General features: G+C 51.2%; 61 protein-coding genes across 61 annotated transcripts; 29 read left to right on the top strand and 32 right to left on the bottom strand.

The window, feature by feature from the left end:
• Positions 1-75232: 75232 nt before the first annotated feature.
• Positions 75233-76861, top strand: HRG_03531 (uncharacterized protein; the record flags this gene model as incomplete). Its single annotated transcript, XM_044862002.1, has 1 exon — positions 75233-76861. The coding sequence occupies one exon, from the start codon at positions 75233-75235 to the stop codon at positions 76859-76861; it is 1629 nt and encodes a 542-aa protein (XP_044723028.1).
• A 202-nt stretch (positions 76862-77063) lies between these two features.
• HRG_03530 (cupin-like domain-containing protein) lies at positions 77064-81278 on the bottom strand (the record flags this gene model as incomplete). The annotated part of the gene is made up of 5 exons (XM_044862001.1): positions 77064-78710; positions 79181-79387; positions 79455-80479; positions 80538-81138; positions 81207-81278. 5 exons carry the CDS (start codon positions 81276-81278, stop codon positions 77064-77066), a joined length of 3552 nt encoding a protein of 1183 aa, XP_044723027.1.
• A 1379-nt stretch (positions 81279-82657) lies between these two features.
• HRG_03529 (uncharacterized protein) lies at positions 82658-83185 on the top strand (the record flags this gene model as incomplete). Its single annotated transcript, XM_044862000.1, has 1 exon — positions 82658-83185. One exon carries the CDS (start codon positions 82658-82660, stop codon positions 83183-83185), a length of 528 nt encoding a protein of 175 aa, XP_044723026.1.
• Positions 83186-84022: 837 nt separating this feature from the next.
• On the bottom strand, positions 84023-86155 carry HRG_03528 (GMC oxidoreductase domain-containing protein; the record flags this gene model as incomplete). Its single annotated transcript, XM_044861999.1, has 3 exons — positions 84023-85012; positions 85061-85985; positions 86100-86155. The coding sequence occupies 3 exons, from the start codon at positions 86153-86155 to the stop codon at positions 84023-84025; spliced, it is 1971 nt and encodes a 656-aa protein (XP_044723025.1).
• Positions 86156-88422: 2267 nt separating this feature from the next.
• On the bottom strand, positions 88423-90722 carry HRG_03527 (asparagine synthase domain-containing protein; the record flags this gene model as incomplete). Its single annotated transcript, XM_044861998.1, has 4 exons — positions 88423-88740; positions 88798-89570; positions 89621-89876; positions 89928-90722. 4 exons carry the CDS (start codon positions 90720-90722, stop codon positions 88423-88425), a joined length of 2142 nt encoding a protein of 713 aa, XP_044723024.1.
• A 3179-nt stretch (positions 90723-93901) lies between these two features.
• Positions 93902-96439, top strand: HRG_03526 (uncharacterized protein; the record flags this gene model as incomplete). Its single annotated transcript, XM_044861997.1, has 4 exons — positions 93902-94038; positions 94090-94222; positions 94277-95720; positions 95784-96439. 4 exons carry the CDS (start codon positions 93902-93904, stop codon positions 96437-96439), a joined length of 2370 nt encoding a protein of 789 aa, XP_044723023.1.
• Positions 96440-98895: 2456 nt separating this feature from the next.
• Positions 98896-100065, bottom strand: HRG_03525 (pregnancy-associated plasma protein-A domain-containing protein; the record flags this gene model as incomplete). Its single annotated transcript, XM_044861996.1, has 3 exons — positions 98896-98977; positions 99048-99736; positions 99805-100065. The coding sequence occupies 3 exons, from the start codon at positions 100063-100065 to the stop codon at positions 98896-98898; spliced, it is 1032 nt and encodes a 343-aa protein (XP_044723022.1).
• Positions 100066-102437: 2372 nt separating this feature from the next.
• HRG_03524 (chorismate mutase) lies at positions 102438-103391 on the top strand (the record flags this gene model as incomplete). The annotated part of the gene is made up of 3 exons (XM_044861995.1): positions 102438-102508; positions 102571-102631; positions 102723-103391. The coding sequence occupies 3 exons, from the start codon at positions 102438-102440 to the stop codon at positions 103389-103391; spliced, it is 801 nt and encodes a 266-aa protein (XP_044723021.1).
• A 7-nt stretch (positions 103392-103398) lies between these two features.
• Positions 103399-104348, bottom strand: HRG_03523 (protein BCP1; the record flags this gene model as incomplete). Its single annotated transcript, XM_044861994.1, has 2 exons — positions 103399-104178; positions 104244-104348. 2 exons carry the CDS (start codon positions 104346-104348, stop codon positions 103399-103401), a joined length of 885 nt encoding a protein of 294 aa, XP_044723020.1.
• Positions 104349-105009: 661 nt separating this feature from the next.
• HRG_03522 (PX domain-containing protein) lies at positions 105010-106940 on the top strand (the record flags this gene model as incomplete). Its single annotated transcript, XM_044861993.1, has 4 exons — positions 105010-105285; positions 105346-105495; positions 105551-106004; positions 106060-106940. 4 exons carry the CDS (start codon positions 105010-105012, stop codon positions 106938-106940), a joined length of 1761 nt encoding a protein of 586 aa, XP_044723019.1.
• A 404-nt stretch (positions 106941-107344) lies between these two features.
• Positions 107345-108639, bottom strand: HRG_03521 (maintenance of mitochondrial structure and function; the record flags this gene model as incomplete). The annotated part of the gene is made up of 3 exons (XM_044861992.1): positions 107345-107874; positions 107938-108306; positions 108360-108639. The coding sequence occupies 3 exons, from the start codon at positions 108637-108639 to the stop codon at positions 107345-107347; spliced, it is 1179 nt and encodes a 392-aa protein (XP_044723018.1).
• A 461-nt stretch (positions 108640-109100) lies between these two features.
• HRG_03520 (transcriptional activator of glycolytic enzymes domain-containing protein) lies at positions 109101-110135 on the bottom strand (the record flags this gene model as incomplete). The annotated part of the gene is made up of 3 exons (XM_044861991.1): positions 109101-109626; positions 109691-109881; positions 109941-110135. 3 exons carry the CDS (start codon positions 110133-110135, stop codon positions 109101-109103), a joined length of 912 nt encoding a protein of 303 aa, XP_044723017.1.
• A 158-nt stretch (positions 110136-110293) lies between these two features.
• Positions 110294-111839, bottom strand: HRG_03519 (centromere DNA-binding protein complex CBF3 subunit; the record flags this gene model as incomplete). Its single annotated transcript, XM_044861990.1, has 6 exons — positions 110294-110371; positions 110434-110573; positions 110647-110737; positions 111076-111347; positions 111425-111656; positions 111717-111839. 6 exons carry the CDS (start codon positions 111837-111839, stop codon positions 110294-110296), a joined length of 936 nt encoding a protein of 311 aa, XP_044723016.1.
• A 669-nt stretch (positions 111840-112508) lies between these two features.
• On the bottom strand, positions 112509-113000 carry HRG_03518 (MFS aflatoxin efflux; the record flags this gene model as incomplete). The annotated part of the gene is made up of 1 exon (XM_044861989.1): positions 112509-113000. One exon carries the CDS (start codon positions 112998-113000, stop codon positions 112509-112511), a length of 492 nt encoding a protein of 163 aa, XP_044723015.1.
• Positions 113001-114728: 1728 nt separating this feature from the next.
• Positions 114729-116282, bottom strand: HRG_03517 (reverse transcriptase (RNA-dependent DNA polymerase) domain-containing protein; the record flags this gene model as incomplete). Its single annotated transcript, XM_044861988.1, has 4 exons — positions 114729-115605; positions 115703-115853; positions 115967-116111; positions 116178-116282. 4 exons carry the CDS (start codon positions 116280-116282, stop codon positions 114729-114731), a joined length of 1278 nt encoding a protein of 425 aa, XP_044723014.1.
• Positions 116283-118282: 2000 nt separating this feature from the next.
• On the bottom strand, positions 118283-119635 carry HRG_03516 (major facilitator superfamily domain-containing protein; the record flags this gene model as incomplete). Its single annotated transcript, XM_044861987.1, has 4 exons — positions 118283-118363; positions 118416-118588; positions 118647-119132; positions 119188-119635. 4 exons carry the CDS (start codon positions 119633-119635, stop codon positions 118283-118285), a joined length of 1188 nt encoding a protein of 395 aa, XP_044723013.1.
• A 1466-nt stretch (positions 119636-121101) lies between these two features.
• Positions 121102-123513, top strand: HRG_03515 (fungal specific transcription factor domain-containing protein; the record flags this gene model as incomplete). The annotated part of the gene is made up of 4 exons (XM_044861986.1): positions 121102-121454; positions 121508-121541; positions 121604-122086; positions 122137-123513. The coding sequence occupies 4 exons, from the start codon at positions 121102-121104 to the stop codon at positions 123511-123513; spliced, it is 2247 nt and encodes a 748-aa protein (XP_044723012.1).
• Positions 123514-123812: 299 nt separating this feature from the next.
• HRG_03514 (metallopeptidase family m24 domain-containing protein) lies at positions 123813-125503 on the bottom strand (the record flags this gene model as incomplete). Its single annotated transcript, XM_044861985.1, has 7 exons — positions 123813-123869; positions 123921-124007; positions 124060-124224; positions 124286-124344; positions 124399-124549; positions 124609-125390; positions 125461-125503. 7 exons carry the CDS (start codon positions 125501-125503, stop codon positions 123813-123815), a joined length of 1344 nt encoding a protein of 447 aa, XP_044723011.1.
• A 4230-nt stretch (positions 125504-129733) lies between these two features.
• Positions 129734-130897, bottom strand: HRG_03513 (methyltransferase domain-containing protein; the record flags this gene model as incomplete). The annotated part of the gene is made up of 5 exons (XM_044861984.1): positions 129734-129808; positions 130001-130205; positions 130267-130480; positions 130531-130721; positions 130779-130897. 5 exons carry the CDS (start codon positions 130895-130897, stop codon positions 129734-129736), a joined length of 804 nt encoding a protein of 267 aa, XP_044723010.1.
• Positions 130898-133127: 2230 nt separating this feature from the next.
• Positions 133128-135851, top strand: HRG_03512 (CDC45-like protein; the record flags this gene model as incomplete). The annotated part of the gene is made up of 3 exons (XM_044861983.1): positions 133128-133901; positions 133949-135018; positions 135113-135851. 3 exons carry the CDS (start codon positions 133128-133130, stop codon positions 135849-135851), a joined length of 2583 nt encoding a protein of 860 aa, XP_044723009.1.
• A 1668-nt stretch (positions 135852-137519) lies between these two features.
• HRG_03511 (EF hand domain-containing protein) lies at positions 137520-138272 on the top strand (the record flags this gene model as incomplete). The annotated part of the gene is made up of 4 exons (XM_044861982.1): positions 137520-137542; positions 137602-137687; positions 137746-138041; positions 138093-138272. 4 exons carry the CDS (start codon positions 137520-137522, stop codon positions 138270-138272), a joined length of 585 nt encoding a protein of 194 aa, XP_044723008.1.
• An 846-nt stretch (positions 138273-139118) lies between these two features.
• Positions 139119-140231, top strand: HRG_03510 (putative Cytosine deaminase FCY1; the record flags this gene model as incomplete). The annotated part of the gene is made up of 2 exons (XM_044861981.1): positions 139119-139344; positions 139480-140231. The coding sequence occupies 2 exons, from the start codon at positions 139119-139121 to the stop codon at positions 140229-140231; spliced, it is 978 nt and encodes a 325-aa protein (XP_044723007.1).
• A 315-nt stretch (positions 140232-140546) lies between these two features.
• HRG_03509 (aconitase family (aconitate hydratase) domain-containing protein) lies at positions 140547-143075 on the bottom strand (the record flags this gene model as incomplete). Its single annotated transcript, XM_044861980.1, has 4 exons — positions 140547-142673; positions 142734-142808; positions 142886-142917; positions 142976-143075. The coding sequence occupies 4 exons, from the start codon at positions 143073-143075 to the stop codon at positions 140547-140549; spliced, it is 2334 nt and encodes a 777-aa protein (XP_044723006.1).
• Positions 143076-144827: 1752 nt separating this feature from the next.
• HRG_03508 (uncharacterized protein) lies at positions 144828-147424 on the bottom strand (the record flags this gene model as incomplete). Its single annotated transcript, XM_044861979.1, has 3 exons — positions 144828-145104; positions 145176-146274; positions 146434-147424. 3 exons carry the CDS (start codon positions 147422-147424, stop codon positions 144828-144830), a joined length of 2367 nt encoding a protein of 788 aa, XP_044723005.1.
• Positions 147425-147962: 538 nt separating this feature from the next.
• Positions 147963-149399, bottom strand: HRG_03507 (uncharacterized protein; the record flags this gene model as incomplete). Its single annotated transcript, XM_044861978.1, has 3 exons — positions 147963-148282; positions 148337-149093; positions 149154-149399. 3 exons carry the CDS (start codon positions 149397-149399, stop codon positions 147963-147965), a joined length of 1323 nt encoding a protein of 440 aa, XP_044723004.1.
• A 268-nt stretch (positions 149400-149667) lies between these two features.
• Positions 149668-150395, top strand: HRG_03506 (ATP synthase (F/14-kDa) subunit domain-containing protein; the record flags this gene model as incomplete). Its single annotated transcript, XM_044861977.1, has 5 exons — positions 149668-149674; positions 149837-149877; positions 149956-149991; positions 150064-150201; positions 150255-150395. 5 exons carry the CDS (start codon positions 149668-149670, stop codon positions 150393-150395), a joined length of 363 nt encoding a protein of 120 aa, XP_044723003.1.
• Positions 150396-150742: 347 nt separating this feature from the next.
• HRG_03505 (ML domain-containing protein) lies at positions 150743-151359 on the bottom strand (the record flags this gene model as incomplete). Its single annotated transcript, XM_044861976.1, has 3 exons — positions 150743-150850; positions 150904-151120; positions 151184-151359. 3 exons carry the CDS (start codon positions 151357-151359, stop codon positions 150743-150745), a joined length of 501 nt encoding a protein of 166 aa, XP_044723002.1.
• Positions 151360-155728: 4369 nt separating this feature from the next.
• On the top strand, positions 155729-158524 carry HRG_03504 (PHD-finger domain-containing protein; the record flags this gene model as incomplete). The annotated part of the gene is made up of 2 exons (XM_044861975.1): positions 155729-157630; positions 157703-158524. 2 exons carry the CDS (start codon positions 155729-155731, stop codon positions 158522-158524), a joined length of 2724 nt encoding a protein of 907 aa, XP_044723001.1.
• Positions 158525-159376: 852 nt separating this feature from the next.
• On the bottom strand, positions 159377-160866 carry HRG_03503 (glycosyl transferase family 4 domain-containing protein; the record flags this gene model as incomplete). Its single annotated transcript, XM_044861974.1, has 2 exons — positions 159377-160354; positions 160432-160866. The coding sequence occupies 2 exons, from the start codon at positions 160864-160866 to the stop codon at positions 159377-159379; spliced, it is 1413 nt and encodes a 470-aa protein (XP_044723000.1).
• Positions 160867-162599: 1733 nt separating this feature from the next.
• HRG_03502 (major facilitator superfamily domain-containing protein) lies at positions 162600-164354 on the top strand (the record flags this gene model as incomplete). The annotated part of the gene is made up of 2 exons (XM_044861973.1): positions 162600-164084; positions 164145-164354. 2 exons carry the CDS (start codon positions 162600-162602, stop codon positions 164352-164354), a joined length of 1695 nt encoding a protein of 564 aa, XP_044722999.1.
• A 404-nt stretch (positions 164355-164758) lies between these two features.
• Positions 164759-165037, bottom strand: HRG_03501 (uncharacterized protein; the record flags this gene model as incomplete). Its single annotated transcript, XM_044861972.1, has 2 exons — positions 164759-164913; positions 164971-165037. 2 exons carry the CDS (start codon positions 165035-165037, stop codon positions 164759-164761), a joined length of 222 nt encoding a protein of 73 aa, XP_044722998.1.
• A 2205-nt stretch (positions 165038-167242) lies between these two features.
• Positions 167243-169267, bottom strand: HRG_03500 (transglutaminase-like superfamily domain-containing protein; the record flags this gene model as incomplete). The annotated part of the gene is made up of 2 exons (XM_044861971.1): positions 167243-168419; positions 168645-169267. The coding sequence occupies 2 exons, from the start codon at positions 169265-169267 to the stop codon at positions 167243-167245; spliced, it is 1800 nt and encodes a 599-aa protein (XP_044722997.1).
• A 1950-nt stretch (positions 169268-171217) lies between these two features.
• Positions 171218-174502, top strand: HRG_03499 (f-box-like domain-containing protein; the record flags this gene model as incomplete). Its single annotated transcript, XM_044861970.1, has 5 exons — positions 171218-171313; positions 171366-171706; positions 171789-171917; positions 172113-173976; positions 174035-174502. The coding sequence occupies 5 exons, from the start codon at positions 171218-171220 to the stop codon at positions 174500-174502; spliced, it is 2898 nt and encodes a 965-aa protein (XP_044722996.1).
• A 2213-nt stretch (positions 174503-176715) lies between these two features.
• Positions 176716-177915, top strand: HRG_03498 (uncharacterized protein; the record flags this gene model as incomplete). Its single annotated transcript, XM_044861969.1, has 1 exon — positions 176716-177915. The coding sequence occupies one exon, from the start codon at positions 176716-176718 to the stop codon at positions 177913-177915; it is 1200 nt and encodes a 399-aa protein (XP_044722995.1).
• An 835-nt stretch (positions 177916-178750) lies between these two features.
• HRG_03497 (isocitrate/isopropylmalate dehydrogenase domain-containing protein) lies at positions 178751-180150 on the bottom strand (the record flags this gene model as incomplete). The annotated part of the gene is made up of 5 exons (XM_044861968.1): positions 178751-179542; positions 179606-179728; positions 179791-179877; positions 179938-179997; positions 180061-180150. 5 exons carry the CDS (start codon positions 180148-180150, stop codon positions 178751-178753), a joined length of 1152 nt encoding a protein of 383 aa, XP_044722994.1.
• An 801-nt stretch (positions 180151-180951) lies between these two features.
• HRG_03496 (exocyst complex component sec5 domain-containing protein) lies at positions 180952-184156 on the top strand (the record flags this gene model as incomplete). Its single annotated transcript, XM_044861967.1, has 4 exons — positions 180952-181255; positions 181317-181533; positions 181591-183391; positions 183452-184156. 4 exons carry the CDS (start codon positions 180952-180954, stop codon positions 184154-184156), a joined length of 3027 nt encoding a protein of 1008 aa, XP_044722993.1.
• A 634-nt stretch (positions 184157-184790) lies between these two features.
• Positions 184791-187119, bottom strand: HRG_03495 (putative zn 2cys6 transcription factor protein; the record flags this gene model as incomplete). The annotated part of the gene is made up of 2 exons (XM_044861966.1): positions 184791-184900; positions 185034-187119. 2 exons carry the CDS (start codon positions 187117-187119, stop codon positions 184791-184793), a joined length of 2196 nt encoding a protein of 731 aa, XP_044722992.1.
• Positions 187120-188693: 1574 nt separating this feature from the next.
• HRG_03494 (glycosyl hydrolase family 92 protein) lies at positions 188694-191421 on the top strand (the record flags this gene model as incomplete). The annotated part of the gene is made up of 5 exons (XM_044861965.1): positions 188694-188792; positions 188865-189395; positions 189476-189952; positions 190057-190436; positions 190512-191421. The coding sequence occupies 5 exons, from the start codon at positions 188694-188696 to the stop codon at positions 191419-191421; spliced, it is 2397 nt and encodes a 798-aa protein (XP_044722991.1).
• A 290-nt stretch (positions 191422-191711) lies between these two features.
• Positions 191712-193513, bottom strand: HRG_03493 (organic solute transporter ostalpha domain-containing protein; the record flags this gene model as incomplete). The annotated part of the gene is made up of 3 exons (XM_044861964.1): positions 191712-192134; positions 192191-193358; positions 193422-193513. 3 exons carry the CDS (start codon positions 193511-193513, stop codon positions 191712-191714), a joined length of 1683 nt encoding a protein of 560 aa, XP_044722990.1.
• A 703-nt stretch (positions 193514-194216) lies between these two features.
• HRG_03492 (uncharacterized protein) lies at positions 194217-203897 on the top strand (the record flags this gene model as incomplete). Its single annotated transcript, XM_044861963.1, has 3 exons — positions 194217-194275; positions 194330-197808; positions 198043-203897. 3 exons carry the CDS (start codon positions 194217-194219, stop codon positions 203895-203897), a joined length of 9393 nt encoding a protein of 3130 aa, XP_044722989.1.
• A 1173-nt stretch (positions 203898-205070) lies between these two features.
• Positions 205071-207840, top strand: HRG_03491 (elongation factor tu GTP binding domain-containing protein; the record flags this gene model as incomplete). Its single annotated transcript, XM_044861962.1, has 4 exons — positions 205071-205078; positions 205200-205932; positions 205994-207769; positions 207823-207840. The coding sequence occupies 4 exons, from the start codon at positions 205071-205073 to the stop codon at positions 207838-207840; spliced, it is 2535 nt and encodes an 844-aa protein (XP_044722988.1).
• Positions 207841-208567: 727 nt separating this feature from the next.
• On the top strand, positions 208568-210935 carry HRG_03490 (PWI domain-containing protein; the record flags this gene model as incomplete). Its single annotated transcript, XM_044861961.1, has 5 exons — positions 208568-208632; positions 208690-208808; positions 208873-209430; positions 209502-210502; positions 210609-210935. The coding sequence occupies 5 exons, from the start codon at positions 208568-208570 to the stop codon at positions 210933-210935; spliced, it is 2070 nt and encodes a 689-aa protein (XP_044722987.1).
• A 947-nt stretch (positions 210936-211882) lies between these two features.
• On the bottom strand, positions 211883-213740 carry HRG_03489 (methylenetetrahydrofolate reductase domain-containing protein; the record flags this gene model as incomplete). The annotated part of the gene is made up of 3 exons (XM_044861960.1): positions 211883-211971; positions 212042-212073; positions 212137-213740. The coding sequence occupies 3 exons, from the start codon at positions 213738-213740 to the stop codon at positions 211883-211885; spliced, it is 1725 nt and encodes a 574-aa protein (XP_044722986.1).
• Positions 213741-215901: 2161 nt separating this feature from the next.
• HRG_03488 (major facilitator superfamily domain-containing protein) lies at positions 215902-217539 on the bottom strand (the record flags this gene model as incomplete). Its single annotated transcript, XM_044861959.1, has 3 exons — positions 215902-216522; positions 216589-217272; positions 217342-217539. 3 exons carry the CDS (start codon positions 217537-217539, stop codon positions 215902-215904), a joined length of 1503 nt encoding a protein of 500 aa, XP_044722985.1.
• Positions 217540-219209: 1670 nt separating this feature from the next.
• HRG_03487 (mitochondrial glycoprotein) lies at positions 219210-220222 on the top strand (the record flags this gene model as incomplete). The annotated part of the gene is made up of 2 exons (XM_044861958.1): positions 219210-219565; positions 219655-220222. 2 exons carry the CDS (start codon positions 219210-219212, stop codon positions 220220-220222), a joined length of 924 nt encoding a protein of 307 aa, XP_044722984.1.
• Positions 220223-220963: 741 nt separating this feature from the next.
• On the bottom strand, positions 220964-222631 carry HRG_03486 (oxysterol-binding protein; the record flags this gene model as incomplete). The annotated part of the gene is made up of 4 exons (XM_044861957.1): positions 220964-221320; positions 221382-222062; positions 222163-222409; positions 222534-222631. 4 exons carry the CDS (start codon positions 222629-222631, stop codon positions 220964-220966), a joined length of 1383 nt encoding a protein of 460 aa, XP_044722983.1.
• A 5313-nt stretch (positions 222632-227944) lies between these two features.
• On the top strand, positions 227945-229116 carry HRG_03485 (uncharacterized protein; the record flags this gene model as incomplete). The annotated part of the gene is made up of 2 exons (XM_044861956.1): positions 227945-228013; positions 228184-229116. 2 exons carry the CDS (start codon positions 227945-227947, stop codon positions 229114-229116), a joined length of 1002 nt encoding a protein of 333 aa, XP_044722982.1.
• Positions 229117-230210: 1094 nt separating this feature from the next.
• On the bottom strand, positions 230211-230850 carry HRG_03484 (uncharacterized protein; the record flags this gene model as incomplete). The annotated part of the gene is made up of 2 exons (XM_044861955.1): positions 230211-230650; positions 230775-230850. The coding sequence occupies 2 exons, from the start codon at positions 230848-230850 to the stop codon at positions 230211-230213; spliced, it is 516 nt and encodes a 171-aa protein (XP_044722981.1).
• A 788-nt stretch (positions 230851-231638) lies between these two features.
• HRG_03483 (nucleolar protein 9) lies at positions 231639-233999 on the bottom strand (the record flags this gene model as incomplete). The annotated part of the gene is made up of 1 exon (XM_044861954.1): positions 231639-233999. One exon carries the CDS (start codon positions 233997-233999, stop codon positions 231639-231641), a length of 2361 nt encoding a protein of 786 aa, XP_044722980.1.
• A 536-nt stretch (positions 234000-234535) lies between these two features.
• Positions 234536-236274, bottom strand: HRG_03482 (pyridoxal-dependent decarboxylase conserved domain-containing protein; the record flags this gene model as incomplete). Its single annotated transcript, XM_044861953.1, has 4 exons — positions 234536-235657; positions 235719-235763; positions 235817-236104; positions 236185-236274. The coding sequence occupies 4 exons, from the start codon at positions 236272-236274 to the stop codon at positions 234536-234538; spliced, it is 1545 nt and encodes a 514-aa protein (XP_044722979.1).
• A 2690-nt stretch (positions 236275-238964) lies between these two features.
• Positions 238965-239762, top strand: HRG_03481 (ras family domain-containing protein; the record flags this gene model as incomplete). Its single annotated transcript, XM_044861952.1, has 2 exons — positions 238965-239048; positions 239106-239762. The coding sequence occupies 2 exons, from the start codon at positions 238965-238967 to the stop codon at positions 239760-239762; spliced, it is 741 nt and encodes a 246-aa protein (XP_044722978.1).
• A 613-nt stretch (positions 239763-240375) lies between these two features.
• HRG_03480 (AMMECR1 domain-containing protein) lies at positions 240376-241161 on the bottom strand (the record flags this gene model as incomplete). Its single annotated transcript, XM_044861951.1, has 1 exon — positions 240376-241161. One exon carries the CDS (start codon positions 241159-241161, stop codon positions 240376-240378), a length of 786 nt encoding a protein of 261 aa, XP_044722977.1.
• A 1109-nt stretch (positions 241162-242270) lies between these two features.
• On the top strand, positions 242271-242524 carry HRG_03479 (uncharacterized protein; the record flags this gene model as incomplete). Its single annotated transcript, XM_044861950.1, has 2 exons — positions 242271-242331; positions 242388-242524. The coding sequence occupies 2 exons, from the start codon at positions 242271-242273 to the stop codon at positions 242522-242524; spliced, it is 198 nt and encodes a 65-aa protein (XP_044722976.1).
• A 1731-nt stretch (positions 242525-244255) lies between these two features.
• Positions 244256-245461, top strand: HRG_03478 (uncharacterized protein; the record flags this gene model as incomplete). The annotated part of the gene is made up of 3 exons (XM_044861949.1): positions 244256-244446; positions 244540-244764; positions 244849-245461. The coding sequence occupies 3 exons, from the start codon at positions 244256-244258 to the stop codon at positions 245459-245461; spliced, it is 1029 nt and encodes a 342-aa protein (XP_044722975.1).
• A 2407-nt stretch (positions 245462-247868) lies between these two features.
• On the top strand, positions 247869-248898 carry HRG_03477 (lamB/YcsF family domain-containing protein; the record flags this gene model as incomplete). The annotated part of the gene is made up of 3 exons (XM_044861948.1): positions 247869-248174; positions 248232-248333; positions 248437-248898. 3 exons carry the CDS (start codon positions 247869-247871, stop codon positions 248896-248898), a joined length of 870 nt encoding a protein of 289 aa, XP_044722974.1.
• Positions 248899-249122: 224 nt separating this feature from the next.
• On the bottom strand, positions 249123-251103 carry HRG_03476 (amidase domain-containing protein; the record flags this gene model as incomplete). Its single annotated transcript, XM_044861947.1, has 5 exons — positions 249123-249238; positions 249293-249575; positions 249651-249838; positions 249898-250921; positions 250984-251103. The coding sequence occupies 5 exons, from the start codon at positions 251101-251103 to the stop codon at positions 249123-249125; spliced, it is 1731 nt and encodes a 576-aa protein (XP_044722973.1).
• A 1220-nt stretch (positions 251104-252323) lies between these two features.
• HRG_03475 (carboxyltransferase domain-containing protein) lies at positions 252324-256307 on the top strand (the record flags this gene model as incomplete). The annotated part of the gene is made up of 9 exons (XM_044861946.1): positions 252324-252698; positions 252833-252868; positions 252932-252985; positions 253183-253861; positions 253923-254996; positions 255051-255502; positions 255563-255901; positions 255948-256005; positions 256057-256307. The coding sequence occupies 9 exons, from the start codon at positions 252324-252326 to the stop codon at positions 256305-256307; spliced, it is 3318 nt and encodes a 1105-aa protein (XP_044722972.1).
• A 179-nt stretch (positions 256308-256486) lies between these two features.
• HRG_03474 (fungal specific transcription factor domain-containing protein) lies at positions 256487-258315 on the bottom strand (the record flags this gene model as incomplete). Its single annotated transcript, XM_044861945.1, has 2 exons — positions 256487-256600; positions 256654-258315. 2 exons carry the CDS (start codon positions 258313-258315, stop codon positions 256487-256489), a joined length of 1776 nt encoding a protein of 591 aa, XP_044722971.1.
• Positions 258316-262382: 4067 nt separating this feature from the next.
• On the top strand, positions 262383-262931 carry HRG_03473 (uncharacterized protein; the record flags this gene model as incomplete). The annotated part of the gene is made up of 1 exon (XM_044861944.1): positions 262383-262931. The coding sequence occupies one exon, from the start codon at positions 262383-262385 to the stop codon at positions 262929-262931; it is 549 nt and encodes a 182-aa protein (XP_044722970.1).
• Positions 262932-267565: 4634 nt separating this feature from the next.
• On the top strand, positions 267566-268504 carry HRG_03472 (FHA domain-containing protein; the record flags this gene model as incomplete). The annotated part of the gene is made up of 1 exon (XM_044861943.1): positions 267566-268504. The coding sequence occupies one exon, from the start codon at positions 267566-267568 to the stop codon at positions 268502-268504; it is 939 nt and encodes a 312-aa protein (XP_044722969.1).
• Positions 268505-269913: 1409 nt separating this feature from the next.
• Positions 269914-271371, top strand: HRG_03471 (uncharacterized protein; the record flags this gene model as incomplete). The annotated part of the gene is made up of 4 exons (XM_044861942.1): positions 269914-269916; positions 270017-270708; positions 270838-271087; positions 271147-271371. 4 exons carry the CDS (start codon positions 269914-269916, stop codon positions 271369-271371), a joined length of 1170 nt encoding a protein of 389 aa, XP_044722968.1.
• Positions 271372-275127: the final 3756 nt, after the last annotated feature.

Below are 275127 nucleotides of genomic sequence, written 5' to 3'. Positions count from 1 at the left end.
AGGTTTCCTAGAGAAATATTTACTAGGTTTTTATCTATTAAGATTTTCCTAGCAATAATAGGTTTTACCTTATATAAGGTTATCCTATAAATAATTATTATAACTATAGATTTTTCCTACTATAGGTTTTTCTATTAGTATATACCTAAGGATTTTTTTTTCCTAAGAAAGAATAGGTTTTTATATATCCTATTAAGGTATAAGAATGGTTTTCCTAAAATTAGGTTTTTACCCTATATATATACTACTATAAATAAATCAGTAAAGAGTATATAAATCTACTCTTTAAGGGAGGCTGTAAGGAACGGTGTTCCTACTATAAATAAAGCAGCTATAATATACTCTCTCGATTATATAAGCCAATAAGTAGTATATTAATTATAGACAAAATCTCATCTTATAGAGCAAGAATCGCTCGTTATTTTGCATGTCATTATGCATTAAACGGGTTGCCGGTTATCGTACAATCGGGAATCGAAGGAACAGAGCTAGCTTGGAATGCTAGCTAAGACCTCTTAAGAACACCGGCACGACCAACCTCCTTTAAACACGAATATCAGTGGAACCAAGACACTTCCAGATTCACTCGAGGTATCACGGAATTCCTTAGTCTCAGGGCTATACGGCAGCCTAAATCTGGTCCCGAAAGGTTCTTCCGTTCAGCTACAATTGTCTATATAAGACAGCATGTCCGCTGGTAGATAGATTGAGAAAAAAAAAACACCAATACACTACTAATAAATTCCGTTGAAAATCCTACCTTATACTCCTTCTTCCCCTCTATCACGTAGTCTTACGTGATTCCTTGATTTCCCAAAATTCCGCTTTTGCTTATATACCTTAAGATTAATATACCTAAGAAGCTAAATAGATTTTATAAAGACTATATTATATACCCCGAAATAAATACTATATTAAATAGTAAAAGTAAAGAGATTATTTTATCTTTACTAGAAAATAAGGATCCTATAAAGCCTAAAACATTTAAATAGGCTATAAATAGCTTAGAAGCTATAAAATAAAAAAGAGCTATATTTCTAGAAATAAAAGAGCTCTTAAACTAAAAGACCTAGGAATTAAAGCCTCTTCCTAGCGATAGGGAGGCCCTAGGCGGCCGTTAGGTCTATAAAATAAAGCGGGATAATAATAATAATATTATTAAATATAAAGCCCGCTACGTAGTATAAGGATTTAATTAGGTCTATAGCCTAGATTATTTAGAAACCTTTTCTACGATAGTAAGACCCGAATCTATTAGAATACTACTTATAATAGCTATTTCTAATAATTATACTCTACTATAATATAATATAAAAAATGCCTTTATATATACCGAAATAGATATAGATATTTATATAAAAATCCCTATAGGCTACGAAGAGCTAATACTTAAAGACTAGTTTAATAAAAACTAGTATAAGTATAATATTAGCTATTTATAGTTTCTAAAGCTATATAAAAAGAAAAGGCTAGTAGTAAAATTAAAGAAAGTATTATACGGCCTTAAATAAAGCCTAAAGCTTTAGTATAACTATCTTAGCTCTATATTAGCTAAGATAGGATTTTCGGCCCTTCCTATAAACGAAGGGGTATTTATAAATACGTAATATAAAATTGCGATAGCAATCTACGTAGATAACCTCTTAATAATAGGGCCTAATAGAGGTATAATAAGTAGTTTACTTAAAAAAGTAGTAGATTATATAAAGGTTTAGCCTCTAGGCGAACTAAAAGACTTCTTAGGAATATATATAATTATAAACTAAAGTAGAAAGGAGATATTTATATCCTAGGAAAAATATACTCGTAATAAAATACGAGAATATAATAAAGAAGACTTAGGGACTTTTAATACGCCTACTATAGTAGGAGTAAAGCTTAAAAAGGCTACTATAACGCCTTTATAAAAAGAAATCCTTATTTACTAAAGGGAAATAAGGGCTCTATTATATCTAGCTATAATAAGCAGGCTAGACATTTTATATACTGTTATTTCCTATATTAGATTTGCTTCTAAACTAGATAATATATATTTTAAAGCGTTTAATACTATCTAGAAATATTTAAATAAATACCCTAACCTAGGGATAATTTATTATTGCAATATCCCTTATACTTATAATTTTATAAAAGGTTACTCTAACGCTAGCTAGGCGTCTAACCTTATAGATAGAAAATCCGTTTCTAGATACTATTTCTATATTTATAAAAATATTATAAGTTAGGCCTACTAGAAATAAAAATCTATAGCCCTATTAACCTATAAAGCTAAATTTATTGCCCTTAAGGAAGCTAATAAAGAAGCTTTATATCTAAATCGGCTATTTTATACGATAAATAATAGCTTATATATTAGAATTCCTAATACTATACCTCCTATCTTAACGGATAACGAGGCAGCTATTAAATTAGCTAAAAATCCGAAATTTTATTAAAAGATAAAGTATATAGGCATTGCTTACTTTTATACCTAAGAAAATATTAGGGAAAAGAAGATTCGGATTTTCTATATTAAATCCGAAGATAATATTGCCGATATATTTACTAAGTAACTAAGAAGAGAAAAATTCTTTAAGTTCTAAGAGCTTCTTTCCCTTAGGGAATTAAAAGAGCCTTAAAAAAGAAAAGCTTATATCCCCTTAATAAAGGGTTTTTAACTATCTTTCGCTTTCTTAGCTTTTCCTCTATATATAACTAATAGGTTTTTCCTTTAAAAAGGTTTCCTATTAGTAAAAAATAACTTATAAAAATAGGGTTTTTCCTTATTAAAGGTTTCCTATAATAACTTTATAAGGCTTTTTCCTTATAAAGGTTTGCCTAAAAAGAGGAAAAAAAGAATTATAATTATAACTAGGATTTTTCCTACTAAGGTTTTTCCTAGAAAGGGTTTTAAAACTTTCCCTTATATTCCTATTATATACCTTATTCTTAATAAGGATAATTCTACTATAAAAGAAATAACTAGTAAAGAGCACTATTTACTTAGTACTATTTAAAGGAGGCTATAAGAATATACCCTTATATTCCTATTTTACTATTATAAAGAAATAATAAGCATAGGGAGGCTCTATAAAATAATCTAGTAAAAAGAGGCTTTATAATATAGTCTAAGGGAATAACCCTTAAAGATAAAGACCTCTACTAGATATCTATACCTTCCTTTAGGAAAAGCGGGTTAAGATAAGCCTATCCTAATAAAATAAAATATGCATAAAATGCATAAGTTAATTACGAGCAGAACGGATACCCTATTGCCTATTTTGGCCAAGCGGTTCTAAAGATATCCGCGATACGAGAATAGGTAGGGCATAGAACATTCTAGTTAAATCTACTACTTATACTAGAACCTATAGTCTTACGTTAACCATTACGTTATAATTAGACTACCTACTAAGTTAGGAAGACATGCTATAGATAGAGCTTTTTAAGCACTATAGAATATGCTAGAAAGCTAACTAATTCGTCTACTAGTAGGCGAGCAATAGTCTAAAAAAGACGAAGGATTTCCCTAGGAGTAGTAGATAGAATAAGTAAGTTCGCAAGCATCCTTTATAACGCTATTCTTTTAATATATTATTTAGCCCCTTATATACTCGTTATAAATTCCGGACGAAATCCTACCCTATACTCCTTCGACCGATCTTTCCGCTTACGTTATCGATTACCTAATTCTACGCTTATTACTTATACCTTCTAATATAGGGTAAGTAGTTTAATACCGCCCTTAAGGGCGATAAGGGAGGGTAGCGACGCCTATAACTAAGGGGGAGGTAGTAAGGAAGAATAGCTATAAGAAGCCTCTCTTAAGCCTAGGAAAATTTAATAGATAACGATAGTACTATACCTTATAAGCACGATATATATAAGAAAAGTATAAGATCGATAAAGAATTCTTCTTAAGCTTAAGGGAAATCTTTTACCTTATCTATAACTGCTTAAACGCTAGGCTATAATAAACGGTCGCTATATACTATAAAATAGGAGCGGAGAGGGGCTATAATTAAAAGGAATTCTTAAAGTACCTTAACTTAATCTACCTTAATATAGATATTTAATTACGTATAGCGGCGGCGATCTAAATAATAAAATAAAGGGAAAGTTAAACGTTTATAGCGTTCCTCTTAAAGTTTAATTAAAGACTCTTTAAAGCTAAAGGCGGGTCTTAGCTATATAACGTTTAGATTGTCTTTCTAAAAGGGGCTCTAGGAATCTAGCTCTATAAGGCATTAGCTATAGTTAACCTCCTTATATTAAGCTTCGCTACTTATATTAATTAGGTAGTATAAATAGCGGCTAAGCTAAAGAGGGTCTAGTAAATAAAATAACCCCTCTTAAACTAAAGGAAACTAATAGATATATACCCCTAAGAAAGGAAAGATAAAGATAAGGATACCTTAATAACTAGTATTAACGCTTTAAATAGATAAAGGGAGGGGTAAAGCTAGCTAGAGAATTAAATATACTTTAACTATAAAGTTAAAGGATATATCGCGCTCTATTATAAGAAGAAGAGATAGGAACCTTAGAGGGCGGGCGTAAAAAAGGAAGAGAGGGACGCTAAGAATAATAATAACTTAGAAAAAAAGGAACCTTAGTATAAAGTTAGGCGCTAAAGGTAAAAGAAAAATAGTAAAAAGCTTAAAAGTTAATAAGGGACTATCTTATACTAGGCCTAGTAACGCTAAGGGTAAGTATTAATAGGAAGAAGGGACTTAATATACTTATAGATACTAGCTATAATTACTATACTATAGTAAGTAAGAGGGTAGTAAAAAAGCTATAAATACCTTTTACTAATAAAAGGAAAAGATAACTAAGGCTATTCTTAAAAGATACTCTAGCCCTATAAATAAAAGGAATTATAGTATTTAAGATAGATATTAACGGCTATATAAAGTAGACCTTTATATATATAGTCCTTAGGCTAAGCTATAATATATTCCTAAGGAGGCTATAGATAAAGAAGAACTAAGTAATATATAATATAGTAGGGGATCGGATTTAATATAGTAAGGCTAAGATCTAAATAAGCCTATAAGGATTAGAAGTAATAAAAAGGGTAGAATAAATCTAAGAGGTAAGGATTTTTAGCGCGGTAGTATTTACGATTAAATATTAAAGGGAGAGGGCGGTAAGGGATAATAAGGGAAGGTAAAGGATAGTTAATATCTAAGCGATTATAATAAAGGATATAAAGAGAGCACTCTAGCTAAAGATAGCGGTAGACCTAGCGGACTATATCTTAAAGTAAGCGCTAGATATATACTTAGACCTTTTTATATTAAAGAAGGCTTTAAAGATACTCTTATATAAGCTAGGGGTAGACTATAAGATTAACTTAATACTAAATAAAGATAGGGTAGAGCCCCCCTTACTATAAGGACCCCTTTATAATATATTAAGGGAGGAACTCTTAGTATTATAAAAGACCCTAAGCGAGCTAATAAAGGTAAACCTAATCCGCTTAAGTAGCTCCTTAGCCGCGGCCCTAGTACTTTTTACTTAAAAGTTAAACGGTCGCTTATAATTTTACTATAACTACTAAGCCCTAAATATAATTATAAAAAGAGATAGGTACGCGCTACCCTTAATTATAGAGATATTATAGATACTCGCGAAGGTAAAGTAGTTTATAAAGCTTAATATTATAGTAGCGTTTTATAAGATCTAAATAGTAAAGGGCTATAAGTTTAAGACGGCCTTTTAAAAAAGGTTTAAATTATTTAAGTAATAGGTATTATTACGAAAAAGATATAGCCGCCTATTAGATATAAGCGACAGCGTCAATTAACGCATATAGTATACGCGACACACCCCCTTAGGGATATCGGGTTAATGCGTCCCGGGATACCTAGATATCCTGGACTATAGCGGGAATTTTTATATAGGCAGGCCCTATGCTAAAACCGCGCTTAATTGCGCTAGCGGGACTCGAACCACGGGCCTTTCGGGTAGTGCGCGCCAGGCTAGCCAGAAGAAGTGCGTGCGTAGTCACCGGGAAGTTCCCGGAGGGGTAACCCCTCCGCCCGGGCTCATAACTATCACGAAAAAGATATAGCCGCCTATCAGATATAAGCGACAGCGTCAATTAACACATATAGTATACGCGATAGGTATACCTATTTAGCTTAATAGGGACGCTAGCTACCTTTTAACGATATATTAATAAGGTACTAAGGGAATACCTATATAAGTTTATTATAGCGTATATAAATAACGTCTTAATCTACCTATTAGGGTCTCTTTAAGACTATTAAGAGAAGGTAGTAAGGGTATTTTAAAAGCTATAAGAGGCGGGCTTAATATTAAACCTAAGGAAGTATAACTTTATAATAAAGGAGGTTAAGCACCTAGGCTTTATTATATAGGTAAGGGGTAAGGTTCGATATAATCTAAAGAAGATTTAAGTAATATAAATATAGTAGGTACCTTAGAATATAAGAGGAGTCCGGAGCTTCCTTAGCTTCGCGAACTACTACTAAGCCTTTATACTACTCTATATAAAAGTATTAGTATACTTAGATAGCCTTTATAAAAAGGACGTAATCTTTAAATAGATAGATAAGTATTAAGTAGCGTTTAAGTTTATCTAGAACGCCTTTTATAACGCCTTAGTACTATAACTCTATAACCTAAAGATAGAAATATACTTAGAGGCGGACTATTCTAAATATATAATAAGGGGGGCGCTAATATAAGTAAGGCTAAATAGTATATAATACTTAGTAGGATTCTTTTTAAAGAGACTAAACCTAGTAAAGTATAACTACTTAATCTATAATAAGGAGATACTTATAATTATATAGTACTTAGACTTCTAAGAAGTAAAACTTTAAAATATACCTACCTTTATAGTACTAACTAACTATAATAACCTAAGGTACTTTATAATAAAAAAGAAGTTAAATAAAAGATAAAGCTAATAAGCAATAGAGCTTATATCCTATAACTTTATACTAAAGTTCTAGCTAAGGAGGCTAGTAGCGGTACCTAACGCGCTATCCCGCTATAAATAAGATTAGCCGGTAGGCAAAATAAATAAAAAGGAGATAAGGTAGGTAGTTTAGATAATTCTAGAGACTATATACTTATAAGGCCGCTTAATCCCCGCTAAGGGCTAATACGCCGACTTACTAAGACGCTTAACTTAAGATAAAGTAGTAGTAGCGGCGCTATAAGTAAGTAGAAAAAAGGTAGGCGTAATAGCGTATATTAATAGAGTAAGGGGGCCCGTTAAATAACCTAAGAAAAAGGTAAATAAGGGCGATAACCGACTAAAACTTAACCTAAACTTAGGCGGAAATATACCTTAAGAATAAGCTTACCTTATACTAGTATTCGACGACTAAGAGCTATAAGAGAAATAGATAGAGGCGCTAAGAAAAGATAAGGAATACTAAGCGGTATTTTAAGTAATATATAAAAGGGAGAGATCGCTAGTATTAAAATAGTAACTAAAGGTATAGCTAAGTAAATATACGATTAATATTAAAAGATAGTTATACTTTTAAGAGAGGCTATAGGTACTAAGGAAACTAAAGTATAATAAAAGAGAGGGGGCTAAAGAATAAGATATACTTTAAGTATAAATAGCTTAATAGATATATAACTTAACGGCGGTAAGATACTTAAGGAGAGAGGGGACCCTAGTAATACTAGCCTAAGAATTCTTTTAGCCTAGCTAGTTAGTAATAGTAAGGCGGCTCGTCGCTAACTATAGACTATATAAGAAGGGGTATATATATAGGTAAGTTTAAAAGGGACTCTTAAAGCCCTTACTACTACTATCCTAACTATTTATATACCTATTAATAGACTTTATAGTTAAACTACTACTAACTAAGATAGAAGGTATAAAGTACTTTTAAGTAATTATAAACTAGCTAATAAAAGTAGTAACGCTTAAAGTAATACTAATAATAAGGGTAGTAGTATATATAATAAGGTTCCTTTAAGTTTACTTCTACTTTTATAAGATACTAAGGTCGATTATATTAAATAAAGGGATAAACTAAATAAAAAGCTTTTAAAAGGAGTTCTATAAATAAAGCTAGCTAGCCTTTATTATAAGTAATAGATAATTAAATTAAACTAGCTACTTTTAATAGTACTTATACTAGCTACTTTAGATTATATAGCTACTTAGTATAGTATATTACTTATAAACTAATAAAGGGCTTAAGAGGGTTAACTAAGAAGTATAAGCTTACTTATAGGCTATTATAGCTTATAACTAAGTAAACTAAAACTAGTAGGTCCTTATAACTTAATATATATTAAATAGTAAACTATATACCTTTATTAAGATAGCCCTTTTCTTTATAATATATATCTTTAAACCGCCCTTATTAGTTCCCTTTACTATAAATATAGTAGTAAAGTAGTATAGTAACTTATTATTAAAGGGCTATGCCTTTATTATTATATAAAAGCTATAAAAGACTTTAGGGTATTATTAATCTATAATAGCTATTATAATATAAGATTAATAGTAGTATACTAATAAGACTAAGGCTCTAATAAATAAGTTTATAGTAAGGGATAAAGTATAGCTAAGCCTTTATAACTATAAGTTAGTATAGCTAAAGAAGAAGCTTAACTAGCTATATATAAAGTTTATAGTATAAAGAGTTATTAGCTTATAGGTTATAAAGCTTAATAGTCTTTTAATAAGGGTTTATAATAAGATTAATATAGACCTCTTTTACTAAGCCTCCTTTAACCTATTACTTAAATAAGAAGTAGCGGACGCTTAACCGCTTATAATTAAAGTAAAGAAAGAAGATAAGTTTAAGGTTAAAGAGATATAGGCCGCGTACTAAAAAAAGGTTAGTAAGGGAAAATACTAAGAGGTCTTTATTAAGTAGTATAGGTATCTTAACCTTATATAAGAACCTATATATAAGTTTATAAGAAGTATAGCTCTTAATAAGTTTAAGGCTTTATTTAAGCTAATAAGTAATAATAATAAACTAATAAACTATTAATAGTAGCTTAAGCTAAGACTATAAAGTAAATAAAGTAAAGTAAGTAGTTATAATAGTATAAGTATAATAATATAAATAAAGATAAAAATAGCGTTTATTTTAAAGTAAAGCTTTTAAACTACTTAAACTTATTCCTTATCTTTACCTTTATTATTATTATTATTATTATTATTATTATTATTATTATTATTATTATTATTATTATTATTATTCTTTTTTACTTTATTAGCGGTAGCGGCGCTTTCTAGGGCGCTTAGGCGGCCCTTTAAGCCCGCGAGCTAGTTAGTAATAGTAGCGGCTCTAAAAGTAATAAAGGTAAAAGGGAGGCAGCTAGTAATAATAACGGGGGTAGTAGTAAGTATAGCTAGGGGGACCGCTAATAAGGTAATAAAGGTAGTGTCCTTAGTACTAAGAGAGTTAATAGCGGAAGTAAAAGAGCTAAAAAAGAAGAACTTACTTAAAGATAAAGCCTTAGCGCTTAAGGGCGCGGAGATTATAGTAAGCGGCGGCGGCAGTAATAAGGCGCTTCTTATTAGCCCCTTATTATCGCGAAGCGTAGCCTAATTTCGTAGTTCTTAGAGATATCCCTTAGTACGAGGGACTAAGGAAGCTAAAAACACCTAGTATAAAAGAAGGAAGAAGGAGCTAAAAAGAGGTATATAAAGGGAAGTATAAGTAGCGAGAAATAAGATAGATATACTAGCAACGGCTAAAAAGGAGGGGAAAAACTAATAAAAAGCTTAGTAGTTAAAAGGATATTAATAGCTTCTTTAAGTAAGATCTTCTTTATTAATAAAGGTACTAAATAAGTATAAAAAGGGGCGTTAGATAAAGGAAAGAAGGATAATTAAGGTAATATAATAATTACTCCCTTACCTTTATTACTACTCTTATAAGAATTAAATCTCTCTACCCTACCTATCTAACCCCTTACTTTTAATTTTAACTTTATATATTTTTATATACTTCTTATATCTCTCTTTATAAGAGTTATAAGCTTAAGAGGAATATTATTCCTATACTTTCTAGCTACTATAAAAGGCACCTTTCTTATATCCCTTATAGCTTCCTTTTACCCCTTTTACTAAAAAAGCTAATTTTTAACTAACTTTTCTACCCTTCCGTTATAACGATATCGAAAAACGACTCTACCGCCCCTATAGTCTATAAGACGATTCTTATAAAGCCCTAAGATTAAGATAAGTAAGGAAAGGAGCTATAGGCTCGTATAAATAGAACTGTTTATAATTTAGTCTTCTATAATAAGTAGGACCCTCTTAAGCCCCCTCTTTATCCTAGGGCAACGGACTTTATAGAGGGAGCTACCCTCTTCTCCTAGCTAACCTCTATATAGTAGAGAGCTTTTTCTACTACCTTAGGCGACTATAAGAGTTACCGAAAGGAGTACCTCTATAAGATAAAGCTACTAACTACTATACGTATAGCGATAATAGAATCTATTAGTACCGTAACGCTAATCTCTCTTTAAGAGGAAGAGACTCCTAGGTAGTAGCTTTTAAAGCTCGAGACCTTAATAGCTCCCTTAAAAGGCTATATAACTAACCGAGTTAAGAAGACCTATATAATATATCTAGGAGCCTTTTTTACTAAGAACCTACTAGCTTCTTTATAGCTAGCTAAGTAGGAAGAAATCCTTAAGGAAGCTAACTAATACTTCTTAATAAAAGCTCTTTCTAGTTAGTAGCTATAGGATATATCTCTACTAATAAAGCCTATTAATAATAGTTACTTAATCTTAAGGTATATAAGTAAAAGCGGAATTTTAGGAAATTAAGGAATTACGTAAGACTACGTAATAAAGGGGAAGAAGGAGTATAAGGTAGGATTTTCAACGGAATTTATTAGTAGTATATTAGTATATAGAAGAGGTATTAAAGTTAATAATTCTCTATCTATCTACTAGTAGACATGCTGTCTTATATAGACAATTATAGCTAAACGGAAAAACCTTTCGGGACTAGATATAGGCTGCCGTATAGCCCTAAGACTAGGGAATTCTATAATACCTCGAGTGAATCTAGAAGTGTCTTAGTTCTACTAATATTTGTGTTTAAAGGAGGTTAGTCGTGCCGGTATTCTTAAGAGGTCTTAGCTAGCATTCTAAGCTAGCTCTGTTCCTTCGATTCCCGATTGTACGATAACCGGCAACCCGTTTAATGCATAATAACATGTAAAATAACGAGCGATTCTTGCTCTATAGGATGAGATTTTGTCTATAATTAATATACTACTTATTAGCTTATATAATTAGGAGAGTATATTATAGCTGCTTTATTTATAGTAGGAACACCGTTCCTTATACTTAACTATCTTTTAAGAAGCTAGCTAGGAACTAAATAAAGAGGCTACTAAAATATAATAGTAAGTAGTTTTATTCCTTTATAACTAGTACTCGACCTAGACGGTTCGACTTATAGCCCTTATTACTATAGCTCCTGCTGCTACTACTACTACTATTGCTTCTTTAGCTCCTCCTCCCTTAAGAGCCTTAACCCTATCTTTAACGGCTGCCCTAGTCCCGGCCCTAGCTCCGCTTACTACTCCGGGCCCGGTCCTATTAATTAGACCGGCCCGACTAGTCCCTTAATAGACCTTTTAGTCTATTAGTCGAAAAATTAAAGAACTAATTAAAATCGAACCTATTTATTAAAATTAGTAATAAGGGGTAAAAAGGGGGGTTTTTAAGCAGACCTTCTAAAAATAGATAAGGATTCCTCGAAGAGATAACGTATAAGGAGAAATCGACCTACCTACTAAGTATATAAAAAGCCCTATTAGCTAAAAGACTATTAATAACTCTTTAAGGAAAACCGACTTAAAAGAATTAACCCTTTAAAGAGGTTATAAGAAATAGTATAATAGTCTCTTAAGGAGGACCTCTTATTATAGAAGAAGATATATAAGATTTAAGTTACTAAGAAATAGAAACTAACGCCGCTGCCCTTATTTAAGCCGTAAATTTAAGGAAAAATTATTAGTATAGTAAATCCGGCATTTATCTTCCTTATAGATTAGTAAGACCACCCGTTAGGACCCTCCGACTATCCCCTATAAAAATTAGCTATTCTCGACTTTAGTACTTCCCTTAATATCTATAATATACTCTTACGATTCTAGTCTTTTAAGAAGGTGTAAAGGGAATATCTTATTACTAGGGAATTAACTATATAGATAGAGGGATATAGAAAGGTGAATTTTACGATAAAATTACCTAATAGGTTTATATAAATTCTTCGACGAAAAAGGGTAGCTTTTTACCCTTGATTTTTAATAAGCTTAATTTCCTTCTACCTTCTTCGAAAGAAAGGAATCTTTTAAGATATAACGTTTTAGCCTATAAGGCTAGTCTAGAAGAATTAGACTATTAGGCTTATTAAGGAGAAATTCGGTTAATTTATTTTCGAATTCTAACCTATCCTTAGGAAGGAATTACTTAAGAAGTTAGCTTTCCTTACTAAGAGGAATAGGTCTATTATAAAGGACCCTCTTTTAGCCGCTTAAAGAGACGGCCTTCTTTAGTATATATAACTTAGTTACCTAGGGCCCCTAGCTTTATATAAGCTAGGCCTATAATAGGGCGTACGAATAAAGGGCCTAAAGACTATCGAATATAAATACTATAGCTAAGGAAAGACTAAGAGACGAATTTCTAAACGAACCCCTTTATAGCTAGACTAGCTATATAAGGAAATTTAAGTCGACTAGACTAATATCTTAAGGGATTAAGAAAGCTTCTTTAAGGTAATGTTTTTTATAGACGCTTTTTTAAGGATAGTTTTCCCCTATTTCTTATAGACCTACTTAAGTAAGTATAACTAGTCTACCCTCTAAGACTTTATTAACTAGATAAAATCCTACTTTAGCTATAAGGTAAAAAAGATATAGTTTAATAGAGAGCTATTTATAAAGAATATTATAAATTAGCTTTAAAAAAGGGGCATTTTACCCCTCCCGTTAATACTAAATACCTAGGCCTAGAATAGAGGGGTAGAAAGATTAAGGGGTGCTATAATAGAAAAGACCCGTATAATAAGACTTACTATAAAGCTTCTATATAACCTTTAAAGGGAAGTTATTAAGACCGCTTATTACCTTTAGAACCGGACCCTTAAAGGGACTACCTAAGGAATAGACTAGAAATCCCCCCTTAAGCTCTTTATAAAGAAGAGGGCCTCGCTAGCCTACCTTTATACCTATAGCTATAAGGTATATACTATAACTACTAATATATAGCTAAAAAGAAAAAAGAAAAGAAAGCTTAATCTTAGAGCCTTTATTAGTTACCTCGTTAGTTATAATTCTACGAATATCTTTTAGATCTAGATTCCTTTTTTATAGAAGGTTATTTTAACTAAGGATATAATTTTTAACGAATCTAGCTTCTTCGATAGAAAGAGGGATTAATAGCCCCTCTTACTCTTATAACGTTAGCTAATTTAAAAGATCTAAATCCCCCCTTCTTAATAGTTATAAGAAGAGGCCCTAGATAAGGAAATAAAAGAAGAAACTAACGTCGAAGTAGTTAAGGATAACGCTAACTTCGAAGAAGAGGAAGCTATTAAATTAAATAATTTAAATAAAGAAGGAGACTATAAGAAAGCGGTAGAGCTAAAATACGCCTACCTCCCTACGCCTCCTTTTATAGAATAAGAAGAAGATCTAAAAGTAGCTTTTTTAGTTAGTCTTCCTATCTTAACCCCTAAGGGGGTAGGAAAGGCACCTCTCTTAAAGGATTACCTAGCTGCCTTTTTATCCCTACTTCGAGAGGTAAAGAAAGGTATAGGGCCCGATATAAAAGAAGACTAACCTCTCCCTTATTTCGATTGTTTTTCTAACTTCTACTTAACGCTAATAAAAGATAGTTCCTATAAAGCGTTTATAGTAGGCTAGCTTTTTAAGCTACTATTAGTAAGGAAGGTATATAAAAGAGACCTCCTAGACCTACTAGTAAACTAAAAGTAGCTAGAAAAACACCCTTTAAGAGGCTAGTTTTTCTAGGCCTAGAAAGACTACCTAGCCTTATATAAAGAAATAGGGTCTTTTAAAGAGGTCCTTAAGGAAAAGGTAAGAGGAAAATAGGTCCTTAGCTATAAGTAGGTCTTTATTTATAAGACTAATAAATATAGCTTCCTTAAAAAGTATAAAGCCTAGCTAGTTAGCTATAGGAATTAATAGGAAAAGGGGGATTTACTTACTAAAGTAACTACCTTAATAGGGATGTCTTTTTAGACCCTTATAGCTATAGTAGTAGAATTCGACCTCGAGCTCGATTAGATAGATATAGTTAACGCCTTTATTAACTGCCCCTTTAAGAAAAAAGAAGTTATCTATATATAACTTCCTCTTAGTTTCTAATAACTAGGAAAGGTTCTATAGCTTAGGAAAGCTCTATATAGACTATAAAGATTACCCCTTTTTAGTAATAGTATTTAATAGGTTCCCTTAAAGCCCTAGGCTTTAAGAAAGTCCCTTAGGAACTATATATAATATAAAAGGGTAAAATTATAGTCTTCTTTTATATTAATAATATTATCTAGGCCTACTTAAAAGAGGAAGAAGCTACTACTAAGGAGGCTATATAAGGCCTATAATATAAGTATAAGATAACTAGGCTAAGGGAGCTAAAGTAGTTCTTAAGGATATAAATCTTTTAAAATAGGTCTTAATAGACTATCTAGCTTACCTAGGACGCCTATATTAATAAGGTCGCTTATAAATTCCTTCTTAATTCCCTTAATAAGAAGCTTCCCTTTACGCTTATATTAAATAAAGAGCTTTTACTTAATCCGTCCTTTTAAGCTAGGGAGTAAGAGAAATACTAATATTAATAGAAGGTAGGCTCCTTACTTTTTTTTAGCTATTTCTACTAAACTAGATATCTCTTTTATAGTCTCTTAGCTAGCTAGGTATAACTAGAATCCTAGCCCTAAGTATTAAGAAGTAATAGATAGATCTATCCTTTATTTCTATTTAATAAGATTATATAGTCTATACTTAAGAGGGTAAGAAAGAAAGAAATTAGCTACTAAAATCTTCTTTTATTTAAGCGATTCGTCCTTTATAAATAATTCCTTAAATAAAAAGAGCTTATAAGGGTATATTATATCCCTTTTTAAAGGAACTATTACTTAGAGAGCTTTAAAGTAAGCTACTATTATAACTTTAAGTATAGAGGTAAAGCTACTAGCTCTTTTAAAAGCATTAAAAGAAGCGATTTTCCTTAGCTAGCTACTTATATCTTTATAACTATAAATTCTATCCCTATTAGCTATAAAATATAATAATATATAGACTATAAAAAAACTTTTATAGAAAATATAAAGCTATTAACCTAGCTATAGTATATCGATATCTACTAATATTAGTTACGCTAAGAGGTTTAAAGGGGACTTATTTTTATCTATTAGGTTTTAATAGTATAAATAAAAGCTAACGGTCTTATAACGCCCTTACCGAAGTAGAAGCTAGCTATCTTTTTATAGTAAATTAAGCTAAAAGACGTTTAAAAAAAGCTATCCTTAAAAGCCCGCCTTAAGAGTTTACGAGAGGAGCTAATAGTATATATAAGAAGGTAACGTCTATAGCTAAAGAAAAGGAAGAGGTTTTTCCCTTTAAAGGGCCCCTTATTTAATTAGGGTTTTCCCTTTTAAAAAGGCCTATTTTCTTATAGGACTTTCCCCTTTTTAAGCTCCTATTCCTTAAGTAGGTCTAAAAGAGCCTAGGGACCTAAAAGGGCCCTTACTTTCCTTAAGTAAAGGGAGAAGTATAAAGCTAAGAACCTCTTCTATACGCTTACTAGCTTAAAGCTATATTAGCTATACCCTTAAAAGGTAGGCTATAGCTAAGGGGGTATATTATAAAGTATAGCTTAATTTTATAGTTCTTAGAGATATCCCTTAGTATAAGGGACTAAGGAAGCTAAAAACACCTAGTATAAAAGAAGGAAGAAGGAGCTAAAAAGAGGTATAAAAAGGAGGGTAAGGGTATAAAGGGAAGTAAAAGTAGCGATAGCTTCCTATAAAGGTAGCGAGAGATAAGACGGATATACTAATAACGGCTAAAAAGGAAGGGAAAAACTAGTAAAAAAGCTTAGTAGTTAAAAGGATATAAAGTAAATATATCTAAAAATAAAAGTCTATATTTAGCTAAATCTATAATAGGATATTAATAGCTTCTTTAAGTAGGATCTTTTTTATTAATTAAGATATTAAATAGGTATAAAAAGGGGTATTAAATAAAAGAAAGAAGGATAATTAAAGGAATATAATAATTACTCCCTTACTTTAGTTACTACCTTTATAAGAGTTAAATAGCTTAGCCCTACTTATTCGTCCCTTTACTTTTAATTTTACCTTTATATATTTTTATATACTTCTTATATCTCTCTTTACGATACCTTAAGCGCTTTCTTTATAGTAACCTTAGCCTATAAGCTTACTTTAAGGTTTCCTTAAGTAGCCTTAAGTTATTAAGCGGCCTTAGTTTAGTATAAGGGCTATTATAGGGACTATTAGTAGTCTAAGGTCGTTATAACTACCTTCTTAAGCCCTTTTATAATAGTCTTATAAAAGGGTTCGATTTTTTAGGCTTCCTTAAGGGCCTAAAGAGCTTACTAAAGGAAGCCCTAGGCCTAGTCCTTAAGGAAGGGGTACTAAGGCTAGGGCTAGGTTTACTATAAGTATTAAAATATAAGTTAGCTAAGTATAAGGCTAATAAGGCTACTAAAAGTAGCTATAAAAGCGCTATTAAAAGGTATAAGCTAACTAAGTACTTAGGTATATAGTACTAATATATTAGTAGGGTATTAATAGGGAATTATACCTACCTTACTTATAAGTTATAAACTACTTATTACTTTAACTAAAAAAGAGAAATCCCTTTTCTTATAAGCTTTAGTCTTATAATAAGGAGAATATAATATATATAGCGTAGTACGTCTAGCTATCTCTACTACTTAACTAATCGTACTATAATATATATTCCTTTATAATAGCTTTCTTTTACCCTTTTACTTACTTTTCTTAAATTATATAAGTAGAAGCGGAATTTTAAGCAGTTAAGGAATTATATAAGACTATATAATAAAAGGGAAGAAGGAGTATAAAATAGGATTTTCAACGGAATTTATTAGTAGTATATTAGTATATAAAAGAGGTATTAAAGTTAATAATTCTATTTTTATATACTAGCGGATATACTACTTTATATAGATAATTATAGCTAAATAAAAGAACCTTTTAAGACTAGATTTAGGCTATTATATAGCTCTAAGACTAAGGAATCTAATAATACCTTAAGTATAGTTAAAAGTATCTTAGTTTTACTTATATTTATATTTAAAGGAGGTTAGTTATACTAGTATTCTTAAAAGGTCTTAGCTAGTATTCTAAGCTAGCTCTATTCCTTTAATTCCTAATTATATAATAACTAGTAACCTATTTAATATATAAGAATATATAAACTAATAAGCGATCCGTACTTTATAAGATAGGACTTTATTTATAATTAATATACTACTTATTTACTTATATAATTAAGAGAGTATATTATAGCTACTTTATTTATAATAAGAAAATACCGTTCCTTATAACTTTAAGGGCTAGTTTAGCTAAAAGTAGCTAGCCTAAGATAGGACTAAGCTAAGCTTAAAGAGGCTAGTCTTTAGTATAGGCTAAGTATTATCTTTTATTTTAATATCCTCTAAGTCTTAGTCTTAGGTCCTAGGCTTTTCTTTTAAGGTCCTTAGAAGGCGTTAGCTTTTTAAAGCTTCTTTTAAGCAGGCCCTAGCCTTTAAGGTACTTATTTTAACCCTTAAGTTAAGGGGGGGAGGGGGTTAAAGTTAAAGGGGCCCTCCTTAGGTTTAGGCTAGGGTCCTAAGTTATATTTAAGCTAGGTCCTATTAGCGGGGGGTATATACCCTTAGTTTATAAGGGTAGGAAAGAGTTTTCTACTTATATAAAGGAGAACCTCGCTTATATAACTTAACGAAGAAGGAAAAAGAATTTATATAGGACGATAAAGCTAACGAAGCTTTTAAATATATTAAGACTATAATTATATAAGAACTAGTCTTAACTACCTTTAATCTAAAATAATAAATCGAACTTAAAACTAATATATTAGACTTTACTTTAGGAGTATAAATCGGATAAAAAGATAATAAAGGAAAACTACGACTAATTATATTTTACTCGAAAAAGCTATATAGCGTAGAACTTAATTACCTTATCTACGATAAAGAATTCCTTATAATTATTTAAGCTTTTAAGGAATTTCGATATTACCTTCTTAAAAGTAAATATAAAGTTAAGGTCTATATAGATTATAAGAATATCTTATACTTTATAATAATATAATAGTTAAATAGATAATAGATCTAATAGGCCGAATACTTATTAGAATTTAACTATAAAATAATCTATAGAAAAGGAATAGAAAACGGTCGAGCTAATACCCTTAGTCGATAAAGTAACTATAATATAGGAGTACCTATAGTAAAAGGATAGCTCTTAGAAATTAACGAAAATAGGAACTACTAGTAACGATAGCTAAATATAATATTTAAAGTATAACCTAACGACTCGATATATTAAAAGATCCTAAAATAAATAAAAGAATATAAAGTATTAAAGGGATATAATATAAAATATTTAGAAGTTTTAATATATAAGAATAAAATCTAGATACTACTAAAATTATAAGATAAAGTTATATAAGATATATATAAATATTTAATATATAGATACTAAGGAATCTAAAGAATAATAAAACGGATTAAACGATAATATAACTTTTTATAGCTTAAAGAAGTAGTACGATAAGTTATTAAAGAATATAAACTTTATATATAAAGTAAAGCTAAATAATATAAACTATATAAAGAATTATAACCGCTACTAATACTAAAGAAACTATAGGATTTAATAGCTTTCGACTATATTATAAAGCTACTACTATTAAAAGAACCTATAACTAACGTTAAGTATAATAGTATATTTATTATTACTAATAAATTAACGAAGTATAGACACTTCTTATTATATAAAGAAGTAAGTAATATAAAAGAGCTAGTATATATATTCCTATAAACTATTATTAGTAATTATAGACTACTAAATAAGATTATCTTTAATAGAGGAAGTATGTTTATAGCTAAGTTTTAGTAAGCTCTTATAGTATAATTAGGGATAAAATATAAGCTTAGTATAGCTTATTACTTATAAATAGATATATAAATAGAACGACTTAACTAAACGCTTAAATAATATTTATAATACTATATTAGTTATAAATAAAACGATTAAGTTAAATAGCTACTAATAGCGTAATTAGCTTATAATAGCTTAGTTATAGAAATAACTAAGCTCTTACTAGTATACGCTAATTATAGATATAACCTAGAAGTATTTAAGGTTACCTAATAAGGACTATAAGCGGAATAAGCGATACTATAAGTAGATTAGCTATAAAAATTATATAAAGAAATATAATAAGAACTTTAATTTATTAGAGAACGAATATCTACTTACTATAATCGGAAAAGATTATATAGACTAATCTTTTAAGAGGGAGATATAGTCTACCTTATATAATAAAATATTAAAATAAAACGACTAAGTAATAAATTAGATTTTAAGAAACTTAAACTATTTAAGGTTAAGAAAACTATTTTAAAAGTTAACTATAAACTTTCGCTATTAACGATAATATAGATATACTTAATATTTTATATCTTACTATTAAAACTAGTACTATAAAATACTAAACTATAGGAAAAAATTAAAGTCGATAATAATTAAGAATATAAAGTAGAATAAATACTAGATATAAGAAAATAAGGTTAGCGATAAGAATACCTTATTAAGTAGAAGGGATATAAACTAAAGGAAAATACCTAGGAACTACTTAAGTACTTAACCTACTATAGTTCTTTACTCTAATAGTTCTACTAGGTAAACCCTTACTTAGAAATATAGGGTTACTAAGAATAGTATCCTAATTTAATACGTCTAAGGTACTAAACGATTAAACCTCGCTAATAATAATAGTTTCTTTATTTAATAAACGAACCGATTTATCTTAAGAAGAACGTATTATACTATCTTCTTTATTAATAGCTTATATACCCCGCTAAAATAACTTACTACCTTAGTCTTTTAGGAAACGCTTTTATTTCCTAATCTAAGCTAAGCGAGGTATCGCTTCCTTTAACGCTTCTTTTACTTTCTATTTATCTAAATTAATCTTTTACTATTAATTTATAATATAATAAACTAGAAAAAGAAGGAATATTAGCGAAAAAAAATAATAGGAAAGGAAAGGGATAAAATAAATAAGCGGACGCTATATTATACCTATTATAAGAACGGCCTATAAAGGTATATTCGGAACACTAATTAAAACGCTCGCTAACTTTATAAGTTAAGCTTAACCGAAAATAATAAGAGTAAGGTATTATTTTAATACTATAAATCTCGGTCTAGGATACTAGCTCCGATTATTAACGTAATTTATCGGAATTATAAGAATAGGATTTTTAAATATAACTAGATATACTATTAGTAGTATATCCTAAAAGGATAAAGGAATAAGGAACAATATACTTATATATAACGCGATAAGGGTATATTTATATATAGCGGCTAAGGTAGTAGGTCTTAAGGGTAAGACTAAAAGGAGGGGAGGCATCCTATTACGACTACGGTCTAGTAAACCGCGGGGACTAGTATATATTACGAGGACACGTAATATAAGGAGCAAGGAATATTAAACGGACCGACGGGCTAATTAAGTTTAGAGCGATAGGTTACTCTAGCGCTCTAACGCTCTACGGCTAGAACGTAGGATCGCTCTAGCGCCCTAGCGCTCTTAGGCAACGGGATTACTAAGTGCTCTAGGCGATCTAAGGAAGCTCTCGAGATATATAAGGAAGGAACGGAATACTCCTTTAAATAGATAGCTTAATAGCTTTTAATATAGATCTTTATTACGATTCTATCTTTAATTCTAATTACTTAGTTATAGTCTATAGTCTATAACCTCCGACTTATTACTAACGTAATATATATATTATTGCTTAGACTACGCCTTATTATATCTACTAATATAAACCCCTTAATAGGTTTATCCCTTAGGAATAATACCGGTCGTTATAGACCGCCGATAAAGTAATAGAGGTAGTATCCCTAGTACTAAGAGAGTTAGTAGTAGAAGTAAAAGAGCTAAAGGAGAGGAACTTACTTAGGGATAAGGCCCTAGCGCTTAAAGGCGCGGAGAATATAGTAGGTAGCGGCGGTAGCGGTAAGGCGCTTCTTAGTAGCCCCCTATACCTACTTATATACGCTAGCCTTCTAAGCCGACGCTATAATAAGTAAGATAGGAAGCGCCGCCTTATAGGCGCGGCTAGTATATACGTATTAATAATAACTATTACTATAGCGGCGCCTAACTTAGTCGGCGTAAGGGAGCTCTTATAACGCGTACTATATATAAAGGGCCGTGCGGGCGGCTCCGGCTTATACTTAGCGTTTATACTTTAAGAAGTTAGCGGAAAATAGCTACTACGCTTACTAGGTAGCGGACTTATAGGGGTAGTAAAGGTAGAGGTAGGGGTAGAGGGGCCGGGCGTTATAGCTAGTAGCGGGGATAGCGTTATTACTTAAAAGGGTAATATAAGGGCGGCTAGCGTAGTAAAGGTAGAGGCGGCGGTAGTAGGCGCGGTTATAAGGGTATAGGTAGGAGCAGCGGTAGTAGCGGAGCTATCGTCGGCTATACTTAGTATAGTATCGACGAACGACTTTATATACTCTAAGAAAAAAAAAGTAAGGGAGGGGGAAGTAAATATATCTATCGCGGAAGTTAGTATTATAGATTATAGCCTCTTACTTTATAAGGTAGAGAACTTATTAATTAAAGTTATTATTATTAAGGTTATTATTACTACTATAGCTATTACTATAAGTATATATTAATAAAGTAGCCTATATAGCTAAGAACGAACTAATACTTTAAGTAAAGTAAAACTTACTTATTACTACTATTACTATAGTTAAAGAAGAAAGAGAAGGAAAGGAAGAAAGAAGAAAGGGATACCGCTTTATATACCCTTAAGTAGAGGAGGCTACCTAAGGCTAAGGGGATAAGTAACCTAAGGCTTATATAGGTCTAGGCCGGCCGCTAGCTACTTAAGGGCGTATATAATAAGTTATACCTTTATTTAGATAGCTAGCCGGCCGATAAGTATAGAGCCTAGTTTTAGCTGCCTAGGCTAATAAGCATAGGGATAATAAGGCTAGTAGGGCTAGTATAATTAATAGGAAAGGGTAAGGTAGAGCTAGCGGAGCTATTAATTAAGTAATACTACGCCGCGCTTAAGGGAGGGTATTATATAAAAGTCTTTAACTATTATAGGTTATAGGCTTAGGCTATAGCCTAAGCTATATAGTTATATAAAGGGCCGGATCCTATATATATATATATAAGCTAGCTATATATAAGAGAGCTTTATATAGCTTATTAATATTATCCTATAAATAGTACTTATATATACGCCTTTACTTACTTTATAATATTAAGAGCTACTTAATAATTATAGAGAGAACTTATTATAGATACCTTAATAGCTAAAATTCTCTTACTAAGAAGTAAGATCCTTAGTTATAAAGGGGGTGCTAACTAAGTTCTTAACTTAGCCTACGATAGTATAAATAAGCCCTTAATAGTACTAGTATAATAGTAATTAATTATAGATAAAGGAGATAAAGTAATTCTAGCTATTAAATTTAAAATAATAAAAGAGATTATTAAAGTTATAGTTATAAAGGCTATAAGAGAATTTAAGAAAAATATTATTAGAGCTAGAAAGAAGTTTAGAAAGATCTAGAAGGTTAAAGTTAAGATAGGGAGGAAACGACCTATTAGATTATATAATCTAAGAGTTAATACTCTCTTTAAAAGAAAAGTAAATAAGATTAACCTTATTAACGATACTTTATTAAATAGCTTAACGCTAAAAAGGGACCCTAACTAAAAGAAGACTAAATAGAATACCGTTAAAGATAAGATATAGCTTAGACCCTACCTAGAATACTTAATAGGAAAATTCTTTAGTATATAGAAAGGAAAGCGGCTAATATAAGAAAGACTTAAAGTAATTTATAAATAATTTAAGGGCTTTCTTATAAAGGTAGAAATTTAGATCTTTAATAGTATTCTATTTAATAAGGAAGTAGTATTATCCTAAGACTTTATAAAAAGAGGTAAAGTCGACTTAGCTATAGCCCCCTTATAGGTTATTAATATAATAGAATATAAGGTATAGTAAGTAGCTTTAATCCTAATCTTAAAAGTAATAAAGTAGAAAGTTATTAATATCCTTAAAATTAAACTAAAAATAAGAGTCCTTAAAGAAAAGCATAGGCCTTATAAGAACCCCTTTTTCTTAGTAGTAAAGAAAGATAAAGGACTACGCTTAATTAATTCCGCTATATATATAAATACTATTATAATAAGAGATATAAACCTACTACTAAATATAAATAAGTTTAGTAACTATTTCTCGATATATAAGATCCTTTCCCTCCTAGACCTTTTTTTAGGCTATAATTAGATCCTTCTTAATATTAAAAGCTATAACTTAACGATATTCGCTATACCTATTAGCCTTTTACGTATATATATACTCCCTTAAAGGGCTATAAACTTAGTTAGCTAATTTATAAAGATAATATAAAGAATCTTATAAGACCTTATATTAAATATCTATAGGAATTTCCTCGATAATATAGGTATTAAAGGGCCTAATATAACGTATAATAATAAAGAGGTAGCGCTAGGAGTAAGGAGATTTATCTTCGAATACCTTATTAACCTCGATAAAGTCCTAGTTAACGTTAAACTCTTTAGTTATACGATTATAGGGGCTAAATCGAAATTCTATTAGTAAGTAACTAAAGTTATTAGTTATATCTATACAATAAATAAAAGGTGCCTTATAGAAGCTAAGGTTATTAAAATTAAGGAATAGATAAGATACCTTAATATAATATATATTAAAGCTTTCCTTAGTATCGTAAGATACTATTAAATCTAAATTAAATATTTCGCTATTTTAGTAAAACCCCTTATAGACCTATTAAAGAAAGAAGTCTATTAAGAATAAGGAGATAAATAAGTAAAAGCGATAGCTACTTTAACAGGCGCATCTATACCCTAAGGAACACACATAGCCCGCGCAGCAGAGTCTTTGGCAGGGTCCTTAGCAGGATCCTTGGCAGAGTCTCTGGCTAGCCCTCTTCTTAATCAGATGATCCCTTGGCCCCTGTTCGTCTAGGGAAGAAGGAGGGAAAATTCGGTCTATAAAAGAGGTCTCTTTTCCTCCTTAGCTAGCAGACAGCATCTTCTTCTATCATTATTATTATCTTCTTCTATTAGCATTATCATCTTCTTCTTTTATTATTAGCATTATCTTCTTCTATATCCTCTTTTACTAATATACCTTTTTGGCCCTCTTTGCCTTTGCCTTGCCCTGCCTAGTGCTTTCTCGTTTCCTTCGTCCCCCTTAGACCCCCTCGTCCTTCGGTATCTAGCTACTGCTGTTGCCGTTGGCGTGGGTGTGTCTTTGGGTGTGTGCCGCAGCCACCGTCAAAACTGGTCTCCAGGGCGTGAAGCTTCTGTTTCCCTTTCCCTCTGTCTCTCTCTCTCTCTCTCTCTCGAGAAGAGGAAGAAGATACGAGAAGGGCAGAGCTAAACGAACTGCGCCGGTGCTGCCGCACTTTTCCCGTCGAGATAAGCGCTAGGCAGGGAAAGATTTCACCGACTTTTTTTCTTTTCCCCTAGCCGTTGGCCCAGCCGTTGGCCTAGACCGTTGGCCCAGCCGTTGGCCCAGACCATGGCCCCTGCTCCTGTCCCTGTCCCCTGCCCCTGTCCCGGCCGAAGTCCCCTGCCCGGCCGAAGTCCCCTGCCCTAGCCGGAGTCCCTTGCACTAGACGGAACTTTCTTTTTTTAACGAACCGAACTTTCCTCCCCGGCAGGCTCTATCTACGGCAGCTGCTTTAGTTGCAGACGGGGACGTCTGGTCTTTGTTGTGGAGGGAAGACACCTGCGCAAGCAGCAGCAGCGGATATTTTTCTGGTTTTTCTTTCTCTGCCAATACGACAACTTCTTTAGCAGCTTCCACGGGACCAACAGCTCTACGGGACCAATAGCTTCCACGGGACCAATAGCTCTACGGGACTGGCAGTCTCTATAGTCTCGACAGCTCCTTCGGCCACAGCCCGACAGCTTCCTCGGCCACAGTCTCGACAGCTCCTTCGGCCACAGCCCGACAGCTTCCCTAGCTACGGTCTCAACACCCCCTCGGCTACGGTCTTTTACAAGCTCTTTCTGCAGCAGTCTTCTTTGGCAGTCTTCTTCTTCGATAGTCTCTTTCTTCGGCAATCTTCGATAATTTCCTCGGCAGCGCCTCTAGCACGGCAGCTTCCTTTGATTTTATTCCTTCCCGCACGATCAGATGGTCCCAACGGCTCCTTCGGCACCAATGGCCCGGACTAACGGCTCCCCTTAGTGTGACGACCGGTGTTATTCCTAAGGGATAAACCTATCGAGGGGTTTATGTTAGCAGATATAATAGGGCGTGGTCTAAGCAATAATAAGTATATTACGTTAGTGATAAGTCGGAGGTCGTAGACCGTAGACTATAACTAGGTAATTAGAATTAGAGATAGAATCGTAATAAAGATCTATATTAAAAGCTAGAGAGCTATCTATCTAAAGGAGTAAAAGTAGGTGGCTATATATACCTATAGAGACTATCCTTAGATTATAGGTCTAGCTATAATCCCTAACGTTAGATCGTATAGGGCGTAGTAATCTTATTAATTCCTAGATTATACGTGCTTAACGCGGTCGACCGTCAGCGGCCCAGTGGCCGTGGTCGTAACACTTAGCACCTATTCTGACCATCCGATTACGCACCTAGAGACTATAGGCACCTCTCTTTTGCCTTATTTCCCCCTTTTTAGCAGATTTCCCGGCAGACGTGCCGACAAACAACCTTTTCCGTCCCGGCAAACGATTTCTTCCTTAATAGACGATGCCGGCAGACAACCTTTTCCGTCCCGGCAGGCGATTTCCTCTCTGTTAGACGTTCCGACAGACAACCTTTTCCGTCCCGGTAGGCGATTTCCTCTTTAGCAGACGTCCTAGCAGACAGTCTTCTCTCGGCAGACAAATTCCTTTATAGCAGACGAACCTTTCTAGCAGACAGCTTCTTCCTCGATAGACCTTTTTCCTTGGCAGACGACTTCCGTGATAGACGACCTTTCCGATAGCAATAATAACATACGCAAGAGATCCTTCCTTCCGCCCTTCCCGGCACGGTCCGCAGCAGCCGACGCGGCAGGCACCTTTAAGCAGTCTTAACGAAAGTGTGAAAAATCCCCCCTTTTCGAAATACCTAAAATAAATAAGATAAGAATAGCAATCTCCGGTATTCTCCTCCTAGGCATAGGTATTTGCCTAGGTAAAGCTAGCTAGGCGCAAAAGTCGCCGGGGGAAAAGAGGGTATGATTTTTGAATTTTAAATGATTTTTCTAGGTATTTCTTTAGGGACTTTTTCCCCCTTTCTCTCTAAGATTTCTTTCCTCTGCCTTCCTCGTTAGCTTCTTCTTTCCTTTGCCTATAAGGATCTCTTTTTCTTCCCTCTATTGCTATTTCTTACCGTTGGTCTCTGGTTGGCCTATTGGCCCGTTGCTTGGTCTGTCCCTTGGTCTCTCGTTGGCCTGTTCCTTGGCCCGCTGCTTGGTCTATTCCTTGGTCTCCCGTTGGGCTGTTTCTTGCCTGCTTAGCTGCTTGGCTGCTTGGCTGCTTGGCTGCTTGGCTGCTTGGCTGCTTAGCTGCTTGGCTGCTTGGCTGCTTGGCTGCTTGTCTGTTTCTTTATTCCTTGGCTGTTGCCTGCCTGCTTGCTTACCTAGCAGACGAGGGCGTCTGTTCTTTGTTGTAGAGGAGTTTAACGGGGGCATCTATACCCCAAGGAACACACACAGCCCGCGCAGCAGAGTCTTTGGCAGGGTCCTTGGCAGGATCCTTGGCAGAGTCTCTGGCTAGCCCTCTTCTTGATCAGATGATCCCTTGGCCCCTGTTCGTCTAGGGAAGAAGGAGGGAAAATTCGGTCTATAAAAGAGGTCTCTTTTCCTCCTTAGCTAGCAGACAGCATCTTCTTCTATCATCATCATCTTCTTCTATATCCTCTTTTGCTAATATACCTTTTTAGCCCTCTTTGCCTTTGCCTTGCCCTGCCTAGTGCTTTCTCGTTTCCTTCGTCCCCCTTAGACCCCCTCGTCCTTCGGTATCTAGCTGCTGCTATTGCCATTGGCGTGGGTGTGTCTTTGGGTGTGTGCCGCAGCCACCGTTAAACTACCCTTAAGGAAGCTATTACTAATCTAGTCTTTTTAATATCCCTCGACGTCGGCCTAGGAAAGGGAGATATTATTATAATATATAATACTAGTCTACTTAGCTAAGGGGTAGTCTTAAAATAAATCGTCGATAAAAAAAGGCGCCTTATAAGGTTTAAAAGTAAAACTTAGTTCCTAGTAAAAACTAAATATAATATAATAAAGAGGGAGTATAGGGCTATATTAAGTACGCTTAAAAGACTAGGAATATACCTATATAGCGTATATTTTATCCTAGAAACGAATATATAGGTCTTAGTTAATTAACTAAAAGGTGCCTTTAAAGATATCCTTAAAGCTATAGTAACTTACTAAATAAGCTATATTTTCCTCTTTAACTTTACTATATAATATATCGAAGGTAAGAAGAATAGTATAGCTAACGGACTTTTAAGAAAGCTTAAAAGACCTTTTAATATATTAGATAGGGAAATAAAAAGCAATATTAAAGAATTTATAGACTTTTACTTAAACGTAGTATAAGGGACTAAGCTATAAAGGGACTACTTAAAGGAATCGAGGATAATTATAGACTTCCTTTAAACGTTAAAACGGCTAAAGGGCCTTTTTAAATAAGACTATAGGAAGCTATATTTAAAGAGTTTAAATTTCTATATTAAAGATTAAAAGCTTTAGTAACTCCTTAAGAAGGAAGAAAGGGGACCTATACTAGTTATAGACGACCTAAAAGAATAAAAAAGCATTATTATAAAGTACTATATATAAATAGGATATAAAGGATAATAAGTTATATATACGTTTATAAAGAATAGGTATTAATAGGCTAGCCTTTAAAATAATATTTATAGTATAATCTCTTTTAATAAAGAATACTAATACTTTATAACTAAGAGACCCTAGGAAGTTATAACCGCGACCGCGCTTAGCTATCCTATAAGTAAGATTTACTTTAATATATTACGACCACGGCTACTAGGCCGCTAACGGTCGACTACGTTAAGCACGTAACACGGTCTAACGGATAAATAGTCGGCACGACTATCTAATAGATATAGGATCGAGGGGATCGTAGAGATCTAAGTAATCTAGGATTAACGAGATTACTACGCTCTATACGATCTAACGTTAAGGATTATAGCTAGGCCTATAATCTAAGGATAGTCTCTATAGGTATATATAGCCACCTACTTTTACTTCTTTAGATAGATAGCTCTCTAGCTTTTAATATAGATCTTTATTACGATTTATCTTTAATTCTAATTACTTAGTTATAGTCTATAGTCTACGACCTCCGACTTATTACTAACGTAATATACTTATTATTGCTTAGACTACGCCCTATTATATCTGCTAATATAAACCCCTCGATAGGTTTATCCCTTAGGAATAATACCGGTCGTTATACGTTAAAAGCTCTTATTTAATATAATACTACGTTACTCTAAGCAATATCGTAACTATTAATATGCCTATATAGTAAGCTAGATTAACTAACTCTAGAGCTACTATATCGCCTTAGGATATAATACGCGAGATTATTACCCTTTAATATAAGGTATAGTTACTTAGGAACGGAGGAGGCAACGGATAAGTTAGGGACCTTAGAGAAGCAGTTAAACTAAAATAGCTAGGACTATTCGATGGTACTTACGGCACGCTTCGAGACTTTCTTACTTAACTTAAAGCCTACTACCGGTTTTACCCTACTAAACTCTCGGACCTAGTCGAAAAGGTACTCTATATAGGAAATTATTTATCTAGAACAGCACTCGCTTAGTTTAAACCTATTATAAGGGACTTTCTCGATAACTAACTAGCGCGATAAGACAACGAAATAGATAAAGTCTTTACTAGTTTCTAAGGATTCGAAGAAGCTATTATAAAGGTATTTAGAATAACTAACGAGGAACGAGAAGCTAAATAAAAACTTTAAGAACTCTAATAAAGGATCTTAGCATCGGATTATACTATAAAGTTCTATTAAGTTACCTTAAAGCTTAATTAAGACAACGAACCCCTTATATTACGATTCTACGATAGGCTTAAAGAAGAAGTTAAGGACGAGCTTTATAAGGAAAATCGACCTAATAACCTCTTAGACTATATTACTATAGTAGTACGAATCGATAATAGATAGTATACGCGACGCTAAGAAAAGAAATAAGGAAGAGGAAACTAAAACCCTTCTTATAGAAATAACTTTAGCCGACGCGCTAACTATAAGAAGAAGCGCGAAACTCCTATTACCTACGCCTATATAACTAACCTAGGTAAGATAGATCTAGATATAATATAGAAAAGTAAAGGAAAGTATTTTAACTATAGGAAACTTAAATATTACTCTAAAGAATATAGATAACCTCGTAAGGAGAAGAAAACCTACTAGGCACTAGCCCTAAAAGGTAAGAAACACCTAAACGCTACTAATAGATAAGAACTAAAGTATAAACTCCTTAGTTAGACTATATACTATAACGACGAATATATAGTATACTTAAGCGATAAAAATAGTACTAGATAGTTCCTAAAGCTACTAAAGAAGACCCTTATAATAATATAATAAAGGGATCCTAAAATATAAAGATAAGTTAAATTCGTAGAACTAAAATACCCTTATCTTAAAGGAGTCTCTTAAGACTAGATTAAGAAGAACGGTAAACGATTCTAGGAAGATATACGAAATAAAAATTAATAATAATAACGGGTAGTCTATAAATAATATAATAAAGAAGATATAAATATAGCCCTTATACTTACGAAACTTAGATAATAACCTAAGGAGGAATAACGAAGTATCGACGATATAAGCTCTAAAGAATAAGAAATACTTAGAGAAACGGAAGATAAGAACGAACTTATACTACTACCCTCGCTACTAAGGGAAAATACTACGATTAAAAAACACGCTCTATACTTTAAAGAATTTAAAGAAATACTTAAAATTAGAACCTAATAAATACCTTAAATTCTTACGGAAAACTAATAAGCTATATTAATTCGATATTAACCGGCACTATAAGAAGGAGACTACGCTATAGCTATCGCCGTAGTCGATACCTTTATAGCTCTATAATAAGAATAGTAACTATAAGGAGAATTTAGAGACGATCTATAAATACTACTTACTTATAAGCACTATAAGTATATTTTATAGATATTATACGTCTACCTAAATTATATAATATACTTCTAGATAAAGGTATAATATAACGCCTTCCTAGTTAGGTTTAAAGGATAAGTACTTTCGAAACCCTACCTAAGTATAGAACTAAACTACTAGAAAATTAATTAACGCTACCTAAACGACTAAGTTATATTATTAGAACCCGATTATAGCACGCTACTTAAATACCGCGATAATTACGGTTTATTAACGAGATATCTTTTAAAGATATATAAAATCTATAGATACGCTAAAATAAAGGAATAGTATAACGCTACTCGCTCTAAGATATCTAAACCCTTAATCTTTTAAAGACTTACGTAATAAGTTAAATATAATAAAGAAAATTATAACGAATATATATACTTAAACTATAGAATTTATAAATACGAAAAAGTATAAGTATAGTATAAACGATATAACGGTATACTAAAAGATTATTAGTAGTGCGTATAAAGGCTATAAGCCGTATTCGACTAAGGAAGAATCGATATAGAAATACTATATAAAAAACAGAAAGACGCTAAACGAAAACTCGACCTTTAGTATAAAAATAAATAGAATTACGAAGTATAGTATATAATTAACTACGAAGCAGTATAATATAAATAATATAGCGTTAAGAAATAAGAAATCTTCGATTAGCTATAAGAAATTAGTCTCTTAAGCCCCGATATAATACTACGCGATAAAAATATAAAGAAACGATATTAATAATAAATCGAAGAAGAATACCTAAATAAAACGAATAAAGACTAAGTAAAAAACGAGGTATACTATCTATAAAAGGGCTATAGACTAGCACGATATAATAAGATCTAAGGACCTTATATATAGTAACGGTAAGCTATAGCGACTAAATAGTATTAGATATCTAAATCGCGGGATATTATATACGTATACTTTTAGACTATAGCGCGATAGGTAACTACGTTTTACCTAAAGTCGTTAATCGTTACCGACTTATATAAAGATATAAGATAGATCTATATAAACTTACGAATATCGAAGGAGAGGCCTTTAACTATAATAACGGAATTATTAATATAAAGATTAATTACCTTAATATTAATATCTAGGGCTACGATAAACGAGTTAACTTCGATATTATAGATATTAAAGAACACGACCTTATATTAGGGCTTCTATAGCTATAAGAGAGCAACCTACTAATTAACTAGAAAACTAGCTAGCTATATTAAGACGAAGACGTAAGTTTCTAGGACTAGTAGATTTAGGAGAAAGTAAAATTTTATAATAATTTAGCTACTAAATAGGATAAAAGGGATAACCGTTTAAGTAAATTATTACGGGCTTTAGCGATATAGACGAAAATAGTAACCGAACTAGCGGATATAATAAAATCGACTAATAAGACCTATATACTAACTAACACGGCTATATAACCTAGCATCCGATATAAATAGAATAAAGGATATAATACGAAGATCTAAAGAGTTATTGCTACTTTAAGGAAAGACCTTAAATAAATTAATAAAGAGCTTAAGTTAAGAGAAACTAGCTCTTAAGAGAAAGAATAAAGCCTATAAGATAGAATAAAGAATATCCCCTAAGAATACCGGAAATATAATAAACTCTTTAAAGAAGAACTTAAGATAGGGTTACCTAAATATAGCTAATAGGACTATAAAATTTATCTTAAGGATAGAATAACGCTAACGTTCTATAAAATCTATAACTTAAACGAAAAGCAACTATAAACGCTATGCGACTACCTTAATAAGAATCTACGAAAAGGATATATATAAATATTAATATCTAAAGTAGGCTATCTAGTTATATTTATTTTAAAGAAAAACGGTAAGCTACGACTAGTTATCGACTATAAACGCTTAAACGATATTATAATAAAGGACCGAATACTATTACCGCTTATATTAGAACTATAAGATTAACTATATAGTAAAAAATAGTTTATAGCCCTCGACCTTAAAGGCGCTTATAACTTAATACGTATAAAAAAGGGATATAAATAGATAATAGCCTTTAAAACGAAATTCAGACTATTTAAATATCTAGTAATACTATTTAGACTTATAAATATACTAGCTACCTTTTAACGGATAATTAATAATATCCTATGCAAATACTTAGATATCTTTATAGTAGTATATCTAGATAATATCTTAATCTTCTCGGATACCCTAGAAGAATATAAGGAATACGTTTATAAGGTACTCCGCGTACTTTAGAATACGAAGTTACTAGTTAAACTAAAGAAAAGTAAGTTCTATATATAGGAAGTAGACTTAGATATACGATCTTACTAAGAGAGATATATATATAATAAGATAAGATTAACTTAGTTAAAGAATAGCTAACGCTAAAGAACGTTAAGGACGTATAAAGTTTCCTAGGATTTATAAATTACTACCGACGATTTATTAAAGATTTCGGAAAAATTATAGTATTACTATACGACTTAATAAAGAAGGAAAAAGAATTTATATAGGACGATAAAGCTAACGAAGCTTTTAAATATATTAAAACTATAATTATATAAGAACTAGTCTTAACTACCTTCGATCTAAAACGATAAATTAAACTTAAAACCGATATATTAGACTTTACTCTAAGAGTATAAATCGGATAAAAAGATAATAAAGGAAGACTACGACTAATTGCATTCTACTTAAAAAAGCTATATAGCGTAGAACTTAATTACCCTATCTACGATAAAGAATTCCTTATAATTATTTAAGCTTTTAAGGAATTTTAATACTACCTTCTTAGAAGTAAATATAAAGTTAAGGTTTATATAGATTATAAGAATATCTTATATTTTATAATAACGTAATAGTTAAACGGATAATAGATCCGATAGGCCGAATATTTATTAGAATTCGACTATAAAATAATCTATAAAAAAGGAATAGAAAACGGTCGAGCTAATACCTTTAATCGACGAAGTAACTATAATATAGGGGCACCTATAGTAAAAGGACAGCTCCTAGAAATCAACGAAAATAGGAACTACTAGTAATAATAGCTAAATATAATATTTAAAGTATAACCTAATAACTCGATATACTAAAAGATCCTAAAATAGATAAAAGAATATAAAGCACTAAACGGATACGATATAGAATATTTAGAAGTTCTAATATATAAAAATAAAATCTAGATACTACTAGAATTACGAGATAAAGTTATATAAGATATATACGAATATCTAATATATAGATACTAAGGAATCTAAAGAATAATAAAACGGATTAAACGATAATATAACTTCCTATAGCTTAAGGAAGTAGTATAATAAGTTATTAAAGAATACGAACTTTACGTACGAAGTAAAGCTAAATAATATAAACTATATAGAGAATTATAACCGCTACTAGTACTAGAGAAACTATAGGATTCGATAGCTTTCGACTATATTATAAAGCTACTACTATCGAAAGAACCTATAACTAATATTAAGTATAATAGTATATTCGTTATTACCGATAGACTAATAAAGTATAGGTATTTTTTACTATATAAAGAAGTAAGTAATATAGAAGAGCTAGTATATATATTCCTATAAATAATTATTAGTAATTACGGACTACTAAACGAGATTATCTTTAATAGAGGAAGTATATTTATAGCTAAGTTTTAGTAAGCTCTTATAGTATAATTAAGGACGAAATATAAGCTTAGTATAGCTTATTACTTATAAATAGATAGATAAATAGAATGACTTAACTAAACGCTTAAATAATATTTACGATACTATATTAGCTACGAATAAAACGATTAAGTTAAATAGCTACTAATAGCGTAACTAGCTTATAATAGCTTAGTTACGGAAATAACTAAGCTCTTACTAGTATACGCTAATTATAGATATAACCTAGAAGTATTTAAGGTTACTTAATAAGGACTATAAGCGGAACGAGCAATACTATAAGTAGATTAGCTATAAAAATTATATAAAGAAATATAATAAGAACTTTAATTCGTTAGAGAACGAATATCTACTTACTATAATCGGAAAAGATTATAGGGACTAATCTTTCGAGAGGGAGATATAGTCTACCTTATACGATAAAATATTAAAATAAAACGACTAAGTAATAAATTAGATTTTAAGAAACTTAGACCGTTTAAGGTTAAGGAAACTATTTTAAAAGTTAACTACGAACTTTCGCTACTAATAATAATATAAATATACTTATTATTTTATATCTTATTATTAGAACTAGCGCTATAAAACGCTAAACTATAAGAAAAAATCGAAGTTAACGACGATTAAGAATATAAAGTAGAATAAATACTAGATATAAGAAAATAAGGTTAGTAATAAGAATACCTTATTAAGTAGAAGGGATATAGACTAGAGGAAAATACCTAGGAACTACTTAAGCACTTAACCTACTACGGCTCTTTACTTTAATAATTTTACTAGAAGGTTTAGGAGGGATTAAAGGACTAAGATCTATAAACTCCTTACTAATACTAAACGAGGACTAATTCGCTTTATTAGGAACGCCTAACGATTATAAGTTATTTACTACCTAATACTTATATATATCGAGCGTAGGTAAAACGCTATCCTTAGTATCTACTTCTTAGATACTACGACGAAATAACTTAGAACTCTTTTCCTTCGTACGATTCTAAATCTTCCAGATACGAGCTAAACAATTAATAGCGATAGATATTTACGACTAAAGATTCATAAGCTATGCTTAAAGCTTTAATAAGGCTTCCCTAGCTTCCTCCTCTTTAGAATATAGCTTACGCTACTCCGCTAATAATTTAGTTACTAAAAGAAATACGTTAGCTACTACGCGTAGAAAGAATTAAAAGACACCTATAAGAAGAGGCTACTAAAACACTATTATAATAAGGACGACTACTAGCAATATAATTATTATAGCGCGAAGAATTTTCGGCTATCCGATAATTTATCTTCTTCGCCTTAAAGTATCGAGTGCACGGTATATCGGTAGGATCTCTACTTAAGTCGATATATTTAGTAAGAGTAGCGCGCTTAGAGGCTTTTCGGGAACGATTTTTTAGTATACGACTAGATATACTATTAGTAGTATATCCTAAAAGGATAAAGAGATAAGGAACGATATACTTACGCACGACGCGATAAGGGTATATTTATATACGGCGGCTAAGGCAGCTATAGTAGGTCTTACGGATAAGACTAAAAGGAGGGGAGATATCGTATTACGACCACGGCTACTAAGCCGCTAACGGTCGACTACGTTAAGCACGTAATACGGTCTAACGGATAAATAGTCGGCACGACTATCTAATAGATATAAGATCGAGGGGATCGTAGAGATCTAAGTAATCTAAGATTAACGAGATTACTACGCTCTATACGATCTAACGTTAGGGATTATAGCTAGGCCTATAATCTAAGGATAGTCTCTATAGGTATATATAGCTACCTACTTTTACTTCTTTAGATAGATAGCTCTCTAGCTTTTAATATAGATCTTTATTACGATTTATCTTTAATTCTAATTACCTAGTTATAGTCTACGGTCTATAACCTCCGACTTATTACTAACGTAATATACTTATTATTGCTTAGACCACGCCCTATTATATCTATTAATATAAACCCCTCGATAGGTTTATCCCTTAGGAATAACACCGGTCGTTATATAATAGCTAGTATATACTATCTAATTATAAGTATTTATACCTTATAAAAGTATAAGACGACCTTACTAAATAAGTAAAAGTAACCTTAGTTAAAGTAATTACTATAGGAGCTATAACTAAATTTATACTCTTTATTATTTATAGGTATAGCGTAATACTATATGCTATAATTAATAGAGGGCCCGAAATAAAGAAAGACTTTAAGTATATCCTAGAAGATATTCTCGCGAAAAGAGATATAAGGAGTATATAAAAATATATAAAGGTAAAATTAAAAGTAAGGGTTTAGATAGGTAGGGCAGAGAGATTTAATTCTTACGGGAGCAGTAATTATAGTAGGGGAGTAATTATTATATTACCTTAATTATCCTTCTTTCCTCTATCTAACGCCCCTCTTTATACCCGTCTAGTATCTCGATTAATAAAGAAGATCTTACTTAAAGAAGCTATTAATATCCTTTCGACTACTAAGCTTTTTGCCGGTTTTTCCCCTCCTTTCTAGCCGTTGCCGGTATATCCGTCTTATCTCTCGCTACTTCTATAAGAAGCTATCGCTACTTTTACTTCCCCTTATACCCCTACCCTCCTTTCTATACTTCTTTTTAGCTCCTTCTTCCTTCTTCTATACTAGGTGTTTTTAGCTTCCTTAGTCCCTCGTACTAAGGGATATCTCTAAGAACTACGAAATTAAGCTACGCTTCGCGATATACCCCTTAGCTATAGCCTGCCCCTTAAGGGCATAGCTAATACGGCTTCGGGCTAGTAAGCATATAGAGGAGGTTCTTAGCTCTATACTTCTCCCTTTACTTAAGGAAAGCAAGGGCCCTTTCGGGTCCCTAGGCTCTTTTAGACCTACTTAAGGAAAAGGGGCCTAAAGAGGGGAAAGTCCTATAAGAAAGGGGGCCTTCTTAGAAGGGAAAAACCTAATTAAATAGGGGGCCCTTTAAAGGGAAAAACATCTTCCATTTCTTCGGCTATAGATATTACCTTCTCGTACGTACTATTAGCTCCTCTTATAGACTCTTAAGGCGGGCCTCTAAGGACAGCTTCTCTCGAACGTTTTCTAGCCTAATTTACTATAAAAAGACAGCTAGCTTCTACTTTAGTAAGGGCTTTATAAGACCGTCGGCTTTTATTAATGCCGTTAAAACCTAACGGTCGGAAATAAGTCCCCTTTAGACCTCTTAGTATAACTAATACTAATAGATATCGATATACTATAGCTAGGTCGATAGCTTACTATTTTCCTCTATAAGAATCCGTATAGTCTATATATTATCGTATTCTATAGCTAACGGGGACGGAATTTATAGTTATAACGATATTAGTAGCCGGCTAAGGAAAATCGCTTCTTTTAACGCTTCTAAAAGAGCTAGTAGCTCTGCCTCTATACTAGAAGTCGTAATAGTAGCCTACCTCGAAGCTCTCTAAGCAATAGTTCCTTTAAAAAGGGATATAATATACCCTTATAAGCTCTTTCTATCTAAGGAATTATCTATAAAGGACGAATCGCTTAAATAGAGGAAGATTTTAGTAGCTAATTTCTTCCTTTCCTGCCCTCCTAGGCGTAGACTATATAATCTCGTTAAATAGAGATAAAGGATAGCTCTATCTACTACTTCTTAATGCCTAGGGCTAGGATTCTAGTTATACCTAGCTAGCCGGGAGACTATAAAAGAGATATCCGGTTTAGTAGAAATAGCTAAAAAAAGCAGGGAGTATACCTTCTATTAATATTAGTGTTTCTCTTACTCCTTAGCTTAAAAGGACGGATTAGGTAAAAGCTCTTTATTTAATATAGGCGTAGAAGGAAGCTTCTTATCGAGGGAATTAAGGAGGAATTTATAAGCGACCTTATCGATATAGGCGTCCTAGGTAAGCTAGATAGTCCGTTAGGACTTATTCCGAAGGATTCGTATCCCTAGGAACTACTTTAGCTCCCCTAGCTTAGTTATCTTATACCTTTATTATAGGCCTCGTATAGCCTCCCTAGTAGTAACTTCTTCCTCTTTTAGGTACGCTTAGATAATATCGTCGATATAGAAGAAGACCGTAATTTTACCCTTCTATATTATACACGGTTCCTAAGGGACTTTCTTAAAGCCTAGGGCTTTAAGGGAACCTATTAAATACTATTGCTAAAGAAAGGGTAATCTTTATAATCTATATAGAGCTTTCCTAAGCTATAGAACCTTCCTAGCTATTAGAAGCCTAGTAAAAGGCGTATATAGATAACTTCTTCTTCCTTAAGTAGGCAGTTAATAAAGGCGTTAACTATATCTATCTAATCGAGTTCGAGGTCGAATTCTACTACTATAGCTATAAGGGTCCGAAAAGACATCCTTACTAAGGTAGTTACCTTAGTAAGAAGATCCCCTTTTTCCTACTAGTTCCTATAGATAACTAGCTAGGCTTTATACTTTTAAAGGAAGCTATGTTTATTAGTCTTATAGATAAAGACCTACTTATAGCTAAGGACCTATTTTCCTCTTACCTTTTCCTTAAGGACTTCTTCGAAAGACCCTATCTCTTCGTATAAGGCTAGGTAGTCTTTCTAGGCCTAGAAAAACTAGTCTCTAAAAGGGTGTTTTTCTAGCTGCTTCTAGTTTACTAGTAGGTCCGGGAGGTCTCTTTTATATACCTTCCTTGCTAATATTAGCTTAAATAGCCGGCCTACTATAAACGCTCTATAGGAACCGTCTTCTATTAGCGTTAGATAGAAGTCGGAAAAACAATCGAAATAAGGGAGAGGTTAGTCTTCTTTAGTATCTATATCAGGCCCTATACCTTCCTTTACTTCTCGAAGCAGGGATAAAAAGGCAGCTAGGTAATCCTTCGAGAGAGGTGCCTTTCCTACCCCCTTAGGGGTCGAGATAGGAAGACTAATAAAGAAAGCTGCTTCTAGATCTTCTTCTTATTCCGTAAGAGGAAGCGTAGGGAGGCAGGCGTATTCTAGCTCTACCGCTTTCCTATAGTCTCCTTCTTTGTCTAGATTATCTAATCTAGTAGCTTCCTCTTCTTCTTCGAAGTTAGCGTTATCCTTAACTACTTCGACGTTAGTTTCTTCTTTTATTTCCTCGTCTAAGGCCTCTTCTTAAGACTATTAGGAAGGGGGAATTTAGATCTTTTAAATTAGCTAACGTTAAGAGAGTAAGAGGGGCTATTAATCCCTCTTTCCGTCGAAGAAGCTAGATTCGTCGAAAATTATATCCCTAGTCGAAATAACCTTCTATAAAAAAGGAATTTAGATCCGGAAGATATTCGTAGAATTATACCTAATAAGGTAACTAATAAAGGCTCTCGGATTAAGCTTTCTTTTCTTCTTCCTTTTTAGCTATATATCGGTAGTTATTACGTATACCTTATAGCTATAGGCATAAAGGTAGGCTAGCGAGGCTCTCTTCTTTATAAAGAGCTTAAAGGGGGATTTCTAGTTTATTCCTTAGTTTAGTTCCCTAGGGTCCTTAGGGTCCCTAAGGGTCCGGTTCTATAGGTAATAGGCGGTCTTAACGACTTCCCTCTAAAGGTCGTATAGAAGCTTTATAGTAAGTCTTATTATACGGGCCCTTTTTATTATAGCACCCCCTAATCTTTCTGCCCCTCCGTTCTAGGCCTAGGTATTCGGTGCTAACGGGAGGGGTAAAATGCCCCTTTTTCAAAGCTAATTTAAGATATCCTTTGTAAATAGCTCTCCGTTAGACTATATCTTCTTTACCTTATAGCTAAAGTAGGATTTTATCTAGTTAACGAAGTCCCGGAGGGTAGACTAGTTATACTTACTTAAGTAGGTCTATAAGAAATAGGGGAAAACTATCCCTAAAAAGGCGTCTATAAAAAACATTACCCTAACGAAGCTTTCCTAATCCTTAGAGACGTTAGTTTAGTCGACTTAAATTTCCTTATACGGCTAGTCCGGCCGTATTAAGGTCCGTTTAGATATTCGTCTCTTAGTCTTCCCTTAGCTATAGTATTCGTATTCGACTATCTTTAGGCCCCTTATTCGTACGCCTTATTATTAGCCTAGCTTATATAAAGCTAGGGGGCCTAGGTAACTAAGTCGTGCGTGCTAAAAAATACTATCTCCTTAGGCTGCTAGAAGAGGGTCCTTTATAGTAGACCTATTCCTCCTAGTAAGGAAAGCTAACTTCTCGAGAGATTCCTTCCTAAGAATAGGTCGGAATTTAAGAATAAATTAACCGAATTTCTCCTCGATAAGCCTAATAGTTTAATTCTTTTAGACTAGCCTTATAGGCTTAGACGTTATATCCTAGAAGATTCCTTCCTCTTAAAGAAAGCGGAAGGAAATTAGGCTCGTTAAAAATCGAGGGCAAAAAGCTACCCTTTTTCGTCGAAGAATTTATATAGATCCGTTAGGTAATTTTATCGTAAAATTTACCCTTCCGTACCCTTCTATCTATACGGTTAATTCCCTAGCAATAAGGTATTCCCTCTATGCCTTCTTAAAAGACCGGAATTATAAGAGTATATTATAGATATTAAGGGAATTACTAGAGTTAAGGATAGCTGATTTTTATAGGGGATAATTAGAGGGCTCTAACGGTTGGTTTTAGCCTTATTAATCTATAGGGAAGATAAAGGCCGGATTTACTATACTAATAATTTTTCCTCGAATTTACGGCTTAAATAAGGGCAGCGGCGTTAGTTGCTATTTCTTAGTAACCTAAATCTCGTCTATCTTCTTCTATAACGAGCCTTAAGAGACTATTATACTATTTCTTATAGCCTCTTTAAAGGGTTAATTCCTTTAGGTCTATTTTCCTCGAAGACCTACTAGTAGTCTTCTAGCCGATAAGGCTTTTTATATACTTAGTAGGTAGGTCGATTCCTCCTTATACGTTATCTCTTCGAGGAATCCTCGTCCCTTTTTAAAAGGTCTACTTAAAAACCCCCCCTTTTTACCCCTTATTACTAATTTTAATAAAGAGGTTCGATTTCGACTAGTTCCCTGATTTTTCGACTAATAGACTAAAAGGTCTATTAGGGGACTAGTCGGGCCGGTCTAACTAATAGGACCGGGGCCGGGCCCGGAGTAAGAAGCGGAGCCGGGACCGGGGCAGCCGTTAAAGACGGGGTTAAGGCTCTCGAGGGAGGAGGAGCTAAAGGAGCAATAGCCGCAGCAGCAGCAGCGGGAGCCGCAGCAATAAGGGCTGCAGCCGCTATAGGTCGAGCCGTCTAGGTTAAGTGCTAGCTACGAAGGAATAAGACTACTTACTATTATATTCTAGCAGCCTCTTCGTTTAGTTCCTAGCTAGCTTCTTAAAAGATAGTCGAGTAACTATTACTAATAGGCTTTATTAGCAGAGATATATCCTATAGCTACTAGCCGGAAAGAGCTTTTATAAGGAAGTATTAGTTAGCTTCCTCGAGGATTTCTTCCTACTTAGCTAGCTACGAAGAGGCTAGTAGGTTCCTAGTAGAAAAAGCTCCTAGGTAGGCCGTATAGGTCTTCCTAATACGGTTAGTTATATAACCTCTTAAGGGAGCTATCGAGGTCTCGAGCTTTAAAAGCTACTGCCTAGGAGTCTCTTCCTCTTAAAGAAAGATTAGCTTTATAGTACTAACGGATTCCGTTATCGCTATACGAGCAGCCGTTAATAGCTTCGTTTCGTAGAGGTATTCTTTTCGGTAACTCTCGTAGTCGCTTAAGGTAGTAGAAAAAGCTCTCTATTATATAGAGGTTAGCTTAGAAAAGAGGGTAGCTCCCTCTATAAAGTCCGTTGCCCTAGGATAAAGAGGGGGCTTAAGAGGGTCCTACTTATTAAAGAAGACTAAATTATAGATAGTTCTATCTATACGAGCCTATAGCTCCTTTACCTACTTATCCTAATCTTAGGGCTTTATAAGAATCGTCCTACGGACTATAAGGATAGTAGAGGAGTCGTTTTTCGATATTATTATAGAAGAAGAGAGGGGGGGTAGAAAAGTAAGTTAAAAATCGGCTTTTCTAGTAAGAGGGGTAAAAGGGAGCTACGAGGGATATAAGAAAGGTGCTTTTTATAGTAGCTAGAAGGTATAGGAATACTATTCCTCCCGGGCTTATAACTCTCGTAAAGAGAGATATAAGAAGTATATAAAAATATATAAAGGTAAAATTAAAAGTAAGGGTTCGGATAGGTAAGGTAGAGAGATTTAATTCTTATAAGAGTAGTAATTACGGTAGGGGAGTAATTATTATATTGCCTTAATTATCTTTCTTTCCTTTATTTAACGCCCCTCTTTATACCTATCTAGTATCTCGATTAATAAAGAAGATCCTACTTAAAGAAGCTACTAATATCCTTTCGAATACTAAGCTTTTTACCGGTTTTTCCCCTCCTTTCTAGCCGTTGCCGGTATATCCGTCTTATCTCTCGCTACCTCTATAGGAAGCTATCGCTACTTCTGCTTCCCCTTATACCCTTACCCTCCTTTCTATACCTCTTTTTAGCTCCTTCTTCCTTCTTCTATACTAGGTGTTTTTAGCTTCCTTAGTCCCTTATACTAAGGGATATCTCTAAGAACTATAAAATTAAGCTATACTTCGCGATAGATATAGGTATTAAAGTTATTTAAACTTTAGTATATAATCTAAAAGTAAACGTAGTAGTAAAATAAAGGTATTAAAGATTAATAATAGTACTTATAAAAATAGTAGAGAAAAAGGGTAAGTAGATTAAATACCTTAACTAAGTAATCTTTATAAACTAAATAGTAGTTAAAGAGTCTTATAGAATATTAGCTTTCTACCTACTATATAAATAGGAACTAGTACTACCTTAAGAGGTAGAATACCTAACTTAGCGACTAATTAACTAAAATAAAGTAAAGATAAGAGAAGAATTATTTAAAGTATAAGTATAAGTTTTAAAAAGGAAAGAAAAAGATATAAAAGAAGCTAAGAAAAGAGTAATAAGATATTAAAATCGATTAATAGAAAGGATAAATAAAGCTAATAAGTATATAATAAGGAAAGAAAGCCTATAACTTAAAGACCTTATCTTACTATTTAATATAAGACGATTAAATAATCTAAGGAGGTAAGCTAAGTATTAAATAAGGTAGAACGGTCCCTTTTAAGTAGTATCGCGCTTAAAGTAGTCTAAGGCGTATAGGATTAAGACTTTAAATAAAATCGTGCTTAATAAGATAATCCTAGAAGAGTATTTAAAAAAGTTTAAAAAAGATAAAAAAGGTTAGTAGGACTTTACTAAGGATAACTAGTTACTCTAAGATAAGATTACTCTTAATAAGAAGAGGAAGGAAGAAATAATAAGTAAAGTAAATAATTTATTACTCTTATTAAGTAGAAAAGCCTTAGATTAAATAGTATTATAGTTATAATAACTCCTTAATAAACCTTAGAAAGATTAAAGCTAAGAAGAGAAAAAAGAGTAATTATAGATACTTAAGAAAGGCCTAAGGTATATAATTAAGGTTTAGCTACTATAGCTTAGTAACGTAAAAAAGGATCTCTATATAAGAGCCCTAAAAACGCTAATCTAATAAGAAAAGGAAGAGGTAAAAAGAAGCTAGGGAGGAAAAGGTAGTAAAGATAAAAATCTATAACTATTATAAAAAGTATACTAAAACCTAACTAATAACTAAGGCACCGCCTAAATATTTAATTAAAGGACGACTATAGTAGCTAAGATATTTATAAGCGCCTTACTTATTACCTTATTATTTTAAATTTTCTACTTAAAGCTCCCTAAGTAAATAAAGATAATATTTCCTACCCTTCCTTAATAATAACCTACCCTTTATTACCTTAAAGAAGATAAATAGAGATATAATTAAATAATAAAGTAAGAAAATAAATATTCTTACTACCTACCTCCTTTAAGAATAGGATTTTTTACTTTCTAGATAGGGACGTTTATTTTTTATTATAAAGGGGGAGACCTATAGTAGCGAAAATAAACGCGCTTATAAGATAAATTCTAATATATTTTCGACTTACTAAATTAAATATATATAACCTTAAAAGAAAAACTTTTACTACTAAAGATAGCGATTAAATAAGGCTACCTACTCTTAGTAAACTTACTATAGACTACTATAAAGTAAACTTAAAAACTATTTAATTATTACTTAAGGGAGAGCTCGTTAAACCTATATAATCTCTTTTTAAGTAAAATAAATATAAGGTTAATTTCCTCCCTTTCCTTTAAATCCTTAGTAAGACTAAAGGGATTAAGGATATTATAAAGAAGATAAAGGGCGGTCTTATTATTAATATACTTATTATAAAATTTATTAGTCTTAAGGTTAGTATAGAAATTATAACTATATATATAGTTAGCGAATCTATTAAGGTTATAAGTAGCTTTATAGTATTTATAGAAGTACTACTATTTATAAATAAGCGCCTTAGTTAAATCCTAGATATAGTTAGCGTAAGAGCTATTAGTAGTACTTAAAAGAGAGATATACTTATAAAAAGGAAATATAATATACTTATAAGCGGAAGTTATAATTATTTAATAAGTTTAAATATACCTTTAATAAAGGTAAGGATTATAAGTTCTATATAAAGTAATTAAGACTACTTAAGAGTATTCTTACTACCTTAAACTAAGCTAAGAAAAGAAGTATTTATATAGATAAGCGATTTCTATAGGGATATAAGTTACTAGCGGACGTCTATAATAAAGGGTATAAAAGACGATTTAATTATACCGACCTAGTATACTCTTAAGAAAGTAAGAAAGAAGAGAGCGACCGCGCGCTTTAATCTTAATAATATTAAGAGCTTTTAATAGAACCTATAACTAAAAGGCAATTTCTATATAAATTAGAAACCCTTAGTAACTAAGATTATTTTAATTATAGACCTAGGTCTTAAAGTAACTATAGATCTATAAAAGAAGATAGTTAGAACGAGCTAAGTAAGATTAAATAAGTTAGATAATTATTACTTAAAAGTACTTTATATAAAGAGGAAAGATATTAGTATAATAATTTTAAGTAAGAAGAGTAGTAGTAATAAGGGAAGGTTATAAAAGAGTTATTAAAAAGTAGTTAACGATATTTAATAGCTCTTTAGTTTTAAGTTTAGCGGTCTTATAAGATATAATAAGGAAGAAGAAGTAGTTATAAAAAGAGAAGATAAGAGGTAGCGGTTTAAAGAAATAAAAAAGATAAAAAAGAAAAGAGGAAGAAAAGGAATAAAAAGAGTAAAAAAGAAAAGAAAAGGGTAAAGATTAAATAGCTCTTTAATTAATAACTAGTAAAAGAAGCTATTTAAGTATAACCTTTAAATACGCTTAAGACCTTACTACTATAAAGGCTAGCTAAAGTAACTAATAACCGCGCGCTTTAATAACTATTTATTCCTCTTACTATACCCTCCTTCTTCCTTCCTTCTTCTTCCTTCTATATATATATATATATATATACTCTATACACTTCCTTACTTATACTAATCCCCTTTATTAATATAACTCTTATATATATATATAATACCTTCTTAGCCTCTTAGCGTTATAACTTAAAACTACTTACCTTAACTATTTAATCTTATTTTCTCCCTTTCTTTTACTTACTTTACCTTTTCCTAAGATATAGCGGCGAACCTAAATAGTATCCTAGGCCTAGCTATAGACCTTCTTAAGAATACCGCTATCTTCTTTAGCGTACTCCTATTTAAGAGTAAGAGCTTTATTTTACTTACTTACTATAGCGAAGTTAAAGTAAAAAGTAGTAAAGGGCGCTTTTACGCTAAAAATAAGGAAAAGTTTATAGACTAAGACTAATAAGACGTTTATAAGTAAAAGTAACCTCCTTAGTATATTTATAGAGATCGTTAGTACTTAATATTAATAGGCCTTATTAAATAGTAGGATATTACCCTTAAAGATACTTAGATAATATATAAGGGCGTTAAAAAGATAAATAGATTTACTAGGAATAAGGCCCGCTAAGAAAAGTATATCGTCGATATATATAACTTTCTTTATAAAGCTATTAATAAATAATAAGCTATAAGCTTTAGCTTTAGCGTAATAATTAAGATCTTAATAAAAGGTATTAAGAACGCGGTATACCCCTTACCTTACTTACTATTAGTTTATACTAACTATTAAAAGGAACTTATTAAAGAAATAAAAGATAGATATATAAAGTACTATAAATACCTAAATAATAAGGAGTATTTAATTAAGTTTACTACTCCTACCTTTACCCTTAGTCGCTTTATATATAAATAAAGGTATATAACTAAAGTTATTAACTTTTTAGTAGGACTAAATAAAAAGGGACTTTATTAAGGAGCGTTCCTTTAAGACTATAAGAAAGGAAACTTAGTTATTTTTAATACTTAGAAAGAAAGATAGTATACTAAACTTTATATATTCCTATAAGTATAGTAGTAGTTTCTTTATATCTTCTAAGTTCCTTATAACTTTACTTATACGCTATTCCCTTATACTACTTAGTAAGATAAGTAGGAATATAGCTACTTAGCCTTAATAATAATTTAATACTAAGTTAAAGGTATAGTTAGGCTATTATTAAGAGGTATAAGTAATAAGCGTAGAATTAGGTAATTAATAATATAAGCGGAAAGATCGGTTAACGGAGTATAAGGTAGGATTTCGTCCGGAATTTATAATAAGTATATAAGGGGCTAAATAATATATTAAAAGAATAGCGTTATAAAGGATACTTATAAACTTACTTATTCTATCTACTACTCCTAAGGAAATCCTTTGTTTTTTATAGACTATTGCTCGCCTATTAGTAAACTAATTAGTTAGCTTTCTAATATATTCTATAGTGCTTAAAAAGCTCTATCTATAGTATATCTTCCTAACTTAGTAGGTAGTTTAATTATAATATAATAGTTAACGTAAGACCATAGGTTTTAGTATAAGTAGTAGATTTAACTAGAATATTCTATGCCCTACCTATTCTTATATCGCGGATATCTTCGGAACCGCTAAGCTAAAATAGGTAATAAGGTATCCGTTCTACTTATAATTAACCTATGCATTTTATATATATTTTATTTTATTAGGATAGGCTTATCTTAACCCGCTTTTCTTAAAGGAAGGTATAGATATTTAGTAGAGGTCTTTATCTTTAAGGGTTATTCCCTTAGACTATATTATAGAGCCTCTTTTTACTAGCTTATTTTATAGAGCCCCCTTATACCTATTATTTCTTTATAATAGTAAAATATAAATATAAGGGTATATTCTTATAGCTATACCTTAAGATAATTAAGTAGTAATACTTAAAGGTTAAAGTAATTCTAGAGTAAAGGTATAGGGTAATATAAGAAGCTTTATAGATAGATAAAATCTTATACTAAGACTAGTATTTCTTTAAGCTAGATAAAAGGATAAGTATAAAAGGCTATATTAATAGGCTAATATATAAAATCTAAGCTATTATAGCGAACGAACTTAATTATATATAAGCGATATTATAAGGTAGTAGAGTTTCCTAGTAGTTTAATAGCGGGGTTAAATAACTATAAAGGATACTATTTAATTAAGGTTTAATAACTTTTAATAAAGTTTTTCCTATAAGGATTCTTAGGTATAAATAGATTTATTAATATAACTATATTATTCTAGGAGATTAAGAAAAATAAGACCTCTAGGAAGTCCTAGAAGTAGTTAACCTTTAAGATAAGCCTAGCGGATAGAAACTACCGCTCTAAAAGATATAGAACTAGCTTATATAGTAAGGAGAGCGAGAAAAGAGCTAATTACGCTAGGTACCTTTATAGAGTAACTTAACCTAATCGCTTAAGCTATACGCGGTTTCTTTATAAAACTCCTCCTTAAAAAGACTCTTAACTATTTAATTATATTAATAGGAATTAAGAATAGGCCTAGACCTTTATTACCTTAAGCGTTAACTAAATTAAGCTCCTTATTTAAACTAAGTAGCCTTTTCTTAAGTAACCTTAAGATAGGATCCCTACCTTAGAATCTATAAAAAAAAGAGCTAAGCGCCCTTATTAGTCCCTTTATCTATATAGAAATAACGCTTTTATTTTCTCTTTTAAATATATAGCTAATTATACCTACTCCTTACCTATTACTAACGACCCCTTTAAATATATAAAAGAGTAAAAGACTTATAACTATACCCCCGCTAATAGCTTAATAAGAAGCTAGTAAGGAAGAAAGGTAGATAGCGCGGCTATTAACTCGCCCTAGGACTTTAAAATTACTAGGCGCTCGGTTAATTACCCTAAGGCTAAAGACTTTAGTAATACCTATAGCGCGCTCTATTACTCCCTAGAAATAAAGTATAGTAATAGCCTCTTTAGCTATAGTCCCTATAAGGTTTATACTAAGCTTTAAACCCTCTTAGGTTAAAGGAGTTAAAAACCTAGGAATATATTAAAACTACTACTAGGATATTAATAACTATAATTCTATATATTTATATAGGACTACTAATAACGTAATAATAATTAGTTTATAAAACTTAATAGCTTATTTAATCTAGCTATACCTAAAGCTATAAACTAATAAAGATACTAACTACTTTATTTCCTTAATACCCCTAAGAATAATAAGCGTAAATACTTAAGAGCGTATATAAGGGGTAGTAGATAATTATCTAAAAAAGGAAGTATATAAGTAAAGATAAGAAAGAGTTAAATAAGTAGCTTATATATAAAAAGAGGAATAAATAATATAAAGGGAAAGGATTATAGTAAAGGAGAAAGGTTTTATTAATAGTTTATTTACTTACTTATATACTTAGGAAGAGAGCCTTACTTATTATTATCGCGCTCTTTTTATTAGTATCTTAAGTCGGAAAATTACTAAGGAGGAGTTTAATAAGTAAGATTATACCCCTATAGATATTAGCCTATTAAAAGAATAAGACCCCTAGTACTCCCCTTTTAACTTACTTTTAAGTATACTTAAAGGCGTTATAAAGACCTTAATTATTTAATTAAGTATCTTTCTTAATTATAGTTAATTTAATTTTTTATTTTTCCCTTTTAAAGTAAAGACCGCTAGTTATATAACTTTAATAAAGATAAAAAAGTATAAAGTAAAGAAATCTCTAAGACTTATATTTATAACCTAAGGCCCTTAAAGTTATATATAAGACCGATAATTAAATAATTACATAGTTAATTACTCTACTAATCCTTAGCTATATACTATATATACTTTAAGTATATACCCTCGTCCTTATTAAAGTACCTAGCTACCTAAGCTGCCCTAAGATATCGATCCTATTAAAGGTTTTAGCTTTTATAGTAAAGATATTAAGGATAAGGGGTTTTAAGAGGTTAGGGACGCTCTAGGCTACTAGCTTAGTTTAGATAGTAAGAAGGTCGGCTAATTTAATAAGTAGCTCCTTAAAGTATAAAGACTACTTCTCTTACTACTTTAAAAGCTTCTTTACTATATATAAGGCCTTTATCGTTATAACTATATTACCTTTATTTATAGTTAATAGAGCTAATATAGCTAGTTCCCTTATAGCCTTATTAAGCTTATTATAAAGAGTAATAAGGTTAATAGTAAGCGTTAGCGATTCCTTTTTTAGCTTTAAGATATATTAAAAGTCCTCTTTTACGTTCCTCTTAGCTAGGGCCTTAGTTAGGGCTTTTACTAAGGCTTTAGCTAAAGCTTTAGCTAGGGTCTTAGCTAGGGCCTTAAGCGCTTTCTTTATAGTAACCTTAGCTTATAAGCTCGCTTTAAGGTTTCCTTAAGTAGCCTTAAGCTACTAAGCGGCCTTAAGCTAGTATAGGGGCTATTATAAGGGCTATTAGCGGTCTAGGGTCTTTATAGCTACCTTCTTAAGCCCTTTTATAAGGGTCTTATAAAAGCGTTTAATTTTTTAGGCTTCTTTAAAGGCTTAAAAGGCTTATTAAAAGAAGCCCTAAGCTTAGTCCTTAAGGAAGGGGTATTAAGGCTAGAGCTAGGTCTATTATAAGTATTAAAATATAAGTTAAATAGGTATAGGGCTAATAAAGCTATTAAAGGTAGCTCTCTTTTACCCCTTTACTTACTTTAAAGGCTAGTTAAGTTAAAAGTAGCTAGCTTAAGGTAGGGCTAAGCTAAGCTTAAAGAAGCTAGTCTTTAATATAGGCTAGGTATTATCTTCTATCTTTATATCCTTTAAGTCTTAGTCTTAGGTTCTAGGCCTTTCTTCTAAGGTCCTTAAAAGGCGTTAGCTTCTTAGAGTTTCTTTTAAGCGGGCCTTAGCTTCTAAGATACTTATTTTAACCCTTAGGTTAAAAGGGGGGGGGTTAAAGGGGCCCTCCTTAGGTCTAAGCTAGGGTCCTAAGTTAGGTCTAAGCTAAGTCTTATTAATAGGGGGTATATACCCTTAGTTAATAAAAGTAAGGAAGAGTTTTCTACTTATAAAAAGGAGAACCTCGCTTAATTTATAATCTTTAATAGTATATTATATACTTATTAATAGCTATATAAGGCTATACTTAAAGGGGCGTAATATACTATTTATAGTAGTTCTAAGTATATACTTTTTCTATATTTTAAGCTTAGATTTAAAAAGTTAGCTAAGAAGATATAATAATAATACTACTTAATACTTTATCTTAGCTTAACTTTAATATAAGGGGCCTAAGACCCTTAAGAGCCTTATAAAGCCTTTTTAAAGGCTATAAAACTAAGCTTATTTAAAGGTCTTAAGGGCCTTTAAAAGATCCTTAATTAAGGGTTTAAAAGCTAAAGCGGCCCTACTACTATTAAAGGTATAATTTAAAAGGGTATACCTCTCTTACGCCCTTTAAACCCTATACTTCTTACTTAATTACCTTATAAAGTAAGCTTATAACCTAGCTATATAAGATAACCTCGCTAACTTAAGCTTTAACTTAAGGGCCTTAAGCTATATTAGGCTATATATATAGCTCTTTTACTTTCTTAAAGGCTTAGTAGCCTTTATAGGACCTAATTATAACTTAGAAAGAAAGAAAGCTAGCTAAGAGCCCTTATAGGCCTTAGAGCTTAAGGCCTTTATTATAGTAATAGAGGCCCTTAAGCCCTTAGCTAAGAAGTAATACTAATACCTTTTAGCTAGCTTAACTAGCTTAGAAGACTTTAGGCCCTTAGCTTTTTATACTAATAGCTTTAAGGGTTACTTTAAGGGGTCCCTTATAAAGACTAACGCTTATTCCTTCTATAAAATAAGCTTAGAAAATAGGCCTATTAAAGTATACTATAAGAACCTAAGGCCCTTAATTAAAGTAGCTAATATAAAGCTATTTACGATAATAAGGGTCTTAAAGGACCTAGTTAAGAGGCCTTAGCCCTTAAAGCTTAGCCTTCTTAACCCCTTTATAAATACCTATATCTTTATAGATAGCTAAGCCGCTATAAAGAAAGTTATAGGTTTCTTAGACCTAGCTATATATATTAAACGGCTCTTATTTAGCTTAAAAGCTTTTTATAATATATAGCTATATTAGTACCTTAGCTACCTAGGGATCTTTAGTAATAAGCTAGCTAGCTAGCTAGCTAAAAAAGGCTTAAGGGCCCTTACTTAAGGGACCCCTTTAGTCTTTATTAGCTACTTATAAAGAAAGGTCTAGTAAGCTACTAAGGACTATTAAAAGGGACTCTAAGCTACTAAAGCGGCTAAAGGCCCTAAGGCTAAGGGCTTAGGTAAGTACTATATATCTATTTAAAAGACCCTTTACTTAGCCCTTAGCTTAGAAAAGGACCTTATAAATATACCTAGGCTAACCCTCTTAGCCTCTTACTAGCTCCTTTTTAAAGCTAGGTTTTTATTTTCCTTTTTAAAAAGGACTAATAAGGTAGACTAAGATAACTACCGCTATAGCTAAGGAAGGTATATAGCTAGGTACCTTATTCTAAGGTACTTTAATAGGTAAGATAGCACCCCTATAGATATTAGCCCGTTAAGGGGGGGATAAGACCCTTAGTACTCTCCTTCTAACTTACTTTTAAGTATACTTAAAGGCGTTATAAAGACCTTAATTATTTAATTAAGTATCTTCCTTAACTATAGTTAATTTAAATTTTTATTTTTCCTCTTTAAAGTAGATACCGCTAGTTACGCGATTTTAGTAGAGATAAAGAGGTATAAAGTAAAGAAATCTCTAAGACTTATATTTATAACCTAAGGCCCTTAAAGCTATATATAGGCTAAATAATTAGATAATTGCGTAGTTAATTACTTTACTAATCCTTAGCTATATATTACGCGTGCTTTAAGTATATACCCTCGTCCCCGTTAAAACTAGTTTCTAGAGTATAAACTCGTTATTCCGTTTTATTTATATAGCGACGAGTAGCTTTATAAAGCTAAGAACACCTAGAGGACGACGGTACTATTTAGAAAAAATAAAATCTAGGGATTTAATAATTAAAGTAGTAACTACCTTAATAGCTAGAGTTAAGGACCTAATAAGGCGATAGACTTACTAGGAAATAAATAATTAGATAATGCCTTTACTAGTAGTAAAGGAAAAGTAATAAGCTAATACTAAAAAACTACGAGCTCCTATTATTAACCCTACGACCCTTAATACTAGCGACTTAGTTAAGAAACTATAATCTTTATATAATACTTTAAAAGATATAAATAACGATAATAGCGTAATCTAGACCGTTCTAGAACCCTACTAAGACCTCTTACTTATATACGTACTAATAATACTAATATAGGTACTAATAAGGGATACCTTAATAACCTTAACCTTAGCTCTCCTCTATATAGTAGCTTATAGAGAACGCTTACCTTTTACTAATAAATAAGAAAGTAAGTAATAAGATAGTTATAATAAGATATCCTTTAACTCCGAAAACTCTAACTTTAAATTTTATAACCTTATAATCTATAGGTATATTATATTTAGAAACGCGAACTATTAAGAGGGATTATTTAATCCTACTACTAGTAATATAAAGAAAATTAAGGTAGATATTAATAAGATTACTAATAGACTTAGAGATATACTTACTAAAAGCTAAGATAACCTTATAGGAAGACTCTACTAACTATAACTCCTACTTATTAGTAAATTTAACGGTAAAAATATAACTAAATTCCTTAAGAAGTTTAAACGGGAGATATATATTAACCGTATCTATAATAAGGATAAAATAGACTAGCTCGAAGTCTATATCTCCTTTATATAAGCCCCTACTATTAAAATTCTTATAGACGGACTTACCTAAGAAAAAGCGAAAAAGAGACTCTTTTAATACTACTATATATATAGTATTAAATAACTAGAAACTACTAATAACTACTTAGACTATTATAATACTAAAAAGCTTAAGACTATTATAGAAGTTATAGAATAGCTTAGTCTTTACTTATACTTAGAGCGTAAGGTATAACCTAACGGCTAGGAAGAATCTATAGTTTAGTTATACTTTATTTACTATATAATACTAAAGGAGCTTATTATTAACGTTATAAAGAGAAATAAGAAGATATCTAAAGTTATCTTAAAACTCCTATATAAAAGCCTTATCTATATAATTAATAACTACTTAGTACCTCGCTAAGATATTAAGCGATAAGATATAGTATCTAAAGTCTATAATTAAAAGCTTAAGAACTTAAAGAAAGACTAGCTCTTTAAGGAAATTAATAAAGTAATAGAAGAAGCCGAATCTAATAAGGGCAAAGAAAAACTTCTTAAAGAGCTAAAGAAAATAGATAAGAAACCTAGATAGCCTATAAAGGAGATCTTAGACTTAATAAAAACCTTTAAAGATATAAAGATTAACCTTACTCGCTAGTAAGAGTAGATATTTAACTAGCTTAATAGGGAATAGAGACGTATTAATAGTAAAAGCTACTCTTTAAGTTATAAATAAGGAGGTAGTATAAATACTATCGGATTTTACTACCTATCTAATTAATATATATAGTTTTAGGTTAATACTTTTAACTAGCCTAAGAGATACTTTTATTATAGTAAAGAAGGATACTACCTTAATAAGTACGAGGTATACCCTTAGGACTATAAGATCGGATTTATAATATATAAAGTAGTAAATAAGACTTTTTACCTTAAAAAAAAAGATAATAAAAGCGTAATTCCCCTAGTACTTACTAATAGGTTTTCTTAAATAGGTATATATATTTAAAAGCTTATTATATACTAGGTAGATATATAGCTAGACTCCTTTATATTACTACTTATAAAATAGGTTAAAGCTATAGTTATACTATCTTACTTAAATTAAGCTACTAGTAAAAGAGAATCCGGTTTCCTAGACTAGTTTTAAAGATATAAAAGCCTATATAAGTAGAAGCTAAGGAATCTAAAAGTAAGCGATATAAGAAAAGAAGTAGGAAGGATATTAGTTATTATAATTATAGATAACTTATAATAAAGCAATATATATAATTAGATAATTAATATAACTATAATAGGGATTAATGCCTATAAGGGGAAAAGATAAAGAGTTAAAGAGGATATAGAGGAAATTAAGATAACGAGAATAGTAAAAACTAGCTTAAAGATTATCCCTATATACTATAGATATAAAGTAGATCTTATCGCGAAGCGTAGCCTAATTTCGTAGTTCTTAGAGATATCCCTTAATATAAGGGACTAAGGAAGCTAAAAACACCTAGTATAGAAGAAGGAAGAAGGAGCTAAAAAGAGGTATAGAAAGGAGGGTAGGGGTATAAGGGGAAGCAAAAGTAGCGATAGCTTCCTATAGAGGTAGCGAAAGATAAGACGGATATACTAGCAACGGCTAGAAAAGAGGGGAAAAACCAGTAAAAAGCTCGGTAGTTAAAAGGATATTAGTAGCTTCTTTAAGTAGGATCTTCTTTATTAATTAAGATGCTAGATAGGTATAAAGAGGGGCGTTAGATAGAGGAAAGAAGGATAATTAAGGAAATATAATAATTACTCTCTTACCGTAATTGCTGCTCCTATAAGAATTAAATCTCTCTGCCCTACCTATCCGACCCCTTACTTTTAATTTCACCTTCGTATATTTTTATATACTTCTTATACCTCTCTTTACGAGAGTTATAAGCCTAGGAGGAATAGAATTCCTATACCTTCCGGCTACTATAAAAGGCACCTTTCTTATATCCCTTATAGCTTCCTTTTACCCCTCTTACTAGAAAAGCCGATTTTTAACCGACTTTTCTACCTTTCCCCGTAATAATAACGAAAATCGACTCCTCTACCGTCCCTACGGTCTATAGGACGATTCTTATAAAGCCCTAAGATTAAGATAAGTAGGTAAAGGAGCTATAGGCTCGTATAGATAGAACTATTTATAATTTAGTCTTCTCTAATAAGTAGGACCCTCTTAAGCCCCCTCTTCGTCTTAGGGCAACGGACTTTATAGAGGGAGCTACCCTCTTCTCTAAGCTAACCTCTATATAATAGAGAGCTTTTTCTACTACCTTAGGCGACTACGAGAGTCACCGAAAGGAATACCTCTACGAAACGAAGCTACTAACGGCTGCTCGTATAGCGATAACGGAATCCGTTAGTACCGTAAAGCTAATCTCTCTTTAAGAGGAAGAGACTCCTAGGCAGTAGCTTTTAAAGCTCGAGACCTCGATAGCTCCCTCGAAGGGCTATATAACTAACCGTATTAGGAAGACCTATATAGTATATCTAGGAGCCTTCTTTGCTAGAAACCTACTAGCTTCGTCGTAGCTAGCTATATAGGAAGAAATCCTCGAGGAAGCTAACTAATACTTCCTTATAAAAGCTCTTTTAGGCTAGTAGCTACGGGATATATCTCTACTAATAAAGCCTATTAGTAACGGTTACTCGACTATCTTTCGAGAGGCTAGCCGGGAACTAAATAAAGAGGCTGCTAGAGTATAATAGTAAGCAGTCTTATTCCTTCGTAGCTAGCACTCGACCTAGACGGCTCGACCTACTGCCCCTATAGCTGCTATAGCCCCTGTTACTACGGCTCCCGCTGCTGCTGCTACGGCTGTTACTCCTTCGGCTCCTCCTCCCTCGAGAGCCTTAACCCCGTCTTTAACGGCTGCCCCGGTCCCGGCTCCGCCTCTTACTCCGGGCCCGGCCCCGGTCCCGTTAGTTAGACCGGCCCGACTAGTCCCCTAATAGACCTTTTAGTCCGTTAGTCGAAAAATTAAGGAACTAGTCGAAATCGAACCTCTTCGTTAAAATTAGCAATAAGGGGTAAAAAGGGGGGGTTTTTAAGCAGACCTTCTAGAAAGGGATGAGGATTCCTCGAAGAGATAACGTATAAGGAGGAATCGACCTACCTACTAAGTATATAAAAAGCCCTATCGGCTAGAAGACTACTAGTAGGTCTTTAAGGAAAACCGACCTAAAGGAATTAACCCTTTAAAGAGGCTACGAGAAATAGTATAATAGTCTCTTAAGGAGGACCCCTCGTTATAGAAGAAGATAGACGAGATTTAGGTTACTAAGAAATAGCAACTAACGCCGCTACCCTTATTCGAGCTATAAATTCGAGGAAAAATCGTTAGTATAGTAAATCCGGCCTTCGTCTTCCCTATAGATTAATAAGGCTAAGACTAACCGTTAGAGCCCTCCGATTATCCCCTACGAAAATTAGCTATCCTTAACTCTAGTGCTTCCCTCGATATCTATAATATACTCTTACGATTCCGGTCCTTTAAGAAGGCACGAAAGGAATATCTTATTACCGGGGAATTAACCGTATAGATAGAGGGATATAGAAGGGTAAATTTTACGATAAAATTACCTAATAGATCTATACGAATTCTTCGAAGAAAAAGGGTAGCTTTTTACCCTCGATTTTTAACGAGCTTAATTTCCTTCTACCTTCTTCGAGAGGAAGGAATCTTCTAGGATACGACGTCTAAGCCTATAAGGCTAGTCTAGAAGAATTAGACTATTAAGCTTATCGAGGAGAAATTCGGTTAATTTATTCTCGAATTCCGACCTATCCTTAGGAAGGAATCTCTTAAGAAGTTAGCTTTCCCTACTAGGAGGAATAGGTCTACTATAAAGGACCCTCTTCCAGCAGCCTAAGGAGACAGCATTCTTTAGTACGTATAACTTAGTTACCTAGGCCCCCTAGCTTTATATAAGCTAGGTTAATAATAAGGTATATAAATAAGGGGCCTAAAGACCGTCGAATACGAATACTATAGCTAAGGGAAGACTAAGAGACGAATTTCTAGACGGACCCTAATACGGCCGGACTAGCTATATAAGGAAATTTAGGTCGACTAGACCGATATCTCTAGGGATTAGGAAAGCTTCGTTAGGGTAATGTTTTTTATAGACGCTTTTTTAGGGATAGTTTTCCCTTATTTCTTATAGACCTACCTAAGTAAGTATAACTAGTCTACCCTCTAGGACTTCGTTAACTAGATAAAATCCTACTTTAGCTATAAGGTAAAGAAGATATAGTCTAACGGAGAGCTATTTACGAAGGATATCTTAAATTAGCTTCGAAAAAGGGGCATTTTACCCCTCCCGTTAGCACCGAATACCTAGGCCTAGAACGGAGGGGCAGAAAGATTAAGGGGTGCTATAATAGAAAGGGCCTATACGATAAGACTTACTATAAAGCTTCTATATAACCTTTAGAGGGAAGTCGTTAAGACCGCCTATTACCTTCGGAACCGGACCCTAAGGGACCCTAAGGGACTAAGGGACCCTAGGGGACTAAGGGACTATAGGGACCTAGAGACCCTTTTTAAGACCTAAGGAATAGACTAGAAATTCCCCCTCGAGCTCTTTAAGAAGAAGAGGGCCTCGCTAGCTTACCTTTATGCCTATAGCTATAAGGTATACGCTATAACTACCGATATATAGCTAAAAAGGAAGAAGAAAAGAAAGCTTAATCCTAGAGCTTTTATTAGTTACCTCGTTAGTTATAATTCTACGAATATCTTCTAGATCTAGATTCCTCTTCTATAGAAGGTTATTTCGACTAGGGATATAATTTTCGACGAATCTAGCTTCTTCGACGGAAAGAGGGATTAATAGCCCCTCTTACTCTCTTAACGTTAGCTAATTTAAAAGATTTAAATCCCCCCTTCTTAATAGTCTTAAGAAGAGGTCTTAAATAAGGAAACGGAAGAAGAAACCGACGTTAAAGTAGTCGAGGATAACGCCGACTTCGAAGAAGAAGAAGAGGAAGCTGCTAGATTAAATAATCTAGACGAAGAAGGAGACTATAGGAAAGCGGTAGAGCTAGAATACGCCTACCTCCCTACGCCTCCTCTTACGGAATAAGAAGAAGATCTAGAAGCAGCTTTTTTAGTTAGTCTTCCTATCTCGGCTCCTAAGGGGGTAGGAAAGGCACCTCTCTTAAAGGATTACCCGGCTGCCTTTTTATCCCTACTTCGAGAAGCAAAGGAAGGTATAGGGCCTAATACGGATACTAAAGAAGACTAACTTCTCCCCTATTTCGATCGTTTTTCCGACTTCTACCTAACGCTAATAGAAGATAGTTCCTACGGAGCGTTTATAGTAGGCCGGCTCTTTAAGCTATAGCTATTAGCAAGGAAGGTATATAAAAGAGACCTCCTAGACCTACTAGTAAACTAGAAGCAGCTAGAAAGACACCCTTTTAGAGACTAGTTTTTCTAGGCCTAGAAAGACTACCTAGCTTTATACGAAGAGATAGGGTCTTTTAAAGAAGTCCTTAAGGAAAAGGCAAGAGGAAAATAGGTCCTTAGCTATAAGTAGGTCTTTATTTATAAGACTAATAAATATAGCTTCCTTTAAAAGTATAAAGCCTAGCTAGTTATCTACGGGAACTAGTAGGAAAAAGGGGATCTTCCTACTAAGGCAACTACCTTAGTAGGGATGTCTTTTCGGACCCTTATAGCTATAGTAGTAGAATTCGACCTTAAACTTAATTAAATAGATATAGTTAACGCCTTTATTAACTACCTACTTAAGGAAGAAGAAGTTATCTATATACGCCTTCTATTAAGCTTCTAATAGCTAGGAAAGGTTCTATAGCTTAGGAAAGCTCTATATAGATTACGAAGATTACCCCTTCTTTAGCAATAGCATTTAATAGGTTCCCTTAAAGCCCTAGGCTTTAAGAAAGTCCCTTAGGAACCGTGTATAATATAGAAGGGTAAAATCATAGTCTTCTTCTACGTCGATAATATTATCTAGGCCTACTTAAAAGAGGAAGAAGCTACTACTAAGGAGGCTATACGAGGCCTATAATAAAGGTATAAGATAACTAGGCTAGGGGAGCTAAAGTAGTTCCTAGGGATATAAATCCTTTAAAATAGGTCCTAACGGACTATCTAGCTTACCTAAGACGCCTATATCGATAAGGTCGCTTATAAATTCCTCCCTAATTCCCTCGATAAGAAGCTTCCCTCTATGCCTATATTAAACGAAGAGCTTTTACTTAATCCGTCCTTTTAAGCTAGGGAGTAAGAGAAACACTAATATTAATAGAAGGTAGGCTCCTGCTTTTTTAGCTATTTCTACTAGACCGGATATCTCTTTTACGGTCTCCCGGCTAGCTAGGCATAACTAGAATCCTAGCCCTAGGCATTAAGAAGCAGCAGATAGAGCTATCCTTTATCTCTATTTAACGAGATTATATAGTCTACGCCTAGGAGGGCTAGAAAGGAAGAAATAAGCTACCGAAATCTTCCTCTATTCGAGCGATTCGTCCTTTATAGACAATTTATTAGATAGAAAGAGCTTATAGGGGTATATTATATCCCTTTTTAGAGGAACTATTACTTAGAGAGCTTCGAAGTAAGCTACCGTTACTATATTAAGCACGGAAGTAGAGCTATTAGCTCTTTTAGAAGCGTTAAAAGAAGCGATTTTCCTTAGCCGGCTACTAATATCGTTACGACTATAAATTCCGTCCCCGTTAGCTATAGAATACGATAACACATAGACTATACGAATTCTTATAGAGGAAAATAGTAAGCTATCGACCTAGCTACGGTATATCGATATCTACTAGCATTAGTTACGCTAAGAGGTCTAAAGGGGACTTATTTCCGTCCGTTAAGTTCTAACGGTATCGATAAAAGCTAACGGTCTTACGAAGCCCCTACCGAAGTAGAAGCTAGCTGTCTTTTTATAGTAAATTAGGCTAGAAGACGTTCGAGAGAAGCTGTCCTTAGAAGCCCGCCTTAAGAGTCTACGAGAGGAGCTAATAGTACGTAGGAGGAAGGAGACGTCTATAGCTAAAGAGAGGAAATAGGACTTATCCTAAAGGAGGGCCCCTAGCTTAATTAGGACTTATTCTTCTTAAAGGCCCCTTTTAGGACTTATCCTTAGAGAAGCCCCCTTTCTTATAGGACTTAATTTCCTCCTTAGGCCCCTTTTTCCTAAAGTAGGTCTAAAAGAGCCCGGGGCTAAAACCCGGATTTCTTAAGTAGGGGATAAGTATAGACTAAGACCTCCTCTATACGCTTACTAGCCTAAAGCCGTATTAGCTATGCCCTTACTATAAGGGCAGGCTATAGCTAAGGGGGTATATCGCGAAGCGTAGCCTAATTTCGTAGTTCTCGGAGATATCCCTTAGTAAGAGGGACTACGGAAGCTAAAAAACACCCGGTATAGAAAAAGGAAAAAGGAGCTAAAAAGAGGTATAGAAAGGAGGGTAGGGGTATAAGGGGAAGTAGAAGTAGCGATAGCTTCCTATAGAGGTAGCGAGAGATAAGATAGATATACTAGTAACGGCTAGAAAGGAGGGGAAAAAACTAGTAAAAAGCTCGGTAGTTAAAAGGATATTAGTAGCTTCTTTAAGTAGGATCTTCTTTATTAATTAAGATGCTAGACGGGTATAAAGAGGGGCGTTAGATAAAGGAAAGAAGGGCAATTAAGGAAATATAATAATTACTTCCCTACCGTAATTGCTGCCCCCGTAAGAATTAAATCTCTCTGCCCTACCTATCCGACCCCTTACTCCTAATTTTACCTTAGTATATTTTTTATATACTTCTCGTATCTCTCTTCGCGAGAACCTTAGTCCTTTAAGAAATACTTTTATTTCCTAATTTAAGCTAAGCTAGATATTACTTTCTTTAATACTTCTTTTACTTTCTATTTATTTAAATTAATCTTTTACTATTAATTTATAATATAATAAATAAAAAAGAAAGGAATATTAGTAAAAAGAATAATAAAAAGGAAAAGGGATAAAATAAATAGGTAGACGCTATATTATAACTATTATAAGAACGGCCTATAAAGGTATATTTAAAATACTAATTAAAACGCTCGCCGACCTTATAAGTTAAGCTTAACCGAAAATAATAAGAGTAAGGTATAGTTTTAATACTATATATCTTAGTCTAAGATGCTAGCTTTAATTATTAGTACTATATATTAGAATTATAAGAGTAAGATTTTTAAATATAATTAAATATACTATTAATAGTATATCTTAAGAAAAATAAAAGATAAAGAATAATCGTACTTATATATAATACGATAAGGGTATATTTATATATAGCGGCTAAGGTAGTAGGTCTTAAAAGTAAGACTAAAAAAAAGGAGGCTTCTTATTATAACTATAGTCTAATAAACTATAGGGGACTAATATATATTATAAGGATATATAATATAAGGAGTAAGGAATATTAAATAAACTAATAAGCTAATTAAGTTTAAAGTAATAAGTTACTTAAGCGCTTTAACGCTTTATAGCTAAGATTATAGGATTGCTTTAGCGCTTTAGCGCTCTTAAGTAATAAGATTACTTAGTACTCCTATCGATTTAAGAAAGCTCTTAAAATATATAAGGAAGTAATAAAATATTCCTTTAAATAAATAGCTTAATAGCTTTTAATATAGATCTATATTATAATTCTATCTTAAATTTTAATTACTTAGTTATAGTCTATTATCTTTATCTATTAACTTATTACTAATATAATATACTTATTATTACTTAAACTATACTTTATTATACCTATTAATATAAACCCCTTAATAGGTTTATCCCTTAAAAGTAATACCGGTCGTTATATAGCTAGTATAATATACTTATATAGTATAAAGTATTAGCCGCTAAATAAACTTCCCTTTTACTATATTTACCTTTTCTTTTTTATAGGATATAATTAAGAGCCTCCTTTATTTTTAAATAATATCTTTAAATAAATAATAAAGTAGCTAAATTTAATATTAAAATAGCCTTATATTTATTAAACTAAACGCTCCTTTACTTATTACCTTACTATTTAAAAGCTAAGGTAGTAAGGGGGTATATTAAGAAGAGTAAGTATAAAAGGCTATAGTTATACTTAGTAGACTTAATAGTTATATATAAGGAAACCTACTTAATTAATATAACTCTCTTAGCTTAAGGATATTATATAAGCTTAACTTAAGTATAGGAATATCTTAATACCCTTTTTTAGCTAGCTATATATAGTTACTATACTTATATAAGCCCCTCCCTTTATTTTAATAAGTAAACTAAGATATATATTACTAAATTTACCTTTTTATACCTTTATTTCTTTTATTATACTCTTAAGCTATTACTTAAGATATATTAATTATTTATATTATTATTATTATTATTAAGATTATACTAAGGACCTAGCTAAAGGTATTTAAAACTTTAGTATTAAATAAGAGGGAAAACCTAAAGTACTTAAGGGAAAACCCTTATTTCTTTTAATATAGGTCTGCCTTAAATAAGGTTATAGTAGTAATATATAAGAAATTTACGCTAGCTATTATAGGCTCCTCCTATATATTTATATTTTAGTATAGGCCCTCTTAGGCTATAGCCGCTATTATTTTAAGCGGCCGCGGCCTAAGCTTACTAGCCCGGGCTTAGGGTTATAAGTAATAGTCTCTCTTTAAAGGCCTAACTTATAGGCGCCTTTATTCTCTATAGCTCTTATATTGCTACTATATAGCCGCGGCCGCGTTAGCCTATTAGTTTATTAGTTAGTAGGGTAAGTAATATCTAGTTACTAGGCCGGGCATTAATATAGGTCGCTCCTAGGTAGGGCCGGCTAATCGAAATTTAGTTAGCTAGCTCTATTAATCGAAAATCGGTTCCTATCTAGCTACGCGACTTCTTAATTAAGGGCGCAGCGGCCTATATTTATTATCTATCGTATAGTTACTAATTACGCGCGCTTAGCTCGCGTATATATATACCTACCCTCCCCCCTTAGTTTTATTTTAGCCCCCTCCTATCTCTTTATCTACTATCTTTTTTATAGGCCTTACTATCTTACCTGCTTTATTTTTATATCCTTAGGTCTTTTTAGTATTATATTTAGTTTACTCGCCGTTATATTATAATATTTAACTAAGAAGCTAACTTAAGTAATAAAGGCTCGCTTCCTTTAAAACCCCCTCCTTATAAGAAAGTCGCTACTATAGTAAGATTAAAGCGCTCTATCCTATATTTTATATATATTAAGCGCCTTACTAATAAGCTTACTTATAAGTCCTTCGCTAGCTATTAAAACTAGTCTTATAAGTATTAGTCTTAGTTTTATCTTAGGTTAGTCTTACCTTTAGTATTTTTTACTAACTTTAATAACTATAAAGGCTAAAGCGTATATTACTTATACTAACTTTAGTTAGTCCTATTACTAAGTAAGTAACCCTATCTTATTATAGTATAGTCTAAGTTTAGTATTAATTTATATTCTAGATTACCTTTAAGAGTAAGGAGGCCGCGCGTACCCTTTACTAAGCTAGGTCTAAGGTTAATAGCCCCTCCCTTATTAAGGGGTTAGTATAAGAGCGCTTTTACTATACTACTTTAAAAACTTATATTCGCGCTAGTTAAAAGGCCCTTACTATTAAGAGTAAGGGCGCGTTAAGCGAGTCCGCTCTTAGTCTAGCTATAATTACTAAGAATATCGAGATACTTACCTTAGTTTTTACTTATTTTATAAATAATACCTACTATATATATAAGTCCTTAGAAAAGTACTTAGGTAATTTAATAGGGATAAGGGTATATACCTAAAGCACGTATAGTATATAGCTAAGGATTAGTAAAGTAATTAACTATATAATTATCTAATTATCGGTTCTATATATAGCTCTAAGGGCCTTAGGTTATAAATATAAGTCTTAGAGATTTCTTTACTCTATACTTCTTTATCTTTATTAAAGTCGCGTAACTAGCGGCCTTTACTTTAAAGGGGAAAAAATAAAAATTTAAATTAACTATAATTAAGGAAGATACTTAATTAGATAATCAAGGTCTTTATAATGCCTTTAAGTATACTTAGAAGTAAGTTAAAAAGGGAGTACTAAGAGTCTTATCCTTTTAATAGGCTAATATCTATAAGGGTATAACCTTACTTATTAAAGTAAGTTTAATAATACTATTAAGACCTTAGCTTAGGTTAGGCCTAAGTCGCTCTTAGTTACTTAAAAGACTCTTATAGTAGTTAACGATCTTACTAACTATTTTTATCTTATCGCTAGTAATAATTATAATAGTAAGGATAATAGTTTTAATCTTATTAAGCTTAGTCTAGCCCTAGCCTTTTTTAATAAGGGGAAGGGTAAGGGTAAAAGTAAGGGTAAGGCGGCTATTATATTTAAGGCTCTATTTAAGGTTAAGGCTAAGGAGTCCGCTATTATTATTATACCTATAGTTATCTTAAAGCTAGTATAAGAACCTATTATATTACCCTTTATTAGCTCTAACGCTAAGCTATAGCTTAGTAGTTCTCTTAACGCTAAGCTTACCTTAAAGCGTTCTTATCTTACGTTACTTACTAACCTTACTAACGCTCTTAACTTTATTTAATAACGTCTTTATAGCTATCGCGGTTTAGTCCTAGCTAAGATTATTACTAGTTTTAACCTTAATTAAATCTAGGGTTATAGTATAGGCTATAGTAAACGCCTTTACGCTACTACTAGTATAAGTCTTACCTTAATATAGACCTTAGTTATTACTCTATCTTATAAGCTAGCTATTTAAGTAGGCTTTAGTTTAGGTTTAAGGTCGGGCTTAACTAGTCGTTATTAAGCTTCTTATAATAGTAGTAGTCCCTATACTCCTTATAAGTCTTAGGTTACTCCTTTCTATACCTTATATACTACTTTAAGAGGGTTTTATTATTCCTACTATAATAATAAAGTAGATATTATTACTAATAAGTTAGGCTAAGGTTATAGTTTAAGGGCTAGTTATTAGCTTTTCTTTAGTTTAGTTTTAAGTTAAGTCTTATTTAGTTATAGTCTTTTAGTAATAAGTTTTATTTTATAGCTATTAAGGCTAACTTAGTAAAGTTATATTAGTTTTATTTAGTTTATAGTTTAAGCTACGAGGTTTATACTTAGTCTAAGTTTAGTTTAGTTAATACTATAGTCTTATTATTATAAGTCCTCTTCTTTTCTTAAGGTCGCTTTAATAAAGGAAGTAGTTAGCTAAGGTAGTCTTAATTAAGGCCGCTCTATTTTTAGTACGACCCTAGTCTTATTATTTAGTATATTTATATATAGCCTCTAAGCTAGGTTAAACTAATAGAACCTACTTAAGTAAAGGAACTATTATACTAGTAGTACTACTATCTTTTTCCTTTAAAGGCCCGCTCTTATATTACCTATATCCTAAGCTTATATTAAAAGGGACTCCCTTACCTTTACTATTAATAAATAGTTAATTATTATATAGTAGATAGTATCCCGTTTTTATTTATAGGTATATATTAGTAAGACTAAGCTAAGGACTTATTAGTTAAAGAGGAAGTTATTAAGCTTAATCTTTCCTATATATATCTAAGTAATTACTATACTAATATACTTAAGGAGGCCCTTATAACGGTCTAGTATTATTACTTTATTAAACTATATTAAGAAGTTAATAGGGTAAAAGGTAGTTTAGTATTATTAAATTATATCTTTCTTAGCGTTCTATTAAGCGGCCTATTCTTTATTTAGCCTTTTAAGCGACTTAGCTTTATCTAAGAGGTCGTTTAATCTTATCTAGCTCTAGACCCCTCTTATCTCCTCTATAAAAGGGGGCCTACTAGGTAGTAGTACTACTAAGGGTATTATAGGACACCCTATAGTCGATAATCTAGGTACCCGGAACGATATCTACTTCCCCTAAGGAAGTCACCCCTAACTCCCTAAGGCTCCCCGCGGAAGAAGGAACCTAGAAGCTACCGGGCAAACTCTAGGAAATCACCTAGAATTCCTAGAAACGATAACTAAGCGGATTACACGGATATTTTACGGAGATTTCCCCTAAGGATATATTATATAGGGAATGCACTATAATTTCCTAAGTAATAATAGTTCCTTAAGGACTATACCGATATTTCCCTAAGAAGTTACTATAAGAATATAGCGGGGAAATTATAGAGAAATACCTATACCTACCTAGGGAAAATACCGGGAAATACTGCTAATATACCGTACTACTATCGCACGATTATAAGGTTAAGATATTACTCGGTTAAAGCCCTAAGTAAGGTCTTACGCTCGCTATAGTATATATAGAGGATAGAGAACCCGCTAGATCTTAGGCGGGTAGAGAAGAATATAGATAGTTATTACTACTCTTACTTTAACTTATAAGACCGGTAGCTAGTCCGTATTTAACGCGCGTAACAACGTACGGTAGCTAGTCTATATAATACGTTTAATTACGTATAGTAGCTAGTCCGTTTAATTACCTATTAGACCCGCACCGGATCCGGGCAGATAGTAAGGTTAACGTACTAGCCCCGTACTAAGGGACTAGTATATAATAAAGGGCCTACTCTCTCTTTAGTATTATCTCCTTTTAAGTATACCCGCGACCGCGTTAAACGTACGTTAAATTTAGCTTAAAAGCCTTAAGTCCTTTAACCTTTAAAAGGTATCTATTATTCTTTAGTTTAAGTAAAGGTCGATTAAAGGCACCTATACCTCTACTTTTACTTAGTAAACTAAGGTCGCGCGGTAGGCGCTTATTATTACTTAAAGGTAAGCTAACTAGTCTTATACTAGGTCCCGCGTAATCCTATATAGTTTCCCCCTTATAAGCGTTATCTTATAGAATATAACTATAGCGTAAGAGATTAAGGACTAGATTACCTTACTATAGACTTCCTTAGCGTATAATAAGGTATAGCCTTATATAAACGCCGTAAGCTTAGTTAGGGCTATAGTTTAGCGCTTTATTTTTACTTAAAGCTATTTTAAGTATACCTTTTAATATAATTTCCGGTATACTTAAACCCTTAGTAAGCGGGCCTCCTAGACTAGTATTACTATATTAGCCCTAAAGTAAACTAGCGTTATTATTACTTATCTCTTTTATATAAAGTATATTAACTTACTTTTTAATAGTTTAAAAGTAACTATAAACTTAGTCGCTTACTCTACGTATACCTTTTAAGCCTCCTTTAGGTATACTACTATAATAGCCTTAGTAGGTTTAATACTAACTATATTTATATTATCGGCGAAGCTAATAATATAAATACTATATATTATACTAAGCCTCTTATATAAGGGGGTTATATAGTATAAAAATAAGATTAAGGATAAGAGGGAGCCTTAATAGACTTTTATTAGTACTTAAGTTAGCTCTAAGGTCCTTTTATTAAAGTAAAAGATTAATTTTCTATTACTTATAAAGCTCTATATTAAGCTCGTAAGCTATTTAAGGTATCCTTAAAGCTTTAGTTCCTTTATAAGCTTATTATAGTTAACTATATTAAATACGCCCTTAATATTTAGCTATAAGAATAATATAATGCCCTTTTAGGCCTAGGTCGCGTATATTAGTTCTATTACTAATAAGATCGCTGCCTCTATTAAGTGCTCCTTCTTATTCCTTATTTATCTATTTAGTAAGATACTATTTACCTTTACTACTCCTATAATCTTTTAAGCTAGTATTTACTTAAGTACTTTCCTTATTATAAGTAAGAGGGAAATCCGTTTCTATCCCCTTACTATATAGTAAGCTTCTAGCTTCTTACTTAGCTTTTAAATTACTACTATATTCGCGCTATAAAACCGTTTTAGAAAATATAAGAGTTAGGTATAAGCGTTAAAGATCGTAGCTAGTTACTAGACTAATACTAGTCTATACTTCTTAATAAACCCTAAGGGGACGCTATCTAGACCTACTACTTTCTAGCTTTTTATCTTACTTAGCGTTACTATAATATTAGCTAGCTAGATTTATTAGTTAATTATAAGGGTCGCCTTAGTTATAGGCTAAGGTAGCCCTTAAGTTATACTAGCTTTTAGTAAGAAGAACTTAGCTATTAATATTTAGGCTTTCCTTTTAAAGGTTTCTATTAGTTAGTCCTTACCCTCTTTAATTAGCGGTAAGATATAAGTTAGTTTTAGTAATAGCTTATTATAGAGTCTAGCTTACCTTTTTATATTTTAAAGCTTAGTATTATTAGCGCTAAATTCTTTTAAGAACTTATATTAATAGGCCCTCCTTACCTTATAAATAGTTTACTTTTAAGCCGCTATTATATTATATAGGTCTTCTTAGTTTACCTTACTCCTTTCCTATTTATACTTCTTCCTTATCCTCTTAGCCTCCCTTATTACCTTTCCTACCTCTAAGGTAAACTATATATTACTTTTAGGTAATACTCGCCCTTAGTATAGAACTATAGCTATTGCGATCTACGCTAAAGTAGCAAAGATATAGTCTAGGTCTTAGTCGATATCCTTTAGCGTCTAAAGTATTAGTTAATATAGTCTTAGCTAAGATATAGTCTTAGCTTTAACTAGCTTAATATCTATGTTTTTTACTTTAGGGCTAGTTTAAGCGCTTAAGCTTAGGTATCGACCTATAATATAATAGTTTAAAGGATATAGTTTAACTTAGTTAGGTTTAGGTCGGGCCTAGTATACTATATCTTAGTCTTTAGCGTTACCTAAGCTAAGTTAATAGTACTATCCCTTTAGCTATAGAAAAATCTTATATACTCCCCTTTTAAGGTAGCGAGTTTAAGTTATAATCTTATCGCCTCTTATATAAGTTATATCATACTATCTAAGGTTTTATTATATTTATCTTAGAGTAAGTAATAGATATTAAAGTCCCTTACTATTACTATAAGGTACTTTAGTTCGATTATACTTAGGTCTTATAACGCTCTAGCCCTCGCGGCCTTTAGTAGTAAGTAAATCGTTTATAGTTTAGTACTAGCCTTAAAAATTACCTTACTTTAATTTAGTTTAGACTAAGGTAACTAAGTCCCTAGCCTAAGCCTTTTATATATATATAGCGTATACCTCCCCTCCTTATAAACTAGGCTATAAGGCGCCGCTTTAAGGGGTAGGGCCTTACCTCTTAGTATAGCTTTTACTTCCTATAGTACTATTAAGTTAAAGCTAGCCTAGTAGTAAAGCGCTAACTAAGCTAGCTTATATTTCTTTTATATATTTTAGAATAGTACTTTTAGTTATATATAGGTAAGGTCGGGGTAAAAGGGGTCGTTTATATAGGGAGGGAGGCGCTCTATCTCTTAGCGCTTCTTTATTTACTATACCTACGAATATCTTTTATACTTAGTTTAGCTTCCTTAGCCTTACTAGCTAGCGGGTATTTTAAGCTTAACCTCTTATCTTAGCGCGGTCTACTTAGTCCTTACTTCTAAACTATAGTTAAATTAAGAACGTCCTAAGTTTTAATAGTAGGTAATTATTAGGAACGGTATTTTCCTATTATAAATAAAGCAGCTCTAATATACTCTCTTAATTATATAAGCTAATAAGTAGTATATTAATTATAGATAAAATCCTATTATATAGAGTAAGAATCGCTCGTTATTTTATATACTATTATATATTAAACGGGTTGCCGGTTATCGTATAATTAGGAATTAAAGAAATAGAGCTAGCTTAAAATACTAGCTAAGACCTCTTAAGACCTCTTAAGAATACTAGTATAACTAACCTCCTTTAAATATAAATATTAGTAGAACTAAGATACTTCTAGCTATACTTAAGGTATTACGGAATTCCTTAGTCTTAGGGCTATACGGTAGCCTAAATCTAGTCCTAAAAGGTTCTTCTATTTAGTTATAATTATCTATATAAGATAGTATGTCCGCTAGTAAATAGAGAAAGTATTATTAACTTTAATACCTCTTCTATATACTAATATACTACTAATAAATTCTATTAAAAATCCTACCTTATACTCCTTCTTCCCCTTTATTATATAGTCTTATATAATTCCTTAATTTCCTAAAATTCCGCTTTTACTTATATACCTTAAAAGTAATACTTATTACTTAGCGTAAGTCTAAGTATTTACGAACTATTAAGGTTATTATAAGTAGTTTTCCCTTACCTTTTCCTAGGCTTTATTTACTATAAGGTAAGTTTAGGTCTATAATAAGTAGTCCCCTTAGTATAAGATATAGTTATAAGGGATTTCGCCCTTCTTAGCCTTATAATTATCCTTACCCTTATTATATACTATACTCTTATATTAGTTATAGAGTTATATTAATATATACCGCTTAGTAATATAGCTATACTTATAATAATTATAGTATCTTTATAGTTAAACTAACTTATTATAAGGTTTATATTAAAAGATTTATACTTTAAGGATTAAGCCTAAGTTATAAAGCCTATTAGCTTCTTTTAAGCTACTAACCTTAATAAGTATAGTCGTTGCTATTAATATCTTAGATTATAAGTATAGCGCCTAGGCTTATAAGACCTTAACTTTATTTACTTTTATAATCTTATAAAGTAATCGCTCCCTATTTACTATTACTACCTTTAAAGGGGTATTCTTAGCGACTACTATATATATACGGTAGGTAATTATAGCCTCTAGTCTAAATATAGCCTTAACCTAGCCTTAGTCCCTTTAATAGGCTCTCGCTAAGGTATTAAATATAACCGTAATATCTTTACTTTAAAGGCGCCTTACCGCTATAGCGCTTATAGCTTTTAAGGCTATATTTACCGCTTTTACTATATCCTTTAGTTCGCGGCTTAGGATTTTTTAAGTAGTGCCTTAGTAAGGACTATAATAATCTTACGTTTATAGTATAATAGTACCTATTTTACTATAGCTTTATATTAAGTTAGTCCCTTAGTCTTAGCTATAGCCGCGGCTTAGGTTCGCTTTAGGCCCCCTAGGCCTTAGCTAATACCTAAGTAGAGTTCTTTCTTAATTACCTCCTTAATTACTTCTTAGATTATTATCTTAAAGCTCTTATTTACGCGGAGCACCGCTAATAACGCGCTACTAGCACGGCTCTTTACCTTAGAAAGCTATTTAACTACTACCTATACCCTATTAAACTTTATACTTAGGATAAAGCCTATAAGTTTATTATATATTACTTTTTCTATAAGGTCGCTCGGCGCCTAGGTAGGTATCGTATCGCTACTTTAGGTTTATTAACTCGCCTTATTAAGGTATATAAATTTAAGTAGCGTCTCTTTACGCTACGCGCTCTAGTTAAGCCTAGTACGTTAAGGGCCGCTACTATATTTACTTACCCCTTAGCCTTAGCGTAATATCGTTACTAAGGGTAATTAATACTACTAAATTAATTCCTAGTATTAGTTAGTATTTTAGTTATAATATATACCTACTATAGGCGTATATTAGTTTCGCGAGAAATCTTTCTATTATATATACTACTTATTTATAGTAATCTCGCTTATAGTTTTATAGTATATAGCTAGTTTTTTAGCTAGCTAACTAGTAGAAAGACTCTCCTTAGCTAGAATATAAATACTAGCGGAAAGACTAGTAGTAAAGGTAAAAGGAAATTAGTTAAGCTAGTAAGTATTATTAAGCTTAAATAAAGATTTAAGCTAGGTAGTAAGTCTTTATTTATCTTTTCTTACTTAAACGTAATAAGACTAAAGTATATTTCTTTCTTATATTATCTATTAAGATTATTAAGATTATACTAGTAACCTATTTAAAAGTATCTAGAACTTCGGCGTTTAATAAGAGGGAAAAACTAAAGTACTTAAAGGAAACCCCTCCCCTCTTTTATAGCTAGTCCGCCTATATACTAGGTCACGGTTATAATATATAGGAATCTTACGCTAGCTATCTTAGGTATCGTTATAGTTAGTCGGAATTATATTAGCCCTATTATAAAGTAACCTTAAAAAGTAACTCCTTTATATACGCGGGGTATATAGCGTTAATCGGTAGTATAAGCGTTTTTAGTTAATAGTTAATAGTTAATTATATAATTATCCCTAACCTTATCCTATAATAATATCTTCTTAGGCTCTACCTTATTTTTCTACTATAAGGCTTAGCGGGCTATTTTTTATTAATACTAGCCTTTAGCTAGGCTAGTAGTTAGGTTATCGTACTAGCTTTACGCTATACTTATTAAGTTACTAGTATCGGCCCTAGGTTTTTATTTTCCCGGTTAAGGGGCCTAGACCGGGGTTAGGGGGAGGTCCTAACGAATTCGTCGCTAGGTCTAGGTAGGCGAGGTCCGGGCCGGCTTACTTATAGTAGGGCTAGACTACTAGTATATTTATAAGCGCTTTTAAAAGCGCTATTTAGCTAATTAATATAAGAATATACCCTTATATTCCTATTTTACTATTATAAAGAAATAATAAGTATAGGGAGGCTCTATAAAATAAGCTAGTAAAAAGAGGCTCTATAATATAGTCTAAGGGAATAACCCTTAAAGATAAAGACCTTTACTAAATATCTATACCTTCCTTTAGGAAACGCGGGTTAAGATAAGCCTATCCTAATAAAATAAAATATATATAAAATGCATAAGTTAATTACGAGCAGAACGGATACCCTATTGCCTATTTTAGCTAAGCGGTTCCGAAGATATCCGCGATACGAGAATAGGTAGGGCATAGAATATTCTAGTTAAATCTACTACTTATGCTAGAACCTATAGTCTTACGTTAACTATTACGTTATAATTAGACCACCTACTAAGTTAGGAAAACATACTATAGATAGAGCTTTTTAAGCACTATAGAATATACTAGAAAGCTAACTAATTAGTCTACTAGTAGACGAGCAATAGTCTATAAAAGATAAAGGATTTCCCTAGGAGTAGTAGATAAAATAAGTAAGTTTATAAGTATCTTTTATAACGCTATTCTTTTAATATATTATTTAGCCTCTTATATACTCGTTATAAATTCCGGACGAAATCCTACCCTATACTCCTTCGACCGATATTTCCGCTTACGTTATCTATTACCCGATCCTACGCTTATTGCTTATACCTTTTTATAATTAATAAGTAGGTTAGCGTAGTCTACTAGTCCGACTAAAAATTAATCGTGCCCTTAGCTAGATTCGAACTAACTCTAGCGTTATAGCTAGTAGGCTTCCTAGGTATATAACTACTATACTATAAGGGTTTAGATTATCTATTAATTTTAATATTAGCTATTACTTTATATAAAATTCGAAAATTTTAGTAAATTCCCGATTTACTTATTCCTTATACTTTATTTACCTACCTTATTTTAAAGGTTATATAAGATATTACTCTTAGCTTTTATATTTAAAAGGTAGTATTAATAGCTATCTTAGAGTTAGTAAAGAGTATACTAGCTACTATATTTTAAGGTAAGTTAATATAACTATTATACTAATTATTATACTAATTATTATACTAACTAGCGACTATAAATAGTAATAAGATAGCTAGCTATTATAGCTAAAAGAGTTATAATTTAATAAAAAGATATTACTACTTTTAAGGATATTATTAATATCCTTAAGAAATAAGACTAGTCTTTTTTAGTTTAAAATAAAGCTAGTATATATACCTTATTAAAAGTTATTATATTAATTATTTATATTAACCTTCTTCCTTTAATATATAGTTCTACCTTTTAACGTAACTTTTCGAATCTATTAAAAGTCGAAAAATAAAAGCTTTTATAAAGCACGTAACTAATAAAGATTAAAAAAGTATATACTTATAAAGTTAAAGCTTAAAAAGATAATTTTAATAAGAAGTAAAAGTAATTAAAAGAGTAATAATAATTAAAGGTATAGTAAAAAAAGAAAACTATTACTATAGATATTAATAATAAAGGGGGTAAAAATAAAGATAATTCTAACTATAAATAGCCTTAAACGATTAAAAAGACCTATAAAGTCTCTTTAAATAATAAGGCTAATAAGGATAAAATATTTAAAGAATTACTATAATCGTTAGGTTTAAAAGAGCCTATAATAACTATAGATAGGCTTAAGCTTATCTTAGCTAGCGGGAAGTATAAAGGTAGAAAGTTAGGAGTAAAAGCGGCTAAAAATATCCTAGCTCTAAGTTAAAAATAAGGAGATAATTAGTATAATTAATTAGTACTAGACTTTTAGTTCTTTAATCTCTATAAATTCGCTTAACTAAAAGTAACTTTAAATAAGAGTCTACTAAGTTATTTTAAGCTAGTCTAGGTACCTAGCTTTACTTAAAGTATATATTAATAACTTATAGGTAAATATAGTCTTTTATCTTAAAACCTATTTCTACTTATAGACTAAACTAAAAAAATTAAGCGGCCTATAAGTAGCTACGAGCGCCTACTTTTAAAGTCTAATTAAGGCTACTAAAAGAGTATTATAAAGGCTACCGTAAAGAGCGCTAGAAAGAGCGCTATAAGTACTATTATAAAGGTAGGCATGGCTTATAAAAGCGGTATATAGAGGCATTTATTAACTGTAATTGCGATTTTCTAACTACTCCGTACGATGATAGATTAATAACTTAAGTTATGACCGGATTAGTAGGCAAGTGTTAGAAGTGTTAGGAATACCCTTGGGGGCAGCCCTAACCTCCAGACTAATCAGCTTTGAGAAGTCACCTCGGTACCTACGTACATATCTCCTACGAGGTTCATGCTGTGTTGCCCCGCCCTGGCTCGAGGCACTTCCGGCCATTTGCCGCGCTCCATCCCTCGCTGCCCCTCGAGATCCCCTCATCTCCCAGCGTCACCCGTCAATGCGCCAGCGATAATCTGGCCAGAGGGGGCGCGAGCACGCGCACACACCACCGAGGCTTCTCGTCACGTCCGACACTCGCTTTCGCCCTGCTTCCTCAAGCTTGAGCCAAGCTCCCACAAGAAAAAGGGAGGATAGAAACTCGGCTCCCTCCCCCAAATCGGCGTCATGGACGCCTCGCCGCTCGTCCGCGCCCACGACCACGCCCACGCCGCCGCCGCCGCCACTCGCCAGGCCTCGGACACGACCGTCGCCATCAGCGAGCACGCCCACGCCGCCGGCGAGTTCGCCAATGCCGCCCGCCACACCACCAGCGTCGAGGCCCTGCGCACCCTCAAGCTGCTCGAGGACCATCACCGGCGGCTCGCCGCCCTCCTCAAGCTGCCACCCCAGTCCGCCCCGGCTGCCTCGTTGTCGTCATCGCAGCACCCCGCTTCCGGCCGTGGCCCCACCGACGACGACGATTCATTGAGCGAAAAGTCGCCGCAGCGGTCCGAAAAGGCTCGCCCTGTTGTCGTCGTCGACAATGGCGCCGCGCCGCGCAAGGACGCCCATGCGAGGACGCCGGCTACCGTGTCCGGCCGGTCGCAGACACACCGCTTCGCCTCCCGCGACATGTCGTCGTCGATTGCCAGCAACCTGGCCTCGGCCAGAGGCATCCGCTCCAAGTACCGGGGCCAGCCCCTCAGCCCCAGTGTCTCCAGCGACCAGGCGCCCGGCAACGTCGACCCTCATCCGCGCAGGGATGGGTCTAGGATTAAGATGCAGACCATCATGGACCAGACGGGCAAGCCGACCTGGGTCCCGCCCACGTCCTCCCCTTCCTCTTCGCCCCAACGGCCGCCCAAGAGCAGGGAGTCGTCTCCCAGGGTGGATGCCGATTCCGCGACTGTCGACGAGGGGGGCTACGCGCGCTTTTATAATACGTTTGGCAGCCTCATCACCAAGATATCCGCGCCGTTGGCCTTTGCCGGCCTACCGCTCATCCAAGAAGAGTCTTCTCTCATGGCCGAGTCGGCGCCGACATCGGATGCGCCCGTCCCGGGTTCCCCGACTCCCTCGTCCCCCAAGCGCAAGTCCAGCCGACCTCCTAGCTCCCGCGGCCAGGACCCGGATCTCTCCAAGATTTATTCAAAGGCCACCATGAAGGCGCTGGCGAGGGATGGCCACGCCGCGAGCGACTCCTTTTACGTGGTGCCCACGAGCGGACACACCATGTCGTACGCCAACATCCTTTCCTACGCGGAAAAGGAGAAGCGGCGCTTCGGGGCGTCCGCCCACGGCGAGCTCCTGGTGCCTGGCGAAGACGACGATGACGACTTTGTCGACGCGCGAGAAACCCCCGTTTCGCTCTCCCCCGGGACGGCCAGGCGCAAGGCGGCGCGAGCGCCAGGCGAGAGGGAGTTGCGCAACAACATCGAAGAGCTAAGCCTCGAGAATAAATCGCTCAAGGATATGCTCGACAATGTCTCCAAGCGACTCCACGTCTTCGAGGCAAGCTCGCAGCACTCGGCCATGGCCCTGGCCGAGAGCTACCGCTTTATGCGGCCGAGCTCGCCCGGCGCGCCACCCCCAAGCGGCAAGCCCGTCGACGAGGCGCTGATGAGGAAGGCCCAGGACGCAGAGGAGCAGCTGGCGGCGGCAGTGAAGCAAATGGAGCGGCTCGAAAAGGACAACCGCAAGATGCAGCGGACGCTCGACAAGTACCGCGAGAAGTGGGAGACGCTCAAAGCCGGAGCCAAAGCCCGTAGAGAGGCGCAGGTTGGGGAGAGCGTAGAAGACGCTCGCCAAAGCTGAAGGGAAAGGCGCGATTGGGACGATGCCGCCAAAAGTCCTGGTAGTCCTGAAATACGCGGGCGGTCTCTGAAGATCCCGGAAGAAGCGAAACCCCCGTGGAGCTCGAAGTGAACCATAACTTAATATCATGCTGCCACAATTTGTCTGTGAAGACGGCAGAAAAAAATCAAGAGGTGGAGAGAAAATAGACCAAAATAAAGGCCTAGTTCCACCAGAAGCTGATGCTGAAACTGATGCTTAGACTCCTGACGTAATGCCACCACCCGATAGGAATCAGCAAGGCATCGCCCGGTCGTAGGACGCACTCTCTATAATCAAGGCCCCTGAGCCGCTCTCTCGCCTCCAGCAGACGCTGGTCCGCGTCCTCGTCTTCGCCCTCATCCTCGCCTGCGGGCGGCGGCCGGTCCCAGCCCTCGACGACGCCGAGGTCGAGACCGCTGGTGTTGCTCATGTCGACGCCGTGCTCGGGCGCGCGGGGCTGCATGTGCGGCGTGGCGGCAGGCAGGTAGAGGCGGACATACTTGGTGCCGACAACCTGGCAGAGGAGGTTGTGGTAGGCGTCGGTGTGGAGGGGGGTGATGGTGCCGGCGGGGCCGAACCAGGCGTTGAGCTGGGGCGTGTCGAGGCGCGGCTGGTCCTTGGAGGGCGAGGTGGGATGGGGCGGGACCGCGGCCCAGCAGTGGTCGGGGATGGTGGTGTCGTTGCGCAGGCTGGGGATCTGGTGGAAGAGGTTGTGCTGCGCGAGATAGCCGACTTGGCTGGGCTCGGCCCTGTCACTATCACCATCATCGCTGTTGTCGTCGCCGCCGCCGTCGCTCGACTGCCGTAGTCTCGGATCGACGTATTGGACGAGAAACTGGCGAAACGGAATGAGCTCCTGGCCCCAGCCTTCATCGACGTAGCTCCGCCCAACCTCGACGGGGACGAGCCGGCGGCCACCAAACGTCCTGGAGAGGAGGTACGCGGGCTTGTTCCACGGCCGGTCCGTGAGGGCGGGCCAGCCGTCGATGAGGTCCGTAAACACGACCGGCCGGGGATTCCCTCCGTCCTGGTGCATGTACTCCTCGAACCTGTCGAGCGTCCAGTCGGCGTGCCGTGGACATTCCTTGCCGGCGCTCATCGGCGGCCGCCCATACGGCTCGTGGGTCGAAAAGATGCGACCTGACGGAGCGGTGGCTAGTGAGCCGTTGTTGCTTTCCATCCGCTTTTGTCGTTTCGGCGACCGTTCTTCTGTCTGCTCCTCCTGCTCTCCGTCCCCACAGGCGGCCCAGAACTCTTCCAGGATCTGCAGCGTCGTCTCAATCCACGACGCTCCCAGCCTCCTACTAGCCCCGCCCGTGGTGATGAGGGCCATGTCCAGGCTCTCGACCACAAGGTCCAAGACGCCGGAGTCGAGGCGCCCATCATGGACGCACAGCGCCTCGAGGACGCGGCGGTGCGTGGAAAGGACCAGAGCCTCGGTGTACAGGCACCGCCAGTAGTACGGGACGCGATCGAAGCGGTACGCGTAAAACATGCCCATGGCAACCGAAGCCACGTCGTCGAGCCTCCGCTGGAGCAGCTCCTCGTCGACCCCGTGTGACCGACTCGTCCCTCCCTCGGCCACGAAGCCCCCATGGATCCGGGCCACCAGGGCGGCCTGGCGCTGGAGGAGCTTTTCCATGGCCGTGGCTTGGGTGTCGGTCCCGGCGACATGCGCCTCGCTGTCCGACGGCCGAGTCGCGTCAGTAGTAGACGCGGAGCCTCCGTTGTCACCAGTGGGGGTTGATGCTTTTGCATCCGCGATGGTGTTTGCGGCCTCCAGATACCGCGACAGGAGCCGCGCACGGATCGCATCCATGCCGCCTGACTTGAGCCTCACGAGAAGCTCGCGGACACTATTTTTTGAAGTTTCTGAGAGGCGTTGCGGACCGGCGTGAGTGTGTGAGGTTGAGTTACGCACACGTGCTTTCGGTGTCTTTTTAACGAAGTACCCCGTACCTTCTAAAGCCTCATCATGTCTTTCACCACCACTCGCCCTGATGTGGAGGCTATGAGATGGTCTTTCGAAGCACGGTTCATTAGGGCCACTTCCGATCATCGACTTCGACTGCTCGACATTTTGTACAAGGGACCCCCAGCGGACAAAACTGTGCAAGTAAGATCAAACGACGTGGCGTCTCACCAGACCACGACACTAGGCTCCAACACCCAATATGCCCAGCGCGCAACATGGGGCGGAGTTGAGCTGCACTCCGTCCTCGTCTATATTCAGCATGTCCACACACCTACAATTCCATCTTGTCTACCCTCCACCAGGTATCCGTCTCTTACACGTACACGCTCCACGACGGCAGGGTTTTTGCCCTCCTCGGCCTCGACGATGCCCGCTCCGCAGTCCCACTGCCTGCCCTCGACCTTATCGTACACCTTGACCACGTCCTCCCCGGCCGCGCACACTATCCTGCGGGCGTCGAACATCATGCTCGTGATGGGGCTGTCGTAAGCGTACGCGTCGTGGATCGACCCCGTCCGGAGATCCCATATCTGAACACGCACAAGTCAGCCGCCGCTGGCTTGCCCGTGGTAGCACGAGAGAAGCCGCGTTACTTACTCTGACGCTCCTGTCCAGACTTCCCGTCACCAGGTGGACGTCGTCGAATTGCAAGCACGTTACGGCCCCGGTATGGCCCACCAAGCTCCTATGGACCTGCCCACTCCGGAGGTCCCAGAGTCGGACCATGCCATCAGCCGTGCCGCAGGCCAGGGCAGATTCGAAGACTTGTATGGCACCGACAAAGTCTGACGAGCCGGCCTGCGACCGCCCGGCCGGCCTCCAGGAGCCGTCGGAGACGCTCGTCGCCGAGGCTTGGGCAGCGGCCCACATGACGTCGAGCGTCTGCACGCACCGGCCCTTTTCCAGGTCCCAGTGGCGCAGCGTCTTGTCCGCCGAGCCAGACACCATGATGTCTCCCCTAAAGTGAAGCGCCGTCACCTCGTCGACGTGGGCCTCGAGCGTGAAGAGGGCGCAGTCGTCCATGCTGCCTTGGGGCGGGTCAATCGGCTGGTCGTCGGGGTTCTCAAAGGCAATAGCCTCCTCGTCCTCGGCTTCCTTGCCAAACTGACTGCCGTGTGGATCATAGTGTGATCTGCTGAGGTCCCACAGCCGAATGGTGGCGTCTGCCGATCCCGTAGCCAGAATGTTGTCCGCGACTTGCAACGCGCGGACCGACGCCGTATGGCCCTCGAGGAAGCCCATGCACCGGCCGGCGTTGAGGTCCCAGACCTTGACCGTGTCGTCCAGCGCGGCAGTCACCATGGTGCCAAAGGGCCCATCGAAGTCCAGGGCGGTAATGTTATCTCGGTGCGCGCGAATCTCGCGGATGTTGGACCCAGCCTCGAAGTGCTCGTGTAGGATAGGCATCGATTTTCGCCGATGGACTCTTTTTCTGCGCGTGGGTGTGCTGTTTGCCGATGCCGGCAGCTTCTCGTAGACGGATTGAGACATGAAGCCGGCGTCGTGATCGTCGGCGTCCCCGACAAGGTCTGCCTCGTCTTTCGAGGGTGTGCTTTGCGCGATGCTCTCTGCCTCATCCGCGAGCGCCTGGGCCTCCTCTAGCCGCGCCTCGGCATCCATGACTGAGTGCAGTTAGCGCACGCGGCAACTCGAGGGTGTGCTCATGACAAGAGAACGTACTGTCGTGCTCCAGCAGTGCTTCCTCCTGTTCGAGTCCGGCCAGCCTGTCGAGTATTATCCTTCGCATGCCGTGCAGGTTGGCAATCTTGTTGTCAATATCGCGAATCTCGCTGCTCGACATGTTTTTGCGGATTCCGAGAAGCTCAAACTCGTGCATCATGGATGCCCTCTCCTTTTTCAGCTGGTTCAGACTTTTGGCCCTCCCTCCAGCAGCGGTGCCATCCTCGAGCAGCTTCCTACCCCTCGACACCCGGCGGCGATGCTTCTTGCCCTCAACCGTCAGGTTGGGGAAGCTGGCCTGGAAGCCCTGGAAGAGCGAGTAGGAGTTATCGTGGTCTGGGATGTTGGATAGCAGCTCGTCGGGGAGGCGGGTCAAGGCGCGGTGTTGGATCTCGGTCGTGGACAGCTTCGCGCGCACCATGTCGGTCGGTGTCGTCCGTGCCATGGAGAAGACGCTGCGTTGGACGGCCGGGCGCCTGAGCTGCCTGTGAACCTGGGCCATGGCCGTCTGGTAGTGGCTGGCAGCAGCCTCGGCGTTGGGGACGATGAGGTGGGAGGCGGTGGTTGTGACCTTGCGGCCCAAGGCCTCGAGGCCTCGAGTCTGTGTGTCGAGGACGGACAGCATCAGCTCTTGCCCGTGGTTGTGTTTCTCGCCGTTGGAAGACGTACCGATATGATGGACTGGTCGTCATCGGCGCCGGCGTCATCCGGGAAGCCGTACTCCTTGTCTGCATCAGCCATGGCTCCGGGGCCGATGTCACGCCAGAGGCGACGAGCGTGGTATCTCGAGGGGCTGCGAGGGTGCCTTTGGGCAATTGGTTGTTGGCCCTGCGGGACGTCCACTTGACATGAGACGCGACGCTAGGGTTGGTGGGTAGACGCGGAGAAAACAGGTTACGCGGGTATAGAGCTTCGGCTGGTCTGGGCTACCCTAGACCCGGGCAGGAAATAACAAGTTTCTAATGTTATCTCAGGCCATGCTGGGGGACGCATGACGCCGCCTATTTGCGCCAGGAACAAGGACTTTACTTGAACCAACGAGGGCTCAGGGTAGGCACGAGTGCTTGTTATTGTTGATGTTTTTGCTTGGCCGTTGCGCATTGATGAGGGTCCATCCGAAGCATCGCGGCACTTCTGATTCTTCATATCGCAGACAGCCCATGCAGAGGAGAAGCCCAAGAGAGAAGAAGCATTTGCGCATCAGTACAGCACTGGCTGGTCAACCGACGTTCATGCACCAGGCGTGCTGTTAAAGCAAACTGGGCGATGCAGACTGGAAGTTCAAGCCCGTCTCATTACATAATCACAAGTCCACGTGACCGTGAAGACTAGTCCAGTAGTATTAGCGTCCAGCCGAAACAACATTCAAAGCTTGTCAAAACCACATACCAAGACTTTACCTCTAGCTTCCGTGTGCTTGATCGGCCCAACCTCCCTTTCCGCCCCTCTGGTCTCTCCCTCGTGCCGGATGACAACACTTCTTTCCATGAACTCGCGAAGCTTATCGGCTATCGCGGCCCTCTCTCCTTAACCATTGGACAAGGATGCTGAGAGACGAAGGCCGCATCAGAAACCACAGGCTTGGAGGCGATGAGCAAGCCTTCAAACATCTCCGCCGAATCCTTCTGCTTGTCAACGTCGTATTGATGTCAGCAGTATTCGAGGCACTGGGGGACAAGCTGGTTCGCGACTTTAAAGTCCTTGTCTCACTGCTGGGCACGGCCAGGCATGACTTGGAATGCGATTCGGACATCGATGGCCACCTGATGAAGCTTTTCTACAGACTAGGAACGTGACAATGGTATTCCAGGGACAGACATAGGCGTCATTTGAAACACTCCGGCAAGCTCCAAGCTCCGACGCGCCCTTGACGAACCGGCTTTCTTCCACCCTCCAGAAGAGTAGTCCAAGAGCAGCGTGTGGCTGACCCGCGAAGCATGCACATGATCAATGTGTACCTGTCTCTACCTGCCGATTAGCAGGTGGGTGCGCAGCCGTCTTTATATGTCATGTCGTCTCGGCTGTCTTTGCTCGCCGCCGTGAGCCGCCTTTGTTCCTCGCCCAAGCGTCCAGTCTCGCGGGAACTCTCGTCGTAGCCCGTTACCCACGCCGCTTTCGCCATGCGGCGTTTGGCACTCCTGACTGCAGCGGCTACGGCCCTGGGCGCCTACGCTGAGACACTCAGCAGCGCTACGCAAGAGTTCGAGGCGAGCTCCTCGCAGATGCTCTCAAGACTCAGCAAGGTCATTGGAAGCCAATATGGCCTTGAATCGATCAAGAGCCTCCCCGAGCACAAGCAGGAGTTGCTCTGCATAGGCACAGCCTCTTCAGGGTCCGTGGATAAGGTAGCGCTTAAGCTGGCGTTGGGCGCAGACGGAGCGACCGATATCAACAACGTCCACACCTACCTCCAGGAGCGATGCCACGCGAACGGCCCCGTGACAAACATCAAGGGCGTTGCTCAACCGGACTTTGGCTTTCCTAGCTACAATAAGAACAAGCTTTGCGACTTACTCCGAAATGCAGATAAGGCACTCGACTCGACCGTCATCGGCGACATCGCCGAAACGTTGGGATTCGCCAAACCCTTTTCGAAGAAGTTTGGCCACCTCGTCTCTTCCAAATGCGGGGTAAGCCATTTATCTTGACTCTGGCCACTCGTTTCAAGCAGTCTTTGTTGGGCTCAACTAATAGAGTATTAGATTGTAATCCATCCGCACCCCAATCCAACTAAACCGATAGATCCCAAGTCGCTAAAGCCGGACCCATGTCAGGCTGCCGTATCGACGGGTGCACATGGGTCTTTTACGCTGCCGAAGAACTGTGGCGCCTCTGCAAACAGGTCCGGGTCGGATGATGACGGATCGGATGGGTCGGATGACGAATACAGATCTTGACGGTGGCCGGTATAGTGAAGACCGAATTGGGCGTATACTGTACTTGATTGCTGGCTTCGTGAGAAGGCAAACAGCTATTTCAGACCTTTTCATACAGTAATGAAGATCAAGGACCAAACTTCTCTTTTAAAGACGTGATAAAGTAAAAGCAGCCCCAGCCTCAGCAGAAATCGGTTCGTTGTCTGCCGTCCGCAAATAATGAACGAGCTCCCTTGCATGAGTATTGGAAGTTGCAGATGGCTGAAGATTATGCTCAAATTGAGTCAAAACCTTGATTGGCAGTCCTATATGAATCATCTCTTCTGGCACTGCTAGTTCAGCCCCGTGCTCGTAACAAGATGGTGTGTGAATATGGCGAGGCCTTTTTCATTTCGCAGTCTCATCATTCAGCTATACTACTCGTTGCGCTAACAAACATGGGACCAAAGCCAACCAAGGGCTTTTGCCATTTTCAAGAGGTCCAGTCAAGAACCAACAGCCATTAATCATGATCATGAAAAATCAACGCTTATGTCACGCTTTACCGTGCCACAGGGTAACGGGTCACGGGAGAATCAAGCCGGAGAGGCGCCTGGCTGATGGAATCACCTAATGAGACTTGCCTCCCCCGTTGCGGGCGTCGGCGTGTATGACGTCGGCAGCCTTTTCGCTGATCATGTAGACGGGCAAGACGATGAAGTAGCCGGGAATCTTGGGGAAGACGCTAGCATCGACGACGCGCAGGCCGTCGACGCCGCGGACGCGGAACCGGGAGTCGAGGACGGCCATGGGGTCGTCGTCGGCGCCAATGGGACAGGTGCAGGAGGCGTGATGGCCCCAGGCCTCGTCGCGAACCCATTTCTTCATTTCTTCCTTGGAACTGACACGCTTGCCGGGCCAGTCTTCCTTGAACTCGGTGCCCGTGGGCGCGTGGTTGATGTTCTCGGTGGCCTTGCGGGCGTACTCGACGCCCTCGGCTAGGGCGCGAGCGTCCTTTTCGGCCTGGCCCTTGTCGTTGGTGCCGGCCTCGAAGTAGTTAAAGTTGATGATGGGCGTGTCGCGCGGGTCGGCGGAGCGCAGCTCGACGGTGCCGGCGCGATTCCGGGTGTGGGCTTTGAGGATGACCCAGGTCCAGTGCCGGGCGTCGGCGCCGGCGACGGCGGCGTAGCCGGGGAAGTAGCCGGTGAAGTAGGAGAGGGAGCCGGCAATGAAGAGGTCGGGGATCTCGTTCTCGGCCACCGACGACTTCTTGAGGATGGCAAGGGCCAGGCCGCTGCTGGTGTAGGCGCCGCGGTTGGCAATGGACTTTTCGGTCAGCCAGCTCTTGAGGCACGGGTCGTTCTTTGTCTGCAAAAAGGTGCACTTCTCCGTCAGGGTGAAGTTCTGGGGGCTGCTGGTGACGACGGTGTTCTCGTAGCGGTCCTGCAGGTTGGTGCCGACGCCCGGCAGGTCGACGAGGACGGGGATGCCGAAGCGCTGCAGCTCCTTCTTGGGGCCGATGCCGCTTAGCTTGAGGAGCTGCGGCGAGTTGAAGGCGCCGCCGGCGACGATGACCTCGCGCTTGGCCCGGATGAGGCGCGGCGGCGGCAGCTCCGAGTTCTGCGTAGACGCCCGCGGATCCGCCCGGTACAGGCTCTTGCCTCGGACGTACTCGACGCCCACGGCCCTGGGCCTGCCGCTGGTCCCTGTCTCGAACTTGATGCGGGTGACGAGCGTGCTGAGGAGGATGTCGAGGTGATAGCGCTCCCTGCCGCTCGGCGTCCATTCGCTCAGGACCTGGTTGATGAAGTCGACGGGCCCGGAGCGCTCGCCGTCCTTGATGGCCCCGGGCAGCTGGAACAAGCCCTCGCGGCGGTCGCGATTCCCGAACCCCGAGTTGAGGTCGCGGAAGAAGACCTGCGCAAAGCCTTTTGCGTCGAGCAAGTACTTGTCGATGCCCTGGCCGACGGCCGAGGCGGCGGCCAGCACCATGGCGCCGAGCTTGACGTCCTTGAGCGTGAAGACGAGACTGGTGACGCTCGTCGTCAGCCAGCCGTTAAAGCCGTGGCCGATGGGCGACGCTGGAAAGTAGCGGCATCGCTCCAAGCGCTTGAACATGTCCCGCATGCGGCCGGCCGCCCAGCTTTTGTCGCCCATGATCTTGGCAATGTGGTTCCAGTCCTCCTCGTCCGGGTATGCCGTGATCATGGCATTGTGCGCCGTGCAGCCGCCGAGCGTCCCGGCCCGCGGATACAGTATGCCCTTTGGCTTCGCGCCGGGCGGCGGGTTGGCCCCGATAAACTCCTGGCCCGACGGCAGCGTCCACGTCATCTTGGTGTCCTTGCGCTGCCGGTTCAGGTCCGGGTAGTGGTTGACAAAGAAGTTCCACGACATGGCCGGGAATTCAGACGCTCCCAGGCTCAGCGCCGGCAACCGGTACTCGTACGAGCTGGTCTGGTCGTCGCCGGCGTCGATGAGAAGCACCCGGTGCCCGTACTTGGCCAGCCGCGCCGCCAGGGGGGAGCCTCCGGCGCCGGAGCCGACAATGACATAGTCATACTCAACCTCCGGGTCGATTTCGGCAATGAAGCCACTGCTCCGGCATCAGTCAACGACCTTGATACTTTCTCTCCAAGGCTCTGGGAGACTAGAGAGAACGCAAAGGGGGGGCAAAGACAGAAGACTTTACAATGAGGTCTTCACTTACGCTCGAGTCGGACCGCCGAGCCAGAGGACTGAAAGTAAGACTGCTGATAACAACATTGCGCCGAATACCGTGCGTGCTATCTATGCAGTTGCTGCGACCGAAGGCACACAGTTATCGGGACCGAAGGGACGCGGTGGGATTTGGACAGGCCCAAGGCATATAAGGGCCTCGTCCATGACCACTTTTGGTCGTGTCTCCATTGTTCTTGCCACGGAAACGCACGTCTTTGCAGGAATATGAAGCGAAGGCTAACGAGGAGGGATGGCATTCCCCAGGCGAGCAAGGGTTACACCCAGGTAAAACATGTTAAGGGCGGCTGCATCGAGTATTGTAGCTGCGGGACACGGTAGCGTTGGGTCGAAAAGCCGCTGGGCTGTTGACTCGGCTTCAGCCTGGGCCATGCTGTTGCACGCGGCACTTCGCTTCTATTGGAGAAAGCTGGACGCCTGTGAGAGGATGCTTGAGCGAGGGAGGGGGACTCGGCTCATGTTTGCTCTCATGCTCAGCAAGGAAATACATCAACAGGTCGCCAGAATGACAAAGCCGTTCCGATCCCGCTGATTCATGAATGTTTGCTGTTGTCTGCAGTGAATATTGAAAGCCTCCACGATGGGTGACAAGTTGACAACTGATGAGCCGGCGACTATCGGGTCCCAACGCTCCTGGGACCTGCGTATCAAAAAGCGGTTGAGGCGTTTGAAACGGCTGTGGCTTGTGCCAAGAGAAGGAGACAATGTCTCGAGGGTGGCCGCGTGAGACCTGTGCAGTGACTGGATCTTGTGAAAAGAGACAAGCGAAGGAATGAGGGTAAGACATGGTGAATCGGATGACAGATGGCTGCCCCACGAATACGTCACTGCATGTAGCAGTTGACAGAGATGGCTTGGACCCCGATGCGGGAATGCTATGAAAATGTAAACTATCTGTGGTGATCAGGAAGGGGGGGAGAGGGGGAAGGGGGGTAGATTGCCGAAACTGCAGAATCCATGACTCTCGGCATTTCGGCGCTTTGGTGCCTCGTGCTACCCCGTCTACATGTTCACTCAACTGCTTCATATGATAGGGCTTAGCTCCCGCTAGACATTTATGAAATCATCGACCAAGCCGTCCACTCGCCTCCTTCCGCAGCAAGCGAGGAGTACGACACACCGCAGCAGCCGGCCGCCTTGCACCCACAAATACTGGAGTTTCTACAAATTCAAGAGACTTTGGATTGATAACTGGTGGTGACCACACGCTGCCTGGGGGCTGGCGTTGTTTAGACTGGTGGCAAAAATATATAGCTCATTACCAAGTGCGTTCCAACCATTGGGGAGGTGAAGAGGTGGGGAAACAGAGACTTTACCACGAGGATAGCATACGCACTGCATTCCATGGGCTGTCACTTGATCGAGGGGTAGGCGAGACAACTGTCCACATGGGGCTTTGCCAGCTCGGAATAGGCCAAGGGGAAGAAGCGCGTTTCTGCAAGCGAGAGACGACGGGCTAATTACTCAGGCTCGGGTTTTGAAAGGCGGGCCGTCATCGTTTGTCTATCTGTCTGTCTGCATGGTGGCGACTTTGTATGACCGCCAACTTCATGCAGCCACGTCATGCTCACACATCTTTGCAACTGCAAAGATAATGCCGCTAGCCAGACGGAGGACGCCTCTCCCGAGACGTCACCGAGCAAAGCTTGCCAAACTCTTCTCAGCGGTGGCCACTGTCTCGTCCCCAAGTGTCTGGCGAGATCCCCTCTCTGACGCGAAACGACTTGGCGGCATGCCATAGTTCTGCGGCCCGCCTAAGAGGATTGCACGGCTACCAAGAAACAATACAGTGTACAATTTCGGGCCCATAGTTCTAACAAGTGGAGGTGGGACAAGACCGTTATACTTTGTAGGCAATGATCCCAGCTTATTATATATACAGGCAAGAAACTAGCTGCATATTAAACTCGTTTAGGCTGAGCTGTAACGCCTGTCAAGAAGACCACACAACGGCATAATCCGGTTTCTCCTGTATTTAAGGCGCTATCCGATGCATTCCGCCAGAACAACAACCTCCAGCTCTTCCACGAAGATTCGAGAGTGATGCCTCTTGAAACTGTCGAAATCATGATGCACCTTTCTAACCGAGCATTGAACTTGCCGTTCAATTATTTTGAGAAGTCGGGCGCAAGTGCCGTGCCCAAGTTTCTCAGTTCAAGTTGCGAGATCGAAGCTGTGTTTTGTCTCTGTCGACCGTTCCTTGTTATTCTCAACCCACTCATCTATCATCCACTTCTCATCTTTATGACAACTGCTGCAAACTCACCTTGAAGAAAACGGGTTATAGCATCTGATTAAGCCCACCTAGATTCTTCTACGGTGGCTTTCTTAATACCGAATATTTTCCCCAGCGTCACCCAACTGCCTGTGTAGCAGAGGATGCGAAACGATTTCGGATCAGCTTCGTCTCCAAACGCCTTGTCCAAAGCTTTCTCGACTACGCCATAGTTGACGAATCCAAGGCTGTCGACAGCCTCAGCAGACAGAAGCTTCTTAAACATGCTATGCAGTGGCCCATCTCTTGGCCACCGCGCGGGGGCCAGAATCGGGAGCTTCCTGCGAGTGTAGAGCTCGTCGGTAATGTAGGGGCGTGCGACCTCGCGTAAGATCCACTTCTCGGTGATGGAGTGCAGACTTGAACCCGCGGCTTTCCACCAAAAGTTGCTCACCTTCTGGCCTTTGTCGTCGGGTGGTGAATACCGCATCTTAACGCTGGGCGGCAGCGAGTTAACATACTCGGCCAAACGGTGGTCGAGGAAAGGTGTCCGCGCCTCGACGCCGTGAGCCATCTCGACGCGGTCACCGAGGCAGGACAAGATAATGTTGATAAGCAAGGACTTATTCCACATATACATTGCTGTGTGACCAGCATGCCACTTCTGTCTCATCTTTTCTCGCACCTCGGACGAGTGGGCGGCCATGACTGTGTCCCGCATATCCCGCTTGCCCTGATACTGGACTTGCACCCAGTCTAGGAACAAGCTATTGGCGGGATGCCAGGCCAAGAGGCTGTTCGGCATTGTGTTTTTGTTGGCATCAGCCAAAACACCGGCGTCAGCCATGTCCTCGTAAACTGCGGCGCCTTGGGAGCGCAAAAGAGCGGCAATCTCAGCACTGGCGGACTTCTGCATGCCCTGGCGCAAGGCGCTGTCCTCGGCCAAGATTGACCCAGGCATGCCTCCATCCGGTTCGCGTAGGAACTCTGGGGGGAAGAAAGGGTACCCGGCAAAGTGCTCGTCAGAACCTTCGCCGGTTAAGACGACCTTGAAGCCGTGCTCACGGGCCAGGGCCGACAGAGCAAACTTGGCAACCGAGTTTAGGTCGAAATGATGGTGCTCGCAATGGTATGCAGCGTTAGCGAAATCTTTCGCAAGTCTCTGCTCGTTAACATTCTGCTTAAACATCTCAACGCCCAGCCACTCAGCCGTGCGGTCGGCAATGTCTAGAAAGCAGGTCAGTCGCTGTGGTCTACATGCGAGGGATGCCAATTACCAGATTCATCATAGCCTGACTCGCTGGGAAACTGGATGGTAAAGCAGGCAATGCGAGAACCTAACCCGCTGCCAATTTGCACCTTGTCCTTCCGAACGAGCTCGGCCACGATGCCTGCTATGACCGAGGAGTCGATACCGCCCGAGAGGTAGATGCCGACGGGGACATCGGCACGTAGCCGAGCCCGGATCGCCTCGACTAGCCGTTGACGAACTTGGAGAATCATTTCATCCACCGTCCGAGGATCGGGAACTGTCTGAATGATGTTAGCCCGTGATGAGATGTTGAGGATGGGAAACGGGCATGCCTTGTCGGGATAATCGGCATCCCAGTACTTGTGAATCTCCATGCCGCGCTCCTGGGTAATCTCTGCCCAGTGCCCCGGCATAAGTTTTGTTACGCCTTTGAAAACCGTGCTATCGTTCATCATCCAGCCGCTGTCGGCGAGGGCTCGAACATTCCACTCGGGCTTCCAGCCAAAGGCCAAGAATGCCTTGGCTTCGGCCGCGAAAAGGATTTTATCGCCGAGCGCTGTCCATAATAGGGGCTTTATACCGAATCGGTCACGCGCTGCAACAAGTCGCCTACTGCCCTCTCTCTCGTCAAAAAGTGCAAAAGAGAACTCGCCTCGCAGGTGCTCGAAGAGGCCAGGGGCACCGTGGATCTTGTACAAGGAGATGACAAGTTCGCTGTCACTTTGGCCAGCGAACCTGTATGCGTACTTGGTTGCACAGACTTTGCGCAGGCGGTCGTTGTCATAGATCTCTCCGATAACCACTGCGTGGATGAGCCCATCGTCGCTATGCAGAGGCTGGGCGCCGCCGGGAGAGAGGTCGATGACGGAGAGCCGACAATGGGCGAGTCCTACGCCGGCATCGGTGCTAACCCAAATGCCGGATCCATCTGGCCCACGATGTTTGATCGAGTCGATGCCAGCTTGCAGCGCTTTGGCGATGGCGTCGCGCGTAGAGCCACCAGAGGCCACTCCACTGCTTTCACTGGTCTTATCCTTGGTGTCGGTCTCGTGGCCGGTAGTTTGGCCGTGAGCATTGCGCTCGCGTCGAGGCGGAGGGCAAGAATAGCTTGCGATGATGCCGCACATGGTAGATTTCTGTTTTGACTGGTGTCAGGGAGCACGTTTTGTCAAGTGTAGAACGCAACGCTGGGGAATAGGGCGATAGTGGCATGACACTTGACGAGCACTTTTCTCCGGCTTGATCTCCGATCAGTTCTACATTGTGAGTGTTGGGGAGGCTTGGGAGTTAAATACGCCTAAATTGTTGCCTCGGTCTATTACAACTGAGCACGGATTCTACTCTTACACCTGGAAGCCGCATGGCCGTGCGGGCGCCTAAGCTCGAGCTTCACGACATACCTGCCTATTAGGTTGCTTGACAGAGATAACGAGACGGAAGCGAACGAGTAGTGAGGAAGTAGCAAGTACGAGGTACAAGTAGAGAGTCCTAAAGTAAGAAGCAGGGCATAGGCTGATTTTAGTGGCATACTATATAACAATCGCGATATACCGTAAGTATAAGTTGAATAATGAAAATTGAAAAGAAAAGTAGAGAGGAAAAGGAGTATATATATGCTAGCGCGAAGGGGCTTTCGCGCTCGTACGTTAAGCAGTCATCGTGCTAGCGGTCTACGATCGATACTCCCCTACCCTTTTGCCTTTCTTTTTGTTTTCGTCTCCCTCCTTCCCCTGCTTCTTTGGCTCTGGCCTCTACCCTTTACCCGTTCCCCACTCGGCTGCCGGCCAACACGAGTGAGTTGGAATTGTATTAGGGATGGAGCTATGTATTGTAAAGGTTTTCTCTACAGTGTAAAGACTCTCGTTACAACTGTATGGCTTTTCGATGTCTTACGATCTGCCTGGGCCGCTTTTGACTGGTGATCGTGACTGGCTCAGCCCGTGTCTCGCTCAGGCGGCACGGAAAGGGACTTTGCTATTCGTAGATGCATGTGTCTGTCTGCCTGCACAGACGCCTTGAAGAAACCTCGGTGTGGATTTGTTTGCTGTGTATGGCTACTTTGCTGTTCGCATAATAAGGTGATTGTCCTATTGTCCTGCAAGATGATGGCGTCGGCGACGACCAACATACGTAATGATCCGATCGAGGCGTACATATGCGGATGGCCAGTAAATAGGACAACCGTACATGTTCTCTTGCTTGGCCGACGATTATGTGCCGCTCTTCACTCGCACAAGAGTCGACGCCCCAAAAAGGGAACTATTTTCGCTGCGTCTGCTGTTGTCGCCTAGACGCCCCGAGTTCAACCCTTGCCCAATGGACGCACACCATTGAACCAAGGCCGGTTGTGCAATATATTGGTACACTAATGGTTGGAAACGCGGAGATCTCCAACCCGTTTGCACGGCGTTGCAAGAGGTCTTGTTGGACCTTCTGGCCGTCCGGGGTGCCACTCCGGCCGTGGTCACGGGGGACTCTAGCGGCGAATGCAGCTTCGTGGGCTGCTGGCGCGCTTTCATTCAGACGAGTGTTATTGTTGCTTTATATAGCGGCTTTGTGTGCAAGAAACACATCAGCCTGGGGGGGTGGCGGCCGTGAGACGGGGTCGAGAAGACGTAGAGCCGTGCCTCGTTCTAGGAGTTCAGACTGCTTGCGAGAACAGCAGTAGCGTTTCCCTGAGTGGCGACATCGAACCACCAGAAGAAAGCATGGCCGCCACCAGTTCGTCCCGCTTACCGACTATATAGGCATGCGCCCCTTGCCTATATATAAATGAAGGTAAGGACCAGGCCCCGCATTCTCCTAGGAGACTCAGCTATTCCGATGAACTATGTTACGCTCCTCTTCGTAGGCGAGCGAAATTTCGAACAGCATGCTGGCCCCCTTCAGTGGCACAGACGACACGTGTAGAACCCGGGCAACCCCCCTCCCCCCCCTCCGGCAACGTCCTCGTTCCGCCTCGCTGAAAGGATCGTCCAACATGCTGCTGCCGCCTCGAGGTCGACGGATCCAGACTACAGATACGCCGCAAAGCCTCGGCACAGGAGCCCGACTCACTGGCCTGCTTTGCAGGACGCCACTCCCTGTTAACCTGCTTTGCGCACCATAAGAATCAAAGTTGGAGGCATGTTGGTTCAAGGGAGAGGGTTGAGAGACTGAATTGACCACCCCTCATGTGTATACTACCGTGAAAGCTATAACAATCATTTACTTATGTTATTAGGATAGCTAGATGGAGTACTATAGCGTTGATCAATATAGCTTTATTCGTAAACGGGCAGTTTCAAACACGTGTTGCTTCCCTTGAGCTGTTCCTCAGTCTATTATATCCAGCCTCGCGATGTTTCTTCCAAACCATATACGCAATTATACGGCCATTCTGAGCAGTCATCCCGTAGGAACGAGTGCTCCCCAGAGCCTTTCAGATTTATCGCGATTAGTTTAGCTCTGACGGGCAAAAGTCTCTGGCTAGAAGCTAGGCCAGCAACATATATAATCTGAGGTCCTAAAGCAGCTTTTGAATACCTCTATAGCCTGCCTATCGTCTACTGTAGCAGCTAAGATTTGTACGAAACGAGTTTTATCGAAAGAGGCTAATAGATTCGGCACAGACCACATATGAAACTTACGGCGCATAAACCACTTTTCTAGCGTAGCAGTTTCGGCCTTGGAATGTAGAACGTACAAGACGTCTCGCTCGACTTCATCGCGGGAATGACAGCGATTGGGAGCCATTGAGTGCACCACCAGTCGATGCATCACTGAATTCACCCCTGGTGCAAGTATCAAGCAGAGCTTGCGATTTGCGTATCGGGAACACGTAAAAGCGGGCGAGGGGCGGGATCAGATTCGCGATTCGTGTTTCCCCCGCGGAGGAATTTCACGGTGTCATGATTTACATGTATGCATGAAACAAAAAGGCAAAAGGCAGCTGTAGATAACATGTAGGGCCACGCCACAGATACGAGCCCTGGATTGTGGCGGTGTTCAGCAGTGAAACCAGTACCGGGCTCCGATCCAGGCTACGCGCTAGCTGAGGTTATTCCGGATCTTGAGCCGACCGCACCTCAAGACGACGGAAAACGAGGAATCCATAACCCCGGAAGCTCGTCCAGACTGCCCTCACCCTCATATAAGGACCTAGGCGGCTGTCGACCCTCGGCCTGGCCCGTGAGTCTCCCATCGCCTTTACTCGGTACGCTGATTTCTCAGCCCACGCGAACGGGCAAAGAAAAGAAGACGACGCATCTGGATTCTCGAGTGTGTACGAGAAACCGTCCAAGGGGCGGCCTGTCAAGGACTCAAGATGCTCCCGCCTACTCTCGTTAGCATTTACCGGCAGTACAAGGAGGACACGGATGCCGTCGCGAGCTGGCTGGCGTCCAACGCCAAAGCAGCCGGCTGTCCAGCTGACTTGCTTGCCGCGCCTGTGAAGCAGAACAAGCAAGGTGGGAGGCTAAAGGGAAAGGCGAGGAGAGAGGCCAACAGAATCAGCAAGAGCCCTTCCAAGCCGGCCTCGGCCAAATACGTTGTTCCCCTCCAAAGCTTCATCCCTCTCGCCGAGCACATCCTGGCATCTAAACGCGCCGCCTCCGTTCCCGCCTCCCTCCTCAAAACCCTCGATCGAGTCATCGCCGTCCGGTCTCGCTTTGGCTAGCAACTCAGGGAAAATGGAACCCAGACGAGTGCCGCGTCCGAGGCCAAGCACTCCTTCTTCAACCGCGTTCTCATCAAGGTTCGAGACATTCTCAGCCCCGAGATGCCTGCCGCAGCGGCCCCCAGTGCACCCGCCGACGCCGACGCCGACGCCGTCGATTCTGCCGGCACCCTTCCCCCCGCCATGGAGGCGCTCGACATGGCCGAGCCGTCGTCTGACTTGCTGGCTGCGCCCGACGTCGAGCGACCGACCGCAGCTAATAACGACGTGGACATGTACGAGGCCGAGCAGCAAACTTCTCTTGAGGACGCCGCGCTTGCCTTCATCATGATGCTCGAGGATCTAAACCGCATCCGCGCCTACATCAAATGGATATGGTCTAACCAGTTCGACCTCGCTGCGGCCGCCGTCGCCACCAACACGGGCCTCGACCTCGCCCGTCATCTCATGTCCGATGTTCTACCCCTCTTGGAGACGCACGGCGGTGCCTGGAACATGACGCACAAATCCTACATTGCTGGCTGCGTTCAGAAGGGCTTCGGCGTTGACAGTCTCCAGTCAGACAATGGCATGCTCAATCAGGACACTTACGACGTCGCAGACAGTGTACTCATGATTCCCTTTTTTTTCCTCCGAAGCTTTCTCGACGTCCTCCAACCCAGGGCGGTGCCGCTGATCAAGGAGGGAATATTTGGCTACTATGAACCGACGCGCGATCGCTCCACCATGTCCAACCAGGAAAAGTTTCGAGAGGACCAGGTTCTTCTCATGGAGACCTTCACCGAGCTCACGGTCATCATCCGGATGATTCCCGACTACCCAGTGCGGGACGAGTTCCTACGCGGCATAGACGAAATGGACCGCACCCGGGCCATTCCCTACTACCTCGTCTTCGCCGCCCAAATCTTTCTCGACAGCAACCACCAGCTCCGCGACAAGGCGTCGGCGTATTGCCAAAACATGCTCCAGCAGCTTTCCTCCATGTCCGCCAGTCTAGAGACGCACTTGAAGTTCCATGAGAATCTAAAAATCGACCACTGGCCCGCCTCAAATGACCGAGCGCTGGTCGCGACACAAGGTCAGATCAAGTGGATACAATCAGACCCTGTCTTTGTGGCAAAGCAAAAGCAGTATTCAGGACAAGGCATGCCTGTGCCGATCACGATGCAGCCGCAACGTCTTCTCATGCGATCTCCCGTCCTCGCCGGCCTGGTCCTTTTCCACTTTCGGGCTAAAATGTATGATGTCGGCATCAGCGTGGTAAACGCGTGGGGTTCCATCTCGTACTCGAACCATCTTTACAACGCCCTGCGGAGGGAAGGTCTGCTCCAGGGGCGTTGGGAAGACATGGATGTGGTTAGTACGGCGCTCGGGGATGCGAGCTTCTTCGTCGGGGAGCCGCCATACAGCCGCAACGCGTACCTCACGCGCTTCTGTCTGCAGATGGGGGTCTCGGCTGCGGCGCTGCGTGCCAGCCCCGCAAAGCGGCGTAGAAACGCATGTCGACTGGCATCCCGCTCTGGTCCACGAGGCATCAAGCCTGGGGCTCCCGTCTCGTCCATGTTTGACGAGCGATACCTCGGGGGCACCGAGCAACTCGAATGGACGCCGGAGCGGGTCGATCAGGTCCTCTCCCGCGCCGAATATGAGGTCGAGGGATCGGTCGAGGACGGCAACCTTGCCCTCAGCCAGATCGACGACCCAGACAAGCTGCGGGAGATTAGGAGGGCGCAGCAGGGCAAGGCCAGACGGGCGGGTGCCAAGACGGGCAGCGACAAGGCGCGACTCGCTCCCGAGAAGCTTGTCCAGTCCCTCATCCTCGCGCTGCAGGCCGAGACGCTAGAGCACGCCTTCCCCTATCTCCTTCTCCATCGCTTCAGCTGGCGACTTCTGCGGTCCGTTAAGGATAATTGCGACCCGCTGCTGCGCAGCTTGCACTCCCCGGCCTACATGGAGCGCGAGTCCGAGCTGCCGTTTGTAGTCGGATACATCTTCCTGGCGGCCGCAGGCATCGAATACGGCACTCTTCCGGACGACAGGCTCCTCCACAAGGCCGCAGACGCTATGAATGGAATGATTGAGGCGGGCGCTGGACGGTTCACGCAGGGGTTCCTGCAGTCGATCGCGGGGATACGCGTGCAGTTTGAGGACAAAGTGGAAGAAGAGGCCGAAACCGAGAAGTTGTGAGGGCTTGGAGGATACGATTGGCTCGACCGTCACCGCGATTCTCCTGGGCGCTGAAGCGAGTGAGGGTGATGAGAGCAGCAGCAGTGCTGCATACATTCACCTGCTTCCTCTTGCTTGGCCTCGGCCCGTGCGGGGTGCGTTTACGAAGAAGAAACTCGCCATTTCCAAACGGCAATGTCGCCGTGTCCCTGGCGGTCGATCTCCCAGCTCATGGCTACCTGTCTCTCGCAAAGGGCGATGAGACGCCCGGAGCTCAGCACCCAGCCCTCGAGCCTCGACACGACACACCACGGCCTCGTCTAGCCACAGCTGTTTGCGCTGGCTGCCTTGCTTGGCGCTGGGGCAGTTACAGGCTCTGTGGGTAGCACCAAGAGTCCGCCTGCTCATCCACCTTTTCCCCGTCTGGCTCAGCTCCATCGCCCGCCTTGTCCGCATCCTCCTCTTGCAAGCTCCCAGAATCGCCTGATCCAACTCTCTCAGCTGACAAGCACCCTCGGCTGGCGTCCCAGAATCGATAGTACAGGAGGGCGACAAGGGTGCCGGCTAGCGAGCTTGCTCATTTGCTAACCGCCTCAAGCCCGTGGGCGAAGCGCACTGTCCCGCTCAATCCCTTGTAAGCCCATTCGTTGTCGTTGGCGACGTCATGCCCCGTCGTTCCAACAAGGTGCCAGGGAACGTCGGGCCACTTTGAACGTTCCAACTGCCGGCTTCCACGATTTTAGGTGCCAAGTGGTGGACCTTGGCCCCGGCCCAGGGGCGTACCGCGATCTTCAAAGTGCAAGGGCTTCGGGCTAGAGCTGTCGTTGGGGCCTCGGCGCCTCGGCGATTCTGTTCTTGGCAGGGGGCACAGTCTGACCCGGCGATTGCGGCCGAGGTACACGGGGAGGTGGTCGAGATTGCGGATGCCACAGCGTCGCGCAGTGTCACGGGAGGCTGCCCGCCATCCTGAAACTCCCAATCGCGGTAGTTCTCAGCTTTTGAATGGCGAGTCTCGACTATAGCCTCGTGAGTGAGCTGAGAAAAAGAGAGGGCTGGCGTCGGTGAGCCGCAGTCGGGACCGCGGAGCGAGGTGGGCATCTGGTTGGGTAGGAAAATGGTAGCCAACGGCGCAGCAGGTGTTGTTACTTGTGATGATCAAATAGAGGTACAAATCAACAAATCACTGTTTATGGTTCCCTCCCCGCAGGCCAAACACAACCTCCGCTTCATCAACAAATGGCCACTGAGTTCAGATTGCCCTTTGGCAACAGCAGTGGCAGCGTTGCCCTGAGTGGCAATGTCAAGCCACGAGAAGAAATAATGGCCGCTGTCAAGAACGACCACCCCGACACTCTGGTCCGCCGACTTGACGTGGAGATGGCTTACCACTCACGTAGATTCTCCCCCTGCCCCCTTCTTCTTCTATCCAATGTTTTCGGTGTTGAATGTTGGATGATGACATCGCCCACGTAGATCAAATGCACCAAGTTAGCGACGTCTATTACAACCTCGTAAGTACGAAGTAGACATGTCGAGCCCCGAGCGCCTCGCATGCCATTTGTTTCGAGTGTAAGAGCAAGGGTGTTTTCCGAAGTCGGCGACTTTGGATCTAAGTGCTGGAAAGACAACATGGAGAAACCCGTGGCGCTATTTTACTCGGCTGCGAAAAGGCTGGACGATGATATCCTGGACGCTTCCAGCCACATCAAAGTTGGGCAAATATACGCCGAAAAAGTGGCTTCTGGTCAATACTTCTCGTGTCTTACCCGCGGCAAAGGCGACACTGTCTTATTCCTCGAGACCATGGGGCAGCTATACTGCTTGGGCGTAAACGTCCGACCTTCTGCCTTCGCGAAGGTACACATTTGAACAGATTGACCGATTCGAAGAGCCCAGTTAACCCCTTTATGGAGGGTTCGACCTATCCGTTGGGCCTAACCAGCGAAAAGAGGGCAGACATAATTCTCGACCGCCTCGAGAAAGCTCAAACTATTGAATCCCGGCTTCTTGCAACGGCCATATGGCGCTCGAGCACACAGCCAACTGATAGAATTTATCGAGAGCCAAACAGAATATCAGAATCGGCTGCTGCGGGATGATCAATATCGTCTGGGTTTGGGGTCTTAATCAATGTTCTCTTTCGCACATCCTGGTGATTCTACCCAGTGGTTTGAACCAGCGCTGCTAGTACTCAACCTGACTGGTAAACTGCTCTTCTGGGAGAAGAATTTTGTTAAAAAACATCCTCGAATTCGTTACAGCTCTGATTCGGTATTCCGGTCTCTAGGTGCGTCCTCGATACAATTTCGCACAACTGGCTCAAGTCAGGCGTTTCTGCCACGTAGCAAGTAAAATAAAATGAAGTAGATAGAAACTTGAATAAGCCGACTATATACATCACTTGCGAGCCTATGCCAACGACGAATCTGGTGGACTGCCTCATTCAGAAGTCGACGAAATTTCTGTGTGACTGCACCTTAAGAGCTCTTGGAGCGGTATAAGCTGTATATTTCTTCCATGCGATGAGCTTGTTTAGGAGTGAACTCGTTCCTACACGCGCTATAGTCTCATGTTAGCAATTGTTAAACTTATTCCGAACCCTGAACAACATGAGAGTCGGCACACGTACTCGCTGGTATAATGCATATAATTGTGAATAGGATCCTTGCCCTCGTGGTCGGGGCAGGTGTCAATCTCCGTTTGAGGGCACAGGTCGGACCCCAGCAAATCCCAGTTGAGGTAGCAGACCGGAATATCATCCACCAAGTCAGACACGCTGAGGTCGCAAATCTTCGGATTCTGGTTGTAACCAGGTCCGTCAGGAAATGGGTGTCCAAGGCCGAGCCAATGACCGACCTCATGGACAGCTGTTTTCCCCATGTTAAACTCATGATCTGAACCGTGTGGGAGAGCACTAATATCTATGTTGCAGCCGTCCCAGTGTAGCTGCCATGAATTATCTAGCCATGTACCAGGAGAAAGACAGTCGCCCAAGCGCTGGGTGGTGATGCGAGGTCCTGTATCGGAGACAGTGATCGGCGTGCAAGTGGTGGTACCGTTGGAATATTCGACGCAGTTCTCACCGCTAGAAACGACGGGCGACGCCTTCTTTGACAAGTTTAGGAGTTGAAAGAAGAACAGGTTCAGGGCGTCTTTTCCACCCTGTCGCAGGGTCCACCGCATTTCCCCCTCTACAGCCCGGCCAGGGGCAAACCAGGCTTCGTTGGTTGTTCGGGTTGTGTTCTTTAGAGTAAACTGGAATTGGTGGGGCTTGAAGGCGTCATTCAGCACTTGCACCTGTTCCTGCAGTCTCTCGTCCTATATGTATCCCAATTTATCAGCTCAACGCTCAAGGCTGGCCATTGAAAGTGGCCGCGCCAACATACACTGATGTCGTGCTCATGCTTTGTGGGGTGTTGGATGACGTGCAAGTATAAATCGATAAGGCGTTCGTCTCTACGACCCAGTGAGTTGCTTTTGGCTTCTGCAGCATCAGCGGCTCGATAGGCGGCAACCAGCTCGTCTGGAAACGCATATGTATCAAATGGAAGGCCAGGGGGACGATTAAAGCCAGGGTAAACAGGAGGGACCGCCATGGCCCCAACGGCCAGTAGACCGGTTATCAAAGCCCGAGTGAAAGATAGCATGATGATGAACGAGTAATTCCGACCTAATGGGTGTGAAGAAACGGCGACTGAGAGTTTTGAATGGACGTGAGTGCTATTGAAGCTTGGGGTCTACACATGAGATATGGTGTCGTCTATAGGGTTTTATATCTATTCGAGAGTGCTGCTATAAACTGATACTTGAGTAATATGCTACTCATGGCTAGTGCGTAGTTGCTTACGAGGGTTGCATCATAATCAATGCAGACTTTATTTGGGTTATTTGAGGAAATACCGCAATGCGATATGTCAGGATGTAGTTATGCCGTGGATCTCTATACATCGTTATGCCTCGTTTGTCAGGAGTCAGGGCAGTCACCTCGGTCACCCCCGGCTCACTAAAGGAATAAAAGAGGCTCCTGCTTCATTAACTCTCATACAGTGGGTATTTTCTTTCATTGCCAGGGATAAAGATTCGTATGTTTAATCTCTTGAATTCTCCCAAGGGGACTCGTTGTTCCGCTTCGAGTTCCTTGCTGAGCTGAAACAAGCAAACACTTTATTGGTTGACGTTATGGGAACGTTAGCTACAGAATAGGGAGATCTATATCGCCGTTTCGAATAGTGGCGCGGCTTTACACCGGACCCGAGTTTTCTTAGGGGCAGTAGTGTCTAGATTCTTGTGCTTTAATGCGTACTTATATACTTTGATGGCAAGCCGGGCTGGCATTGAAATGCGCTCCTAGGAACCACGTAGCATGAATTCGCAACGGCGGAAGCATGTGGTGGGAGAGTCGGCTCAGTCTGTGAGCAATAACCCCGAGTTGAGTAACTCAATAGGTAACTGTCAAGCTGGTAAAATACCGCTACACCATGCAAAATGAGGGCACCCCCAATAGAGGTGTTACTAACGCGTATTATAGGCCCTTTCTTGTCCTGACAGTAACGTATCTATCCATCCGTATCCACAGTACGGCATTTAAATGGCGCTTGCTGAGGTGTCTAGTGAACGGGTTTGAAAGCTCTTGCATATACGCGCGGAGCTCTGCCCAATCCACAATGTGACCTTTTCGTCCTTGATTATCCCACACAGGCCCCCAACGGCTTTAATCCAATCGCCATACTGCAGACAAGGTGGCGGTTCAGGTCGTGTCGGACCCGCACCTGGAAGCTTCCAGGACCTCGGCAACATCGTGTTGCGCAAGGATGAATGCCTGACCTTCTTGTCCAAGGAGCTCGCCCGGTTCCGGTCCGTCCTGTTTGTCTCCGGGAACCAGAAGGAAACTCATCACCAGCGGCTTATCTACCGACCAGACAGGAGAGAGATGCTTTACGAGCCCCGGCGTCAAGCTCTGAGCATTTGGCCACACGCACTACAACTGCGATTTCATGGTTGGCCGCGAATGAGGCGCCGAGCCGCAGCGGCTGCTTGCCGACCAGAGAGGCTACTGTTTTACTCAACCTGAGGAGTTTAATGGGGAGAAGACGGCGGCGGACTGATGCTAGGTACTAGATAGCTTGCGGAACCCCATTGCTCGGCACAGATTGCATGCGCCCTCTGAGGCACCACTTGCCCACAGCCGGAAACAGCCTTTGGCTGCTGGGTCTGAGGTTCGAGTGGAGTCATGGAGGAGGCGCCGGGTTTGATGAAGATAGATTGCATGACGGTTTGGCATGCTGGTTGGGCCTTGGACTGGGAGCTTGACAGACAATGCCCTCTGATCCCCGAGCGGCCGAAGCAATAGTCGATCTGCATAGCCTGACTCGAGCTCCCGGTTTCCTAATCGGGGTATACTCAAAAGACAACGACGCGAATTACCCAGAATGGATCATCCTAGTGCGACTATGCTTTCCGACTAATGCGAACTGTGTACATCATGGCACGGCGAATCTAGGTGCCAAAGCTACGGTATATACCTCACCGTGCATCTATGACAAGGAAAGCTCTTCTGTTCTGTTGCGAGTTTCTAGCTCTGCGAGTTAGGGGATGAGTAGCTGCTGACAAAGGCGGGGGCTGTGGGTCCAGCTACTTAGGGGTGGCCGTAATTAATACCGCAGCCAAAGGGATGGACAGCACAGTCGCATTGCCCCTCTGTGGCCCCCGCTGCGACCCTGAAACCAAATAAAAGTGCCGATACATACGGCGGCCGCCAAGGGTGCTAGTGGTGCCAGGTACAGGCACACGCTCTCGCAGGCACTTTAGTATGTCTCGGTCCGAGATGCGTAACGACTCCGCCTCAACTAAACTTGCTTTTTCCACCACCTGTCCTGACATCGTCACCACAGATTCACTTTCCCGACTGTGAACGCATCGACCTTGAGGCTCGCAACGCAAGCGAATCGCCGGTTTCGCATCGCCAGCTACTCCGCTACTCTTCGGTTTGGCGCATCCATCCGCTCGCTCGCTGCACAACATGGACTCGGTCGTCGATGTCGCCGACGCAAGCAAGGCGCTCGACCTATCGCGAATCCGGTTCCAGTTAATGTACAGTCACAAATACACCCGCATACACAGAGAAGGCGCAGCTTGCTGATCCATCGCCGCAGCCGCCTCGAGGACACCATCACCTTCCACCTCATCGAGAGGGTCCAGTTTGCCTTGAACAAGGTACCGTTGGCCCATCTCGTTGGCCCATCTCCCCGCTTCGTTCCTCCTCCACGCACGCCTTCCTCCTAACCTCTCGATGCGACGCCGGCAGACAATCTACACCCCCGGCGCCATCCACATCCCCAACAGCGACCTCAGCTTCTTCGACTGGTACTTCTGCGAGCAGGAGAAGCTGCAGTCGCTGATACGCCGCTACGAGTCCCCCGACGAATACCCCTTCTTCCCCGAAGCCCTCCAGAAGCCCATCCTCAAGCCCCTCAACTACCCCAAGATCCTCCACGCAAACACCGTCAACGTCAACGCAAAGATCAAGCACTTTTACATTGAAAAGTTCCTTCCCGCCGTCTGCCCCGACTTTGGCCGTCAGGACCGCGGCGAGTCGGAGGAAAACTACGGATCCACCGCCACCTGCGACTTTGCCTGCCTCCAGGCTCTCTCTCGCCGCATTCATTTCGGCAAGCTCGTCGCCGAGTCAAAGTTCCGCTCGGACCCCGAAAAGTACACGCGTCTCATCAAGGCCGCCGACCGCCAGGGCATCGCAGACTCCATCACAAACGCGGCCGTCGAGCAGTCCATCTTTGAACGCCTCCGCCTCAAGGCCCTCACCTACGGCAAGGACCCCGCCGCTCCCGACGGCTCAGAGGGTCCCACGAAGATTGACGTCGACGCCGTCGTTGCCATGTACAAAGACTTTGTCATCCCCTTGACCAAGGAGGTCGAGGTCGAGTATCTGATGCAGAGGTTGGAGCCCGACGCATAGACTTTCTTCATTGCTGAGGTTGCTGGGGTTTGAACAACGCATTTATCTCCTTGACGGCGCCCTCAAACTTGCTCCCCTCGACTAACATCATGTGACCAATCGTCTGGATGCCCACTTCTTGGAACGCTCGCTTGCTATCCGATACCACATCTCCCTCCTTGGTGTACACAAAGTTACCGTATGCCAGAGCGTGCTTGTGAAAAATCTCGTCCTCGGGGTGGAAGAATTGTGTAACACGTTCCTCCCTTGCCTTCTTCGGCTTGCGATCGTCAGCGTCAAGAGTCGACTCGATTTCGTGGAACGCTCTGGACATGATGAGGTAGTGGCTAAACTCGTACGGCTCCTTGTCTTCCACGGCAGCCTCCATCTCGTCAATGAGCATCGAGTACATGGGCGCGCTAATCTCGGACGGCACGTTGATGAGGCGCTCCGAGAGGATCAGACCGACCTGGGCCCTGGCCTTGATGACCTCGTCGATGGCGGCCAGGGAGTCGTTGGCCCTCGCCTTTTCCGCCAGGTACGCCATCATCTTCTTCATCGACTCATTTGCGCGGTGCTCGTGGGTGTTGAGGACGGTGAGAATGGCGTAGGGATCGTTCTCCTTGCCGTCGACTTTGACGGCCGAGCCGATTGTCGGCTGTGACAGAATGAGGTCTGCGAGCGCCGACGTGTCGAAAAGGCTGGCATCGACGTCAAACAGCTGCCGCAGCAGCGACTTCGTGCCGTGAAAGTCGATATCAGGCGCAAAGTTGAACCACTCGAATTCTATTTGTAGCGTATGAAAATGCTACTATTCTTGTCAATATGGCCCATGTATCTGCGGCTGCGTTTGGCGATGGCTGTCTTGTTCACCTCATCGTCATCGCTTTCCTCTTCGTCCTCATCCATTCGATCGCCATCCCTGTTCTCCGCTGCTGGGATACTTGCGGCCTCCTCTCTCGCTCTCTTCTTGCCCATTGGTGCGAATTTCTTTCGCCGAGATTGCAAAAGGGCTCGAGAGTTTCGTTTGTCTTGGAGGGGATGCGTCAGAAATGAAAATGGTTGCCGACAGCGAGCTTGGAGACGAGGGCTTTTGGGCAGGTCGGGCGCCTTGTCGATTGCTGAGATAGGGAAGCTGATAATTAGCGGTGGAAATTTTGATCCTCAATTTTACTAGTCTGCGCGTAAATTTTTTTTGTTACTGCCCCGCACTAGGCTGCTTTGGGCCCGATAAAAGCTCTTCAGCGCCTGTTTTAAGCGCGATAAAGCCGCGCTTGTTGGGCCAATGGCTTTGCACGCACCCCCGCCTTCAACTTGGTGCGGAGCTCCCCTTCACTTCCAGAGCCTTTTAAGTGGCACGCAATCGTAACTTTGGCGTCACATTGTCAGCTCCGCCGACGACACGTACGACCCAACGCGCCACTATCGACGACCCTGGAGGCATTCTAGCGTTCGTGCATCGCGTTCGCGCCATGATTGACGCGTGAAGCCACGACAGCCAACCCCCCGACCTCGTTCTTGTCCCGCTTCGCCACGGCCAACCGAGGTCAACGTCATCTCTCTCCGCCCACCGCGGCCCCCCAGACCCGGGCTGTCAGTTGGTTCCAACAAGTCGGGCAAGGAAAAGAAACAAACAAATATGGACTACGGCGCCTCGATTCACGAGGCAGACGACCCCGCTGGCGCCTCGCCATGGGTCAACTCGCCAATCTCGTCTCCCGAGCAGAACAGCTCCGGCTTCGAAAACATGTCGGGCCAGCAGCCTCCCTTTCCCTACGCACCGCAAGCATCCAACGGGATTGACCAGGTCGTCGAGGCCGAGGGCTTCCAGCGGCCTGGAACGGCGAATGCTGAATCGGGCACCGAGACGGAAACAGAAGCCCCGGTCACCCTGCCGTCCGCCGGACCACAACCGGCGGGCGCTTTGCAAGCAGATAACTCCGACCCTCTCGCGGGCTCGGCCCCGGCATCTCAGAGACACGAACAGCCCGCTGGCCCACACGCGCAACCCGGCCAGGCTCAACTGCCGCATAAACCATCTCAGCCTCAGTTGAAACTGCAGGCCAAGATCACGGGACTCGAACGCACCGGCAAGAAGGATCCTGTTCTTCGCTTCGATATTCATGTAATTGGCGCCAAGCTTCTCGCATTCCTCCTATCAGGCGGCTAACATTGTACAGACGAACCTGCCCCGTTTCCGCACAACCCAGTATCGCGACGTCCGACGTCTTCATTCCGAGTTTGTCAAACTAGCCGCTCACCTGATATCTGCGAACCCCGAGGCCCTGGTCCCTGCCGTTCCACCTCCCGTCACGGCCGCCGGCGCCGGCACCGATGAAGACGAAACGCGCGTCAAGGCCACGATGCAACGATGGTTCAACTACGTATGTAGCAGTGACGTACTGATGAAAGACGATGAAATGATTCTCTTTGTGGAGAGTGATTTTGGCTACAGCCCGATGGTCAAGATGAAGCAGCCGGCGACTGGCGTTCGCAGAAAGATTCTGAAGCAATTTGCGCCACCGCCTGACGATACCCCTGAACTTGCGGATGCCCGTCCCGCCGTCAAGTTGTTCTATCTTGGCACCATGGACGCTGGCCATAAGGTCGATAGGATGGTTAAGGCCCGAAGAGGTCGGCCACGCATCACGAATCCGCCTTCTGTACACTTGGCTGACAAGATCCGCAGGTCTCGGTCTCGCAGAATCGGACTTTGGGGTGAAGCTGGGCAGCATGAACGTCCAGGAGCCCCATCCCGGGCTCGCAAATGCATACAGGAAGCTCGGTAGGACTGTCCAGACCGTCGGCGACTACCACGCGGCGCAGGCGACGGCAGAAGCGGCCACGATCGGGGACCCGTTTCAGTACCATTCCCAGGACGCATTCATTGTCAAGGAATCTCTCACCAATCGCCAGATCCTCATCAGGGAGTTCCTGCAAGCCCAGGATGTCACCCGCAACAAACTCAATGCGGCCGATCGCCTCAAGGCAAGCTCGAGCGTGCGCCGCGAAAAGGTGGACGAGGCGATTGCGGCCCTCGATGACGCGCGGCAGAGCGAGATGAACCTCCACAACAAGACGGCGCGCGTGACCAAAAACCTGGTCCTCGAGCGCCGCAAGTGGTTCACGCGGACGGCGGCAGACCTGCGCCTGAGCATTAGGGATTTTGTGCTCCGCGAGATTGAGGCAGAGCGCCGGACGCTGGCCGTGCTTGAGGCCGTCCGCCCGGACATTCGCTCCATCGATGCCTCGGGCGGGCTGAGCCGCCTCGGCCGCGAAGCCCACCCAGCCACGCGGCGCGCCAGCCTCGCCGCCAGCCAGGGCCCCAGGGGCGACGCGTGGAGCGGAGTGCCCCGCCGGTCCGACGCCTCGAGCCGCAGCGTCTCGGGCAGCCTCATCATGGGCAAGGTGGCCGAGGAGGGCGGCGAAGGCGGCGGCGACGAGGACCAAGACTCGGCCCAAGGCGCGGCCGGCGCGGGGGCGGGGGGGCTCGGAGGCGCCAACGAGGACGACGAGGATCGCATCGACGCGAGGAACGCGGCGAGCCGGCTGGCCACGAGCACCTTTTGAGGACGGCCTGGATTTGACGACGGCACGAAACGTGTGGGTCTTGGTGTCCAAAGTGCTTCAGCGGGCCCTCTTTTCTGACGATTTTTCCTTTGCACGCTCTGTATCCTATGCATCGAGGGGGTGGGAGCTCTTCAGCTTCTACATGTCCAGTCACGCTCTGTATTCAACCATGGGGGAAAAATCAAAGGGAACTTTTTGACTCATTTCTTAAGATAAATTGACGACGGCTCCAAGTGCCCCAAGCCCTGAGGAGCAGCCATCGTCTCGTCAGACCCCTGTGATTGAGGATTCCGTAAAAGACTCCAATACATGATGTATCCCCTTCCCCAACGCCGGATTGTAGTCGCTTGGTTGGCAATCGTGCTGTGCGCGCCGCGTCCGAGGACAGTAAAGATTCGTGACTGTTAGATGAAAATGTCGCCCGAGCCAGCCAAGCTGTACGGCGAGCCCCCCGGAAACGCGTCCGCCGTCGGCCGCCGGGTGTTGAGCTTTGACGACTCGACAATGCTCGACTTCTTGCCCACGTCACGAGCCTGGCTGAGGTTCTGCATGACGGTATTGAGGAGCTCAAAGAGGTGCACGTCGTTTGACTGCTGGAGTGTCTCTCTGTCAAAGGCTTCCTTGTCCGAGGGGATGACGAGGTCCAGGCGGCCGACAAGCGCCTGGATCTGTCGCAGTATCGTCATGGACGGGACCGTATTGTCCGTTTCCATTCTGTCGGCGTCGCTATGCTCGCCGTTGACAAACGAGGGCGGTAGCCGCTCCAGGTAGGTGGCGAGGAGGCGGATCCGCGAGTGCAGCATCTTGATGGCGTTTGCCTTGGCGGTGAGGGAGGCCACGATCTCCTCCTCCTCGCGCGTGAGCACGTCGTCGGCGTCCTGCTGCGCCTGGCGCTTGGTCTCCTCGATGCCGCTCTCCACCAATCTGCGCTTGCCTTTGCCATTTGACTCCACAGAGCGCGACAGCCGCTCGTCTTTAGCCGCCGCTGCCGAGGCACCCCCGCCGCCGCCGGCCACATAGTTCATGCTAATCATCTCCGTCTCGTCCGTCTCGACCGAGTAGGGGACCTCGCGGAACTTGAGCCTGAGGGCGGGTTCGCCGTCGTCCATCTTCTTATCCTCGCCATCTTGGTCGTTTTTGATGTCGTCGACTTCGTAGCTGCTCTCGTATATCGTGAGGGGAAGCTTGCCGCCGACAGAGTGGTTGAGGGCTTCCTCCGGGTGGAATCCGAGCAGGATGGCCGACTCGTTCCATCCCTCGACGATCTGGCTGTGGATGGGCAAGATGGAAAGCGTCGGGCCCGAGACTGGGAGAAGAGTGTACCAGCCGACGAGTTCTAGGCGTCGCTCCTTGTGAACCGTGACCACTGCTTCAACATCAGCATTTGAGGCTCTGCCATGAAATCGCAGCGCCACCGACTTTGCTCGAGCCTCGCCCCAAACTTGGGAGCATCCAGCAGGTAGCCTCCCTCGACCTCTGGCGCCGAGCGAGTGTGGCATTCAAACACATGTTCAATGGTGATTTCGCGTCCATTCTGCTGGCCGAGGAGGGCCCCGATTATCGGCCCCTGCTGCTCGCGCAGAGTGTGGCGCGTGATATAGTCGGAAATGGCGAGCAGGACAAGGGGGTGGAGGACGGTCTGGAGCTGGGAGCTCTTCTGGCCCGAGATGAGGGGGTTGGCGCTCGCAGCAGCAGCCATGGTGCCCGTGAGAGGCCGGGCGGGCGGCTCTTGCGGGCTCGCGAGACAGGGTCTTAGGCAGACGCGCCCGAGAGAATTTGCGCAGTGATGGGCGCCAAGGGTTGCTGCGGCGGTCGATGTTGAGAGGACCGCGGTTGAGATGCCCCGCGACATCAAGTGGATGTCACAGGTCCGGCTTTGGTGGGCGGTCAGCGGATTACCCCGCAGATTACCGCCGATTACCCGCTTGCCCTTGACATCACCTCTGCCGGGTTGATGTCATCTTCGGAGCGCCATAAAGCGCGAAAGCCGGGACCGACGACGAGAAAACCAGTTCGACTGGATAGCCTGCGTTTGTGCGATCAGAATGCACCCTGTCTAAGGTCCTACATCCTGTCGGTTGCGAGGTTGCGGTGATTTGAAGCATTTTCTAGCCTTGACGCACTGGAGCTACAGCGACGCTTAGCGGATGCATACCCTGTCTACAGGCCCCCTGACGGCCTGGGGGCACTTTCGCCGCCAAGGTCCTCGGTCATTCTATCAGACGGGTGTTCAAAATCACTGCGCCATCGACTTTTCGCTACCACCGACGTTGAATTGCCCGACGCACGTTTGTGTCCCTTTTCGCCTTGCCTGTCCTTTCGGATGGCCTTGAACAACTTATCCAAAGAGCTGGGTCCACGTTCTTCGTCCATTTGCCTCGCCACGATATCTTCAGTTAAGCCGTCCGACTGGGCCCGCCTCCGAACCTCATCGACGATGATCTTGCGCGTGGAAAGGTAATTCTTCTCTGCAGATGGCCGCCATCGAGCACCCCAGTCTCGCTCAAGAGAATCCACAGAAGGCATTTCGCCCCAGCCCTGCCGCCAGAGACGCAGCAGCTCCTGTACAGATTTGACAGAACGGGGAGCTTGAAGCTCGGAGGTTCGCGCGGCCCAGGCGGCTCGCCATGCGCTCTTCCCTGGGGGGCTTGCCCCTGGCCCGCTTGCACCATTCCCTGCTGCTGCTCTAGAGAGAGCGGAGCGTATGTCGGACCGCCCGCTTGCGAAGGGCCTATCTCGGACCTGAGGACCGTCTCTCGTGGAGCGCGGCGCCTCTGTTGATGAGCTCCGCGATCTCCGCATGTTGACCTGCAGCACCTTGGCCGGGGCTGAAGGTGACGGTGTAGGTCGCCTGCGCAAACTCATCCAACTTTGTGCATAGTTCGTAAGAAGCCCCCAAAAGGTCTAGATGTCTTCGCTCAGCTAACTGCTCGGCTGCGACCTGTTGAGTCAGTACTGTGCGCAGCTTCTCCGCAACCACCGGGATCGCTTTTGAATGACCGTGGTATGGCTGTCTTCGTGGTCCCGTGTGCATGTGTCTTGAACTTTGCTGGCGAACGCTTCAAACTCGGGGCAAGAGAAGACCGGATCCTGAAAGATAGGATGGTCGGGGTAGGACTCGCGAAGGAAGACAGCGTCCTGCAGGAGCACCTCTCGAAGCCACTCCAGGAGTTCCAAGAAGGCGCCGGCGGCCATGTTCTGCTCCACCCGAGATCTGAGAAAGGGCTACTGTGGGCCTCTTTCCATTTGTCGAGTTGAGGCCAGACCTGCACGAGTAGCACCACAGGCGGCCTCACGGTGGCCCGGGCACGAAATAAGACCCCGACCATTCAGGGTCAAAGTCGGCCACGGCCTCATGAATTCGAAAGGCAGGAAGTCAGATAGCAGCCGGTCATTTGGTCTCCGTTATTCCAACGACCGGCTCGGCGGATCTGTATAGTTCGGGTCAGCCCAGGCCAGGGGGTTGGCGGCTTGCCTAGGGCAGATGACATGCCTGGCCTTCATCCACTCCGGCCATGTCGGCGTTTTGCGTCGCGGCCACTCTAGGCGCGTGGCTGACCTTGGAGACCTTGATCCCGGCCTTCTTGTAGAACCTGGACGTCCATTCTCGGGCAGTCTGGCCCGACAACGGAGCTGTATATTCGGTGAGTGAAAGGGTCGATGCACCTCTGAGTTATGGGATTCCGGTGAATGCCATCACGCTTACCTTGAGGCTCCTTCGCCGATCGGCGGAGCACCTTCGTTTCATACCAGTCTTCGCTTCTTTGGAAGACGGGAAACCTTTCCGCCTTTTCTACCTGCCAGCGCCAGAAAAGCCAGAACGCGAGGGCGCCGATGAGACAAGACCGCGGATCTCGATGCCGCAAAGCAGATCCATACTCCATGCGGCCGTGCTGGTTGGTCTTCCCACAGTTCATCACGACAACCAGCGCCTTCGTGGTATACCCTGGGCCTTGAAGCCCTCGTTGGGTAAGTCCAGGGAAAGCAGTCTGCCAACTCCATCGGCAGGCGGTTGCCGGACCGCAGCAGCATGTGGTTCCCGAGCAGAAAGTCCACCTGCGTCCTCAGGGCGCAGGCGATCTCTCTCTCGGACCATGCCACGTTGGTGTGGTCGGGTATCTGCGCCGGCGCATACACATCTCTCAGAGTTCCAACTCCCCTGTCCATGTATTCCTTCCTCTTCCGGCTCCAAGTCGTTGCAAGAATGCTGCGTTTGAGCGCCTTCAGTGCCACTCCTGTGGCCGGGCCGCAGGATTGACTCCCGGCTCTTCTGCTCGTCGTAAAGCTTCTGTATGGCCGAGACGTAGCCCCGTACAGTATTATACTGTAGTTTGAGCGTGGACTCATACAACTCCAAGTCGGAGTCTGACTCGTATTCGCTACCTCCGCCGCCTACAACGATGGTATCTGCTGGGGGAAGCTGGGTGTTAGTATGATGGGCTGGCTCAGTCCGACGACCACATCCCGTGATCAACATCTGTTACCTGATGGTGCTCTGCGTCTTTTCACGGCCCTCTTGGCTTCCTGAGCCTCGAGGTGTCGTTTTCTTTCATCGGCGACCCTCTTTCCTTTCTTTGGAGGACGTGATGCCACTACCTCCTTCATGAAGAGCAAGAGCTTTCCTTCATCGACCAGGTCTCCCGGTAGCTGTTGGCCCTGTGGTACCGAGGCCGGCCAAACGTCCGGGATCGCAGGCCAGTTGGCTTGACACCACTCCTGTGAGGCGGTCAATGCATGGATCTACATGAAGATTGCAGGGCGCGCATGCGGGCTTGCCTTCCATTCTTCCTGCTTGGGACGATAATTTCGCTTCGTATTCTTCGGCTGGGTGTTCTCCAGATCTAACAGGTAGTGCTCAATGGCCGCCCTGACCCGGGGATCCTCTATCGCGTTCGACATGGTGCAGGCGGTCGCCGTCGCGACGGTGGCAATGGAGGAGGTGGTGGAGGAGGTGGGAGGAGGGAGGTGGAGCGCAACGCGCGTGAGCGAGACCGAAATCGAAGGTCTCGCGCAGGGCCCCGCGGGCGTGGACCTTCGATTTTGCCGTCCGATGGCGGTAATCCGACTAAGAAAACGCCAGCCCCGCAGGGACGAACCTTCGAAAACGACATGGTTTTGCGTGGGGCGGGGCGGTAATCCGATTACCGGATGACCGGTCAGCCGGCCCCGGGACCTGTGACACCAGCTATTGCCAATAGTTGATGACGCCCCTGTGAGTGGATTGATGACTAAGCCCCGCCTATGCTTAAACCTTGAAGGCACTTGATAATTAATTAAGTTACCAGCTGATGGTACAGGCCAGGAGACGAAGGCCTCCGTACCTCGGTCACGCAGCTCACCAGCCGCCCCTCGCGCGCGCTGACAGGCAATATGCTGCTTCAATCCAAGCTCCGTACTGGAGGTTAATTTCTATTGAGCGGGTTTCTATATACATTGCAGTCCTACGGACTCGCTGACTGAGCGGAGCGGTGCCATTGTCACGATTCTAATACTCTTCCTTGTCCCGACCTCCAAAAACGCCTCCTTTTAACCCGTACACTCCTGACGCATGAAATCGGTGCAAGGCCGTTACTTGGGCGATGGGTCGTTGACCGCCGAACCTCGAGCCTGTGTGCCCTGGGCCCCTTTCTTGATGCTCCGCCACTCCACGCAGCACGCGCAGAGCAGCTGGGCAAAGGCCAGAGCGAGGGCGGCAAAGAATATTCTGGTGCACGCATGGTTGTATGCGCTTACAACAACCGGCAAGTAACGGGCGGAGACGACACGGTGCAGGTCGGTGGCGCCAGTTCGAACAATGACCTCAGGGTCTAGCCCAGGCAGGTGAGCAAGCTTGTCCACGAGGAGGCCGCTCAGGATAGTTTGTCCGACGGAGACGAATATTGCACCGCCTAGCTGCTGCGCAAAGAAGGTTATCGAGACACCTGTGGGGATGTCCTCCTTTGGCAGGGTTGTCTGCGCAGCCAGGCTAGCAGTTTGCATTCCAAGGCCGAGGCCAAAACCAACGAGGAACTGGTACGCAATCCAGTGCGAGGAGTCGGTGGCGGGCGTAAACGTCGTCATGAGGCCTTCGCCTATGGCGGTAACGCAAGGACCGAGTAGCATGTGTGAAAGGCTGGCCCGGAGTTTATTCAACAAGCAGGTGCCTAGGTGTTGTCTATCTAGAGCTAAGGAGGAAAAGAAGCTGAACTCGAGGCGTAGCCTCGAGTGCGAGCTTATATTGCCCTTCTCGGAATGTTCTCGCAGCTTCTGGGTCCGCGGAGCGGCCGGTGTTGCCACCGGAGCACGACCCACCGGACCCGGTACAACCGGGTTCACCAGCCGGGCACAGCCGTGACATTACCCCCTTGTCCCCTCCGACCAGGTCGGCGTCTGCGGGGTTCTTGCGTTCCTGCCAGCGTCTCGTACCTCTCCTAGGGCCATCATCGGTCTTGATTGGCCCGTACTTGTCCTCGAATGCCTTCATCGCAATTGTTCCTTGCAACCACTCAACTGGCTCCCAAGTCGGCTCTGCGTAGCCCGTCCATCGCACTAGTGCTTGCCTGAATTCCTCGTCCGCGCTTCTTCCATCTCGCGCAGAGGATCTCGTCGACATCCCACAGATCCGTGCCGGACTCATCTTGTACCGGTGGTGGCTGTGCGTCATCTACCTTTGGCCAGGAGCCGGATCTTGATGCGCCCGCCGCAAAGGTCAACATGAAATCGCGGGTAAATTGAGCCACGAACATCGAGCTCAACAACGTGCGAACTAATTACCTTCGTGACTGTGTACTTGTGATGCAGCCAGTCGAGCTTCTTGCACGGTCGTGGCGATCTGTAGTTTGCCATCGAGAGCCACACCTTGTCACCAACTTCAAATCGCTCCGCAGGCTGTCGCTTTGCGTTGGCAGCCTCTTCTTGTTGTTGCTGTGAGGAGGCCATCACTGCTTGCATGTACTCATTGACCTCCTGCAGGCGACTGAGTAGGCTATCAGCTCTGCTTTCCTCTCTATGCCTCGGTGGCTCTTCCGATTCCTCGACGCTGATGGGATCGACGTGGTAACCATGCTCAGCGAAAAAGGGGCTGATCTTGGTCGCTGCGGATTCACGATTGTTGAGTGCCAGCTGCGCGGCAGGGAGCAGTTCTCCCAGTCGTCCTGCACGTACGACACGTAGGCTCTCAGGTAGGCCTCGATCTCCTGGTTCATTCTCTCTGGCCCTCCGTCCGTCTGAGGATGATAGGCCGTGCTCAATTTCTGCGTGACACCTGCAAGACGGCAGAACCTCTTCCAGAACCTACTTAGCCAGTTGCTCCCGCGGTCGCTGACGATGGACCGTGGCATTCCGTGAAATCGGTAATGACACTGGAGAAAACGGTTTGCACACGGCTCAGCTTCCATGTTGTCCATCACCTCGAGGGTCACAGCCTTTGTCAGTCTGTCCACAATCACCCACAGGTACCTTGCCTTGCTCGGTCCAGTAGGCGGCAGATCTGTGATGAAGTCCATGGACAAATGGCTTCGGGGTCGATCTGGAATCGGCAGAGGCTTGAGAAATCCTTTTCGACTGGCGCCAGATGTGTGCTCTGCCGCAGGTGTCGCAATTGGCTACGTACCGGCGAACCAGCTGGGACTGCCCAGGCCAGTAGAATCGCCGAGCCACAATAGCCAGCGTACCTTCCTGCCGGGATGACCGGTCGCAACAGAGTCATGCGACTGCTGCACAATGCGGGTTCTCAACTGGTCTTTCTCAGCTTCCTCCTGGTTACCCTCCTCTCCGGATCACCCGGCACCCAAATACGGTCTCTGAATGTCAGCCTTTGCCTGCGTCGATCGCACATTCTGAAATCTGGATCTTCAGGCCCAGCGAGGGCGGGAAGGCACGCTCGCGATCGCGGACTGCCTTATAGGCTGCCCGGAATATCGAGTCCTTCGCCACCGTTTCGTCCCAGAGTTGCTGCAGGTCCGCTACCTCGAAGACCTTCATCTTCGGCAGGGTGGATGCCTCTGAACAGTCAGAACTCATCGCGTTGATACATGCTCTTGTCGATGATGGAATGGCACTATCCGGTATCAACTGTATCATTCTTCCTTGTTCCCGCTCGTCGTCAATGCCCTGTGGCTTGTCTTGTTCACGGCGGGACAACGCATCAGGCACGACAGCCTCGCTTCCCGGTCGATACTCGAGCTTGAAGTCGAACTGGGACAATTCGGCTGCCCAACGGCTCTGCCGTTCCGTGAGCTTCTGGCGTGTCGCGAAATACTCCAGGTTGCGGTGATCGGTAAGGATTGTAAATGGGCCGCAGCTCCTAAGTTCGGCGTTCCAGTTGTCGAGACATCTCATGATGGCAAGCATCTCCTTGTCGTGAATGGGATAGTTGTACTCCGCTGGCGAAAGTCGCTTCGAGAAGAAGGCGCATGCGTGTCGACGTCCATCTGGGCCTTCCTGCGACAGGACGCCTCCCAATGCGTAGCCTGAGCAATCCGTCTCCAAAAAGGTCGGGAGGCTCGGGTCCCACTGCTTGAGCACCGGTGACTCGCAAAATCGTCGCTTCAGCTCCTGAAACGCCTCGTTCTCCGCTCGTCCCCAATGAAAGGCAGTTCCTTTCTTAAGCAGGGCATCCAGAGACTGCGTGATCTTGGCATAGTCGGGGATGAAGATCCGGTAATAGTTGGCGAAGCCCAGAAAGCTTCTGACACCTTCACCGTGGTCGGGGCCTCCCATTCGCGGATGGCGCGCTGCTTTTCGGGGTCGCAGGCGATTCCTTTCCTGCGTTGACGATGAACCCAAGGTATTTGACCTCTTGTACCGAAAACTCGCACTTCGCTGGGTCTAGGTGCAGCCCAGCGTCGGCGAGTGCTTGGAGAACTCGTCGCACCTTAGCCTCATGATCCGCCTTCGAACCGCTCGAGTAGATCAGTACATCATCCAGGTACGCTGTGACAAAGTCGTCCAGCCATTCGCGCAATACACTGTTCATGTATCGTTGGAATGATGCCGGGGCGCCGCTCAGGCCGAAAGGGCACACGAGCCACTCGTAGAGCCCAAACCTCGTGCGAAATGCAGTCTTTCCTCATGTCCCGGAGCCATGCGGATCTTATGGAAAGCGGCCACCACGTCCAACTTGGTGAACCACTTAGCCTTGGCCAGATTCTGCAGGGTCTCCGCGATGAGGGGCAGTGGGTATCGGTCGCGCTTGGTGATTGCATTCAGCGCTCGGTAGTCGCAACAAAATCGCAGCCCTCCATTCGGCTTCCGCACGAACAGCACCGGCGCGGCAGCCGCTGAGCTACTCGCTCGGATGAATCCTCTGTCCAGCAGGTCTTTCAGGGTCTTTCGCAAGACCAACAGCTCTTCTCGTGACATGTTGTAGAGTGGGCCCCACGGAAGGGTGGCTCGTTGCCGTTCTTGTCAGGCTGCAGGTTGACTTCATGATCCACACCCGGTCGATGTGGCGGCAGCTTCATTGCCTCTCCTGGTGAGAATAGGTCGCGGAATTCTTTCAGCACTTCTGCCGGGACCTTCTCGCTCGGATCGACTGGCGGCTTCGGCTGAAGCGCCCTCTATATCCGACAAACTGATTGCATGAATCGAGATCGCGTTGCACTTCTTGCGTCTCTTTGCGCGTCGACACTCCGCCGTGAATACGGCTGCCGACACGAGTCTTGCGCTTCGAATCGCGCGTATCTTGGCGGGCTCTTCCTGCCCAATGAGGCGTATCGTCACACCTGCCCTCCCATGGTACATTCGCTGCTTGGCAGCATCGTACACGACGTGATTTCTCTCCATCCAAGGCCGGCCGAGGAACATGTCCTGGCCCAGGCTTGGGATCACGTATGCAAAGACACGTTCGTCAAATCCAGCTGTCTCGACCACAACAGCCCCGACCCTGGGGATATGACACTCTTCGCTGACTCTGAGAATCCCCCAATTTCTCGTGGTTTCGAGTCGACGAAGGGTATCCGCAGCTTCCGAACAAGGGCTTCGTCGATCACGGCATAGCAGTCACATCCACAGTCGACAAGGGCGCGTATTCGATAGCCTCGGTTTACCCGCGCGTTGACTAATACAGTCCGACTATTCATTCGTGGCTTGAACGCTTCCCAGTCCCGGATGTCTGCCTTTGCAGGCCCCGGCGCCCGCTTTCGCCCCGGGGCTAGTCTTTTCCGCCGACTCGTCCTCACTGGATGCTGCGGTTGATTCCGAATCATCTGCGGCATCGGGCTTCTTCATGCGCGCAGCTTTAGGTCGCTGTTGCTTCCTTCGCCAGGAAAGACCACCTGGGCTGGGCAGTCCACGATAAGATGATCCGTCCGACCACAGCGATAGCAGCGGCGCTCATCCTTCGGCTTCTTATCGACATGTCGACGACCCTTCGACTCGTGGCCAATACGGTTGATGTCCGTCATCTTAACATCTCCGTCGGGGTCCTCCGGTTCCTCCTGGGTCGTTGCCTTGGTAGCTGTTGAGGCGTCCGCTCAGTCGACGTCGGCTGCCTACCGGGTTTCAGTCTCCAATCTGCCCGCAATTTCCTGAACTCTCGCAAGCCATCCCTGGTAGTCGTCGGGTAGGACGGCTGTGACCAAACTCTCTTGGAGGCGTGCATTTATTGCGTTCTCTAGAAATACGATCTTTGCACTGTCCGGCCAGTCTGCTCCCCCGGCTTCAGCTAATGCCTGTTCGAATCGGGGAAGGAAGGACGCGAGAGGTTGGTCTTCGCGCTGCCGCATAGTTCTCAGCGTGGCAGCAGCGCGGGATTGGATGTTGCTGTCCTGGTAGGTTCGGTCGAGGTATCGCATGAACTCTTGGGGTCGTAGCTACCCCAGGGCCTCCCGCGGCGTAAAAGGTAGCGACCACTTGCTGTGGTCGCTCGTCCAAACATGAGTTGATGAGGTACCAAAGTTCGCGATTTCCACTGTAGTAGTGTGCATCAAGGTCCAGCTTGTCTCGCATCTGCCTGGCCCAGGCGGAGTAGCTCTTCCGTGAGCCGTCATACTTGGGTGGGTTGGGCAACGGTTTCCGCATTCCAGTACCGCAGGTTTTGAGAGGGCGTGCCCAAGCCAGGCGTGCTCTCGCCCAATCCTCGTGCCACTGGCGGCGATTGCAAGTCGGCGCTCTGCGGCTGCGCTCGCCCGAGTTGCTCCATCAGCAAGGAAAGTTGGTCCTGTAGAGGGCTGAGAGTCGCATTGACCGCTTCTTGAATGCGTTGGTCAATCCATTGCTGCTGGAGACTTGGGCTCTCACTCTGCTGGTCCATCCTGACGAGCAGTCTGCAGCTTGCGGTATTTAGAAGGAGCTCTAGATATGTGAAAGGCTGGCCCGGAGTTTATTCAACAAGCAGGTGCCTAGGTGTTGTCTATCTAGAGCTAAGGAGGAAAGAAGCTGAACTCGAGGCGTAGCCTCGAGTGCGAGCTTATATTGCCCTTCTCGGAATGTTCTCGCAGCTTCTGGGTCCGCGGAGCGGGGCCGGTGTTGCCACCGGAGCACGACCCACCGGACCCGGTACAACCGGGTCCACCAGCCGGGCACAGCCCGTGACAGCATGGACGGCACGTAATATCCGATTTGCTGGGTGACGACCCCGGACGTAATGGCGGCGACAACAAGGCTCAGGACCAGGGGAATCGTGTATATACCCGACTTGACCGGGTCGATGCCGTGGGTAGTTTGGACTGAGCAAGGTTGTCAGCGGAAAATGCCGGCTACAAGCAGCTCATGTGAGATACCGACACCAAAGGGGGACATAGTAGACGCAGAGCATCATTCCGCCCGCGAGAAAGAACATGAAAAACGCCGACGCCAGCATCGTTTGCTGCTTGATGATCCGTACCGGCAGTGTCGCAGTCTCTGGCATCAGGACTTGAACACCACCAAAGGCAATAGCGGCCAGCGCAAACACAACAAATAAGACGATGATGCGCCAGCTACCCCAGGAGTACGTGGAGCCACCCCATTGTAGAGCTAGGACCAGGCAGACGACGGAGGGAATGAAGAAGAAGGTCCCGAGGGGATCCAGTCGCATGATGTGCTCCTTGACCGGCACTTGCTTCCGAGGCTCTTTGGATACGTGCAAGAAAAAGAAGAGAAAAACGGAGGCAGCGGCTCCCACAGGAAGATTCATGTAGAAGCACCATCTCCAAGTCACCCGCTTGGTGAAAGCGCCGCCTATCAAGGGCCCTGCCACGGAAGATACGCCAAAGAGAACGCCGAAAATAGCTACCACGCTATGAGCATGCGTCTTCAGCTTGGATAAGAGCATCAGGGAACTCACATTGGAACATGGGCCGCCTATGAAGAGGCACCATGGGGATGATTACCATCATGGACCCGGTCGTGATGCCCGCCGAACCCACTCCAGCAATGGCCCGGCCGACAATGAAGACGGGGGAGGTTGGGGCGGCGCCGCAAATGGCAGACCCGGCCTCGAAGACGACGATGCAGCAAAGAAAGGTCCAGCGAAGGTCATAGAAGCGGTACACCCTCCCGAAAAGCAGCTGGAAAGCGGACGTGGTCAGCATGTAAGCCGAGCCATACCAGCCAATATCGCCCAAGCTCTGGAAGTCGTCGGTGATTCGCGGAATGGCCGTCGACAAGATGGTGCGGTCCAGGGCGACGAGAAACATGGAGACAAAGGCCGAGAAGGTGACGAGCCAGAACTTTGCAGTTCTAGGCTTGTAATTTTCCTCAGCCTCCCTCAGGGAACCTGTGTCGGCAGGCATTGGCTTCTCTACTGCAAGTTCGGCGCTTGTGGGACCTTGACGTGTGAGAGAGGGTGAAGGCAGCGTTGAGGCGGCATTGAAACTTGGGGGCATCTTTCCTGAGGTCGCGTTCGGTACTTGATGGAGTTCCTTCTGGGCACTGGCTGAAGAGACCGATGTGCTGTCGCTACTTTGATCAAGGAGCTCTCGGCCTCTGTTCCAGGCTTTGCCATGCGTGACAGCCATGGCCACCAAGGGGGTCGTCACCAAAATGTGCGGCGTCAATCTGGTGCCACGTTTAGAGCCACTTATACGATAAAGAGACTGCAGTACTTTACAGTACTGATATCGAGCATGAGAGCAAAAGATGAAAGACAGCCTTGGCGACCCTGTCTAGGAGATGGCGCCTCGAGGGTTATTTAAATCCATGAGAGGCGCTCAGCACGGGATGCCCTGGGCGGCTGGGAGAAGATAGGCCAGCATCGTGCCTTGATTCATTTCTTTCTTCCTCGGGTTCGGCTTCGAAATGTTCAGCGCGGCGTGGGTGCTGGGAGTATGGGAGCACGGGCATCGGACCATCTCCTCGTCGTCTGAGGCGTCGGTCACGGAAGAGGGACTTCGGAAAGTACAGCGGCCATCATTTTGCCCCCAGTTACCCAGCCGCGAAGCCGTTGCCGCTAAAACAAGCCTTTCCCTTTCGGGACAACGCTGTTAGCCGACGGCCGACGGTGAGCTCTTGCCGTATTTGATCTCGGGACCGAGAGGGGCTGCTCCGACTCCGACGTCAGCCTTGCAGCATCCAGCTCCAGCATCAGCACGCAAAGCACCCACACCATCAGAGCAAGACTCGAGGTCCCACGGTGCGGCTTGGATGAGTGTCGAGAGAAGCTCTCGGTCAGAAGAGCTCCCCCGTTCTCAGCAACTCACGCCCGGCAGTGGTCCGGCGTTCGCTCGTCGTCGTTGCGTGCCGACGACTCACCTCGCCTGCTGTCAAACCTCCGCAACTGAACCTCGACTGTTCCATCACTTTGCGCACGGCCGGTCACGCGTACTTCTGTCCTTGAAGAGCAGAGGAACCTCCCTCCATCCACCAACCGGGCAGCTCAAGCCGTTCCGCGTCCGAGACTTGTCTGCCAAGCCCGGTCCAGCCCTACGAATGGCGCTCTGCACCGCGGCCACAGCCCGATAGATCACAATCTCGCGTCTCATGGCCCTGGGAGTGCATGCAGCTTGACAAGTCCGCCCTCCTAACCACCAACCACGCAACAATAACCCCCTCTGTGACGCAGGCCCTGGACGCATCACGCCACTCACACCCTGCATCCGGCTCCCCTGACCCCAACGCCCGCGGCTGCCTCGCCAGACTGCTGTCGATGACGCTACTATGCTATAGTCGTTTTGTATAAGACATGTCTGCTGAGCCGACCCCCTCTGCGCCCGGTTCGGGTTCCGGTCCGGTTTCGGGCCCGCAGTCTGACCCTTCGGCCATGAAGTTGACTCGGGGCACCAGCTGTGTGCTTTGCCAGCAGCGCAAGGTCCGCTGCGACAAAAACAAACCCTGTGCCAACTGCGTCAAGGCCGGCGTCGATTGCAAGATCATACCTCCCGCCCCGCCCCGTCGTCGCAAGAAGCGCCTGCAGGAGAGAGACCTGGTCGACCGGCTCAAAAAGTATGAAAGCCTCCTCAGCGAGCACGGCGTCAAATTCGACGCCATTGGCCACGACCTCAGGAGCGATGGCCCGCATATGGACGACGTTGAGGAGCTCGAGAATGACTTTGAAGGCCTCAAGACATCGCCAGAGGCCAGCGCGTCTCCCTCGGCGGCCTCTCAAAATGAAAAGTGAGCTGTTCTACCCCTTGTCCCGGGTTGGCTTGCTGAACATCATGTTACAGACCTCGCGGCTCTTGGTTCTCTTTACACAAGGAAGTCGGTGGTCACCCGAGCCTGCATCCGCCTCTCGTCTCATGCATATTGACGCAGGGTTCCAGTTCCGCGCGAGCGAGCAATTGCTCCACGACTCGTCCGAGGACGACATTGACGGCTCAACCATCCATCGCGCCTTTGACAAGATGTTTGGCGAGCAAGACGGCTTCCCCTTCGTCATCGGGGGCCGAGCAGAGTCCGTCACCGGTGCTCATCCCTCCACTATCCATATCCTTCAGCTGTGGCAGATATACATTGATAATATCAATCCTCTCCTCAAGATCACCCACGTGCCGACGATGCAGGGCCAGATCATCGAGGCTACATCGAGGCTGGACAGGGCGCCCAAGAACGTTGAGTCGCTCATGTTTGCCATCTACGTCATGGCCATCACGTCTTTGGAAGAGGCCGTCGTCGAAAAGATGTTTGGTGAACCGAAAAAGGAATTGCTGGGCCGCTACTTTGCGGCGCTGCAGCAGGCTCTGCTCAACGCCGGTTTTATGCGTAACACCGACTTTATTTGTCTACAGGCCTACGTGCTCTACCTGGTAAGGCCCGTCGACCATGTGGCTCAGGCCGGGGAGCTGATTGTGACTAGTACGCCGTGAGGTGGTTCGTCGACCCTCGCCAGGTGTTCTGCCTCATCGGCATGGCGGTCCGGATGGCACACCGGATGGGTCTGCACCGCGATCCGGGTGCCTTTGGACTGCCTCCCTTTGAAATTGAGCAACGCCGCCGGCTCTGGTGGACAATAGTCGGATACGACCGCCGAATAGGAGAAATGACTGGCTCCACTGTCACGGCCCTCTCCAGCGGCGGCGACTGCAAGATACCACTCAATGTCAACGACTCGGATCTGCATGTGGACGGCAAGGACATGCCGACGCCGCACAGCGGGCCGACAGAGATGCTCTTCGCCCTGACCCGCATCGAGATTGCCATGGCCGTCTCGAGCAACAGCAACCGAGACAGCTTCAAGATGAACAACCCCGAAAAGGCCAGCCCGGTCCCGCAAGGCACGCCGTCCAAGCCCCCTGTCCCGACCATCCGCATTGCCGGCCAGGATTCTCCATCCTACACCCTCGATGGCTACTGTGCGCATATAGAAGGCACATATCTTACCCAGTGTGACCCCAAGATCCCGCTTCACTTCTTCACCTTGACCATGACGCGGCAAAACCTGTGCAAGATGCGTGTCATTGGCTTCCTCGTCCGCATGCACAACGCCGAGGCGATGCCTCTCAAAGAAATCGAGCGCGATAGTCTGTCCTTGCAAGCTACGCAGATGATTGAGTATGATAACGTGGTCCAATCGTCCGAGAGCTTGCAGCCGTTTAGATGGTACGCAATGCACCACTTCCCGTTCCCGGCATACATGTTCCTCGTGCAGGAGCTTCGGAACCGCGTATCGGGGCCCCTGGTCGAACGTGCCTGGGATGCCATTGCCGCCAACTACAATCTCCGAGGCCTGCTCAGCAATCTGCACAGCCCCATGCACACCGCGTTCGGGAACCTGTTTCTCAAGGCGTGGGACGCCCACGAGGCATCTCAGCTCAGCAATGGCAGGCAGGTCACCCAGCCACGATTCATCACCATTCTCCGCGAGCGCGCGGAAAAGCGTCGCCAGGCACGAGCAGAGAATCGCCACGACCCAAGCCTGGAGCAGGCACCCGTTGACTTTCCGCGCTCGCAGGGGCTCGGCCTGACCCCAGCCGACTCCGAATCTGCCACATCGATGATGACCCCTCCCTCTGTTGACCATTCCATGATGGGTGCAGGCATGGCCCCACCTACGGCGCCGGACGCCGGGCCGGCCCAGGAGACAGGCGACATGGACTGGTCGTACCTTGTGTCTGGATATCAGGACGCAGGGGGCTTGCAGGGGTTCGGCAACTTTGGGCCGTTTGGCAATCCCATGGGGGGGATGGGTGGTATTGGCGGCCCGGGTGGAGCGAACATGTTTGGAAGCGGATGACTTGAAATGTGATGAGACGCAGAATGCCACCATGATTATGATAAAAGCAGTGATTGGTAATTTTCAAGTACTGGCGATAATGCTGTTTAAACCACCATCCACTCGTTAAGCGATACGTTGAGCCACTCCTCTTGCTGAGTTGTTGAAACCAGCTTGCCGCATTGTTGAAATCGGCCTTGCTACGGTGTTGAAACCAGTGCTGTTGCATTCCAAGTCCGGCCTTAGAGTGTTGAACCGTTACGGCCAATTCAGTTCGGCTGTCATATGACTCCCTGCGGAGGACAGGAATGGACCGAATATCAATAGTCGTTCCCCCGACTGATAACTTCCTTCCTCGACTCCCTCAGCAGGATCGTCTACGATGCTTAGTCTTTTTACTCTACCAATGTTGAGAGAAGCTTACGTACGTGTTCAAACTGTGCGGAATAGGACCCAGGCACGTCCACCAGGGGTTGGTAAGGTTCGAGTATCCCATTGGATACAAGGCAGTTGAGCTATCATGATGTTAGTATATCAGTCCGCCTTAGGCATGGGTGTGAGACTTACACCAGCCAGATAACGTTCGCAGCCAAGGCGTTCAAGGTAGCGGCGACAGAAAACAAGACTGCCGAAGTTCTCCTTAATGGTTTTGTACAACCGATTGGCCGAGGTCAGAGGCAATGCCACCGCCCTCGGAGCATCATGACTCAATCCATAGCCGTAAATGCCTGTCTATCACACAGGCCCTCCCGTCAGCGTCCCGAATCCAGAGGCGTAGTTGAGCAGAACCCACATCGTCCCTGAGAAAACCACGGCCTGTGGTTCCAAACGTTTCGATGGCAAAGACTTCGCCTTGTTCCATCTTGGTTTCGTCTGAGTTCTTGACAAACGGTATCGACTTCCCACCGTGAATGCGGTACTGCTTGATGTCATGTGCGCAAATATTTCGCACGGGCTTGACGGGGAACATTCTGCCACGTATCTCGACTTCGTAGCTTTCCATGACCTCCTGGATTGCGGAACTGACGTCACAAATGCGGACGTCGATTCCAGCAGTCTGCGATGGTCCATCAGTCCTTGGTTCCCCGACGGCGTGGCGGAATATTTCATCCTCACCTCGATGCCCGTGTTGGTCGCATCTTTGACGGCAGCGAGGAGGCTGTCGTAGGTGGAATCGAATGCCACGGTGAATGCACTATCGACGATCCAGCCATTGACGTGAACACCAAAATCAACCTTCATCACGTCTTCGTGTTGGAGAACAACGTCCTTTCGGCCTGGGTTGGGTGTATAGTGGGCCACACAATGATTCAGAGAAAGCCCCGTAGGGAATCCCATGCCCGCCTGGAGGCTGTGGCCTGGCTCTAGCCCGGCGTTACCCAGGAGCGCTCGGACGCCGTCCTCAATTCCGACGGCGATATCTGTGAGCGTCTGGCCGGGCTTGACAGTCTGCTGTACCGACTGTCGAACTTGGCGATGCACCTCAGCGGCCTTTCGATAGTCGTTGAGGAAAGCGCTGTCCTCGAGAGAACGATGGGCCTCGTAACGCAGCTCGGGCGCCTTTGTCCTAATCGTAGTTTCGGACGCAACACCGTAGCTCAGAAGCTCGCCCACGGGGTAATTGCCCGAGGGGAAGATATCGTGCAGTGGGACTCTCGGAGGCGACGATTGCTTTGGAACAGACGCCTTGTTCTTCCTCCTGGGCCTGTTGCGTTTCTTTTTCTTGTTTGAGACAGCAGAGGCGGTCTTCATCAAGGCGGGAGCTGCGTCATGAGGCTCGTCGTCGTCATCGCCGTCGGCGGCGCCTTTGCTGCCCATGCACCCATCTCCATCTCTCGACAGATGAGCACCTCGTGGTTCTCCGCCGGCGGGTTGGGGACCAGCTGTCGATGGGCCATCTGCTCCATCTCAGTACCAAGGCTTGCAACGCGAGACAAATTCGATGAAGAGACAGGCTAGAGAACATACCGTGTGCCGGAGCGTCTTCGATTTCCAAGGTCTTGGAGCCCATGATTGCATGGCGGCAAAAGAGGTGGTCGAGTTGCAGAGCGGGGTTTTCTCGTCTCGACTTTGGCTCGCCGAGGGTTTATTAAGTTGTACTGCGTCTGACTGAGCGCCGAGAAAGCTCCGTAAGCCATTATATCCGACCGTGGCTGATACATTAGCGCCCCGAGGAACCAGTACAGACAGGGCTCTTCAGCGGCCGGCTTATAGACATTAGCTTGTCTCATCGGAGAACCACAAAGGGGCATAAGCAAGATCCGAGAGCTGCGGGCATGGCGTGTGCGCAATGAAAAGACTCGGGAACCGGATATATAAAATTGAATCGGTCTGTATGTGTTGACGTTACTTCGTATGCCAAAGGGTTGGTAATCCAGCAGGAACAGGAATACGCATATTGTGTCCGGTCTTACCATTGTATCTGGTATAAACCATTCAAATACGACGCATACGACGTATGTGACTAATGACGGCCAGAAAATGCCTCGTGGGCCGCAAGGGGAAACTATGTGTGTTCCTCCAAAGGACTCAAGTTGGGGGCGGATAGCCTACCGCAGCGATAACAGGTAACAACTAATTACCTCGTCTATTTAGAAACCTCCGCCACAGTCCTGACCCTGCGTAGAAGTGCTGATTCCTCAACTGGGTACGCGAGAGCAATTTCATATCTCCAGCCAAGTCGGCTACGACGACCAACTGCATTACGCGAAGCCCGTGAACATCTACCGAACAACGTATACAACTGTCTCGGTCACGACGACCGACCAACTGCATTTCGCTACGGTGCTGTTACTATAGCTGCAGTATTATATCTGCAACCATCTTGGCTGGCGATCAACTGCAGTGACAAATATGGGATTGTCAAGTGGAGGACTGCACGTCATGACAGCTGCGTCATGAGGAACGTGTATGCCTACTTGCTGGCAACTGCCTACAGCAGCTTTCAATGAGGTAAATTGGTCCAAGCAAGGTCGCTATACCTACAACTATGCTCCCAGCTAGACTCGGGAAGAGTCATAGGGTTTCGTTCTTTGCAAATGGCGACGGTTAAATACGCCTCTTGGTGACTCTTGCCTTGATATTTCCCATCTGGAACCCTTCTCATGCCGCCGTTGCCAAAAGAGATGGACTTAGATCGCCATTCTAGTCTCGCCGGCCCGTCTTCTTTTTTCGGCTCCGATCGACGGCGAACATTGTTCTCGGTGCTGGTATCCAAGCTGAACAGTGTCCACTTCCATCTCCCGAAACCAAGTCGAATGCCAAAGTGCGCCGATTCGCCCTTGGTCTGCATACTTGTCCCCTTGTTGGCGTCGGCGCTCGTGACAACCTCTCACTCCTCAGAATCACCCTTGCCGGCAGCCTGTGGAGAAGGTTCGGACCGCGAAACAACGTCAGCTCCTAGTGCTGTTAGGCATGCAGTTGATAGAGGTAAAGGGGGTCCAGATATGTACCAGATGGAACTCGATACGTGCCTCCTTTCTGTGACATTTTGAAAACGCCGTATGAAACTAGTTTGTAGAATGGTAGTGCTATCCACTGTGAAGGAGTGCAGAGCAGGTCTGGCTGATGTCTGAAGCGTCTTGATTAAATACTTGGCGCCATTTCGCCACGCCGCTCATGCGCTACTGCATGCTGCTGACGGTTGCCAATGAGGGCGGCATCGCTGTGATGCAATGCAACTCATGAGTCGGATCGTGGCCCTGGAGCTCCAAAGATCCACCTCCATGGCGAGTGTCTCTAAGCGTAAGCCGTGCGGTCAAGGTCTGGTATCGCTAGTCCATCGCGAGAGACCGACTTTTATCTCCCTCCCGAGGATAACAATACCAAAATGTAGTTGCATGTTTTGAATGACAACTTCAGACTGTCCGGCATCACATTCAACCTTGGAGATATGGACCGGACAGTCAATGACGAGTGTCAGCACATCTGGAATCGCGACAGCATGCAGAAGGCCCTCCACAAGGGCGACTACAGCGTCCTCAACATGCACACTCTGAAGCTGGGTGACTCCTTTCAGTGGCTCGACGATAGTACGCCCCCCCACCAAGTTGATGAAATCTAACCCGGTCTCGGATGGCATCTTCATTCTGGATTCCACCCTTCCTGACGGCCCTGACTCTGGGTTTGGCCAGGGGAACCCGGCCGTCCATGAGGCCATCCCGTCAGCCGTGATTCCTTCCCGGGTTAGCCTGGTCAAGATCCCGTCCAAAACCACATGGACTATAGCAACGAATACGTCGCCCTCAGGAACGCGAGCGGACAAAGGACATGCTAACTTGCCTCCACCTCTGACCAATGTTGCATTTGATCATTATTGGGCCATGCCCTTAACAGGTTACAATGCTTCAAGGCCAGAGATCGTCCCTTGCCACAACCGCACCACACTCCCAGCTTCCTCGCCTGCTCTCGGTCATATTCTACCATCACTTCCACCATTGACCATTAGGATGTTTTACGTCGATATGAAGGACAGGCTGTGACGTCGATGTCGTACGCCAAGACGCCCAAAGTGCCGCTGCAGTGACCACAAACAAACAAAGCGGCCACGCCATCGCCAACTGTCCCAGGTCGCAGCCTGCAAAGCACGAGGACAGAAGGGCCACAAAACTATCCATTGCTTCAAGAACAAGTAGAGTTTCGAGTTATAGATACCCGAGTCATGCAAGCTCAACCGCTTTGATCGACCATTCGGCAATTCAAACGATTTCAGCCGGGCCGCTTGGCGCCGCCTTCGAATCAACCAATTTGTCCACCCAAACCCTCGCAATCCACGTTCCATGTGGCTCAATTCGTTGCCAAAATCCAAGTCGCTGAGCAAGGTGGCCAAGTGGTTACGGCGGCAGACCCGGGTGCAAGCTTTCCTGCCCAAGGCAACGAATTTGTCTCAGCGTTCTGCTGGAGCGATCCGCTAGGTTGAATCCCTTATCCAGTCATTCCTTTTTTTGTCTTTGATTTTGGTTTCCAAGTCTTCTACCGGGAACCATTGAACTATTCGCAAAAAGTAACGATTTCGGGCGCTAAAAATGGGTTATTGGGCAGTCTAACAAGGCACCAACTTTAATATTGGCTTCTTGACACCCATTTTTCGTGTGCAGTACTTGCAAGCCTGACATGGGTTGCCAGAAGGACTTCTCTCTTGTTATGTTTCCCTTCGTGCCCATCCACAAAAACCAGCAAGTGTATCATCAACTAGGCGCCACTCTTTACAACATCCTGGCGTCAACTTGGCGCCCCTCACCCGATGAACCGGGACCCTGTCCATGCTCGCGTCGCACGCTCTCACACTCGCCATGTTGTACCGCGCAGTGACCCGTAAGCTGCGTGGCATAGAGCGGCGGACTCGCCCAGCGCCATGGGGGAGTTAGCCGACCGTCGTGGCCACACTGCTCGCCGAAAGTGAGGGGAAGGAAGGCCACGATGTGGTCTGACAGGAGAAACAATGCTCTAGCAGAGCTTGCTGGTGCCATATCGGTGACAAGAACATTGTTGCCGTTGACAAAAGAGTGTTGCAGTCGCGCTTTGGTCTCGAGCTTGCGGCTGCGCAGCCTCCGATAACCTAGCAAGCGTGTCGAGACTTGATCGTGGATTCTGTTCGTTCAGCTTCCGTCGCGAGAGTGAACTGCTGCAAATGGCAATGCTGTTGGGGATCCACTCGCTCCACCTCGCCAGATGCTTCGCGCAAGCAGAGGCTGACGTGCTTGTCTGTTGCTCGTGCATTTCCGTGCAGCAATCCCAGCCCCAATCTCCCCGAAGCGACTTTTCGTCCCCTCCACCTCTTCCTGCTTCTCCCTCCAAGATGGATTGCGATTTCGAATGCGTGCTCGGTGATGATGTTGGTCCTTGCGGATCTGAGTAGCGTTGTGGCCTGTGATCTCGAGGACTCTTTGACAAACCCGGTTTTTGACGTGCCGATGATGGCTCAGTCTCCGATCTTCACTTCGAGGTCTGTTTGAGGTCCGTATGACCAATATGAGCCCCCGAAATCGAGTCGGAGCTGCTATAGATGTGAATTGCTTACTAACTGCCAACGTTTTCCCGTGTCTAAGCTCGACAGCGCGATAGACCGCGACAAACGACTCGTACAGGACAAGTGAGGGCATCTCAAGGTCCAGGCCCTTTGGCGACGTAGCGTCCAGGCCAAGCCAGACTGCTTCTGGCGCTTCAGAAAAACACTCTCGTCCTGGTCTCAATCACAAGATCCGAGACACAGAGCTTCAGCTTGAAAGGGTAAGTCGGCCACCTAGGGATTGTCGGGGGCGACCTGCAGAGGCGGTTTCTGGGCCCAGACGTCGATCCAATCGTGCTGAGCATGGATCTGGGGGTTATTGAACGCATCCAAAATGCATTGTCCAAGTCTGTAGGCTCCCTCAGAGTCGAGTCCAAGCGTTTCGTGCCTGGTAAGCATGGTGACCGCCCAATCAGAAAGGAGGCTCTGCGTAAACATTCCCATTTCCCTCATTCTCGGCTCGTGGTGCCAACGGCCAATTGGAATCGCATTGTGCCTCACCGTTACGTTGACAAAGCCAAGTTCCCGCAGCATGTCTGCCACATCGCTTGGGACTTGGAAATTCCAGCCGTACAACCTGGAGAATGGTCCCTCAATGAGTCTGTACAAGGCGTGAACTGGGTGATCGTCACCAGCAGTGCCGTCATCCGAAAAGGTCACCGGCACGATGTCGTGAACCTCGGCCCAGCCACCGGGTTTCAAATTCCTGGGCTCGGTGGTTAGACGGCATCGCAGAAGGGGACAATTTCGAGGCGTCTGAGACATACTCTAAGCATCTTTGTAGGAGTGTCCGAGGCCAGCGAATTGTCGGAAGCAAAAACCTCAGGTGTATTAAGTCGGCGTCATGATAAATGTTCGTCCATGGGCGGAACTCGTCATCGAGATCTTCGACTCGGAACTCGACGTTTGGCGGCGTCCAATGTGGCTGCACGGGGGACAAGTCTGTGCCAATGATACGAGCGCTGGGGAATCTTTCGGCGACTGTGAGCAACGTTAGGCTTGGAAGACGCCTCATCTGGAATTGCACCAACCGTCCAAGGCCCAAAAGCCGAATCCCGTACCCAGGTCAACAATCTTCTGGGGGTTGTCTCCAATGGGTGCAAGGAACAGCCCCCCGCCGAGAATATAGTCGACATAGAGCTTGTGCTTGACGCCCTCTCTCAGTTGCTCCGCGTCGTCGTTTGGCATTCCATATCGTCCTTGGATGAAGCCTTGATATCGTCTTCAAACCAGTTAGCCTTTTCGATGATTTTCTCTACCAGTAGATGGTGAGCTTTGCCTGCCATGCTCGTAAAAATGCAAGGGATGGACTGTATTGTCCGACGTAAACTCTGATGTAGTAATAGAGTCGCCGTAGTCCGAGGTGACTTCTTGCGGCTCGGGAAGCCTGGAATCCATCTCGTGTTGAAGCCGGTGTGCAGCGAGGTCAAGCCGCCCTGGTCTCAAGCCGACATCTGGTTGGATGATCAACAGCCAATGCGAGGTGATATCTAGCAACACGTCGCCCCGTCTTGGATCAATGAGGGCAGGCCAAGACGAGCGGTAGGGCGAATTGCCCAATTGCGTTACTTCCCTGGCGACTCAAGGAAAAGCATCTAGCCCTGACCACGACTTGCCGGAGCAGAGAGATGCGGATTACGCAGACGAGGCAACCCAAAAACCGGCCTTTGGTTGGTTCCTTGCAGGACAGCCGTTTGCTGCTTTTCCAGTCGTGGGTGCCGAAAGACAAGGAGCTCCGAAGCGAATCGGTTTCGTTGTCGAAAATGTACGAATGCTCGGTAGTTCTCGATGAAATCGATCCCCAGTTCCTGGATATTACAGCCGAATTACCGGCACAAGGTTTGCCGTTTCGGGTCGCAAATGCAGGGGGAAATTGACATCGGTCAAGAACCCGCAATGACGGCGACAATGCACGCAGTGATTCTAGGCTTCGAACGATGACACGGGTAAATTTGCCACCGTTAGCCGTGTGACTATGTATTGACGTCGCAAGTCTTGAGTGGATGAAGCCGACAGAGATGGAGGGAGAGATGGCTTATGAAGGTCACTATCCCGACAAGCCGAAAAAGTGCCAATGCTTCTTGCCGTAGCCGACATGGCCTGCTGCTCAGTTCGGATTCTGACAATTGCGTGCAGGGCGCAAACGATAGCAGCATCGCTAATCAAAAACTCAGCCAAGCTGGGGTGCGACTAGCTGGCTGCACTGAAGAGAGTAGATCGAGCCACTAGTTGCATCCCGGGAAATCCATGCTCCCTTTGTTGTCACGCAGAGAGCCTGCTGCTGAAGACGGCGCAGTACGGGGAGGGTATGAAGTCGCGAGCAAGTTGTCCGCCACTCGAGTACAAGCCACTCTGCGCCGCTTGACCGAGTACCCGGGTCCGGTTCCAAAGCAGTGGCAAGGGTGGACATGTTGCAAGCAGAGCGAACCGCGTTCGCGAGAAGCAAGCCCTACCAATGGTCACCTTGACCACTGCGGGCACGACGGAAAATAAGCCTGCATGCCGCACTAGCGCTCGCTCGTTGCCAAACCAGGCGATGATGAGTGGGAAAGACGGCAACCCTCCAGCCCGCCCCTGCCAATGAACGTTACAGGACGGAGGCGCCTTTGCGATCCAGGCCGTCGAAGCCGGGACCGGGTCTCCAGTTTCAGCTGTGCCGGCACGGATCAGGAACAGTTCAGCTTGTCCGTGACCGTGTCCCGCTTGGCAGTCTGGAGCCCGGGGGAGAGGGCTGCAAGGCGGACGAAGTTGAAGGTTCTTGGCGCGCCACGAGCACCGCAACGCCGTCCATCGGCAACCCGAAGCGCGTGTGCTGTCGTATCTGCTTTGGGCGGAGCTGGTTCGTTGGCTCGCTGGGCGGCCACTTGTGCCGAGTCGAATCGTTGCTCATGGCCACTCGATGGACATTGATATCCGATGAAATCGTCTTAAGTCGCGACTGTTGACCTGTCCAGTCTGCCGGCAGAGACATTCCGGAGCTTGGCGCTGGAGAGTGAGCGTCGTCAAATGTGCGGCCGTTGGAGACGTTTTTGCTGTACTGCGAGAGGTGGGGAAGCAAATAGAGAGAAACATCGTAATGAGGGGCATCGGCACGCCGGAGTCTGTAGCTGAGTAACGGCGCTGTTCAGAGCCACCACCTGTCCTTGGGGAGTGGGAAGAAATGTCGCAGGCCGTCAGTTCAGTGCACTGAGGTACGTACTGCTAGCAGCTGCGACTGCCCCCGTGCCGCGGCTGCCCCCGCGTACCCCCGCGCGCGCAGGGCAAGCGCGTTCTCCATCGCGTCCAAGCCCGTCAACACCCATTTTAATCACTTGTTATACCTCGCGGTTACTTACGCTCAAACCTTTTCACAGAGTTTGGCATTCCGCCTCCCGGAACCCACAAGCCCTCCATCTCCGCTCCTGGGCACGAGGCCGTCGTCGACTTCATCATTGATTCCCTTCGTATTTCTTTTTGCATAGCAATCGGCGCCCTTATTCGGTATCTTTTATGCGTTGCAGCCAGGGCACCCGTCGTCGCGCGCTCTCGTCGCGTCCAACTCAAGCCGCCTGTGCTCCCGCCGCCTGCTCCCACGCTCCATGAACCCGCAAGCCTGCCGTCGCCGCCGCGCATGTAGACCTGCTCAGTCATGTATCTTCCGCGGTCGCTGATATCGAAGCTCTATGTTCATCTGCAAAACACGCGACATCCTCTCTCACCGCCCGTCCTCATCCTCGTCGCCCTCGAACCCGACGCCCTCTGCGCCTGCCGCATCCTCACCCGCCTCCTCAAGCATGACTACATTCCGCACAAGATCCAGCCTGTCGCAGGCTACAGCGACCTCGATGCCGCGGGGAGAGAGCTCGTCATCCCCATGATGGAGAGCCAGGGCGGCAGTGGCGGCGTTGTCGTGTGCTTGGGAGTCGGCGGAATGGTCGATCTCGGCCCGCTGCTGGGGCTCGAGCCTGAGGGGCACCTGTCTCCCTACAGCGGCGTCGAGGTCTGGGTTATCGATGCCCACCGGCCGTGGAACCTGGGGAATGTCTTTGGCGGTTATCCCCTCGAGCCTGAGACGGACGCTGCCAGCTCGTACCTAGCTCGAAGCCCCGTCGGCGTCGAGGGTGGGCGACTTGGGCGTCACTACAAGGCTGGCAAGGGGGGCATCGTCGTCTTCGATGATGGAGATGTCGAGGAAGGGCTCGAGGCCGAACGCGATGCGTATCTGGCCTTGGTCGACATGCCAGACATTGACAACGCCCAGGGAGACGACGAGCACGGCGACGACGAGCAGGACAACGACGAAGACGCATTGGATCAAGCCTCTGCCCGCCCAGGCCAGAAAAGAAAGAGCTGGTCCGATGGACCCCAAGACGAGTCGAGCGACGATGAAGACAGACCGCACCAACGGCGAAGAAGCAATTCGGTAAGTTCAAATGGCCGCAGCCATGTTTCCCTTCTGACGCATCGCAGTCTAGCCCAATTCCCCAACCCCACCGCCGCCCAGATCAAAGAGGGCTTTTGTCGTTCAGAGATCCAGACATTGCTCTCTCCAGTGACCCGACCGAACCGCCATCCGGGGCTCAACCTTCGCCAGCGCCCTCAGCTCGTGCCCTGAGAAGAAGATTACTTCGAATGCGCCGGGAAAGCGAAACGGTTCTCCAGCAGTACTACAAGATGGGCTCTTCCTTTGCCGAGCCCATTTCTTCCATGATGTACTCGTTGGCGTCGGAGCTGGGCCGGGAAGACAACGACCTCTTGTGGCTGACCATTGTCGGTGTTACCTCGATGGAGCTGTATGGGCGGTCGTCGGCGGGCATAGCCGCACCGCTTCGCGGAACCGGCGAGGGGAGGCCAACCGGTTGGATGGGGGTGAGGGGAGCTCGGCTTCGGCAACTGCTCCGTGACGAGGTTCGACGCTTGAACCCCCCGGAGCTTGCCAACGGGCGAGTCGCTGTTGAGAACACGGGCGTGATCCCGACGACGGCCCGAAACCCCGAGGACACTGGAATCCGCCTGTCACCCGAGCCTCGATTTCTCTTGATACGACACTGGAGTCTGTACGACAGCATGCTGCACTCGCCCTATCTCTTCTCTCGCCTCAAGACATGGAGCGAGACGGGCATCAAGCGCCTCCACAAACTCCTCGCCAAGATGGGCGTTAGCCTGGCGCAATGCAAACAGAGCTATACGCATATGGACATGATGCTGAAGCGCGAACTAAGGGCAAAACTGCTCAAATACGGCTCTCTCTACAACCTCGACGAAATGGTTCCCGCCGTGGATACCGACGGCAAGGATCGAGCCGGCGCAAAGGATGGATGGGGCTTTGTGCGCAGTTGGGGATGGCGAGCGACTCTGAGCGCGCAAGACGTCGGGGTTGTCATCGGGGCGCTCCTTGAGGTGGGAAAGCATGCGCAAGCGACGGACGGCGCTTCCACGGCGAGCCAGATAACCCGAGATGCGGAGGAAGAGGCCGAAAGTTTGGCCCAAGGCCAAGAGTGGGTAGTGCGGTTTTGGGAGGCGTATGACGCATTGGAAGAGTAGGTCGGCCCTTTGTGGATTCTTTGACCCTTTCTCTGAGAGAAGAGACGCTGACGAAGGACCACGGTTGAATCGTTTCTTCCCTCGTAACAGCATCGACTCTCTCAAAGCTGGTCTGCCCACTGCGCAGTTTCTGCATCGTGCCATCTACCGCACAGGCACGTCACTGATCAACAAGAAACAGATCAAACACCTGCGGGCTTTCCGTATGTGCGTCGTCAAGGACGGGCCGGACGTGGCACTGTTCGCGCATCCCGCAGCGTTGACCAAGCTGGCTCTCTGGATCGGAGAGGCGCTGGCGGAACAGGAGAGAGAATCGCAGGGGAAGCTGTCGCATGGGGGACGCGGCACGCCCCTTGTTGTGTCAAGCTTGAACGAGAAGCGCGGGGTATACGTCGTGGTGGGCACTGGCGGAGGCGGAGGGCCAGACGCGAGCTTTCTCGACCGGGAGGCTGCCAAGAAGCGGCGAGAGGAACGAGAAGCCAGAGGAAGGGCCAAAGAGGAGTCACGCAAGGCCAAGGAAAGAGTCAGGGAGGAGAAGCGGGCGGCCAGACGCGCCGCGGGCAGAGACAAGGAGGAGGAGGATGACGAGGCCGAGACGGAATCGGAGGGGTCGGATTCGTCGGACTCGGACGACGAGTCGGACGGGGGCGAGGTGGAGCACGACAAGGGCTACGGCCTCAACCGGTTTGGCAGCGCCTTCCAAGAGGTGGTTTCGGAGACGAGCGCGCGGGTGCGGATCGACAGCTTCGAGCACTGCGTGGTGGAGGTGAAGAAGGAGGATCTGGGGGCGTTCCTGGAGGGCCTCAGCATGAAGGCGGTGGTGGGTTAGCTGGGGCATTCTTTGGGTGCGCGTGTGTATTGCATAATGGCGGCGGGATTGGGAGTCTGGGATGGGTATTATTCACGAAGCGGACGGCAGGACATGTATGGCGGGCATTTGGTTTGTCTCTGCATGGATTACGTTGAAATGACTTTGAGAACATGTGCCTGGCTGCCTTGTGCTCAGTCATGGCTGCCAAGGCGGCGTTGGATCAATCAATTGATGAGACGAGGGCGTGTCGTTGACTCGGCAAGGCGTCCGGCGGCCTCGGTCGAGTTGGTTGAGCTAGGAGGGAGCCCTGTCGGAGAAGATTCCAGCACCAGAGGGCTGACTGTGTCACTCCCGGCATCCAAACATCCATCTCTTGCCTCGAGGCTTGGACAGGCGGCGGTGCTCAATCATCTTGAGGCTCTTTGACCCCCCCTGCCCCAGGCTGTAGGTATATAATATTATGCTGTGAAAGTGGGAGGCTGTGGTCTAGGTTCCTCTGTTGGGTTTCGGGTTTCGCAGTTCAAAGCATCCCGGATGGACCCCTAGTTACTTCAAACTTGGTAAGCAGCCGGGCACCTCAAACATTCCGCCTTGGGCTAGGTGCAGTAAGCTGTACTGTAGGGGGCATGGGGGGGGGAATAAAGTTGGCGAACTCGGCGCCGCCCCACGGCTGGTGTTACAGAAAGCCAGCCCCTGCATGGTCCGCTGGTAGGCGGGTACTCGGGCGGCGCCTGTCTTTCCGCCGGTGGGCAGAGGTAGCGGGCACGCCGACATCCTGTCTCCCAAGTGCGCGAGTACTCGGCCGAGCAGTGGACCTGGAGTAGTGGATACCTGCTCTTCTTCTCACGCCGAGCAAGGCCGCAACGTACCTCGCTAGCACGGCACTAGGGAAGTCCTGTAGTCATCATGGCGCCCCGGTGCCTTGTCCTTTGGCCGAGGTACGTACTTCGATACATGGTGCAATCCTTCGTCGCCTCCCTCACTTCGCTCTTTCTCCCTCGTCTCCCTCTCTTCACTTTCTTCTTTTCCTCTCGTCCAAGATTCCTCCCATCTGTCCTGTTCCCCATGCTCTGAAACCCCACTCTTCTTACTCGACGACTCATCATCGACGACGACTCAACCTCCAAGGACGGCGCCTTTCGGCTCGCATCAATTTCCCCTCCCCCGCCAAGTCCGCTCATTACATACGCAAGCGCCCACGTTCGCACCACGCACCACCGGTCCATCCATTCACCATCGTCGTCAAGTCGCCTCTTGCGCGCCCCAGCCAGCATCGCCGACGACATTTGCGCACCTCGCACAAGGTCGACAACTCCCGTCCTCCGCTCTCGAAATACCCCGCGTCGCTCCCCCCCTCATCCGAAATCACGGCATCCCTGCACGAGCGCCGAAACAACCCCCATCTGACGGCGGCGCAACACCCCGGCCCTCTCCGCAGTCGCCGCGCCGATTGCGCTTGACGCTACGCAGCAATCTGCGTCCAGTGACCATCGACCCTCGTCTGTGAACCAGCATGGGTAAATCGTGAGTTGGGCGCCCCCGCCTCCTTTTCCCTGCGGCGAAACCAGGTCGACGTAACAAACACGCTGTCGTCTCGTTGCTCGCCTGCAGGGCTTGCGCCCGCGCCCGTCTGGAGAGAGGCCGGTCCGCTCGAAGTTGTCGACGCCTCTTGCCGTGTCTCTCTTGATGCGCTCGGTCGTTGGTCGGGCGTACGTCATGCGCCGAAGATAAACATGATTTGCTAACCTGTCGGACTCTCCTTTTGCAGACAGTCGAAGCTCTCTCAAGAGCAGCTCTCCGAGCTCCAAAAGTCGACTCACTTTGACAAGAAGGAGCTGCAACAATGGTACAAGGGTAAGCCGAACATCCGCGGGCCTCGAGGCTGCAGCCGCGGCTAACCTTGGACGTGCAGGCTTCCTCAAAGACTGCCCGTCAGGCATGCTCTCCAAGGAAGAGTTTCAAAAAATTTACCGGCAATTCTTCCCATTTGGCGACCCTAGCTCCTTTGCCGACTACGTATTCAACGTCTTCGACAGCGACAAGTCGGGCACCATCGACTTTAAAGAGTTCATCTGCGCCTTGAGCGTTACTAGCCGGGGCAAGATGGAGGACAAGCTTGACTGGGCCTTTCAACTATATGACATTGACGGCGATGGCAAGATAAGCTACGATGAGATGCTCCAGATTGTCGAGGCTATCTACAAGATGGTGAGTGCACCGACTGGTACTTGATAGCGTGGTTACTAACACACAGCTCAGGTCGGATCCATGGTCAAGCTGCCCGAGGACGAAGATACCCCCGAGAAGCGCGTCAAGAAGATATTCCGCATGATGGACAAGGACGAGAACGGCTCGCTGGACATGGAGGAGTTCAAGGAGGGCAGCAAGCGCGACGAGACGATTGTATCGGCACTGTCCCTCTACGACGGGCTCGTGTAGGAGCCCTCGGTGGCAGACTAAGGCTAGGCGGGGGGCCGCGCGGTCGAATGCGTTGTTGATGTGGATTCGTCGGGGTCGCTCTTGTTGGCAGCGGAGCTGTTCTCTCGCCTCGGACTGCGAATGCAACGGAGCTGCCCCCTCGCCCACCTGCTGTGCCGGCTCGATTGGACGACATTGCATTGTTTCCGCGGCGTTTTGTTTGAAGGCCGGTGCTGGTGCCCGCGGTGTCCATTATGCGAGACAGGAAAATTAAAGACATGGATTACAAGTATGGCAACGTTGTGGGCAGAGGCAGGCCGGCGGAGGAGGGCGAGGAGGCTCAGCTTCGACATGGTTGCCCTTGCTGCGCCTCTCATGCACGTTACATGTGCCTCGCTAGCCCGTGGCAAAGGAGCAAGAAGCTTATCTGGTTAAACACAGCCCTTGGGGGTTGGTTTGTCCATCCGGGGGCCGTGACGTCATTTCTGGCGGCGGCTATGCGCGGCGTCGAGGCCCCGAGGCATATATGGGCCATGTGAGCCTCGAGTCCGGCGATGCCTATCAGCATTTCCTGCGAGAGCTGACTTGAAGTTGTGGTTGTTTCTAAAACTTGTGTAGTGGTTGGATGCCTGGACTCCGGGTCTCAAAATGTATCGTATGCTTACACTGTGCGTCAACCACTATAAGCACACGGTATCATGCCTCACCGAGAGACGTTCCTTGCCTCCCCTCACGACACCCAAACAACCTCGCAGCATCACCGACCGCCCGGGGTCAACCACCGCAGCACATCCACCCCCCCCCCCCTTCCTCATCCTCCTACTCCTCCTCGACGGGGGACGGCGGGCATCCGCGCCCGTGCCTGCCATGGAGCTCCTCGCCGCCGCGCTGACGGCCGCGCTCGCCGACGAGGTGCACGACGCCGACGAGGAGACGTTTCTGCTCTACGCGCAGCCCGCCACCTCGCGCGACCTGGGCTTCGTCGACCCCCGCGTCCCGTCGTTGTCTGTCGCCGTGGCCGGCCGCCTTGTTACCGTGCACCAGTCCCCCGCCGTCCTGGCGTCGAGCCGGCCCGGCGGCACTACCGGAGCTGGTCAGTATCTCCCCCCCCCCCCTGTTGCGGGTGCCGTAGGAGAGAAGAGAGTAGTGGTGCTTGACGCTCGGTCTTGATATGAGACATTTTTGAGGAAAAGGAGACGGAGAGAGAGAGAAAGACTCATCCGTCTAGTTCTCTGGAAAGTCACCCCCCAGCTGGCCTCGTGGCTCGCCGCGCCCCAAAACCCGCTGCTCGCCCTTGTTCTCCCCCCCTCCGCGTCCTCCATCCTCGAGCTCGGCTGCGGCATCTCGCCCCTCAACGCCCTCGCCCTGCGCCCCCGCGTCGCCCACTACGTCCTCTCCGACCAGGTCTACGTCCAGAAGCTCCTCGTCCAGAACCTCGCCGAAGCCCTCGATGACGCAGCCCCGGGACCGCCCAAGACCGCCACCCCTCGCCGCCGGGCCCGCACCACCCGCAAGAAGGCCCCCGCACCCGTCGCCGCTGCCGTCTGCTGCTTCCGCCCCCTCGACTGGGAGACGGACGCCGTGACGCCCGCCCTCGCCGCGCCCCGCCGCAGCTTCGACGCCGTCTTGTCGTGCGACTGCGTCTTTAACGAGGCCCTCGTGGCGCCCTTTGTGCAGACATGCGTCGACGTCTGTGGCCTACGGCGGCGACGACGGCGGCGCGGTCGAGGAGCAGCAGCAGACGCCGACTCGGACGGCAACGGGGCCCTTGATGATGGTAACGGCAACGGCGGCGCGCCCTGCGTATGCATCGTCGCGCAGCAGCTGCGCAGCGACGACGTCTTCCGCGCTTGGCTGGCCGCCTTCCATGCCGCCTTTCGCGTCTGGCGCGTGCCCCCGGACATGCTGCCCCCGGAGTTGCGTCCGAGCGCCGGGTTTGCCATCCACGTCGGCATCCTCAGGGACGACGACGACGAATAGAGGAACTGTGGCCCCACGCACGAATAAAGGGGGCAAGTAAGATGGAAGAGGAGGAAGCGTATCCGCGGATAGAGTCGCGCCGGGAGAGCACTGCACCGTCACGTCTTCTCTTCGTAGCCTGTAGCCTGGTCCGGTACTATTAATCAAGTAAAAGTAAAACATCGCTTCTTCCCCCTATTTTGTTTACCCGTCCACGAGCCCTTCTACATGTCTTGGGCATCTCTTACCAGTGCCTTGGAGTTAAAAAAAAAGCCGATGGTCTCAACAATCATACGCCTCCCCCCACAACAGACAAAAGCACACACGGACGTCAAATCACCACTCGAGCGGCTCCGTCTTCTCCTCACCCCGGTTCGTCTTCGGCACCGGCACCGCCTTGGCCGCCAGCCGCCCGCCCTGCCCCCTGCGACGCAGGTAGCCGGAGCCGTCGAGCCAGGGCGTCTGGCGGGACATGGCGCGCTCAAAGTCGGTGATCTTGTCCTCGAGCTGCATCGTCAGGCCAATGTCGTCGAGCCCGTTGACGAGGCAGTGCTTGCGGAACTCCTCGACCTCGAAGCCGCAGATGGCGTCGCCCGCAGAGTTGCGGATCACCTGGCCCGGGAGGTCGACTTCGACGTCGCGGCCCGCGCGCGCCTCGGCCGCAATCGCCTCGAGGTCCGCGCCGTTGTCCACCTGGATGGGCAGCATGCCGTTCTTGAAGGTGTTGTTGTGGAAGATGTCGGCGTACGACGGCGCGATGACGCACTTGATGCCAAAGTCGAGCAGGGCCCACGGCGCGTGCTCGCGCGAGCTGCCGCAGCCAAAGTTGGCGCCCGTGCACACGAGAATCTTGGCCCCGCGGTACGGCTCCTTGTTGAGCACGAAGCCCGGGTTCTCGCTCCCGTCGGCGTTGTAGCGCAGCCCGTGGAAGAGCGCCGTCCCCAGCCCCGTGCGCTTGATGGTCTTCAGGAACTGCTTGGGGATGATGGCGTCGGTGTCGACGTTGGCCATGTCCAGCGGCGCCGCCACGCCCTTGAGGGTGAGGAACTTGGGCAGCCCGGCCGACGCGCCCCCGGCCGAGACGGACGTGTTGGTGTGCGGCTGCGAGTCCTGGGGCTGGTCGCCAATCAGGTCCCTCGCCTCGGGCTCGTCCACGCTCTCGTCCACGCGCGGCTTCTCTGTAGACGATGATGTGCGGGCCTCGACGTGCGGGCTGGCGCCGTAGTCGGCCAGCTTGCGCACGTCGGCCAGCTTGCCGACGACGGCGGCGGCGGCGGCCATGACGGGGGACATGAGGTGGGTGCGGCCGCCGGCGCCTTGCCGGCCCTCAAAGTTCCGGTTCGACGTGCTGGCGCACCGCTCCCGAGGCGACAGGATGTCCGGGTTCATGCCGAGGCACATGCTGCAGCCGGCCTCTCTCCACTCGAAGCCGGCGTCGACAAAGATCTGGTCGAGGCCCTCGTCTTCGGCCTGGCTCTTGACGAGGCCGGACCCTGGCACGACCAGGGCGCGCTTGATGTTGGGCGCCAGCTTCCTGCCCTTGACGACGTGGGCGGCGGCGCGCAGGTCCTCGATCCTCGAGTTGGTGCAGGAGCCGATGAAGACCTTGTCCACGACGATGTCCTCCATGGGCGTGCCGGCAGTCAGGCCCATGTACTCGAGCATCCTGCGGCCGGCTGCCTTTTTGGACTCGGTCGCAAACGTCTCCGGGTCGGGGACGCAGCCGGTGATTGGGATGACGTCCTCGGGGCTCGTGCCCCAGGTGACGGTGGGGATGATGTCCTTTGCGTCGATGAAGACGTCAATGTCGTACTTGGCATCGGCGTCGGACTGCAGCGACTTCCAAAAGGCGACGGCGGCGTTCCACTCGTCGGAGCCGTACTTGGGGGCCAGGGGGCGGCCCTTGAGGTATTCAAAGGTGGTGTCGTCGGGGGCCACCATGCCGGCGCGCGCGCCGCCCTCGATGGACATGTTGCAGATGGACATGCGAGCCTCGATGCTCAGGGCGCGGATGACGGAGCCGCAGAACTCGATGACGGCGCCGGTGCCGCCCGCGGTGCCAATCTTGCCAATGGCGTGGAGGACGACGTCCTTTGAGCTGACGCCGGGCATCAGCTCGCCGTCGACCTGGATGCGCATGTTCTTGCTGCGCTTGGTGATGAGGCACTGCGTGGCCAGCACGTGCTCGACCTCGCTGGTGCCGATGCCAAAGGCGAGGGCTCCAAAGGCGCCGTGCGTCGACGTGTGGCTGTCGCCGCAGACGACGGTGGTGCCGGGGAGGGTGAAGCCCTGCTCGGGCCCGATGACGTGGACGATGCCCTGGCGCTTGTCGCCGAGGCCAAAGTAGGTGAGGCCAAAGTCCTTGACGTTCTCCTCGAGGGTGACACACTGCGTGCGGGAGTCGTCCTCTTCGATAAAGGACGCAATGTCCTTCATGGCCTTGCGCGACGACGTCGGGACATTCTGCGTCGTCGTTAGCAGGTCGACCGACGCAAGGACAATGGGGGAGGAAGCGACACGTACATGATCGGTGGTGGCCAGGGTGCAGTCAGGTCTCCGGACTTTGCGCCCCGCGTTCTTGAGGCCCTCAAAGGCTTGCTGTTTGTTTCGAGGCCTCGGTCAGCTGTGGGGAAAGGGAAGAAGCAGGCGAGACAGAGTGTGCGCGCGTCTCGTACCGGTGAGGTGACCTCGTGGACCAAGTGTCGGTCTGCAGGCATCGCAGAGTCAGCGTCGAGAAGAGGCAGAGCAAGGGAGGCGTGTCGAACCAATGTAGAGGAGGATGGTGCCGTCGAGCTTCTCGTCGACGACGTGATGCGAGAGCACCTTGTCGTAGAGAGTCTGGGGGTTTCTGTCGGGGACAGGCATGATGGCGGATATGGTCTGGTGACGGACGAGGAGGAGGAAGTCGAGCCAGAGGATGCCCGGGGGTTGGAAGAGACCAGCGTCAGAAGGTGTCGTCAAGGTCGAGGACGAATGAGGGTGGGCGCGGGGGAAGAAGAGGGGCGTTGGTCGGGCGAAGCTTTGGAAGTCAAAAAAGAAACAAGAGATAATTCCGAGATATATGGCTGACTTTTCCCCGCCACGACCGGGTAGTTGCACGCAATGCCTCTTGATATAAGAGGCTAGAAAGAAAAAAGAGACGAGGAATGGGAACAAGGGCAAGTTGGTGATTTATTATCAAGGGCAACTCTCGGGGCGGTGCGCCCAAGACAAAGGCCGGCCTCGGAAGCCTCCGATGGTCGGAGTCGGTCGCACGCTCCGGTCCGGCACAGATGGGAAAAGGCGGGGTATCGACGCACATGCTGCAGGAGGGGCATGTATCTCCAGGTACCCCTGGCGGTGCCGGCGACATGCATGCTGCACCTACGAGGCCCAGCACGCATCCATTTCCGCCACGAGCCTTTAATTATACAGTACGGTTGTCTTAGGCTTCAGACTAGAGAGACTGGTGGCTCAATGAAGAGGGAAGAAGTAGGCTGGGAGGGAGCATACCGCCACCCTTGCTCGTCAGCTCAACGAGCCTCGAGCTACTGCAAGTACTTGCAGGTACTTTGTAAAACCTGCAGTGTGCAGAGTCTACCTGGAGACGGGGCGCTTGATTTCCAAACCCCACCCCATGATTGGCCCCCTCTGTGCCTCCGTGGCGGGGGCAGCCCGGGTACTTTGTAGCGTCGTGAGGCCGACGTCGGAGACTTCCGTGAAGGAGACACAGCCAGACTGACCAGGGGAAATCCTCCTCCCACTCGGCCCCGGCATCAACGTCATGTGAGTCCGACTTAAGCATTACTGTCTAGTCTTTACAGGTGTTGAGCTTCATCCTCCCCGTGCTGTCTGCCCACTTTGCGGCCATCCCAGTCTTCGATCCCATCCTCAGCTGCATCTCCCCTCGTCAGCAAGTCCCGTCATGGACTCGTCCATCTACACAGGTCCAGCGCCTCGCTGCTCGCACAGCCCATCCCGTCCCCGGCAAGCATCCTCAGGATAGCCACAAGCTTCATGCTCTACACGAGCGTGACCGCCCCCAGCATCGCTACAGGCATCGCCAGCGCCAACGCAAGCCCGTCCGCCAGCGTCGTCTCGTGCCTGGCGTTCCTCTCCCAATACTCGGACCGCGGGTCCAACACGGGTCCGATCGCCTCCCAGTACATAGACAAAAACCTCATCGCCCGCGAGTGTGTGTGTGCTGTGCGATGCGCCCCCGGCGCTGTCCCCCATGGCTCGCCTTCGCTTTCCATGTCCGTGTCGGCCTGTCCGACGCTCACGTCCTCCAAACCATTCCCACTACTGTATTCGATGTCCAGCTGAGCGGGAAATGCTCCTGGTATTCGCATACACGGGCTCGGCAGCTCGGCGGCCTCTTCTGTCGCATTTGTCTGTCGAGGACTTTCGTCGTCTGCTGGCTGGTTCGGGGCGTACTGCTTCTCGGCCCTGCACTCTTCCCTGGCCGTCCGGCTTTCGTCGTCTGCCGTCCGAATCGGGAGGTCCATTGCCGTGTTGGCCTCTCCATTGGCCGTCGGGCTTGCCCCCTCCTCCATCTCCACCGCCGTATCCTCGCCGTCTTTCGGGCGAATTTCTCGGCAAAGGCTTTCCTCCTGACTCTTCCCAACGTCGTGGTCCCTACCCTTCGGCGGCGTAGACATTGATATGAGTAATGTGCTGCACTCCCTCTTGCTTGGCTGCTTCTCCGGGGCCGCCCACGCAAATGACGCCACGCTGGGGCCTTCTACACGCCGATATGTCTCCGCCAGAGGGCTCGTGGACATAGTATCTGTTATGACGCCTGGCCTCATCTGCCCCGAGCTCAGCGAGATATTCGGTGAGGGGCTCGTCGCAGGGGCCTCGTAGTCGTGCTCCTTCGAGAGGTTCGCCTGGCGTCTCTCTGCCGGACGCTGACCTGCCCTCGTGCCCCTTGTGCTCGCGCTGTCGTCTTCGGGCTGGTTCGACCAAGACACTAGACGGTCGTACCCAGTAGTGGTGGTGGTGCGTGTGGAGACAAACTCTTCCACGAACTGGTTGCTCCTCTCCGTGATGTCCTTGAGGGCTTGTTCGACCCACTCGTTGTCCTCGTAGATCCTGATCGGCTCCATGCGCCATGTCTCTGGTCCGGAGGAGCCCATGGAGGCGACCTTGTTCCTCGAATCCGTCATGTCCGCAACGGTCGACGGGCTTCCGCGCCTCGTCTCTCGAGCGGCCTCTGGTTCCTGGAGCCCCTGGTTTGCCTGCCCGGGCTCCCGTCCTCCGCAAATTTTGTGTCGCCCGAGGCTGGCCATTGACGGCAGCGCTGGCGGAGACGCTTCTTCCTCTACGGTATCCGGCTGGTTGCGACTCCCGTCCGTCCTTTTCGGCCAAAAGTACACCAGCGGAGGCATCCACTTCCGCGACTGCCCTCTCGCGTTCAGCTTCTGAGCTCGAACCTGCGTCAAGAGGTCGAGGTTCGGTGCCTTTCCGGTGCCGGCTTCTTTCCAAGGTCCCCGATGGGTTCGCTCCGTGAGATTGCGATGACTCGGATCTTTGGCCGGTGGAAGACTTGCGGAAGCGCTCCTTTCGCACTGGGGCTTGGACAATGTCTGTCGGCTCTCCTCGACTGGCATGCAAGTGCTGACCGGCGGATGCCAGTTTCCCGTCTCGGGTCCTCCTGGATCTACCGCCACCCTGACTCGCTTGTCTAAAAAAGAGTCCTCATTTGAAGCCTCTATCAGGCTACCCTTGAGCTTGCGAGCAGCCTTGCCAGGTATGGTCGCCTGAACAAGTGCGGTTTTGCCTTTAGAGACGGCCACACGATCTGGTGACCGCGCTGGAGGGCCCCGGTCGATTCGATGTTGTGTAGCATCATAAGCAGAGGCGGGAACAGGGGCAGGCTCGCCCAGTTGCTGTCCGAGACCTGAAGATTCGGAATCATCAAAACTTATACTATTCTCAAAGAGCTCCCATGCCGACGGTGTGAAGTCCGCAAGGCTCTGTCTCTGGGGAGTTCGAATCACGGTTGACGTGGAGCCCGGGCTGCCGACTCGCGCATCTCGAGATTGTTCCTTAGCAGCACGATGGGGTGGAGTAGAAGGCCTTGCTGGAGACGTTAGATCGACCAGTCGACCACTGGCAGGAAGCGCTGCCCGCTCAGCAGCTTGATGTTGCGAAGGTCTCCCTGCATACAAGAAAACTGGTGAGCAAACGACATTCAAGTTGGCATCGTGCAAAGAGGAACAAGCCGTGGGGGGGAGCTCACGGGAGCCAAGGTCGCTGTCGGCGTGCGACTGGACAATGGGGCTCAGGTCTGGTTCTTGGGCTGAAGACCACTGCTTCGTTTGCCTTCGCCACTTGACGCGTTGACTGAAGTTGCGTAGCTTCTGCTTGTCCTTCTCGAGACGCCGCAGCTTGTCCTTCTCGCTCTCCAGATCCTTCTTGGCTTCTTTCCTACTCAGGGCATTGACGTGCTCGTACGACTGCCGGGCATCTCTCAGAGCGTTGCGCAAGTTGTTGAGCTTCTGCTGGGTCTCGGGGCTGGTGCTGTTCCCCTCGCTGTCGGTCGGGGTGATCATGTCGAGCTGGCCCGTGGCTGGGTTGATGCCCTGCACTCCGAGATAGTCTCCGCTCTCCTTGAGGTCGCGCCTCTGGCGTCTCGCCTCCTTCCTTGCTTCAATTGCCTGACGCGTCTGAGCGAGCCGTCGCTCGATGGTGGAAACTGCATGCGCCTCGGACGGTGTAGCTGCAGTCACTTTGTCCGGCCGGGCCTGTTGAGAAGTAGGTGCTCTCTGAGGCTGGCACAGCTCGGTCTCATCCATTGGAGCCCAACTCCATGTCCTCTCGGGGTCCGCATTCGAGGACATGCAGGCGTTGGCGGGTTCAGCCTGGAGCCGCGTCTGTGCTGCCTCGGGCTGCGTTTCCGAAAGATCCTTGGCCGTGTTCCACCGAACAATGTGGTCAGGGCCGTGAGTCTCGCTCGTGCGGCTCTGCCAGCTATCAGTCACGTGGCGGCGAGGCCTTTGATTGTCGGCCTGTCTCGACTCCTCGCTTTCCCAGAAGCCCCGGCTCCTGAGGGTCCCTCCACGCTCTGACCGGTGGCTGGGAAGTACGCTCCTGACCCAGCCGCTCCAAGATGACGTTCGGTGAAAACGGGAGGGTTGCTTTGCTGCTCGATGCTGGTTTGGTGGCAAAGACTGAGTCTTGGGGTAAGGCTTGAGGGGAACGGATACGGCGGGAGATAGGAAATAAGGCATTCCAGCCAAACAATCGAGCGTTGGGGCAAGCAGACGGGAAACTAGTCGGTGGATTCTTCACTCAAAGCATCGAGCAGGCCTTGAGAAGTCGATGCTGGTGTCGTCGGCCGTGGACTGCCAGTCGTGCCCAAGAGGTCAGCTCGCTCGCTGAACAGTCGATTTGTTAACGATGAGGTGGATGGCATGACAAGCCGCAGGCGAGAGGCATGGGAAGCATGCACGGTCTGAAGCGTAGCCACAGCAGAGACAGCTGTGGGTGGAAGCAGGCATCATCTCCTACCCAGTCTCCTCAAGGTTAGACAGGTAAGAGCAGGTCAAGCTTGCGGGCTCACTTGCCCAGCGTATTAATACGGATCCCCCCGTGACGGCAACAACGCGCTGGCGTCGATAATACAAAACGGCCCGCTTCTATACACCGGCTGGAACTCACCAGACGCCGTAGAGATGCAGTATAAGCGAGTACAATTCATCCGAGAGGCGCCCTGGCCTGTTCAATGTTGACAGAAACGACTCCACCGTAAACTCCGCCAAATTCCATCTACCATCGCGACGGGTATCTCTCGTACTGCGGCCTGTGTCTGCCCATGTTGGTCAGCGGGAGTGACGAGGTTTGCGCGCCTGCCCCCAGGCTTTTCCTCTGCTCCGAGTGCTTGGTCGGGCTGCTCGGAGGCTCCCGGCTTCGCTGCTCGTAGGCTGCCATTTCTCTAGAGTTCCTCGGCGAGGGCTGGCCAGATTTGTTAATGTCTCCCATGCTGATCGCCTTCTTAAGCGGCGACTTGTTGTGTGTATAAATACCCATGTTCCCTGCAAAGTTCTGAGTGCCTGCCGAAGGCAGGACACGAGTCCCGGTTTGCGCCTCTGAAGGAGAGTGGCCCGCGGGTAAGCTATGCCGTGGAGCCGAGCCGCGTTGACCGGTCGTCGGGGCCAACGATTCTGCCCGCCGGACAGGAGGCGTGAACATTTGCGGCTTCATGAGATTGCTGTGGCTTTTGACTGGGGTGGCCTCGGGGGAGTCAGCATGGGGGTTGCGGTGTGGCTTGAAGTTGCGTCTCAGCAGCGTCGTTGGGGTGCTGAATTGCACCAAATCCTGGGCTTTGGTGGTCGATTGCTCTTCCGACGCTTGGGTTCCCACGTCTCTGACTACCGGATACAGTCGAGGGTGGACAAACTTGGCATCGTATTCATGCATGACCTCCCTCTGGATGATTGTCGTATCCTTGGCTTGCTGAGAGAAGCGCGCAGAGAGCAGGAGCAGCTGGGCCGACAGAACAATCTGCATCACCAACGTGTTGAAGACCGTCATGCTGGGCCGAGGGTCGAGAGGCGCGAGCGGGAGGAAGAGGAGATAGACGAGGACGTGCCCGGGGCTGAAGAAGCAGAAGAGCCGGATACACACAGGGAGCGGGTCCCAAACCGAAAGCTCCCACACGTCCTTATTCTTGTCGGGGTGCGCTCGCGATTCGGCGGATTCGGGCGTCATCATGTCGGCTATGAAGCGGAGCGGCGACGAGGAGACCGGCGACGACTGCGCTCTAACTCGACGTGCCGAAGGCGTCGACGGTTGGGTCTCGATGCTTGCCTCGAACATCCTGTACTTTCTCGTTCGCGAGATGGTGTAGACGGCGTTGGTCATAGAAAAGGCCACGAGAGCCCAGACCAGAGGGTAGACCTGCCGAGAGCCATAGTCAGCGACGGAGCCGCGTGCATGAATATGCCTGCATCAGCTCACAATAAGGGACAGCCAGCTCGAGCTCGCATCGTCGCCAAACACGTCGTCGCTGGATGTCGTCGACCCCGAGTTGGCTCGCGCCAAGAGGAAAGTAAAGTTGAGGCCCAGGCCAAGCTGGGTGCCCACCAATTGCGAGTCCCAATCGCGCGTCTCAATCTCCTCGGACAGCCAGAGCAGAAAGTCCATGGGGTTCAGCATCGACGCGACGCGCTCCCAGAGCGGCCTGCGACGCACAAGTCTGGGCATTTTGGCGGCAGGCCGATGCTGAAGGCCGAGATATTGCGCGGAGAGCAGAGTCGACCCTGCCAGCCGAAAAGAAGCGGACTTCGTCTCGTCGGCCGCGGTGATGATGGATAGTGGACTTGTTGCGGAGAATTTACGTCGAAATTCCTGCCCGGGCCTGAGGGAGCTGCCTACCACTTGCTGCAAGGGGCAAGGGGAGCCGAATTGCCTGGGGGACCATGACTACGCCTGCACTGTACGGAGTACTCCACAGCTTATCAGGCTCCAGGTCATGATAGGTAGGTACTCGGAACCCCAGTACGACTAGGTACCTAATTAGTACCCATGAGGCACTGGGCAGTGGAGCGTCACAGCCCGACTTCACCTCACGTCTTGGAGGGGCCGGCACAGCTACACAAACAACCCACGACGGCCCACCATCGAAATGGCCTCGCAAGCAGACTTCAAGGACCGACAGTTCCTCGCCGTCATAGGCGACGAGGTATTTACCACGGCTTGGCTTAGGCCATGTCCCAGGCGCCCTGGGGCGAGGCGAGACGATGAGGCTGACGCAGACCAGGACTCGGTTACGGGGCTCCTCCTCGCCGGCATCGGGGTAAGTGCTGCTATAGGGCTCGCTCTGGGCGCATGCCATTGTTTGACGAGACGAGCTATTGACGGTGCCTAGCATGTCACAGCTGGCGCAGACGCGCAAAAGAACTTTCTCGTCGTCGACAGCAAGACGGAAACGGCCGCCATCGAGTCGGCCTTTGACCGGTTCACCCAAGAAAGGAAAGACATTGGCATCGTCTTGATCAACCAGCACGTCAGTCAACAGTCCACCGTGTCGTTTGCCATCTGATCCTGACCCTCGTCCAGGTTGCCGACAAGATACGACATCGGATCGATACCTACACAGCAGCCTTTCCGGCTGTCCTAGAGGTTCCCAGCAAAGACCATCCCTACGATCCCGAGAAAGACAGCGTTCTGAGACGCGTTCGCCGCTTGTTTGGCGAATAAGCATGCGTCGCGCCTTGGTCGATGAAGTAATACTGGTGTCCATGGCAATTGCTGGGAGTCTGGACGGTTTTAGAGGGGACGTATCAAGGCCCTCTAGAGCATGTTCGGGCCGTGATATGCTACCGCTGCAATGATTCAGTGTACGCTAGATGTATATAAACCCTCGAAAGAACCGGATTATCGGAAATCTTGCTCACTCCAAGAACGGCCCTGAAACGACACAGCATTGAAATGACCAAATCAGGCTCGCCTTGTGAACCAAAGACGGCGCAACAATGCAAGTCCCTAGAACTCGACAGGCATGCAGTGTGTGTATGTACATTCATCGTTATCTCAAAGAGTTCCCATTAAAGCTCGATGTTGAAGAAGCTGTTCTCGAGAACAACATTGCCCTGCAGGCAGGTGATTGGCTTATCATCTGCAGTCCTCGCGTTGGCCTCGACGGTAAAAGGACCCTGACGGGGTGTCAGTATTCGCCTTGTCCAGACAACGGGGACGAATCTCATACCGGAGGAATGTGTCCTGGCAAGGAGACCGTCTTGACGATGTTCATAGTGCCGTTCTTGATGGGGCATTCGAGATCGACGTGCCTGACCTGGTCACAGAGATCCTCTTCCCTGTTTACGAGTGTAAGGAGGCCCATTTTTACGACTAAATGGACCTTGGCATTCCTCTCGATGGTGGTTTTGACGGTCCCCGTAGCATTGATGACGAGATCCCGGCCCCTGTACACCAGTCAGTCGTCGCGCGCAGCAGCGAAGGAGGCGAGCGACAAGGCTGGCGCGTACATGGCTGGCGGATTAGGTGTGAGGTTAACACTCGTGATCTGGACCTCGTCCCTGGCGATGTCGCCGGGGCAATGGTATAAGGGATTATCTCCAGGAACCTTGATCCTGTCGTCGCCGAGCACGGCCGCCGGCGCCAGCAAGGCCGAGAGGCAGGCGACGGTGACGGGGAACTTCATCGTGGGTGTGTTAAGCAGAGCAATGACGGTGCGGTGGAGGGTTTCTGCTTCGTCTTGCACAATGTCGGGAATAATCAAGGTGAGGGCAGAAGCACTGGAGTCGAGGCGCGGAGGCAGAGAGGAGAAGGGCGAGACAAACAAAGGCGGCTAGGGAGGTTGGGTGCGTCATGCGACGGCGGCCCCACTCAATTCAAAGTCTGGGGGCGGAGCGCGAGGTACAGTACCTTTCCAGGTCTTCGCAAGTGGCCCCTCAACATTAAGCAGCTGACATAAGACACAGAGGCCCGTGAGCAACTTGCGCTTCGCCCTTGGTTGCTTGGCCGCCCCAACCTGGGAAAAGCTCACGAGTCAAGCAGGCAAGTGACTGAGAAGACCAACGCCCACCAAGTCGTGCAAGGCTGTGTGCCTGAGAATTTCAGCCACAGTGGGCAACGCTCTGCCGTTCCGAAACCGGCAGAGCCTCTTTGATTGGGGGCTTGATTACTTGCGCACTGGCAGCTACCCGATTGCCTATTGCCGGCCATATGGCTTTGTTGTGTCGCAAAAGTACATAGATACCCAGGCACCTGCCGTGAAGTAAAAGGTACTTAGGTAGGTACTGTATTACCTACCTACCTTACCTACGGTGCCCGAGCATTGTATCTAGGTACCTACCTGGTAGTACCTTAGGTACTTTAAGATACTGTACACCTCCCACCAGAAACAGGTTGGCTCCTCAGACAGTGAGGTACTCGGCCCGGGGCTTTCGTTCCGGTGAGAAATGGCCGCCTCAAAGGCGCCCGCGAGGAGTACGAATTCAATATTTGCGCCGCGCATGATTATCTATCTTCAACGTCCAACTGCATTGTCACGCTGACGCTGTCCATTTCATTTGCCGGCTTGCGAGGTTTCCTGTTTTACTTCGGACCTCCTGACACCCCAATCAGACATTTCGTGAACTGGCGATCGGGGTACTGTAGGTACTCCGTACCTCGCGTACCGGTACAGAGTACTGGCACTACCGACTGGTTCAGTCCTCAGGCAGCAAACGCACGGACCACAGCGCGCATCGGCCACGTATAAAAAAGCTCGGGGGCCCGCGTCGTTTTCACCTTTCTCTCTTTCTTCTTCATACTTACCTTGTTCCAGTACTCTGAGATCATGAACCCAGAGTACTAGTGTAGGGGGCCTGCATTGCACATCGCGGAGTCATCCTGCACTCAATTGTCCTTCGGGGCCATTGGGGGCGTAATTTTTGATTATCCACCCGCTTCCATTGTGGTGCGGACTCGAACCGTGCCATGAAGGAGGCCCAACTGTTAGGGGGAGCATGTTTAGGACCCGAGCAAGTCGCGACGCGAGCCTCGTGCTGGCACTCTGATCCCACGAAGAAACAGAGTCAGCAGTGTGATGCTGGGCTATTCGGGCTTATGAGAGTGGTCCCATGTGGACGACCTCGTCGAGCCAGCCGAGGCGGCTTGTCCTGATTAAGCAAACTGCATTGCCTACGGATTCCGTCGAGATGGCGGAGCTGTAGTGGACGGCAAATTTCCTGGCCGGCTTGCGACATGTCCAGCGTTTCACCCTAGAGCGCTCTCGGCTGCACGCCAACCAGAGGTAATTACGTAGAAGGCTTTGCTGTACTGCGTACCTTGACACCTTGCTCCAAGTACCCACCTACATCACGCTCAGTGTGGCATGTTGTTCTTTAATAAGACATGCGTGCCAGACACGGCAAAGCATGCGCATGCATCGTGATTGGCTTGGCCCGTCGGCCAAATCAAAGGCTCGGATTGCACACCGTAATCAAAATTCTAGCCAGCTGGCAAGTGCCAAATGGGCTCTGCACGGCTCGGCGAGCAGGCAATCACCGTCGCGGCCATTCTCAACCAGGCTAGCGGGAGGGGTGGGGAGGGGCGCGTATCAGGGTTCCCTCTTATCGCCTCAGGCATCTGCGCCCCCGCTCATCGCCACGCCCTGTATCCACCCGGCCAAAGTCTATCAGCGGCCACCGAGATGAACAGATTATCTCGGTCGTGCCAGAGGCGAACCGTCGCCGTCTCCCTCCGACTCTCGGCACCCATCCTCGTCGTCTGCTCCCACCGCTCCCGGTCGTGGGACAGGGCGCGGCTCGCTGCAGTACGACGCGACCGAGCCTGCTCGGTCTCGACACCACAAGTCAGTCTCCGGAGCGAGGTACGGATAGTGAGTCACAGACTTGGCGGCGCAACCCTGTTTTTTTTTTTTTCATATTGCTAGGAGACAAGGTGTCCCAACGGGAGCAAGGACCGGGAGGCCGCTTACAGGCGGATACCGGGCTTTGGGCGCTTCACAAACTCGAGTCGGCGGCGATGTAAGGCAGCGAGGTCCAATCCGAAATGTCGGGGTCGCACGAAAAGCTGACGTCGCAGCTTCGAAAGGGAGGGTGTGGGCGCCGTGTAGCAGGTTGCTCGCCCGCCGCCGTTGCCGAGGCAATCGCGGTACTTCAGCACGAGGGGCGCATCATAAATGTCGCTTATAAGGGCTGCTTCCAGCTTCCCACAGCTGTACGAATTAATGCTTGCTGGTTTTGTTGACACGCGCGACGGCGCAGCGCACAACAGGCACTGTGTGTGACCGTCTGCCACTCCGCCGGACAGTACTGTACTTCGTCGCTCGAGACGGGAGCGAGGGGCCTGGCAGCACAAAGGCCGTGGGACGTGCCTTGCAGAGTGAGTTCTTCCTTCCATCTGGTCTGCTGCTGGGTGGTCTTGTCCAACCATACAGTGCTAGGTAGGTAGTAATGGGTGCTGCTGCTGCGGTTTTGTGCCGCACTGAGTATCACATACTTAGGCATGTACATGCTTGACACAGCAGAGCATGTGCCCCGGCACCATCTGTTGCACGGGAACCTGCAAGCTCGCAGCGGTAAAGGGTGCGCGAGCGAGACGGTGCGAGGTTGCGCGTTGCGTTACGCTGCGCTGCTCGCCCGCAACGGGTGGCTCTGAATGGCCGTCACGCTCGCATCCAACCGCCCTTTTCGTGGTGCCCCTCGCAGAAGCCTTGAGATTCCAGTCAGTCAGTGCCCGGTCGTCCATCGCAGTCAGGACAATCAGACCGCTTCTCCCTCTCTGCCTTCTTTCATCGACAACGACGACGGCCGACTCGCTTCTTGCTACTCGTGATGGTGAACATCTCCCTCACCATCCCCCGGCAGCGCCGAGCCCTCCTCGTGGAATCGTCCATGACCATAACGGCGACAATGAGCGCCATGCCGTGGCCGTGGACGCGCCTCTGCGTCATTCTCGTGCTTGCGAGTGCAGCCGCGGTGGCTCGAGGCGACGACGGCGCCGCCTTTGCTGTCTGACTGCCAGTTTGCAAGGTTTGCTGATTGTCCAACTAAATTTCCATCTCTCTACATCGTTCTTCTGCTCCTTGCCATGGCCCTCACTTTCCCTCTTGCCTCGGGCTCGTCTTCCCAGCTCCGCCCTGCCTCGCCTGCACCCGGAAGCCAGCACTGCCCTGGAGGGGGGAGTAGGGCTGGGCTCGCTGCCTGAGGCATCCAGACAGCAGGCTCCATCCCCTCCCGCCTATTCGCCGTTGGGTTTAGCGCCAATGCCCGCTGTCCTCCTTCGCTGCGCTGAGACGACTGCCGCCTGGCTGCTGGGAGGTACCTCGTACCCGGTACCTGCTACCTTGGCCTGCTTCGGGGTACGTATCGGTAATGGGTGTGCCGCACTCGTTGCAAGCACCCAGGTCTGCTTCGGTCGCTCTTCCCCGTCCTCCTCCTCCTCCCCCATTTCCCATTCCTCTGCAGCCCACGATCCTCTCTCTCTCCCACTCTGTCTTACTATTCTTAACCTGGGACATCCTCGGCCCTCTGCTCTGCTGGATCTGCTGTTTCGGTCCTCTGCCTGGTCGTCGTTTTCTTTTGCCCTTCCGTCCGTGCCGCGTCCTGCTCCTCCTGCGCGCAGGCCTCGAATCGCCTGCCACCTCTCCGTGACGATTCCTCCGAGTTTTCCAACAAGACGGTTCCGATCGACCACGCTCCGCACCGCCAAACAGGGCGTCGTCAATCTCAAGTTTCGAGCCCTCGACGGCCGTCTCGACGCTTGGCTCATCTCATTTTTCTCCCCAACGCTGCCGCCGCGTCTCTACCCCTGGGCTGCGTTGCAGATTTTCCACCTCGAGCCCACCCGTCGACGGTCGCGATCCCTCGGGCGGCTCGACTGCGCCCCCAGTCGTCCCAGACGCAGGAGAGCGTGATCGGTCCCAGTGACGGGTTGCGCTCTTGCTCGTGGCCCCCGGCGCGCACCTAGACAAGCGCCGTCATGCCCCCAAGACTGCGACGGTAATCAATTCACTCACGCCTCTCTCCGAAGCCGACTCCCTCGTGAGTTTCTCGCAGATTATGACAGACAAGCCTGCGCCGCTGCCGACGCAGACCGCCCTTCCCAGTCAGACCCCCGTCCTCGCACCAGCTGCACCCGTCGTCCGGAACGAGGTCGCCGCCGCCAACGCTGCAGAGACGGTGGAGGAAGAGCCCTACACCATCAAGTGTATTTGCAACTTCTCTGACGATGACGGAAACACAATATACTGCGAGACGTGCGACACCTGGCAACACATCGATTGCTTCTACCCCAACAATAGGGACGAGGCAATACGCGAGGATTTTGCGCATTCGTGTGCCGAGTGCAAGCCGCGCCCTCTAGACCGGCAAAAGGCAATTGAGCGTACGCTGCGGCTCAGGAACGCCGTCCTCAAGGAAGAGCCCGTCGACAAGAAGTCCAAGCGACCTCCATCCAAGAGCCATAAGAAAAAGGCTAAACCTGCCGACCTCCAGACTAGCATCCCTCAAGGCTCATCCGAGGCCGCAAAGCACGGCAGCCCAAGCGAGCAGCAGCATGCCTCGAAAAAAGCGAAATCCTCGCATCGCCCTTCACACTCCGTTAGCTCCCAGCCGTCGAAACGCAGCCCTTCGTACGGAAACCCGCGGCCGAACCTCGCCCATCCTCCCAGTCCCGCGACCACGCCGCCCGATCTCCCCGACGACTTTCAAATCCACCACTACTCTGCCGGCTTCTGCTCGCTGTACAACGAGCAGGATGTCCCTGACACCCACAACAATGCGTTCGCCAGCCTTGCCATCCCTACCGCGCTCTCCCGGTGGCTGCGGGAGCCGGATACGATGAAGCAAGAGGTTGGGCGCACACATGCCGAGGTTTTCCAGACTCTGCCGGCCAACGCCGACAAGACCAGGCCAAAGCTGGAAGTCAAGGACTCGACTCGCTCCCTGAATCCTGCAACGACGCTTCGATGGCGGTCTGTCAAGTCGACGGCGGCCGTCGAAAAGGACGTGCCCATCATCGAGTTGAACGGGGAGATTGGCTTCCAGAAGGATTACTGCGTGGACCCCGACAACCTATGGGCTGATCTTTCATCACCTCTCCCCTTCGTCTTCTTCCACCCCATCCTCCCCCTCTACATCGACACCCGGAAAGAGGGTTCTTTGGCGCGCTATGTCCGGAGAAGCTGCAAGCCCAACGCACAGTTGGACACGTACCTCTCCGACGGCTCGGAGTACCACTTTTGGCTCGTGAGTGATCGCTACATCTCGGCGAGTGAGCAGATTACACTTCCGTGGGACTTCCGACTCGAGAAGAGCGTCCACACTCGCTGGCTTCATCTCCTTGGCCTGAGCGACGATGACCTGGCGGCGCAGGACGAACCGGAATTGGACGCATCCGAATACACGGCTATATCCAATTGGATTGATAGAATCTTGTCCGAGTACGGCGGATGCGCATGCGATTTAGACAACAACTGCGCCTTCGCCCGGTTTCACCGCCATTATTTGTTCGGCAAAAATCAGGGCCGGTCGGCCAAGAAGCGGTCGCGAAAGTCGCGGAATCGCACCATTTCTCCCACCAGCACCAGTCATGCTACCAACAGTCGTGCCGCTAGCGAGGGCCACGTCAACGATAATGCGGACATTGATGCTAAGAACGACTCGAACCCATCGCGCAGCAAGCCTCCCAGTAGGGACCGGACGCCTCTGCAAGGGCAGTTTGACCAGCTCGGCATACTCACGGAACCAACCGATCGTGATAAAAGAAAGGTGGCAATGGTGGAAGACTCGTTCCGCCGCATGGAGCAACAGCAGCCGCCGAGAAAGAAGAAGCGTGTGTCAGACGGCGCTGTCACTTCCACTTCCACGTTGACAAAGCCCAAATCTCGGAACGGTTCCGCTGCACCCCCGGGGCGCTACGCGGACGCCGGCACTTCAAGCAGGAGCAAATCGGACTCTCCAGTAAGCGCGCAGTCCCCAAGCTTGGCCAATTTTGCGTTGTCGTCCTTGGCGAAATCACCGTGCGCATCCCAGCTGGGGCAGGACCCTGCCGGCCTGCGGCCGACATACTGCGACGTCTCTGTTCAAACAGATACAGTGGAGGGCGAGTGGTTCAGTGAATCTTGCAAATCACAAGCCAACAAGAAGAGAATCATTTCGCTCTCCAAGCGGTTACTGAACAGCAGACTCAAGAACCGTACGGGCGAGGAAGGGCGCAAGCGGCGGAGCCTCTCGGGGCAAACGTCGGCTGGAACGGTAACCGATGTCGAATCACCAACGGCCGACCTGAAGCCGTCGGTTCCAAGCTCTCTGGCGGATCCTCAGTCTCCCAAGTCACAATCTGGGGACGTGCACGCATCCGACTCACCGCAAGCAGCGACAGCAGAGGCCGCCGTACCCACGACCGCACCCACGACGACAGTGGCCATTGCTGCAGCCACGGGCGGAACGGCGCCGGAGCAAATAAAGATCAAGACTCCAGATCTCCGAGTTCAGATGCCTCCCGTCCCAACCTTCGATGGTGGCGGGGTCGTCACAACGCCTCTCTCGGCTTCAAGCACAACCATCCATTCACCCATCGTGGGCGGGCTACCGAGCCCGTTTGCGCCGCCGGCGGTCAACGGCATCGCAATCAACCCGAGCCCGATCAAGAAAAAGCTCAGCCTAAGCGACTACACCAAAAGCAGGATGAACAAGGCCGCAGGCAAGATGGTCGGGGGATCCGCCGTTCTCAAGCCCGGCTTGGCCAGCCCGGAGGAAATCAAGGTAGACGTTTCCTTGGAACCGCAGCCCATTGAAACATCTGACGAGGTGGTCTCCCCTTCAACCTCAGCCCCGGCGACCAACGGTCTTTGATATGTACGATGTGTTTGTACTTGTATTTGTTGCCGAGATCAAAAAGGGGAACTTGGTTGTTCCGAATGGGCTCGGGCTGGTTATCGGCTCTCACTGCTCCGCAACCGGACACTCAGCCGCTTGTTCTCGAGAGTGGCGCGGCGCTCTTTACATCTTGATTTACGCAGTGGCTGCTGCGCGGATGGGAAACAGGTTTATTCGGCGTTTTGGGACAGGCTGGGGCAATTGGGCGTTTAGGGAACTCGCCCAAACAAGACAGGATCGAATCAGCCTCGCGCAACGGATGCGAATGCGAGGATGGATGGAAAAGGGACCAGGCCGAGAGGGCATCTACGGGGTCTCAGCTTAGGTCACGCCGCTGTGCGCACGATTGTGACGGAAATAAAAGGGTTTCCGAGGTGGCGCTGCACCAGGACATGACTGACCAAGTAACTTGCCCACCTCGTGCGAATTGTCTGTATTTATAGGCACACGGTAGCCAGCTGTTTGACTTTGCCACGGGCCGGGTAAAGGCACTGTCACGCGAGCAAGGATGAGTCGAGTTGTTGATGTTCCAGGGGGGGGGCTCGAACTGCTCCTCTTGCGTCCGGTCTCCTGCCAGGTTACACCAATCGTCTGCTTCGCAGCCAGATCAGTGTATGTTGTGATTCGTGTTACGGCAGTTTTGCTGCCGCGATTCCCAGTTACTGTCGACGGATCAGATCCCCTATCGTTGCTCTCAGGTTTTGTTCTTTGGCTGCCTAGTCTATGTAGTAGGTAGACAGGCACACATTCACGTGCATGTACAGAGACACGCACTCCCACTCGGATCCGAGCCGGTCAGCAGCCCTCGCGGCGGACATGCCGACTCCCTCAGCGCTGCGTGGTGCCCCAATTGTCCTCCTTAAAGACGAGCAGGGCCAGCTTGTGCCGGACAAAGAGCCCAAACAGGCCCGCAGCGAGCTGTAGCAGGGTAATCTCCCAGGCCAGACGGTCCTCGCGCAGGGGTCCGCGCCAGACGAGCCACAGGTTGAGGATGGTGAAGTTGCTTGTCTCGACGAAGCGGCCCTCGTCGTCAACGGCGACCTGCAGGAGGCGGAGCTTGCCGAGCAGACGCAGGGTCTGGCCCACGAGGGGGTGGGGCTGTCGCTCCGCAGACCAGGGCGTGACGGAGGGCTCGAGGAGGCCTGTCCGCGCGTTGAACTTGGGGAGTCGGTGGCGGGGGCAGGGGACGAGGCCGAAGATTTGCGGGCACGAGTAGAGAAAGTTGAAGATTTGGGGCACGAGCAGGAGGCCCAGGGTCTTGGAGAAGTGGCCGAGGATGCCGACGACGGCAAAGACCATGCCAGAAAAGTAGCAGTAGGTGTCGCCGACAAAGACCTTGGCGGGATACCAGTTGTGGTAGAGCAGGGCGCACGAGACGCCGATCCAGGGGAGGAGAAGGTAGAGAGAGAAGAGGTGGGAGTCGGTGGCCGGGTGCGGGTAAGGGGTGAAGAGGTAGAGGCAGTCGTTGAAGACGAGCAGGAGGGCGACGGCGACACACTGCGAGACCTCGATGCCGTTGATGCCGGCGAGCATGTTGATGCTCTGGGGGCAGAACATGGCGACGCAGGCCATGTAGACATAGTAGAGGATGCCGAGATCGAAGAGCTCGCCAAGATATGGCTGCAGCTGCAAGGGCATAACAATGGACGTGACGTCAAAGTCGACGAAGTAGACGACGAGGAGGGGCGCCGAGGCCAGGCCGGGGATCCACCATTTGTGGCGCCATCGGATGTCGAAGAGGTCGTCGCCAATGCCGAGGAGGGCAACTGTCTGGAGGGATATGATGGCGCTCAGGTAGGACGCAAGCTGCAGGCAGTCGGGGGGGCGGGTCAGCGCATGGGGAGCTACAGCAGACGAGGCGGCGCGATGCCCTCTTTCTTTACCTTGTTGTGGGGAAAACGATGCAAGAAGCGGCCTTGATTGACGTGCTGGACCTCGAGGACGACGTCTCGGTTCCCGCCGCCGCTCGTCGCGGCGACAATGTCCTTGTAGAAGGGAAAAGGGATGAAAACGATGACGGCGAGGAGATATACGGCGGCACAGACGGCGCCCATGCACTCGGGGATCTCGACGCGGTTGGCCTTGCCCAGGTCGCGGCCGCGGAAGCCGGCCTTGATGAAAGTCGGGCCGAGCCAGCGGATCATGCAGAAGCAGAGCGAAAATGCGACAAGGGAGAGGGCGAGGGACGCGATGAGGGGCTCGCCGTGACCGCGAAACGTATTGGCGATGACGGCGACCGAGGCGGCGGAGAGGGAGAGGAGAAAGAGGGTTTCGGATCGCGAAAGCGACGTCGACGAGGCGGCGGAATGGGCGGACATGGCGTGCGGGTGAAAGGGTCTCGTAGTCGACGACGAATCGGTATTATTGGTTTCGGTCGTGGCGCGATTGTTACGGGAGCGCGCCGAGTTGCAACATCATGAAGATTCGAGGTGACGGCATGCGCTGGACGCGAGGGCCGAGGGCCGAGGGCGGGGGACGGAGGGCGAGGGTCGACAGCGGGGCTGCGGGTGCCTGCGATGGCCTGCTGTGAGGGATATGCTGCAGGCGCGCAGCCGGAGAGAGAGCCGTCTGGGTCAAGACGATGAGGGCGGATGCGAGATGCCTTTTTTTGGCGGGATGGTGGTTGAATGAATTACTATGAAGCCACTTTACCTTGGCGGAACTGCCGGAGAGGTACCTTAGGTACAGAGTACCTGGCAGCTGCGGGGCTCTTGTTTAGAGAGATGGGATGCTCCCTGGGTCGTTGCCTACCTAGGGATGTACAGTACTGTACTGTACCTAGCAAAAGGAAGCAATCTTCAGCTGTGCAGCCAATCAGAGTGCTCCTTGCACGTACATATTCTGTGCAACCCGCAACGTTTTCCAGCATCTGGCCAAAAAGTCTCACCAAGAAGTCTCAGCCACTGCCGAGCAATAGCCCTGCTTCTCAATACCGAATCTCGATCGGGGCCTCAGCAAAGCCTGGCTGGATGTGGGCACCAACGCCGAGTCCCTCTGGAACGCATGACGGGCTTGCCCGGCTGCCAAGAAGACGCGTGTCGACACGATGCTTTCCAGGGTTGGTTGCCGACGAACGCAGGGCCTTCTCGAGCGGCTCGTCGGCCTTGTGTCAGAATCAACGGCTCCCGTCATCTTGGCCCGTCGATGGCACATAACGACGTGTCTCCTGTTCCGGCCTGCACGAGCTGGCTCAAACCCCTCTCATACTGCAACCCGCCTGACGCCCAACTCAGCTCGGCTTCGGGGCCCGAAACTCACTTTTGTTCGGAAATGCTATTACTGACAGCTCCAAGATGGCCACGACATGTGGATGGACGACCGAAGGCTGCATGGATCCTTGTCCATGTCCGCGCCTGGTGGATCCCAGATGTGGACAGCCTCTCTTTCTTCCGAGTCGACGTTGGATGTCAAAGGCGCGTACAAGACCGTCGTCCCTTACAGGAGTATTCATGGACTCAGTCATCCTTCACGAGCCAGCCCTATGTCCTTTGCCATGATGACTACCAGCTGGCCGCACTGTCCCTCTCCTTCTCCGTGGTCGGCGTCCGCTGCCAGCTGCAGGAGCCCGCGTCTGAACCCTGTCCTCGGCCTCGTCTGATTCGGCGAGCGGACTTAACCACGGGCGTATCGAGCTGCTGCCAGTTGGAAGTCGTGCCGCAATATGGCTAGGATCCATCTCGATGCATCTTGGGCAAGGTTGCTTTGGGACTGCGCCAACATGGCATCCAGATAGTCTCTTTCGCCGCTGTGCAGCACCTTGACCGCCCAAGCCCGAGGTACCGCTCGCCTCATTTTACTGGCTAGCATCCTTTCACCGAGTTCTCGGCAATGCTCCCCGTGTTACACGGGTTGGACTCTCGTAACGCATGCTTGACAAGTTCCAGCTTCGCTGACACGCTCCTACCCAAAGCCCCAACAATGGCCATGTCTTTCTCTGGAGATCAGCCGGGCATCGTCCCCGTTTGCCTTTCTTTTCGTTTTCCCTCCTTTTCCTTCCCGTCTTGTCTAGGCAACGAGCCCGGCCGCGACAGAAAGCGGTGAGATTTTCGACATGGTTTCGCCAGACGGGGAGTGTCCCCGAACCGGATCGGTGGAACCGGCCGATGCCAATCCCGCGGCCGACGACTCGGTCTCATCGGCCGGCACTGAAACTTTGGGCGGCATTGAAAAGTCGACAAAGGCCGGCGACGTCCGTCCAGGGGCCGGGAAGGATTCTGGAGCCTCTGGAGTTGGAGACGTGGACATCGAGGCGCAAGGAGTGGGCCACACTCAGCGCTCCACCCCCGACCTCGGCGTGGAAAGAGTAGAGACTCGCAAGTCCCACCACGGCTTTCTCAGCAGGCTCTCCCAGGGCAAGACCGAGAAGCTTCCACCCCCCGTCGTCCCCGTCATGGACCTCGCCAGGGGTATCGTCGGTTGGGAAAGCCAGCACGACCCCGAGATGCCTCTCAACTTTTCCCCCAGCCGCAAGTGGCTTATTGTCGTGCTCCTAGCCGCCATTACCTTCATGACGCCGTTTGCCTCGTCGATCCTGGCGCCGGCCCTCTCCGCCATGGAGGCCGAGTTTGAGGAAGACGACATCACCAAAGGCTCCATGCCCGTCAGCATCTTCCTGCTGGGCTATGCCGTCGGTCCGCTGTTCCTCGCGCCCCTGTCCGAGATTTATGGCCGCAGCGTCGTCCTGATATGCGCCAGCGCCTGGTTCTGCGCCTGGCTGATTGGTTGTGCCGTGGCCCCGACCCTCGATGCGCTCATATTTTTCCGCTTCATGTGCGGCATAGGCGGCTCGGCGTGCCAGAATATCGGGGGCGCCATCATCGCCGACGTCTTTGCCGTCAGCGATCGCGGGCGAGCAATGACGTTTTGGATGCTGGGGCCCATCTTTGGACCGTCGTGCGCCCCCGTCATCGGGGCCTTTGTGTCCCAGAGCATCGGGTGGCGATGGGTCAACTGGCTGGCCTTTATTCCCGCCACCATGATCGTCGTGGGCATGATGTTTCTCAACCGCGAGACGAACCACCAGGTGCTCATGGCGCGCAAGGCCGAGAGGCTCCGGGGGGAGCTCGGCAGGCCCGAGCTTCGCAGTTGCTATGTCGACCCCGACGCCCCCATGCTCACCAAGCGCCGGATTCTCTTCATCGGTCTCACCCGCCCCCCGAAGATGCTCTTCCGCTCGGCCATCCTGTCCAGCGTCTCGCTGTACATTGCCTTTGTCTACGGCTGCCTGTACCTCCTCTTCAACACCATTCCCGTTGTCTTCCGGGATAGTTATCACTGGTCCGTCGGCCTCACGGGCTTAGTGTATCTCGCACTGTTCGTGGGCTATGCCGTCGGCCTCTTGTCCTTTTCGCTCTTGTCGGACCGCACCGTCGTGCACATGACGGCCACCAACGGCGGTGTCTACGAGCCGGAGATGCGCCTTCCCGACTGCATGTGGTTCGCTCTCATCCTGCCCATCACCTTCTTCTGGTATGGCTGGAGCGCCGATAAGGCCCTTCACTGGATCGTTCCCGTCATCGGCATTGTGCCCTTTGGGGTCGGCATCGTGGGGGTGTGGCTGCCCATCCAGGCGTATATTGTCGATGCGTTCCCGCAGCATGCCGCGAGTGGCCTGGCCGCCTTTTCAGTGCTGCGATGCGCCGTCGCTGCCTTCCTGCCCCTGGCCGGCCCGCAGATGTACAAGACGATGGGTGTCGGATGGGGCAGCTCGCTGCTGGGCTTCGTTGCCGTGGCGTTAGTTCCGATCCCAGCGCTGATTTACAAGTACGGCAAGTGGATGAGGACTCGCTATCCGTTGAAGCTGTAGTGCCACCTCTGGCTACGGCTCTCTCTGTTGCTTCGTCGCGGTTGCAAGCCGTATCGTTTGAACCATGTCAGGTTCTGGCGCCAAGAGCAAAGGAGCGACGGTCACAGTGACTTGCATCAGAGGTCGTTTTTCGTATCAGAAAGATTTCTTGATCACCGACTTTGAGCATAAGACGGCCGCAACATCACGGCGGATCATTGAAGCAGGATGATTAGAGGTCAAATGAATCGTGGCCAACACTCAACGTGAGTATCTCTTACCGAAGCCAGCTGTCAGGCCCCGTCCTCGCTACCACGAAAAGAAAGAATCGAAAAGCCTTGCGGTCCGCTACTTCTATCGTACAGCCAACTCGTCATGTCTGCCGAAAATAATCGCTCCAATTTGAGTCCGTCACGGTCAGGTGCCTAATCTTTGGCAGCTCCTTTGCCTTGGGCGGCCCCTTTGCCCTTGGCGGCGTCGACGATGTCGCCGATGGGCTTGGACAGGCCTTTCGGTTGGAAGATGCCGGTGAGGACGGTGTCAGTGATGGCGTTTCCCAGGTTTCCCTCAGCAGCGGCGCCTGCAATGAAGCTGGTTAGGAGCTACTGCAGTCAGGGGAGAGGGGGTATTTGCTTACGACGGGTGGCCGGGGCGGCGGCGGCGAGGGAGGCGAGGAGGAGAGCAGCGGCGGTGGTGAACTTCATGCTGAAAGTGGGAGTGAAGAGTCGACGGTTTGTTTGACTGTGGAAGGGCAAGTTGTTGAGTGTGCTTGAAGCTGGAAGTGAATGATGGAGAGGTGGATGGCCAAGAAGACGGCACACAGGACCTCTTAAATACCATTGAGATGGTCAAGCTCACGAGTCTCTCTGCCTGTCTCTCTCGACACTGGCGGCCGAGGAGCTGCGCGACAGAACCCTGTTCCTTGACGTGACATGTCCATCCTGACGCAATGGATTTGCCCCCCCCCCAAGAGCGGCCTGGTCGTCAAGAGAGGGAGGGTACCGGTGAAAGAGTCGGCGAGATGTGTAAGAGGCTCCAGTTGATCTTGCAGGGTCCAACCTGGCCCGTTTTTTGTACACTCATGGTGCGACGACGATGGTTAGGGGCAAACCACTCGGGCTGCCCACGCACAGAAACATAGACAGGCCGTTGTGGTTACCTGATCCGTCACTTTTCGCTTTGATCTGGAAGAAGGGCAAGGGACGGATGCCGGTTCTTTCGAGTCCGGTTCTCTTTATTCAGGGTATGTTGTACGAGGCGGCCCACTCGGCTCCTTGCAGCACTTGCAAGACGCGAGAGCACGAACGACTGGGGAAGGGGTTCTCATTTCCCGCCAGAGGCATGTAGTCTGTGTCTTTGAATCTGGGTGTTCTTGTTGCTCCGGGCCTCCGGGTCCGTTGCTGCCTGTCAGCGCCGTCTGGCAGCCCGATTGGTTCCCTCTCGCCGGCGGGTCCGCAGCGGCATGACGGAGGCAAACTCTGTGACGACATGTTCACGCCGAGTGTGGACGGTGACGTAGCGCCAGGAACAGGTTAAACTCGACCCCGAGTCCCCCGGCTTTGACTGTGTGTGCCTTGACTGAGTCTAGCCTGCAAGTAGCACGAGTCCATTGGGCGATGACTGCTCGTCTTCTTGACACAGGACGAAAAATGAGGCGAAGATAAACCCCGGGGTCGAGATCTCCAGCGCCGTCGAATGTGCTGCAACAGCGCGTCCGTCAGTCCTCTCCATGCAGTTAAACCGCGGATGCAACTGTCAGATGCGGATAGAGCAGACAGCTATTAATATAACCATCCTCGCCAAGGGAGGCAGGCCGCTGTCGGAGCGCCCCACTTTTGCCTGATTGGTTAGGCGGTATTTTGATTGGTCGGATGGCAACCTCGTAGGGCTGGCCTTGGCGTCTCCGCTTCTCCCAACAAACTTGTCGACGGACAAGTGAAACTCGAGCCCGGAACCGACGAAGCCGAGGCTCGTCGTTGTCAGAGGCTCTCGTGTTTTGCTAGGCGAGGGCCCCGGCGTGACCTACGCGATACGACGTTGACGGGCCCGAGATTGAGACGGCTTGTCCCCACAATGTTTTCTTCGCGTTGGAGCTGTGATTCGAGGAAGAGAGTGGCAGCAGCCCTCATCCTGGCAGACCAAGATTCGCACAGGCCTGTTTCCGCAAAATCGGGCGCGGCAGGTGACGCTGACTCGCTTGGCTGGCCGACGTCCCGCCCCGGTGCAGGCAGCGTCGTCTTTGGACAGGTCCCCCAGTTCCAACACCAGGCTCGCCGGGATGGAAGGAAACGGAGCGACATAACAGGCAGCGGCTCCGGGCGGCCCGACGGGACAGAGTACGCATCCTGTCGACGGGAAAGGTCCCCTAGGTAGATGGGTAGATGGGTAGATGGGTAGCTGGGTAGCTGGCGTTGGGACCGTTTCCTCCCTCGGCCGAACCGCCTTTACCATCCGTGCGCACGGCCACCATACAGTCAATTTGGTATTATAGGTACGGAAGGATTAGTTGCCAGCTTTGTTTATTGTCTGTGCCAGCCCTCCCCGGACGCGTTGCAACGCAAAAAAGCACCCGAGTTCGACGTCCGTCGGAGGGACAGTCCTCGACGCCTCCTCCCCCTGTTGCAACCCATGTCGACTTGCGTTCTCCCCCTTCAGACTAAAGGGTTCCCGTCTGAGCAACATGTTCGTCGCCAGGCGCACATCTGCGCTCGCCAAGTCCATGAATCATGTCCCGAGCCCGATGGCCTGACACGCCTGCGCCTCCCGGGAGCAGCAGCCTGACCAAGTCCGGGGCCACCCCTTGACTCTCCACGGCCGGCATCCATCTCTTCATTAATCCCTGCAAGCCCACTCAGGATCCCTTGACTTCGACCATGAAGCCGGGGCAAAATTCACGTGCGACCTCGACGTCAGACCAGCTCCCACTTCATAACGTACGACCACGACATGCCGACCCTGCCCCTCTTGGACAGGAACTCGGCCGCCGACACCCCCCGCGCGTCCCTGTCGTTCATGGTCGTCAGCTGCGCAACCTCGACCGACTGGCCCGGCGCCCCCAGCTGCCTGGCGTCCACGTCGATCCAGTGCCAGAAGCCGTTGCTCTCCATCGGCACCATCTCGTCCTTGCGCCCGTCCACCCCGTGGATGCTGAGCAGCAGCAGCGGCGCCTTGCCCAGCCCGTTCCTCTCCGGCGTCCAGTGCTCGCAAATCTTGGAGAACTGAAACCGCACCGACCCGCCGCCGTGCACCCGAATGTCCCGTTCCCGCGGCTGCACGCTGTCCTCGGCAATGCCCTCCTGGTGCCCGTTTGTGTAAAAGGTCGGCGGCTCGCCGTCAATGGGGCCTCGAAAGTACTCTTCCCACGACACGGTCCGCCCGTCGCTCCGGAATTGGTGGCTCGCATCCTGCGGAAAGTGTCGGAGTCCAAACTTTTCGTTGCTCGACGTGAACTGTTCCGGGCTGAACTCCTGCTTGTACAGCTGGTTGTCGCCGCAAATGTGCCCGGCTCCCCAACAGGCATCTATCAGCTTCCACCCGCCACCGTCAATCCTCACCGCGTTCCATGCGTGCCCGTCTGGCTTGGCCCGCGGCGGCCGTTCTCCCTTCTTCAATGGTACGTGCCCGAAGCCCTTGCCATGGCCGCAGACCATGATGCAGTCCAGCCCAGCTTGATTGGCAATGGCCTTGTACGTCTCCGCGTACCCTTGGCAGACAGCCCGGCCACCGAAGATGGTCTGCTCAACCGACATGCTTCTTACATTGTTGCCGAAGAAGGCAACCGTGTCGTAGTGAATGTTGTGATGGAACCACGTAAAAATGGCCCTGGCCTTGTCCGTATAAGAAGGGAAAGGGTCGCAAAGCCCGCGAGCCAAGTGCCCTACCGGATCCTTTCTCGGGAGAGACTCTCTCGGGAATTGCGTCGCTACCCTGTCTGGACCGCTCCAGTCCCGACACACCCAGCAGTCACCTGGCGTCTGTGTTCTTGTCACCGCCTTGGCTGACGCGGCTTGGATTTGGGCCGCCGACGGCCGCGAAGCACGGGGAATCGGGGGAGGGACGTCGTCGTCGGCCAAGGTCGTCGTCGGCCTGGTCGGAATCGGTGGGCGCTGAGGCGTTTCCTGCCCGCTGCTGAAGCCTCGGATCGGGGGCAGTTTGCGAGGGGCATTTTTTGCCTCATCCGTTTCGGATCCGGTCGGTTGGGGTGCGCTTGGCGGCTTTGCCGGTCTCGAGGGCACCCTCGGCGGGAGACTTGGTCTAGATAACGGCGCCGGACTGGAAGATGCTGAGGGGGCACTCGGTCTGGTAGACTGCCTTTCCGTGGCCTCTTGTGCCTTGGTCTCGGACTCGCGCCTCGAGGGCGGCAGCGGGGGCAGGCTAGAGGGGTCAGAGAGGGCTGGGGCTAACTTGCGCTGGTAGGCGCTCCCGTTTGATCCATGGCTCGGTTTGGAAGAGGGAAGACGGCGCAGAGACGATGACGACGACGACGACGACGACGACAGTTGGGACATGTCAGAAGATGCAGAGTTGCGCCTGAGCGTCACGAGGCTGGACTGGGTCGAGGTTCGCCGGGGGAGCTGGGGAATAGAAGGCCGGGAGGACGGCGCTCTCGATGGCAGTGGTGGGGGGACGGGGCGCCCATTGTCACGTATCGCCGTAGTCTTGTCTCCAGACACGACAGATATTTGGGTATCGCGCCGAGGCAGTGGCGGCGGGTTCGATGGAGCGGACGGCGGAGGCAACACGGAGCTTGGGCGACGGGCCGAGGCATCGGGGGTGGCGGGAGCAGGGTTCGTCGCCCGCGCCTTTGCAACGGGGGGCGGCGGCGGAGGAGGCCTTTTGCGGACGGGCTCGACCAAGGCCGAGTTTTTCTGGCGGTTGAGGGCGGTGATTCTGTCGGCGAGGGAATTGAACTGGGTTTCCTCAGCGTCGGCCATGGTAGCGGGGCAGAGGTGGCCGTTCGCGGTCGAGGGAAGTACCAAGAAGTAGGAGGCGAGGAGGAGAGACGTGGCCAGGCCGCCGAGGATGGAGGTTGTTCCTGGAGATGGGGGGGGGGTGAAACTTTGAAAAGAGGATGGAGAAGACCAGGCCTTATCATGGCGCAGATCGGGGGCCAAGACTCTTGCTGTGGGGTGAGGTGGAGCTTGGATCCAGGGGCCGAGTATCCGTACCTTGGTAAGGTATATATACAAACGCTGTAGCGGGGACACGTGGAGCGAAAGGAACAACGAATCAATGCGGTAAGAAGAGACAGTGAAAGAATAGAACAAGAAGGGCGAAGTGATGGAGTGCTGGGTAGCCTGACAGATGGATGGGCGGCTGTGCAGGCAGGGGCCGGTTGTGCGTGTTCAGATGCCTCCAGGTACGACATGTCCTTCTCCGAGTGTGCCTGGAACTGCCAAGAGGAAAAGAGGAATCGGTGCCTCGTCCCCGAGCTGTGCCGTGCTGTGATTACTCCGCACCCTCTCAGCTGCCACGAGCCAGGCAAGTGGAAGGAGGCGGGTTAGGGCTCGGGTAAACTGCCCAACCAGTTTCAATGGCTTTGGAAGCATATACCGGTAATGCACAAGTACTCTGACTTGTGAGCACGGGCCCTCGCGTGCGGGGGGAGACGTGGGGTAAGTCGTCGACGGCAACAGGCGTCTCCCGTTTCCATGTAATTTGCGTACGGTAATTACTGTAAATAGTGTTCTGTGCTGTAGCGCTTCCAACCAGCAAACATGGCACACGGCTAGGTCGGTACCTAGGCACTTACGGAGAACGGTACTCTACGCTCCGCGTGCAGTACAGTACTTCATTCTCAGAGGGCTCTACTGCTGTGCGGCAAGCATGCCAAGGGTCACATGCTCGTGGCCTCCGTCAAGGCACCGTCTCCAGTCGAGGGCGAGACAGACAGACACCCATCTGGTGACTGTGTAGGCCGCAAACGAGCCACTAACAAGTAACAACCACGCCTTGCAGCCAACACATGCATGTGCCGTTGTACGTAGAGGCAGCACTTGGCTGGCCTACCCTACAGGCCTACAGGAGAGCCGCCTCCCCCAACGCCAAGCCAACAAACTCCAAGAGGTGATGAGACAACAGTGGACAAAATCGACGTCGCACCGCATCCGTCCTCGGGGCGGCGAGACTCACCACGCAGCATGGAACTTACTGTACGGATACCACCTCTGCAGGCCAAGCGCCGCCGAACGAGACTCAAACGGGCCTCGTATGTCACCCAAGTTACTGTACCAACAACACCCGCCATGCCACCAGCTGAAGCCACGCACGACGGGTGGCGCTAAACGCACCCACGGATCGCTGATGAGAGCGGCAGAGCAGCGCACGGTCCAGCGCCTAGGGCCGCCCCACCCACCCGCTGGCAACGGAGCAGAGACCCCTGCTGGACGAGACCGGATGGATTTGCCAACGACTTCTCTCTCCGCTCTCCATCCGACCACCTTCTACCACCAACGATCGCTCCCAACGCATTCTTTTCCCGCCCGCGACCCAGCAGCACTCCACTGCAAGATTCTTCTTTCCCTTGGCCGCGCCCTGTCCCTCCCAGCAAGCCCATCCACGTCTTACCAAGTAAAGATCGTGGGGCGCCATCCCAGCCTTGGTCGCCCGCCAACCGGCCGCCACCTGGCCAGCATCTCTTCCTCGATCCCGTTGCCGCCTTGGCCATCGCTCAATTGCGCTTCCCCGTATTCTTCCGCCCTCACGCCCATCGCCGCCTTGTCCTCGGCCTCTGCCCTCTCCTGCACGCGGCCTCCAAAGCGAGCAGTGTCTGCCTCTCAATCGACGCCACCGTTTTCACCACCGCAGTCCCTCGCCTAGGGCACAGGTGACAGGCCATCGCAGACAACCCAGCCAGCGCCCGTCTCCCCCCGCCGCCCGTCACCATGGCAGCCAAGGCTGGCGGAGACGAGGCTGCGGCCCGGACAAGCCTCTCGTTTCTCCATCTGCCGCCCGAGACGCAGCAGGACATCATCTCCCATGTAAGTGCTCGGCCTCTCCCACAACGCAGCTGCCTGACTGACCGCCGCCAAGTGCTCCCAAGCCGATCTCATATGCGTCGCACTCGTCTGCAAGCGATTCCACGAGCTGGCCTCGGCTCAGCTCTATCGCAACTTCCACATCGTCTTCCCCGATGAAGACGACATTAACTTTGATTCGCCCATCGATGGCCTCGCCGGCGGCCTCGACACTTTTACAACCAGCGACTACAACTACGCAAAGTACCTGAGAGACCTCTCCATGGACACGCTGAGCGCCGGCGTCAAGGGAGAAAAGTCGTATCAACCCTACGTCTACACCGCTAGCTGCGGCAAGTTCCTCAACAGCCTTCTTCACCTGACTCTCAGGAAGGCCACCTCTCTCGAAACCTTTCGGTCAGCAATGCTCGCCTCCCATCCTCGTCCCGCCTCGGGCCCCTGATTTGCTGACTCGACCGTCTTCTACTTGCGCGGGCAGATGGAATATCCGTGTCGAGCTGAGCCGGCCCGTATACCGAGAACTCCATCGGATCCAGTCCCTGACAAGACTTCATGTGCGCATGCAAAATGGAAATTCGTACTACAACCCGCCCCCTCCCCTACCTGCGTCCGTCGACACGCACCCACAAGGCTCCGCGAACCACTGGCCTGCTCTCCTGCCGCCTCTCACCACCCCTCTTCCGCCGCCGCCGCCACCCCCGGGAATGTCGCCGCCACAGCCAGCCGGCCCACCCCCCGCCTTGTTGCCACCGTCCAAGTCCGCATCCAAGAGCAGAAGTGGCAAGCGGGGCTTGGGCTGCAGAGAGCCGTCCACCTTTTCCGGGTTTAAAAACCTCAAAGCCCTGAGTGTTCTCGACATTGAATCCATCGACGTCGTCCCGGAGATTAGGGCGTGCGTTAAGAACTCCTTTTCGACGCTCAAGGAGCTGCAGCTGTCCCTGTCCGATGACCTCGCACAGCAGTCCCGGAAGCCTCCGCCCGACTCGGATGCCGAAGACTCCGATCTGGACGACGACTTTCAAGTCGTGTCGCAGAGCATAAACTATGACGCTAGCGGTCCCGCCAAAGCGTTCCGCGCACAGGAGGAGCGCAAGCTCCACGAGGCTATCCTCGGCAAGATCCTCGATATTGAGCAAACGCTGGTCAAGAAGTCGCCCATTCGACCAAAGGCCCAGGAGAGCGCTTGGGGCCATGCCAAGAGCGACGAACCAGCAGGAAGCGCTGCTGCCCAGAGTTCCCATGAGGATTTTATCTCATCCATCAAACGGGCATCGGCTAGGCTAATAGCCCTGCAGAATGGCTCCAGAGACTTTTCAGTGTCTCAGCAAGATATCTTGGACATCATCGAGAAGGCCGCGAGAAAATATGTCGATTCGTGCGACCACTCGCCCCTCCAAGGTACAGAAGGGACAGGTGCCGCCAGCGAAAAGCTCGGGGAACTGGACAAGGTCGAGGGCGACCCGGTGCTCGACGCGGCACAGCAGACAAAACAAGGCAGTGTCGCCGACCACAGCGTTGAGGGGCAGAGCGCCCATCCCGAGGACGCCGCTGATGGCGAATCCCCGAGCAGCAAATGCCTCGGCGAGAATGTCACCCCCGAGTCCCCGCCAAATAAGCTTCCCGGAGAAGAAGTCGTTCCTGACGACATCGACATTGCTCATATCGACATGATTGGGGACGAGCCGTATGATTATCTCGAGCACACGACTTCTGGTCCCTCGGGAGACGAGTTTACGCGCGGGAGCCAAACGACTACAACTCAAGCCGAAGTATGTGGCACTGCCGCCTCCGAGACCACAAAACCGCCATGCGGTGCAGCCGACGAGTCGCGATCCGCACCGGCGGCGAACCAGCTCTCCGGCCTATCCCGAGTGCCAAGGGCTGCCCTCCGACCACTATGGGAGAGGCTCAACTGCTTGCAAAACCAGTTCTCCAAGGTAGCCGCGAGGGTCGAAAAGTTTCGATCCCAAGCGGCCGCCGAGGGATACCCCAAGACAGGCGTGTTCGACGCCGAATTGAAGATGCTCAACCAGAGCGTCGGGGACATGTTCAATGAGATCCAGGCTATAGAGGCCGAGGCCCTCGCCATACCGGGGCAGAAGGCAGCGCGACCTTTGGACCAGAATCCAAAGGAAGAGACGGTCCGGCGCTCCATGGTGGCCTATGCCCGCGACACCAGAGGGTTGTCGGTGGAATCGCTGAGCATCCACCTCGTGCCCGTCAAAGCATCGGTTCTGTCCAGGGGCGTCGACCTGGCTTCTCTCAGACAGCTCACGCTGCTCAACGTGGGAAACCAGGTCCCAATCTGGACGCTGCTGGCCAAGGAGGGTAGGACGCGGCCGCTAGCACTCCGCAGCGTCTTCACAGATCACGTCACGACGGCCTTTCTCTCGTGCATGGCCCAGCTACCCGAGCTGCACGACCTCTTTCTGCTCGAAAGGAGTGCTAAGCACAAGCCGGAGAGCTTCGCGTCCCGCACGACGACGACCATCGACCAGATCCGGCGGCTGGTGCTGAAGAGACATATGCCGACGCTCAAGCGCCTCATGATCAAGGATGAGACCCGTGGGCCAAACTGGGACGTGAATGAGAAGACCATGATTCTCGTCTGCACGCGTGGGGTGCATCTCGAGGAGCTGGCGCTCAGCATGAACATCCACGCCGTGGTAAGTTTCGACTGTGTGTCACGCGTGCCGTGGCAAGCCAAGCTGACGCAGCATCAAGCACGCATTCATGCAATACTTTTCGGGCCTCTCCAATCTGCGGGCCATCAATATCCTCCACTTCAAGAACAACGACACGTGCATCTGGGTCATGCGCGAGATTCTGAGGTTCATTGTCGATAACCTGTCTCACCACCCGGAGCTCAAGTTGGAGTGGATCGCCATGGAGGACGAGCGCGTGGACCGGGTGGTTAGGCCATCAGAGGTGGCCGGCGAGGCTCGCGAGGCGCAGCCGACGAAGCGCTCCAAGGGCAAGAGCAAGGGCAAGGCTCACGTGCCAAATGGTATGACGTTGGACGGCGCCTATCCCTTGCTGCCGGTGGACGGCCTGGAATCGGAGAGCGATAGCGACGGCGAGGTTTCCGACAGCGGAACTCGACTCCGGTTCAAGACGGTCGGCCCGTTGCAATTTTATGACGTCTGGGGGGTCAAGATCTTCGAGAAGGAGGTTCGAAGCGGGCGCTTGTAAGGGTTGGAGGCCGCGCTGGCACGGCTCAGGGGTCGAGAGGGGAAGGCGGGCTGCTGGCTGTCGGCCGCCTCCCTATGGAAGGCTATTTCCGAGGAGCCGGCGCGAGCTAGGCCGGGGACAAGAGGTCGCATGAGGCGACGAGGTGGCTTCGACACGCACGACCTTGGGACGACATGGCCAGGCCGGTGCCGGATGGTATAGGGCGCACATGGAAAGGTGGTTTTCAAGGGGGCCAAGTCGGCAGTTGGGTTACGACGGCAGCTGCCGATGAATTGGGGACTCGATGACGAAAGGGTGATGAGAGATTCCCAGTCGTACGAGGCCGGCATATCACGAAGCGCATGTCGCCCCTTGACGAAGGAGGGAGAGCGAGAGCAAGCGTACAGCGAGCTGTGTGTTTGTCTAAGGTGCGCAGCGCTGGAATTGTCGATTCCATGTAGGGGATACTCTGTATAGAGTAGATGGTATGTATAACTACCTATACATATGTCGTTGGCGATGACTTTGAGAGTCGCGAGCACAGCTGCCGGCATGTGATTTGCGGAGCAAGGGGGCTGCATCGTGCGAGCGCGCTGGCGATGGCGATGCTGACTGACATGAAAATACAGTTATCAGATGATGGAGTGAATGAGTCTGACAATGACGTGTGCCGGCCGTTGTCGATGCCGTACAGGAGAGTACAGTAGAGCGTGGGAGCGTGGATGGAAGGACTTGGGACTGATGCAGCACCCGCAGCAAGCCGGCAGCCCAACGGAGGGATATATGTGTGTATGTATGTGTGTGTGCCTGTGCCAGCGGTGCTGTACTGTAGCCGCTGCTTGTCGTCCGTGTCCGCGTTGAAGTGCCGTCATCAGGTATTCACGAGAGTCGAGTGGGGGCGAGCGAGAGGATACAGACACGGTGCAGCGGAGACAGGACTAGCAATAATTACGCACTGTACGTTGACGGCTTGATCTCCGAGTTGGACAGTGTATTCTGACTCTGAACACGCAGTAGGGCGAGAGGGCGAGCCTACAGCTCTCCTCCCCCCGCGTTGCGGATTTTTCGCACGAATCAAACGCACATGCTTCGGCTACGATCTGGATCTACGCCGTCGTCGGGCAGCGCCCCATGAGACGATTTATTGGCTGTCGAAAGAGCTCGATGCAGCGGGTCTGAGGCAAACCCAGTCCTTCTTCTACTTGTCCAGCGCAGTGGACGCGGCTCGTCAGTTCTCTCAGGCCAGGTCTCCCAGGCCAGGTCTCCCAGGCCAGGTCCCGTGGACACGACAGACACGACAGACACGACAGACACGACAGACACGACAGACACGACAGACACGACAGACACGATGATTACGCCGTCTCACGCAGACGGCCGTACCCGACCCGACCCAGGACGACCCCGGCCGACGCTGGCTTGGCAGGCTTGTACAGCAACAGCAACAGGCGGCCCACGCGGCTCGAGTAGATGCTACCTACCAGGAAGGCAACCTCGTTGATGCGGAGACGCGGGCAGAGAGCCAATGCCAAACGCCGAATCATGGGCTTACCAATCCCGAGCTTGGGTTCCAGCATGAGGGAGGAGCGCTTCCCCGACACCCACTGGAAGCCAAGACGGTTGCATGACGGGGGGCCGAGATGCGCCTACCTCGGTGCCGAGTACCATTGACCCTCCCCTGTCTATCCGCACGGGAGCTTACTGTACCCTCTCCCTACCCATGGGCAGACCAACATCTTGGGCCGTTGGTCTGCAGCTTATTCCTGGGCATTGGCCTCTTCCCCCCCCTGTCGCGCCAAACGCTGACCACGGGCTCCGCGACACACTTGAGCTCGTTCCCACACTTACAAGGGAGCCCAAGCCCAAGGCAACTTCACCATGTCACAGAGGGCCCGTCCCGGACATCGGCAGCAGCATCGTGTTGGGCCTCGATGCCGCCCCAGGCCAGCGGATAAGCTTCCCGCATCTGCATCGGCCATGGTAGATATACCGGCCAAGCCTCCCGGATCACCATTGATTGCCGCCTCTCCTCCTTCTGGCCTCTTCTCCCGTCTTTGCTCGTCTTCCCCCCTGCCCCTTCAACCATTCATTCTCGTCCCCATCTGCCTACTCCGCACTCAATGGAATCCTCGTGGCCTCTCCAGCCGCTCGGGTCGCCGGCCGTTTCCCACGACGACTTACCCGCCGGCAGACCCTTGACGCCCGCAGCATCATCGTCTGTGCCGTCCTCGCCAATGTCTCCATCACCGCCGTCTTCCCCATCGTCGCACTCGTCCGCATCACTGCCACCGCAGCCGCATTCGCCCTCGCCCCTCACAGCTTGTGCTGCCACCACCGCAACCCCGCTGGAGCCACACATCCTGCAGCTTCCCGCCGATATCCTCCTCTTGATATGCGACCAGCTTGACACGCCAGAGGCCCTGAGCATGTCCCTCACCTGCAAGAGCGTCTTTGCCCTCAGCCTCACCATGTGCCAGTGTCGGCGCAAAATGCCCTCCGAAGAGCGGAGGCGCTTCCTCTTGCTCCTCGAGGCTGATGCCCGCATGGGCCGCGGCGTCTTCTACTGCCACGCATGCAACTCTCTGCACCCCTTCCAGAGAGATTGGGGCCCTCGCTCCGAGCGTGAAGCCAGCGGCGCCCCCGCACGTCCTCACCATTGCGGCATCAGGGACCGCTTCGCCCCCGCCGGCAACCCCTTCGGCCTGTCCTACCACCATGCTCGCCTCGTCATGAACCAACATCTATACGGCCCGGGCCGTGGCCTGGCCCTCGGCAACATCTGCGTCCGGCACACGGAGCGCAGGCCCGCCACCAGCATCCTCTGCACCACCGACGCCCAGATCAAGGACGGTGAGCTCCTCCTCCTCCGCACCTACGCCTTCACCGTCGCCGACGACTCCATCTCCGAGTTCCGCCGTGGCGGCGGGCCCCGCGACTTCCGCCTCTGCGAGCACACCTGTTTCTTCCCCCACTCCTCCTCGTCGCCCTATCGCCAGCACATCCCCCAGCTGCAGCCCCCCCGGACCGGCGACCAGGCGTTCCCCCCCTGCCACGACGCCCCCGGCTCGTGCGGCCTGTGCCTCATGGACTACGTCATCACCGTCGCGCCCTCGTCGGCCGCCTGGGACGTGACCATCAAGGCCTACCACCAGCTCGGTGCCTGCCGCTCCCCCGACGACTGGAAGTGGGCGCGCTTCTCCGAGGCCAAGCGGCCCCACCTGTTCTTCCCGAACCGCCCAAACCGCCGTAGTTCGACGCTGGAGGCCGGCGCCGTTAGGCGGCGGTGGCTCGGCGAGGCGACTACCGCTATGACTGCGGGCAAGGTGGGCCCTGACGTCGACGGCATGGTCGCGAGCCACAAGAGCGTCTCGCTCCCGATTACGAGCTGGTTGTGGCGCGATACGAAGCCCCTGGTGTGCGCGGAGCCCAGCTAAGCGAGTTCACATCGCTTGTTCTTGGGCGTCCATCTGTACCTTCTAAGAGGTTTCAGCTTCTACGTGCGCAGTGTTTTCGCATGTCCAAGTGACGGGCTTGCGATGTCGAGGGTTCGGTTCCGTAGGTAGTCGAAGCAATGCGAAGCGTAAATATTTATGGCCCGTCCCCTCCGCCCTCTTTCCGACGGCATGGCTTCGGAGAGGGGCTTGGCTGTGGCCTGTCGCGATTGACGAATGGATGGGAGCCGCGCTGGGATCTGGACCAAACGGCATGTGCATCGGGACAGGGCGGGGCCAGACCGGTGTGGGCTGGGCATCTCCGGGCCGAGTGGGGCCGCTGACCCTCCCTCCCCTGCCGGAGATGGGTAGAGTCCTGGCCGCCGAGCATCGCGACCACCAGTTAAATTCACGATGCCCCTGTCCATCTGTTCTCTTCGGAAAGACGTTTGGCTACGATAAAGCACACGAGGTAATCACGTCACAAGTCACCAACTTTGCCATCATAAACCCGCCCGGGCTATCAAAAAGAATATGCGTATCCATTCGTCATTGACCCGCCGACTCTCCGCCTTCGGCACATCCTACTCAAACACTACCGTTCAGAAAACAGGGGGGTAAAGGAATATATCATCACTGGGGCCCTTTTCTATCCGGGGAGGGGGTAAGAGGCGGTGCTTGGCGGTCCCCGTTGCCGGTGACGATGCGCCAGGCGAGAGGGAGGGAGGAAGGAGGCCAGGGCGGGTTGAGGTAGGCAGTTAGGTGCTGAGAGGGCGGTAGATAGGTATCTTGAAGGGTATGGATGGGGGTTATGGTGCAGGGACGGACAGTCAGTCTATTACAGCTTCTTGATGATTGCCCCCGCGTACTCGTGCGTCTTGGACTTGCCGCCCAGGTCGCCCGTCAGCGTCTTGCCCTCGGCGAGGGTGTCAAAGATTGCCTTTTCAATCTTGTCGGCGTGGGCGGTGAGGCTCATATGCCGCAGCATCATGATGGAGCTGAGCAGCAGGGCGGTGGGGTTGGCCAGGCCCTTGCCGGCAATGTCCGGGGCGGAGCCGTGGACGGCCTCGAAGATGGAACACTCGTCGCCAATGTTGCCCGAGGGGGTAAGGCCGAGACCGCCGATGAGGCCAGCGCACATGTCGGACAGGATATCGCCGTAGAGGTTAGGCATGACAAGGACCTTGTCGTTGTAGGGGTCCGGGTCCGTCACCATCTTGAGGCAGGTGTTGTCGAGGAGCTCGGCGTCAAACTCAATGGCGGGGAAGTCCTTTGCGACGCGGCGGGCAACGCTGAGGAAGAGGCCGTCGGACATTTTCATAATGGTGGCCTTGTGGACGACGCGCACCTTTTTGCGGCCAATGGCCTCGGCGTGCTGGAAGGCGAAGCGCAGGACGCGCTCGCTGGCCTCGCGGGTGATGAGCTTGATGCTCTGGACGACGCCGTCGACGACGACGTGCTCGATGCCCGAGTACTCGCCCTCTGTGTTTTCTCGGATCAGGACCGTGTCGACGTCGTCGTAGGGTGTCTTGAAGCCGGCGACGGAGCGGCAGGGTCGCAGGTTGGCAAAGAGATTGAAGGTCCGCCGCAGAGTCAGGTTGAGCGAGACGTGGCCCTTGCCGACGGGGGTCTGCGGACGTTGAACGGTCAGCCGACGACACTGTACGACGGCTTATTGGCAGGGCAAGTGTACAGCGAGAGGGCCCTTGAGGGCAATCTTGTTCTTCTTAATGTTCTCAATGGCAGCATCGGGGATCGCCGTCTTGCCGTCCTTGATGATGGGGGTGACGTCGACCGACTCCCAGGCGATGGGTGTCTTGGTTGCGAGCGAGACGTCAGTGTCCAGTGTAGGAAGCTAGAAGCTGAGACGAGACCAACCTTGGCGGCGGCAAAGATGTCCTTGACGGACTGGGAGATTTCGGGGCCAATGCCATCGCCCTCGATTAAGCTGACGAGGTAGTTGCCCTGCGCAGGATAGTGAGCCTCGTGTTGTCCAGTGGCCTCGATCCCGAGAGAGGAGCGCACCTTGGAGTCCTTTGTTCCCTCGTACTTGGCGACGCGCTCGCCAGCAGTGGCATAGCAGCGCTGCGAACTCCATGTCAGCGCTCGGGATCCTTTTATCCTGCAATCAAGAACGTCGGGGCGTACCGAAGCCGCCGACCAGGATGCGGCAGCGCGGGGGGCGGCGCGCAGGCCCGGCCGGGCAATGGGGCTGGAGAAGGCTCGGATGGCCAGCATCTTGAGTGGGAGAGAGGCAAGAGGCGGGGAGAGGGAGCGAAGCAGTGGGCCGGGAATTGGGTCGAGGGCGAGGGTGATTTGCGAAGACGACGAGGCCGGCAATGGGACAAAGAAAAAAACGGAGAGAAAGCAGTGGAGGAAGCCGTGGATACGTAGACGTGCATCTCGACCCTTCGGCTAGGTGGTCTTGTCACTGTGGCTGGTGCTGCGCGAGGCTGAATGTCAACGGGTACCGCCTGGGTACTTGGTGCACGACTTCGCTCAGTCAAGCACTTCTTTACACCTGGAGGCGCTACAAGCAATGTTCTGCGTCTTCTTGATTGTTACAATTAAGCGTATCACCTGGCAGAACCGTGCAATCCTGAGCATTCCTCCTATCCGGCACCTCAACACCGGTCCACGAAGTGCTGTGGCGTACGGCTCCGTAATTTTACTTTTTCTTCCTTTGCCCCGATCGGAGCCGTCGGAGTTGCGCCTGTACGCCGAGCCGGCGGAGGAAGGTACCGCAAATGTACCTCTTGTGTTGACGCGGCTGATGTCGGCTATGGCGCAGCCGGCATCCAAAGGCCTGCCCCTCGTAGCCTCGCGTGGCGCATGCTGTTCATGCTTCATGCGAAGCTGCGACCAACTCGACTCGTCTCCACAAAGACGGACGACACATTCGAGACGCCATCGTGAGCATCAGCCGCCATCAACAACTGCCCGCTCACCATCTCGGGCCCAGTCAACTAGGCTGTGTCTGGCTGAGATTCAGCATGCGCCGTTCATAACACTCTCGCTCCCTTTCGCTGTCCGCTCGAAATGGCCGAATACGACAGGACTATCCTCGAGTTCTACCAGCTGCCGACGCCCTTTCCTGCCGAGTGGCCGGCCGAAAAAGACGCAAATGACTCCTCAGGTGACGATGAAAAGGGCGCGAAGCATCGCCGCCAATCCCGCTATCAGGCTCTCGAGACGGCCGTCAACACCCGGAGGAGTCTCCTGTCCGGCCCAGATGGCGGCAACCTGGTCCAGAAGGACGAACCCGACCCTCTAGGCTCCTCGGATAGCGTTGTGCGGTCCCTGAGTACCATGGGGCTCCCTTTGCAAGACGACGTGCGCATGCGTAGGTCCAGTTCTACACTACTATGCTTCCGTCGTGAACGACTAAACAATCTTTCGCACAGGCAATCGCTTCCTGCTCTCCTCCACCACCTTTTCTCCCGCCCTCTTCCTGTCCCAGATGCATGCCGATGCCGACACGCGAAGCCTGCTTCAGGGCCTCGACGTTCTCTCCCAGTCGATTGACCAAAAGTCCGCCTCCCTCAAGGTCCTGGTGGAGACCAACTTCGAACGGTTCGTCAGGGCAAAGGCCACCATCGACAACGTCTACAAAGAGATGAAGTATCGTGGCGCCGAGTCGACTCAGCCTCGTGGTGGCCGCCATTCCCGCCACGCCAGTCGGAACAGCTTTCGCCAAAGTGGCAACGGAGGCCTCAGCAACCCACTTGCCTTGTCTGCCTCGGATAGCCGCAAGAAGAACGCGCTCCTCAAGGAGAGCGAGTACGGCCTTTTGGGGATCAAGGTCCCGCTGCTCGATGTGTCTGCCAAGGCCGAAGATGTCTGGGGCCCCGCGCTGGGGGGACGTGAGAAGGAAGAGAACCTCAAGACTGTGTCCAACCATCTTGATCAGTTCAAAGAGTACGTCCAACTCAGCGCGTCGGTTTCCGAGAGCATCAAGAGAAAAGACTATGAATCACTGGTAGAGGCATACAATCGCGCCAGGAAGTTTGCAGACGAGGCTCGCCGGCTGTCGCGCGAGCTAGGCGGCCACTCGCCCAGCGATGCGCAGCTCTACCAAATGGTGCTTGCTGGGCGAGTCTGGAACGACGTCGAACAACAAGTCCAATCCTTCAAGAGAGACGTTTGGAAGAAGCTCATGTCGCTCCAGACGGTCTCGAAGCTGGAAAGCCTGGCCGGCAGAACCCAAGATCAGCACATGGACATAATCAGCATGCTGCTCGAGCTCGGCGCCGAGGAAAACCCCATCCACGTCTGGCTTGCGACTAGATATGAGCAGCTCAAGGGCAAGGTCCAAGCTGCCGCCGATCGCTCCAAGGTGGAAATCGAGGTGCTGCGACGCAGGCTCGCCAGCAACGACAAGCCACCGCCTCAAGTTGTTGCCTCTCATCTTCAATCACTGGGCCGGCAGTCGGTTGAGGGCAAACACCCTTCATCCGACTCGGCCGACGTCATTGAACTGTGGGAAAAGATGCTCACCTTCCTGACCAACCTCATATCGTCGCAGGGCATTCTGGGAGAGCTGGTCGACTTCTGGCAAACAGTGCAGGGGTTCATCGACGGCAAGACGCAAAGAATGCTGCCACTGGGCTACAATGGCGAATCGCGCCATCACCACCAGCTATCCCCGCAAGCTGTGACCGACCTAGAAAAGGGCGTGGTGGAAATGGTGGAGTTGCTGAGGGAGCACGTATACGCATTCTTTGCGAGTCCGCCGCCCGAGGACATCTCATTGCTCTTCTCCCCGCTGCCGCTGTCGCCCAACTCCCCGGCCTCGGCCAACGCTCTGACGCCGACTGCTCTTCGCGACCCGCGCTTCAATTTTGACCCGAGCAACCCTCCGCCTCCGTCTCCTAGAAGGGGCGAGCCGTGGGAGAAGCTGGCCTTTTGGCCGCCGTGGTCTAATTCCATCAGTGGCGCGCACTACCTGTCTAGAATGCTGGCCCTGGTGGGATCGGGCGCGTCCGACATGGCATGTATCGGCCCTGTCGCGACAAGAGACCCCCAACTGCTGGACCACCTGAAGTCTCTGGTGGGCATTTCGCGAGAGCGATGCGTCACCGCGCTCTGTGCCGCCTGGAACACCGATGCCGAGAACATCAAGTATGTCGAGGACTGGCAGCGAGCGCCAGGATCCAAGGACGTGACGCGCATGCCCGCGGCCTTTTCGTCCTTCGAGGGCGCTCTTTTGTCGGGCATGCAGAAGATCCTCTACATCCTCGAGGCAATGGAGAAAACTGATGCTGGCAACATTGTCCTCCCGCCGCCGCCTAAGCTGCTGCAGATGGTTCGCAGCCAGTACGTCACGACTCTCTACAAGGCCCTGAGCGGAATGGTGGAGAATGCAGAGCGCTCCGTCATGACGGGAGAGGACGAGTGGACGGCGGCGCGGGATAGCTGGAACAGGGCGAGCTCCGTGGCGTTGGTGGCCGGCAAGAGTGCCTTTGACGTGGGAGACAGGGTAAGCTCGCGGTGTTTCCTTGCCATTATATGCTGGCGCTTCTCACTAACTTGCTCGCAGAATGTCAGGATGCTCTTGACCCTGAGCAACCTGCAGGCTCTCCGATCTCAGGTCGTGCCCAACCTCAACTCGCAGTTTGAGAATGCGTTTTCCGTCAAATTGACGGACGAATCCAAGACGATCCGGGACGTCCTTGGGCAGATTGACGCGCGTCTTTTTCAGTCTTATACGAAGCCGTCGATTGACAAGCTTCGGGAGATTATCCAAGCCGGCCTCTGCGCCCCCGACTGGATGCCAGCCCCCAACCAGCGTCCCCAGACGGCAAAGCCATATGTCTACGAAGCCCTGCTCGCCCTCGTCCTCGTGCACTCGCAAGTGTCCACGACGGCGCCGTCGCTCACGGCGCAGGTACTGTCCTTTCTCCTGGAGCAGACGTCGCTCCAGATCCTCGACGCCTTTCGTCGGCGGCCGCGGTACTCGCTCGAGGCGCTGATGCAGGCCACGCTCGACGTCGAGTTTGTCGCGCAGACGTTGAGCCACTACACGACGGACCGCGCGTCGGAGCTGCAGAGCCAGATCTACCAGGAGCTCGACGCGCGGACCGACAACGACGCGCGCGCCAGACTGCAGAACGAGCTCCCCGAAATGCGCAGCGTGCTCAAGAAGTTGCGCGAGGCGAGCAAGAACGAGTTTGCGTGCTTCAAGAAGCCCAAGCGCCACGGGCACGGGGGTTCCAAGCCCGACAGCGGGTCCGTGGGGAGCTGAGCGGGTAAGTCCTTGCTGGGTGGACCATGTTGGTGCATGGGGAGGGGGTCTTGCGAGTCTGCTCGTCGAGGTCGTCACGGTGAGAGAGCGCAGCTTGCGAAGTGACGGCAAGTCAATGGCGGTTTTGTTTTCTCTCCTTGAAAGTTGCAAAGGCTCACAGCTGAGAGCCTTGTGGCCGAGCACTGTATGTGTATGGTATCTATCATATTGCCGCCCGCGAAGACGGGAATCTAGAACAGAGATGTGCGTCAAAAGTCGCACATTTCAATACTTGGGTTCCGCCTCCCTTTCCTATCGCGATGTCTCACGTAGCCAAGCCAGAAGCCCCCCTCACTCTTTACCCCTTTACAGCATCAACTGAACTGTAAAAACCCCGTCGCCCGCCAGTTGTGCTTGGCCCAACGCCAGGCTGGGCAAGAACAACGCAGGCAAAAACAGAAATTAAAGGTGGAAAGTTACAGTGAAAGAAAGGGAAAAGACCAAAGTGGTATCATTTCGTATGCACGTGCAGTCATGAAGCGTAAGGAGGGGAAAAAAAGAAGGGGGAGGGGGGGCAATCATCCGAAGATATGAGGTTGCAAACCAACGTATCGTGCAAGGACCACGCTTCCCTGCGAGAAAACTGGAGTGCGAATCAGGACGCCACATTGGGCAGGAGAAGGTGGGAGCAGAACATGAGCTCGAGGGAGCGCGAGTCGGCGGGAGAGAACTCGGAGCCCCTTTGTCGCGTCTGGATCGTGTCATCTGCGAAAGAAGAGAGAAGACATATTAGTAAACAGTCAACAATGCCGCGACCACGCCGAGGGGCAAGCAAGCAAGCAAGCAAGCAAGCAAGCAAGCAAGCAAGCAGAACAAGCGGCACAAAGGCATCACGTACATTCCATGTCCAGGCTCTGAAAATAGTTGACAATGACTGGGTCCGGGTCCAGGGTGGCGAGCTTGCCGTCGTCGGCGCGCATCGTCTGCGGCAACGCGCGGCGGATGCTCAGCAGCATCTTGAACAAGGCGGCCAGGTGGCCGCCCTGCTGGGTAAAGGCACCCGGGTCGCGCTCGAGCGGCCAGCCGGGCCGCAGATGGTCCTGCTCCCAGGCCTTGAAGGCCCACGTCGACTTCTCGACGCAGTTGAGCAGGATGAGGGACGTCAGGTAGATCCTGAAGCCGGCCTTGGTCTTGCTGTCGGCCAGCAGCCGGTCCATGAGGTTGAGGAGGGCCTTGGACGTGCCGTTGGCCTTGCGCTCCGCGGCGGCGTTGAGTTGCATGCAAATCATGGTGTAGATATCGACGTCGTTTTCGTCCTGGGCCTCCTTGATGGACCGCGGCTTCTGGCCCTCGCCGGCCGGCCTCTCGACAATGGTCCACTGCCGCTCGCGGTCGATGCTCTCTACCAGGCCCCACAGCTCCAGTGCTTTGCGGAGGAGCTCGTCTTCTCCTTCCGCCAGTTGCTGCATCGCTGTCTCGAGCGTGACGCGCATAAACCTCGACGGCTCTCGCTCGACAAATAGCTCGAGGACATCGCGCACGTAGGCGTCGACCTTGCCCGGCACGTCCTCCTTGTCCTGGTTAATCATGATGACCTGGTAGACCTTGTTCTCCGCATCTGCCTCAGGGCTCTCGCCGGGTTCCAGCAAGACGGCTAGCGTGGGTAGGCTGATATGTCTGCCCGTGTCGGGAAAATGGGAAACCTCGACGACCGAGTCGACGTCGGTCAACTGAAGCTGGTCTTTGTGGAGGTTGATGCGGTTCTGCGACAGCACGACTTGCACTCCGGCGGAGTAGAGGTCGAGCTGCTCGTGCAGGCGCGAGCGAACACAGCCCGTCATCCACACCCGCGGGGCCAGGACTTTGCGGCAGGTGTCGCACGGAGTGCCTTTGCTGCAGATCTTGCGAAGGATGCGGCAACGGATGCAAGCCCCTAGCTTCCGGACTTCTTTGACCTCCTGCCGTCTTGCTGGCGTGAACTTGGATCGAAAGTGGCGCGATCGCCCGTTAAACATGGGGCCACTCGTGTCCATGCGAACGCCGCCACGAATCTGCGGCAGCGGTGCGGGCGGAGGAGGGTTATTGTGGACAGCGGGAGCGGGCGACGTCGTCGTCAGGTACGTCATCTCTCCCCAGGGCTGCGAGACGCCTGTGTCGCCGATGGGTGTGGGCGATGCTGTTTGAGTTGCTTCGGGAGCTGCGTGGAGATCTTCAGGAGCTTCATGGGAGACGGCGGGAGCCTCCGAAGGAGGTGGGGACGCGGAAGAGTGGTCGTGACTGATGAGCTGGGGATCGAAAAAGGCCGAGTTTAGTCGAGCCGCTGCTGCAAAAGCGACGGAGATGTTAGGATTATCAGGGGAATCGTCGCTCACTGGCAACAGGGCCTGCAGTCTTTCTTCCGGTGTGAGGTCGGCGGGCGGAGGCGGCGTCGGGGCCGGGGCCACAGCAGGCTCTGCATCGGGGGCGGCCTCTTCCGTCTGTTGGCTGTCGTGCGTGTTCATGTCGTAGGTCACGGGGGGATTGTCGAGCGTGTAATGTCCCTGAACGTCGAAGCGATAGTCGCTTTGCGCGCTGTTGGCGGTCGATGGGTTATGCGCGTTGTGGCTGTTGGGGCTGCGGCTGTTCTCGTTGAGGTCAACCTGCCGGGACGCCTCGGCCAGAGTCTCGAGGGCACTCCATTCCTGAGGCAGTGTGCTAGACGACGGGGCGGCTGATGCGCTTTCTCGACCGACGACCTGTTGGTGTCGTTCGGCGGCGGTGCGGGCATGAGCGATGCCGTGGAGCTCGAGACAGGCGCGCATGCGCTCCGACTCGGAGATGGCAGGACACCTCTTGGTGATGTGTGCGGTCAGGCTGTCAATGCGGCCCTTGGGAAATATTTCGCCGCACAGCTTGCACGTATGCGGGTAGCGATTGCTGTTGTCGTTGAGCTTGGGCCCGCGCTCGAAATACTCGAGGATGAGGGGGTTCGGCTTGCGGCCCATTGCGCGACGTCGGGGGCCTGATCGAGGCACGAGCGGCTGGGCAGCGGCGTCGCAATTGAGCCCTTTGGGGAGGGGCCGTGGCACAGGGCAGTCTGGCCGTCGGACGGAAGCGTGCTCGAGGCGGAGATGGAGAGAGGGCGTCTGGGGGTGACTTCACGGCAAGAAGATTCTGCCTGTGTTGACCGACAAAATTCTCACACCGCCTAGAATCGAGGTCGGCGGGGAATTTTTCCGATCTCCGGCTGGAGACGTGCGGCTTGTTGACTGTGATTGGCGGATCACGGGGCTCGGGAGCGGCCGAGGCGGAGAGGCGCCTTGCCTGATCCGTTCACCTTGGGAAGACAGCCATCCATCCGGAGACGGCGGAAGGCCTCGTGCCCTCGCATACTCCATACACACCATCCGAGTTGTCCATGATCTTCCGTGGCAAGGGTCCCCGTCGCCGCAGAGATTGGCAATCCAGAACCGGTCAAGCCTGGCGGTAGGAACAGGGCTGTCGTCTCGTCCGGCTGCATCACCGGCCAGCCGGGAATCAAACGTCGTGCCCCCATGCACAGGTGATTCTTCACCAATGACCGGGAACGGGATGCAGCAAGAGGGGCACAAGCAACGTGCGGGATACGGGCACGGGTCGTACCGGGCGCCGGATGCCTGCACGATGCAGTGCACGAGACCGCCCTTGTTCATGCGGACAGAAGAGAAGCTTCTACTCCATACCCAGAGGACAACAAATTCATCATGTATCAAGCACGGTACGAATGCTCCTGGACCCGGAGTCGGTGATGAGACATCCATGCGACGCGATAAAGGACCGACCAAGCGCGAGCGCGTTGCCGGTTGATGCCCCCCCCTTATTTTTTTATGGCTTCCTCTGTCATGCACAAAGTAAATAAACGCTGCCTTGCGTGCCCGTTGCTGTAAGACGATGAGAAATGAAGAGGCTAATCAAGGTTTAGCAGCTGTCTTGGAGCAGACCCTGGCTGTCTTGCACGCGACACGGCGCGCCCGACACGCCTTGCCGTCACCCGGAGTAAAACGGTCATTTTGAATTTGGAAGAAAAAAAGAAAATTCCAATCATCAAAACCTTGTTCATTGTCAGGCTCTTTATAAATACGGCTCTTTTCACCCGTTTCATTATGTCGACTTGGCTCATCCCCGACGACGCCGCTGCATGCACCACGGGAATGCGATCCGGCTTAACCACAACCGGCTCCGCAACAGCATTGCTTCCAAACGGGCCTATTGCAGCCGCCTGGCCTTGTTCTCCCTTGGCCGTTCCCTCGGTCGCGTCGCACTGCACGCCCTCACGCCGACCCCGGCCTGCTGTTCCAGACCTCCCTTACTCGATTAAAAGCATACATCGAGCATCGATGCTACCTGGGTGTTGCAGAATCTCTCCCGCTGTTGTCCGAGACCTCTTTAGTTCGCAGCCATGTTCGTGGGCTTATTGCCCGTCTTGAGCTGTAAGTGATAGCAGGTCCGTCGACGTCGGACATGCTGCCGTTGCATCGAGTAGCCTGTGCATTGGATCCCCTCCCTCTCAGCTAGCGACGCGAGAGCACAAGTCGCCGTCATGGTACCCAGTCGTAATGTTTGCACGCTGCTAGCGGCAGTGGCTGTTGCCGGCGCTGCATCGCCTTCCCACGACTTGTCGAGATATGCGTTGACCGATGTAAGTTGAGCCGAGTGAGAGGAAACTGTTGAGTCGAGAGAATTGCACGACTGACACTCGGGGCTTTTACAGACTGGGTCCGTCAATGGCGGAAATACCTTCCCCGGCGTCTCCCGGCCGCTCGGCATGGTCAAGCTGGGGCCAGACCTATACACCGGGGCCGACGCCTACTCGGGCTTCCAGCCCACCGGCAACTTCACCGGCTTCACCATGCTGCACGAGAGCGGCACTGGCGGCGCCCCCAAGTACGGCGTCGTCTCGCAGATGCCTTTCGTCGGCTACCTCGCCAACCCCCTAAGCGACGCCGTCAACGACACCCGCGCCGCCCCGGATCGGACCGAGGTCGGCTACTACAGGGCTGCGCTCGGCTCCGGCACCACGGTGGAGCTGACCGCCTCGCAAAAGGCCGGTTTGTATCAATACACGTTCCCCAAGAGCGGCCACAAGCACGGCCGCTTCCACGTCGTCGTTGACGTGTCGCACGTCCTGTCGTCGTACCGCGGCCAGGGGCTCGAGCAGCACTTCCTGGGGGGCAACATCACGGTCCGGAAGCACCACTCCTCCGGCCGGCTCGAGTACACCGGTTTCGGCACCTATGATAATGTAAGTCTGTCTGGCCGACACGCGCCTGCCCACTGAAATGCCCGGTAAACAATTCACTGATGCCACGGGACCGTTTTCAGGGATGGAACAGAGCGGGCCCCTGGACCGTCTACTTCTGCGGCCGATTCGACGCTCCCGGCACCTTCCGGACCTTTCTTGGCGTGGACAAGCTCTCGGACCGGCTCGCTGAGTTCTCCACCAAGCCGAGCTACGAGTCCCGCTCGGCCCGGCTCGGGGCCGTCTTCACCTTCAACCGGACCCGAGTGGTGTCGCGCGTTGGTGTCTCCTTCATCTCGGCCGCCCGGGCCTGCGCCAACGTCGACGGCGAGATCCCCAAGCGGACGGCGCTCAAGACCGTCCGGCGGCAGACGCGCGACGCCTGGAACTCGGACGTATTTGCCAAGGTGACGACGAGCGAGACCAACCTGACCAAGCTCAACCAGCTGTACACGGCCCTGTACTTTATGCACCTGCTTCCCACCAACAAGACGGGGGAGAATCCGCTTTGGCGGTCTCGGGAGCCGTACTATGACGACATCTTTACCTTTTGGGACACGGTGAGGCCCCTTATCCCCCCCCCGGACCCCTTTCCGGCGTCTCGGATTCCGACGGCAGAACGCGGCTGACTCTTGATCCCTTCTCCCTTGGTTCTGCCCGACAGCACCGTTGCACGACTGCCCTCTTCCACGTGCTGCAGCCGACCTATTACGAGGAGCTCCTGCGGTCCATGGTGGACGTCTGGCGTCATCAAGGCTGGGTCTCGGACGGCCGCTCGTCCTTCTCCAACGGCGCCGTCCAGGGCGGCTCAAACAGCGACAACGTCTTTGCCGACGCCTTCATCAAGGGCGTCGGCGGCAAGCTCAATTGGGACGACGCCTTTGCCTCCATGGTTACCAACGCCCAGACCGTCCCCACCAACAACCACGATCCTCGCGATCCCACCGGCTCGACCAAGGAGGGCCGCAGCGCACTACCCGACTGGCTGGAGCTCGGATATATCACTCCGCGCTTCTCTCGCTCCGTCAGCCGGGCCGTCGAATAGTAAGTCTCTGGCGTCAAAGCAGCAATGGGTCGTTAGGCAAGCCGGGCGTTGGTTGACTGACATGCCTCGCATAGCTCCGTCAACGACTTTTCTCTGGCCGTCGTCGCCGCCGGGCTCGGCCGCCTCTCCGACTTCTCCACATACCTAGAACGCTCGCGCAACTGGCGCAACCACTGGAACCCAAACATAGAGGCCCTCGGCTTCTCCGGCTTCGTCGGGCCCCGGGACACCAGCGGCTTCCTCCCACAAGACCCCCTCTCGTGCGGCGGCTGCTACTGGCGCGACCTCTACTACCAGGCGCTGCCCTGGGAATATTCCTTTAACGCGCACCATGATCTCGCCCACCTCATCCGCCTCTGCGGCGGACCAAATGCCTTTGTCGCGCGCCTTGAAACCACTTTCAAGCCCGGCGTCTACTGGGGAAACGCCCAGTTCAACCATACCATATTCAACCCCGGTAACGAGCCCAGCTTCACCACCCCCTACCTCTACAACTTCGCCAACCGCCAGGACCTCGCCGTCAAGCGCAGCCGCCACATCGCCAAGTCCTACTACCACCCGACACCGAACGGCCTCCCCGGAAACAGCGACGCCGGCGCCATGGAGTCGTGGCTGCTCTGGAACATGATTGGCCTCTACCCCATGACCGGCCAGCCGTTTTTTCTCATCGGCTCTCCCTGGTTCTCCGACCTGACCATCGACCTGGGCCCGGGCAAGCGGCTCCAGATCACGACGACCGGTGGACGCGAAGACGCTTTCTACGTCCAGTCGCTCAAGGTCAACGGCATGCGTTGGCACAAGAGTTGGCTGACCTGGTACGACATCTTTGCCACCGGCGGCACCTTGGAATTCGAGCTGGGTAGCAATCCGGTCAACTGGACGACAGGTCCGCCGCCGCCGAGTTTGGCAAGCTTGGATCCCGAACAAGCCAAGACTCTGCTTGGAAACCTCACAACGCTTAAGACGTCAGGCCAGCTGCGGTGATGACGACCATGATTGTCCACGGACATCCGCTTCGAGTCGAGACCCGTAGCCAGCCCAAGGCGTTCGCGGACTTCACTCATCCCGTTGAAAGAGTATACCAAGTACACATCGATAGCCCTGGCTGCGTTGGATCCATCTGCTGGATCGATTGCTTGTACATTTGAGTAACTATTGCCAAGGCCAGGTCATCTGCAATCACCGTCAACGCCCCGCTTTGCTTATGAACCACCTCAGGGCCCCGAAAGTCTCGTAACACATGCTGCACAAATCAGCCAAATCTCTCAGACTCATCACCGATCGCCGTCCCAGACATTGCGGAATTCGTCGCTGTCCGGCACATGAATTTGCGGTCCTCGGTCTTCCTGTTGCTGCGCCTCAACATCGACCTGTGGCCTTGCCTCCTCCGTCCTAGGATCGGCGCTTCGGCCTTGCTCTGCGCTCTGAGGCGCCGGTGGACCGCGACCGAGCCCCAGGTCTGACGTGTTGGGCTGAGCGTGCTTGACAATCTTTTTCGTCCTCTTCTTCTTGATGGGAACGACCTGCTGTGGCTCTTCCGTTGAGCGGCTCCTCTCCGAATGTGGTGGCGGGCTGACCGGAAGAGGAGCGGGCGATGGTGAAGCTGTGGGAGCCCAGCCGGGGGACCCTGCCCTCAAGCTAGCTTGCGAGGACCGATATCTTTCGCTCAGCGGTTCACTGGCGGTGATAACGGGATACTCCAAATTGAAAATACGTCAGCATCCAAATAGTGTGTGTGAAGAGGTCAACTCACGTTCCAGTCACCAAACTCTAGCTGCCGCGCAGAGCTGTAGAGACGCTCGTCGTCGTCATCAATCTCGGGTTCCTCAAAAGTGCCGTGTGTGTTGTCGTTTATCAGATCAGGACGGGATGAGCTTGGCTCGCCGTTCGATCCCAACAGCGGGGATGCGGCGTTGATCTCCCCTGGCTTGGGTATCCAATATTTGCCTTTTCCGCCTCTCTCATAACGCATGCCTTCGCGGAGTCTGGCAAGCCTCGACTTGGAGTCTTCATGAGCCATGACCTTGTCCCCCGAATCGAATGCCCTGTAGCCATAAGTATTGCCTTTGAAAGTCTCCCTGGAGTCCTCAATCAGGTCCCTGACGCCAAACGCATCCCTCAGTGCGTAGTTGAGGGGCATTCGTGCAGAGGAGATGTCGTTGTTGGCGAAATCATGCCACGAGAAAGCATACCAGTGGGCCACGGCGAAGATGGGCATTTCGATGCAAATGAGGGCATCCTGGATGGCGGCAGCGAGGTTGTCTCGCGTGTAGCCTTCCACATCATCCGGGATGGCACCCAGCCAGACCAGAATGGACAAGAAGAAACCTTGCCAGTAGGAAGCGAAGATGACGAGTTTGATGCACAAGAACTTGGGGACTGGTCGGAACGGCTGCAGGTCCTTATGCATGCAGACCCAGAAGAGGCCCAGCGAGTACAAGCTGAGAGTCACGCTGATGTTATATAAAATGCCGCTCCACAGGTACCCGGACCCAGGCCCGATGTAGCCCTCCTGATATGTGCCTGTCGCCTTCATGACGATGGCGGCGAGGGCAAGGATGGGCTTGAGCCACGCGTACTGTAGGATGCCGCGCTTGATGGAGAGGAACGTGTGCGGGTCTGAGATGTCGACGTTGCGAAGCACGTAGTTGAGGGGCCAGAGGTGTTGAACGGGAGCCCGCCCATGCGTCATGATGATGAGGGAGCGCTCTCCATGCAGGTAGTTGATGAGCAGCTGGAAGAAGGTGTAGATGGTAAAGGCCTCGTAGATGTCTCGGATCGGGTCAAGAAAGGCGGCCGTGGTCAACGACACCATGCTCGTCCACGAGGCGATGGAGTAGATGGGCACCATGAGCAGGATGCGGATGACATATCTCTGCAGGAGTGGCTTCCGGTAGTTCTTGGCCTGGAGCCATATCGAGCTATAGCAGCATATCCGTCAGCACGCTTGTCAGGCACGAGGAAGTCGACGAGTGTCGACGCACACAACCGAGAGCAGAGTCGCAGCCAGAGAGGCAACGCCAGCTACCACCGTCGTGGCGTAGGTGAACTTCTTGCCTGTTCCCCCGTCAGGCATGGTGGCGACGTCGAGCGGACTGTTGACAGTAAAGAGGGGACGCCTCGCGTTGGAGCGGGTGGTGAGTCTAGATCATGACTGTACGCAAATCATGGTCTTTCCGGTCGCTTCGGGGGACGTTGACTTGCGACGGCGATGCTGGAAGTTCGCGGGCAGATTCGCGATTACGGACAGCGTGCGTGACGACACTCATGCGTCGTGCTAGCTCTCTGTCCCGTGGACACGCGTCTTGCCCTGGTTTCAAGGAAATGCAGGTTATTAGCAGGGATGCCGGGACCGGATTTACATGGGGTCGCTTGGTAATTATGCGCCATGCCTGCAGGGGACAGCGGGTGGGGCGGGAGCCTTCTCAGGGGTGGAACTGCCTGTGCTGTACCGTGCAGTAAACTCCAGCGCGTTTAGTTGATGTGATAGCCCCGAAGTACCTGCTTATTGGCACGTGGGAGACAACGACGCAGCTTCATCGCGTCTCGGCAGAGCCGTTGAGGTTTCGGTTCCTCGACCTACTCACGCTGCCACAGCTCTCCGGGAGACGCACGCTTACAATAGGCAATGCCCCGGAAGACAGCCTCGACGACGTATGGCGGCGCATTTCCCCCCTCGGCCACGCCATCTCGCATGCTTCAACGGCTCTGATGATGCTTCTTCTCAGTCCACGACTTGACTTCCAGGGAGTTGCGCAGGCGCCTCGCCACTCGGCCCAATGTCGACCAGCAACCATGTGATTAACGCGAGGGCTACCGGGCACCTTGCGTTCAACTTGTGAGCCTCCGCGCATTGAGTAGCCGTTCATGTTGAGCTGACCGCTGCGCCCAGCGAGTTTCCCCTCTTCCTCATCATCTGCGCCCTATTGTCCATCTTCTTCCTGCTTTACTTTAATCGAGTCTTTGCATCAGTCGTCTCGTATGGCATCCGAGCATTCACTTGGCACCGCTATCGAGTCTACATCGACGTGAAAGCCTTGCAGATATCCCTCCTCGGTGGGCGCATCTTCTTCACCGGCTTGCGCTACCATGGGTCCAACGAAACCTTCTTGGTGCAACATGGATCCATCACCTGGCGCTACTGGCTTCGTCGAGTTCGAGAAGTGGACATACGCGCGTCGAGCAGCACGGCCGAGGGCGTGGCTGCCCGACATGACAAGAATGCAGCCCTCCCGTGCCGCATCAACGTCAAGCTCGTTGGTCTGGAATGGTTCGTGTACAATCGCAGTCCGGCATACGACACCATTATCGCTGGACTTGCCGACAGTGGCTCCCCTGAAACGGAATTCAGCGGCGTAAAGGACGACAAGGATGACGACGCCGTCGGGTCGCGAAGGGCCAGACGAAACGAGCCCTCTGTGGATACGCCCGTCCCCGGGATAAGAAGTTGCAATCAGGGCGCGACGTCGGAAAAGTCGACAGACTCAAGGCAGAACTCTTCGCTACTCAGCTCCAGCACAGGCGCAGCCAGCACCGATGACGAGAGCCAGCGAGACGGCACGGGCCTCCCGTTCATCCTTCAGCTCTTTCCCATCCATGTCGACTGTCACAAGCCGGCGGTGGTTGTTGGCAACGAGACAACCAAGGCCATCTTGGTTGTCAAGGCAAACTCTGCCTCAACCGACATAGATGCCTCGGCGACGCCAACATGCGACCAATATCGGCAGACCTTCAAAGCACGCCTCGACCATCCAGTGGTAGAAATGAAAGAAAACGAGGACTTCAAGGAGGATCTGACGGCTCGCGCAACTAGACGACAGGAGGATGCTCAGGGTTCGAAGCCACCACTCCCGAGATCCTTCTTCAGAAGAAATCGCCGCAAGATTCTCAGCTCCCTGCGAAATATGGTGCCATACTGGCGACGTTCTGTAGAATCGTTTTCAACCGACTCGAGAACTGCCATGGGAACAGGCACCTCTCAGGTTCCAGGATCGAACCACTGGCAAGGTCTGTCTAGATACTTGGATGATCAATATCAGGACGACAAGGCCCGTTGGTCCTTGGTAGAATACGGGGCAGTTCCAACAATCTTGGATTCACCAGACGTCACACTCACTGTATATTGGGATGTGGTGGGCCGTGTAACAGAGCAGGCCCACTTGAACACTCGCACGGCCTCGTCCGCCAACATCAACGGATGCGAACCGCCGGCGTGGGGAATGAGCCTTTCCGTCAAAGGTGGTACTATGAGCTATGGTCCATGGGCAGACAGGCATCGTGCCAATCTACAGCGCGTCTTCTTCCCGCCACTTGCCAAGAATGCTTCTCCTGCAAGCGCCTTGCCGGCTGGTGCGTGGAGAGTTGCCACCTGCTTCACCTTGTTCGTCGACTTGGAGGACACGGTGACCCTCCGCATTCCAACTAGGGAAGAGTCCAAGAACTGGCGATGGCGCGGCAAGGAACCTCCAATTCGGCACCAAAGCGGGCCTAGCAAGCGAAAGCAGAGGAACCGGGCCAAGAAGAACATCAAAGGAGAGGCATCTCAGCCGCGACCCGCCGGTTGGCTCGAGATCAAAGTGCCGGCCAATGCGACAGTGGCATATTCCATGGACATGCTCGCCAGCCCCTCGGGATTTGAAAATCGCCTGGATATCGACCTACCAAGCACGGAGCTCTGGAGCAGCGTCAACCATGACTTGCTGTGGAAGTCGGGAGCACAACGGATCTCTTGTAATCTAGGCAACCCCCTACCTTGGAACACCCTGCGGCAGTGGCATTTCAGCGTCGACTGCACCGATTTGGAACTGTTTCTTCTTCGCGATCACGTCTTTCTCCTCATCGACCTGGTGGATGATTGGGCTAGTGGACCTCCTCCGGAGTATCTCGTCTTCACTCCCTTCAAGTATCACCTGCACCTGAATCTTCGGAACCCACGGCTCTACATCAATGTCAATGACGAGAACATCATCGACAATGCGACAGCTCTTGATGACAACGCATTTCTGATTCTCTCTAGCCCTCTCCTGAATGTCGAGACCACCATCCCGCTCGACAGCTATCGACCAAGCAAGAATGCAATCCCGTTTGACATTCGCACCGATTCTGTCGACCTGAATTTGCACTTTCCACAGTCGAGCACGCAGGCAGCTTTCTTGCCGTTCAACGAGCTCGGCCACGCGGATGGGCTTGTCGTGAGTGGCAGTTATCAGTACAACTCGACCACGTCACCAGCGAACACAGATACGCTCGTCTTGAAAGTGCACGGCCAATCGCCGTATGCGCACCTCTACGGGTTTGTCGTCAGATATTTTTTGCTGCTCAAGGACAACTATTTCGGCGACCACGTTCACTTCAGAACTCTGGACGAGTATCAGGAGCAGCTGCAGGTCGAGACGAAAAAACAAGGAGCCGAACCTGCACCTCGCCCTCCTAACAGAAAGTCCAACGATCTGGATGTCATCTTGTCCGTCAAGGTTGATGATCCTAGGGTCATGCTGCCGGCCAATCTCTACTCAGCCGACCGATACGTACAATGTGAACTTGCCGACTTGTCAGTCGACCTTCGCTTCACGAACTACTTCATGGATCTTGAGCTTGCCCTGAGCCCCTTGAGCCTATCGATGGGCAATCCGGGAAACGGCATGGAGTCCCCAGGTGTTTCTTTCTCTAGCACGCAGCTGTTCATTGATGGACTGCGAATATTTGGCCATCGCACATTCGGCCTCCCACCCTCGGAGCCAACCTATCTTTGCAACTGGGATCTTGCCGTTGGAGCTGTCAGTGGCGAATGTTCCGCAGATTTTCTCGCCACCTTGATTAGGGCGGGCACGGCTTTCAGCTTCACATTTGATGATGTTGAGAACGCCTTGGTCCCATACTCATCTCTCGTTTTCCATGACATTACCTTCGTCCGCGCAGCTGTGGACTCTGTTCGAGTCTGGGTCCACCTGGATGACGTCGCCTTCCTTTTCTCTACAGACACGATTGAAGTAAAAAGTAATGACTGGGCTCGCTCACATTACTCCAAGCGCGCCGACGTCAGCATTCCCAACGTGCAGTTGTCCTGTGTCAATGCCGAGGCAGCGGCAAGACACAACTCTCGACGCCATCATCCAGTGGAGACACAGGCCTACTTGCGAACGAATATTCACCTGGCGGCCATCGGCCGGAAGTTCCACTTCACCAAAGAACGCAAGATTCAACAGGACTTGGCGCGCCGTGAAGACCAGCGCACTGAGCGAATTCCATTTCTCCTGATCGACGGGCTAGCCAGCGACTTTGTTTCAGAGCCAGTTGATCCTCCTGCGCAGTGCTCACCGACGCCCCCTTTTCCAGTTATAGAGGCCGAAAATGACGGGAACTCGTCTCACAGTACGTCTCATTCTCGTCGTTCCCATCGCCTAAAGCATCGGAGTTCCTTTCTGTCTATCTCAAGCGATAATAGCGTTCGGGATGCACGAGCGCGTGACAAGAATGATACGAGATCGAGGCTAAGGAGGGATATGCTTACTTCGATAATTGGACCGGGCGGGATTCCATTCCCCAACGATCATATTGAGGCTCCGGGCTCAACCGCGGGGCAGCACTCGACATCCCATGCTGCAGCTGAACACCACTACGTGAAAGACGTACATGATCACTCGTCTGTCGCCTTTTCGAGCCAGTATTTCGCACCGCACTTTCCCTCGGATAGTGTTCGTCCCGAGAATCGCGATGCCGTTTTTCCTGACATTCTGGAAGACGACGACGACGACGATATATTCGGCCAAACGATAGCGACCCTGGGTGAGATTGACCCACGCAGCCTGAGCGAGGAGCACGCCTACGCAAGCGTTATTCTCGAGTTTCCCTCTGGTCTCACGGCTTGCATCAAGCCCGAAGCAGTTCGACATGCTGTTTCGCTTCTGGCAGAGCTGCAACCGAGCGAGCCCGAAAGTATACTCGATTCTCTCCAGATAGGCGCCATGGGGGAGATATTCGCCTCCAAGAAGCCAGAGCATCATCACGGGAAGATCCAGGACCTTCTCGTGAGGCTGCCAAAAGCGGACATTCGTTTTCTCAACTCAGCGGCGCCCAACTCCCCGAACGACTCCCACGAGGACCAAGACCAGTATGACCTGCGAATTTCCAAGGCGGTCTTGATTACTCGAACTGTAAAAGAGAGCAGTGTCACCAAGAACGCTAGGACGTCGCTTCATTTTCGCCTGAAATCTGCAGAAATCTCGGCATCGGAGCGCTTGTCGTCGCTTTACAATCCCAAAGCAGCTGTCATGGTGGAAATTGACGATGTGATGGTGTCTTTGGGCGCAAAAGACATCACATTCTTTGACGCTGATATAGGCTCTATCGTTGGGAGCACTGCATCAGGAAAGATTGAATATTTGGCTTCTCTCATACACCGAACGGGAACCCTGGCATCGGATCTCGAAAGTCTCGTCTCCGCGACTACGGCCGGGAACAGTGAGCGGGCCAAGTATTTGACATATCGCCTCCTCAACCAGGGCAGGTCTACCAACGATCCTGCGTTCCTCACTCGACCCTCGGCTGTTTTGAGGTCGGCTCCTCAGCATATGCGGACATGCGATTCATGGAAGCTAGTCATGCGACTTCGTCAAATATGGGCTACTATGAGAACCATCAAAAGCTCCCTGCTGGCGGACGACTGTAAAGATGCATCCTGCTTGGCCCCTCCCGATGCTGCGGGAGTTGTGTTGACCGCCTTCCAACGGTGGCGCAGCTGGGATCTGGAGGATGCTGCTAATTCCGTGCTGCTCGCGAGAGTGTTTGGAGGAAACAAGGCAGTGGATGTAGAAGCTGGAAACGATGCGCCCATCCTTGGTGCGTGCCGACTGGCAGAGTTGCGCTTTGTACTGGATCCGGGCCCGAAACAGAACAATATCGGGCTCCTCGATATCACTTTCAGGGTTGAGCAGAAGCCGGCTGCTTCGAACCATACCCCTTCCGAGGTGCCCGATTTTGATGGCCCGTTGACTGTTTGCAACTTGTGCTGCAGCGACGCGGCCGTACACCTCAATTGGGAGCTTTGCGAATTGGCAGACGATGTTCTTCGACTGTACAATCGAAACCGTGCGAGCAGTCTCGACGAGCCGAAATCGACCAAGCCACACGCCGAACCTGCAAGGGCACGCTCGTCCGCATTTCACGTCGTGCTCGAGCTAGTGAGAGGCTCGATCGACTTGGAGACTGTGAATCTCAGCCTACAAACTCTATCCAGCGGACTCAAGGCCTCCGTCCTAATGCAGAGCACTGGCGAGCAAACAGATTTCGCCAGCGCCCTGGTGAACTGCAATGCGGTCACATCCCGACTGCATAGTCATTCGCAGCTCCTTGGAACTTGCCAGCTTCGCCAACCAAGTATCTTTGCGTCTCACGAGCTGCAAGAGACAGAAGAGGCCTTGTTGCGCTCATTCAAGTCGACGGGCAGCTGCCAGGATCTAACGTTTGCAATCAAACAGGATCCCATTTCTTTGTTAGAAACCACTGACCTCGTCATCAGAGACGAGGTTGCTCAACTATACCGCCTTCAAAGTCTGATACCTGCTTCTACGAATGTTTCAGAGCCAGTCAAGATGGCGGATCGTCTCTCCAAAGTCAAAATCAACGTGGCCTTGTTCCTCGACAGCTACACCATCAACATTCCGCTTTTGCAATCTCTGACCTACAAGATCTCAGGGGTCGTGGCGCGAATTGCATGCGCCGCCAACCGTGGCGAAGAAGTCATACTCGACTTCGATGTCAAGGAGAACTCGCATGGAATGCAGATCGACGTCCGAGACGAGCCTCGCAGCATCTCTCTTCTTCAAATACCTCCCATGAATGGTCGCGTAACAAGCCAGACGAATCAATCCGACCAAGCCTTGACCATTCTGTCCTCGATCGAAGTCATCAGGCTTGATGCCTCTGCCATTTATAGTATACTCGCGGCTCTAAACCGACCACAAATCTCTAGCGCGATCCAGGAAATCCAACAACAAACCAAGATCATACGAGGACACATGGCCGACGTCTTCGGAACGACAGAACCGCCCAGTCCAGCATTCACTCATGCCCCGCGTACGGCTTTGACATACAATCTTCATCTAACGCTTGCCGGACTGCGAATATTTACCAAAGCAGTACTGACGTCGAAGACAGAGCCAATGGCCCAGATCCTCTTCTCCCTGGATAAGACGCACCTCCTTGCATGCAACCAACACGATTCGGATGGCCCCCCATTACGATACCCAGATCTGCATGTGAACTTGCGGCAAATGGGACTCGACGTCCGCAGAGGCAGGAAGGATGCTATGAGATCGTGCGGTAGCATGGGAGCCAGCGTCACGGTTTCTGCCAGCTCCAGACGTGGTGACGACAACAAGGAGGATTGGCACTTCAACTTCCGCAGCGACGAACTGGACATCAACCTATCCCCAGAGACCGTCTCGACCGTAATTGACGTGATAGGCTATTCTGGCTCCAAGGTCAAGGATCTGGACACGTCACGGGAGCTCGAGTATCTGCGAAAACTCCGGCAGTCCAAACCGCGAATCACCATCAACGACCAGGAAGAACCAGGAGAAGACGCCGACCTGTTGGGTTCCGTGCTGGCATCTGTGGTTTATCAGTTTGAGCTACGAAACATCCGGATGTGCTGGGACGTCGCCAACGAGTCAGGGGATAAAGATCACAGCAAGGAAGACCTTGTGCTGTCGATTCAACTCATCGAGTTCGGGACCAGGACGAGGAAATCTGCCAGGCTCACAATCGAGAGGCTCTTGCTTCAGACCGTCCCGCCGGGACAAGACAAGAATATGCGGTCTTTGCACTCCGCTCTTCTTCCCGAGGTGATCTTCAATGCCGCCTACGTGTCCACAGCCGAAGCACGTCGCATGGCTTTCCAAGCCACTGGAGAGTCTCTGGACCTACGCCTGACCTCTGCGTTCATTGTGCCTGCTGCAAACCTGGTCGAGTCCATTTCCCTGTCGATGAGGAACGTGCAGGAGGCCTCGGCGCAATGGACAACTGGAACAGCCGCCGCCAAAAAGCCAGACGAAACCACAACTGCCCAACGGCAGCGGAGCTTTTTTGGAAACAAGCGGTTGGAAAGCCTGCTGATTGACGCCGACTTTGCCGGGGCAGTGGTATATGTCTCTGGCAAGGACGGCAATGACGGCTCGCACGCGTCGTCGAAGCACAGCCGTCGACCGTCTCTAGGCGGAAAATACGGCCAGTTCAATGCAGACGATTCTGGGAGCGCGGCAGTGCTTCGCACCCCTGGATTGGCGTGGAAGGCCGAATACCGAGATAATGGCGAGGAAGACCCCTCACTGTATGGCGAGGTCAAGATTGATGCGTCAAGCAACATCCTGTACCCGGCGGTGGTTCCTCTCATCCTCGACATCATGTCGAGTGTCAAGGAGGTCGTCAGCAATAGCAGCCAGGACAAACGAGCCCCGAACAGCGAGCCACCGAAGATGAAGCCAGAGAGGTCCGCGGAAGAGGATAACATCCTCACCGCGGACCCGAGTGCCGTCTTGGGCCGGCTGAAGCTCAATCTTGGCCTGCGCATCTGCAGGCAAGAGTTTTCCTTGAGCTGTCAGCCCGTGGCTCGTGTGGCAGCAACCATGAGTTTTGACAATGTCTATTTCACGGTCAACACAGTAACCTCTCAAGAGCAGGGCAACTTCTTTGCCATCTCTGGAACCCTGACGAAGCCTCAGGCCTCAGTGCAGCACGTTTACTCGAGGGACTCGACAGCAAGTTTCGGGGTTGACACAGTGACACTTTCCTTCATGAACAGCAAACACGTTAGCGGCACCAGCGGCGTGTCCGCCATCCTGAAGGTGAGTCCAATGAACATATCGGTCAATGCGAAACAAGTGCAAGACTTCTTGCTGTTCAGAGAGATATGGTACCCCGAAGACCTGCGCCACGCATCGTCGGCCCCGGTTGCGAAGCTCGAGACGGAGACTTCGCAGGGCCATCTGGTCCAGCGCTATCAGCAAGTGGCTGCTACGACGGCGTTTCCTTGGACGGCCACGATATCCATTGCCGCCCTCGACGTCCAGGTTGACCTTGGGCAAGCCATAGGAAAGTCTGTCTTCCAAATCAACGACTTTTGGGTATCGGCCAAGAAGACGTCGGACTGGGATCAAAACTTGTGCCTCGGGTTCCGACGAATAAGCATCGACTGCACAGGTCGGCTGAGCGGCTTCGTCGCCCTGCAACACTTTAGGTTGCGCACGTCTATCCAGTGGCCCAAGCGAGAACAAGCGCTGAACGAGACTCCGCTCATCCAGGCGTCGTTGGCATTCAATGCCTTGCGCGTCAAAGCGGCTTTTGACTATCAGGCCTTTTTGGTCGCCGATGTGACGTCTCTGGAATTCTTGATGTACAACGTCCGGGAGAGGCGCGAGGGTAGCGGAGACCGGCTGGTAGCCATCTTTGACGGAGACGCGGTGCAAGTCTTCGGAACGACAGCATCCGCAGCTCAGGCCGTGGCGCTGTACCAGGCCATGCAGAAGCTCATCCAGGAGAGGAAGGAGAATTTCGAATTATCTCTTCGGGAGATTGAGAAATTCACGAGACGCAAGTCGAATACGCCGCGACACATGCAGCAGCATTCGCCGTCGGCGCCGCGGTTGGCCGAGGACGACACCATGGCCAAATCGCCGATATCTCTGGACACTGACGTTGTGGTGACGCTCAAGACTCTGAACTTGGGGGTCTTTCCCAGCACCTTTTCCGACCATCAGGTGTTCAAGATGGAGGCACTCAACGCGTACGCAAGATTTGCGGCCAGCATGGAACAACGACGGATACACAGCATCCTCCGGATGACGCTCGGTCAGCTCCGGATAGGGCTGGCTGGAGTGAGAAATGCTGAGGCGCCCAAGACGCTGAGCGAGATGACGGTAGAGGATGTGGTCCAGCGGTCGACGGGATCGCGAGGAGGCACAATCCTGAAGGTGCCGCGAGTGGAGGCGGTGATGGAGACGTGGCAGAGCCCCAAGAGCAACCATATCGACTTTGTTTTCAAGAGCGCTTTCGAGGGCAAGGTGGAGGTGGGATGGAACTACTCTCGCATCAGCTACATCCGCGGCATGTGGGCGAGCCATTCGAAGTCGCTGGAGCAGACATGGGGTCGACAGCTCCCGATGACAGCAGTCAAAATTACCGGGGTGCCGCAGACGGAAGCGGAACGGAAGGAGGGCGAGCAGCAGAAGATCAGGGCCGAGGTCAACGTGCCTCAGTCAAAGTACGAGTACGTGGCACTCGAACCTCCGGTCATCGAGACACCACAACTCCGGGACATGGGAGAGGCGACGCCGCCGCTGGAGTGGATCGGGCTGCACAGGGACAAGATGCCCAACTTGACTCATCAGATTGTCATTGTGTCGCTGCTGGAGCTGGCAGGAGAGGTGGAGGACGCCTACTCTCGGATCCTGGGGTCTTCGTGAGAGGATGAGCGATGGATGGACTCCCATGGGGGTTTAGGGGCGAGAGGATGGCGAGCTGACAGGGCGAGTAAAAGAGGTCAACATGCATGCATGACCTGGATGGTAGAATAATGAACAGTCTTGTGCAGTAGGTAGCTAACCAGAGATGGCGCATCTCTCTTCCCAGTTAACCAACACGACTGAGATTGTGGCAGCACGCGCTACAGGGCAAAACTGTATCGTCAGGGTGTACAAAGAACGTACTCTGTGCAAAGCGCCCCGTACGTACATTCCAATAAGTGGGCTGAAACCAATAACTTGAGGGCCAGGCGATGACGGCCAGCCACACAGGGCTCTTGCCCTCTCTAGTCGGTGCACAACTTGCAGTGGGTTGGCTCAATTTGGAGGGGGAGGGGCAAAGGCAGTGAGACATACAGTGCTAAATACATATCAAGACAGTGAGGGGCTCTTTTCCTGGGTGATGATGCCCCGCGCCCTGGGCTGCGCGCAAAAGCCAGGAAAAGATATCCAAATAGCGAGAAAATACTGCCTGCAACAGGAGAGTCATGAGGCCTGGCCAGGGCAGGATTATAGAAATAGAAAGGAATTGAACCAGGTCGGCTAGTCAGGGCTCGGACTTAAACGGACGTTGGTTCTGCTGCTGCCACAGTGGCGAGCGCATCCTCTCTCTGCCCCACCTGCTTGGATTTTTCATGGATTTTCATGGATTTTTTCCCCCTGTTACGTAGTCTCCTCTGCGTACCGGGTATCTTTGCACTGTGTTAGCCACAGAGTGGGGGTATTGCCCACCTGTAAAGGCAGTGAGGAGGAGCATTGACAGCACTACATGCACAGTGAGGGCAGCAGTGCAGCTCTCGTCGCAGAATCTCCCCCTCCACCCACTCCCTCCGTCCTTTCCCTTCCTCTCCTCTCCCCAAAACCTCAACCCACTCCCATCACCCAAGGGACACATCCGAGAGTGACAGTGATTTTCCTCGCTGTCTCTCTTTTCTCCGAGCCGTTCTGGTCTGAGAGGCTGTCTTGCTTTTTCCCAAGGCCACAAAGAGCGCGGGGTCAAATTCTTCAACCCCGCTTTGTCCTCGACTTCGCCAGATTTTTTCTTCCCCTCCGACCCTAAAGAGGACGGAAACACCAAAAAACACATAGCAAGTTCATCACTGCAATACCGCAAAGATGGTCAAGTAAGCTTCAATTTCCCGTCCCAGAGGCTCCCGCCGCCCGCTTCGATGCCAGGTCGCTGCCTCGGCTCAAGCGTACCCCGCCTCGAGGTGCAGCCGGCTGACGTGCCTCTTACCATGGCAGCTTTACTATCGACGAGATCCGGACTTTGATGGACAAGCCGACCAATGTCCGGAACATGTCCGTCATTGCCCACGTCGACCACGGAAAGTCCACTCTGACCGACTCCCTCCTGGCCAAAGCCGGTATCATCTCGACGGCAAAGGCCGGAGATGCCCGAGCGACCGACACTCGTCCCGACGAGCAGGAGCGCGGCATCACCATCAAGTCGACGGCCATCTCCCTCTACGGCCATCTCGATGACCCTGAGGACATCAAAGACATTGTCGGCCAGGTCACTGATGGCCAGGACTTCCTCATCAACCTCATCGACTCCCCCGGTCACGTTGATTTCTCCTCCGAGGTCACTGCTGCCCTGCGTGTCACCGACGGTGCCCTTGTCGTCGTCGACACCGTCGAGGGTGTCTGCGTCCAGACCGAGACGGTCCTGCGACAGGCTCTGGGCGAGCGTATCAAGCCCGTCGTCGTCATCAACAAGGTCGACCGCGCTCTCCTCGAGCTCCAGGTCTCAAAGGAGGACCTGTACCAGTCCTTCTCTCGTACCATCGAGTCCGTTAACGTCAGCATCTCCACCTACTTCGACAAGACCCTCGGCGATGTCCAAGTGTACCCCTACAAGGGCACCGTTGCCTTTGGTTCCGGTCTGCACGGCTGGGCCTTCACCATCCGCCAATTCGCCGCCCGGTACGCCAAGAAGTTCGGTGTCGACAAGAACAAGATGATGGAGCGTCTCTGGGTAAGCCTGTCTCCTCCCCATGCCCATGACCGTTAACCGGCTAATACATCCCGTCCGTCAGGGTGACAACTACTTCAACCCTGCCACCAAGAAGTGGACCAAGAACGGCACCCACGAGGGCAAGCAACTGGAGCGTGCCTTCAACCAGTTCGTCCTGGACCCAATCTTCAAGATCTTCCAGGCCGTCATGAACCACAAGAAGGAAGAGATCGCCACCCTTCTCCAGAAGCTCGAGCTCAAGCTGAACACCGAGGACAAGGAGAAGGAGGGCAAGCAGCTCCTCAAGGCCGTTATGCGAACCTTCTTGCCCGCCGCCGACTCCCTGCTGGAGATGATGATCCTGCACCTGCCCTCGCCTGTCACCGCGCAGAAGTACCGTGTCGAGACCTTGTACGAGGGTCCTCTGGACGATGAGGCCGCCATTAGCATCCGGGACTGCAACCCCAAGGGCCCTCTGATGCTCTACGTCTCCAAGATGGTGCCGACCTCCGACAAGGGTCGCTTCTACGCCTTTGGTCGCGTCTTCTCCGGCACCGTCCGATCCGGCCTCAAGGTCCGTATCCAGGGCCCCAACTACGTCCCCGGCAAGAAGGAGGACCTCTTCATCAAGGCCATCCAGCGAACCGTCCTCATGATGGGCGGTAAGGTCGAGCCCATCGTCGACATGCCCGCTGGCAACATTGTCGGTCTGGTCGGTATCGATCAGTTCCTGCTCAAGTCTGGTACCCTCACCACCAGCGACACTGCCCACAACCTCAAGGTCATGAAGTTCTCCGTCTCGCCCGTCGTCCGGCGCTCCGTCCAGGTCAAGAACGCGCAGGATCTGCCCAAGCTGGTCGAAGGTCTCAAGCGCTTGTCCAAGTCGGATCCTTGCGTCCTGACCTTCACCTCGGAGTCGGGTGAGCACGTCGTCGCCGGTGCCGGTGAACTGCATCTCGAGATTTGCCTCAAGGATCTCGAAGAGGACCATGCTGGCATTCCCCTGACCATCTCGGACCCTGTCGTCCAGTACCGGGAGACGGTCCAGAGCAAGTCAAGCATAACGGCCCTGTCAAAGTCCCCCAACAAGCACAACCGTCTGTACATGGTGGCCGAGCCCATCGACGAGGAGCTGTCGCTTGCCATTGAGGCCGGCAGGGTCAGCGCCCGTGACGATTTCAAGGCTCGTGCCCGTGTTCTGGCCGATGACTTTGGCTGGGACGTCACCGACGCCCGAAAGATCTGGACCTTTGGCCCCGACGGCACTGGCGCCAACTTGCTGATTGACCAGACCAAGGCCGTCCAGTACCTGAACGAAATCAAGGACTCGGTCGTCTCTGGCTTCCAGTGGGCCAGTCGTGAGGGTCCCGTCGCCGAGGAGCCCATGCGCTCCGTCCGCTTCAACATCCTCGACGTCACCCTGCACGCCGATGCCATCCACCGTGGTGGTGGTCAGCTCATCCCTACCGCTCGTCGCGTCCTGTACGCCGCCGCGCTGCTCGCCGAGCCAGCGCTGCTGGAGCCCGTCTACTTGGTGGAGATTCAGGTGCCGGAGCAGGCCATGGGTGGTGTGTACGGTGTCCTGACCCGCAGACGTGGCCACGTCTTCAACGAGGAGCAGCGTCCCGGCACTCCTCTGTTCAACATCAAGGCCTACCTGCCTGTCTTGGAGTCGTTTGGGTTCAACGGCGACCTGCGCCAGGCCACGTCGGGCCAGGCTTTCCCCCAGTCTGTGTTTGACCACTGGCAGGTCCTGCCCGGTGGCTCGCCCCTCGACAACACCAGCAAGACGGGCCAGATTGTCACGGAGATGCGTAAGCGCAAGGGTATCAAGGTTGATGTTCCGGGCGTGGAGAACGTAAGTAAATTCAAATGGCACTCAGAGGCGGGCGCATCACTAACAGATCGCAGTACTACGACAAGCTGTAAACGGCTTCTCTCTGTGCCGATAGACTCAAATTTCGTGCCAAGATGGGCACCTCCTGTCGACTGCCTGCCTGCCAAGATGTCGAGGCGCTTGCCGGGGCCACTGAGGCAGTTCCGCTGGGCATTGACAGGCGTCGGTTAAGCGACGAGCCGGCCGGCAACAAGCGAATGCCGAGTTGGGACTAATACCAAGGGAAGCTGTGTGTAGCTGTTTGTCTCTTTGTAGTTATGTCGTCTCGCAAGAATCGGAACACGTAAGATGCAGGCTGAAGTGCTGGGTGCGCCGCGTGATTGTTGCCAGGGGAGCATTCGTAGTCGTGAAGGTGATGATTTGGCTTGCTGCTCGAGACACCGGAACTACCTACGGATATTACATCAGTCGGTACATGGGAGTGGCGCAGTTCACGCGTACCTAGGTAGGTACCTAGGTTAAGGTAAGTATTGCAAGTCGGGTAGCTACATGTAATTACCTATCACAGTGGATTAGCGGAAGCGACCCCACCCACCCTCTGTTGAACGGACCCGCGTGTTCCCCAACTTCTCAAGGTCGTCGGTCGCGAAACCGAAAAAAAAGTGTGACCCGTTACATCAACACAGCCTTATCCCACCAACAAAACCAGCCATTGCGTCGCATCCGCCTGGCTCGGTCTGCTGGCGATCGACCAATAGCCCGCGGTGGCGCCACGACCAGAGACACTTTTGCTCCCGGAGAAGCTCGCGCTGCTTCATCATGCTGTTCCCGGAAGGAGACGCGCCGCCGCTCAAGGCGTGGATTGTCAAGAGAATTGAAAACACGTCAGTGGCCCCAGAATCGACTGCTCTCGACCTCGCTCACTGACATGCCGTCTGCAGCTCCGACGCCGACTCTGACGTTCTTGCCGAGTATGTGATTGCGCTGCTGAAGCATGATGGCGACCAGCCGGCTATTCGGAAGCTCTGCGAGCAGGAGATTCCCGACTTCTTGACCGAAGGTATGCTCGGCCTTCTAGACGCCCCATTTAAAGCCTTCTAACTTTCGCCTCGTTCTCGCTGCAGACCCCAAGGCCTTCCTGGACGATGTCTTTGAAGCCATCAAACACCGATCCTATATACCCGGAGGGGCGCCACCCGAGGAGCCGTCTCCCGAGCCCGATTCCCAATCAGCTCAAGCACATGCTGGCTCGAGGAAGAGGGCGTTTGGCGACGAAGCCGACTCCCTAGACGACGGGCAACGGGATCAATCCTATGGCGATCACCGATCCGTTAAGCAACCTCGGCGCGGCGCTCGACGAGGGCCCGAAGACAACCGAGGCAGCAAACAGGGAGGCTTCGGCTCCATGAATCTGCCTGCTCCGCCGGCAGGGATGCCGCAGTTTGACGTCAACAACCCCATGGAGGCCTTCATGCAGATGCAAGCAATGGGCATGCCCTTTGCTGGCCTGCAAGGTTATCCTCAGTTGAACTTTGGTGGCAGACCCCAAAGACACCAGCCCAAGCGCAAAGGCCGATGTCGCGACTTCGACACCAAAGGCTTCTGTTCTCGAGGAAGTACCTGCATATATGATCACGGCAACGAGTCCATTTACGTTCCTCCCTCTGCGTCCAACGGCGAAGGTGAGATGCCGCCCTTTCTTCACTCCATGTCTGTCCCGAACTCTGCTGAACCTGGCTGACGTTTGCCTCAGAGTACGATCCGAATGACGCGGTAATGCAAATGCCAACGATGCCTCACCAAGGAAACCCACTGCTCTACGCCTCCGATGGACCCCGTGGGCGAGGAGGTCGTAAATCCCGCGGAAACGTTCACCGCGGTGGCCGGAGAGGCGGCGGTCGTGCTCTGTTTTCAGCAGATGGACCCGTCCACGACCGCACCAAGAGCACGATCGTGGTTGAAAACATACCGGAGGAGTGCTTCAGCGAAGACCAAGTGTGCGGCTTCTTCTCGCAGTTTGGCAACATTGTCGAAGTATCGATGCAACCGTATAAGCACCTGGCTGTCGTCAAGTACGACAAGTGGGCTGCCGCGAATGATGCTTACCGCTCACCTAAGGTCATCTTCGACAACCGCTTCGTCAAGGTCTTTTGGTACAAGGAGGAGACGGACAACACTCTCAACGACGTAACTAACAATCTCCAATTCAATGCGGATGCAGGCCCTGCCGTAAGAGGCCCGGAGCCAGAGGTCGACTTGGAAGATTTGAACAGAAGACAAGAAGAGGCACAGCGGCAGCACCGAGAAAGGCAGGCCAAGCGGGAAGAGCTCGAACGGCAACGCCAAGAACTGGAAAAGAAACAGCAAGACCTGCTGGCAAAGCACCAGGCAGAAACAGAGCAGCTGCGAGCAAGGCTTACGGAGAAGAACGGTAGCGACGCGGGCTCCGGCACCTCTGCCACGGAGCTGCTGCGCGCACAACTGGCTGCGCTGGAGCAAGAGGCCAAGATCCTCGGGCTCGATCCGAGCGCGGCGGAGGATGGTGGTGCGCCAGGCTTCCGGGGAGGTTACAGGGGGAGGGGTGCGCACCGTGGCAGAGGTGCTCCCCGAGGCCGCGGTATTCATCGAGGCCAGGGGGCGAGGCACGCTGCGTACGCCCAGTATTCCATTGATAACCGGCCGCGGAAACTCGCCGTCCACGGGGTGGACTTTACGCCTCCGGACAAGGACGAGGTGCTGCGCCATTTCCTTTTGGTGAGTGACTCGCAATATCTTCCTGGCACTCTAGGAACACCCCCTTCCCCCCCTTTCCCTTTCGTCTCCAGGCGATTCGAAGAAGCACACGCTAACAAGGACGCAGAACCTGGGCGAGTTCGAGTCGGTCGAAACCACGCCATCGGTCACGCACGTCTCTTTCCAGGACCGCAAGACGGCCGAGAAGTTCTACTACAGCCTGCACGGCAAGGAGCTGCCAGGCGTCGAGGGCAGGCTGGACCTAGCGTGGGTCAACGCGGGGGCGGCGGCGGCAGCTGCAAAGAAGCCGGTCGACGGCTCCACGCCGGCCCTGTCAGACGACGACGAAGGCCCGTCCAAGGACGAAACGGCGCCGACAGAGATGCAGCAGCGCCAGGTGGACATGGACTACGAGGTTGGCGACGACGATGCCTGGGACGACGGCGTTCGGTGATGTGCCACCTCTCTTCTGTGTACCCGATGGGGGGCTTGGAGTGGTGAGGCGGTGGTGGGGGCGGTTCTGACATCTGCTGTGATTATATGCCGATGCCAAAAAGTACCGGTGGGCAGCGGGACCGGGGGCTTCAACAGAGAGTGGGCAACAGCGGCTTGTACGCTTAGAGTCATCATATATAAAGGGCAGAGAGGCAAGGCATGTGCTTCGATGGATAAGAATCCACACAGGCAGAAGAGAAGCAGAAGCGGCTTATATAGTGCAAGGCGGCCAGGTGATGGATGCAGACCCAGGGCGCAAACGGATACCGCGCACAAGGGCAGTTCTTCTCGATACTCCTGTGTCTCCAGCTGCAGCGAGGCGTCCAAGCAGTCCAACTCCTCCAAAGCTGTGCCTTGAGCACTTTCGACCATGCTCCCACTTGGCCACCTACCACTGCAGTCTCCTCCTCCTTTCCCCCATCCTCACCCCTTGTTTTTTTTTTCTTTTCAACTTCTTATTTGCACTCTAACCCAGTTCCCCCTTCTCGCTTTCCTCTCTAATAAATGCGGCTCTTCGCAGGCGGGGTATCGTTGAGATATGTCATGCATGAAAAAATAACATTACAGAGGGGCGGGCCTCGGCCGGTGGCCTCGCGTGCCCTCGTACAGTCGTGGCGCGTTCAAAAGCATACCCGGTCGTGGCGGGTTCGTCTTCCATTGTCGCAGTGTGTGCAGCGTTTTGTTGAAAATGGCACGCCTTGCTCCCGCCTGTCCGCCCAGTCACTGCGCTAAAACGCCGTCCAAAGCACGCTCGTGGCGACAGACAAAAAAGGATGGTAGAGAAAAGTGTAATCGGAACAAGGAAAGCCTGGGTAGCGAAGAGCTTCATCTCTGGAAGCCGCCGCCGCATTACTCGCCTTGGACCACATTGTCGCTCCGAGCACAGCTACCCAGGCGCCTTGGGCCTCATGCAGTCTGCGCAACGTCAAGATCTTTGACCTCAACGTCCTCTAGTAGCTCGAAAATGGCGGCGTTGTCGTGAAAGTCGTTGTTCACTGTCCTCGTGTCAGCCATTCATCTGCAAGGCGCTACGGCGCGCACACCGCGGCCGGCAAATCGACATACCAATGTTGACGAGATACCACTCGCTCATGATCCTGTCGAGCAATGCCCTGGTGGGTGTGTTGGAGTCGAAACAATGGGCCCAGTCGGTCCCCAGCCGAAAGGCCTCGTCCCTCCAGGCGAGGAAACTGACACTCTCCACGATGGTGGGCTGCACGATTTCTTTGCCCGGGAAGACGCCCCAAGTCACTGCGTTGGGGCCGTCCGAGGGAGCATTCGTCTTGAGGTCGCCGTCCTTGGTGATGGCATAGTATGTAAGAGATGGCCGGTCGTCGATTCGATTGATGATGGCGCTGACAGTCTCCGGGGGGACCAGCAGCTCGAGATAGGCCTTCTGGTAGACATAGCCGTTGGACGGGCCCCAGCCGTGGACCGAGTGCGAGGACTTGACGCCGTCGACGGCCGGCTGCGAGTTGATGGTCAAGAGCCCACGCTTGTTGAGAGCGACGAGATTCTGCTTGATGATGTCGGCCTCGCCCGTGAGAGGTGACTCACTCCACGGGAGTGAGTCGATTTCCTGGTCCAGGTAGCGGACAAAGGTGTTGGCAAGGTCTCGGATGGTCGAGGGCTCGCCCCATTTCTTGCGGTTGGCCTCATTGGTGCCCGTCAAGCCGATGCCGTAGGCGTCGAGCTCGCCAAAGGCGGGAGACCGCGAGTCTCCCCAGCGGCCGTTGGGAAACTCATCCCAGTCCTGCGTTCGGAGGACGTAGGACTTGTTGCGGTTACGCCAGAAGATGGGACGGACGTCTTCGTCGCGCCGGCCGAGACCCTTGGACTGCTTCCACGGGAGGGCGTGGTGCAGGGGCCTCTCGGGACACGGGGCCCAGCTCAGCTCCTCGAGGACCATGCGCGTGGCCTGGGCAAGGTTCATGGTGTAAAAGTGCAGGTGGGAGATGCCGTTGGCCAGCAGTTTGCGACACATGTTGGCGACGAGCGTCTTTCCAATTTCGCGGACGGCGACGTCGTCGTTCTTGACGGGCTCGAGGGCGTCCAACCAGTGCTTGGGGACCTTGCACTGCATATGGTTGGCTCTGCGGAGGAAGCTGGCGTAGGTGGCAATGGGCATGATGCCAGGGAGGATGGGAGCGGTGATGCCTCGGTCGCGGACCTTGCCGACCCAGCCGACAAAGTTGTCAGCGTCGTAGAACATCTGGGTGACGATGAAGGAGGCGCCCATGTCGATCTTCTCCTTGAGGTGGTCGAGCAGCTCGTCCTCGTTCTTGTTGTCGTCGCAGCCCTCGGGATAGCCGGCGACGCCAATGTCGAAGTGGTTGCCGTAAGCTTCTCGAATGTGCTTGACCAAGTCGCGAGCATACTGGAAGCCGTCGTCGGTGGCGGTCCACTTGTCCTGGTCTCGGGGCGGGTCGCCACGCAGGGCGAGGATGTTTGTGCAGCCAGCCTTGTAGGCTTTCTTGAGGGCATCGTTTACTTTGTCGCGGCCCATGTCGGTGCAGGTGAGGTGCATGCAGGTCTCAAGGCCATAGACAGACTGAGCCTGGAGGACCATTTCGCAGGTGAGCTCGGCGATGCGTCCGCCAGCGCCCCAGGTGATGTCGATGAACTTGGGGCCGAAGTTGTACATGCGGTCCATTCGGTCGTAGAGGTTTTGGACACCCTGGGCCGTCTTGGGAGGGAAGTACTCGAAGGAGAAGGAGGGCTGGTGGCCCTTCTCGGCCTCGGCGAGCATGTCCTTGATGTGCATGCTGGGCGAAGGATACGGTCAGAGAGGCAGCGTCGGGATTGCAGTAGACGGCGACGGCAGACGGGGCCTCGTCATGAGATGAGGCAGAAGGGCGAGCGGGCGGAGATGTCGTCGGCTCGATCAAGAGGATGACAGAATTGAACGTATGACTGTGGGCTGCGACTCAGACAAAGACGTTAGTGAGAGACAGGAAACCGGCCGAAGTGATTCAGAGTTTCCAGGCCGGCAGGAAAAGATGTGACGGAGCTTACGGAGTGGATTGAGGCGGTCGGTGACCGGTGTTCGGCGAGTTTTGCAGGGCGATAGCACGAGAGAGGTCGGGCAAGCCAGCCAAATCCTGACGAGGAGAGCTCGGGCCAAGGAGACGACGGATTGAGGAGGGAGGCGACGTGGCGAGAGAAGACGAGACACTGTTGAGAGAAGAGAAGAGGATGAGGAGGGGGAGAGGGGAAAAAAGGGAGGGGATCACTGTCGACAATTTGTTCCCGAAAGCTACCAACAGGCAAGGCACGGAACATGTGGGAAGCAGGACGGAGCAAGCGTCCAATCACTGTATGCACTGAAACCCTCGGCGCAGCGAGAACCGTCCGGGGGGGAGGCAGGGGGTGGGGAGGGAGAGGGAGGGACCCGGGGGGGGAAAGGCGCGGACGGCATCTGGAGTGAGGGAGCACGGCTGCGTGATAGGGCGGCTGAGGGCCGGAGGGGCCTCGACAGGTCTGCCGGGCTCTCGGTGCCGCCATGCAATCCAAGTCTCGGAGGGGTACCCGGCCCAGGCAAGTGGGGTCCTCGACAGCTTCAACGGGGCTTCAGTACTTGTGCTATACGTGATCAAGATGCCGCCTCTGGTATCTTGCTGGCCCCGATGCCGCTCCGCAGGTACTGGGCAGCTAAGTTTCCCGTGCGTAGCGCTCCACAACGCAAAGTCCAGTGTGCACATGGAGCTACAACTCGAGTACCTACCTTACTTCGTCGACGGGAGCCGCATGCCGCCTCGCAATGGCTACGACATAGATGATGCACCGTTGAAATCGGGTCATTTAGACACAGTAGCCGATGGATAGAGTATGCCCTACACCATGTGCCTGCGGAAGTACTGTAGTGTAGAGTAGTTCTTGCGGCGACCCATTGCGCCCTCGCCAGCGGCGGCAAACGTCTTGTCTGTTGTACAGTACAGTCCTCCAGCGCGTACAGTACTGAGGCCGAAAACGGAAGGGCTCAGGCAGGTGCCATGTACATGCGCGCGACCCGCCCGCGGCCATGACGTTTTGCTTGGCTCCTTGCCGAGACCCATCACCCGCGTATTCGTATCGGGAAGTACCGAGTACTTGATCCGTGCCCGACGATTCTGCTGTACGGCACGTTGCGGTGCATTGATGTCACCCACTTGCTGCCCGTGTCTCAAAGTTTGTTCTGCTGGAAAGGAATAGAAAAACGGGGAAATTGAGGGGGAAAACTCGTTGCAGTCGTGTGTTCAGAAAATCCTCGGAGGAAATAGGCGCCTTTGGTACTCGGTACAAGCACACCGCCCTCCACCCAGCGGCAGGAACTGCCTCTGCCCAAGGTAGTGACTACCTCAGCCTCAGACATGCAAACAAAGCACTCCTCTCTTGATGAAGCTTGACGACGGTCCTTGTTCTTGCCCCTGTACGGGGTCCAAGCCAAGACACAACTCTCTTCTTACTGTTCTCGAGCACCCACCACGGCGTGACAGCTCAAGAAACCCGCGGCGACAAGCCTCTTCCATCTCCAGGGGGACTCATGCAAACAAAAGTCCTCCAAGCACACACACATACACCCCTTTCCCTTTCGGCCGCTGTTCGACACCATCACCTGCTGCGCTGGAGCATCGGAAAGTCCCGCCGCGCCCAAGGCTCAAGCAAGCCCGCCACTATCCTCCTCACCGGCTGCGCCCAGCAGCAAGCCTCGTTCAAATTAATGGTGGCGAAAAGCGCTCGGCCAACTTCGGCAGCTGCCCGGCACCTATCATCTCAATCCACGCACGGCGCCAGGGCTGTCCAGAGACGACGGCAAGGAGAATATCAAATCGAATCGCTTCGGTGCATGCACGAGTAATACGAATACAAGCGGCAATGATCCAAGTCGGCTCAGGTGAGCGGCACAAACCGCCCGTGCTGTCCAAGCCGCTCCATCAGCCTCCCCATCAAACAGCCTCTTTCTGATCCAGCATGCTCTCGCTCTTGGGCGACTGCTCAGGCTCTTCCAGCCTCGTCGCCGTGGAGAACTGCTTTCCCTTCTTCTCCGGTCCCAAAAACACAGTAACAATGACAAGCACAATGGCCGCCCCGAGGACGGCACAGATGACGATGCCGTAGTTGTACCGCTTCTTGCCGTTGGGCCCCGGAGAAAGTGGAAAGTGCTTTTCTCCAATCGACGACTGTATCGTCGCCGACGCGCTTGATGCTAGACTTCCCAGCTGATACGCCGTGCCGACCACGAGTGATCGGAATTCGGGCGGCGACAGTTCCAGGAGGTGGCTCGGTATCACGCCAAACGCGCCCTGCGTGGCAAACTGCACAAAGAAGGCGACGGCCGTGATGGCTGGCGTCGACACAAACGTGTACGGATACAGCAAGGCCCCTGCCAGCAGACAAGAGGCGATGATGGTCAACCGCCGACCAAATATCTCGGACAGGTTCCCGACGCACACGGCTCCGATGAAGCCTCCGAGGTTGCCGACGACTTGCGTAATCGTCACTTGGTTCTCGCTAAACTCGAACTGGTCGGTGAGCAGCGTCGGGTAGAGGTCCTGAGACCCGTGTGACTGTATGTGGTTTACCCTGTCAGATATGGCCATGGTATATCATCGTCAGCCGTGCGAGCCACTCACCATGTAAGTAAACCCGGCCATGAGCACAATCATGTAGATGAGGGTGAGCCAGTAGTTCTTGACGGATTTCCCGGCCTGATCGAGGAAATTGGTCTTGGCGGCCGGCGCGGACCGACGCAGCAACTGGCGCTCGCGGAAGGCTCGGGTCTCTGGAAGACACAGTCTCCAGATGATGAGTAGGACGGGCGGGCCGGCACTGAACCAGAACAGGGGTCTCCAGCCGTGCCTGGTGGTGTTCACCAATGCCCTCGCAAACGCGGTCGCGAGAAGATAGCCCAGCGGATAGCCTCCCTGGTACAGCCCTGACATGATGCCTCGGGCTGCGTCTGGACAGTCTTCCAGGGCAGTTGCGGCGGCGTTGCCGTACAGGCCGCCCATGGCAATGCCAAACAAGGCTCGGGCGGCCAGAAACTGGTTGTAGGTTTTGCAAAAGCCGGTTCCGAGCTCAAGGACGATGAAGAGCAGACAGTTGAGGACAAAGGGCCACTTGCGACCCCAGCGGTCGGACCAAACGCCGAAGATGACGGAGCCCACCGGCCGGAGCATGAGGACGAGAGCAATCCCCCAGGTGATTTCCGAATTAGACTTGTCGAAGTAATTGGCCAATGGAGTCAGCGTCAAGCTGACTGTGAAGAAGTCAAACGAGTCCAAGATCCAGCCGAACCACGCGCACTGCAGGTCTCGCTGTTAGCAGAGAGCGCCTGTGGAAGAGACGAAGAAGAGACGAAGTTGGGGGGCAGGGTCGGTACAGACGAGAAAGAAGGTCCATTGCTCGCGGTTGAGCATCTTCATGGCTGTGATTGGGTTGATGACTTTGTCCATGGGCGGCTTCAGCGTCGAAAATCGAGAGGCCAGGTAGCCTGAGATGGTCGATCTGGACTTTGGGCGTCGGCCGCCGCCAAAGGTGTCCGGCATCGACCAGCCGCTTCTCGCCCCTTGGTTGGAAGCCATCTCAGACGCGAATCGTGAGTTCTCAGTGTCCCAGACTGCCCTTGCAGAGGAAGTCGAGGGGATGAGTCCCGCGATGCCTACAACGGGAAGAAAAGAGGCTTTGCAACGCGATAACAAGACAAGGCAACCATTTCCGGGATGGAGACCACAGTGATATTAGTTGGCCCACGGCTGGGTTTATTGTCTTATATAAGGCGGGCTACGGATGAAATATCAAATCGGCCATGGCCGACACGACAAGCGTGGAAATTGTGGACTTTTGTCGTGCGAGCAGTGCCTCGGCCGCGTGGACCGACAGAGTTCTGCTGCGTCAAGAGAGATGCCTTCCGAGGTCAGGCGTCAAAGCGGCTTCAGAATACGATCAACGGCGGCGGCGCCAACGCAAACGCCGTTGCCACTGCGACTTTCGAAGGTGGGAGTCATGACGTGCCCGCCCGACGCCAGTGTCTGGTCCCCTGAAGATGCAGCCGGCACTTTCGACCGGTGGACAAATGAGATGCGGGCGATTGAGTTGAGGGCGCCGGATTAGAGTTGGGGCCGGCCGCCTAGGCGATGCCGACTCTGGCGGCCAATCGCTCCGCCGCCCTGGCCCAGATGTGTCAGATGGAAGGGAGGGTCTGATGGCCTCTTGCTAGCGAACGAGGGTCTCTTGTTTCCAGTCGAACTCCCGGTCTCTCTCTTTGCTGTCTTCTAACTGCGTGTGTGACGACGGGGGACAAGGCAGGACGTGGCCGATGCCGTGGGCTACAAGCCTACAACTTGCCATTGCTGGCTGATGAGCTAGCCGAGCCGAGGCCCATGACGTCAGAGCGTTTCAATCCGCACGCGCTACCTCGGTCCCTTCGCACGTCCCGAGAGCTAGTTGTGTTTCGCCCGTTCCCTTCCGGCCGGGAGCCCGCCGGTGCACGTCCCCCACGGGGCGAGCGGATGCGGCTTGCTCCCGCTAGAGCCCCGGGCGCATGTCACGTGGTAGGCCGTCTGCAAAGTCACGTACGTACAGCAAGTTAACTCGGAAGTTATACAGTAACTGTCAAACATAGCAAATACCACCTGACCACCAGCAAAATAGGGGCACCCCCATGTGGAGGTGTTATTGGTATAGTTTATATGTCTTCGTCCTGCTGACAGTAACCCGAGCAGCTTCGGGCATTTTTTTCAGTGTGCCAGTAGGAGTAGTGCCGGTACGTATCGAAAACTCCGGCCCTCCTGAGTCAGCCGTCAGATAATCCACCTCCAGCGCCATTCAGCCAGCTATTAGCCGGACTGCGCAATGTTCGCGCAACACTTGGCAATATTAAACCGAAATACCGTGTTGCTCAAAGTTTATAATACCTTGATGTCTTCAGATATGGCTTTGGGCGTTGAAGTTAAAGTCTTAATTGTGTGCTTATTGAGATAAAGCCAAGTAGGTACGTGTCGCTAGGGCGGGAGTAGGTACCTAGATTCTTAGCTACATACGGGAGTAGGTACCTACCTCTCAAGATTTCGTAGCGCTATCGATACGGCCCGTACCGCCCCAGGACCCAGGACGCCAAGACCATCTCATTTTTCTAGCAGTAGCATCCAAAGGCATCCATCGACTTTTTTCCCCGTCCCCTCCCGCGAGCTCCTGCACCAGCACCATCCCACCCAGGTCCGCATCACGGCCCAGTCGCACTTGCAGCCCCATCATGCTCTCCCTCCGCTCCGCTGCGCGCGCCGTCCCGCGGGTGCTCGGCCGCGCCGCCGCCGCCCCGCTGCGCTCATCCGCCACGGCGCGCCCCAGCATCTCGGCCACGGCGGCTGCTCTGCGGCAGCCGGCCCGCGCTGCCTTTTCGGCCACGGCGGGCCGCAGGGCCCATGTCGCTGAGTCTACCGACGAGCTTTCGGCCAAGCTTGAGAGCGAGCTTCAGATCGAGGAGGACCTCAAGGCCAACGAGCAGCAGCCGGCTAGCATCAAGGACTTTTTGGACAATTGCCCCTTTGAGCTGCAAGATACCCCTGGCCAGGAGGTTGTCAAGCTTGTCCGCTCTTTCAACGATGAGAAGTGCGATTTTTTTCCTGGACTTATTATCTCCCCCTCTTCTCTCCAGCCGCCTGGCAGTGATTTGACGTCCTGGGATTGACCGCGAGCAGAATCACAGTCAGCTTCTCCATCTCCGACATCACCAACTATGACCCCTTCAACGAGGACCCCGCCCTCGAGGAAGACGAGGACCTCTCCGACGAAGCGCTCCAGAACCCCAACCAGCAGGGCGGCGTGCCCGCCAAGGGAGGCGCCCGCTCCGCCGCCGCCGAGGAGCAGATGGAGGACGACATGGACGAGGACGACCTGGGCGAGGGCGCCGTCGCCCCCATCAACCTGACCGTCGTCGTCGAGAAGCCGGGCAAGACCAAGGGCGCGCTCAGCGTCGAGGCCACGGCCACCGACGGCAACATTGTCGTCGAAAACGTCTTCTACTACGACGACGCCGCCATGGCCAGGCTCGACAGCCCCGACGCCGCCCAGAGGCGCGCAGACGTCTACCCCGGCCCGCCCTTTGGCAGCCTCGACGAAGACCTGCAGGTCCTGGTCGAGCGCTTCCTCGAGGAGCGCGGCGTCACCCAGGCCATGGCTACCTTTGTACCTGACTACGTCGACGCCAAGGAGCAGTCCGAGTACCTGCGCTGGCTCAGCAATGTCAAGGCCTTTGTCGACGCTTGATCCAGTCTTGGTCGAGGGCCGCGAGGTGGCGCGCGGCTTTCTGAAGTAACGCGACTGTGCTTCCAAAACCCACGTGTTTGGTCAGGTGGGGAGGGAGAGGGAAGAGAGAGAGAGAGAGAGTCGCGTCCCAGGCCCAAATAAACGCCAGCTGGGTCGAATTTGGGGGTCTGAGGAGAAAACACCCCTCGTTGAAAGCTGTAACAATACTGCAGAAATCTGCCTGTACAAAAATACCAAAAACGGAGTCTTATGAATCAATGCAAAAGCAGATGCTCAAACCGGCCATCTCATGGGCAAGCAATTAACGATGCAAATCTGACGAGTGGGCGGTGATTACGAGCCTCAAGCTCCCATGCTATTACTGCCGGCCAGAAAGATCCATCAATCCCACGCGCAAAGTCGTGTCAAACGGGGCAACACACAGAAACACACCAGCCACCGTGAGACCAACGGCAAAGGAAACGGAAACGCCTCGTAACGCCTGTTGCAGACGCGCGGGGAGCGACCAGCGTCTGCAATGTAGCCATGAACCCTGTTCTTCTCTCCAACCAGCCTCTGCCCCTTGCCCCCCTCTTCCATGATCCTTGGCACGAGAGGGCCATGCCATCGTCTATCTGTTCCCAACTGTAGTGCCTGCCACGTTCCGTATATTCCAAGTGTATGTGTTGAAAAAATAATCATGATTCGGACGCGCGCAGCAGCAGATCCGCCGTCCGACGGAGGAGCAGTCTGGCCGACTACTCAAAATATGCCGTCCATGCTCCACTCGCCCTTTTGCGCCCGGTCGAGGACCAGTTTGCCCTTGTTCGTCAGGTCGGGCTTGCCGCCGTTGCCTGTGACGTGTTCGAAGAAGACGGGCTTCCACTCCTCGCCCGTCTTCTCGCGTTCGCGAGCCTTTTCGCGCTGGCTCTCCTCGAGCTCGATCTTGAGGTTGGTGGCCTTTGCGAACTGCTTGGAGCAGATGGCTTCCGTCACACCGGACCATAGGTTGAGCGATTCGTTGGGCAGCTGCTGGTCCTGCGGAGGAAGGACCTTGGGAGCAACCGTGAGGGGACCGAGGTCGATGATGATGAATTGCTCATCGGGGGGCACGGATTTCTGGCACTGGTTAGAGCTCACATCTACTCATGCAATGGCGTGGGCTTGGGCAAACACTTACAATTGCTCGAGGTCCGAGGGTGAAGATGACTTTCTCCCGCCACGGTCCATTGAGCCTGGCCAGCACGTCCTTTTCGGGCACATCCTGGACTCTCGTCTTGTCGTCATTTTCGGGGTCATACTTGAAGATGACACCGTCAATCTTGTTGGTTGTCCGCCCGAGCCAGCCCTCCTCGACGTAATGAAGAATAGTCTTGATTCCCGATTGCGGACACGAGATGTAGGCCATCTCGCTGACGGAGACGTTCAAACTGCCTCGTAGCAGACCTCCCAGATGCGCGGCGGGGTGCGTGAGCTGGTACGTCTCACCATCACGCTTGTCGAGCGTGATGAAGATGCCCATGTTGTGCTCGCCAGGCAGGACCTTGAGCGAAGTGCCGGTGAACTTTGCGGTGATCTGGTCGAAGCCTCGCGCGGTGATGCCTTTGTCCGGGCACGTGCAGTAGAAGGCGCTGACGGGAGGGTGGTGAGAGGTCTGTTCGGTGAGGTAGGAAATGCGGAGGGGGGAGCTGTCGGCAGCCGGGGCGTGCTGGGGCACCGAGAGCGAGACGGAGGATGCGTTCTTGTCGTCTTTAGCAGCGGCCTTGAGCTTGGAGGGCGTCCCGTTGGCCGAACCGGCGCTCCCTTTTTGGAGCTGGGCTGTGTAGATGCTCGGGGCATTATCTTCCGTCTCCCAGTTACACTAGACGCAGCGCTGTCAGCCAAAGCAAGTCCCACCTCTCACCATTCCCTTGACCCCTATTCTGATGGCGTTGGCGGCAAGCAAAGTGGTCGCTACGCACCCTGAAGAACTCGCCAAGACAGGAGTTGTATGGCTTGCACGGCCGGCCTTTTGCGTACTTGAGGTCTTTGGTCAGCCAGAAGCGCACAACCTCGAGCATGCGATCCAGCGGCTCGTCCGAGGTGCCGATGGCGACAAAGGCATTGGGGGCGTCGAGGTAAGTCCAGTACTCGAGGTTGGGCGTCGGCTCGAGGAGCTGTGACGGGAGGGAGAAGCGGACGGCAGCAAGATCTGAAACGCCGATGAATCTAGGGACGGACAATCATGTCAGTATTGACCGTAAGGAAGTGCATGCCGTCGGCGCCGAGCTGGTTGGAAGGATGGCGTCGCAGCGTTGTGCCTTGCAAGGGAAAGGGGGGAAAGAGGGCTCACTTCTTGAGGATTCCGAGAAAAGTCCTGAGCTTGGAACCGTCGCTCTGCGGTTCGTCTGGGGCGTCGGCCGTCGGCGGTGCCGGCGTCGATGATGCCATGATGAGCTTGTCGGGCGGTGGTGCGTTGCGTTGAAGCGAGCAGTGGCAAAACCGACGCCCGAGACTCCGATGTGGTCGTCGGGCGGGAGTCGATGATGTGCGTCTGCAACGAGGCGAGCGCGTTGACGGTGATGCTAATGTGTGTGGGAGTTTCAGGTCGAGTCTTCTGCCTGACTTGGAGCGAGAATAGCGAATGTTGGGGGAAAATTGGTTGGTTGGTTGGAGGAGAGGAAAAGGCGAATGTCAGAAATGCGCCTCTTCGTCGCCTCGCCCCGAAAAGGGTGCTCGGTTGCGGAAAGCTGGGTAGGGGGTACTAAAAGTGTTGATTCGAGGGTGACGTCCGCGGGGCCTTGGGGGTACTTGACGCTACAGTAGCAACCGCTTGTTTCACCAGAGGGGGGGATGAAGACCAATGTACCCTGTCAGTGTGACACAAGTACCGGGGTTCTGCTCCGTGGGCCCGGCTGCTAGTAGTGGGTACCTTGAGCCTCTAACACATTTCCCGTCCCTTTTCCTCGTCGCCATCATGGCCCGAGATCAACTTTGACAGGAGAGGTGAATAAAAAAAACTGACGAGAGGGGGACAGAGAGAGGTTCCATCCCGCTGGATGCCTGCATGGGTTGATTCGAATGCGGCCCCCTCATTGGTAGAGTGGACAAGCCTATCACGCCGGACAAATGCTATCAAAGCCCAGACAGACAAAGTGTTGGCGGTGGAGGCCAAGGGGCCAAACGCCATGTCCTGCTGTATGGGAAGCGTTTTGCTCGACCGTTGCTAGATGAAGCTTGGGTTGCGCCTGGGCTTGGTGGCCGGATGTGGATGGCGCCTCGTCGTCAACGCCAGAGCGGCAGAGCCCGACACGTTGCTGGTGGAGAGACTGAACCGAGTCTGATGGGCGACGATGGGCGACGACCAGAGTCCCTGTCCTCGTCACCTTGGGGGCGCCGGGTCCGTCTGGTCCACCCTCACCGCCTGTGACGACGACGATTCGTCTCTCGGCTTCTCGGTTTCGATGGCATTGGCGATGCAAGGCTTGGACATCGGGGCCACGCTCACACGCGACTTCATCTCGTGCAGGAATGGGCCCAAGAAGTAAAAGTCGACCACGATGAAAAAGAGCTGGACATGGCCGGCCCATCAGGTAAACAAAATGAAGAAAACTCACCGTAATCCAGGCAATAGTACAGTTTTAGTCCAGCCGGGGGCGCGAGCGCCATCCCTCGCAGCTTTCCCCATCGGCCAAACACCACGCAATCGGGCCTCGCTCCGCGATCGCGCCCGTTGACCGCGGCCCGCCCTTCCTTTGGACGCATTTACCGGTCGCCATCTCATGACATGACATACATACAGGCTCCACCACATGTGTTTCTCTCCCTACCGAGGGTCCAGTTGCTGCCGACGTCATGCCTCGACGGGCATGGCAGGCTTTCGCATCGTGTGACAAGGTAAACCTGCCTCCGTTTGGTAGTTCACCCAACAGCGCCGCGGCCGTATAGCCGTGGTGCCGACAAGACGACATACGTGTGAATGAGCGCAGGGCAATGGAGTAAAATGAAAATGGGTACTGTACTTACTTTGGCTCGGGTCGGGAATATTGGCCCGTGCATCAAGGCCGAGTGTCGTCTCTGGACATGGCAAGGTTGGAGTCGACTTGTACGACATGCACAGTCTCGCTCTTCTCCATGTCCGGGGATGCGGATTCCGGCACATGGAAGTCTGCCAATCCCGGGGCACATGCATGCAATCACCTACATAACCCAAATCTACCTGGGATTGGCGTCCATCAGCCGCTTCGCCCGACCAACACCAACAAAGGCCGCCGATTTGTAGCTGGCTTTTGCTGACCATTTCTCCTACGATCCAATGGAATCGGGACCCAGCAATTCTGCCGTCATTTCCGGATCCTTGGCCGCGGGCGTGCGTGGCACGTCTGAGCTCGTGCCGACAGATTCAGGGTTTTCAGCCGAGGCCCAAGACAATCAATCATGAAACCAGGTGCTCATCAGAATGCCATCTGGGGGCCAAGGCGGAGTTTTGGGATAGCATTGTCACGAGGACGAGCATCACCCATGAGGCTTCACCTCGGTATCTAAGTCGACGGCTTCGTAAACGCCACGCCATGGTAAGCGGCTGCAGCATCTGCACCCGTGAACGCCATTCATGTGCCTTGGCTCTCGAGCGTGGCTGCAGGCATCGCTCGGCCCAAAGCAAGGCACAGCCAGCGTCCTGTTAGCCTGTCCCACAGCCAACTGTCTCTCTCAAGTACCTGTTCCACTGCCTGTTGTGCCTCCTACCGTGCAGATCGCTGCTTGCCGGAACCTATGGTCCGATAGCGAGACAGACTCGCCCACCTTTTCGCCTTGTTGTGTGCGTGATGCAATCGTTGCGTGTACTTGGCCAGTTCTTCTCTCTCCATTGTTCCACCTACCTGTAGCATGGAGCGTGTCTGCGGTCCCAGTGAGAAGGAAGCAAGTTGGGCCGCCGCCTCCCAGCGAGACGGGAAGACGAGGGGGAGAGTTTCCCCATGTAAGCTTGATAAGCCCAGGCCGGGCGCTGCTGCTGCCTGCTCTAGCGCCTTCTGCCGAGGAAGAGGGTGTGGGGGACGGCATATGCAAATCCTGGGCCCCGTCGGGCTTCAAGCTAGCTGCTAGCTTTGCTGAGCCCTGAATCGAACAACGCCTAGACGCTAATTAGCATACAGCTAAGTTATGAGTTCATCATGTCGTAGCAGTAGGTTTTGCCGCCACTGCTGCCAGTGCCGTTCGTTGGGCCCCCACCGTGTTTCGGTGCGGGTCTTGACGGGACGAGACGGCGTGCTTGCTGGGTGAAAGTCCGTCAGTACCAAAATAAACCACGTCAAGACGCCTCAGATGTCCCGTCCATTTGCTCGATCGCCACGCACCGCCAAGCAAAGTAGCCCTGTCTATACGGAGTACAGCGGGGGCGGTGGAAAGCCTCCGGTGGACTGTCCGGACTGGCACAGCCTTAGCCGTCGACTTCCTATTGAGTTGCTCGTCCCGCACATCTTCGGGTTCTATGGCAAGCCCGTGAATCCTTTCCCTTGGGGTTGCACCCATCTCACTCCAGCCTTGGGGTCCATCCCGTTGCCGTCGCGTTGGTGCAGGCGCATGTCCTAGGCGGCCGGACCCTGGCATTCACCTTTTCTCCCTCGGCTTGCGCTCTCCGGTGGCGGTATTCGGTAAAAGAGCCACCCCCAAAAGGCCATGTGTTGGCCGCGAGAACACGCCTATAGGCGGCTTCTGGCCCCTCGGCAAGCATCAAAGACGTGTGTCCATGAAACCCAGAAGGACTCCCAAGCCTGTCCGTATACGCTCATGCGGGAAGAAGTGGGCGTACATCTGCCAAAGACGCTGCATGCTTGTGCCTCGGTACGAGCAGACGTGGCGGGCAATGTTGCTGGTGCATGCATGGCGCGTACTCGCCTGCCATGATAGTAGAGCTGGATTTCCATGCGGCTTGGTCCAGGCCGAGCTCGGCGCCGTGGAGACTGGAGACTGGCAAGAAAAGGTTGTTACTAAAGTCATATCAGCTTCCCTACCCACCGGGTCGCTCTGAACGGCACGAGTGGCCGGGGCTGCGCGCGATGTTAAGCTCGGGACAGGCGGCGGTACCATCGAAATGTCAGATCCGCGCCGTCGTATGTGTCGGGGGCTGCTAACAACAAGCCGCGTGCAAGAACCTTGTGTACCCATCGCCGCCCACCATTAGGCTTTTGAGCAGGCGGCGTCAAGAGATCACGACAGCATGCTACTAGGCTGTATGCGAGTCGCGTCCCATCACGTCCAGCTTGGTATGGTTCCCCTGGGGGAGGAGAGTGGAATGGAGCGTCCGGAAAGGGGGGTCACCCGCAACGGCGCTGGGGCGAGCGTTTTGTTCTTGCCCTCGGGTTGCTTGACCGTCGTCTGGTGACAAATAGTGGGATTTCTGACATGCTTTTCATTGCCAAGAGCAAGATCGGGCATGCGTCCCGCTGCGGAGCTCGGCAGCGGGACTCACCCACGACGGTGCCAGTTACCCGAGCTTTCCAGTGAGACGGCGGGGCTGTGGACGACGTGAAACCTTGTTCTCGGTTTGTCTTGTTTGGGCCTGAGCCGGACGAGTCCGTTGGAGATGCGAGCATTTCTCGTCGAGCAGGCAGCCGTCGGAGGCATGGGGTTTTGTCCCCCCCACGAACGGAGGAGAACTGGTAGACTCTAGCAGTAGCGGTTAGTGATGAGACAGTTTTCTTGGGAACACACGGTGCCGTGGGCCGGGAGGGAGCAATCGAGGTCGTTAGTGTTAATGGGTGTCAATGGGTCGGCTTAAGTAAGCCAGTGGGTAAGCGGCTAGCTCCCGAGCATCCAAGCTAAGTAGGAGCTCCAGGCAAGGTGCGGGGCCTGTGGGCAAACAAACGTCCGACATTTCCACCAACATGGACGATGGGAGAGCGAGACAGCGAGAGGCAAGCATGGGCAAGCTCTGGTCCTGCAGCCAAGGTCCTGGTGCTCACAGGCAGTGCTACAGTAGTGTGCGGTGGCCAAGAGCAAAAGCAAACCAAGGCAAGCAAGGGTGTCTCGGGCTTGTCGATACGGTACCGCTGGCTACCCGGGGCCATTTGCATGCGCTAACAGCAGGATAGGTGCCATCGAGATCGATCTTGCACCCCATCACCATTTGCTGTTGGATCGAAAACAACAGGGCCCTGCCCACTCTGGCCCGAAACGCCCTTGGCCCTCCGCCAGCCTTGGTCGTCGTCGCGGTTGTCAATAAAAGCTTTAGACACCCTCGTTCCCCGCCCTCCCGCCACGTCTGTTTTTCCCGAACATACCGTACTGCCCGCCACCGCTGCGTTTCACGACAAGAAACGACAAGAATCGACAAGAAAAGACAGTGCGCACCCAAAGAAAGGGGAAGAGGAGAAGAACCCATCCCCAAGCTTGACCTCGCCGCTCCAGAACACGTGTGGCTACACAGAAAGGGGGCTGGTCGGTCACCTGTGAGCTTCGTCGAAGCTTGAGCACCCGTTTTTTTCCTCGTGAAAGGGTTTGGTCAAGCTTCCATTCGCCTCCCCGGCGTCAACTTTAGCCTTCTTCTGCATCTGCGGCCGCAGCCGGACAGCTTCATTCGCGGATACGGCGCATAAAAACTCTGCATACCGTCTGCTTAGCTCTGCTCTACCGTACGGTGAACTGCCTTAAGCTTTCGCTTGGTTTGCGCCCCCTCCCCGCTCTCCACGATTTGGAAGCTTACTCGTGACCCAGGCAACCATATACTACGACTTATATACCCTGGACGATCCATCTGTATCGAAAATGCCAAGGAGGTCGCTCGATGTCGGACAAGGAGGCTCGGTCGTTTCAATGGATCAATCACAGCGCAAGGTACGTAGGGTACATGCTTCTAGGTGCACACTGCCTTACTCTTAGACCACAATACACGCCGCCGAAATGGCCCTTCCCCCCCTCTTGATTTTGTATACGAAAAATGTCTTCGGTTGTGGCTTCCTCGCTCACTATCCGACGCTCGAGCCAAGGCTAATAGGCCAGAACAGAGCGAGCGGTCGCACGAGGAGAACCAGGAACGGGCATACATTGCTGCCTCGAGACGGGCTGACCGGAGTATCGAGGCTCGCGTCCAATCCGCGCGCATGGCGAGCGATATCCACAAGAAACGCACTGGCAAAGGCTTTCGCATCACCGAGGAGATTGTTATGAAAGAGGAGATGTACGAGGAGGAGGACGATGATTATCCCCGCTCGTTCCGAATACTGCAATCGAACATGCAGACCGACTCGCCCGAGCTAAATTCCCGGGTCGAGGCTTACCTGTCCAATAGGATGGCCATGTCGGCTCTGCTGGCGAGAACCAACGATGAATGGCGGGAGAATGAAATCAACAGGCTCTTCGCACAGTCTTTCCCAAACGCCGACCAGCAAGCCCAGCAACTCTCCCAGGGCATGCCAGGTCCCATGTACAACGTGCAGCCCCAGAGCCCTGTCGAGCGACCCGTTTTCCAGTCCGTCTCCTATGTCCCGCGATCCAGGCATCGCAGCCAGGCACGGTCAAGGTCAGTCGCCTCCCCCACCAATGTCACGTCCCCCGTCGCCCCGACGCCCAACTCGATCCCGGCTACGCCAAGCATGGACAGCGCCATGAGCCCCGGCACACCCCTGGACTTTGGCTCCTCCGGCGGCTCTGCCTTCACCGCGGAGCTGCCGCCGGAGGCCAAGATGCTCATGGGGGGTATGGGCATGGACAACGCCTACAGCCAGGTCATGTACAGCCCGGAATGGGCGAGTCCGAACCCCTACTACGACTTCAACGACATGTCGAGGCCGGTCAAGACGGGCGACGCACACGACGGACTTGTTCCCGACTACTTTGGCAACGAGCCCACTCCGCAGTTCAAGTGGGACCCGGCCAGCGGCGGCGTGGAAGAGTCGTGGGACACTTTCATCAACGATGCCGCATGGACAAACGAATGATTTCTTCCTCTTTCCGAAGCATCATCGACTTGACACCGACTACTCGACGAGTCCTTAATACTATTTCTCAATACCCCTTACAGCGTACACGAGGCGCCTCCGACGCGCTTGGCCCCGTACGTACTTGTTGTAGTACAGGCTTCTTTTTAGAGTTGTTACCACACGGCAATGGGTGGGCTGGCTAGGCGATGTGGGCGGTTCTGCATCTGCGGCTTTCAATCATCGCGTGCTTTATGGTGATGGTACGAGTTGATCCTATTTATTCTTGTTGACCAGTATCTTTTGTCTAGTTCCCCATATTCTTGTTTCTATATGCTTGTCGATATACTGGGTTTTTTGGGAGAAAGGCAACGGGCAACGGGCTGGGAAAGATGCCCGGTTCTACTGCGAGGACAGGACAACGAATCGGGTGGCGGAAGCTGTTGACCGGCTTTCCCGCAGCTTTGCATATGAGCAGATGAAAGTGCGCCAAACAGGAACAGGCAATGGGATTGTGCAGGGTGGCATGCCATTGCCCGGGGTGCCAGGAGCAGGACGAAAGCCAGCGATTGGGCTCTGAGGAGGAAGTTTGGCAGCCGTATATACAAAAATAATGGACGCTTGGGATTGGAAAATGGAAAAGTACAAGGTATGAACTGATACTGGTGTCTGTTGAATGTGTTTGGGTAGGTGCAGCGACGTCGAGGCGATGGAAGCGATGAGGACTCTCCCAACTGAGATTATGCACGGCGTCCGGCCGAGGACCGAGTGCGTCACGCGGGATTTGACGCGGTACAAACCAAGTCGGTGCAAGCATGTGTATTGTCTTCTCGTCTACCAAGTAAAGTATTCGCCGTCGCCGTGGCGCGTCTTGTTGTCCCCCAATAGCAACAGCCCCAGTATGTCGACTGCTCCGCGTCAAGTCAGCACAATGTATCACGGTGAGTGGAGAGACGGACGTGATATCACCGAACCTTTCCGTTTCCCCAGCGTCGTAACCGTCGTGCTCGCGGTCGCGGCAAGCTCAAGTGTCCTTCCACGTCTCCGCCTCCCCCAGCCGACTCGCAAACCGCGTCATTTGCATAAACAACCTCACGAGAAATCGCCCTTGCCTCTCACTGTCGGTCGTTGTCGGGCGCGTCCTGCATGACCAGGTCGCCCTCGGCATCTTCCTCCCCGACGGCGCCCGCCCCCGTGGCCGAGGGGGCGTAGGCCGTGGCTGCCGAGGCGCCGCCCCCGGCGAGCGGGGTGTTGGTGAAGACGGACGCGTGCTCCGGGGTGCCGTGAGCGGGCCCGTCACCGGCCGGCACCGGGCCCTGGCCTCCTGCGCCGCCGGCCTGATGCTGCTGATCCTGGCCCCGAGCCTCCTCCCCGCCCCATCCGCCCTGACGAGCACCCGCGGTCGCGGCGCCCTGCTGGCTCGCCTGGCCCGCGGCGGGCAGCGCGGCAAAGGCCGGACGGCCGGGAGAGCCGAGCTCGCGGGCCGTGGGCGCCTGGCTGGCCTGCGACGGCAGGTTGAGGCGCGACGCGCGCGGCGTGGCATGCGGGTCGTTGCCTTTGGTTCGTTCCCGGGCAAACCACCGCTTCAGCTTTCTTGGACTTCGGACACGGCGGGAATGGGAGGGGAGGAAGGGGCCTGGAGGCCGCTGCGGCGGCGGGTGGTGGCCGTGTTTCTCTACCTGCTCTTCTGGCACGGGCTCGAGCCGCGGCCTCGGCGGCTGCTGTGCCGGGCAGCGCGTCGGTGCAGTCGTACATGGAACGAGGCATTGTGCTTCCCGCCCTTTTCTTCTTTTTCTCTTTAGAAGCCTTTCTTGCTGGGATTGTTTCGCTGGTCTTTTTGCTGTGTTGCTGCTTTGTTTCCTGTTCGCCCCTTTTTCGTCCGTGGGACGGCTTCTTTCACGATGGCTTCTCTGCTGCCGAAACCGTCCTAACACGCTTGACGATGAGCAAGACACGACACCACAAAAAACGACGGGGAAGCCAGCGAGGAGAGAAAGCGGTATAGGGACAGGCAGCGAGCTCGAGGCAGCCAGGGCAGGGGAAAAAATACGCAAGCAACAGCGGCAGGGAAAGCCCACAAGTGAAGACAAGAAGAAGAAAGCGTGTGCCCTGAACAAGGCGGCTGATGCCTGGGGGTTTGGCCAGGAGCTGCTTTCCAGAGCGTGGAAAGGAAAGGAGAAAGTGAGCAAGTCGCAGAAGGATGCCACGAGCAGGAGGGAGAGAGAAGAGGGCGAAGTAGAAACAACGGCTGTTCGTGCCGTGTGCGTGCGCGCGCGTGCTGTATGGACAATGAGGCCTGCCAGCTGCCAGGGGCCTATTCGAACAGCCCTGGCCAGACCAGCTGGCCGGGTTGCCGGGCAGAGGGCCTGTGGACAGCTGTCTGGCGCCAGTCGGCCGCACGAGACACGATTGGAGATGTGGACGGCAGACATTTCGGGACGACGACAGAGTCGAGCGAGTGGCGGCGGGCCTTTAGGAGTGCCAAAGTGCAAATGCGCGTCGGTGCAAGCTGGTCGGGTATCATCATTGTAGAGACGTCGTCTCTACTCTCTCGCCTTCTTCTCCTTTTTGCTCTTCTTCTCCTTGCGTTGGCCGACTTTCTTCGGCTCCTCCTCAACACCTTCCTGCCCCTCCGTCGGCGTCTTCTTCTTTTTACTCTTCTTCATTGTCTCGTCATCCTTCACCTCCTCCTCCTCCTCCCCCTCCGTCTTCTTCTTCTTCTTGCTCTCCTTCTTCACCTTCTCATCTTCCGCTTCACCCTTCTTCTTCTTCTTCTTCTGCTTCTCCTCCTCCTTCGCTTCCTGCTGCTGCTGCTCCTCTTCCTCCCGCTCTGTCGTCTTCGTCTTTTTGTCCTCCTTCTGCTCCTCATCCCCCTCCCTTGCACTCTTCGTCTTTTCCCTCTTCACAGTCTCCCTCACGGCCAATTTGTCACCTATTTTGGTCTCCCTCCGCGCTCGCACCGGCTGTGTCTCCTTTTGCGCGGCATCCGTCTCCTTCACCCATGCTTTCCAGTCCCCTCGCCTCGTCTTCCACATGTCGCCCTTCCAGGTTCGCCAGACACTCCGCCCCATCCAAGAGTCCCTGAGTTCCGCCTCGTGAGCCCCAAGCTGCTGCATCACGGCCTCTTTCATGTGGCACGGCACGCTGCGATCCTTGCCTTTGCTGGGAACCTCGGCAATGGCGTTGATGAGGTTGTGTCCAAACTGTGAAACTGCGAGTTCCGAGACGTGCGCTGAGAGGGCGCTCACTATGGATTTTTGAAAGATGGAGTTGACGGACGGCGTGTGGAGAGCGCTGGTCAAGAGCGTGACGGTGGGCATCGAAGTGGTCGCGAGGCGGACGAGGAGGTCGCTTGGGAGGGCGAGGATGGCTTCGTGGACACCTTTGGAAGGTCCGGGAATAGAGAGCAGAGTCGTCAACAGCTGTGCGCCGTGTGACTGAATGGCATACTGATTGCGCGTGAGCTGCTCAACGTCCTTTGCTTTCTCCTTTTCATTGCCCAAACAGCAAAGCGTCATGACCAGGTCGGCCGCCTGGCTTCCACAACCCTCCCTCAAGCCCTTCATGAGCTGCTTGATCTCGTCCGAGGCGCCCCGGACGGCGCATCGTTCAAACAGCGTCTTCAAAACGTTGAACCTCGTCTTGGAGACGAGCTGGGGGACGGTGGGCGCAATCTTGCCAACCGCCTCGATGAGGTCGTCCTTGCCCAGCCGGTTGAGCACCTTGATCGCCGGGTACGATGAAATGTCGTTACGGACGTACCCTTGAATGCGGGGGAGGAAAATGTTGTGGTTCAGCGCCTTGAAGATCTTTCCCGGACAGTGAGTGGCGAGAGTCTCAACCAGCCGCGAGCCAATCTGGTCGTACACCATGCCGTTGATGAACTCCGATGCCTCTGAGGACTCGTCCGCAAGAGACTGAGGGGCGCCGGGGAGAAGCTGCTGAAGCAACGACGGCCGGTCAGGGTCCGGCTTTTGGTCCGACTTGTTGAGGGTCATGTCGAGTTCCAGGAGCAGCTGCAGCGTAGGGTTGCCGATCGGATGCTTCGCCAGCACCCGAAGGCCCGTTGCGTCGACCTCGGCGGTCGTGTCGTTGATGATCTTGGTAACGGCCATGGTGAAAGAACCGGGCACGGCGCGGAGACCTTGGTTCTGTGCATCAGCAGCAGCCGAGCCGGCGACCGAGATGTGCTCCTTTTTGCGGCTCTTGACGAGGGTCTTTGTCGATGCATCCTCCAAGGGCCGGCCGGACAAGACGAGCAGCAAGACGCGCAGGGCGTGCGAGGCGAAGCGGTCGGTGATGAGGAAGCTCAGGCTTCCCTCGAGCTCGTCGAGCGTGGCCAGAAACAGGCTCTCCATAGAGGCCTCGGGCTCCTGCTCCTCGACGTCTTTTCCCTTGGTATCGAGGACGAAGCCGTCAAAGCCAGCGAGCTCCTGGGTGACGACGCCGGCAGACCGCAGGAACAGGGCCTCGCAGCAGTGGCTGGCGAAGCGGTGCTGGACCAGGGAGGAGAAATGGCCGGCAAAGGCTTCAAACAGGCGCTTCTTCTGGGCCGTTTTGGACAGCTGGATCAGCCTCTCCATGAGGCGCGAGCAAGACTGGCTGCTGGCCAGCTTGAGCTCCTTGCCCTGGGCCTCGCGGTAGACGCTGTCGACAAAGACATCGCGGTCCTGGGGCGAGGGGAAGTCGTTGAGCTCGAGCATCTCGTCGGCTCTGCGAAAGTACTCTTGTTCTTCGTCGGCCAGCATGCCGAAGAATTCCTTTTCGCCCGGGTCGCCGTGGTGCGCCGGCTCTTCATATTGGCGCGCGCGCTTCGGCTCGGGTCTGCTGGCCACATTTTCTTCATGGCGCTTGCGCTTGCGCTCTTCTCGCACGACGGCTCGCTTCGTCCGAGGCTTTGGCATGGTCCAGTTGCTTCAATTCGCCGCTTGGGGAGAAATTCAAGGACGTTTTGGCTTGAGGTGATGTCGCGAGAGTCAAGGTTCGTTGCTGTCTCGCCCTCGCAAGAGGGAAAAAGTCTCGATCGCGATAAGTATTCTTATCAGAGGATCCGGGTGAGTACGAACGCTCGATAGCTGGTACCTTGAAGTGTGGAGAGAAAAAGTGGTGGAGCCGCATTATATTCTATTGTTCTAAAGTACCGCCCTATCTCCGCCAGATAGCGCTGACGCCTACAATGAATGCCTTTCCTTGCTCTTGTATCCGTATTTCCTCTCCCATAGCAATGGACGGTTCTTTATATGTCTATCAAAGTTTCAAGTCCCGGTGCTTTTCTACCCACAAAGCCAAGTCAGATGTCTGCCCAATCGCCTTGAGATTCAAGGGCGGAGGGCTGGTGCAGAAAGTGCTGTCTCGCCCTTGTCCTGATGTAAGTCGGTGGGCAGATTGTCTCTTGACCTTGGTCCTTTCGTTGCCCTGGGCAGATTCGTTCAACATCTTCTCACATTGCTTCCGTTGCAACCTGTTCAATGGCTCGCACCAAGCCTTGGATCGTCGTCGCAAGCGTCTGGACATTGACAACCACCCGCAGGAAGCTGCCCTTGTCCCCGGGGGCATAGTCGACCATGAACCCCCGGTGCACCAGCCGCTCGACCATCCTCTGCGTCTGCTTCGTGTTCCTGGCGGCATCTTCCGATAGCCTCCCGCCGGGCGCGTGGTAGAAGCAAACCTGCAGGCACGGCGGTGGGCCGATGGAGAGCATGTGGAAATTGCCCGTCTCCTTGACCAGCCTGTACAGGCGCGACGCCATGTCAAAGGCGTGGTCGATCTGCCGCTCGAAGCCGTCGGCGCCGTAATACATCCAGGCCAGGGCAAGCTTGAGGCTGTCGCCGCGCCGGCCACACTGCAGCGTCAGGTCGGCCAGGTCCCAGGTGTCGTGGTCGGCGTTTCCGTGGAAGAGATAGCCGGCGTCGGTGCTGTTGGCCCGGTTGAAGATTCGCATGTCCGGGCCGAGGAGGAAGGAGCAAGTCGTCGGAACGTTGATCATCTTGTGCGGGTTGATGGTCAGCGAGTCGGCCAGGTGAGAGCCGTGCAGCTTGTGCCTCTGGTGGGCGGAGAAGACGACGGGGCCTCCCCAGCTGGCATCAATGTGCATCCACATGCCCAGCTCCTTGCAGATGGCCGAGATTTCCTCAAAGGGGTCAAAGGAGCCCCTGACGGTGGATCCGGCAGTGGCGTTGACGTAGAGTGGCGTCTTGCCCTGGTCCTTTGCTCGCAACGCAAGCTCTCGGAGCTTGTCTGGCCTCATGTTGCCAGCCTCGTCGACGGGGACTTTGCAGACGCCCGAGGACCCCAGGCCGCAGATCATGGCGCTCTTCTCGACCGAGTAGTGGCCATGGGCGCTGGTGAAGACGACAAAGTCATACTTGGTGGTCCCGGCGGACTTGCAGTCGGGGTACAGCGTGTTCCGGGCGATGACGAGAGAGGTCAGGTTGGAAGAGCTGCCGCCTTGGCACGTCACGCCGCCGGCCAGGGGGCCGGTGAAGCCAAAGCGGCGGGCGAGGGCGCGGGCCGTTGCCTTTTCGACGATGGTCAGTGCCGGCGAGACCTGGTAGACGTGCAACTTTTGTGACTGGTCAGCGAGGTGCGTGGAAGAGATCCGATTGGGCCGAGACAGGTCTCACGTTTGTATTCAGGACGGACAGGACCACATCGGAAATGACGCCGACCTGACGTTGCAGTGAGCATGGCGGCGCGATGGTCGATGCAACGACGAACCTACGGGCGTGTTGCTCGAATACAGCTTGTCCAGGAAGCCCTGGTCCCAGGTGTTGACGCTGTGCTCGAGGACACTGCGGACGACGTCGAGCAGGCCGTCCTTGCCCTGGCCTTGGTCGGGCAGGGTCAGGCCGAGCTTGGCGGCAAGGTCGTCTGGCGGGCAGAGACGCACAAGGACATTTTGCGGGCGGCCCTCGGCGTCGTGGGGAAGCGTGCCAGTTGCCCGATGAGCAGCGGCGTCGTCGGCCGAGCGAACGTAGGGAACGATGAGCTGTCGAAGGGCGCCGAGCAGCTGCAAGGGTCAGACGCGTACACACACATGTACACACGTACATGCATGTAACTTATAAGTAGACGGGGCAGAGAACCTACATCGTCCAGTTCAGCCGCCCGGTGCAGCCCCGGGCTTGCGGCGTCGTCGTCCCCGTTGCTCCCACGTCGGTTGGGGGTGGAGATGGTCATTGGTGCAGGGTAGGCGGCGGTGACACGGGCTGGATGGATGTTGCACTGCACTCTCAGCACCATGTACACATGCAAACGCTCCCGGTCAACGTTTTCTTCTTGGACACAAGAGAAGGAGTGAAGACTCGACTCAGACGAAGCCTTATCGACGCATCCAAGAATTTAACGGTGCTGGAAAAGAGAGAGAATGGAAAGGATGACCAATCCGGGAGACGCGGAGCCTTGGGCAAAGGGACAGGGGGAGAAAAGCGCTCAATGATAAAGCCGCTAACACGAGTTGGTTATGCTTTTCCTTAAACCACGGCACCTTTTGTGCTCCGAGTCTTTGCCGAGTCATGACGAGACATGAGTGCAAGCGGCGGCTTCTTGGCCATGGCTATCCACAGCAAAAGGGCCACAGCAAAAAGGCCAAGAAAAAGGCGCAACTGGGGGAGGCATGTACTTTGTAATTGGCGGCTGTCCCAGCACATGGGCAAGTATTCTTCCCAGTGGCACGCTCTCCTTACCTCTTTACGCGCGTATCCGAGTACCAGGGGAACAACGGGGGCTGCCGAAACGACAAGGCGCGACGAAACTTGAAACCGGGGAATGTTCCAGCGGAGCGGGACGACGGTTTTTTTGGCCACCCACGTTGACGCGGCCCGGCAGGGGGGAGCATGCGCCGGAGCGCGCAAGACGCCGGGGCAAGTCCGGATGGTGGCCCGGGGGCCCGGAAGATGCAAGTTGGTCCTTTTGGCCTTGGCCGCGATGCTTTGCTACGGCTAGTTAGTAAGTTAGGTTTCTGCTGTCGAAAGAGGAGTCGGCATCTGCTACGTACATAGACGGAAGGCACCACCACCATCAATCATCACCATCAATCATCATCATCAATCATCATCATCACCTTCGTCGGTCGTCAGCCGGGAGAGCGTCCGTGCTCATGCAGCGGACGTGCGCTTCCCAGGTCGGGACGAACGAGGCGCCTCTCCTGCCTGCTCCATGGCACGGACACCGTCATTTGCTGGGCATGCATGCATCCATACCGTACGCATACTAGACGGGCTCGCACGAACCCCTCTCCCCTCCCCCTCGTGGCCCTTTTTGGGGTGAAGCACAGACAGACATGGAACGGGATGGAGGGGTCCTATCGTCTTTTGTCTTTTGTCTTTTGGCTTTTGGGGCGTCTGAAGAGTCTACAGCGCCTTACCGTGGACGGGCTGTGATTAGATGCAGCCCATGAGCCGTCGAGCTGGGTGCGTTGCATGCATCCGCATCGACATACATACAGTACAAGACAGCGGGATAAGCTGGCGCTTGCCGAGTGCCCGGTTTAGTAGTCGTCGCCCCGTGAGCTATACGGTACCCCCAAGGTAGTCCGGCGCGGGCCTGAACCCATCGCCGGCACTTGTTGGCTCACCCCCTCTCGCCCGCCCACCGCCTTCATGCAGGGCGAGCAGCAAAAGAGACCAGAACTCTCTCGTGTGCTTCAAATAGTGACACGACACCTGCTTTTGCTCTTGTTCTTCCTCCCTCACCATCGCCGCACGCATTTACGTGTCCCTTGCTGAGCGTGTCCCTTGTTGAGCGTGCCCCCTTCTTGAGAGCTTCTTTCTCCCTCGGGCCCAAGCAAAGCAGCAACGAGATGGATACGTGAGCAGGTACTCCATCTTTCCTTGTTTTCTTGCCCGTCTGTACTCTCTACTCTGTACTGTACGCCTTCTCCCCGTCGCCAAGTTCCGCTTGACAAGGAACAGAGACGAGATGGAAAGAGACTGGGAGACAGATTAAAGTGGCATGACGGTACCCACTGACGCTCGTCGTGAGCAGCCCATCGCCGCTCGACGTCTCTGTTTGCTGTAATCAATAAATACCATTCGGCCCCCTCTCGGTTGGTTGGTTTGCAAGGAGCCGCCGTCAGCTTTATAAACCGTCGGTCCCTCTTCTCGTCGACACCCGGACGACAGCAACAACGGCAGCAGCAAGCACTATTCCTTTGCTTTGCCTCTACTTTTCCCCGGTCTTTCTATTCTTCTCCCCTCCTTCTCGCATCCTCCCCCTCCCTGCCACTGGGGAATCCCATCATCCCATCCATCACGCAAGCTCATTACTATTACTTGTTTTGCTCTTGAAACCGACCGGCCCCAGCGCAACCCCCTCCTCGCCATATCATCCGTCCCCCTTCTCCTCACCCCGGATCAGCTGCACGTTTCGCCGCGCACATCATCCCGTCATCCGCCGCCAAACGAGCTCTCCCACGACACAGCCCTCGTCCTGCCTGGCCTGCCTGCGCCACGCACGCGCGCGCGCGCACACACACACACACACACACACACACACACACACGCATAAACCCCCCACTCACTTCCAGAGAACAAGAGGGACCCTGCCCTGCGCGACACCCGCCGTCGAGGAACCAAGAACATCTATCTCGCTTTATTAATACATCAAAAGCACCGCGCCCCATCTCGAGACGGAGCAGGACCCATTCCGGCGCAAAACCTTCGTGTTAGTCGTTTGCGGAACAGAAGAAATAAAAATCAAAAAATTCCAAGCCGCCTCTTCTTCTCTCCTTTGCGCCGTTCCTCCGGAGACTAGACCATCGTCCGGCGCCGAGACACCGCCGCCTCCCGGACCCGGGGCTTCTTTTCTCGCCAATAAGCCTCACGCGCCCAGCCTCCGGTCCCCCCCCCCCCCCTCCCCTTCCCCACGTCATGGCCGTGCCGCCGCCGCAGCAGCAGGCGGCCGTGCCCATCTCCATCACCATCTGCGGCGACGGCGGCTGCGGCAAGTCGTCGGTGACGCTGCGCCTTGTGCGCTCGCAATGGACGTCCGAATACGACCCGACCATCGAGGACTCGTACAGCGTGACGCGCCGCATCGACGGCACCACCTACCACCTCGCCCTCACCGACACGGCCGGCCAGGAGGAGTATCGCGGCATGTGGGCCGCCTCCAACCTCGGCGCCGACGCCTTCCTGCTCGTCTACGACATCACCTCGCGGCCCTCGCTCGACGCCCTGCAGTACTTTGACGACCTCATCGACATGGAGGCCGAGACGCGCTTCGACAACGCCGACCGCGCCCGCCGCGCCGGCCTCGACCCGGCCCTCGCCGCCGGCGCCGCCAGGACCGTGCCCCCCGTCAAGATTGTCGCCGGCAACAAGTGCGACCTGCAGGAGAGCAGGCAGGTCCCCGCCGCCGTCGGCCTCGACTGGGCCCGTCGTCGCGGCTGCGGCTTCATGGAGACGAGCGCCCGGCTCGAGGTCAACATTGAGGAGACGTTTGCCCTCATCGTCCGCCGCGTCGTCGAGCGCAGGCGCCTCGCCGAGACCGGCGCCCTCGACTCTGCCCACCTCAACGCCCGCGGCATGACCAAGCCTCTCACCCCGCTGCCCCCCGAGGGCGGCGAGAGCGAGAAGCGAGCCCCTGGCCTGCGAGGGCCCAACCTGCATGGCGACCGCGTCGGCCGCGGCCAGGGTGGCTTCTGGCGGAAGCTCCGGTGTTGGTGACGTGCCCGAGGGTTGCTTTCTTTCGTCTTGTACATGTTTACCGTTCCCGGCCGTTCCCTTGACTCGGGTTGGCATGGGTTTTTTTCTTCCTTTTCATCTTGTGCGACAGATACCATGGGGTTTTCCCGTTACGGACCACGGCGCACGGCATGAATAGCCCCAGACAGGTTCTTGGAAAACAGCGGGGGCAGGCTTGGCGGGATATGACGTGGGCCGAGAATGGGGAAACGTTTGCATGTAACAAAACCGAAGGATCGACGAGCAATGACTACTTGACTGGACATGGGCGAGATTTGCATCATGCACAGATGGCCGATTGATATGCTTCGCTCGTGATGCAAAATGACATGCCCCGTGCCCTCGTTTCTTCCACAAACAGATCCCAAGAGCGCCAGCCGCCAGGCAAAGCTTATATGTATTCGGATGTATTCAGTGGAAAGGTATCTGTGCGAAATCAGTTGTTACTGCGCTTGGTAGGGCTGTGTCGGCGTATCGCTGTATCCATCGAGTGCAGGCGACGCCATCTTCACCTGGGAACAATTCCTCGCGGTCTTATGAAACGATAAGAGAAGGGAGCATGAGAGGCAGATGGATGCTAGGCAAGCGCCCGACATCACTGCTTGCTCGCCTTCATCCAGTCCTTCCATTGCTTGTATTCCGGGTAGTCCATGCTGCACTTCTTGCCCTGGTAGCGCGTCACCCTGAGGTCAAGGTCCATCCAGCGGCCTCGAGAGCCAACCCAGCCCGCCTTGCGGATGAGGCTGAAGAGAGCCTCGTCCTTGGTCCAGCCCTGCTCCGAAGCCACGTCGGGCAGGTACGTCGAGCCGTAGCGCCGGCCGCGGTCGCTAAAGGAGAGGCGGATGCCGTGCAGGCCAATCTCCCAGTCGTGGGCATCGTCGACCTCCTCAAAGTCGGTCAGCAGGGTGACGGCAGCCTGCAGTTGCGGCAGCTCGGCCTTTGTGATGGGCGGGAAGCGCGAGTCATGCACGGCCGAGGTGATGGCGTAGTCGGGAATGCCCTTGGACAGCGGCTGGGCCTCGAAGGTGCCGATGCAACCGCGCAGAGCCGTGTCGCCGTCCTCGACGGTGTTCCACGTGACAAAGAGCGGCGCGGCGGTCGGGCCCAGGGGCAGAGACGAGGTGGACGTTGCGGGCGTGGAAGCCAGGGCGGGCGATGCCGACGACGACGAGAAAGCCGACGAGGAAGCCGACGAAGCCGACGAGGGAGAGGCATCGGCGACTCGGCGCAAGGCGGGGTCCTTGAGCGTGGTGAGGCCCGTTATGGGGCTGGAGTAGGAGGCCCACGAGGCTTGAATGGCGTCCCAGGAGAGGCACTTGCGGTCTTCGAGGTGGGCCTCGAGGGCCTCAAAGCATAGGAGACAGTGCTCGGCGGAGGCCATGCTGACGGGCTCCTCTTTAGGGACGCGAGGCAGGGGTCACGGAAATCTCACAAGCGTACACCTGGAGGCGAGCAGGCAGCGGCAGCAGTGCGGAAGAAAGGGGGGAACGGGGGGCGGAACAAACGAGTCGGTCGATTTGGTGGTTTGACGGGCGGCGGCTTGCTGAGGCGCATACATCCAGCCGCCCCACCTGATGATAGATAGGGTATTCCAGAGCCTGTGACGCGTTACTGGTTTGGCTGCTCTGCTGGCGCCAGAGACGATGTGCTGGTGCCGCGCTGCCTGGGACTAATAAAGAGGAGAGGAGGAGGCTGAGCAAGGCGTGAGAGCGACGCCGGGGAGTGGCAGTGAGTGAGTGAGTGAGTGGGGTGCGAGGTACGTACGTAATTACGGCACGGTACTGTACTGTGCTGTACTGCACTGTACTGTAGGTACTGTACAGCAGACGAATACTAGATGGGATGTGTCAGCGGCACCATCGGATCAATCGCATTTTTGTTCTTCCTGGCCGTCGCGACGCCCGTCTCTGCCCGTCTCTTCTTTCCACCCGTTTCAAGAACAAGCCCAGTCATTCCGAGACCAACGAGCCAGTCAGACCCGAGACCCGAGACCACCAAGTCAGTCAGGATGGCGTCGACAACAGACTCCAAGACGAGGAGGTTCAGCCTAGGCTGTCGCAGGACCCCTGCGCCCCGCCCCTGTCCCGCCTTGTCTATGAATAGACGCAGCGGCGAGCCTGTGACTGCAATCGTCTCGATTGACGCCATTCGGAGCCTGCGACGCTCGGATGTGTTTCAAGATGGCTTCCAGCCGTCATGCTCTCCAGAAAGAGGCCGCCTTCATGGGCGGCCCTCGTCCAAACCCGCCTGGTCTCAACTTACCAGGTGCTAGTGGCGCAGGGGCAGGTCGCGGGCAACGGTTCATTGGCGTGATGCCGCCTCCATTATAAGGGCGACGGACCGGCGCCCTTTTGACATGCTCCTTCTTCCAACACAATTCAAGTCGTTCCATTATTGTTTACTGTCCTCGCTGCGTTGATCGCACTATCCATCTTTAATTACTTTTGTGCTTCAGTCCGAGACCTAACTCAAGCCAACAAAGCTGTCACCATGCAGTTCTCCGTCATCTCTCTCTTCGCTCTCTGCACCGTCGCCATGGCCGCCTCCATTGGTATTTGAAGGCAGACGCCCCAACGAAATGCTTTCCACAGCTGACACGAGTGATAGATCGCACCGTTGTTGATGGCCTGCAGAAGCGACAAAACGAGGCGGCGGTGGTGCCTCTCAATCAGCCAGCTATGAGGAACGATGCAGACGGGCCAATCCAGGCCTTTGCCAACCCCGGAGCAGCCGGCGATGCTTAAGCGACTGCAAGTTACTATTCAAGGGCGCAGGATGCCCTTCTCGCAGGCTGGACTCTGCTATTCTTTTCGGAGGGTCACTTTTTGGGATATTGGGATAGTCAATACATAACTCTTATTTTACGCAGCTTGCCATTGTTGGACCTCGCCCGTCTCGACGGACCCGATGCGACCGTACTCGTTGGTGTTTGTGAGTGTTTCGTGACAGGAGTGGCAAGCGGTTCTGCAACTACCGACCTGGATGGCTGTCGAGCTCGTTACATACTCGGCAGCAGCGTTTGTGGCAGCCGGCCTTGCTCATCACTCGGGTTCCCGAGCTCGAGAGCGTCGACGGCGAATCCGGCGTCGACGATTACGCCTGTGCGTGGTCTTGGTGTTGGGAGATGGGAGAGGGAGGACCCCCAGACGGCGTCGTTAACCAACATGAACCAAACAACCAACCCTCATTCATCCGCGCTCGGCCATCGGAGCCATCATTCGACGACCTGTCGACGCACAGCCACGGCAACGTCGTACATGTTATGTCGAGGGAATGTGCGAAATTGAATGGCTTGTTCCGTCAGCACATGCCGCAGCCTGGGGTCCAAATTTAGCTCACTTACACCGTACAGCCTCCAGACGGGAGGATCTGGAGTGGCATTACTCAGTACAGCATCCTTGGCCATGCATGTGCTGTGTGCATCCATTCCGCACATGCATGCACCCATGCGTCTCATGAACTGGGAATAGGCTCATCCTCTCGTGGCAATCCAGCCTCCCGGAACTGCCTTCTGAGGTGAGACCCCAGCCAGGCCCGGCCGTCTTACCCATCTCCTGTACACGGCCCGCCACAAACAAACAAGCAAGACGCTCTCTGGCTCTCCGGGGTTCCATCTCCGTCGCGGGGTCCAGGCCGTCTCTCATGTCCTCGGACTGTTGGGTGTTGGATCCAGACGGTCGAGTTGAGACTCCTGTATGCGTGCTGTTGGATTCGACCTTGTGGGACAAATCTGCAGCCACCCTTTGCTTTTTCTTCATTCGAAGAGCAAACGGCTCAGGCCGACGTGCTTCTACTGTTATGCGAAAGCGCCCGATGCAGTGGGTTGCAATCACCTCCATCCTGCAGGCTCCCGGGGGCTAGAGCCCTCCCTGCCCATGTCAGCTTCCTTCGGCCGCAGGCCCTTGGGGCGTATTGGCCCGCAGCAACTGGCGTCGTCCAGGGTTCATGTCAGTGTCGCGTTCGGGCATCCAGCGTGATTGCACAGCGAGGGTGCGAGGGCGCCTTGCCGTCCCCCACTGGTCCTGCACGCACTGGTCCTGCACGTACTGGTCTGCACGGCGAGGCGGTTGCGGGGACATGGGCATGGATAAAAGGTCGCTGGCTGCTGCTCGGGAAATGGCGTCTTGATCGAGATGGAACGACGGATCGAGGGCCGGGGCCTTGAAAATGCTCGAGTGACTCAAGGCCAGGCCACGGCTTCTTGATGATCGCCACCGACACCTGGACAGCAGCAAGACGCATCCACTGGACCAGGGCGACCGACGACGAAGGTATTGGAAGACGGAGGAAGAGTCGACGCCCTTTCACAGACGACGAGGCCATTCAGAGACCAGAGACAAAGACAGCGAGAGAGAACGAGAGACACCTGTTGCCTCGCACAGAGACGAGGAACAGACAGCAAACCCGGCAGACGACACGGCTACAAGGAAGAGACCCTTGCTTCCCTCGCCAAGAAACAGCGAGTGTCCCCGGCCATGGCAAACCACCGAGCGCGGGCACAGTTCGACCGCGCCAAGTGGCGCCTCGCCCTCCTCCTCCCCCTCTGGGCCCTGCAGCTGGTGCTGGCCATGGCCATGACGGGGCTCTTTGCCTGGCGGCTGGGCGACTCGGTCAAGAACCACCCAGAGAGGGAGGCCACGGGGGGGACGCCGACGGTCGAGTTTGCGTATGTCCTGCCTGCCCCGAGCCCGTCTCTCTCTCTCCCCCTCTCTTCCTTCTCATGGCTGCGAGCCGAGTGACTGACCCAACGGCGACGCAGCTGGGAAGCCGCCAACATCGCCCTGTCCTTTGTCGCCGCCTGCTGCACCTTGTTCGAGATGGCCAAGCTCATGGCCGAGTCGCTGACGCCCTGGACCATGCTCTTCACCCACGTCGTTAAGCTGGCCTGCGCGCTGGCCATCCTCGCCCTCGACATCACCGTCTACGTCGTGCGTGCCGAAGCGCACTACTCCATCGTCGGGCTCGGCCTTGACGCCGCCTTGATGTAAGTTGCTCCCGTTGCACCCCGTCCTCGTTGGGACAACGCAGTCGTCATAATCGTGTCTTTCTTACACCCGTCCGCCTGCAGAGTCACGGCCGTCGTGCTGGCCGTATATGCCATCGTCATCTATCGCCGCCTCTCGGCCTACGACGACTACGTCCGCCCCGTAAACTTCAAAGGCTACGGCTTCAACGACGAAGACGACTTTTCCTACTCGAGCCGCCACAGCATCCTGAGCTCCTCTGACAAGCGGCCGTCGCTTGCCTCGATCCGCCACAGCATCCACGCTGCCGCCCCGGAGCCGGCAGACCCCGAGGGCGCGGAGCAGACGGCTTCCCACGGCGGCATCTACAGCCACCAGCGTGACACGCAGTTTGACGACTACGTGGCCCGCCGCAACGGCCGGAGGCTCAGTCTCGATGCGGCCAGCTCGGCCGAGGCGAAGTCAAGTACGCCCTCGATCAAAACGAGGCCCCGGGGCCCGAGCTACACCAGCGATCACGTCCTCGTCGCCGTTCCGGAGGAGGGTGCGGAATGCCTCGACGGCTGTTCCGCACAACAGCAGATGCGTCAGGCGGATCGGCAGGCCTTGTTGGAATCCAGCCAAGGGACAAGCAGAGATGACCAAGCTGGCGGCATCAGCCGGCGAACCGAGTCACAAGAGACGGAGACGACGGCGCCGCGGCTTCTACAAAGGTAAAGGGGTCTCGACCTCGTTGGGGAGGGGGATTTTTCAAAAGAACGCGAGAGCATGATACCCGACGAAGGTGCAAGGGCGTTTCTGGTTTCTCGGACTTGGTTGGCGTTGATATATTCATCTTGGAAAGTATGGTCCTGGTTCTGTTCTTGTATTACGCCTTGTTTTATATTCTCACGCGTCTACGATGGAGTGACGCTTCCGGCCTCGTGTGCTGCAAAACGGCTCTTCAACTCCCATCCAAATTCTTCACCTCTGATCGTCCTATTTTTCTTCCTGGCCATCCCTCTCTATGTCCCAAACCGAGTCACACCCCCCCTTGGTTGCTAGGTTTATGATGCTCATGTAAAGCAACGGAGGATCGGGCCAAGGAGTGCGCGGAGTGTGCTCCTTCACTGCTCTTGTGCCTCCGCATCCATCGATTCCCGTGTCGCTTGAAAGATTCGACGGGCTTACTGTTTCTGTTAACTTGTCGGCGAACCAGCGAGTTGCCGCCATCCTCGGCCGCGGCTCGAGCGCCATCGACCCTCGCCTTCCAACGCAATTCTCTTCGCAGTCCTGACACAACTTGTCCGATCGTTGATAAAAAACGGTGTTTTGTCCATAGGCGTTGATGGTGTTTTCGCACTTTTGAGACGCTATGGCATTCGCGCCGTGCTCCCGCAGGCGATCGTCGCACACCTCTCTTCGCGGCTTATGCCCTGGGTTCGACTGCGGCCCCAGGGGATGAAGAAGGTCGCCGCCGATCCGCCGGTTGTCGAATCTCCTCGCGCATGCCTCTCCTTTGGCGCACAGGCACATGGGCAGGATATCCTCCACGATGCACATGGTTGCGAGGTTGGTTATGGCCGACTGGACGCTTGCTGGCTTACAAGGAAGTCTGGCTTCGCCGTGTTTGCTTTTGGTGGCTCCGTCGGTAGGACGAGAGAGAATTGTGGGTGATGCGTGAAAGGGTCTATTGAGAGAGCACGTTGGGCGGGCGAAACGCAAATGCAACTGAAGGAGCTGTGTCCCTTTATAGGACATGAGATAACACCGACACCTGCGTGGTGTAATTCTTTTCACAGGCAGCTCAATTGTAGTTGCCTTGCACATGCCGTCCATGTTCGCTGCTCCCCTACTGTTCAGTGCAGCAACAAAGTGGCAAAATCCATAACCGCGGACACGGTATTCTTCTTGTCCTGATGCTATTCGCGAACAAAGCGATTGCTTAGTCTTCTAGCCCGGAGGCGGCGAAGAAACAAATGGCGCTTTTCAACGAAGAGTAGGGATGGAGCGGCGAGTCCCAACTCGAAGCTGAAGCTGCTGATCTAGGGGCCATGAGAAGCCCAACTACACCCTGGAAGTTGTATAAGAGGCTTGCAAGACTTTCATGTGTAGGAGTTGCATGTTAAGCTCTGCCCGTCGTCTGTGTCTTGGGATTCAATCGACAGCCAATGCATAGCATCGATATATATGCGTGATACGAATTGAAATCTGGCTCGTGCTGCATCGTCTGGCGCTGGAAAAGTTCACTTAATAGAGTCGAGACTGCAGAAGAACCGGACAGTGCGCGTCGTAGAAAAGGTACAACGAGTAGGACCAGCAATGAAAGAGCGCATGAACGTGGCACGGTATCGACTCACAAAGGCTACGAAGTAAAGAGTGTTCGAGAGCCGGCTCAGGGGGTTCCTGTGACTAGACGATGAACGGCAAGGAGCCATTCAAACCCCGGGCTTTCGGGCGACATGGGAGTAGCTTTCCGAAGAGACAGTGCAGTAGGTATGCGCCTTATATTCACTCGATGCTGTGAATGGCGCAGAGGAGCGGGACACAGCATATGATGAGAGCGCCGGTTCCCGTCCAAGCAGAGAGCAGGCCCCGATCCTCGATCTCGCCGGACAGACATGGGCTAGGAAGCCAGCAAGCCGCTCATACAACGGAAATCCGGGTAGCTAAGAACGGGGTCCAGTATAAAATATCTGGTGGGAGGACGCTGCCGGGAAAGAATGGAAAATAGTAAAAGAGCCTGGCGACTCGGCTCCATACGGGGCTCAGAAAAGGTCCCGCTTCTCCCATTCACATGCAGAAGATTCGAGGATGAGGAGAAGAAAGGAGGTGATCAGACGGGAAGGAGCTGGAAAGAATATATGTAGGTCAGGAAGAGAAAGGGGGGACCATGTTGCACGGCATAGAGTGGCAGCCACACGTTCATGGCCAGGCCGTGTCGGTACCTGTATAGAGATGGACGAGGCAACTATACCTTCGGCCGCTCTTTATACATATCCTAGCCCCTCTTCTCTGGAGCTCTCCTCTGCAAGTCTGCCAAGCCGATACAAGAGCTTCGAACTTCGCTCCTCATTTGAAGCCATCATGGCAACCGGCAACCTCTACGCGGGACCATCGCCGCTCTCACAACCTTGAAAGCATCATGGCCGCGGCTCCCCTGCGCTGGGCTTCCAAGCCCGTCGAGGTCCATTGTGACATGGGTGAAGCCTTCGGCAACTGGACGATGGTATTTCGCCCCCTCCTCCCGATCTCTGCCCAGCGTCTAGGCCCTCCAACGACCAAACGGCTAACGTCGAGAGACGATGTGGCCTGCCCCCCCGTGCCCAAACAAAAGGGTGTCGACGAAGCCATCATGCCGCACATCACTTCCTGCTCCATCGCTTGCGGCTTCCACGCCGGCGACCCCGTGGTCATGTACAGGACGGTCAAGGCAGCCCAGCGCCACGAGGTCCGTATCGGGGCTCACCCCTCGTTCCCCGACTAGCAGGGCTTCGGCCGGCGCGAGATGAAGATGGACCCCCTCGAGTGCGAGAAGATGGTCATCTACCAGATTGGGGCGCTCAAGGCGTTTCTTGATATTGAGGGCCTTGATCTGTCTCACGTCAGTGTAAGTCTTGCCCAGACCATGGGCCGTGGACGGTGAGCATGATGAAGTTGACTTCCTCCTCCTTTCGAAGAGCCGAGAAGCTAATATGCCACAACCCGGGCAGCCCCACGGAGCCCTCTACGGCGTCATGGCCAAGGACAAGGCCATCTGCGAAGCCGTGTGCCACGCCGTCCGGCACTTCACAACCCACGACGGCGCGCCCGTGCCCCTGATCGGCGCGTCCAACACGCTCATGGAGACGACCGCCGCCGACCTGGGCATCCCCTTTGTCCAGGAAGTCATCGCCGACCTCGAGTACGACGAGAACGGCGACTGCATCATCCCGCGAACGCACGACGCCGTCGACCCCGAGGCAGTGCGGGTGCGCCTGGCTCATGCCTTGCGCAGCGGCACCATCGAGGGCAGGGATACGAAGGAGGGGAAGCACAAGAAGCACGTGGTCGACTTGAAGCTGAGCTCGGCGCCGCTGAGCCTGTGCGTTCACAGCGACACGCCCGGCGCGGCTCAGGTGGCCGGCGTGACCAGGGACGTGGTGGATGACTTTAACGAAGAGCACTTCGCGTAGGCCGACCTGGAGTCTCGATGAGAGCATTGCGAACCTCGAGGAACGAATCGAAAAGTACGGTCCGCGGGATGGAAACACGTTCTGCAAGCCCAGAAAAGCGCGGTGGATGCACGGGGAGGAGGTCTTGATATCACAAGTCGGAATGCCACAAGAATGAAACCATGATCGAGGTGAAGAAGCAGTCTGCCAGCCCCATTGCCATGTCATCGAGCCAGCTCGAGTCTTTAGGCATGAATCACCTTGTCAATGATACTCATTGCCCCCATGACCTTTTCGTCCTCGTGCCTTGGCCCAACCACCTGAATAGCCACCGGCATCCCCAGATACATGCTGTTATCATCTGCTTTGCGTCAGCAGCACGAAACCGGTGTGCGGAGACCCGAAATAGACTTACAGAGCTCCATGTTCTCCTTGTCTAGCTCATTGGCCGACTGGTAGCCGTCGGGATACGCATCGCTCTCCAGAACCTTTCCGGCAGGAAGCACGCCCGCAGGATAGTCGAGCAGGTTCCATTGAGAGCCGTATCCCCACCAAGGCTTGACGTCGTGCGGCGTGCTATTCACGCTCGAAACAGGGCAAATGAGCACATCCATGGGCTTGCCAGAGGCTGATTGGCTGGCAGTCTTGGCCCATTTTTGCAGGTAATCGAAACGGTAGATGTCGCGAGCAATGTTGAGCTAAACACGACGACGATTAGCATTGACAAGGCGCAACCGCGAGGAAAAGGGGATGGAGTGGGCGATGGCTTTTACCTTCCAGGTTTCCTCAATCGACAGTTCCCTCACAATGGGATCCTCTATCAGACGTTTGGCAGACGGGAGCATGGGTTCGTTGCCCGCTGCAAGAGCCTTCTTCATGTTCAGGGCGTCGTCTGTGAAATACGAGGGCAGTGTAATCTCCTCCCACGCTCTTCTGTGGTCGTATGGTTCAAAATCAAAGACTGGAAGTGGCCCAAGGGTTAGCTTTGGCCTCTGGCGTTGCGATCGCGTAGCAGCTTACCATCATGGCCGGCCTCCTTTAGCTTGGCCGCGACGTCCTTGATGACCCTTGTGATGTAGGGGTGCGGCATGACAACCTCGTCCCAGACCATGATGCCGATTCTCAGCTTTTCGCTCTGCATAGAATCAATCTGTGACCTCCAGGGCATGGCCATGAGCGGTTCCGTCAGCCACGGCTTGGCGTCAGAGACAATCTGGAAGAACAGCTCGAGATCCTCGACGTTGTGTCCCATCGGTCCCGCAACAGCCATGATTGACTCGAACCCCACCATGGTGCATTCAAGCCCAAACATGGGGACGCGGTTTGCCGATGGCCTGAAGGCGTACAGACCATTGAAGGCTGCCGGCACCCTGACCGACCCTCCGATGTCCGAACCGACGCCGAGGGGCGAGCCGTGCTGGGCAAGGAGTGCGCCCTCCCCGCCGCTGGAGCCGCCAGCACCCAGCTTTGTGTTCCAAGGATTGAGCGTCCGTCCATAGATGTTGCTCACCGTCTCCAGCGCCATCATGCATTGCGGGTTGTTGGTCTTCGCATACAGCACGGCACCGGCGTTGCGCAGTATCTCCACAATGTGAGCGTCGTTATCCTTGACGGGCAGGGCGGCAAAGCAGATGTAGCTCGCCGTCGTACGCTGGCCCTTGACATTGAAATGATCCTTTACGGACACGGGCACCCCGTGCAGAGGGCCGACCGGTTTACCGGTAGTCTGGAGAACATGGTCGAGCTGACGAGCTTGCTCCAGAGCCTCGGCGAAGAAGATCTCGGTCAAGCAGTTGGTCAACTGGTGGGCAACAGCAGCTTGATGCAAGAATGCCTCGGCGACCTGCAGGCACGAATACCCCCCGCCTCTGATCTTGGCCGCCAGGGCGGACGCACCAAGCGCCGTGATTTGCAGCTCATGGTGAGACAATAGGCTCGGTAGTAGATCGATCACTCGCGTGGTTGACCGTTGCGCCGCGTCTAGCTTCGCCGGTGGAATCACCCATTTTGCCGGAATGGCCGAGGCTCGATCATTTTGAACGCGCTGTAGGCCAGCAGGTGAGCAAGTTGGTTCTTCAGACTTTCAACAAGACCGTATGGACTAACCTCGGCGACAGCCTGCCACGATACAGGGCTCATGCTTGCTTCCGTCGAAGCGGCGGCTTCGCCTGGACCGCCCGTAAACTGGGAGGGGAAAATGGGCTGGTTTTCAAGCAAAGTTGCCATTCTGAAGCTCTGTCGGAAAGGAAGCGCGGGTTTCTTATGTCCTTTCGGGGAAGATGATGGTCAAGCTCGCCAACTTTTGCGGCTTCGCGCACAAACGTACCGTACCTTAGACCGGCTAAGCGAACGCTCTATCAAAGAAATTTGGTAAACCGGGGGCAGAGTTTGGGAATGTTAGATGCCGGCCTTGGCTCTTGTTGCGCCGAATGCCAAAGTTTATATAACTTTGTCGACTGGAACGTCAGGTAGCAACTGACGAAGCTCCCTGCTTATTGTCTGCCGCTCCGGGCTGTTTTATGTGCTATAACTGCCTAGATTCGTTAGGTCGCGCAAACTCAAACTCGCCAGGGCGCCGTCCGTAAATCCTCGGTTTCGGGCAAAACAATGGCTGCCTAAAGAGGCATCATGTGGGGACGCGGGGACATCCGGGGTAAACAGGAGCGTCGTCCGTAGATCCGAATAATAAATGTATTGGTCATCTCTGGAGCGGGCTCCCGAGGGCGCTCCAGCCCTCGAAGATGTCGCTGCATGGCATTGGATCCTTGCCGGGCGCGCGTCACCCTGGATATTGCTGCTGCTGCCGAGCTGGCAAGGTGAGTTGTGATGAACATCAAAGGGGGGTGCCTGCTGCATTCAGGAGACGAAGGTGAGTCGTGTTGGCTGCGACTTATCATGACGAGGTTTGAAATGGACGTCGAGAGCCCCGAGACAGCCCACCGCACCACTCGGAATATTCCGTCTGTTTCCGCCTCCATGGGCTTACCGAAGTCCGCAGCATCATGGGTCGGCATACCGTAATTCCTTGGTTCCTGCCCAGATGTTTATGTTGAATTGAAATGGTCGCGTTTCTCCCTCGGCTCCCGCCATCTTCGCCGGGTGCGCACATGCTCCTCGAGGATGGGAGATCTGAAATGTCTCGTCGCCGGTATTCATGAGCCTTGTCCCCCTTTACCGAACCTACTACGTCGGCGACCTGTAGGTACTATCCGCAGCGTCAAATAGCCATCTGCACTGTTGCGCAGCCGCGATGCCTAGTTAGGATGTGGTTATACTCGGATATGGAGCGAGGTATAGCCCGTGGATTGCTCGAGCTACAGGAAGCTGACACGTATAAAGCGGTGAGCTGCGCCTTGAAGAGTGAGGGGCAAGTTGGGGTAACTGTCAGGGAGTTCAGCCGCCTTTGAGCGGAAGCGTGTCGTCGGAGGCCCATATCAACGAGCACCATGGGCAAGGAATCGCCGAGGAGGCTGCTCATCGCCAATCGTGGGGAGATTGCTAACCGCATATTGAAAGCGGCTAGGCGTTTGGATTTTCATATCGTTTCGATATACACGTCGACGGACGTATCCAGCCCGCACGTCACCGAGGCCGACGTCTCTCTTCCGGTATCGTCTTACACTGACATCGAGGAGATAGTCGGCCTGATCAAGCAGAACCGCGTCCAGTACGTGATCCCAGGATATGGATTCCTATCGGAGAATCAAGAGTTTGCCGTGGCCATCCGGGATGCTGGGGCTGTCTTTGTCGGCCCCGAGCCAGAGCACATCTCGACGTTCGGCATCCAAGGTCGCGCGCGAGATCTCGCTGCGAGCATAGGAGTACCGATCTGTCCAGGATCAGGCATCCTAGAAGACGAAGAAGACGCTGCTATGGCTGTGGAAAAGATAGGATATCCAATATTCATCTCTCGACGACGGGCACTTGAGGACTGGCTGTGTTGATCAGCATATAGGCCATGCTCAAGGCCACTGCCGGAGGTGGCGGAATGGTGAGAAGTGATGCCTGTACTCTCCATATGTTCATGCACAAGGTGAGCCTAACTTGCGGTCAGGGCTTCCACATTTGCGAAAATGAGTCCGAGCTGCGTTCATCGTTTGCCAGTGTAGTGAGCCGAGGGGAGGCTTTTTTTTCGAATCCACGTGTCTTCCTTGAGAGATATTACCCTGTCTCTAGACACATCGAAGTCCAGATATTTGGAGACGGAAGAGGAGACTGCGTCATATTGGGCGAACGCGAGTGTTCTATCCAGAGGCGACACCAAAAGATTATCGAAGAGTCGCCGAGTCCGTTTGTCGAGAGCAGGCCAGGATTGGAAAAGAGCTCTTTGAGGCTTCAGAGCTGCTGGGCCGCGCCATCAAATATCAGTCGGCAGGGACGCTTGAGTACCTTGTCGATGACACAACTGCCAGCTTCTTCTGCCTGGAGATGAACTCTCGACTCCAGGTCGAACATGGCATCACCGAAATGCGGTTCGGTATTGACTTGGTCGAGCTGTTGCTCCAACAAGCCGAGAGTCCAATGAAACTCGACCCTCTCAAGAAGATCATCCCGACAGATTTCGCCATTGAAGCCCGCGTGTACGCCGAAGACCCCCTCAAAAACCATATGCCGAGTCCAGGCCAGCTGCAGCAACTCGAATTTGGTGGCGGCCCGGGGGTCCGGGTCGGCACCTGGGTACGGACGGGAACGATCATGTCTCTTGCCTACGATCCGCTCTTGGCAAAGGTGATGGCACACGGCCGCACCAGGGCCGTTGCCATCTCCGCCCTTACCCAGACCTTGGCTGTTACCAAGCTGCAGGGCATTGTCACCAACGCCGACTTGTTGCGCAAGATTCTCGAGTCCTCTGCGTTCTCTCAGGGACGGACAACGACCAACTTCTTGAAGAGCTTCGAATACACACCTTGCGTCATGGAGATTGTTTCCCCAGGCAGCTACACCACAATCCACGACTTTCCAGGACGGCGTGGCGTCGGCTTCGGTATACCAGAAGGGGGTCCAATAGATTGCGCTGCACGCGCAGCTCGCCAACTGCGTGGCAGGAAATGATCCCAGCTGCGAGCTGCTCGAGATTACCTACTCGGGACCCAAAATCAAGTTCCATCAGAAAGCCATCGTGGCGATGGCGGGCGCCGTGGCCGATGCTCAAATCGACGAATCTCCTGTTCCCATGTACACGCGTCTTGATGTGCCAGCTGGCGCCCTGTTGTCGGTGGGTGCTCTGTCCGGCGGTTGCCGCACCCATCTCGCCGTCCGAGGCGGCTTCCCCGGCATACCCCTGTACCTCAATGCCAAGTCCACGAATCCCGTGGTGGAAATTGGCGGACTTCAGGGGCGTCAGCTGGTAGCCGGAGACATCCTGGAGATGAACAAGGCCGGCATGTTCGAGGCCTTTGAGCTTCAGGCGCCTCGAATTCCAGTCTGGGATTCAAACATCGTTTGCTGTCTGTCTGGCCCCCACGATTCTCCTGATATCATGACTCCAGAAGACGTAGAATCCATTTACTCGAGCGAATGGACCGTGTCGCACCAGGCATCGCGTATTGGTGTCCGCCTTCATGGATCACAGCCATATTGGGCGAGACAGACGGGTGGCGAAGGCGGCTCTCACCCCAGCAACTACCTCGACTATCCTTATCCCATTGGAGCTCTGAACTGGACTGGAGACTCGTGCGTCATCTTCTCCGCGGACGCCCCGTCGTTGGGCGGGTTCACCACCTCCCATTTGATCCCACGGGCCGAGCTATTCAAGGTGGGCCAGATGAAGCCGGGCGACAAGTTTCTCTTTACGCCGATGACGATACAGTCTGCCACGGAGCTTGGAAGACGCCTGAAGGAATTTATCGAGGCTATCTCCAGCCTTGCACTTGGAAACTCTGAACCCGTCGAGCCGCTGCCCCTGTCGCCTCCATCAGGCTTGGGGTTGAAGACTGGGTCAACAGCCATCATCTGCCGGCTCGGAGATGTGACAATGCGGCAGGCTGGAGACTCATATATATCGGTGGAGTTCTTGCAATCGTTGCAGCTTGAAGTCCGTTGCAGGGTGCAGGCTGTGGGCGAGGCAATCGACCGGGCTGGCATCCGCGATGTTTGCCTCATAACGCCCATAGGATGCAGTAAACCCTGCCGTCTCGTAGCTGCGTAAGCGACGAAAGCTGACGAATTGACAGGCTTGTTGGTCGAATACGATTGTTTTCCCATCCCACAGAGCGGCCTGGTCGACATCATCAAACGCGTCCTGGTTGACGAACGAGGCTCCGGATCAGGGGCCAAGAAGCTATCAAGCCGTCACATTCGGCTGCCCATGGTCTTTGACGATGAAGTCAACAAGATATGCGTGGAGCGGTACATGGCGACGCAGCGCCCATACGCAGCATACCTTCCCGATCCGGTAGAGTTCATTGCTCGCTCCAACGGCCTCGACTCGAAGCAGGAAATTCTCGAGCAAGTGCTGAGCACGAGGATTCTCGTCGTGGGTGTCGGGTTTTGGAGCGGGACGCCAATTGGAATTCCCTTGGATCCGCGAGCGCGGCTGATGGTGCCAAAATCCAGCCCGTCGAGGACCGTTTCGCCCGCCGGCGGCCTCGGCATTGGCGGGTGCTTCTTCTGCTGCGACCCAGTCGCGAGCCTCTCCCAGCATCATGGTCGGCATGAACGAGGCTAACAGCGGAATCACTCACAGGACTCTCCCGGCGGCTACGTTAATATCGGTCGCACGCTTCCGGGCTGGGACAAGTTCTGCGTCAACAAGGACGTCGGCGACCGGCCATGGCTCTTTGACAACTTTGACCAGTTGAGCTTCTACACGGTCGACGAGGACGAGTTTGAGCACATCCACAGCCGCTGCCAGGCCGGCAAGTACGAGTTATCCACGACCCAGACCGAGTTCGACGTCGGCGAGTATTCCGAGTTTTGCGAGAGCGTCGCTGAGGAGGCGGCGGCTTTCGAGGCAAGACAACAGGCCGCCACGGCCATTGAAGTCGGCAAGTGCGTTGCGGCGTCTGCCAGTCGGGGCCGACGAGCCGCTGACTTTCGGCGTCAACAAAGAAAGGCTTCTCCTGTCTCAGTGGCAGGCGGAGCAAAAAGTCGAAGAAAAGGATGCGTTGCCTCCCTTGGACGACGTCGGTGAAGACATGTAGAATCACGTGCTCCGGGCTACCTAACTCAAGACCGCAGACGAGACGCTGGAGATTCAGACGAGCATGCACGCCAGCGTGTACAAGATCCACGTCCAAAATGGAGACGCCATCGAGGCGGGCGACGTCCTGTTCACCCTGGAAGCCATGAAGATGGAGGTCAACGTCGCGGCATCGACGGCCCAGGCCGGCCTCGCCATCGAGAGCATCGTCGTCGCGCCCGGCGATGTCGTCAAGCCTGGAGAAACGCTCATGGTGCTGTCACGGCCTCGGGTTACGGCATCGTCTTGACGGTGCAGCAGCGCGCGGAAGAACACGACGCCAGGCGGAACAAGAAGACATGACGCCTGTGCGGTGGAGAAGCAGTGAATGGCAATCGTCTCGTCATGTGCCCTGGTGCTACCGAAGGCTTCCTCGTTCTTCTACCCCTTCTTCGTTTGTCCGTTTATCTCGCCCCATGTTGCGCCAAATCAAGGAACCAAGTTGGAAGATATCATAACCTCAAATTCGTCATAGTTTAGCCCGCCGTACTGCCTCATCTGTTCCCACGAGTACTCGAGAGTGTCCAAGACGCGACAAACATGCTGTGCAACACATCGTCAGCAGAGTCAGCGTCGGGTCGGTCAGTGTGCTTTACCTTGAAGCCAAAGCTCTTCATTCCCAATAACCACTCGCGCAGCAAGCGTTGCTGCTCTACTTCCACCGTGGCGATGCCTGCCGTGAGAAAGGGCCAGAGTATCGCCAGCCGATTGATGCCCCTAGAAAAGGTGAGGATGAGTGTCACGATCCTGTCCACGATCTTCTTGATCTCCGGGTCAAAGGCCGCGCTCCCGATTCTCCTCGTGGAGACCCTCTCAAGATAGACAGTGCAGGCCAGGGCGTAGCACTGAATGCATGCTGTCGCCGTCAGAGCCTCCACCTCCTCCTCTGGGGCGCCTTCGGGTATCGCGTCCATGCCCTCGAGTCGCAGGAACATGTCCGGGGCACTCTTGTGCCAGTTCTTTATGCGATGATCAATGTCGTCGTGGAAAATCTTCCTTTGCCGGCCGTCTACCCCTGACTGCAGCAGCTTGACAAACTTGCTGATGTCCGTCTGGATGGACATGACGCGGGACCACGCGCTGCGCAGCTGGGCCATGGTCCGGTCGGCCGAGCTGCGCGTCTCGGCAAAGCTGGGGACCCCTAGGTTGTATTCCCACCCGCCGCCCAGCGTCTCCCAGTAGTCGCCCGGGATGAGGGCGCCGCCGCCGGTGGCGCAGGCGGCGGCGACATCGAGGTAGGACATGACGGAGACGAGGAAGCGCCGGAGCGGCAGGTTGGCGGCGACGCCGAGGCCGTCGGCGCCGTCGCTGTTGGGCAGGGTCGTGCGCGGGCTGTACATGGACTGGAAGATTTGTCCGGCCCCCAACAAGTGGATCTTCCACGAGTCGTCGGTCGAGGACATCTTCTCGAACATGCACAGGAGCAGGCTCGTCGCCAGGAGCTCTAGGTTGGCCTGGTGGCCCGACGAAACGGCATCTCGGAGCCTTGTGACGACGCTACCGTACGCCTTCATGGCCGCGCTGCGGTGGATGCGCTGGTCCTGCACGTGGCGGAGGCCCGACAGGTGCATGGCGCCGAGGGCCTTCATGGTGTCCTGGAGCAGGCCCGAGTTGCCAACGAGCTGGGGCAGTATGCGGTATGGGTTGGCGTTGGCGGGCGTGTCGTAGATGATGAGATATGTGGAAACGGTGCTAAGGAAGTGATGGTAGTAGAGCGTCTCGTTGCAGTCAATATGCGCAGCCGGGTCGGGCCGGGCGAGGTCGAAGGACGACTCAACGCCCCAGGCGGAGCTGGTCGAGACCATGCTGCCGGACACGGCGAAGTCGAAGCCGAGGGGAGACGCCGCCGCTCCAGGACGGGCGAGTGCGACGGCTGCGGCGGCAGCAGAGGGCCTGGCCTGGCCCGGCGTGGGCGGCCGGTCCTGCGCCACGACAACGGCATCGTCTTCGATGGGGTCCTCGTTGCTGCAAGGCGAGGCCGAGGTGGAACTGGCCGACGAGGCTTGTTGCTCGGCAGATGACGACGGCCTTCGCTTGGAGCCCGAGGGCGAAGGGACGGCCTTGAAGACGAAGCGGCGGTCGAAGTTGCAGGGCAGGTTCAGGCGGGTGCAGTTTGTGCACGAGGGGGTCCGCTCGTCGCACTTGACGTGTCGGCGGCGGCAGTTGACACAGCCGGTAAAGACTCGAGGGTGCCACTTCCGTTGCCGGGCCGGAAGTGTTGTCTCGGCGGCCGGGCCGTCGGGATCGGGCTTGACCATTGCCTGTCGTCGGTCATGTCATTGCCGGCGAGCCCTGAGTCGGTGCGGACCGGACCGGACCGGCTGCGGCTTCGGAAGGCAGGACAAGGCTAGGCTCATCAACAAGCCGGCCGGCCGGCCCTTGTTTCTGTTCGTCACCTCTCTGCTCTCCCCGGTCCTGCTCAGTGGGGAGAGGGCCGCCGGTTCACGGGCGACGAGGGGGGCCAAGAGACTTGGCGTTGGAAGCGCAATACCTTCGATATTCTGGATGGGGGTCTTCCTCCTTGCCGCTCTCCTACCGGGTGGACCACTGAGCATCGAGCACAATGTCCACAGCAAATAGGGCCGTCGTCAAATTACGACTTGGGGCTTCAATGGCACCTATACGACGGGAAGAGAAAGGGGGGAGGGGGAGGCATCAAATAGATGCCATCTGCTCGCCGCCGTCACGTGCTCCGGCCGTTGCCTCCCTGACCCCAGAGCCTCTACTGCTGTCTCTCTGTCTCTCCCTATCCTACCATGGTGCTAGTCAGTCCAACGGAAGCCCCGACGCACCCCCGGCCATGCCTGCCCCGTGCTGGCCTGACCTGGCCGAAACGGAGAGGCGGTACGATACGGTACGATGGAGGGAGCGACTTTGCTTTTTCCTCCCCCAGCAATGGAGAGAAAGAAGCTGAGGGGAGGGGACGCGCCAAGGATACCCGGGTGGGGTGGCCAACCATCCTAGATGCCTCGGGAAGAAGACATGTCTGTTGTTTGCCCAACCTCACAGCCCCCCCCCCTGCTCCTCATATCACCAACATATGTACGCATGTGTTGCTTTGCTTGTGCGCGATTGCCTAGATACGGCTTAGCCATGTGCGTTTATTCTACGTAGGATGCCCGTTCTCTCTCTCCTTCTCCATCTTTCTCTCCACATCCCCATCTTCGCCCCATGCCATGCGTGACCATTTCCATCTGCCCCGACATACATACACACACACCTGCACATAAGGGCGATCCCGTGTCATACACACACTTTGGATTCCTGGAGTTGCTAGCACGCCTCCCCCATGCGGACCTACAGTACGGTACGTGCGTGGCCTCCTCCCCCCTCTCTCCACCCCCGACTGACTTAGATGGGCGGGCACCCGGGTAGCTACATACAACCAGCTCCTCGCGTCTTGCCGCCCTTCCACCGCAACCTTCCCGCCCAGGCGGAGAACCTCCTGACCTCGTCGTCGGCCAGAAGCAGGTCGACGATGTAGTAGTGCCTGGCCAGGTCCTCGTGGCCGACGGCGGCGACCTGGTCAGCGTCTCGACGTAGCTCGTCAGGAGGGGCAATGGCTGCTGTTGGCGGCGGCCGGCCTCATCCGGGGGGGGTGAAGGGGGGGACACAAGCCTGAAGGCGATACACGTCTCGCTGAAGGATGGGACCAGGTCCAAGGCCGACGACAGGCTGTCCTCGCTCAGCGGGAGGGCAAAGTCCGTCTGTAACCACTGCGACTGTCGCCAGGACCGGTAGTCGATGAAGTCGGCCAGCTCTTCCTCTCCCTGCTGTTGCTGCCGCGGGTTCCGCCCACTGACTCCTGAGTGCCTCGTCCTCCGCCCCGCCCCGTCCCGTCCCGCCTTGGCCCGCCAGCGGCGCTTCGTTAAGACAGGTCCGGCGGCGTGAGCCGGCCGAAGGAGCGCGCGGCGAGGCAATCACGCAACAAGGCCAAACCGGCGCTCCCTAGTCGGTTAGGCATCCAGACAGCCACATCAATCCTTTGCGGGGATGTGAGTGCAGAGGCGGCGGGCGGGATGCGAAAGCCGGTGTGCCGGCGTCCTCAGCCAGGCACCCTCCCCCTTGTAGAGAGACTAGGCACATACGCGATTGGGCCATGCAAGTTCTTCTGTCAGATCTGCTAATCCCCTTGGCAGACAAGGATTAGGGCCAATAAGAAATAACCAAGCTAAAGGCGCATCATTTTACTGGCAAATTGTACTGTACCATGAAAGAAGTCGTCACAATCCCAGCTGGTACAGATGGCTACATCTCGAGTGTTGCATCATTTTTGTGTCGTCATCGGGATCTTCTTACCACAACAGTAGTCAAGTGGCACAGAAGAGACCCGTCAAAGCCGTTGAAAGCCAGACCAGCCTTTCGGGAAGCCGTTGGATCTGGCTGCGAAGCCACAGAGCTTTTATACTAGAATTAATTCTGCCTGAATAAACCGGGTGCCAAAAGTTCTGCCCACCCTGCGCGACTTATTAATTACCTGGGTAATGTGTACTGTACATGTGCCTAGAAAGTACCTAGCCACCTATAGCACAGTACTGGCTGCCTAGGTACCTACCCAGAGTGGCCTGGGGGCTCCTCCTCCTCCACTGCTAAAGGGATAGCGGTGGGCTCATGCTGTACAGTACCGTATTTAGGCCTTGTCTCATAAGCTACAGCAGGCTATAAGTGAGAAGTGAGCAAATCGACACTAACAACAGCATGGAGCGGGACTAGTTGTTCTCGGCGTGACAGCCGTTTGCCCCGGCGCCATGTGCAGCATCAGGTTCTTTCTTATTCCTTTAGCCGCTTCGCTGGTGCCTCGTTTCTATGCGCCACACCTCCCGGCCGGCAATCGACCTGGGGGCGGCAAAGAGACAAGCCGCCGATCTCGGCTTTTGCTTGCCCTTGAACTCTGCTCGGCCGAGGCGGGCGTCCCAGGGCCCTTGACGTGCCCGCCGCTTGACTCGCCGCCATGTTCGACACCAGCCTCGGGGTTGCCACCGCGTCAGATGGCTTTGAGGAACGGAACATGCGCCTCATGCCGTGTCTTGTCTCTCCCCTGGACGCGGCGCTCGCAACACTGACCTGACGCGCCACGCATGCTCTAGCAGACGTTCGCGGGCCCCCTTGGAGCCAGACCTTGATCCATCCTACCCGATCTTGTTCTTGCTTAGTGGGTGGAGGGGCAGACCCTGGCAGCTCTCTTCCCTACCGCTCGTAGCGTAGGATCGTCAGGGTGCTTCACGCCAGATCCGCGCGCCTACACGTACTTGTAATTTAGCACGGGCAAAGCAGCCGGGATGGGGTCTCGGCCGCACCGCACCAGGCCCGTTGGATGCCATGCATTGGGGATGATCACATCTGCTGGCCTGTGTTGATCACGACTGGCTCTGTTGGGTGAGGCTATTCGGGAAATTCGAGCTGCCGTGGTTGATGACGGGTATCCGAGCCGGACAACCGCCCCGAATCGAGAGATCTACCCCGAATCGGGGGAGAGCTTACGAGGCAAAATGCCCAAGAGCCGTGCCCCTTTTTCCGACAACTGACAGAAATCTGCTGCGATCCCAGATGCAGTACTGTAGTGCGTGCAGGGGTTGATGCTCGGGCAGCAACCAGATGCCGTTTTCTTTTTACTTCCGCAATCCGTATGGAAAACGGACCCCGAGAGTATCAAACGGAGCAGCGGATACAGGAGGTGGCCTTGTCTCGGTACTATGAGGGTAATGATGACATGACCTGTACTATGTACTGTATGTTTTGAAATCAGCTCTTCAAGGGGAGGCGGCCAACATGGCTTGCAATATGCAAGCGACGTGTCACGATTTCATCTTCCACCTACCACATTGGCTGGTTCTTGCGATAAAGCCTTGATCTCGGGGTGAGGCAGCCAACAACAAAGCAGGGAGGCTGCCGTTTTGTCCCAAGGATTCCCCATGAGGTCATTGTGCTTTTGTGTATCGTGTGCTTGTCGACATGCATGCGCTCTTTACACTTCCAGGTATGAAAGCCAAGAGTGGCGGCAAGACGTGTGGCCATTGCCAAACGCCAGCATCGTCACCAGACGACGGGGCTGAGGCTCTTGCTTGGCGGGCCACGTAGTCTCAAAGGCGCTAGGAATGCACACCTCCCTTGGGGCTCAATAAGAAGATGGCGCGGCGCCCCTCTAATTAGGCCGTGGACAGAAAAGAGGATGAGGGCACTGCTCGGTACGGTGTGCTGCCATCCCGAGATGACGGTTGATCAAACCAATCAGTGTTGTTGTCGCGGCATCAGGTCGCCGCCCACAACAATAGAGCATGGTGTCTTTATAGACACCATTGGAGGTCTATCCGACACCCTCTCATCCATGTCGTCACTCACCCCGCTCGTCTCGCTCCTGGCTCTGGCATACCAGGCCAGGGGTCCGCCGCCCGAGCGGCTGGCGACGCTGATGCACGCCATGTCGCCCGCGCCCACGGCCGAGCACAGCCGTCAAGAATACGTGAGCTCCTTTGTCCGGCTCTTGAGCCCCGTGCTCAACGGCCTGGCGGGGCTCAAGGACTTTACCGAGGCCGTCGGGGCCTATTCGGAGCCAGAAGACTTCCGCGGCTTCTGGACGCTCGAAGGGCGCAACCTCATCAAGGAAGTCGTCGGGGGCAGCGCTCACATGGGAGCCGCCATGGCCACAAATGTATCGTTCCTCGACGTTTTCGTCAAGGACACAAGCCGCAGAATCGCCCTGGGGCGGAAAACGAGGGCCCTGGCCTTGGTTCCGGCCGATGCCGAGCCGGGAGACGAGCTCTGGCTAGAGGCCGATGAGGAGTCGCCGGCAGTGCGGCGAGCTGCGGACACGGACGTTGGGAGGTTGACGGGGAAGACGATCAGTTACCGACACTGCGAGGCGATTCTTCTGTAGCGTTTCTGAGGGTTTTGGTGTTGGGGGGGGACCAAAAACAGACAGTTGCTGGCGTGTATTGGTATCGTTGTCATACCCAGAAACATGGAGTCGAATGCGCACACAATATTTGCAAGCCTCGAGGCTCGTCGTCCATTCTGCTGCAGCTCTGGTTGAGCAGGGTATTGCTGGTTGTTGGGGAGGGTAAGCGAAGCTCAGAGGCCCCTTTTCAAGGCGGTGAGGGGAGGCTTGCTAACGAATGTTGTTACGTTATGCCGTGGGGCTTGTCGCTGGACAGGATTAGTGCATATCAATTAAATTACAGTTATCTTCCTTCAGGAAGGGATTGAATGCGAAGGGCCGGCCGAGCCTCCAGATTGATGTCCTGACTAGGCAGTTTCCCACTTCTGTCTTGCAACACCCCAAGATTAAAGCACTGGCAAGTGAGTCGGCGCTGCATGCTTACACCTACAGCCCCATTTAGCCTCAAAAAGACTCGACTCATCATCATCATCGTCATCATCATCACTTGCACGACGGTCACAGAGTTTGCGCGTGCGCGTAACGTGCCGCTCATCATGAGCAACGTCGTTCCCGACATGTCGGATCCGTACTCGATGCCCGATTGTATTTGGTATCCCGGCGTTGCTACTCAAGACACATATCGTGAGCTCACGCACAATATCCCGAAATGCGTTACCATGTCGGTCGCGTGTGCGCCGTTGCCGGCTGTACCGATCTGTATCTCCAATCCAACCTGCTTCCAGATGTATCAATCGCCGAGGAAGCAAGGAAGAACACCAACAAAGGCAGCGACATCTTCAAATACATTACTAGGCTCCTACTCGGTATGCCGTTATGGATGACTATACTAGGACAACTAACCTCGTCAATCCAAGGGCTGGCGTCTTTCTTAACGGAGATACTGCCGTATTCTCCTCGCTTTCTCCAGGGTATTTAGTTGACCAAGCTGTCCAATGGCGCATCTCCGGTCAAAACTCTCCGCATACTCTTCAAATTCACCGAGGACCAAGGCATTGCCGAATTATAGGCCGGTCCAAGCTCATTACCACTACGGGAGAACGAAGTCCAGTGGCTTCACAAGCCTCTTCTGCTACACCTGCCTCTGGTCAACAAGAACACCTTGATTCTCATGGGTGCCTACTAGGGTAATATAGATCGCTATGCTCGATTACATCGCCCACGCTAAATAGGCTCCGAGTGTTGGTGCATCATTCGAGGTATTTACTACGGCACCACATTCGCCAAGTGGTGGGCTGGAGAGGTCGAGCAAAACGGCCAAGCAGCGAAGCGACTAGGGCTAGAGAGCATCGGTGTTTGGAAGGCAATCACTGCACGTCTCATCATGTTCAACGATCTATCTCTTGCAGCAACCGCAAGCTAAAAGTTTCTGTCATACCGTATCTGGAACCCTCTCAGGCCACGCCCCGAGACTCTTGCGGAACTAGCGCGTCGACGACCAAAAGTGCTGCTCCCTATCACACATGTGTGTATTGCTGCCGACTATCAGGAGCTCTACGACAAGGTAGATATATTGCCAGATCCGGTCTTGCTTGAAGAAGCAAAAATCTCTACCAACGCGCACTGTCTCTTCCGCCTTCAATCCCAAGGTGGTGGTCGTCGTCACGATATGTCCCTAGACTAGAAGGGCCGTGAAGATAGTGCCGCCCCGCATAAAGAACTAACGTGTTCCTGGCTCTTCGGCTCTGTAAGTTCTGGCCTGCAAACATCAGGGGTGTTATACGAAGGGTTCCAGGCAAAGTCCACTTTGTTGATCTATCCCCTCCCGTAGAGCGCCGGCGAAAAGCAACTGAAGAGCCAGGCGGGTGGCGCGAGCTATATCTAGATGACTGACCTGGCTTGCCCGAAGTAGATGAGACAGGTTAAAACGCATCCTCGACCCTAAGTCTATGAGAGAGGCCATGCGATAACTGTTGATCAACTTCCAGAGTCCCGCGTGTCCTAGAGGCGCGCTCTCAGTAAACTGTGCAACCTCATTTTCCAAGTTCCAACTCAACATACCCCCCCGCTAAGGGCCGGCTTGATAATCTATCTGGTATAACTAAGATAGGTAACGATTCTGCGTTGTTAAAGGCGACTTGTGCACATGACGAGGACAAACATTGCAGCAAATTGCTCCGGCCCTTGTACAATGCAGTCTGGCCTGCAGACTCTCAGCTTTCGGCTGAAGCTACTGCTCCCACCACTGCTCTAAAGTGTAAGGGGCGGCTGAATATTTTCATTGTGATGCCCATTATGCCTCCGAAGGCAGTTCATCACTGATCAGCATATGCAATTCCAATCGAACCAGGTCTTCCGACACCTTGGAGCTTGTTTGGGCAAGACATGCGCCGTGGAGGAGCTGCAGGCATTATTGCACCTCATATCCGCCAATGATGAAGTTGAATTGAAGCGTCCGTCTCATAGTGATAGTCTCGTAGATTGACCCTATTTCTTTCTGGAGCTTGTACGCGTACATAGACAACATTTTCATGCCCAAGAATCTCTGCAAACCTTTGTCCTAGACTCCTAGGCTTTATAATTACTTTCTCCGCGCAAGCAAACAACGCAATGGCTGCCTAGCCACGCATACCATGTCTCATGTTAATATACTCTCTCTTAATTAATGCATCGACCTAATAACTAGTAATAGTAAACTGCCGCATGGGGTACCTTAGGAAGTGGCCTTGATGCCCTCGTCCGCTTCCGTCACCACTCGCTAATAGGCGCACTCTATGATGCGTAGGCGCACCCTACGGCGTTAAGCCTGCACTACACATTGGTCTGTGCCATACGCTGGCCCGTGACTAACTGACAACTGTGCTGCACGCCTAAATTGTATGACGCGCTCCGGGTTCATGCTGACTCAACATGGTTGGCCTGGCAACCGCCGTAGCAGGCGACCCATGCACGTGCGGCATCCCGCCCTTGAACGATCTCTCACACACACATCACTCTTCCTAGGAGCCCGAATCGAAGTCATACCGCGCTCATCCAACGCGTGCAGCACAAGGAAATGAGTCCTCCAAGCGTCCACCATTCGTGTTATTGCTGGTTTGTCCGGCCTCGCGGGGTTAGTACACGCCTCGTTACGATGCGGTCCCGTGTGTCCTCTGACAAGCCATGACTTCCCAGCTCCTTGAAGCAGCGCCCCATATTACCTGCGGCATCCTGCCCCGCCTGCCCGTGGAGATCCTGGTCCACATCTTCAACGCCAGCAACTCCTTCCTGGACCGGCTGTGCCTTGCCTTGACATGCAAGAAGCTGCTCCAGGCGTCGTCGCTCGTGAGGATCCGCGTGCCGTCGGTGGCCAAGCATCGTTTCCTCCCGCCGTCGACCTGCGACGACATCTTTCTCCTCTTGCGGCGACTGGCTCCGCGAGATGGACGCGGCTGGCGGCCCCACCAGAAAGTCGGCCTGTGTTGCGACTGTCTGAGGTATCGGACGCGGCGGCGAGGGTTCTGGAGTAGCCACAGACCCAAGTACCTCAAGATGGGAGTGACGGCCGACATGTGGAAGAGCGTTGTCAAGTCTTGGTACGTCGCCTTCATCTTCCAGTGTCCGGACTGCTGGTGCGACGAGAGGTATGGCGGTCAGGCTTTGCAGGGATAGACGTATTTGTCTTCGCTTCACAATCTGAAATGCCATCGAGTTGGGATTAGAAGCAGCCGTGGCTATCAAGTTCCCTCTCTCCGCATGTGCGGGCGGCGCAGGCGCGGGAGCGGGCAACTGGATGGTACCGCTACTTGCCAGGCGCGGGTGGTACAAATAGGCGGGGCGGGCTGGCTTTGGTACGTATCTTCAAAAATAGGGCGTGTGTGTGTGAATACACCTACCTAGGTAGTATTACTCTAAGAGTATTGCTATTCGCACAAAACACCTAAAGCTCAAAGTGCCTTAATATCACTCCAAGGTACTGCCTACTATACTTTACCTATTACCTCACCTACTAAGAACTAGCGCACTCGAGCACGCACCCGAGCCAGTAGGGGAGGGGTCCCTACTGCGGGGGTTTATCCCCCGCGCGAGGTACAGTGCGAACGTGCAAGATCGCGGCTTTAGAGGGACTTCCAAGGTACTTGAGATTGAGCATTGACTATTAAGCAGCCATGAGGAAATTAAAAGAGAGTATTTTGAGAAGTACTGTGCGAATAGAGACTTCTTGCTATGCGAATAGCAATGCTCATCGGAAAGAGGATAGGTAGGTAATTACTGAGCTTGATTAGCCTGCCAGTACTTGATGGGTCTCTGATACTGTTATCTGTTGCTGCCACGCTTTGCGGAAACTTGGGAGTCCCAGAAAGCTACGTCGCTGTCACTTCAAATGGTACTGTACCTAGCCGGCTTTCCCCAAGAGATGCGTTGTTAATTACAGTGGGTCCCTACCCGTTCTGCCGACATGAGGCAATGAGGTCAGCAAGAACAGGAAAAACATCTCCAGCTCGGGGCTGAGGAGACACTTTTTCCCGTCGCTGCTCGGCTTCAATTGGCCCTGGCCCTCCCGCTTGCTTTCTTTCGCCTTTGCACGCTCCAGTCTTCGACACAAAGGAAATCGAGTTTTAACATCAGGTCCTGCGCCCCAAAGACATTTCTACCCCCGCTCGTAAGGAAAGACACAACCTCAGCGGCGCAGCATGGCCCCGGCCGAATCTCACGCGTCGAGGCGACGCGACGAGGAAGACAGTGCAGTCGACCTTGGCAGGCATCAGCATCGGGACTGCCGAAGAGAAAGACGCTCTGGCCGCGGCTCCTCTCGCCCAAGACGGCGCTCGCGAACCCCTGAATCTTCGCATCGGCGACACCACCATCGGCAGCGAGACCACGACAGCGAACGTGGCCGTGACCGAGGAAGAGACAAAAGCCCCGGCCGCGATCGAGGCAGGGAAAGGAGCCCTGGCCGTGACCGGAGACGACGCCGCTCCCGCGATGACGGAAGAAGCGCCCGCCGTCCTTCTGCCGATGACGACGCTGATCGCGACGACTCGAGCAGGCAGCCAAAGAGCCTGATCAAGCACCGCGGACCGCTGCCGTCGCAGAAAGACTTCTTTGCCACCAACAATGGCGAAGAGGCACCCGACAAAGAGAAAGACAAGCCAAACTGGGGCAATACAGGGGTTTTGGCCGCCGCCTCCAACTCGGTCGTCCAGGCCGATGGGACGTCCACCACACTCAAGTATCACGAGCCATCCGAGGCACGTAAGCCGTCGCCACGCGACCAGTGGAAGCTTTTTGTGTTCAAGGGCAGCCACATTGTGGACACTATCGACCTCAACCTCAAGAGCTGCTGGCTCGTGGGAAGAGACTCTGGCGTGGCCGACGTCATGGCCGAGCATCCCAGCATCAGCAAGCAGCACGCCGCCATCCAATTCCGCTACATGGAGAAGAGGAACGAGTTTGGCGACAAGATGGGAAAGGTCAAGCCCTATCTGCTCGACCTCGATAGCGCCAACGGCACTGTCCTCAACGACGGCGCCGTTCCCCCGAGCCGCTATCTCGAGCTCAGGCACAAGGACATGATACTGTTTGGGCACAGCACGAGGGAATATGTCGTCATGCTCGCCCCCCGGGATTAAAGCCGATGGGTCCGGCAAGTCGCCCACACGATGTATGAAGCATCCTCGTGGCACAAAATCAGACCAACAATGGCCGCGAGCTACGAGATCGCCAGAGGTCACTGTGGCGGAGCCTGTCCTCGCGGCCCAAGACTCATTCAACGCGATTGCTGCGACGTCGCAAGCGAGGAAGGATTTTTCATCACCATTCACAAAAGACTTGTTTGAAGCGCGTTGCAATGCCCCGCTTCGAGGTTTCACCTGACGCGAGGCTACTGGCGGCAGAGGGAACCGAACTGGGCCGCCGCCTCTGACCACGGTCGAATCAGAAGAGTTCCTCGAGCCGTCCCTCACATGGTGCCCTCGAGTGGGGTGGGACGCGTCGCAGTTTGGGTGGTGGTGGAAAGCTACGGCAATGCAACCGTGAAGCTTGGCCGCAACCCTCCGCGAGAGCAGTCACCGTCCCGGAAAAGGTGGCCTGCCAGGTGACCAATCACAGAGACGCGTGCCTCCCCAAGGTGATCGCGGATCGTCAGGTGCTCGACCGGCCGAGTCTCATACGAAGCGAGCGCGACGCAAAGCATGCACATGGAGATCCACTCAGCCCTTGCCGGCCCAATGGCTGCTGCATGAATTGCCTGAGGCGATGCTGCCTGCATCGGCCCTCCACCCGACCTTCGCCCACAGCATGCTGGGAGACAGGCCGCAGAGGGCCAGTGTCAGATGTCAAGCTTTCCCATTCTCATCTGGGCGGGCCACTTTTTACCACAGAGTCCAAGCAAGCCTGCCACAGACTTGAGCTCTGCTCGACGCCCATATGGCCACGTCCAAGAGGAGCCATGAGACGCCAGAACTTTCTCTCTTGGGCTCACGCTGGCGCCCAAGGCGATTTCCGCCACTCGCTCGACGCTCCCGCTGGCCAAGTTGCGTCTCTCCCGTACCGGACAGCACGCGACGGGCGATAGCAGGCCTTACCACCGCCTGGCCCGCCCCTCGAGGCTCTCGCCGAGCCACACCCGCGACTTTGCTGGTCTATTCTGGGCTTAAGTCGCCCGACTCCGGGCCGGAATATGGATGGGTGTCGCACACGCCTGTTCCTTATGCCAGGTTCAAACCTGCTGCGGCACTTGGCTAGCCGTCGCCCACCAAATCGTGTGTGTGGTTGCGAGTCCGACTATTCTCCTTGCTGTGCAACCATCCATCAGGCCGTCCTCTGCATTGCGCAGCATGTGGTCGTGTCCACCTTTGCAAATCCTGAGGCCCTCGGACACGTCAATATTCATGTGTATAAAGGGGCGAGCGTCTCCTTCGGTCGCTCGACTCTACCGTTGTGGTGAATAGCTGTCCTGGTCCTCGAGTTTCCATTGTTTCGACCCTAGTTTCTTCCACTCCGAGAGACTTGTTCCCAGATTGCTTCTCATTTGGGCAGCATGGTATGGCAAGGACCCTGTCCCCAGTTCTTGGCAGCATAAGAGGCTACACAATATGCTTTCCTGCCTTGAGTATCAAATGCTCACCGAGGCTTGGCCATAGGGCTCAGTGAATCGATCGATTGCTCGCTACGAGACCACTGCCGTGTACACGCACCCCGATGCCAAAGTCGACATTGTCCTCGTCCACGGCCTGAACGGCACCCCCGACATGACGTGGACCGCCAAGAACGGCATCTTTTGGCCCCTGGACCTTCTGCCCGCGTCGCTCAAGGGTGCCCAAGCCAACATCTTGGTATACGGATACAACGCCGATGTCTATTCGAGGAAGAACGACCGCAGTGCGAGCGACAACTTCACCCACCAGCATGCGCAGACCCTCGTGACGAGCCTGACACTCTTCCGCAGGAGCGAGGGCACGTTCAAGAATCCCATCATTTGGGTATGCCACAGCCTGGGCGGCATCATGGTCAAGAGGGCCCTGCTATATTCCAACGACCTGCGGACGGCGCACCACGAGGACTACCGCTCCATCTACGTCTCAACCTATGGCCTCTTCTTCCTCGGCACGCCACACACGGGCTCCGACATGGCGACGTGGGGCTTGGTGCTGCAGGGCATGTCCGACGCCATTGTGCCCAAGAGGTTTTTCGAGTCCGAGTCGGTACTCCTCAAGACTCTCAAAAAAGACAGTGAGACGCTGTCGAATATCAACAACCATTTTCTGGACATTTACCAGCGTTTCCGCATCCACATGGTGCACGAGAACCACAAAACGGACATTAAAGGCACCAAGTACGTTTCTCCTTTTCTTGATCTCATGGTGTCCTCTATCTTCTTAGGCCAGTACGAGAGAAAGGACTGGCCGTCGATATCTTTACTACTCACGAGTCGACGAGTTGGAATTGCTAACAGCTGGACCAGGATCATCGTGGTTGACGCCAATTCGGCCAGCCCCCAGCTCCCCGGCGTGACGTACTATGGGGTCGAGGCGACGCACGCGCACATGTGCAAGTTTGCCAGCGCCAGCGCCCCCGGCTTTCGCGCCCTGTCCACCGACATCAGACAATGGGTCCTCGATGCGCCGTCGCTCATCGCCGTGCGCTGGGAAGTGGAGGGCTTAGAGAGGGCTGCGCGGATACACAACGAGATTCACGAGAGAATGTCTCCGTTTGTGAGTCGGGCCCTTGATATCTCCCCCGTACGACTTATGCTGACGTTGAGCGCAAAAAGATGTCGCCGCTGCCGGGTGCTTACACCGCCAACACACGCAGGGAGAGCGGCATTTCTTCGCTGTCCTCGCCGTTGCCGCCCCTGCCCCCGTCGCCGCCGCCGCCGCCCCCAACGGCTCATACGGTCCCCAGTGCGTTGCTGGCGGCGGCGGCGAGGCAGGACGGGCTCGTGCTGCTGGACGGCATGAGTCACGGCCTGGAGCCGGCCTACAGGTTGCGAAGCTGATTGCAGATGTCTGGAGACGGGGGACAGACATGGGCAAGGGCCTTTTCTTTTCTCATCCCATCTCATGTAGTTGAATGGCGTCGGTGGGCAGTTCTCCTTGTTTGGATTCCATGGGCAGAAGGGGGGGGGAAAGACTTGTGCCTGCAAAGGCGGCTAATGCGGGGTAGTCTCGTTAATACACCATACATGCATACAATTCCATCGTTACTGCGCGACATTCAGTTTGCCCGGCCGTCTTTATTCTAGACTTTGCAAATTTGGCGGCTCTCTTCCTCCGCCATCGTCACCCGCCAGACCCAGCGCGCGCAGGCCTCGGCTCCAACCGTAGAGGCCAGGGCACAGCCCGCGCAAACAATCGTGGGGGTAAAAACAAGAGCGTTGCGCCAGCACATGGGGCCAGCAACCCACAAAGGGGGGACGAGACGACGCCGCCATCGTGGCTTTCTTCCCCCGACGCTTCCACCCGGAGGCGGGCGCGCGCGCGGGGTCTTCTCCCTGGGCTATGCTGGCCCGTCAGTGCGCCGCGTGGTGGCCGGGGGCGGGCCTCCGCGTTCACGATGCCCTGGGATCGTGGGTCTACGGACCAGTCATGGTGGCCCGTCGGCCATGTGGCCCGCTTGGTCGGACGTGGCGGCAACGTCAACCACATGGGCGGGTATCGGGCCTTTGAGATGGAGTTCGAGAGAGGGATAGAGAACGAGGGGAGCGAGGCACCCAAATGCTCTCGCGGCTTTGAGTAGTCCTCAAGACCGTTTACAGAAAAGGGGGTGGTCACTGGATGTCGAGCATCTAGTCACGCACGGGGTGTGCTGAACAGTCAATCGAAGCTTCCCGGATGGCGTGCGCATAGGGATGCTGGGACCTGCTCGGACGCCAAGGCTACAGCGGTCATCCGAAGCCCATACTCTGTCACCAAGGACTCGGGTACCATGGGGAAACCTAAAGTTGAAGCCTATGTCGAGCTAAACTAACCCGCGCACTTGGCCTTGGCAATGACACATGGTGCGAGCTGCTACCGGGCTAAGCATAAATGTGGGTGAGGAAGCAGGAGAGAAAACCATGTCCCTTGCCGAACGGTAGCCTATGGAGAGGAGGGGATCAAGGTTCTGCGGCTCCTAGATCACGCCTGCGTGTGCTCTGCGTCGTGACCTTGGCTAGCCGCACGAGCTGGTGGTGGGTGGCCGGGTTAAGCGCTCTCTTGGCGGCACACTCGTGCCTGTATGAGCTGCTCGTCTGCATCCCTGCCGACATTGTTCATGATGCTATTCGGAACAACGGGGCAAGCTAGGGATATCGACAGAAGACAGAACCACGGGCATCCATGTCGTGCAGTAGCTCGCCCGGGGACGGCTTCCTCTCCTAAAGCCTTGGTCTAGCGTCCACCGGCCATGAGCATCGGCATACGCCATGTCGTCGGTGCCCATGCACAAGATGTCCAAAAGCGCTGCGCTGCGCTTAGCCGGTAGTCTCCAGTCACGTATCGCATCTCCGCATTCATGGGACCAGATGAGAACCACGGTGGATGGAAGGGGACGTGTATAGGCCGCGCCTGGCTGTCCTCCTCGGAGCCGGCGCTAGCCGCGGCCTTTGCCGTCCCGATGCATGCCACGAGAAGTCGTCCAGCTCCAACGCAGCGCCAGCCCGCCGCCGTTAGACTTCCGGGTCTTGGCGATGACGTGTCTCCAGCGTATCCGGGCGCTCCCGTTGACAGGTGGAGGCTATCCCCAGATGCATTCGCCTTGTTTACATCCCCATCTCCCATCAGCGATGGCTCCCAGGGCAATGAATGTCTCACGAGCGCGCCGCGGCAGGCACCGCACAAGAACATGCTTTGAGGTGCTTCAACGTGTCTTGTGACGCGGATGGCGGCTCCGTGCCAAGGAGGGCGGGCATCCGGGCTGCTCACAGCGATGATGTCCGGCTTGAGGGTGCTTGTAGATGACAGGTCTCTGACAGATCTCTTGGCCTCGCACTCGGCCGGCCGCTGGACTTTGGGTTGACCCGGACAAGAGTTGAAGGGGCGAGGGAAAAGATTTGACGTTAAAAAAATGTAAATGGCAACGGCCGAACTCTCAGGTCCGGCAAGTGCCGAAGCGCTAACAGGTTTCCGGGATAATAATTCTCAGAGCCAACAGCCTGCCTGGCCTGGCTCCGAATGGACGTTGGAGCGGGGCCAACTCTTCTTGGATGTTGACTTGTTTGGATGAGATTCGCAAGTAAAATAATCCCCATGCCAAAAGAAGCATCACTAGTCTCAAACTGTTATTGTGGTGAGCTCGCCGGAAAGCGGCAAGATGATTCAAATCAGACAGGAAGCAGGAAAAGGGGGAAGGGAGGCTTGGCCAGTCCTGTTGAGTCGAGCAAGGCCATGGGAGGATGCGAGGTCGGTGACGCCTGATTTGCGCCAAGGCTCCGTGGCCAGAAGCAAGCGGGCCAGCTCGACTTTCGAGAAGCTCGGGAAGCCATGGCTGAAGCAATCGGGACGGTTCCTTGACGAGATTACGATCATAAAGTCGTGGCGTGAACGGCAAGCAGGGGCTAGCATCCATGCAGCTGCGGGTACAGCGCAGTAAAGGGCCTACCCGTAGCTGCGAAAGCTCGCGGAAACAAAGTCACGCGGAAGCAAGAAAGTGACGATGGGGCCTTGCAGCCGCTCCATGAGCCGCAATGGCCGCCAAGCGTGTGCCGGTGGGTGATCAGCCGACTTGAATGACACGACGCACTGTCCATCCAAAGGAAGTGTCGGTGCGGAATCCTAGACAAGTACGGTCAAAGAAGGCGAGAACAGAATCCTGTTGTTAGGAATGTGCATAACAGCCAGGACCGTCAGCTCCCATCGCCGATGGTCTCCGGACTGAAGAAGAATTGACAGACAGCCGCTTGCCTGTGCCATGAATCCTAGAGCATGAAAGGCCTGAATGTAATGCTCAAAACTAAGAAAAAGCATGACATGGTACCTGGGGGTACGGATATCGTCTCATGTGATGACTGCCAGGGTCCAGCTACGTGACTTTGTCGAGGCTCGTGGCCGGCCGGGTGTTTCCATGATAGAATTGCTCGATGGCGCGCCATGGTCGCTTGTCTTCCGATCGAGAAAGCACGAGGGCGAGGTGATTTGAGGAAGGATGTGGCATGACGGTAACTGCACGTATAATGTCCGTTGAAGCTCCTTTGTCGGAAGTCATAGCGGCTGCGAGAGATTGAAGGGCGGAAGAGGCCGATGAGAAGCCGGCAAGCGACATGGCCACCTGGAAGGTCATCACGCGTAGCATGGCCGATATCCAAACCATTCCCGGAGAGAAAAAAAAGGTGAACCCCAGCCATGCGGTGACACTGCCTGCAAGGACAAATGGCGGTCTGCCAAGCCACTGGAGGGCATCACAGCATGGAAATGTCCGGCGCCAAGTCGAGGCTGGAGCAAGCCCTTGGCATGGCTGGGACGGATGGCATCCGAATCGCCAACATCCATGCAAAGCCATCAGCAGCTACTTTGACGTCGCTACTGTAGGCGTGGACAGTGGTCTGCTCAAGCGGCGCGGTGCATGAGGAGTAGCAGCTCCGTAATCCCTTTTCTCAATCCCGTATTCGGGGAGCTGTGCAGTGCATGCCCGAGCACACCGGGCGGTATGTCATGTGTCTGTCGTTGGCCTCTCTCAGAACCTAATCTGTGTTGATCAGGGTCGAATCGGACAAGGATGCTGGCCAGGCAAATCGGACGCTGTGCAACACGTGGCGTTGTCTAGAACAACCTGAGGT

The sequence above is a fragment of the Hirsutella rhossiliensis genome (assembly GCF_020360975.1).
Source record: "Hirsutella rhossiliensis strain HR02 chromosome Unknown scaffold00003, whole genome shotgun sequence".
NCBI lineage: Eukaryota > Fungi > Ascomycota > Sordariomycetes > Hypocreales > Ophiocordycipitaceae > Hirsutella > Hirsutella rhossiliensis.
The sequence above is the reverse complement of the archived record's forward strand: the minus strand, read 5'-3'. Positions and strand labels throughout refer to the sequence as shown.